Source organism: Argiope bruennichi, chromosome X1 (genome assembly GCF_947563725.1).
Source record: "Argiope bruennichi chromosome X1, qqArgBrue1.1, whole genome shotgun sequence".
Lineage (NCBI taxonomy): Eukaryota > Metazoa > Arthropoda > Arachnida > Araneae > Araneidae > Argiope > Argiope bruennichi.
The window spans coordinates 40445181-40733538 of NC_079162.1; the positions used below are offsets into that span (position 1 = coordinate 40445181).

General features: G+C 28.5%; 2 protein-coding genes across 2 annotated transcripts; both read right to left on the reverse strand.

The window, feature by feature from the left end:
* Positions 1 to 41640: 41640 nt before the first annotated feature.
* LOC129959196 (E3 ubiquitin-protein ligase TRAIP-like) lies at positions 41641 to 42483 on the reverse strand. Its single transcript, XM_056072018.1, has one exon. It carries the CDS (start codon positions 42481 to 42483, stop codon positions 41641 to 41643), a length of 843 nt encoding a protein of 280 aa, XP_055927993.1.
* Positions 42484 to 205088: 162605 nt separating this feature from the next.
* Positions 205089 to 205733, reverse strand: LOC129959197 (homeobox protein HMX3-like). Its single transcript, XM_056072019.1, has one exon. The coding sequence runs from the start codon at positions 205731 to 205733 to the stop codon at positions 205152 to 205154; it is 582 nt and encodes a 193-aa protein (XP_055927994.1). The 3' UTR covers positions 205089 to 205151.
* Between the last annotated feature and the right edge of the window lie 82625 nt (positions 205734 to 288358).

The window sequence follows — 288358 nt, forward strand, 5'->3', positions numbered from 1 at the left end:
ACTTTTTTAAAATTAAAACAAAGTTCTTTCTTTTTTCAATTTCAAGCTCCTTTAAGATCTTAAATTTTTTTTTTTTTTTTAATGTCATTTGGAACCAAGCTTTTTTAATTTAAAATAAGTTTTTTTTTTCTTTCGACCTTTATTTTTTTTAAAATATTACGCTGAACTTTTTTAGGCAAGCTTTTAGTGGCAAGCTCACCTTTTTTTTTTTTTTTAGTGGCAAGCTTACGTTTTAATCTCAAGTTTGTTTTTAATTCTAGGAGTCTGCTTTTGTAATTTAAAACTTCCTTTTATTTTTAATTTCAAGAGCTTGTTTAAACAATTTTTTTTTTATTCTGCAAAGTTTTATACAATTCTGCTTCCAAAATTATACAGAAATACTCAATCCGCCAACACACAAAAGATATAAAAAGAATTAATGCGAGATATCAAATATACATTGGCGCAAAAATTACCGATTATAATTTTCAGAATTTTAAACATTTTAATTTGGGGTCACAGTCTATTTTAGAAATTATACAGATATATTAATAAAATTTCTATTGAGATACCAAAAATACAATAATACACAGAAAAAAAATTAAACATTTTATAATTGTCAAACAGATTTCTTCCTGTTTCAAATAATTTTAAAGATACTTTTTTAAATTTATAGTATATAGTTAATGATGAATATTCAAAATGCATCTATATATGAAGTGCGTTTAAACAAAAATAAAATATTTTATTATGAAGCCCAATTTTTAAAAAATTAAAGCAAAATTAATATTCATAGTGAAAATGTTTATTAATGGATTGAATGAGCCTTTACGAACTGATTAAATGGCTTACGTCTGAAATTAAAACCTACCATTTGCTTTATTAATGCTATTAAATCAGTTCGCAAAACTAAATGAGCAGCCATGAGATACATTTATTGAACACAAAATAATGCAATCTTACTAATGAGAATAGGCAATATTTATAACTATAGCACATTTACATTATGCATAATACAGATATAGGCTATAATCGTAAACATTGATTTCTTAGAAGTTAGATAATTTTCATATACAAGAAGGTGTTTTAAAAAAATGGAAGAATGTATAAGAATTCTATTTCCATAACATATATTAAATTACCCTTTTATTAATATGGTACTTATTGAAGGTTCAATGATAGAGACATCTTTTCAGTGGATTCCCTTTATGAACAGGTAAGGGAGGTAGCCGATCAAAATAAAGTTATTTTTAGTGTTTTATTCTGTAAACAGAAATTACTATTTTAAAATTCAACGAAATTATACATTATATTTTGAAACAATCATTCTTATCTTATATTTGGAGAGATTTTAATAGCTGCAAAATAAATTTTGTAAAGATATACAGAATAAAATCTCTAAATTCTATTTAGAGATACTTTACGAAAATTTCATTTATTAGTATCAATGATATTTTTTCCTGTGAAAACAAAAATTAAAATTGTAATATTGCATTGACACGATTATAAAAGGATAGATATGCCAATTCGAATATTGTGTGCAACCTTTTCTAGGAAAAAATTTTGGAATTAATTTTGTTACAAATACCGCTAATTTAATTTTGACTTAAAATATTGATTAATGAAGATTCCGTTCTTCTAGTAGCAATTATATTTATAAATGTGTAAAACAACTAAGGCTCTATTAATTTTTATCTTTACCTTAATGTATACAACGATAAAATATATCGCTAAATATCACAAAATAATTATTCCTTCTGTGCAAATATCAGTTCCTTTTTAAATGTTCTATACATTAATTGCAAGTATCAGATTCAACAAAGCAAATCTTAGTACAAAAAGTAATTTCACCTCAAGTTTGATGTATTGAGTAAAATCGAAATTCTATCTTTAACCTGTTAACTGGGTATGACGAAATATTTCGTCATATACGAACTACTACTGCAATGGGTATGGTGATACTTTTAGTCATTCCCATTATAATTATGAAGAGAAAAATCCCCATTATGAAACGAATTGAACAAAAGTTGATTCCTCAGTTAAAAGGTAAACGTCATTAAATCATGGAAGGAATTTGTTTTCATTCAGTCGTCATTTTCAAATTATCCAAAACGGCACCAAGGTTTAGAAAAAAAATTATACATTTAAACAAGAGTACATTTTATTGAAGGTAAATTGTATTTACGTTCAATAAAATGTATCTTTAAAAAAAATGATTCTGACTTAGCATAAATGAATTATTCCGAAATAGAAAGAAGAATGCATAGCTATTTGAAGATTTTATTATTCCATGACTAATAAAAGTATCTTTGCAAATATTCAAAACTACAGGAATGTTTTAAAAGTATTGTGATAAACCAAAATTCGGACCTACAAAATTCAAAATTATATCGATATTTTGATGAAATGGAACCACTAGTCTTTCTTCCTATGGGGCTACTGGTGGCAAAGAACTTAACCAAAAAGATTTCAGAATTAGGAACTCGCCGAAAATTAAAAATCAACGTAATACAATTCAGCCTTGACAGCAAAATTTTAAATTTTTTAGGGGAAAAAAAACTATCCAAAATTCAAAGTTAGAAGTTATTTCTCTACCAATATTAAAATCCTGACAAAAAAAAAAAAAAAAAAAAAAAAAAAAAAACCTTTTATGAATGAGTTAAAAACAGTAACATTAGCAGAAGATATGTTTTGATAAAACCGCTGTTACGAAATTAATTCTACTTTTCAAAAATCTTTAAATAGGTATTACGGAAATGTCTTATTTTATATTTGCAATGTAATAAATTTTTTTATATACTTAAATTATTGTTTATATTTAAGTTACGTGATAATAAAACTGAAATTTTTTAAGCATCTACATAATGCACATCGAATGTTTCCATGAAATCAAGAAAGAAAGCAAAATAAATTAGTATTGTAATAATGCTGACAAATTAGGCGTTTATATTAACGCATATGGTCGGTCTGAATATGAAGCACCCTATCGGTAATCGAGAGCTCTCTGGGCTATAATTAGCAAGAAGAATCGAGGTATTTAGTTAATTAATCGAAGGAATTTGAAACATGTTTTGTCCCATACCATACTTACACTAAATTAAAAGATGCTTTGCGCATTTACTTGATTCCATTATAAGTTAGTATTCTTTTCTTAAAACTAATATCTCCTTCAGTTTTAATTTAAATTTGGAATTTTCAACAGGAGTTTTTTTAAGTTTCCGGGTCGGATTGTACAACCGAATTTTCCAAAGGAAACTAGTTTCTCAGTAAAGTAATATTCTCTCGTACTTTATGGGATTTCTCTGGAAAAAATATTGCATTATTTTAAAAGGTTAATGAATATTGTTATGCCAGCAGCAATTCACTGCTTTTAAATTTTGACCTTAAGACGCATTTGAAACTATAAGATCTTCCAGATTTCTTATCGAAGCATAAACAGTACTCTTTTTCTTAAGAATAATTTACCTTAAAAGGGCACGTTCCTTTCTTAATATATTTTTATTTTGAACATTATTAAAAATGGGATAATACTGTAACTTAACATTTATATAAAATTTGAGAAGAAAACTAATTTTAAGCCTCTTTAAAATTTTAGTTTTAAAGAGGTTAGCCTTATTTTTGTTATAATAATATTTTTATTAATATTATTTATATTTCTGCTTTAAATTTTATTTCCAGGTTTCAAAAATATATTAAATAAAGTTGTGCATGGACTTGGAGACATTTAAGAATGAATTTAATAGAAATTTTTAATATCTTTATATACAATTAAACAATAAGATTTGGAAATATACATCAGTTTTTCTTGTCTAGAAAATAAATTCTTAAGCGATCGAATGTTTATTTCAAGATAACGTACAATGTTATCGCAAGATAATGTACAAACAAGCAAGATAATGTACAATGTTATCGCAAACAGTAAGATAAACATATATGAAGAGTCGGAAAACCTATTTTAAAGAAAAATGTTTTAAAATCATGAAATTAAACATTAACCTATAACGAAAAAAAATTTAAAACTGTCATTTGCGAATACATTTCGCTTTCAGCATCGTTAATTAAAATTTAAACTTCTGTAATATAAAAGGTACGTGTGTGAAAATGAGTTGAGAGGGAAAGATCAAGTCAAAATAAAAATCGTTATTTTGCTCAATTGTTTTGTTTTAGGCACGTGTGCCCTTAAACATAGGCTCAAGGTTACATTTACGATAACAAAAAGCGGGAGACAGTTTTAGAATTCTTGGAAGTGAAATATATCATTATGCAATAAAAAGATCACTCATTTCAAGGAATTTATGTGGATTTAAAATCGAACATTTTACATTATTTCTTAGAAGAGGAACAAGTTATGGTAACCAATATTTTATATGAGTTAGATATTTCTTAATTTCAGACTTAAAAGATTAGAGACGTTTTCACTTATCCCTGGGGAACACAAAATTTTATAAAAACACGTTAAATGCATTTTTGCATAAAATTTTCGGTTCCTTCAATTGCTATCTTATTTCACCCTAGATAATTATCGCAAATCTGAATTTCCATGTTGTTATTAAATATAAACTTTTTGCGCAACATTCCGGCCTAATTAAAGATAATCTCGTTCAATTTAATTTATGGAAAATTTTTCAAGAGAGGAAAATAGAATGAAAAACCCCACTAAATCGCATTCATGACACTTATTCCCAATTAAATTTCAGCAACGAGCTAGAATTTGCATTCATTCACGTAATCAAGTTTCCCAGATTGATTACTATTCTAAACAGAATATTTACAAAGTTAAATTCATCTGCTTATTCACTACTACTGGTTCGACTCTCAGCTTTTAATAATTTCCGTGACAGGCCACAGGAATTTCTAGAACAATGGACTCGAGTCCTGGTGGAGCCTATTGCCAAGATACTTGTATTTTCTGAAATCAATGATTTTGTTGCCAAAATCACCAATTTCGCCTCAAATGATCGCCAAATTTGCCGCCAATGCCGGAAATCATTGATTCGACATCCTTACAGGATCCATTTTATTTATGTATGATTTGTAATACCATCTTGCTTACCAGGAGACTACTGCACTAAGAAGCAATATTACAAATTCTAAATGTAAAAACAGAAAACTATTTTTGAGCTCAAGATTGCTTATTTTGTAATGCAATTGACAACAAATGGGGTAATAGTACAAATGTGTAATAGTAAACATTACCTCAATAAAAGCAACGTTATTATGCAATTGTTATTAATATATAAAATTTATAATCATCGATTCAATATGTAGAAAAATTACAAAAGGCCGATTTTTCTTGAATTCATCGTTTCTATCAAAAGAATAGGGACTATAATTAGACTATCATAAATCCAAGGTGTTGGACAAAATGGCATACGTAAAAAAAAAAAATTCAAACCGAAATATAATTCAAAACATAATTTGAAAACAATACCTAAAAAGTAAAGCAAGATTGAATATTCGATATTGGAGTTGTTGGAGCAAGCAACTTTATTCACATTCGAAGAATAATCTGAAATTCTTCAAACTTTGTATAAAATTTTGCGAAACTGACTATCAAGATCATCCAACCAAAAGTAAATTTTTTATTGGTCGATGTTTAAACATTTCGAAGCCTCTCTTCACACCGTTTGTGCTAGAAACATGGGAAAAACCTGAAAATTGTCACACACAGTAGGGATAGACAAGAAATAAATCTTTCCTTTGTGAAGTTCTAGGTTTTTATTTATTATGAATTGTAATATCAAATCCTACCACCAAATTTAGCTACTTGGAAAAATATCACTGAACGTTTTATTTCATCATTAATGTCAATTGAAATATCAAAACATGCAAGTTAAATGATGAGATATGAAAAGGCATCTTCTGCTTTTCCCCTTTTGGCCTGCTATGCATGTATATGACATGGATTTAAAAGAATTCAAAATTCTTTGATTTTACTGATTTTCTACGGAAAATAAGTGGCATATAATTATCGCAGTGTCTCAAAAAATATATTTTCTATAAAAGTTCTCAAGTTCTTGAATGTCAGTATGATTTTATATATCAATACTAGGCGTTACTGATCATTTATCAAATTAAAAACTACATTTATCTATAACACAAAATACTGGTTACTTTTACAGTTAGACAAACTTATTCTCTACAGCGTTGTTGCACAAAGATCAATATTTGATTATTTATTCCATTATTGACCATACATTTTTAAAATCAATATTACAACCTGTTACATTCTGTAAGGAATTTATTGGTCTGCAGATTGAGGTAGGCAGCATTTAGCCCTAGATTCAAATCAAACTACAAAGAAAGGTAAAAATTTTAATCTCTTTATATGCATTTACAATGCATGATGTTTCAAAGGATTTTTGAAAACGGATTTCGTAAAAGTTCTTTTTCTTAAAAAAATGAAAATGGCTTCCTCTGTATTGGAAATGTGAAAATAGGAAAGTCAAATATGAATTTCATTTTGTACAAATTCCTTTATGAAGTAGATGTTTGGCGAATAAAAGCAGAATTTTCTATTTCAGAGCTTCAATATTCAGATTTATACAAAATTTCATTTTCATTTACAAAACTTTTAAATAATTTAATGTTTAAGAAAACATGTAGCCTTGTGTAAAAAAGCAAAAAATTCTCAGGACTGCTTCATATTTCTCTATCAGCCATGTGAGTCACTGGGCAAAATTTAATTTCCATTAGTACATATTTTCCTTGCAAGTTAACATGAATGAAACTCAAGAAAAAAATTCTTTCTGAAAAACTGCAGCTTTCTTCATTCATTAGCCCAATTTATTGAAACTTTAAAATTAATGTGAAGAATAACGGGTAGTAAGGAGCAAAACTTTTCAATTTGGGAAAAAAAAGGAATATTATTTAACCACTAAAGCAAGCAGTATATATGAACTACAGTCATAACCAGAATATTTCTTTCAGCTCTGATTCAAAACAATCTTTCAGAAGTCTGAAATATTATTAGAACGGAGACGCCAAATTATTTTTGAAATCAAATTTCAATAAATTTGTTGGAAATCCCAAAACCTTATGAGTCCAAACTTTATCGCTTGCTGATTACGATTCTGAAATTGTTTCTGGCATTTGGCAGTTATGTCAATCCTTATTTTCACCTCTCACTTTTGTCGTTAAAACTGCAATTTAGTAAAAAACATTTCTGTTTGCAGATACATTCTTGAAACATAAAAAGCTGAACTTCATGAAATCATGAACTGTTCCAAACATAAATGTCTTAAGAAAAATAAGTATGATCAGCTGAATAATAAAACGAATAAATTTATGCAAAAATTGATTGAGATATTAAAAATATTATAGAATTATTATATAAAATAAAACTAATTGATCTCAAGAAGGTTATTTGATTTTGAAAACGCTGAAATACGCAGAAATATGTCATGCTTGAATTTGAATTTGCTAACACTTTTTATATGCAAAAACATCAGGGACATTTAAGTTTACAGCAACATTCAGCGTTTCGAGACAATTAATTGAAGTTTTGACAGAACCGTAAGGTATTATTCTAGATGTCTTAAATTTAGTTTACAATACGTCAAGGGCCTTCATAATTTCATAAAGGACACATGCATACCCACGAAATTCAATTTATCTTGGGAACAACAACAATTGCTGTTCAACTGATGTGCATCCATCTTAGATTTAAATTGGATTCAATAAGGCGTGTATTAAGTTTGTATCGCACAAGGGCCAATTTCGTCCTTGCTGAGGGAATGAATTGTATTGGTTTCAATAATTAAAATTATTTATAACTAATTATTAAATGTAAAACATCCGATTTAGAAGTGCAAATTAACTTTAAATGAAGTATACATCTTCAGATAAGATCTTGTGTCGAAAAATTTAGCGATCTCCAATTAGTAGGGTAATATAAAGTTTCCAAATATACAAGAAATAAAAGGCGCACAATTCTTGAAGGTGAATTGTATGCAAGTACTTATAAGCAAATGTCTAGTACTTTTTCTGAATATAATAAAAATAATGTTGGCCCTCCGTTCTATTTAATTTCGGCACAATGTATAGTCATTAAAGAGTAATTGTCGATTTAACGCTCGTAAAAGTACCAAAGGCCAAATGTATTTTGAATTTACGATCGAAACTTAGGAAAAAAGGCATTTCTGAATCACAGGCTCTCTAGAACCTATTTTATATCGGAAATATGCTATTCAATAATCAAATCAGCACAGTCAGCACCTTTATTAATCGACAATACAATGCCGACATCAATTCAATCAACTGCGTATAAATACATGTTTAACTCATTCACTGCCGCATAAGTGGAATTTGATGGCGTTTCCATATTTGCTTTCCGCGGAATGAGTGCACAGTTTTGCAAGGAAATAAGCTAATAAAAGGGCCACAAAATAATGATAAAAATCTGTACGGATTTCTCTGAAGTAGCAGACACCTTACAGCGTTTGTAATGGTATTGTCTCTTCAATTTTTCTGAAAGATTACTATAAATCTGTTTCACTGTAATGCTGAGATGAAATTTGTTAAGTGATAATCACTGCAAACTCAAAACAAAGTTAAAATCTAAAGAAAGCAGGAAAATTATCTAACCCACAATTTTCGATAAGTTGGGCTAGCCCTATTAAAATAGAAATTTCTTTATTATCGAATTTATTTTGACAGCTATGTTCATGTGTATGTGGGGGAGGGGAATCAGCAGAATTAACTGCTGTATATTTTATGAAAGCTTTTATAGCGCCACTCATTTTCTATCTATGGATTTCATTTATGTGATGTTTCGTAAAATTTACATAGCAAAATAAGATTGAGCGCCAACTTCAAGAACACTATATTCTGCGACATCACCCATATTTCATTAAACTTTGCCTTTCAAATTGAAGGAAAAAACTCACAATTTTGTTCAATGAACAAGTTTAAAATTAATCTTTTTGTCAAATATAAGTTTTAAATTTTTATTCCCCTAATTGCGCAAGTAATCTCGTTCATACCAGAACACCAGAAGGGAATTGAATAAAAGCAATTCTATGGCACGAATGTTGGCTACAGAGTTCGAACTCTAGTCAGGTTAAACCGTGATTGAAATCTGCACAGTTTGATTCATTGTTTATGCTTAAAATGAATTCGAAACGGAATGCTTTGGGAATAATTATAATGAAGATTTGCAGTTTCTTTGAAACATATAGTGTGTCTTCTTAACCATGTGCTAAATTATTTTTAAGTGACATTTTTTGAATTACAATTTTATTATTATTACAATTTTTATGCTTTTATATATTTATAAAAAATTTAAAAAATAAATTTGAGAATTTTAATGTTTCACTCACAGAAACGTTTGTTTCCGATATCGTATTTATTCGAAACCTTTTCCCAAATTGATGTTTTTAGAAAAGCAGTTGATGTGGAATACTAAGCCCTGCCTTAAAATCGGGTTTATTTTTGAATAAGGAATGTAATAGACCTTTCAAATGATGTACATGCAGCATAGATTAGTAATCATAACACGGAAAGCATTAGAGGATTAAAATTTTAATGCATAATTTCTTTCAACAGGCAACCGAATTTATCCACTTCATTTAAAATAATATAATTCTCAAACCATAAATGTTCATATTTTGGTTACAAATTAAAATCAAGTAAATTTTTTAAATTTAAACTTGGAGGATGGATGCACGTTTTATAAAGCAGTCTGAAGACTCTGGCAGTGAATGAGTTAAAAATGCTTTCAAATTCTGATCTTAAACTGTAGTTCAGCGTCTTCTTTTAAACTCTACACTTAAGCTCATTCCATCTTTGTGAAATACCGAATTTTCACCCTTCCGTTCCGATAAGCCGTGTTGCAGGAATATAAGTCCTTGCTTGGCCAATGTTACACGATCGGTGCATTCCTTTACGAAGAATGTCGCACCGATTGAATCCCTCCAACGAAACGAGAAGAACGGCGGAGTGACACAGGCAGGATCGTGACATTGATTAGAGGGAGAATTTCTTTATGCTTACTCATGTGCAGAAAGATAACTTGCATTAAAATATTCACATCTGCATTATACAATTTTAAATGAGATTCCATTAAAAATGCATGAACATCCAGTTAAAAATGCGAAACTCTTTGCATTCCGATGGCCACTTGATGATACGACTATTTCTACAACAGTAAAAATAATTTTTAAAAAATTTATATTTTTAGATTCCCGTGAAATGCGACTGATTTATATTCACTTTTTTTATTGTAATGTATATGTATAGCTAGACTTTTAAAAGCGGGACTCCCTAAAAAGTTTTTTTTTTTTTTTTCGCATGCAATCTATTTTAACATTTATTCCAACTATACGCACTGCCTGTATTATATGTGTCTATATATCTTGCTTATTTCAATGCCCTTTTTGTATTTATTTTGTATTAGTTGCTTATTACTGTATTGACTCCGAATTTAGAACTAGACAATGATGCATGTTTTTCTAAGTGGTGATTGAAGATTGCACCATCTTTCTGCTCCTGAAAAAAGTTCTCCCGAGTTAATTTCAGCCTTTATTATAAAGGAAAATTGTAGTCCGATTCTTATTGATGCGATGATTGATTAGCCTTTTTTACGAACCACTCGTTTATTTAAATCATAAACCCGTTTTTTGCATTAGTTTCTTTAACAAAGAATTAACTTACATTTTTAGTCATTCTTACTTGTATTACCGAAGTTGTTTCAGCATAATTTATCGTTTTTTGTACCAGGACTAATGCAACAGTCATATCAGTAAGTCATTTACTTCTATCTCTTGACGTAGCTCATCGGAGATTTTTATCGCTCTATAGAATTTTATTCCGCTGATTCATTGGACAATGACATTTCAAACTACTAGATGTATTTATGCTGAATTAAAAAACCATGGAGGATCAGAAACGAGATTTGTAAACAGACATTACTTCCCCCTGATTTCTCTAATTACCTAAAGATATACGGAATAAAAATTTAATTACTTCCTTCGTGACGGATGTTAAGGCGAGCACTATGGCATCCGACTTCACAGCAAATAAATGCATTTTAAATGTATTTTTGTTAGTGCGGCTAATTCGGCAACCCGTCCTGCTTTGGAGCTCTCTCTTGACATTAAATCAATGATAAAGTTTGCTAAAATATAGCGGGAATTCTTTAAAGATATACAAGTTGTATAAAATATTTAAGATATAATAAAGTTTATAAAATGGAAGATATATTAGTTTTATACTTTGCCATAAAAAATTTAGTTAAATAAAAAAATTTTCAGCTGAAATCAGGTATGACATGAAAAAGCCAAAATATAAGTCAAAAATTTCAAAGAGATCGATTTTGGTACTTTTCGATATAAAATAAGAAATTTAATGAGTCCCGTCTACTTGTAACATATTTTAAAATAATAATAATTTAATTTTTAAAGAACGTTAGTCTTTTTAGCAATCAACTGCTTTATCCGCCGTAATTAATCCTATTTAAATTTCAATAATTTGGCTTTGGATAATTGATAGCCTAATTGGCTAACCGATAGCTAAATTCTGGTCAATTAACTATGCTTACAAATATAACAAACACTGGCTTGGTATAATAAAAGTTAATTATTTTTAACATTAAAAGACGATTACAAGAAAAAAAAAATAAAGTGTCATGTTAAATTTGATCTTCCAGCCATTTCATTTCGATATAATACATCGCTCCTTTCATTTAACTCCCCTTCTACACTATTACCTCATTAAGAAAGATGGATAAAGGCACCAGGCCCACATGCATAGCAAATCATGCATATAAAAAGAGTTTCGAATTCACAATTTTTTCAATCCTGCCATGCAAGTAATCATTTTTATGTTCAAAATTTGGCAATGCCTAATGTGCTCTAATTTCGAAATTTGCTCTCAACATTCATATGTGATATGCATATCACTTATGAATGTTGAGAGCAAAAATTTATATTTAATAATGCTTATCTTTTTTTTGAAATTCAATGAAGAAATTAATAAGGATAAAGTTTTTCAGTTCCCTCATTTAATTCATTTTTCACGCCACCATAAATATAGAAGATCCTCAAAGTAACTCGAATCGCTGAAGCAAATTCTAAAATGCATGAATCTTCTCACTTTTAGAAGAAATTATTTGGAATTTTCCTGAATAAATAAAAATAGTGAACAATTTATATTCATTGAAGAATCCCTGCATTTATTATTAAAATAGTCTATTCGCGCTTCCATCATTTAATTTGACATAAAATGATATAAAGAATAAAGTTTATTTATTTTATACTTTAATATTCTATTTCCTCTTAATAATTCAATATATATTATCTAATTTTTATGAATTACGTTAGATAAATTCAGGAAAAAGTTTATGAAGCCAGAAAAAAGAAGCTTTTTCTTGGTCTAAAAAGCCTACAACTTGAAAGTTCAAGAACAAAAATGTTATTAAAAGTCTTGGGTATTCATCCACACAATTTCTTACTAAACAACTTTAGGATATATAGACACCCTATGTTTATAAAAGAAAAACAAATATAATTTAATTGGATCATTTGAATTTTTTTTAAAAATCGCAGATTATCGAAGAATTAACGAAACTTTAACTATTTGCTGAGAAATGAAATGTTTATAGCTCAAATTTTATTTTTGAAAAAAATTAAAAAATATCACATTCGTAATATTTAGAAGTTCCAGATGAAGTACAACGGCTTTGAATTTCAAATTTTTGACGGAACGGATATATAAAGGTATTTATAAAGGTCCACGAATTGCCCCGATATTCAATCAAATTTTATTACTATTATTTTTATATATTAACAAATAATTCATATTTAAATAGATTAACTATAATTAATTTCAGAAAAATGCTAATGACTTTTTCAACTTCTATCATACCTAGTTCATTATCATCTTATAAATGAATGAAAATGAATCGGAAAGAAATTATTAAAAATATCAAAATATGTTTTATATTTATTTTAAGAACAAACTAGTGCCTGGTCTTTTCCTATATCTACTTTGAATTTTGTTTAATACTCTTTTATCTAGGCTCTTAATTTGAACCCGGAATTAGTGTTTGGAAAATGTGACGTTATTTTAGCGTTATTATATTGTCTTCTATTTAAATCTTATTTTCGGCAGTTTTATACTATTTTTGAAACCGCATATTTATTAATCGTCATTTTTAAAATTCCTTGCACTGGAAGCGTGCAAATAGCTGAAATGGTTTCCAGAATTAAATGGCGCGAACAACGGAATTAGCTTTTTCATCTAAATGTTATGCAATCTATAAATCATCTTAGAAACTAGATTATTAATTTACGAGTTCTTTCACATTAAAATTGAATTAAACTTCAAAATCTTATTAGCTTTGCCTTTAATATCATTTCTTATTATGTGAGAACTTCTCAAAATTATTCAACTTAATATTATGCTGAATATCGAAAACGTATACATTAAATGAAAACTCGGTTAAGAACAAATTTCCTTTTGATGAAGATTAAGCACATTTATGCTATTTAGATGTCTATTGTTGACGTAACAAAGAAAATTCGAAAATTTTGCATTAAATACTAGACGATTAAAGCACCGAGAAATATTCTAAGAACTAATAAAGAATTTAAAATTCTAATAGATTTGGGTTGGTGGTAGCATATGAAGTACTTAATTTTACTTAATGAGAAAATTTACATAGCGCGTGACGCTCCCACAGTGGCCATAGGAAAGCAAAGGGCATAAAAATTGCATCATAATATACACTCAAAGAAACAATTCAAAATACTCACTTTACGTCATAAACGGCATTTCATAGTTCGGAGCATTTGCACATTATAAGTACTTACCTTTAAGTCCTAAAATTTTTTTACAAAAAATGTGAATTAAAAAATTTCGCAACACCTTTAAAAGTCCTACCAAACAAACATTAAAATTAAACTACGTTTCACAGCAAAAATGCCGTTATGATATTATTTACATTCAAACTCATTCTCTAAATTTACTGAGAATTATTTACTAAAAGAATACGTTTGTAATTTCTTTTATTTTAAAAGATTTTTGTAAAATAATGTAGCTTTAACCAATTGGGTTTGTTACAATAGACATTGATTAGGAATTGAGGTAAACTGACAGCGTAATCTCTCCAATTTACTCTTGGATTTGCTTACTTTATTTGATAATCCAATTAATTTAAATTTGTCACTTTAAAACATATCAGGAATCTTTTTCAGTGAAATGTCATACATGAATCTCGTGAAAATAAATATTAAATCAACTTTTGGAAAGACTTATTAAAAATTAACTTGTCTGCCAGTCTACTATTAATAAAATGTGTGTATGTATTGGCGTTTTACAGACCAGGCTTTTTGATCCAAGACTCCAAATTTAACTCGTATATATAACTCAAAGGGTAAAAATGTATTTCGACACTATTTTTTTAAACTTAATTAAAAATTAGGCTGTATTTCAGTTGTAACTTTCAAAAATATTGTTACACAAAACTGCCACTGTTTCGAGATTCTCAAAATTGTCTTTAATGATGCCAATTTAATAAGGCGAAAAAAATTTCTAATTATGCTAATTTTTAAAAATCTTTTGTCTGATTTCAAACACCAGATTATATTATCACCTTCAAATTCAAATAGATTTCATCGAATATTTAATCGCTTGATTTTCTTCCATTCTCGAAAGCTGAAGAAAGATTCACTTTCATACCTGTGTAGTTTTTAAGACGGAACAAAAAGTGAAATTACATTGCTGCAGTATTTAGAAGATAGTGGAACCCACTCTAATATTTTTTTATTTATTATGCATTCCAAGATGTTAATTAACCGTTAATTATGTTCCGCTTTGGAATCCTAAGTTTGATGCTCTTTCAATAATTTAGTATTCACACGCGATACATGCAGCTTTGGGCCTTATGGCCCTAAATTGCTCACGGACTGGAATCAAACAAAATTGATTTTTAAAAAAATCCATTGCCTCTCGATTATTACATACCTGAAATAAGATTATAATGATCAAAGACAGGAAACACATTCGCACTCTTCAGAGCAATAATTACTTTCATTGTCTCAACTTGATCACCTGCTCCCGATCAGCTTCTGTGAGTATTTTTAAAATAACAGATGATCAAAATTTTCTGTGTGTAATTTTTATTTCGGAGAAACTACAACCGATTCGTCAAAGCAGTTCGATTTTGTTGAATCTCCCTATATCTATATTCAACAAATATTTATATTCCAAATACCTATATCCGGAAAAATTCCTTTCCAGTAAGAGCATTCTGTCTGTTTGAACTCGAAAAATAAATGGATGAAACTTTATATGGGGCGCCAACACTTTATTGGTATATTTTTAACAAATTTTCGACAAAGTAAGACTTGGGGATGTCTTTCAGTTCGTATTTACGCTGATACTGTAACTAAGAAACGCAATGAACCAAGTGAATGGAATTTGGTAATAGTTTTATCAGAAATATAGAATTTTGTACCCAGTTTCTCAAAATGGCAGCCTATCCCCGAGAATTTGAATGCTTACTTTAAAAAGGAATGACCTAGATAATCTGAATTTAGTACATGGCAATATCACCAAAATTGTGAATTGTGCCAAATTTAGGACAATAATCGACCTCAAGGAATGCATCTAAAATGCATAATCTGTTTTTATTACATAACAAAAAATTCCAATAAATTTCATTACACGCTAAAGTTTGAAAAACGATTAAAGTGCATGGATTTTGCATCTATATCATACAGATTATGATGAGAGCCAAAAAGGCGATCTGGTTTAGTCAATTTCGTCCCATTTTAAAACAGCACTATAGTTTTGAGAAGGCAATAGTAATTTTGAACCACCGTCGAATAACGAAGACGATAACTGTGCCGACTCCCCTTCTCTAAACTTCTGCAGCATGGTCCCTACGGTTTTAAATAGCACTAAACCCCTCACATGGTTTTTCAAAGGAATCGGGTCTCGAAACAGCAACTTTTCGATTCTGAAACTGAGACATTACTACAAAATCACGTCGGCTCTGCGAACAGACATTGCTATGTTCTCGAAAAATACATGAAAAGGTTGAAGCGAGTACACTCCTTAGTTGAGATATCGGTTCTTAATTGTCGAATTATTAAATAAGAAAATTAATGAAATAGTAAGAATGCACTTCACGCTAGTAAATCAATTTAAAATTAAGCATAATACACAAATGAGACAAACTTAAATTCCCAGAAGAATTTAACCATAATGAGGCCTCTATAAAAAACGACACTCAACATTCTTTCCGAATTTCACCCTCCTATATAATAAATTAATACTGCACCTAGACTATTGCAATTTTAGCAGATGCAGACACTTGATGAATTCTTGCATCACATAAATTTCTGAAACAAGGTCCACACTTCACTCCGGACAATAAAGGATTACAGCGCAAAGGTCTTAGTTGAACTACTTGAAGTAACTGCATTTAAAAAATTGGACATTGAATTGTATGCTTCCAATCCTTCACAGAGCAATTTAGAATTAAACATTTTTATAGATAAACAAAGCTAGAATATCACTTACATTGACGAATCGATAAAAAGATGGAGCGATGATGGGCGAGTGAAAAATGCCAGTTTGAAAAACTTCATGCCTGAAAAAGTGAATTTCATGAGTGAAAATGAAAATGCATTTAATTCCAGATAAGCATTTTAAAATATGGATTCAAATAAGATAAAAGAATAAGTAATAGAAGTTTAATAATAAGTAAGTTTAGTATGGAGTAAGCAAGTTTAATATGGATTGATAGATGAAAAATGGATAATGTATGAAGTTTGGACGGTCACGAATTATTCGCATGCATCAATCCTACCCAATATAAATCCCTTGTGTCAAAAATTCGTTTTTTTTTTTTTATTATTATTATTGTCTTAGAAGATATAGTTTGGGTTGCCATTTTTATTACTCATGGATGATGGATTAAAATAATTGAAAATATATTGAAACATAAGTTGAGTTGAAACACTGTTGAAACAAATTTCTTAAGTATCTTTTATTTTAGACTTTCATATTTGCAAAGTAATTACGCTTAAAAAACTACGTAAAGGATCTCAAACCAATTAATCAAAATAATTGATTAAAAATTTACTATAAAAATTGCTCAATAATTTATTAACGACCAAGTTTAAAAAATTTATTGCAATTATAAAAAATTCCACACCGCATAACACCAAAAGGGGAAATTTAACTTTCAACAACAAATTTAATATGCACCAGATCTAATACACATTAGAAATTTGTTGGAATCCAACTTGAATTTACGTCTCCTCTCTAGTTATGAAGATGTCTTCAATATAATTAACAAAACCTCCTTTCATTACGGACGTCGACCACTTCCAAAATCGATTTTGTCACCCATTAAACTCATATTTTACTACTAATGAATACTATTTACTCTGACGAAGGCTCATTACAGATAAACTTTTACTCACTTTTTCTGTATAAATTCGGTAGAAGGTAATCATGACGGTAGGTTAATAAAATACTCTGATGTAATTCTGAAATATAAAAAGAAATTTTAAAAATTGCTAAAAAAAAAACGATTAAGTGCCAAAGATGATCTAAAATGAAGTATTTAGCCTTGCAACGAAAAATAAAATACAGAAGTGTATAAAACTGTTGCATTGATTAGTATGTAGTAGGGTTTGACGGTTTTTCAAATAAGAATTTTAAAAACCGGTTTTCCGGAACGCTTGGATATTCTACAAAAAAGAATTTTATTGGTTGGGACCGATTCGTCTAGCAGAGGAAGGCTTAGGGCGACGAGATGCCAATTTATTAACAAGTGATGGTATATTTGAATTTCTGTTAAATGAATTAAAAAATTTAAACACTGAAATAAGTTTGAAATTATTATATGCTTTAGAAGAAAGAATTCAAGAAAGAAGACAAGTAGAATTAGCAACTCTTTCTGTAGTTGCAAAATCCACAAGGCCTTTCTAGTTCTGCGAAGAAATCTAGTGTATTTTCTTTAGTTTCAAAACCCGAAATTATTAAGTTATCTGGAAAGATATTTTCTAGAATATTTCCAAATTCTTACGTGGAAACCGATTCTGATGAAGAGTAAACCAAAGAAACTACTAATCAGTAACGCTTTTTTTTTTTTTTTTTTAAGTCGTAGAAAAATCAATTCATAATTTTCTTGAAAATCCTGAGCAAAACTTGCAAATCCAAAGACACTGAAAGCTGAATTTTCATTATTTGAGGTAACGAATAAAAGAACAAGAAAAAAAAAAAAAATTAGATTTGTATTTGATGCCATGAATACAATAAAATCAAGCTTAGTAGCTAGTGAACGAGTATTTTTTTTTTTTATTTCAGGCAATATTGTGTCCAAAATAAGAACAAGACTTTGGCACCGTTCAGTGAATATTATTATGTTTTTTTTTTTAATCCTATTTTCTTAGAAGAAATTAAAATAGTGAAGATAATATAAATATTATTTGGAATTTTTGTTTCAGTTTTCGTTCTTTTGTGTAATATGTATATGTAATTCTTAAACCGGTTTTTTGGAAATATTGAATTCGAAAACCGGTTTTTCAAAAAGTCGGTTTCTGAATAAACCTTAGTATGCAGCAAAATATTCCAAGCTATTTTCGTACGTTAAGTCAAAAAAGTTAAACGAAACTGATTTTCGTTATTATTCTTCCCAAATTCAAACTAGCCTGCAATAGCAATATAGCAGATGAGCTCTACAATTATCTCCTAATCATTTGAAATCACAAATGAAGAGAAAATAAATACAATATAAAAGGTCATGAATACAGCAACTAATTCTAAAATTAGGACGCCACACTTAAAGTCCATTATTATTATCTTAGAAGTGAAGTTATCTGACAGCATGAAATATTGTTTTAAAATTTTATTAAGTTTCAGATTTAATTATGTATTAAACAAGTTTAAGAGAAATGACAACCAATAAGAATATTTGGGAGGGGGTAGGAGAAAGACTAAATTTTAAATCAGATTTGTAATGCTTAAAACTTTAAAAAGAAAATTTATTAATAAAATTCAGGCTCGAATATTTTACTTACAATTTTTACTATAACTTAATGTATGCATTAATTAATTTGAGAATTTAAAAAAACAAATGCAAGATCTAGAATTATTTTGAGTTTGTATTTCTGTCGAATTGCACTTTCAGATGGAAAAATATACATAACAGCAATTTTATTGATTTAATTTAATGAGATGACTATTTAAAACAAGCAATCTGATAGGGAAAGTTTGAATTGGAAAGCTATAGATGTTGAAAGGCCTATATTATGAGCCAACGTTCATTACGATAGCTTTAGGTAATTCACCTATTTCCTCAATCTCCCAAAATTTTCTTAAGTTTGAATTTAATTCTTCTGTCCCACATATTAAACCGCAATAGTTCGAATTTAATTTAACTGAACTCGAAACTCTACCTCCTACAATATACCCAAATACAGAGTCCTGTAACGTCAAATTCTCATTTTTAACATTTATTTCATAAAAGTATTCAGCGCCAATTAAAATATCAATTTTGCCAGGAATATTAAAATTAGGATCCGCAATGTAAATTGATTCTGGAATATATACACGCATATCTATCATCTTATTCGGTATTAAATCCGTTATTTTTGATACCACTAACATCGAAATATTTCTTTCGAAACTAATTTTTATTAGCCACAGTTGCTGTAACTCTGCCTGACTCGTGAGGCAGCACTGTGAGCCTTTATCCAAAAGGCACATTACTTCCTGCCATTGCGAATATCTATCTTTTATTAAACATCTGATTTACGATTAGATTTGTTGCAACGAAAGACGGACTCCACTCACTGGGAGTAACCGAACCTTGATCCGAATTTTTCCCCTCCGATTGCGAATTATTTACGACTTGAGCGGTTTTTACATTCGAAGACGAAACATTTTTTACTTCTTTTGAAAAGTGTATTAATTTATCGTGAGCCTTGCCACATAAACAATTTCTATACGAACACTTTTTAACGCTGCAATTAGGCGATAAACATTTGAAGCAGACGTTTTTATTTTTCACTACCTCTACGCGTTCAAGAACCGAAAGTCTCTTAAATTGAGGACAAGCATACAAAGGACGATTCTCGCTCTTTAGACATAAATCGCAATTTTTATTTTTCATCTGATTGAAAAATACTTTTGATGCTAGTTTAAATTTATTACTATAATTTTGTCCTCTTCTCATCTCATTAATGGTTTTGCCTTTGGAAGCAAAATACAGATCACATTTTCCTAACTCGAGAGGTGTAAACCACTTTTGGTTTTGTCTAATATTGATATTAGTTGCCGTTTCTTTGCCCAGCGTTTGAAATAAGTTATCCGAAACCAATTGTTTTAGGGTCTCGAAATCTGTTGCCCCTCTTAATTTTCAATGGTATTCAAATCTCGTCATTAAGTGTGACGCGAATTGCACACGACTTTCGCTATCTCTAGAAGCATTTCTAAAATTTTCTAAAACCGCTTGCTCTGTTGGTTCGAATTCTCTTAATACAATTGATTTAACTTCATCATAATCAGTTAAGTCTTTCTCGGCAATATAAGTCGGGATATTAGAAGCTCTTTCCCCTAACAAATTTAATAAAATCCGTTTTAAACTTCTCAGATTTCAGTACTAAATGCTCTCTCTAACGCGGTAAAAAAGAAACCCCAGTCCTCTGTGGTTTCTACACGGTTACATATATACGGTTTTAATACACATTATTCTCACAGACTTTAATAAGCTATCCAGTGACTCTTTTGGTTCGGTTTTAACCTCTTGATTAACGGAAGTCAGTACTATTTTCATTAGCCCTCAATTGCAATATTTTAGTTCTCTAATCTGAGACGCTCTAGTTCTATTTCACTATCCTGATCAGATTTTTGGTTTCTCTTCCCTATTACTCGATCCACAGCATCTTTAACAACTTCGCTGTCATTTTTGAACACGTCACTTTCCCTCAAATGCTTTACTTCTCTTTTTCATGCCTTCCACTACAACAAAATCCATCTCCTCGGCAATGAGTTTTAATTAATCTTTTTTTAATCTTGCTAAACCAGCCATTTTAAATATACAATTCAAAATAATTCAAAAGAACAATGTTATCACAATTTTATTCTAAACTCATTAAAACAAAATTAACTTCATCTCGGGGAAATTAGTTAATAACTCGAAGGATAATAGTGCCCCTATCTCCTTGCTGGAACTGCTGTCACACGAGACCAGTTATCCACAACCGAGTTCTCAATCTTGGTATTTTCGCACCAAGTTCGTCACCATCAACGATATCACCACAAATCAATTACACACATTTCAATTAATGAATCACTATTCAATAGATGCATAGCCGTCTCCGGCGAAATGGACCACGTTTTGGCCCATGATAGCTCATTCTTTATAAAATTCAATCACATAAATTGAACACAAACTTAAGGCACACACACTAAAGGGTTATCAGTTGGTCAATCATTTATCTTCATCAATTTAGGTTCATCAGAATTTAAATAGCGATCTCCCCGAGTTCGAAAAACACATTTATGAAATAATTTGTGTAATAGTTCGAAAATACAACTGAAAAATACCTTGTTTGAGGTATATTAGGTAAAATCTGATCTAGTATTTATACCAAATTTATGGATTTCAATAAAATTTTGAAGGAAATTCTATCCGAGGAAATATGTTCTTCTGAGTTCAGATGAATACGATAACCAGAAAAAGCAAAAAACCAAATAGATAAAATTTGGTACTCAATTTTGGAGTTTTAAATGTAGATTTGTAATGAACAAATACATCAACGGGACTGGTTCAAAACATGCGTTTTCATGCAAGCACGATTCTCGCAATTACTCGATAACGCAACGATCTAGATGAAGGAAATTTTTTATGCGATTTTATTATTAAAATTGTAGTTCTATGACAAATTTTAGTTTTAATCAATGAACAAAGAAAAAAATAATCAAAACGCATTAATTTTTCTTCCCTATAATGCGAGGTACAAAACATTCACGTGTGAAACTCTGAAAATAAAAATTTGAGCATCCGTGACGTTCATAGCCTAATTCAAGGCTATTAATTTTTATGCTAGCGGAAGAGGGACACGTCTTTTATTAGAGAACGTGAGAGAAAGTTTCGGGGAAACCCTCCTCGCTGGTTAACAGATAATCCTCCTCATTCAAAAATAGAAGAAAGTAACAACTTGCCGAAATATCAGAAACTCGAGGTACATTTGCACGTAGCTTTCGTTTATTTTTAGAATTTCGTTTGTACTTAGCTTGCAGACTGTATGACAAAGCAACTCTCAGATTGACAGAAAAAATCTGAAACGTGGGAAATTTGTTTGCTACTTAGCAGCGTCTGATTATAGCATACCATATATTTTCTCATAGAATTAAAACAGCTTTTGATTTTTATTGGTTAATTCCCATGCAACCAATGTTTAAAGAATTCGCAAAATATAGCTGAAATAATTCATTCATTCATCAATATAGAGAGCCAGCTCTATCATCTGATTGTAGAGCATTAATTGGCCCTCTAAGATGAGAACACTAATAAAAAGGTCAGATAGTAATATTATAAACAATAAAATATATGAAATAAATCATGAATAGTGAATTTTGAAAAGCTTAAAATGTAACCGAGTAGGACGAATTTTAAAATATAAAGAAATATAATATGCACAATAATTATAATACAGTATATAAAATATCACTCAAACGCTGCAATATATAATAAATTTTAACAGTATGAAAGCGAAAAAAAAAAAAAAATTGAAATCCGAAATTATTATTTTTCCTTAATCCATATATTATAAAAATCATTTAAAAAGTTATGAAAAAAGAATTTGCTCTCATGATTTCATCAGCCAATAAAAGCAAAAAATATTTTCAAAATCTTCTAATCAACACATCCACAGGATGTTTATGAATTTTGTTAGGAACAACGTGTAGAAAATTTGCAGATGTTCGCAATATATTCCAGCTGCTCCTCAGGAATAATTATTTGAGCAACCCAAATGGATGGAGTTTACTCGCAACAGATTTTTCTCATATTTGAAAGTAGCAACTGAGGTCCGATTTATATGCCAAGAAATGTTATTTTATGACATCAACACATCAAGCAAATGCAGCGAAACGTATCAGGAAAGACTAAACAATCGAAACCATACGACAAAGTATTATTCTAAATAAATGTACAATAAAAGATTAAAATTAGCGATTCTTAAATATTTTAAGAATAAAGAAATTATAAAAGGAACTTTCCTCTCTTCGAAAAGCATTTATTGAATCAAGTTTCATTAAGAATCTAGATTTAATTAAAATTTCTTGCCTGAAAATGAAATAAAATTCATTTGTCTTTTGGAGCAGGCATTTAATAAAATCTTAATCTCATTCAGTTAATAAGTACAGCAATCATTCCAAGTATAATTAAAATCATGACCTAAAATTCTTTAAAGGGCAATTTTGAAAAATAAAGTAATATTCACTATTAACTAATAAGTAAAAAACGGACAATTTTATTTAAATCAAGGATAATAAAAAAACTGTATAGTTACAAGCAAAATAAAGTTAGACTTTTATTCTTTTTAATTTAGTTAGTAAAGTCATTCATAATAAATTTAAACTTAACATTAATATATTAATGATTACTTGTTTATTTCAGTAAGCTGTTATCAACAGGATTTAACTTAAAGAGCGATGCCGGATTACTCTCTACCTGCATTCCTTAAATGTGCCCTTAAAAAATGATGGAATATTTGGATGTCTTTCCAACTAAAATGAAATTTTAATCTATAATTTTTCCATATATATTCATTTGAAATTTGCATTCAGAAAAAGCAAGCGAAATGTCCAATTAAAAAAGTCACCCGCCTGATTTATTTCAGAAAGTACTTGTATGCCAGACAATTATGAGAATGTTCTAAAGTATCCAAATATCATTTCTAAAAGATTACTTATACCTCGAATACAATGTTCGTGTCCGTATTTCATTACCGATTGTTTGAAAATTTAACACTTTTAGACATTAGCCTCAAATTTCACTTATATTAACCTTTTGTGTGTAAGGAAAACAAGAGCTATTTTGGAATGGGCCTTTTATTTTTTGAGTATCGGTCAGATGGCGAGAAGGGCAATTGAAGCTAGCACCTTCATCTCCGAAATTCTCACTATAGCCAAAAGGAGAAAATGGCCTCGATTAACGTATTCGATTTATTGTGCATCCAATTGAACAAATTAAAAGCGAAATATACTTATGTCTTACACACAATTCATAAGGAGACTCCAAATAAACATAAATTACTTAAGGTTGTAATTTTTAGTAATGCATCCAAGAAAATAAAACGTTATCCCTTAGATATTCTCGATATGCACCTAAAAATGAGCAAAACAGAAGAAAAACGATATTGTAATATGCTATGTCTATAACAAATAATGTTACTGTCAGTTATCAGTACAGACAGATATGCTCATTTTTCTTTTAACTGAGCATATCATATGAGATATTTTAAAATACATTAATTCAATTTTTCAATCGATTTGGTCACTTAGCTGTATGCCAATAATATACAATGCAGCTTGTATTAAATAAGTGTGAACAATTCACTTCTCAGATTAATTAATCTTTTCTAAACAAACTGAACGATTAGAAAAACAAATTGATTTTAAAATAAGTTTGAAAACTAGTATCTAGAACAGCCAATTTATTGAAATTCCCAATAAGCTCTCAGTTATTTTTTTTTCGACATTTATTTTTATTTTTTATTTCCAACCACAAAATCGGAATGTACACTTAAATTACTAAGCAAACTTAAATTACCTTATCTTTTACAAGAACTGCAACTTAAATATCAAAAATTCTGTAATGAATCTACAGTTCTGCATGAATCTTATTTAGTGTGAAGGTTAAATGGATTAATTCATGATAGTTTAAATTCCTCCCCTGCTACGAAAACATTAAAATTGTTCCCTTCCTTCAGTAAGATAATCGTTTTTTGACCTTGCATTGAATTTATATAGAATATAACCTAAGACCAGGAATTTATTTCGTACCATTCATTTTCTTACTACTATCATACGGGAAAGAAATGATTTGATGCATATATTTTGAAAATAAGAAATGTTAAAATGCAATTTCCTCTTCATTAATGAAATTGACAGCATCGTCAGTTAATGAAATGAACTTTGAGAACCTAACAACTTTAAAAATAAAAATTCGTTTAACTTCGAAATTAACATTTCTATGTTTCTTTAAACTGCTGATATGTTTACTAATCCATCACATTGAACATTTTTTTCAGTCAAATAATGTGCATAAAACCTTAACAACCAACAAGAGTCTATTCTAATAGTAATTTCTAAACGGTTAGAGAGATACATATAATTCCGTTTGGAAAAAAGCAATAGAAGACAAAGAATTATATTTTAAGTTGAGTCAATAAATGCATTATTGTAGAAAAGTATGAAATATAATTTTTTATATAGTCAACTGGTTTTGTGTCGATAATATTTAATGAAATTATCGTAACACTGACGTTTTACTCAGAAAAGAAAACAAACTACTTCTCAATGACTAAATTGAGTTTTTAAAGCTTTGTATTTCATTCAGAATGCTGTGTAGAACAATAACCGTCTTTTGATTATTCGATCTTATTCATTACACCCTTGAAATAGACTAAATTCGTCTGATATAGTGATATATCTGTTATTAAATATACCAAATATGAATAAGGCCAAAGGATTTGATAAAAATGTTTGTTTTTAACGGTGACCAAAAAGTGTCAAGAAAAAAATTCGCCAAATTATAAAAATATACTCAAGTGCATAAAGTATATATATACATTTATATACAAAAACTAAAAATGTACTAATTACATGCTATACAGTTTGACGATTAAAATCGCCAAAAAATTTTTCTTGACCCTTCTTGGTCGCTGTTACAACCAGCTAGTACCAAATTTAACTTTCGCATTTTTTTCAGCGATACATTGACTCAAACAGCATAAAATATAATTCTTTATACATCATAACATTTTATACATTTGACATTCTCGGATGTAACCAAATTTTGTCAAGTACAAGTTAGAACACAAATAGAACATACTTACAATCATTAAAAAATGGATTATAATTGATTTCCTTTGCATTCAAAATATTCAAATATAATTAAAACAAAAAATTTGACTTGGACATTTTTTTATTAGATTAAAATTTTTCAAGTCAAATTGATTGATTTATTTCAACTCGTATTTAAATTAGAATACTTAATAGTTTAAGTATCGCTACTTTTTATGATTACTTGTTGAGTACTAATAAACACGTTACATCAAACAACTTTTGTTGAAAGGCATCTCAAAAATTATAAATTATGACATCACAATGAATTAATTTTTTACAAGATTGACATCGATTAGACTAGATGAAAAAATACCTTTTGGCCATATGTTTACTATAAAATTATCTTTAAATTTACACATTTAAGAATCAAGAACTAACCACAAAGTGAAACTTTTGATATATTCTTTAAAAAACATCAAACAATCCTTACAAATAAATAGTTACATAGCGAAAAATCGAATTTCTCATAACACATCCGTGCAGTTTAAAAATATTGATCCTAATATACAAAAAATTTAAAATTGGACCTTAATTGCACAATCACTCGAAATAAAAAAAAAAGAACATTAAATTTGCTGATAATTATGCGTAAGTAATGAAAAAAAATCAAATTCCAAAATAATTAAATTCCAAAAACAGTCATTTATTGATAAAATAGTGTAAACAATTATATTTAATCAGTATTTTATATTTAATTTGTGTCATAACATTTTAATTAAAGAATGCCAAATTGCCGTTAATTGCCAAATAATATCTTAATTACATTCATTAGTCAAAATTTGGACAGTTTTCAAAGCAATTTGGCAGAGAATGGCAAAAAAATGTGCCGTGTTCTTCAATTTTACCTTAAATTTTGTTGATGTATTTTAATGATTTGTAATTTTAAAAAAGCGCAAACTGAGTTACTTTAAGTTACAATGTTGAAGAATTTTTCAGCTAATCCGCGGTTCGTAATTTTTATTAAAATGAAATACAATGAAGCATAATTAATACGTTTTTCGTCATCATAACCCTAGTACATTTGTAACCATTGTAATAAAGTACTTCATTTATACGATGCAGTGAACTCAAAAAATCAATTATATGTCGTTTTTGACGTGTAACTTAAATCGTTTTAACAATTCTGTTGAAGAAAATTGGAATTACCAAAAGTAGAGATCACATTCGTGCTGTTCATACTGATATCACCTACCACTTGGGAAAATTGTTCATTTATATAAACGATGAAGAACCAGAAGTAGTAATTTATCTTCCTTTAAAAACGCAATTACCCTATTTAAGAAGTAGTGAACTTATTTTGTTTGTCAATGTGTTAGTGATAAAACATTCAATAAACTTGTATCGATTCATAACTAAAGGGAATCGGCACATTGGATGACGAATTAAGATTTTTTTAAATACCTACACGTACATACACAAAACATTAAATAAGAAATGCATCATTAGTACTCAATGTGTGCAATAAAATCATGATTTCTCTTAAATTTTGTTAAAAATATTCTATTTTAAAATTTAAATAGTATGTTACTACATAGTATAAAAATATTCTTTAAAACTTTGAATATTTTTTTAATATTAATTTAAATTAGAAGCCTTCAATTCTATTAATCAAATTCGCCAAAAATTGTTAAATTTCGATTAATATATCATTATTCATCGTTTTAGTCCTTTGAAAGACGTATAATCGAAGTTTTACTGTATGTAAAGATAAAATTTTAATGTCATCTAGTGAATAATTATACCCTTAAAAATTGTTCCATTGAAAAAATTGTTTATCTAAAAATTACTTATTAATAAATACATCAAATTTCATTTTGCGTTTCATATTTAAAACATAAAATTAGTTAATAAATAGTTAAATTTAAAACATAAGGTCTACTACTACAAATATTACAGAACCTGAACAAAAAGAATATTGCCCAAAATATGAACTTACCTTTGCAAATAACAGAAGCTGATGTATGCAGCGGCTTTTGACAGTTTTGGAGAAATTTTCTGTACATCTTTTCAATGTTTAATAACGCCAGTTCATGACTCGTTGTTAGGAATCATATTTGAATAAATTTATAACTCATAATTTCTTTATTCTTTTCCCCCTTAAATCAATTGGAAGATCAATCAACTTGAAAAATGCAGAATAACGAATCCAAATTTCACGTGCAAAATAGCAAAAAATGCAACTTCGAATACAAAGAAATTTGACATTGTAATAAACAAGCGAATTAAACATCTGCCTGTGCATTCCGTTTCTCTGACGAAATCCAAATGAAAAAACAACGCAAGGACATTTGGAAAAGTGAATGCGCGAGCATAAATGATGTCAAATTACTCATTAACATAATATTTTCAAAAAAAAAATGATCAAATAGTTGTACAGAATGGTAAAACATAGTAGCTTACAATCCAAACAGATGCGAATGATATTTACAAGGAATAACTTATAATTACTTTCATTTCTGTTTATTCATTTATCCTATTTGGTTATTAATCAAGTGAATGGATATCATCTTTTTTGCATATCGAAAAGACATCAATTCAGAAACACAGCTTTTGAAAGCATCTTTGTGATAATTTTATTTTGAATTAAATGAAAAGAATAACATTTAAAGAGAAACTTTTATTACGATCTCAACATTTAAAACTTACGTATTTAATGAAATACAATCAAATTTAATCTTTTCACAATTTCAGATTCTTAATTCTGATCAAACTTTTATGACAGGAAAAAAAAAATAAGGATATAATAAAAAAATATGGAGCTTTTGCCTTTCAACGACGTTCTAGAATTCATTTAGCATTAATTTTCAACATTTCATTTTAAATTCTGAGAGCTTGTTATTTTTTCTCGTTTATTAACAATTCTTAATCACTGCCACAATTTATTAAGATTTACATGTGAATCAAGTAAGTATCAAAGTGAAAATACAAGTGAAGTATCAAAAATATATTCGTATATAATTTGATATATAAGCATCAAAATTATATTACAAAATTATGAAATATTATCAATAAATATAACTACAAAAAATGTTGGAAAAATATTTAAACCCGGATTAAATACTTAGATTTTTGGAGGAGGTAGTCAGTTATTTTATTCAAATAGCAGATCGAAAATCTTATTTAATTAATATCTTGTGTTAAAGCCATATGGGAATTACATGAGAAGGATAATTTTGAACCGAGTTCAGTTCACAAGGATGACATATTGGAAGGGTCCCAATACGTAAATTTCCAAAACGTAACAGTTTTGGAAAAGGTAGAGAATTGTTGATGCTTGAAACTTTGTATAAAATCAAGTATGTTTATGTATAAACTAATTTAAAATAACTAAAACAGATGAAGACAAAATATGACATCTTTGTTTTAAAAAACACTTAATACTGCTAGGATACTGAGAATGCAATACTTTGGAATACATTGCAGACTGGAAATTTGGATTTTCGGGTCCTGTTAATATGGCTTACTTGTCAACTAAGTTCGGCTCGAATTTTTATTTGTCTTTTCAAAAAGTTTTTACGTTATCGTGTTCACATACATATAATCAGACATAATGCCAAAAATGTGTATTCCGAACTCTGGGATGTCAGAATCAAGGAGATTCACCAAACGCATGATTTCGAATTTTTTGACGATTATAATTCTTTCCCTTTACACTCTATGTGGGCCGCGGTGGCCTGGTTATAAGGTCTCGGCTTCAGACCCGGAAGATTTCAGGTTTGAGGCCAGATTCGACCGAAAAAGAAGCGAATCCACCGTAAGCGAATCTGGCGCACGATAAATTCGTTGGGGTCAAGTGTTCTCCCACTGGTGTAGTGCGGAAATTTGAAGAGGGGGTGGGGGGTATCAGCTCGTCATCTGACGGCGATTCAAAATTACGAGATACGTCCCAAAATAGCCCTAGTGTTCCTTTAGAATGGAATGTTAATGTAACTAAACTTGACGTACTTGACGTACTTGAACGAAAGAAAGGAATATCTTGGATGAATGAAATTGTATCTATGATCTTGTTACTAAAATTATCCTTCTATTTCAAATTTTGATTGCAATGGTTAGGACAAAAGATATTTAAAATGCACACTCTTTTTCTTCATTGTAATATGAAGTCCAAAATGCTCATGTATAGGAAAATGAAAATAAAAATTGGAGCATTCATGGCGTTCAACAATTGTTAAGTGGGGAACCTTCTTTATTTTCTTATATACGTAGTATAAAAAAACATACGAACTCGAGACTTTGACGAATCCTCACGTTTTAGAACTCCCTGAGTTTTAAAAACAAATTTTTGGAAAATGTCCGTCTGTCTTGACAAAGAAAACTCAAAAACGCTTTGAGCTAGAAGGTTGAAATTTCATATATGGTCTTTACACCTAATTTGTAGATTTCTATCAAATTTCGAGAAAAATCTGTTCAGAGGATGTCTGTCCGTCCGAATATAAGTAAACACGATAATTACGAAATACAGAGAGATAGGCAAATAAAATTCGGCACACAGATTTAAAATCTATCGAATAGACAAAAGTCAAAGTTTGAGGCAAAACCAACAACTGGTTGACCGTTTGTCTACCTGTATTTTCAGAAACATGTAAACGCGATAGTTAAAAGACGCAATGACTTAAATATATCAAATTAGTTATGGGATTTTGTGATAACAAGTGCAGTTTTGTGTCAATCTTTGTTTCAATCGATTGAGAAAAAAATGTCTAAAGCACAAATTTGGTTTTTGGATTACTGTTAACCGAACTATTAACTATATGCCAATGTTTAATCGTCAAAAAACTCGCCAAGGATCACACAATAGATTCAGTAAAAATGCTGAATTCACGCCAAAAGTTAATATTTCTTAACTATTGTACGCCATTGTTATGCAAGGTGTTCTCTGACATGACAAGTTTATTAGAGAGTATGCGAGAAAGTTTTGAGGAGACCATTCCCCCTAGTAACACGATTACTATCGAAAAGTTCATTCTGTTAGTTTCTTTCTCATGCTTGAACTCATCTCTATGTAATGACATACTAAGCTGCTCGTTTTATTTGAATTTTTTAGTGTTTTTCAGTTTAACAATTTTACTTTATTTTTCGATGAATATGTTTGCATTAGCGCTTTCCTATTTGAGACAGGAGTCATTGGAAACATTTGGATTTCAGTGATTTGATGAAAATCTCAGTTTCGAGTTTAAAAATTAGAATCCACTAAAGAGAGCTACAGTTTAAATTGGAAAAACAGACGTTAAGTTCTTCGGGCCAAATATCCTTACATTTGTTTACGGAAGTTTGGAGAGAGACATGCTGATCATTGTTTAAAATCGCGAGGTCTTTTCCTAAATTAGCAGTCATTTCCCTTTAATAATAAACGCTAATATAATTAAAATGAAAACTTTAATCATCTTCGTTTGCATACAATTTTTTTTTTTTTAATCTTTCTCGTATACGGAGTATAGAAGAAATATTGTAATAGTCAAAAATTCGATCCAGATTTTGACAAATCCCCATGCTTCAGACCTGATTTCAAAAAACATATGTTTGGCATTCTGTCTATTTGTGAACACGATACTTCAAAATGCTTTGTTCTAGATGGATATAATTTGGTATACAGACTTACGGTATAATTTGTAAATTTCTTTCAAATTTTGAATAAAATTCGTTCAAAGAAAGTCTATCTGTCTGTTTCGCTATTTGAGTACAAGTGAAACGAGCAACTATAAAACATAAAGAGCGGGGGTAAATTTAGTATGCAGGTCTCGTATCTAAAAGATAGATGCTTATCGAATTTTGATCCGAATATGTCAAAGGCTATCTGTCTGTCTATAATTTTGCATGCGTGATAACGCAATAACTCTTAAATGAAATGACTTAATGATATTCAGCCCTACTGGCCCACACATTGCTGCTGCTGTTAATTTGCAAAAAAAAAAAAAAAAAAAAAAAAAGTGTTTATATAATAATATCGTAATGATTTTCGAAGCCAAAAATTTAAAGTGTATGAAAATTGAGAAATTTAATTTAATGTTTTTAATTTGACTTCTTCGAATACTTTAAAATTAATTAGATCAATAATTGAAATATATTATCTCATTTTCTAGACATAATGATAAAAAAATAGCCTATTATTAGGTTTATTATGGTTAATTCAAATACAAAACAAAAAAAATTAAGTATAAAAAAAATCTTATTGCATTTTCAGAATGTTTCATTAACTGTATCGCCGCCTATCATGAATAAATAATTCTTTTCAAAAAATCCTCAATTGCGGCGGACGATGAATTGCTAAAGGCTGAAATTCTGTAAAGTCAAACAAATACATAAAACTTTGAGAAATTGCTGTCATTACTATATTCCGATGTAGGAAAGCATGTTGAATGTTATGGTACTTTATTATTTTTATAAAAATGCCTAGTAAAATTTAAATGCGCTTAAAAACATTGAATAATTTGTATCCAGAAAGAAAAAAAAAATTACATTTTGCATAGTATTTTTTTTTTAAAGAAATATAGTTTTTTTTTTTTTTTTTGTAATGAATGGTGAAGAAACATTATACATAACGTGCGGATTAAATAGGGTTGAAAAAAGTGAAAAATAATTTTTAGAAAGCTACATTTTAAAAGATTAATTTTTTCATAATTCAGAATTTAAAAATAATCTTATTTGCTTTAATTTCATTAGAGAATTGAGTTACATTTAAATTCATAAAAGAATTAATTAAAATTTTAAATGATTTAATTTAAAGCATTTTAATTGCTCAGTAAAAATTAATTGATAAGAAATAATAAACTATTTATAAATCCTAATTATTATTAAAAGAAATAGAGACACAAAGACTGAAAGTATGCAAAATCATTTATACCATTTTAAAACGTTGTTGAATGACTAGTGTAAAACCAAAAAAAAAAATGTTTTTAAATGTATATTTTCAGAGTAAAAAGTGTATTTTAGAGACTCCAAATTTCCAAAACCATCGGATTTTAATAACCTTGACCCGATTTTGAGAATAATATCTTTAAACTAGCTGTTAAAAAAATCTTTGTTTGAAAATGATTACCTCGTTATTAGATTAATAGTATTGGTAAACAATTTTAGAAATTGTAGAAATTTTTTTAAAAAATGCTTTCCTTTTAAAGGAGACCACTCAAAGTTTTTATTAAGAGATTTAATTAAATAAATTATGAAAAATATCATCAATATTAATAGTTTTATAAAAAGAAAAAGTAGAGGCCACAAGGTCCATGGCCAACCAAAATTGATTACCTTTACTTTTTCTAGATAGCAGTGTCCACTATTACTAATTTCATATTGAGAATATATTAATGAATTTTTAGGCGAATTTACCCCCTCCCCTCCCTATCTATTTTCAAAGCACAATTCTCAGTAAAAATTATACAGAAAATTTAATATTTGGCTCAGTAATTATGTTTTAGGTGTACAGTTTTTAAACCGATACGAAATTGTCTCATTTTAAATTATTACAATATAAATTTTTCTTTCGTTATGAAATATTTTTAAAACATTTTTATTGGCTATAAGTTTAGAATGTAACATTTCAAAGCATTCGCACAAAATAATTTCCAAATATCTTATGTATCTAACTTTGCATACAACAATTACAATGCTATTGGTTTGTTTTCAATCTCTCAAAATTCCCATTAATTAATATGCAAAATCCTAATGTTATTTTTCCCCTTGCGGTGTTGTGTAAAAGAAATTTCATTTTTCCCCCTTCGTTTTAGGTTTATTCTGAATTTCTTTATGAACAATATGAAGTTTTATAAATAATTCATAAGCTTGAAAATTCACATTTCTGTTGAAACTTATAAACGAAACCAAAAATGATAGAACGCGTAAATTGTATTACAACAGCAGCGCCTTTGCTCATGTTACTGACCTGAGGTGATTTCAGATTTTCAACCGATGTTCTCTGGGGGATTCCGAGTTTCTTGACAGTATTGATATGCAGTTTCGTCAACTAAATTATGTCGGAACTCAAAGGAAATTTGAAAGAAGTAAGAGATAGGAATTTATAGCAACAATGGCTGTTATCCTAGATGTAAAGAACAAGACATTTCATCGAGAAACACAAGAGCGCGCACAAAAACAAATTGGACTTTCCGTCAGTTAGTTCAAAAGGATTGGAATCGGGAGAAAACGTTCAGCCGACCAGATAAAACATTTGCCAGTAAAAAATAAATAAATAAAATAAAATAAAAATAAATAACAAGATATTTTGGGCTTTTTGTTATGATTACCATTAGGAATGTTTTAACTTATTTTGTGTTTAAGAGATAAAAAAAAATTAAGAAAACCTCTTAATTTTTCTCACTTTTTTCCTCTTGATTTTTTTATTAATCATTTATTGACACTGACTAAATCGAATATTTGAGAGACAGGGATAGTTTAATTGATACTCTCTTTATGTAAAATACTTTAAATTAAATTATTAACTGATTTATTATTTTTGTTTGAATAGCTTTGACTTTTTCGTAGTCTCCATAGGAGCAACAAATGTACACAATATTAACGTATTTAACTCATCGGATTAATTATAGTTTTTTTGATACTATTGAAGAACCAAATCTGGGAATTACTTACATTATTTAATTTATATAGTCAATTCGGATAATTTTATATGCTATCCGAATAATATGACCATCTTATAGCTTCAGCTGGATTTTTGTACCTTAATGAATAAAATAAACCAAAGATAGTTTCATTTTTACGAATACAGCTATAACGCCATCTTATAGCTTCAGCTGGATTTTTGTACCTTAATGAATAAGATAAACCAAACATAGTTTCATTTTTACGAATACAGCTATAACGCTATAAAATTATATGTTTGAATCAAGAAAAAAATATAATAAAAACAAGACAGTTTTTTTTTTTTAAATTATATAGTAGATCCATTGGGACCTCAAATGGATTACCTTTTTAAAGGGTAAAATAAAAGAAGATTTTTATAAATTACAATCTTTAAAACTTTTTATGACTTTGATGAACAGTATTTTGAAATTATCCATTTATTTTAAATATGAAATTATTAATGTTATTATATATAATTACAATATTCATATTAGCAAAATAATGTATTAATTCTACTTTTAATTTTTTTAATTCCAAAAAATATATGGTTTTGATAGACACAAACACCACATTTAGCTATGCCCTACACGATGCCATTTGTTAAAATTTTACAATAGACATTTAATTAAATATATAACAATGATAATTTGAATAAAAATAATGAATGTATTTTGGTTTTGCTAATTAATATTTTATATTTAATGGAATTTTATGATTTTATATGTGTTTCTCATATCAAAATTTTCATTGAAAAAATAAAATACAATTTCAATAAAAATAACGTGTTGACAATGCAATCTGGAATATATAAGACTGACTGGTTGCAACTCTTTTTCCGCAATTTGTCTTCCTTTATTTTCAGAAATTTCGAATCATTTTTTTTAAAAATCTTTAGTTTAAATTGATTGAGAGTCAGAAAACATTACTAAATTAAAAATATTTTAAAGAAAATGAGTTTATTGCAAAAAGAATAAATAAATATTTTTAATGTGAACATTATAATTTTTCCCGTTAAATTCCGAAATTTTAATAATCGAAGTATTTTTTCTTTACCACATTGCCAACCATAATATTAATGATATGAAAACAAAATTATTGATATATACGCGATGCCAGCATTTAGATTTTCTGTTATGCAATAAAAAAAAAGTATTTACATTCGGATGAATTTCTGTGCATCACCCAAGATGTTTTTAAAAATCCATGAAGAAAAATTTATTATTGGCAATTTATTTAAAATATCCCTTTTATTTTAAAAGAAGCTTGAAAATAAGCCATAAATCTGTTTTTAAAAAAATTAGACAATCATTCAGAGCAACGGAATTCTCATGCTAACTAGGCACAGAAAATTTAATTATCCGAATATCAAATCGAATCAATCATGGAAAAATAGTAATTATGGTGTTTATATCTATTTAACGATATCACAAATGAAATTTGTTGGGAGCATTGAATATCTGCAGAAATTTGTTTTTTAAAAAAACAAATTGATATTTTTCTGCGGAGACTTCAGTGCGAAAGAAATATTGTTTTCGTACTATGAGACAAACCGCGCAATTGCTTCCAGCGATGGTCATTATCTTGCTATAGGACCGGGAGAGTTCGGACTTGACTCTGTGAAACGGGAAACTCTTTGCGCGTGATCAATAGGTTCTGCCACCCGCCACAACTATTTGTGGGAATTCTGTTCCAGGAGTTTGCATCAATGTGTAAGGGACTTTCTCTATGCATGATTAAATTCTTGTCTGAGAGCTTCCATTGGACAGATCGTATCGATTGTTACTTTCTATCGTGTTCCAAGACCTGTAATCGAAATATCCCCAGTAAGACTGTATCAAGGATTTGAAACAACCTCCAGTTTGAAAAGTATTGATCACTGACTATTGGTATTAGTGACTTTTTGATATCGATTACGTAATAATAGTTCGCAAAATATTCGTGATACCTAACCACAACTAGGTGTCAAACGTAAGTTAACGATTGAAATTTATGACCAATATTCATGAATGAAATTGCAAGAAAAACAGATCAGAGGTAACACTATACTAAAAAATATAATGTTGCATGCTTTCCAATAAATCGAAAAGTAAATAAATTAGTCCAATTAATTCATGAAGACTCCTCTTATATTATTTTCTTGTATGTGCCTTAAAAGTTTAGCACTGGAAATTTCAAAAGTAATCTGTCATCATATGTGTGTTCCACTTGCATTAATATCTGTGGTATCTTGATAGAATTAATGTATTAATATTTAATTATTTACATTTATATTTTGATATCTTTATAGAACCTCTATCCTTTTCTTCACTAAAATAACCAAATTACAATTTGCTACCAAACATTTAATCATAATTACATTAAATGTTATCATATTTTGTATTATGTGATACCAAATAGCTTTGGATATCGTATTCTTTTTGACCAAAAAGATTAAAAAGAATACACCAACAAAATATTTATCAAAAAAATTTTATGAAGAAAATTAATTAAGAAAGAAAAGTAGTTAGAGTGGAGGGCCCTGTTATCTGTTGCAAAGGGGCTCTAAATCTTCGGCTATGGCACTGATGTAAATCTTATATCAGCAATAAAAACTAATTGCATAGACAATAAAATTATTTGTATAGACAATATATATACTGTAACCACACAATAGAAATTTTTCAGTAAAGCTAAACTCAAATCTTTCAAAACAAATGCATTATATAAAGCACTTCTATATCAAATATGCCAATGAAAAAAGAATTACATCTATATGTTAAAAATACTGATTTTGAAAAATTTGATAGATAGAAGTATACTTAATAACAAAGTATGCAAGAAAAAAAATATGTATATGTGAACACAATGATAATATCTAAAAAAATATAGGAAATATTATAATTACAGAGGCAGCTGATAATCACAAAATAACATTTGCTTTCTATTAATTTATTAAAATGAATACAATACAATTTTTTGAAATATTTAACTTTAAAAGAAAATGAATGGGAAAAAAAATACTGATTATATGAGGAAAAATATGGGAAGAAACTCTTCTAACAAAATATTTATCAACATTACAAAAATACATTTACAAATAAGTAAGATAGAAATATAACTTTTCTTACAACAAAGAAATATTTTGTATATATTCAGTTTCCTAAAAAAAATTTTCATATCATTTAAAGAAAAATACATGCAACGAATTGCTAGCAACAGTTTTTTTCATCTGTTGATGTAATTTTTGGTAACACATAGAAACAGTATCCACATTTCCAAGCACATCTTTTTAAGATTAAAAAAAAAAAAAAACTATTCAGATTAAAATAATATTAAAAATTAATAAATGAACATGACCTTAAAAGCAAATATATGCAAGTCAAAAAATTCTTAAATCCTATCATTTAAAGAAAAATACACTCAATAAATTGCTACTTTGATAGCAACAGTTTTTTCAGCTGTTGAGGTCATTTTAGATAAATGCATAGAAACAGTATCTACATTTCAGAAGACAAAATAAAAAGCGCTGAATTGAAAAGTAGGAAAATTACATCACTAAATATATTTGAAATATTTCTTTCTTTTTTTCCACTGCTCACATTTGCTACAGGATTTTACAAATGATCATTTCACTTTATAAATTATCTATGCACACATCAAAATTTGCAAAGATATACATAAAATGATAAGTGTTTAATTCACTATCTAAATTAATTCTGGTTAATTAAAATCCATCTTTAAAATTTAATATAATAAACATCAATTCATATCACATAAATTTATAATTGGTTAAATAACCATACTTTTTAATAAAAAGGATTAAAATATGTATCATGGTTTAATATGCAATAACTGATTTTAATTTATTGGTCACAATATTCATCCACTTCTATATTATTTTACCCAGTAATTTTTTTAAGGCAAATAAATTTATTTTTTACAACATCTTTTTTTATCAATAATAATAATAAAGCATTTCATATTTTACAATGTCAATATAATGAAAACTAATTTCAAAAGGAAACAAACTCTAATTACCTTCTAAAAATAATGACATTTTCATTTCATCTTAAATATCATTTGAAATATTCACATATAAACAGAATAATACAAAAAAGTTTTCACGGAATGAAACAATGATATTTTTTTTTTACAAATTTTTTTCCAGAATTTATGATATTCCAAATCTTTATGAAGTAAATGAAAAAATAAGCATTCATGTATATGAAATAAAAATTCCCACTTCAAATTGCTCACATATATCAGTTTAAGTCTTTAAAGAAAGAATAAAACCAAAGTTTTAATTTTTGCAAGCATCACTTGAAATATTCAATTAATACTACTACTACTACTAATAATAATAATACCTAGAATATCATTTTACAGAATTTCAATTACAGGTTTACACTTAAACAGCTCTGATTATAGTTCCCTTTCTCTATTTATTGCATAGCATTTAGAAACATGACAAATTAATTGAACAAATAAGATTACATATATATATATACAATTGCATAAACATTAAACACGTACAGAACAGCTATTCTGGTAGCAATAGTTTTTTCATCTGTTGCAACCATTTTTAGTGTACACATATGAAAAATATCAACATTTCAAAGATAAAAATATTTTAAAATACTGAATTATATATATATTCACCAAAATTTTTTAAATATTTCATTCCTTTATCCATGGTTCAGTTCAATTATAGCATCTTCAGAATGATCATTTCACTATTATGTAGTTATTAAAATATTAAAACATATCAAAATTTACAAAGGTGTACATAAAAAGACAAAACTGAATAAAATGCTTAATCTTCTTTCATAATCAATTCTGATTAATGAGTACAAAATAAACTTTATCTTAAAAGAGAAAAAAATGAATATAGCAAATACTGGATCATATTGTTCCAGTTTTTAATTTGTTAATCGAAAAAAGGAAAAACATCATTCATCAAATCATTCATCATCTTAAAATATTCTTCCACTTTTATAATACTATAGTCTGCAGTTTCTCTGGAATATGTATTTATTAACTTTTTACAAAAGCTTTTTTTTTATCAACAATAATAAGTAGGGCAAGCAACAATATAAAACATTTCATATTTTACAAAAAGTGAATATAATGAAAACTCATTCCAAAACAAAGCAAACTCTAATTTCCTCTAAGTCATGAATTTTATATTTCATTATAAGTTCTAAAATCTCATTTGAAATTTTGGCATAAAATCACAATAGTCTGAAAAACTTTATTTCTTAATTTCAGATTTTAAGATGTTCCTAGTTTATATGAAATGAGTGAAAAAAAAATAAGCATATTCACATTTACCAAAAAGAAGAAAACAAATTTATTACAATAAGTCGTACTTGAGATGGTTCTCATATGTCAGCTTAAGTCTTAAGATTATGAATAAAACAAAGAATTTTAATTTTCTCAAAATTCTCTTAAAATATTCATATAATATTTAAAAAAAAAGAAGAAAAAAAAAAAAAAAAGAATATCATTTTACAACTTTTCAATATACAGGTTCATAAGGATATTGTAAATAAATAAAACCAAATTTTCAAGATGTGAAACAATGCCTTTTTTTAGTTTAGTTTTTAGAACAGTTCAAGTCTTACTTACATGAAGATACGAACAAACCCAAATTTATACATATATAAATTACTAATTATTTGCAAACATGAAAAATCAAAAACTTACGATTAAAATTCACATTTAAATTTGTTCAGAAACGCCAAGTTCTATTAATCTTATAAAATACAAGTTATTTGAAATATTCATATATAATCAGAAGAAAATTGAAATAATTTTATTCGTAAAAATTCCACAAAATAATAATTCTTTTGACAGGAATCAAGTTCACTAACTGACTGATTAAAATTTCCTACAATTATTTGGGTAGAAATATTATCAAATATAAAAATTATTAATTTTTAAGTTAAAAGTATTAATTTCATACATTTTTTAAAGATCCAGACATAACTGATAGAGAATTACTCGTTACATTCAGCTATAGCAGGAGTTATAAAAAAATTTCCATTCTTTAACCCATTTTTAATAGAAAAATATTTTGTAGCCTTATTTACACTAGTAAAATTTATAATGCTCCAATCCACATTATATGCAAGAGAAAATATTAATGAAGCTTTTTAAATAATATTTAAACTTCAGAATCATTACAAAAAAATTTGAAAGCATATTGTTTAGAGAAAAAATATATAAATGCTACTTCCAGCAAGTTTAATTATATGTTTTCAACTATTTGGTAAATTATTCTTGAAGAATCTATAGAAATGTGCATTTCTCAATTGATAACTTAAAAAAATTTATAAAATACCAATTTAAAATTAAGTTATATATAATGTTTGTATGCTTATTCTTCATACTCTTCTAATTTTTTTTTAACATATCCACATTAGAACCATTTTTCATTTTTTTAAAAATAAAGTAAAAATATTTTAAAGGAATGCAAATAAAGATTTAAAAAGTATTAAAATAAATTATTAAATTTGCACTCTCATAAAAGATACATGACTTTGAAGCTTTGTTTTAAATCTTCAAAAAATTATTTACCATACAAATTCTTTAAAAACAAGTATATAATTTACCTCTAATTACCTTTATACATTTTACAGTACCTCTGCTGAACATCAGCATGTGATGACCATCCTTCTATCAAATAAAATTATTGCATAAAACATTATAATATATTAACATTATAATGTCTTCTAAAATTACATAGTTTTCTTTCTGAATGGTATTTATGCTATTTTCCTCATCTCACTGTCCACAACAATATGTCTAGCAACAAAAGTAATTCTAGCATTAAAAGCATCCATGCTGTGGATTTCTGTCTTTTGAATTTTCTTTTTTCCTGGCAATCAGGAAAATAAGGAAATACTTTTGTAACATTCAGTCTCTTATTTCCTGGAATGTTAGTAAGCTTGTGAAATCTGGTGCATTTTTTAAAATGGTAATCAGGGGTAGGAGGAGAACGTGATAGAGCTTTTAACGTAATACAGCTGACATATCTTGTAAATGTGCTTTCTGTTCCATCAAAGTAGAATTCACTCGATTCATTTCTGCACAATATAAAGCAATTTCGGTTAATTTCTCCTCTACACTAGTCGGACGTTCATTTATCTCTCTCAAAATTCTCTTTATCTCATCAGCATTTGATAAAATCATTTTCTTAATATTATTGATATATTCCAGCGTAAACTCTACACCATTATTATTTTGCGATAACTTTTCATATTCAGCTTTAATACGGCCTAGCTTTTCATTTTCCCTTTTTATAGTAAGAATCTCTTCACTAAATCCCTCCTTGTTTTCCTGCAATTTTTTGTTTTCTTCTTGAAGATGGGCACAAACTGTCTGAAGATTCTCGATATCCTCGCAATTTTGTCTTCGATTATCCAATAATATCTTTATTTTCCTTTCACAATCTTCTTTACAAGAAAGAGCAAAACGATTTAAATCTCTTAAGCTTGCCATGTCTTTCTGAGAATCTTCTAAGTCCTTATTTAATTGAGTCAAAGACCTCTTTAATAAATCATTAGATGCCTGGAGTTCCTGTATTTTCTTATTCTTGTCATATATTTCGAAGTACCTTTCATGGAGTTGTTTTTTTAATTCCTCTTCTACGTTATTATCATCCCAGTTAAAGAAAAGTGTGATGAGACTTCGTTTATCAACTTTTCTCCTGCATTCTGGGCAAGATCCGTTTACGCCGCATTGTTCAAGCCAATTACTTATACAACTGAAATGGAAAATGTGCCCACACAGGGTGGTAACCATAGCAATTTCGGGTTGAAATGGTTCATGGCAGATGGAACAATTAGAGTTCATATTTTAAAATTTAATAGAAAACCTTTACAGTAAGGAGGAATTTACAATATGGCAGCTGTTTAGTAACTTCAGGAAGCAAAATAAATATACAACATTTACTGTCCGTCACCTTTCAAATTTAAACTATGGCAATTGATCAGCTGTTTCCCGAAGTAAAAGCAAAAGCATATCACAAATAAAGGCAGCTTTTTATTCCAAAATCGTGTTAGAATTTTCAAATTCAGCCAAACTGGAGACTCGTTAACCGGAGGACGTTTGAACCCTCCACTAGAAGTTCAAAGGTGGGAAGCAGCACTGGAGGACAGGTTTCATTCCGGTAGTGATGGAAATGGGGGAATCGATGTATGGTTGCTTACGGAAAAGCTTTTTTCGCCAAAAGGTGAAAATTTATTTACACGCCAAGAATGAAGCGCATCTTTGGAATGCATGGGGTGGACTGTGGACGACTGTCGGTTGGACGTATGATGAAGGCAGACATTATTTATGCACGATCTTTCTTAATAAAAAAATAATACCGCGTTATAATATATTTATTTTTGCTCATAATTACGTTTTATGAATCTAATTTTAGACTAGAAATGAATGTTGACTGTGGCTGGGAACGTGGGAAAGCGGAATTTTCTACATGCGCTTTCTATTTATAATTAATTAAATGGCAAGAAACTAATATGTTAACTCAGAATTAAATTCTATCTTCTATTGGTTTCTTAAATGAAATTTAAAGTTTTCACAAAATAATGGAATGAACTTACAACTTTCATTTAAATTCTTAATGGAAGCTAAAAATGATGCTTTATTCAGAATACAAATTCGATGTAGTTTTAATTTTATTTCTTGCAATTTGGCTGTATTGATTGGAAAGTATTTAAATTTTTTTATACTATTAATTTTAATGCTCGTATTTTGTTTAATGTACAAAGTTAAATGTTTTTAAAAAATTAGCTAAAATTTTTTTTTAAATGATGCTTTTTAAAAATTAATATATTTTTTACCTAATTAAGTAATAAATTAGTGTTATAGAAAATTTAAACCATTTTTTATAACTGCAGACATGTTTTGATTTTGTTATTTGCTAGTATTTGTAATAAAGCATTTATATTTTGTGGTCTAAAAATTGCAATAATAAAAATCTCTTTCTTGCAGTTTTGTCCATTCTTTTTTTTTTTTTTTAATGTTGATAATGTGCATGATAAACTCTTTAAAATTTGTTTTCAAATTGAATATTTCATACTTGTAAAAATATGCATTGTAAAGATATATATATGAATTCTTTTCACTATATATATAATTTTAGCTAAGTTTTTGATAAAATATGGCTTATTCTCTGTTAAGAAAGTATGATAACCAAAAATCCTCAAAGGAATCATCAAAATATTCAATATTTTCTATTTAATAAAAACTAATTTTTGTTTTGTTAAAAAAAGATTTATATTGAATTAAAAATTATATGCATAAGCTGATTAATATTGCATGATTTTAGAAAGTACTTTTTCAATACATATATTTCTTATTCTAATTTATTAATTTTTTTTCATAAATGCTTAATACATTTATTTATGCATACAGCAATTTAATTCTTTTAATGTTAAAAATCAGAATTTTGATTGAAAGTAGCCAAACTAAATCTGGAAAGGTAATAGAATCAATTATTTCTAATTATACAGTTGGTGTAATAGTATTTTAAAAGAAAAATTGTACTAAAAATTCTAATATCTTGGATAAATCTGTTCAAAATGTTGAATTTTTTACTTTTATAATAATGCACATAGGTTAAAACTTTTAGAGAAAATTTGGAATGTAATTTTTAATTTCAAAAAATAAAAATATTTTTTTATTTTAATATAATAATATTAGTTTATTCTAAATTAGTCAATAGAATTTTCAATTAAATTGTAAAATATCATATTCAACACTTACATTTTCTCAAGAAATTTTTCTTTTTCTTAGTTTTTTGAAGCTTAATTTCATCTCATTTTGATTTTCAATAATAATTCATGAAATAAAAGTGATTTGCTTCACAAGCATTCATTATTGTAATATACTAATGTATATTAGTTAACCAAACTAGTAACAAAATAAGAAACATTTAATCCACCTTAAAAAATGCTATACTAATATTGTTTTAACTGATTCAAATGAGTGGATAAATACCGAGTGATGAATATTTCTGAGATATTATGTAAAAAAAAAAAAAAATTATAAAGGATGATGCAAATCCTTAAAACTTATATAGTTTATATACCTACTTTATCTTTTAAAATTAAGGTTTTGACTAAATTATTAAAAAAAAAACAATTTCCATGAGGATATAGAAAAAAAAATGTTGTAGAAAAATGGGAAAATAATTTTTATTGTTTTAAAGTAATGATAATTACAATGGAATAATGAATTTTAACTCTGTTTATGTTAAATTGAAAAAAATTATTTACAATTTAGAATCAATACTAAAAATAATCATAATCTCTGAATCAAATTATCTACAAATTCATTTGTTCAATAGGAATTTAATAACTTGGTGAATATGACTTTAGTCACTTGGGGACTTTAAAACAACTTCCATTATCCCCATTACAAAAACGTGAAGAAAGGCTAATTTCCAAAAATAATTTAGTATGGATTCAATTCACCTTCAGTAAAAATTTTAAACCTAATGACACAAGTAGGTTAAAACTGTCTGAGTGGTTTAATTTACATATATCAATTGGGTTAATAAAAGAAAATAGATGGCAATCAACTGAAGACAGATTTTATTCATTACAGAAAAAAGGATGGACAGAGAATGAAAAATATCGGAAGGATCACAAAATATGTTCTGATCATTGTTTTGATGAAGGAGTTTGTATGAAACCATTATTTTAAAAATCAAAGTAGTTTTGTACATTTTAAATGCAACTGAAAAAACTTCCTGGGTCCATATGAAAGAGCAGTTGAACTTGGATATGTATCATATAATTGGGAATTTCTAAAGAGATATAGAGAACTTGACAGAAAAAAAATAATAAACTTAATGAACAAAGAGAAAGCACAGTCATTTACAAGTGGAATATATGATATAATATATTCCACAAGATATTGTATCAAAGCTGATAATCTATGCAACTCCTCTCAAAATTCAAATTCTACCTCTAAAACACGATTCTTATTAATGCTTAAACCACAGCCTGAAAATTGGAAGGAAAAAAACTGTAAACAGTATCTTTCACTTTTGTTTCCAATATCATTTTAAGTAAAATAATAATAATAATAATTCTTTTTTATTTAGTTAAAATTACTTTTTAAAAAATCGTCTACCTCATTATTGTTCATTGTAACTAAAAAGAATTTAAATCAAGTATGTAAAATGTATGATGTGTTACTTTTTTTATTAACTTACTTATTACTTATTTATTATTTATCCCTTTCTCTCTTTTATCTTTATACTTTTTCTGTCTCTTTATAACATTAGTATATAAGATCATACAGTTTTTTTTTATATGAATACAAATAATTAAAAAATAAATATCCATTCTGGATATTTATTCTTAAAATTAGATACCTGAATGCCATCACTAATCAACTCACACTTCAATTCCTTTACAGCATTTTTTTAAAAGAAAATTTTACTTTTGAAGAAAAATAATTCTTTTTCGAATAAAAGAAGCCTTTGTTAATGCTTCAGAAGAAAATTTCATAATTTCCAAATGTATTTTTTGAAGTTTTAAATATTAAATCTGAATGATAAAATGGTATTTTAACAAAATTTCGAATATGGCTATGTTAATTTACCTAAGCATTTTTATTAAACAAATAAAATATCTTGAAGGGTATGAGAAATTGCGTTGTGTCAAGATGTCATTAGGAATTGTTATCCTCGTTTGTAGATTTTTCAGCTACTACTGCAAACATATATTCCATTTTTTTCAAAGATTATTGTTATCAAATAATATTATTGCTGTCATACTTTTTTTTATTTTTTTGTAATTACTATATTGCATACAAACAAACGAGTAATGTTGAGTGACAGAAAAAACAAGTTTAAATTATTGACAAAAGAATAAATTCATCTTTCACTTGAGTACTTAAATTTTGATAGAGTATTGGGAATGAAATGAATTGTATTACAATAATAAAATTTTTTTTAGAAATACATTCTAAAATATTTTTTTAGTTTATTAATATTAAAAAGACAGTTCTATCATAATGAAATTGATATCAATAAAAGTATTTTGATATTAAGTTTGGAAAATGGTGTTAGTATAATTTTTGTGCAATAATATATTTTGGGAATTATAAGAGGAAAACATCAACATTTTGTTTAGTTAAAATTATAACTGGAAATTTTGATGCATTGCATCAAAGCACACGCTTCCAACCTTTAAAGCATGTTTGATAAATTTTCAGTTTCTGGAGACGGCAGTCTGTCTTATAGCTCATGTTAAAGTATAGATAAATATATGAACAACTATATATTTCTTCAGAAAGACTGAAATTACAATTGCATATCTGTATGTTAACCTAATGTTATTCTTTGATTTGATATCCACTGGAATGCAGCATCTTGTAAAATTTTTATTCATCTACTATTCTATTTAAAAGTGAAGGTTTTTTTTTTATCAAATAATTTTTATAAACATTATTTTGATATTTTCCTCTTTCTTCTTTAGCATTTTAATCATCAAAATAAAATTGCTTAAATGTAGTTTCTCAAAGAAAGCGTATTTGCAGAGAAGTATTTCTTAGATAGGGCAGTAACCGATGCTTTTATGAGCATAAAGAAAGAAAAATAGATACGTATGACAGTTCTGTAATTGATTCCTCCGCTTCCATCTACTTGGCTATCTCTGCTGCTCTTGAAAAGCTACCCCAATTTGCCTACGGCAACAAAACCACCGGGTGGTCGTAAGCAGATGCGCTATTAACTAGAATCATATGTGCTGAAGTTGTAGGATTAACGGAATTTAATTACCTTTTAGAGAAATCTTGGTAAATAGTTAGAAAAGCTGTAGGGAATGCATATTTCTCATTCTTATAATGAGAGTGATTGATGGATAATGATTCTTTTTTATGGGATAATCAACATTTTTTCCATGCGAAACTTGATAATTACACTAACCCATGCCTGGAGATGGGAAAATTTAGTGAACTCATGATCTAATTTCCTTCAAATAAATGCCTTCATTTTATAAAGGCAAATGAATAAATTTTTATAGAATTAAAAAAAAGACAAATTAAGGAATAATTAAACAGACAGTTATTTGTTTACACAAATGATATAACAAAGTATTTGACATTCGCATTGGTCTGTGAATATCCATTTTGAACGGATGTTTTTTAAGTAAAGTTGATTAAACTGAATCTATTTTTCCCTTGTAGCATATAAATATTACAAATACTTGATAAAGAATATTGGAATTATTATTACGATTTATTTCTTATTTAATACTTTTTTATCGATGTATTTTAGTCAGTTTTTGAGTTGCATTTTAATATAGTTAATGCTTTGATAGCAAGAATGGACAAAACCATTTTTTATACAACCATGTCGAATGAGTTTTATTTCAATATATAGTACACATATATATAGAAAGAGAGTGAGATTTATTAAAATTATAGATGTAAATTTTGATAAATTGCCTAATAGTACACATTTTTAACCTCTAAATCACGTTTGCTAAATGTTAAGCTTTGGGGCACCAGTCTGTCTTGTAACTCATGTTAACGTATAGATAAACACATTAATAATTATATTATTCTTCAGTAAGACTGAAATTACAAACGGGTATTAGCATCTCACTCTAACGCTATTCTTTTGATTTAATATTCATTAAAAAGGACCGAGAAGAGCTATTTGGAATGCAGCATTAGTGATGAAGATTTTTAACCAAAAAGTTTTAATATCATGAGTTTTATATTTTCCCCTTTTTTTGTTTGGTATTATATTCATCAAAGAAAGAAATCGCTTAAAAGTAACTTCTCAAATAAAAGCAGCTGTTTGCAAAAATAAATTCAAGTTTAAATATCAATTTTTATTTATTCTTTTATTTTTTTATATTGTGCTCAATTTTTCATTCGGTTGATATGTCTAATTTTTCTGAAAAGGATGTTATTTACAAAAATTTTAATATGATTAAATTTATAGACTGGATGTTGTCTCTGAATTTGGTTAGGAGAACATTTATAATGCAAAAACATATTCGAGATTTCTGAAGGACCGAAAGTTGGTTCGTAATTTGAATAGTAGATGTTCACTAAGAAAGGTTTTTAAAATTGTAAATAGGTTTTTTCTTTAAAAATTTATTGACATTTTAACCCGTCGTCTCAAAACTTCGGAGCGTATTGTTGCATAGAAGCCATTCTTACGCCATTTTAAAATTCAAAATATTAATTATTCGGTGATATCAATTTTATTTCTGTGCAATTTCTTTTCATATTTTAATTAAATATTTGAAAATATTTTAAAGAATATTTTATAATAATACTGTCTAGTACCTTCGTTACAGGGTCGGTCTTAGAAGACGCGAGGTCCAATCTGAAACTATTTTCTATAATACTTATTTCTAGACAATTTTTACCAGTTATATAAAATGACTTTTGTAAAAAAACACTTTTTAAAAGATATTCTAATTAGTGAATTAAAAGTAGATTTTTAAACATTTTTAAATCATTGTTACTATCCCCCTTTGGCAATTAGCTGGTTTGCCAGAATTAACATTTGCTTTTCAAAGAAATATTTTATGTAACTTGCTCTCTTAATAGATTCTCAAGCAAAATGTTTTTAAGCTTCAAATTTTTATAAATGTATTACCGATACTATTATAGAAGCCTTACCTTATTCTGTTCGTTCTTCGATGCATTTTCCTCTAATTCCTCTAATTCTTCCTCTAATTCCTATTCCTCTAATTTTCTATCAGCTCCCGTAAAATGTGAACTTGAAATTGAAGCCTGAATTGATAAAACTTCAATAAATACATTTTTTAAAAACCAAACACATCTTTAAAAATATATATATGAGTTCAGAATTGATATCTAATTTGTATTACAGAATATTTTAATAATTTATGAATTATATAAAAACATTATTCAATAATATTTCCTTTGGCCTCATCATAAAATTTTATTTTCAATTTTGCTTTCTAAAGGATTTAAATGACGTAATATTTTATTCTATTTCAATTAAAAAAGTACCTCAGTAAACGATTATGAAGTCTAAGTTTTATACGGTTTTTCAGGCCTAGGAATCCTACTCAGTAAAATAATCTTGACCATATAACGTTTCCATCGTTTGCGGCCAAATCTGAACGAGTTATAAAGCCTTGAATATCCTTATTTTAGGACAATCAAACATGCAATTATTTTAGGTCGATCAATCTTGCGGAAACTCAGGGCACTGACTGGATATCTTCGAGATGGTCAATGGAGTTTTGCGTTTTTATAACAGTGACATTCAAATTGTCATAACTCACTCAGTTTTGGTCACAAAAGGGCGAACTTTTTTTTATTTAATACAACAATATATATGCAGAAAAATTATTAAAAGCATGCCTCATATTTAAGCCAACATGGGTAAATAAGCCGAACCATCATATCTTGGTCATATCAGTGGGGAAAGGCCAAGATGAGGTATTAGGAGCAACAATGTTTCAGTTTCTCTTCAGTAATAAAATACAATGTTGTAAAATAAACTTAAAAACTTTAGAAAAATAAATATATGGCAAAAAATTTGGCATCATTAAAAAGATAATGTTTTGAATTTTTAGATGCTATACAAATTGTTTTTGTGCTATAGTATTTTCAAAAATTATTGCAAAAACGCCAAAATTCCACAAATTTTAATTAACTGAAAATTCAAAAAAATCACACGAAATTTCAAATTTCCGCACTGCAAATATGTGCAAAATTTGGTTATTATAGATCAAACGATTTGCCCTGTACTATACCAATACAAACACACATAAATTTATCTTTATAATTGGTGTAGATTATATGCATTATGTAATTTAAAAATAAATTGTTTTTTTTCCTCATATTCAGTACCGGATGGCACCACTCATGTGAAATTAAAAATTAAGTAAATTGGCAAGTTAATTTCTAACAAAATTATGTATAGTCATAGAGAATACAAACGTGATGTGCAATTTTGAAACTGTCACCTGAGAGAGTGAAGAAAAATTCCATTACAAAACTTCATCTTTACAAACATGAAATGCATTATCTATGCTAATAATAAAGATAAACGTTTGTGTCTTCGTACGTATGTGAATATTTGCGTAAGACAATAAAAGTAACACATTTTTGATGTCTGGAAATTTCGCGGTATCATGGATATATAGCTAAATAATTTATTTGGAATTAAATATAATCAACACTTTTGTCTAACCACCTGGTCACCAGGAGCGATCTCTACTAATAATAAAGATGAATATGTGTTTGTGCGTCTATATATCTGGGTATTGACGCTCTATTAATCAAATCGTAAGACCTATAGATACCAAACTTAGTACGCAACTATGTTGGACGGATAAAATGTGCACTTCGGAGCAATGTTTTAAAAATTTCATTTAGAATTTTAATTAATTAAAAATTAAGCAAATTCTTGATATTTTTGTCCCTGGATAACTTTCGCAAATATTACAGTATAGATGTTATTTTTATATATTCAGAATTTTTTTTTTCAATGATTGTAATTTTTTGCAATATAAATATTTTTTTCATATTTAATCAATTTTTAAAAAAATATTTTAAGCACACTTTCCAGCAAAAATCTTAAGAATTCTGAGCAAATATTTAACGTATCAAGACTAATAATACAAAAGCATAAGAATTCTAGAAGAACAGCAAAGTTATTAAATTTGCAAAAAAAATGTTCAGTTTTCGTTTTACAGTGCGAATTATTATGCTGTCCTTTACAAAAATTATTACTGGCAAAGCTGATTTCAGGAAAGTAAGCAATATAATTATCTAATTCTGCAAAAATAAATAAATAACTAAATAAATAAATAAAAAAAATAAAAATATATATATGAAAAATTTACATTTAAAATATTTTTAATATGAGGAAAATGCCAATTTTTGTTTTGCTCTAGATTAGAAATTAGATTGTATTGTTAAAAGACTAAAAATATCAAAGTGCATCCATGATGGTTAATGGCGTTCACAGAAAATAAGGGAAATGCATAATAAAATGAACAGAATCATAGAAGTCTTCTAATATAATATTTATTATAGACTATCTATCAAAATTTGAAGCTTATAAATAATTTGCTAAAGAAGCTATTAAGACCCAGTTACGTAAAGTATTTAATTGAAAATTTTAGCAGATATAAACTTTGGCTAGTCAGTTGGTTGGTGACTAGTATTAAATAAAATGTTGCTATAGATATAACTCAGCAATAGAATGGAAATCACAAATGGAAATTAACGCTAAATAGAAAATGATTAAAACATGTTTTTCACACTAATAAATAAGCCAAACATACTCGTAAATTTACATATACTTTCATACATATGCTTTAATTTTTAATTCATTAATGCACATAAGCTAGCCAACAAATGAACAAAAATTTGTATACTATCTGTAATAAGTAAATATGTCACTATACTATTTATTTCAGTGACTTAACAAAGATTTATGAAAATTCTTTATTCTTTCTATTTCTTTAAAAAGAAAATTGAAATGCAAGAACATTGTCAGAAATAAATAATTTTTAGGACTTACATAAAAAATAATTGAAAATTCATAGATCATTACTGTCGTTTATTATTAGGGAGCAATTTTTCTTGCTTTTATTTCCTTTTGAGAACTTTTTATATAAATCCGAAATCCGGCTGATTTCAGATCCAATCGATATAATTGTCCAACAATTTAAGCGTTCTTGCTGAATTAATGATAGTAAATATGTTTTATAATTAATGATTTAATGCTAGTAATTAATTTCAAGTCGGAAAACTTCCTTTCTACAAATACTACAGAAACTGAAATTGTCAAGAGAATCCTTTGATGAATATATAAATTTGAAATGCGTCTTATCTGTTATCACAAGCAAGAAATTCAAAATTTTCATGTTTTTTTTAATTTATTATTATTTTTTTTAAATTTTATTTCCAAGGGCATTCTTCAATTTCCTAACAAAGCATCCAACCATCATATTTTCCTTCAAAAAAGAAATCGGAATGGGATTTTTTTTCCCTTCTGCAAATTATTTCACGAAAAAAACTATATTATTGCAAATGTTCCCATTAATGACATATGGATAAATACGTCTTGTTAAAATGGTGATTAATAAAGAAAAATGTTGATAGAGTATCCATATCTACCATAATTGAAAAAAAAATTATTTTTTTGTGAGATTTAAGCTTGCAAAAGTTAAAATAAAACTCTTAAAAATAACCCTTCAGGATTGCAAGAGAATTCGAATTAAGAACAAATAACTTGTTTTTGAATAATTCAATGCAAAATAATAATTTCATATATTCACATTTCCTCGTTAAAAACTTTTATTTAAAAACTCCTTTATTCAAATTTTATAGAAAACACCACTTGTATAATGAACCAGAATCCAATGCATAAAACGCTGATTATTTTTTAAAAAAGAAATGCTTTGAATTTTTTTTTTTTCTGCTTATGAAAAGTTTCGCCAAAGATCCATTTAGAAAAGCAAATAGTATGTTAAGTGGACAAGAAGTTAATAACTTCCGTTGCTGATTGAAAAGTTTTAACTTTTCGAATTCTTCTAAATTATAAATTCAAAAAAAAAAAAAAAAGAAACAATGATAGACAAAAAACTGGTAATAAAGATGGAAAAAAAAAAAAAAAAAAGCCGATACAAAATTATTAGCAACGTTGAAAACGGCTTTGAGCTTTTTTTTTTTTTTTTCAACAATAAAATAAATATTGTTGCAAAATACGCTTGAAATATTTCAAAAAACTTTATTAAATATTGTAAAAAAAAATTGTATGATAAAAATTTTTTGTATTGTTAATAGGATATATATATATTTTAATTTTATAATGCTATAAAAACTATTTTTCTATTTTAAACTTTTAAAAAGTTATCCGGAATAAAGACCAATATTTCGCTTAATTTTTAATTAATTAAAATTTTTTAAAAATCGCTCTGAAAAGCACATTTCTACTTATCAAACTAAATATTTGCCAATTTTAATTGATACATGTCAAAAAGGCTGGTTTGTAAAGTCAGTACATGCACAAACAGACAGAAGCTTTTTCCTTATGATTAAGTATCAAAATTTAGTTAAAATACCGATACATTTTCTCACTAAACATTCTTGCCAGCAGGCTTATATGTTTTAGCAAAGACTAATCACTCACTCCCTAGCCACTTTTTTCAATGAGCTAAGAATGATTTATTGGACATTTGACTCGTACGGAAATATCCGGTCCTAATACCCTTCTCGTGTCCCTTTTTTTTCCCTACTAAAGCTACAAAGTAGCTATAAATTTTATGTTACGAACATACCCTTCGTAAAGAGACTACTAGAATTCTTTTATGTTTGTTAAGGTCCATGGCAAGGCGGAAGAAAAATTAACCCTGTATGCAGGAAATATGAAAGAGACCTTATGAATGTCGCCCAATTGGAAGCAATCGACTAAAGACCGATCCTGCTTAATTCTTGGTCTTATACTCAAGAATGTGTTTGAAATTGTCGATATTAAACACCATTTTTATTTACTTTATTGCAGTTGTAATTAAGGGAAAAGAATAATATAAAGATAGATTAAAATGAAACCTAAAATATTATTATACTACGATATTTCAATTTAAAGGTTCGAATCACCTTAATATTTATTTTTGTATAATTTCTGTGATAAATTTGAAAAGAGAATATAAGTAGTCTATAGAAAATATAAGAATATTTTTGATCTGCAGTCAAAGACATTTTTTTTTCCTTAATCTGTTTTCTCCTAACAGATAAGTGGTCAAGATCAATTACATGATGTCATTGATACCGGATAAGATTAATGGATTAACCATTGGAAGGAGTAATAGGATTTAATTGAACAAAATTCAAACACAATGCCTGAAAATTTGCCATTGTAGGATATCCCCTTTCCGAAAACTAAGAGAACTGCTCCTCTTCGGGCTCCTTCATGGTTTTTTTCTATCATTTTTCCTGATAGGTTTGCCAGTATCCCTCTATTGATAACGTTTGAAATAGTCATAACAGTAGTTTTTTATGCAAATTGAATTGAATTTTTTATTCCTTAAGATTTGTAATTTGATTGGAAGAATTTACTTGATAAAATCATCTATCATAAATCCCATTATGGGTTTGAAGGGGTTTATACATTCCAGCTTATTTTCATCAATAATCTACGAGCAAGTTCATTGCATTTTTAGAGAATAAATGTAGATTATTTAAAGAATAGTAGTTGATTAGAAATGATATGTAGAAATTTATAGAACAATTAAAGGTCCATGCTACGCATTCAACATTAATATAACAATATAGGTGCATATCCGGCAGCTGAACATAAATGCTAAATAGAGAATCAGTCAATAAATATTTATTTTGGATTTTAAGAGGTGTCGAGGCATAACTAAGCAAGTATTCCATGTATGACATGGCTAGAGCCGAAGAAGAAACATGAGCTCTAATGTTAGCTAACTATTTAATATATAAACACCGCGTTCTCCAATGATATACACTGTTTTGCTTCACATTGAAAACACATTTACATTATAAGGATGATTATTGTTAGAAGTATACTTTGGAAGCGAAATCGAAATAATTAGGGATGTACCAGCTGCTTTCGGTGACCAGCTGGTCTGTCCATCATACATTTAGCATTACTTTAATACGTCAATTAATTATAAAGTATTTGCAATAAATTTAATTTTTGTTAAATTAATGCATGAATTGCAAGAAAAGAGCAAGTTATATATAGTTGTAAATTATTATAAGAAATACTGTTTTTTAGCTTTTTATGAGAATCACTGTTTAAGCAAACTATAATATATAAATAATTATCACAACCTTCGAAAAGAATTATCTTGTAGTTGATGGAAGACTTATTCAATGATTGAGCTAAGAAGGGAATATATTAAAACTAATAGAAAGTTAATTCTTAAAATTGCTTTTTATTAAATGCTAAAAAACAGCCATAAAAAACTGGTCAAATAAAAACAATCAACTGTATTTTATTAGCAAAAAAAAAAAAAAAAGATGATGCTCCAGTTATACCTAATTTTTAATTTTATGTTAACCTAAAGTAAATGAAATAAAATAAATAATAGAAATGAAAATAATAAAGTAGATTTGAATCTTCATCCAAAACATTATAGGAAGACAAGATTGTAGATTATAATTTTTAGTTTTATATTATATTAGTATTTTTCAAAATACTTTTAAACATATTTTAACATAGGAAGCCAAGATTGTAGATTTTAATTGTTTAGTTTTATATTATCTTTAAAAAATTAAAATGACAATAATATGCACATAAAATTGTATTTAATATCACTGCAATGTGCTCATATAAAAGTATAGTTTACTAAACCAATGAAAGATATTTTTGAAAAATATGTTTAAAAGTATTTTGAAAAATATGTTTAAAAGTATTTTGAAAAATACTAAGATCAAAGAAGAAAAATGCTGAATGAAATTTAAAAAAAAAAAAAAAAAAAGATAAAGATAACTGAAAAACTAATTTTTTAAAATTTAAAATGTCTTTGCGTAGTGATAAATTTCGAAGTTATTAAAGAAAATGCTGGAATTTTGTTAATTTTTTATTAAAATTTTAATTTAATTTTTGAAACAAATAGCTAACTGCCAACCAAATTTGGAAGCTCTAAGTCCAACAATCTGCCTCGGAAGACGCAATTTATTGATAGCTTGCCAGCCTATAAATTTTATTATATAAAAAGTATGAATAATTTTATCTCATATTTTTTAACAAAGAAAAATCGTTCAGCTTTGATTGAACAATGAAAATGATTTGTCTTTCATTTACGATATTGCTGAAAATCAAAATTTAAAATTTTGTTAAAATAAAGAAAGAATATCATAAGATTTTATAACTAAAAAGATATATGTATAAATATACTTTTATTTTAAAGATGAATTAAAATCTTTTTTTAATTTGGAAACATTTTCGGAAGTTATTGCACAAAATATCGAAATTTTTCGCTGTTTTTAAATAATAAAAATTAAAAAAATTGCTCTACCAAACATTACACTTTAACATCCTCCAAAACATATTTATTCTTCTCTGCAGACACACAACACACGCATGTTCTCTTTTATTAGAAAAAAATTTGTATATAGTAAAAAAGTTATATATATATTATATGGAGAGTCCTTGCAGCCAAATGTTATTGCGAATCGCAATAACATACAAACATTTATTTATTCAAATTTTGTATGAAAATATTTCTATTATTTTTGACTGTTGGAGATGTTTTCTTTGAAATGAAAAATAATTATACAAAAATAAAATAAATAAATACATTTGTATTTTTAATAAGTTATTTAATAAATAATAATTTTTAACGAATGACTTAAAAAATTCTTAATAAATAAATACATTTTAATAATAATAAAAAAATTATTTACATCAAATTCAATTTAAAATAAAAATTTATCAGATGAATTTCTGAAAGAGTGTAAAAGAAATGAATAAAGTTCTAGAAAGAGTAAAAGAAACGAAACAGTTTGGAGATTCAAAGTTTTGGCGGAATAAAATAAAAAACAAAATCGCGTAATAGGAAATGAAAAAGATTGGCATAATTCGCCACAAATATGCTTATTTGCCAAATCTTATAAACCCTATAGCTAATCCTGGAATTGGGATAGTTCTTGTTAGCGCCTATAGATGGCTGAAGACGGCGCCGTCTATAGGCACTAATTGGAACCTAGCTTGATCCTCCAATACGTCCTCTGGTTAACGCTACACGCCCAAGCTACCACAAGAACAAACGTTTACCTTACGACGAGAGTAATAGACGCGAAATGATAATAAACTTTGAGCACCGTTTGGGTTCAAGGCTACATAATAATAATAATTAAAAAGAGGTGGGCAAACCAAACACACTATAATCTCCCGTACTGTCTTTTGAAAAATTAAAACTAACTTTTAGATTATTTTTTATCAAAACTTTTTATATTATTATTATCAGGCAACGTTTTCAACAAAAAATATTCATAATACCATTAATTAGTTAATATCCTCTGCATTCAAATCTGATCCATATTAGTGCTCAGTTTGATAAATTTGAAATTTCAAGTAAAATTTGCTAGAATATATAGATTAAAAATATTGAGAGTATTATGTATTTAGAAAAAACTATTTTTAGAACTAATTCTTAATTTTATTTATAATGTTTAAAATATTCATCAACCCTGAAAAAACAAGGTTGTGGTTATTTCAATCATATTATTAATTAAAAATTATTAATTAGTATTAAATATAAAATTTAATAATTGTAATTAATACTTAATTTACTCTTTTAAGTAACGTGTGATGGAAATAATTTATCTACTTCAACTCACTTTTTAATTTTGATTTTTTTTCAAAACTATTTATTTAATATTTTATTGAAATAAAGCATTTTCCGAAAAGTTGAATTTAAAAAAAAATTCATTTCTTTAAAATGTTCGCTTTAGTTCCATATTCTGTCAATAGATGGCGCTTGCAGATTGAACAGAATCTATGCCTTTAGAATGTCAAGTCACAGGCAAATAGAAATGATCTTTATGGGTTAGTGCTTTGTCAAATGCGAATATTGCAAAACCATTAAGCGGAGCGGTGACTTCACACTTTCCCGTGCTAACTCCACTTTCAGCGATATGCGATTCAATGATATGATAATTCCAAGAATAACCGGTCCCTTCATTTTTCAACCCATTCACAGATTTCTGCTTTTCTCTTAATGATTTCAGTTAAGGGGATGGGGCATTCACTGAGGACACAAGAATCTTTTGTGTTTCTGTCGTTTCCTCCTTCCCCCGGGAGGGTCGGGGATCAGCCGAGACTCCATCTTTTCTTTCAGAGATGTCGGCTGAGGCCGCGTAATGTCAATACGGGAAGTTGTTCCTGCGCGGTTTTAGGTTGAAGGAAATCCAGGACTCTATTCATTCCTTTTCCACTTACAACATATTTGAATATTGGAGACTTTAAGACTTTTACAATAATATCGTACATAAAAGAGAAATAGACTGATTCTTTCGATGTCTTTTTGGTACATTCACCTAAGACAGCGATTCTCAACCTGTGGGGCGCACCCCCTTGGGTGGCGCGAGCACACTAGAGGGGGGGGGAGAGAATATCCAAAATAAAATATTATTTAAAAAAATTGATTAACTGATTGAAAAGAAAGCACACATACACATAGAAAGCAAAATACATTTTGACATATTTAATAACTTATTAAAGTAAAACAATTTAGTAAATCAGAACTTACTTAATTAAAACATACTAAATTAAAAACAAATTTAATATTTATTAATGATTTCCTTGGGCCTGTCTTGCAGAGCAAAGTATTTCGAAGGAAGGCTTAATATTAGAAATAGACACTCTCAGTTCTGTTTATATATTTAGCCGAGATCTATATTTTGTCTTCAAAGAAACTACAGCAGAAAATCCAGTTTCACAAAGGTGATGAAAATGGTAATAGAATGCGAAATACCCTTGTGTTTAGTGCAGAAATATCATCCTCTACTCCTGTCCAAAATTCAAATAGTGATTTATTACTAAATTGCATTTTAGTTCCGCCACTTGTTGTGAAGTCTATGAATTTTTCTTCCTCATCAATTGAGAGTCTTTCGGGAGTTTTATGAAATGGACATCCCTTAACCCACTCGTAACTTTCTATCAGTTTGTCGTCAGCAAGAAAATACTTTTTAAAATTCTTTGTCAGCATCGCTAAATGATTTTCAATCATTCACATTTGCAAACATTGTTAGTTTTTTTTTTTTTCCTTTAAATTTCTGCTCCACAGTTCCAATTTTCTACAAAAAGCATTAACTTTATCACTCGTATCCATCATATATGTATTTACTCCTTGGAGTTCAAGATTCAAGTTATTTAATTTCTCGAATATGTCGACCAAATAGCTCAATTTCATCACAAATAAACCATTGCGAAAATTATCGGCCTCCAGTCTGTTGTCTTCTTCTAGAAAAATGTTGATTTCTTCTCTTAAATCATAAACACGTTGTAAAAATTTCCCACATGATAACCATCTTGCCTCGCTATAAAATAATAACGCTGAATGTACTGACCCCATGTCTTTAAAAAGTGCGGAAAAGATTCTCGATTTCAGTGGTCTCATTTTTATATAATTTTCTACGGTTACAACCGTAGTTAACACAATATTCAGACCAGGACTCATTTCTTTCGAATTCAAAGCTTCTCTGTGGATCATGCAATTTGTCCAGACGCACAGAGGCGATTTTTGTTTTACAAGTGCTTGTATAGCTTGGAATCTTCCGGACATTGAAAGAGCACCATCGGTACATATTCCGACGCAGTTTTTCCATTCTATGTTTGCCTCGTTCATGAAATCATTTAAAATAACAAATAATGCAAGCGCTGTTGTTTTGAGTTGCAGAAATGTAGTTTTGTTTACTATTGGTTTGCAGAAATTATTTATTATCATTATTCAAATCATTATTTAAATTATATTTAAATAATTATTTAAATCATTATTTTACTATTGGTTTGCAGAAATCTAGTTCTACTACTGACATATTATCACAAAATCTAACATAGGCAATTAAATCAGCCTCTTTATTACTATCTAATGCTTCATCAAGCTGTATTGAAAACAATTTGTCACGCAACTTCGAGAAAAGCTGACACTGTACATCCTCAGCTAGATTACCAATTCGACGAGCAACCGTATCATTTGAAAGAGGTATGGGCTGCAATTGCTTTGAAAAATGATCTTCAAACATAATTTCTACAATCTCAATTGCTGCTAGCAAAATAAGCTCTTCACCAATGGTGTGAGGTTTTTTTACATCTGGCTATTTTATATGAAACTTTATAAGATGCAATTAAAGCTTTTTTATTCACAGACAAAGTTTCTTTAAAAAAGGATTTTTGCTTTTTATATGATTTTAATTTTAATTCGAAGAATTCTCTGGGTTTGTTGACGTACTTACTATGAAGCGTTACCAAATGTCGTTTAAGTTTATTAGGTTTCATGCTGTCTGCGGCCAACAATTTTGAGCAAATGATACACAGGGCCTTTCTTCTTCATTTACTTCAGTACTGGTATATCCAAAATTTAAGTATTAAGTGTACTTGTTGATGCTTGATTGTCGTCTAATGTTCGCTTACTTCCGCTTAAAAATTTATCCATGAGTCTGCATAAATCTGCTGCCGTGAATATTTAATATTATGAATTGCAAATCACATGAAAACATATATAACATACACATTCACTATAGATTCGATAGCGATAGAAGGATCGACTCGAATGAGACTGGCTGGAATTGAAACTTGCGTTATCGAACATTTTCTTTATTCATATGAGAAAATATTTGCACTGCGCATGCTCGAGGCGGCGTCGGACGTGTGGATTCCTTACACAAACATTACTTATTTTTTTTTCTCTTTTGTTTAGTCATGCTTCTGTTTTATTTCTTTTATTATTTATTATTCGAAAAAAAAAATGTATTCCCAGTTTCTAAATTTAGCTCACCCCGTCTAAGTTAACTTTCATTAACGAATTTTTCTACTTTCATATTCTTTTAACGTTATTCCCCCTGTTTGGCTTTCATTTCAAATATAATATTTAAATTTTCCCCACTTTTATTCGTTTCATCTGTTAACCACCCGCATGGCAAAATGCAAATGTGGTTTCTGCCAACGTTGGCTCACTTTTACTCTTGTTTCGGCAGTTAGTTAAAAATAATTTAAAAACAGAATACAAAATACTCAATATACTTTATTGTTGTATACATTTTATTGTAAGCGGGTGTGGGGGGCGCGATGAAAATTGTGATTGAAAACTGGGCCGCGAATACTGAAAGGTTGAGAAACGCTGACCTAAGAATGATCGATCGTGTATTAATGTTTAAGCATTATGAATAAAATATTTTTATTTTTTTTATTTTTCAATACATTTTTTAGTATTTCAAGGAAAATTATCAATACTGAGGAAACTTGAGATTCATTTTACTCGAATTTGTAGTTAAAGTTTTTGATAATTCTATATCATTTTTGCTGTTTTTAATAAAGATGCATTGTCTAGTGTTTATCATGAGGTTTCATGGTACATTAACCAGAGAATCATCAATTCTATATTAATAAAATAAAAATAAAATTTCTTTTTATAAATTGATTATTTTCTATGTATTATACAACAAAGAGTATATTGTATATACGTAGTATATAGAGTATATACTACGTATATACAATATATTCTTTTTTGTTAAATATATTTTGAAAATAAGTTAAAAAAATGTTATCGTGTAAATATTTCTCATATAAAATACATAATTTTATGGGTGTGATTTCATAGATCTTTGTAAAAGAAACCATTCATTTCTTCTATAGAATTAGAAAGAATCATTAGATAAATGGATTATTCTAAGCATAATTAATTTTATATTCCTTTTATAGACTTGTTTATATTCTTAAAAAGTATTTTGAAAAAATATAATTTTTTTATCTAAAATATTTGTTTTAAATCTAATTTTTAAGGATGGATAGCGCAATATATTTATGTATTGCTCTGAAATGCGATTCTTTTAAAATTGAATTTCTCTATTTCCTACATGGTTTAACATTTGCTACATTGTTTACTACATTGTGTTGCAAAGGTATTGCTTGTAGTTTCAAAAAGCAGAAAATCTGTGTGGGAATTGGTAATCATAGTTCAGTTTTTCAGTTGTTTCATAAAACATTGCTTAAACTAACGTAAAAAAAACAAATGTTTATATTTTTTGCTTTGATAAGATCCTAGTTGTTACAAATTAAATGTGACCGATCCTTTGAATTTTTTTTAAATGTTTAAAATCATGAAAACATTTTTATTATATTGAATTGTAAAACTATTTCTCGAAATTAGAGAGAAAGATTTAATTCTTGAAACAAACAAACAAACAAAAATATGTATATATTTTTATACTTTGTATTTGGGGTGAATTATTTCTTGTTCTGCTATTAAAATATTTGTATCTGTTTTTGTTTTGTGTGTGTGTGTGAGAGAGAGAGAGCGAGCATTTTTAAGAATAAGTAGAACTTACTTGATTTCATAGTATCGGAAAAAATAGTAAAATAGTATTGTTAGAATATTTCATAAACATTAATGAATAAAAATCTTAATTATTTACTCTACATTTTTATTAATTTTTATTATACCACATTTCTTCATAGTATTCACTAAAATCTTGCGAATACTATGTTGGCTTCTCGCAACCTCCAGAATAATACGATTTTTATTGTATTAAAATTTTTGTCATTAATAATCTTATTCTACTACACTATTCTGTAAGTTTACCGCAGAAGGACGTAGGGTTTGAACTTTTTTCACCATTTTCTATGGTTAAATTTACTGCTGCATTGTCATTAAAGGAAGGGATATATTTTTTTGTGTTCATAAAAATAAAGAAAAGACTCATTTGATTTTACAATAAAACAATAAACAAATAAGAATTTTATACAATGTATAACTGCATTAAAATTCAAGGTATAACAAATGGTATTTTACAATAAGCGACAAATGTAATAATATTATTTATATCACTACTTTGAACGAAGTTTCCAAGCAAATAAAAAATCCGTAGTCTCCATCCAAATGTCATTTAGACACATTTTTTTTAACAATGTTTTATTAACTTTCTTTTTTGCATAAAATCTGTAGTCTCCAGCGATCATGCATTTTAGCTTTATTTTTTTACATTAAGTCAGCTAAATTATATTTTAAATTTAAATGTCTAATAATCGAAATCAAGATTAGTGAATCAAATATAATCGCTGGCGGTATTAAAAAGAGATTCTTGAAAAATTATCAATTAAATATTTAGTGTTAAAATTATTAATTAAATATTTAAATTTTATTATAGTGAACAATAAAATAAAATTATTGTGAATACAATTTTTTTTTTAAATTTAAAACTAAAGCTTTTAAAGATGTAAGAAGCCGAAAACAAGATAAAACTACAAATATCAAATAGAGTGGTGTAGGAAAAACATATTCAAGTCTCCACATGTATATGCTTAATTAAATGAAAGATATTGATCCTCTTTTTCAAATAGAGTTTTTTCCCAGAAGTCGAGTCATAAAAGGTGGTAAAAGGCCAAGTAAACTCAGGAAGAGGGCGAATGAAGGACGGACCTCCCAAGCACAAAACATCTGCTGATTTTCCGTAAACCTTTTACCCACGCGCCGATTTTAATCAGTAGAAATTTGGAACGTTGCGTTGTTTCATATTTAAAACACTTCGAAAAACAGACGGAAAAACATGTGGATGAAATTTCATTTGAAATATTTTTTTTTCCCTAATGCTTTCAAATTTTAAATCTCAATTCTTAGAGAAAAATTGGCATGTTTTAAAGAAAATTTGTATAAAAATTTTTTTTTCTATGTCATTTAAAAAGGCATCAATTCTCCAAAAATAAAATTAATTTAATTTAAAAATTAATTTCAGTTTTTCTCCCAAACAATCTGATGTGTAAACAATAATTTAGTGCGGAAATGTTTGTACACATAAGAAAACTAAGAATTACACACACAAACATGCGTGAACAAAGAAAAGAGTTATCATATTTAAATTAGTATTTTTGATTCAGATTATAATATAATATATGTAAAGTATTAAATATATATATATATATATATATATATATATATATATATATGTATGTAACATTATTTGTTGTGAAGCAGGATGCAGTTTGAAGACATAGATGAAGCATTTTACATTTTTTAATTCTTTTTAATATCCATCGGGAAAGCATAATTATTTACAAGCAGATACGCGGACAAGACGTCCGCCACAGCGCAGTAAAGCCGGAGTGGGGAAAAAGGGCCAAATAAATTATCCCTCGCCTTATATAACCTTAGATTTTGATAGGGAAAATATTTCTTCACAGTGCTAATATATTAATAAGATTCAGATAGGGATTTCTGACGCATGTCAATCACATGTAAGGGAAACACAGGGATCTTTTAAGAAAGAATGTGCTTACTGGACATTTTTACCCCTTCACACCGAGCGTGTGAAAGTATCTGCGTTTAGCTGACTAAGCAATTTTATAAAGCTTCTCTTGAATTAATTAAGTAGAGAAAGTGGAATTGTATCACGAAATAAGAGAATATTTTAGAATGAAGTTACTATCTGCTAACTTAAGATAAAATCTTGGAAATTAATTAAATTGAAATTATAGTTTTAAAATATCATTACATATATATATATATATATATATATATATATATATATATATATATATATTACAGTGAAAACCCGAAATCAGTCAAAACGCGAATTAACTAGGGAAAACACGTTTTAACTGACAGCGCTAGTGAAAACCCGAATTTACTAGGGAATGGGGAAAGTGCGTTCAGATGACTGTTGCTGGGGGTGAGAGTGAAATATTACACAATTTTTATATTTATAACTTTGTTTTCATGTGTATAATATTTGTGGTCCAAGTTCCACTTGCAGAGAGCAGAACAGGCACAATTGTTTTTTCAGTCCAAAGAAACATTTATTAGCCATTTTTATTTTGCTGTCAGTTTCTGCTCTAAGTTTATTATTGTCATTAATCATTGTACTAAGGTATGTGAGATGATCACCTTTTTCGAAGGTGTGATCGTTAATGCACAGAGGAACACTGTGATTTATAGTTGAAGGGGGGAATCCCATAATTTTGGTTTTATTTTCGTTGATGGTAAGGCCCATATTTGTGGCAGAAGTTAGAAATAATTTATGTCAGTATTAAATTAGACTTCTGGTTATGGCCTATCATTTCTGTCTCAATTTTTTTAAAAATATATTTTATATTTTGAAGTTAAGCAATTATGTTTTCAGTGTTTTTTTTTTTTTTTTTGTAATTTTAGTTATCATTCCATGTATATTTAATTTTCAATGTATTCTGCTTAACTGTTATAACAAAGCACTTTTCAAGTGGCTGGGATATTTTCCTTAATGTGGATGGTTAGGATGTTCCCAATTTGTTAACCTTCGTATTGCCAAACTTGATTACTACTAATCGCCACATGGCTCTATGGTAAACCCTGCATTATGTGGTATGTACTGTAACATGTGGAAGGAAACAAATCATTTCATTCTTAAGCACTGTCTCAGTTTTGTGTACTTTTACAGTTTTTCATTTCTTTTCCTCCTCCCTCTTCCTTTTTTTAAAAACTTATTCTCTGACTAAAAAATATTTGGATCTTGGACACTCTATCGGCTGCGTCTCATGCTGCCATCTATTGAACAAGTTAAAAACAAAAGCATGGTTTGTTTAAATACGACTTTCAATAAACATAAAATTCCTTAAATATCTGAAAAAGGAATCTACAGAACTGTGACTTGAGGAAGAGATATAATTGCAGCTTCTTTGTATTAGATTAATTAGAGTCAAATTTACAATTTCCCTCTAAAAATACTATTATAAATTGATCACAAGTTTTTAACTTACATTATTGTGTTTCCTTAGCTAATATTTTTGGACTGAAACGATACAATAGCTTCGTTCTTTGCTACCTCTCTTTCTATTTTGTTTTTCTTCATTGAAAAATCTTGTCGCCATTGCAGGTTATTCAGCCGAGATAAGTGTTTCACTCGTTCCAGTTTTGTTCCAGGCCGAAAAGGAATTGTTTTTATAGTTTCAAAGTATTCTTAAACGTAGGAAAAAAAAAAAGTTACTGCATTTTTAAATTTGTATATTGTAAAAAGCTAAACATCAACTTTTATTGTAATTTTGTTTTGAGTTGTTGAAAGAGGTACATTTAAATTTATACAAGCTTTACTTGGACATTGAATATATGTAGGAGATAGATTTATAGATTCATAAAGATTAAAATGATAACACTATCGATAAGCATGCATAATAATCAAAACTCTCGCTAAATCCCATACCCACTCATGTTCGATTTACTATTAATGCCCCGCACAAATTTTAGATACCACAATTTTCTTTTAAACTGTAAAAATCGATAACCAAGCCTATTATATTACGTCATATTTCTTACAAATTGCATTATATTTCTTACCAAATTTCATCATATTTCTTACAAGTTAAAATTTCATTCTACTTCTTACAAATAATTTTCTGTGGAATTACTAGTAAAAAGCCGTACCACAACCAGAAACAATATTGATATTTAGGAACGGGAGACATGAAATATTAGGACAAAGTCACACTATTGTCATTTTAGAATCGATTAATTGCTAGTCTCTTGGTATATATATATATATATATATATATATGCACGCGCGCGCGTGTTTGTACGCGTATACGTATATACGATATTTTAAAATCTTAATTAAATCGTAATTAATTTCATAACTTTTATTTTATTTAGTTCATATAAACATCATTTTAAAATGTTATCTTATTTCGTGATCCAATTCCCACTTTTTTTAAAATCATTTTTAACAAGTGCTCAAGAAAACTGATGACTTAAGCATTTTCTCACGCTCTGAGCGAATGGATAAGAATTCCTAATGCTTACAACTTTCTTTTAAAGATATCCACGATTCCCTTCCCTAATTCTACACTTTCCCTATTAAAATCTCACAGTAAAATCTCTGAAGGGAAACAATTTCTTACACTTTACTCCTGTATCGAGATGTGACGTCTGATTTATTTTCGTCTCTTTCCTACACAAATTATGACTCCCATGGTGAAATAAATCGAAGTTAAAATTTCAAATTTCTTCTTTTCGGTCATGCATCTATATAAAAAAATCATAAGCGGGTGATTTTCAAAAACAATTGTGAATACACAGGGAAATATGAATAAATAACGACCATAATTTTGGGCATAGTAATAAAAAAAAAATGCAATGAATGACAATATTAAAGGAAATGAAAATCTTACCAATATATTATTTTTCGATTTAACTAACATTTATATTGAAGCATTTGTCTCAATGCTGGATCAGTTTCAAAAGCCCGATCTTATAGAATACTGTTGTCCCCTTCCGAGGTCGCCGTCAGAATCAAACTTTCCATGGCGCCAAACAGAGGAAAATCTGAAGATCTATGTCCGGGCTGTATTGCGAGTGTTCCAAAACAACCCATCCAATTGCTTGTAATCTCCCCCTCCCGTAAAAAAATAAAGACACCGCTATTCAGAGAGTTAATAATTCTTTTCTATTTCAACAGAAAAATAGTTAAGTTTTTGAAAATAAAGTTATGTAGGTACATTATAGATCATTATGTTATTTTAAAAGAAATAATATACCTGATGATATTGAATTCATTTAATTTGGTTTACCACAATAATTGTTTTTTATTAATTATTTATATGATGAACTTCAAAAAATTTTGCTTCCTAACTCCAAACTGACTTTCATCTCGCACTATTTTTTCATTAGGAAATAAGTTATTCCCATTTGTAGGAATATTCAAAATTTTCAAAAAAATATTTCGCTGCTATTTTTCTAACAAAATGATAATTTTTAGCTTGCACCAATTTCAAATCCGTAAATAAATATGATTATTTTACAAATGGAAATTTTTTTTCCAAATTCCTTTCCTTATATGCAGATGGAGCTTCGGAGTTTTAAACCAGTTTCTCTTTCCAAGCGCAGATTATCTTTGTATATTTTCAGATCTACAATATATTCTAATTCTTACACAAACATAGATATTTTCTTTTATCAAAATATAACATCAACCGGCTACTCCGACCCGCCCGAAGGCACACGGAAAAACCTGAATGACCAGACCGCCGCGACAACAACACTGGTGGAAACTAGGATTGAGTCCTAAGGGCCATTACCGGCCAAGGTATAACCCTTCCCATAAGAAGCACGTCCCGTCATTGATAGGAGGTAGCTGATCTTCTCTATTTCTGTATCCACCAAGGTGGCGAGAACCAACTACCATACAGGAAGCTTCTGTGGCGCCCCCCGGTTGGGTATCAAAATATAAAAGATATTTCTCATATGAGTGAACTCTGAGCATTTTTTAAAAAACTTTTTCGTGCATGAAATATTGAAAGAGAAAGTAAACCAGTCGTCAAAACATTTTATCTAGAGATTTTGAGGAATCTTCAGGCTTTAAACTTCTCTGAGTTCTTATAAAAGCCTTTTTGGAATTCGACTGCTCAGAAACGAAAAGACAAAAATGATGAAACGTCGACATAGATCGTTTGATGGAACGACGAAATTCAATTTGTGTATGTATCCGAAAAATTGCATATTGCCAACCTTTGGGACAGAATCCATCAATAGAAAGTCTGTATGTTTGCCTGTCCATGTGCATGTGAATACAATAACTCAAAATTACAACAAACTAGATGGGTGAAATTTGGCATATGGTTTCCCTCTAATGCCGGATATATATATGTTTAAATTTTTGGGCCAATTCCATCATTGGGTTGATTGTCTGTTGGCAAGTCTATTCATGTGAATGTGAACGTGATGGCTCAAAACGCTGCATGCTACATGCATGAACTTTAGTATGTAATCTGTACACAAAAATTGTAAATCAATGCCGAATTGCGTACCAAAAAGTGTAATAGGAAAAGGTACTACTGCAAAATGAATACTCACTTCTGCTCACAATATGACGAATTTAAACATAAAATACTCACTTTGTGAAGGTATGCATGAAAGTCGAGGGCAGTACACTATCGCTCTTTCAGAAAAGAAAAATTAGAATTTTATTTGTTCTTATGAATTGAGCTTTTACTTTTTACATTGAGTACTTTTTTTTTTTTAGTTTGCTAATTTTATTTTACAGGCCAGCGGAAAGCTAATTTTTACAATGTTTTAGTTTAGTTTAATTACATTAATGTCGCGTTTTCAAGCAACGCTACATTCGGATGGATTTTGCAATTTTAACCTGCTGTTGGATGACGAGAATAGTTCCTGGATTGGCATCTCCTTTTCAAAATTTTGCGGTATACAAGTCGGAGGACATTTGGTTCTGAAGGATTTGACAAACCCTTCAGAGCTCGTATCAGCTCATACGATGATTCTTTGTTGTAATTAAATTTTAAGCCTTGACCATCCAGTTCCAAGTCCGAGACCTTACTACTACGCCATCAGGCTTCCCATGCTTTCACTGGAGATTTTGACGCAAAAACAGAAAAGTATTTTCCTCTCTTTTTTTTTTCAGGTAATTGGTAAATAAGGTCTGTCTTTAATTACTTGTGGAGATACCCAATTACTTGTGGAGATACCAGTCTTGTTTTCTCGTATCAGCATTTAAGCTACACACACCAAGGATACTATGATTAAATATTACAGGTGAGTAGAGCGATCTGCCAAGTGATTAGAGTGGGAAAGAATAGCATAAAGGAGTGAGTAAAGAAATAAGAGCAATAAAGTTATACTTCATCCAAAAAGAAAGTTTTTCGTGCTTTTGAAAAGTGATAATTCTCTGTGAAACATGTGCGTTTCTTTTTTCTCTGATTTTGTATAAACCCGAAATTCTTTTTATGAGTTAATTACAAACATTTTGCAAAGAAATAATGGCTGCACGTTTAAATAATACGACGAAATATGCTATTTAAATTTTTTTTCAATTTGAACTTTTTATTTTTATTTTTTGAAAGTTATGTTCAAAACCGCTAAAAAAAAAAAAAAAAAAAAAAAAAAATCCATGAATATTTTGGATAGGCTGCGAAGAAATTCGTTTCCTTTTTTTATTTAGTTATATTAAATTCTAAATTTAAAGCTACACTAGCGCTGCATTTGGATGTATCTCGTGATTTTTAATCGCGGTGGCCAGATCTATGCGGGCACCGTCCTTTCCGAATACACATAGTTCCTCATAGACAGGATACTACTCCGTAAAGGGTCCCATCACATGTAAGCGAATAATTGAGGAGATTACGTTTTGAATCAAACGATTCCTCGAAATCGTATAGAAAAATTGCATCAAATCCCATTTCCTTTTATTCTTTCATGAATTTTGTTTCAAGTATTAATTTTTACCCCTCAGGACACTCCTACACTCCCAATAGAGCAAGCAAAAAGTTTTTAAAAGTATTTATTTGCATGCTAAGCCCTCCCACAGGGGTCATATAGAGTACGAGGATGAGAAGTTGGTGGTATATTGCCGGCATTGTAGCTTGTTAACGGCCTCATCTCTGTGATGAGATGTACCTCCTAGGGAAGACTCCATCTGTCAAATGCTTATAATGGTGTCCATTTTACATGATTCTTAGAACACGTGTCTTCAGTACACAATCATTCATATTCATTAAAGTACAAAAAGGCAGGGAGGGGACATTCCTCATGCTTTGCAAGGTCAGCCATTTAATATAAAGTGTTTTCGAAATCGAAATTTGATTTAAAAATGTTACTAATTTAGTACTCGGACGGTTTAATCACTTTTGAACTTCGCACAATTTTATAAGTCTTAAGCAACAGTACCCGTCTTACAGTAATGCTTCTTCAAAATATTTATTAGCTTGGCATAATGATCTATTGTTTAGTATTGTATTTACAATTTTTACATACTTTAAGTCTATTTGTTTCATGTTTGTAAAGAAGAAATTTTTTAATTTTCACCACCTTCCTTAGGTATTAAAATTTTAAAATGTTGTACATTTTTGTGTTCTCGACGACTGCACACGATTTTAACATTTTCAAATCTTAGTTATCAGCTGATCGATTCATTTAATTAAATTTTGATTCTATATGAGGGACGCCGTTTGATAATTGAATTTAAGAAAAAGTACAGATTTCTAGATTCCATTATCTTTATAATTATGAATTATAAATTGGAGTGTAAAAAATAGACAATAATTAAAATAAGAAAAACTTTAATTTAGTGCAGCAATAAAAGTGTGTTTTTAGAAATTGTTTCCATTAAATTTATTCTGTTATCCACTTAAACCTGAAATGCATGTAATGGCTTTGCAAATGAATAGATTCTTGCTTCAGTACACTTAAGGTATCCGAACACGTTAAAAAGGCCAATTTTCGCTAAAAAGGGCATTTTTTTTAAAAAAAATTCTTTTATTGGATAGACCAGTCTTTGAGCTATCCAAAACAAGTTTACTTTTATCTCTACGTTAATTAGAAGTCAAGATATTAATATTTTCGTAATGATCGGTAAACCGGAAGTGGTCATTTAAATAACCGGAAACACATATTTTAAGGGCCGAAAACATGTTAAAAATTTGTATAAACACAGATGTAGTTTTAAATGCGGAACATTTTTTGTACAGAAAAACACAAAATGCCAATGAGAGTTCCAACAGTGTTTTGTAGAAATTTGTACCTAAAGATGTCTTTGTTGAGCTCCGAACCCTCAGATTAGGAGCATTTATGTCTGTAATAAATTTTAACGAAGTTTTTATAGGATTACTAAATATCCTTAAGGTTATTACAGTGTATTCTAGTGCAATTGCTGTTAGAGCATTTGCTGAACTCGACAAAGGCAGAATAAATGAATCTAAGTGGCATTCACTGCCAAATGTAAAAATTGCCATAAAAAAATGATAAAAAAAGAAAAATTATTAAAAACTGAAGAGGAAGAAGGTATAACTTATAAATGTGATGAATTTAAAGTATGTGCCCACATAATTTATTATTAAAACACGTTACTGTATTCTTTAAATGCATTTTTCTTAAGACTGGTATTTACTTATTTTTTGCTCACTTCAAATCAAATAACTCAAAATATAACTAACATATTACTATGAAGTTTGGCGGGCGTTGTCTTTTATACTATTTTCTAGGGAATGAACTAAAAGAATTTGGATTGAGTGAATATTTTTTTTAATTTACAGCCTATTTTTTGAATAATAAAGTCATAAATTTACTAAAAATTTCATGACAAATCTTCGACTGGTTCTAAAATTTTTATTTATTATTATAACCATACGCTTGTAGTTCTTTCCCTAGAGAAAACTATTTAGTTTATTTTGGTATAAGTTTTGTTCGGATGAGAGTAATAGTTTTGGCTTAAAAAATTTGAAGTTTTTAAAGAATTTGCTTAAATTTATGCTATTAAGTACCAATTTTCAAAAATTATCAATGTTTATTTCAAATATTGACATTCTATTGCTAATCTTTAATAGTCTTAAACCCCAAAAATATGGTTAAAGTATGTCTACACCACTTTTTCTAAAAAAGTTCTTCGAACGTGTTCGGATACCTAATTACAAGACATCTTAACAAATGTACAATTTAATTCATTTCGAATGCTATATTGACGGTGAATGGCGAGTTACTAACGTGTTTTTGACATATGTAACTCTTCTACATTTACAAGAACTATGAAAAGATCGGCTGCATGCTGTGGACGTAGGGAAATATCTGAAAATGAAATTGATTTAACACGTCATATTTTAGTATGAATCATTCTTCACCTTCTATTAAAAATTAACTCCAAAACAAAATATCCACAAGATTGTTATTCACAAATAAAGTAAGAACTGCAAGCATTAAAGGCTGAATGAATTCCAGATAATTACCGAATGGTATGTGAATATAAGAAGCATAACAAAGGAGGATATATTTGTCCTCTCTAAATTCAAAATCGATAATTACAAATTTACTGTCACTGGTGTAAAGCTCTTTTTATGGCAGTAAAACTTTTATTAGCTTAAGAAAAATTCTTCATTTATTTTAAATAACTGAAATATACTATATTGAAAATGAATTTCCAATTATTAATGTTTTTCGTAGAAATGGATGTAATTAACCAATAAATTTAATAAAAGGAGTTTTAAAACACACTTTTATTAGTATTAAACAGCTGAGTTATTATTTACTGCTTTCTAATTTTGAAATCAATTTTCTTCCTCAAACTATCAACTAAGTGGTGCTAATGATATAGAATCAAAAATTAGTCTATTTATCACCTAATATTTAAGTTCTGAAGCAGGGTCGCGTTGGCTTGGTGGTAAAGTCTCGGAATCGGAGGGCTTCAGGTGCGAACCCCATTACATCGAATAACCGTCGTTACACGGCGTCTGGTGGGTCTGGTGCATATTAAATCCGTCGGGGCCGAATACTCTCCCGCTGGTGTGATGTGGAAGTTTGGAGAGGGGTGCCAGCTCAGGTGTCTTCCTCGTCATCTGATCGCTGTTCAAAATTACGTAGTCAGTCCCAAAATAGCTCTAGTGTTGCTTTGAAACGAGAAGTTAATATATAAACAAACTAAACTAAAGTTCTGAAGTTATTAAAATATTGTATCATCATTGAGAACACTCAGATATGTATAACTTCGAAACTCTTAACACATCAGAAAAGGAGTAGACAATTTTATTGAACACTCCCATTTGCCAATATTAAACAAGACAATTAAATAGAAATATTTTATGAAAACATTTATCTATCGCTGCATATACCTGGAATATCACTTCAGAAGATTTAAAAATGAAATTACTCTGAACAATAACGTTAGTATTAAGAAGTTGAAACTGAAAGTTAATTTTAATATAGACTTTCTATTCTCGTATAAATAATTCTTTAAACTCCTCAAATTAAAAATAAAATTTAAAAAAAAACCCAGTTTTTTTTTAAAAAAATTTCACACCTTTTTCTAGCTTTTATTTAAAAATTTTACACAAAAGTCCAGAAGATCGGCTACTTATAAATAAAATTAGAAAGAATTTTCAAGAGTGGTTTTAAAAAATGCTTCAAAATCAGACTACTGGAATTAAATAAATGCAATTTTTGTAATTACAGATTCATTTTGGTAAAAATATTTCTTTACATTCTAGCTGATTTAAAAAAAAAATAAATTAGAATAGCTTATTGAAGTTTTAAATTTAAATATCTAACGTGTTCTATATTTAACCAGTTCATAAATATATTTAACATATTTTTAAATCGTAGAATTATTTCTAAAACAAATTCGATTTGTGGTTTCTATAATTGAAAATAAATTCGTCTATTTGGCACACTGGCATACATTATCTGCATTTTGAAGGGGGGGGGGAATTATTTTGACAGTGTATAAGCATTTTTTCAATGTGAATAAATATCACTGTGAGTAAATCATTCAAACCGAATATGTAATGAATCCTTTGAGAAAACATCAATCGATCTTCTAAAGCTTACATGATTGGCAGACTAACATTTTTTTTTCTTTTGTTGCCCTACACATTTTAAAGGAGTTTTAAAGTATGTCTTCTTATAGGAAATTGTAATAACTTTGAAGATGCTTTATGCGAAGAAAAAAAGAAAAAAATGAAAAAAAAAAAAAAAAAAAAAAAAACGAAAGAGCTTTGATCTCGTTGCTGGTTGTCAGAGTTCGTCAAAAATATAAAACGAAACTTCATTTTATTTGGAGAATTCATTAAGAATAAAATTAATCAAATGAATCGAGTATTAAAAATGTGCTTTGTGTCCCATTACAGGAAAGTGAATCAAAGGGCGCCAGTCCACTACAAAATCCACTATTTGGCATACATTATCTGCATCTTGGAAAAAAAATGATTTTGACAATAAATAAGCGTTTCTTCAATGTGAGTATATATCACTGCGAGTAAATCATTAAAACCGTATTGTGAAATGAATCCTTTCAGACAACATGAGTCGATATTCTAGGGTTTACATGACTGACAACTAACATTTTTTTCTTTCTTCACATTAAACATTTTAAAGGAGTTTTTAAAGTATGTGTGCTTATCCGAAATTGTAATACCTTTGAAGATGCTTTATGCGAAGGAAAAAAAAAGGGAAAGAGCCTTGATCTCGTTGCTGGTTGTCAGAGTTCGTCAAAAATATAAAACGAAACTTCATTTTATTTGGAGAATTCATTAAGATTAAAATTAATCAAATTAACCGAGGATTAAAAATGTGCTTTGTGTTCCATCACAGGAAAATGAATCAAAGGGTGCCAGAAGAAGAAGGGGGTGGAAGGGAAGGAGGGAGAAAAACCTAAATGTATTACGTGGAATATACTTGCTTAAAAAATTAAAAAATATTCCTTGTCTATGGTTAAGTCCATCTTAATTGAATTACGCAAATTTCATTAACAATTATGAGAAATGTTACGCCTTTTCTAAAAGCTTTCCAGCCGTAAGCCTTAATTTAGCTTAAATTCCTGCAACGTGTTTAATCGTATTATTATTGCATTTCTGTGTTGACTGAAGATATTTGATTAATTATTCCGTGCAGTCCTAATTGCAACACTCTTTGGGTATGTTAGCAGAAAGTTTGTTTCTACGTTTTCTTATAGCTTTTACTTTTAATTATGAGAAAGTGTTTCAGGGATACGAAGTAACAACAAAAAGGAAGGCTTTTAAAGAGTGACCTTTTCTGAAGGTAAGAAGTTTTTAGAAAGTAAATTAACTTTTGGGAAACTTAAGTAATTGTCTCCTCGGGAAAAAATCTATACTAAAATGAGGTATTAATGAGTTGATTGGATAAATTCATATCAATTTTTTTTTCTTTTATAAAAGACTAAAGAAGCTGCGAAGTCTGAATTTTGTGAACGCACAGATCAGCAGTTGAATCAGTACTCATTATAAAATGACTGGGTTACATTGATTACTGTCTTAATCTGTGTTTTATTTTGTATGCTAGGGCGTCATCAATATATTTAGAATTCATTGCACAGTGAAAAATTTTTAGTGATTTTTGCCTTTAGCTCATGGGTTTTGTCAATGGAAATTTTGGTATGTTCTGGTGTTTTTCATTAATTGAACCGAGTCTCTAGTTAAATGTTTGATTCGAGAACAGAAACGTGTTACTTCAGATGAAATATAGAATTGTGATTACTGCCTTATTCTTTGGTTTAGGAAGCTACTCATTTTCAACCAAAATTTCGATATTACATTAATCTTTCTTTTATAAAGAATTTTGGAAATTATCATCAAAAGTATCATTATTTACTGCTTTAACCTTTGGTTTATAGATCGTTTTAAACATTGTCAAAGGGATTTTTTATATTTTCTTTTACTTGTCTTTAATAGCGTGATACTCTTCCAAAGTGATAGATTTTATTTGAAAACCATTAATTCACTAATTCCAATCAAAGTTTTTTAAAGCAGAAAAAAAAAAAAAACACCCTAATTTAATTCAGAGGACTATGTAACAAGAATTTATGTAATTTTGCCTTTTTCTATAAAAATAATATTGCCTACAAAATATTAATTACTTAGGAAAACAGCTTTGACTAATGATACTGCAAATATAAAATTTAGGAAATTAATAAAACTTTCATTAATGAATGTCTTGTCTTTTTTGGATCAGTTCTCTGGCAATATCAGAAAAAGGAAACAACTTGGATTTGTACGTTAAGTGAATGAATATGTACAAACTACAAAATAAGAGAATTCATTATGGATTGATATTAAATGACATTCGTTCAATTCTTCAAACGTAGCATTTATAATGCGCTAAATTGCATCATTGAAAATCTATAATTTTTTGTTCATATCGTTATATAATATAGTATTCGTTTTCTTTATTTATTTTTTGATCATCAAGGAGATGAATCCTTGAATCTAAATGCTAGACGAATTTTTTAGTGTTGAAAATGATGAAGTTTAGTTTAGTTTAGTTTAGTTATATTAAGATCACGTTTAAAAGTAACACCAGGACTATTTTGGGACGGACCTCGTAATTTTGAACCGCGATCAGATGACGAGGAAGACACCTGAGCTGGTACCCCCTCTCCAAACTTCCACACCACACCAGCGAGAGGACTGGAGATGATGAAAGTATGGGAAATGGAGTACCGTATCGAGGATTATAATTATCATCGGGTCGTTACAAAGTAATATGCAGTTCGGTTCTTCATTTCGATTAAATAGTAATAATTCTCATGTCTCCAATGACAAATAGCTTTCTGAGACAAATTTCAGAATTATTAAACTTTATACTTCATTACTGTGACGGCAGCAGTAAGCTGGAGGTAAGGTCTCAGTTTTGGAGGCTGAAGATCACAGGTTTGAAACTCTGTTCCATTGAACAAATGCAGCTGCGTGATATGGAAATTTAGAGAGGGGGCGCCACATGAGGCTTCGACATCTGAGTAAGATTTAAAAATACGAAGTCCGTCCTAAAATTGTCCTAGTATTGCAAGAAAGCACGATTGCAATAAAACTAAACTCGATGTTTTCAACTTAGTAAAAATTCTACATCTCTCAAAATCTAGATTTTTAAAAAAATTTCCTCGTTTACGAAGTATACAAAGTAATTTAATCGTCAAAAATTCAAACTCAAGATTTTGATGAATTTCCACATTTCAGACCTTCATGAATATGAAAAATGCTTTTTTGAAATCATACATGCGTGTTTGTGAATAATATAATTCGAAAACGCTTTCGACAAGACGGATGAAAATTTGTATAGGGTCTTTACTACAAATTTTCTGATATCTATTAAATTTTGAACCGAATTCATTTGGAGGAAATCTGCCTAAAAAACAAAGAGAGATTAGTGACTAAAATTTAATATGCAGATCTAAAATTTAAAATATAGATAGGGATCATATTTGGAACCAGATCCATCCAGAGATTGACCATCTATCTATCTGTGCTTTCGTAAGCATGTAAAAAGGATAATTCAAAAACGTAATGACTTAAATATTTGAAATTTGTATTTGATTTTGTGCATACAATTGTATTTCTGTATTCAATTTTGGGTTCAATCAATCTGTTTACAGGTGTCTAAAACCCACATTCAGTCTTCTGTTACTTGTGACGCTTCCCAGCGATTAATCGCCAAAAATAAATTGCAAATGATCTCAGTCTAATAGGCTCTTTCGTAACTATTGTTCGCGAATGATATATATTTAATAATACACAAGAACGTTTATTAGAGAGTTTGCGAGACACTTTAAGGGAGACCACACCCGTTGATTAAGCATATTTATGTTCGAAATACAATTTTGTTTAAACTTTTTGATATGAATAAGGAATTTTGCTGTAAAATATACATTTTAGTTAATTTATCATTGTACGACGATCATGAAAATTATCGTCGAATTTAATTCGAAATTTCGTCGAAAATTATTCGAAATTATTATCGAAAATTATAAAAAATCATTATTTATGAGCTTCTTTTAATTAATATTTAAAAAAAAATAAAGAAAATTCACGTGTTTATAAGTAAAATTTGTTATTCATTTTTATCATTTTGGAATTCGTAAGTATTGGAACAACAAAAACAACAACAACAACAACAAAAAAAACACCTCTTCTGTTACTTGGAAGAAAATATTTTGTGGAAAATCTCTGGGAATTACTTCTTTTATTGATATCATTTATTAAAAAAATACCTTTCTATTCCGCAGAAAACCTAAAAGGAAACATAACGGCACTGCAGATTTGTTTAATAAACAGAATTTAAAATAGCCCAAGCATGGAAAAACGAGAGATAAATAAGATTTCTTTTACTTTATTCGTATTGGAAAAAAGTCTCTTTAACTTGAAAATTGTTTTGAGGTTCCCAATTTCTTAAAAATCGATTTAAAACTTGAATGTTTGCTTGGATTGGTCGGTAGAGAATTAAATTCATTTCCGCTGCGTTCCATTTGTGCCATTAAAGAATTATTAATATTTTATGAAAAAATTAGCTTTCTGGGTCTTTTAAAAAACGTTTAAAACAATTTGTGATTTTGCGACAAGTTCCGGGATTTTTAAATTCCTTGTGGAAATAGATTTTCACATTTTAATTAAAAATGAAACTGCAGATAGGAGAAAGAATTTGTACATGATAATATTTTATATAAAATAATTTTTTATTTAAAAATAATACATATTTTTGAAATGCTTTACTCAAAGGTGAGTTGAAATATTGCCGAGAACTAATATCAAATAAGCTTAACATTTGCTATAAATATTTTTTTAAATTATTTCAAATTTTGGTCACAATTACTGAAGAAAGATTTTAATGCATTATTTATAATAATTAATTAGATAATTGTATTTTCATTAGTAAAAATATGAAGAAAATTTCATCCCAAAATATGTTAGGCGTAGAAGCTACTATATTAAATAACATTTTGCATTTAAATATGCGCCATTATGATAACTCAACTAAACGCGCATCAGAAAATTAAAATTTTCATATCGAAAAATGTACGCAAAAAAAAAGAATACAATTAAAATAGAAAAATTGTGACATTTATCTTGAATAGTTGTTTTCCAAAATTTTTCTCAAAACTAGATTTTATAAAATTAGAAATGGTATTAATTTCTCTTTTATATAAATTCTAATGTTTAATAAGCAATTATAACTTATCTGATATGCAAGATGTGTAGCACTTTTAAGTGCTTTTGTAAATTACTTCAGAACTTATTGAGTTAATAATTATTTGATATAATAATTTTATGTTTGCGAATTTTTCGTGCGACACTTAGATTCGGACATATGAAGCTTTTGAAAGCACAATGTAAATTTGCCCTGAAATTTTAATGCTGCATGAAATAAAAAATAGTTTGTCTTTAATTTTTTAAAACAAAATTTTGAGGCCCTTATTATATAACATCTCAAAAGAAATTTCTTTCAACAACAATCTAACAGAAATGGATAATGAGGATGAGGAAAATTAAAACCGTCGAAAGCAATATTTACGCCTGCTGTTTTACAGATTTATTACTTTTATGATTACTATTTTCCAAAAACTTCATTTCAGCAAACATTGATTTTTAAATGTGGTGATAAATTTCTTACATTAACCTTACTACTGGAGAAATACTTCTTTATTGAAAGTTAGGATATTAGGCTTCAGATCAAACAGTGACATGAGAAATGTCTGTTAAAGGCGGCATATGAATGGTTGTAACCTCACCACTGGAGAGACACTCTTGTATAGAGAGTCAAAATATTCAATTTTAGAGCTTCAGATCAATTAGCTACAGAAAAAATGTCTGTTATATACTATAAGCGATCTATGAATGTTTGTAATCTCACTCAAATACTTTGGCTAATACTGTTGTCCTTTTTGACATTCATACGTGATTTAGAAGAGTTGACTTTTCTATTTTTTACCAAAAATTTACATCTACTTATCTAATTATGCAATGCCCATGTAATTTATCTTTAACTTATCTAACTACATAATGTGGTTTGTATGACGTGTGTGCATGTAATATTTGAAATTTGCCTTATGCCGCAATGGTCTTATGGCAAAGCCTCGGCGTGAATTTCAAAATATCCGATATGCAAGATTAAATTCTATCGAAGATTTGTTGTGTACGTGATTGCTGGTGTATAATAAATCTGCCATGAAGGCCGGGATGTCTTCATGGTGGTGTAGAAATCGGGAATGTGAGATGTCTGCTCAGATGTTGCTCTCGGCATCTGATCATGACCCGAATTATGAGATTTGTTTTAAAATAACCTTATATAGTTTCGAAGCGAGGCACATAAATTAATTCAAATTTGTTAGAACTAGAAATTCAGAATCGTGGCCAGATGGTGCTGGAAAACAAATGATCAAACAGCATGCTTTTCTCAATTTCTAAGTTGCAACATTTTTTTAATTTATTGAAAACCTTTTGGGAGAAGTAATTATCTTGAGCTTTAGACTGCTCTCATATTTTATTTGATAGAAAGAATTCAAATTTAGTTTTCGCATTATTTAACCTTACATCACAAAAAAGACAATCGATAGTTAAAACAACATTTCAAATGGATATTATTTTTTGAATTAGCTGCTATTGATTGAATCGTAATATTTTCTTTGGCTGAATCTAATTTTTTTTCTTTCGAAAGAAGAGAAGAGACTTAGAATTGCTTGAAATGAAGAGAAGGAATGCCATTCAGAGTTTATTGTATAACATTTTTATGTAAATATCGTTTGGCCCCGACGGATTTAACGTGCCCCAGATCCATTTACTCGACAGTTCTTTGATGGAATCGGCCCTCGAATCTTAAACCCTCCGTTCCAAGCCGAAACCTTACCATCAGACCACCGCGGCCCCTATTTGCTTTAGGAACCGAGATCTGAGATTCTTCTAGAGAATTCCATGTGACGTCACACTTTGTTGGAAAACCTACATAAACTAGAGAGAATGAAGCGATTCAATCAATTTTCTGTTTTGTGCATTGATCGGATAGTGAGCTCTCGAGTTCTTTAACACTGAACACTACTATTGATTTACTGTTTAGCGATTTGCTATATGCTTGTGCTGTTAGTGCTGGCAAGTGCCATTCTTTGTGTACATCTTGGCTATGTTTTGTTACCTGTGGAATGTTCGTGGAATAAAGTGTCGTTTTCCGTTATATAGAGCGTGAGATTTCTCACACCATTCATCTACTGATGAACGTTGAAAGAAATACATGCTGTTTGATAATGGCATAAATATCTTTCAATATTAACGGCTTAGTCATTATTATTATACTATTAAATAACGGCTTTCAAGGAATATTAACGGGTTGGATATTTATGCTGTTATTTCCGTAACAGTATAAATATCTAATTCATTTCTTTTCAGCTCAATTTCCTTTTTTGAAGATTAAAATAAAAGGGCATTTGGGGACAAAACATAATTATAAGTAATTTTCAAATAACGAAGTTGCACAATTCCTGTTGTCATATGTTTCTTATTACCCTAAAATGCATTAATCATAGGCAAAATTTTTATCCATAGGAGAAAATGTATATAATAAAAAGATAACTCAAGAAAATTTCTCAGAAAATTTCTATTCTTTTGATTATATCCATTGCTAATTTAGAAAGGAACACATTTTTCCGAGTAAGCTTTTCATTTCATTAATAGTCAAGTTTTAACGATTTTCTATGCTCTTACTTTAACTTTTCATATGCTAAAATAAAATATAATAAAATGGCTATATTATGAATGGAAATTAATCATGTAAAAGTACTAGAATAAAAATAAATAATGGGTATAAGTGAAATTATAAAGAAGAATATAAGCACCGAAATATGATGAAATGCCTTTATTGCCCTATTGGATAATATTTGTAATTTAATATGTTTTTCTATTAAGTGTAGATGATTAATTTCAGATTTTCTAAGAGACAGAAAGAGTTATATCGAATGCATTAGAAATGATCATTCATTCAGATTGAAAAAGAATCCTTTGAAATATTATGCCTTAAATATTACACATAAATTGTTTTCAGCAAGATATTCATTATTCATTCATATTAGTGTACTATAAAATAGAATTTAAAAAAAAAATCAAAATTATAGATATTAAAACCATAGCTTAAAAACTCGAGATGCTAAAAAGAATACTATAAAAATATTAAGATACAATGATTATAATAAGAAAGGAAATTACCAAGTATTCTTAAAAGTTAAAAATATATTAACAATGCCATTAAAATTCCTATTTATTTAGAGTATAGCTCTTAGTGACTAAGGCTTTTACGACTGAGCCTTGGCCTCCATATTTTTAATAGTATAAAATATTTTACTTTATTTGCTTGTGAATGAAAGGGTATTTATTCTAACAAATCTTTTTATTATTATCATTTTTTTTCTCTTTCACGACACAGGAATTATAGTGTTCTTTTTCAGAAATAAAAAGAAATTTGTAACTTTGCGCTTCATTTAATTTTCTATTATTTCTCATATCTGGCTTGAAGAATTCAACTTTGTCCCAAAATAAGCTTTGGAACAATCAATTAAAGTAAAAACCTTCGCTGTTAGCTTCTCATCGATCGACTCAATATAAAGCTTTAAATTTCGGTTACAATTTCGTATTAAACATTAAAAGCAACGGCTACCAGCGGATGTTACAGAATTCCGTGCATGAAGTGTCTTCAGAAGCACCTCAATAACAGAATAGAGAAGTTTAATTTTTAAGCTATAGGAAATAATAAATTCATTTGGTTGAATTGAAAGAACGATCATAACTCTTAAGAAAAAATTCAAACTTTTTTGGCTGATGATTACTATCAAATTAGCAAGTGTGGGGAGAAATAAAGTACGGGATTGCTCAATGAAGAATGATCATGGTTTTTAAAGGTGATTTTAAAAAATCAAGGAAAATTAAATTACTATTATACATGTTAAAGGATAACTGAATTATTAATACCATTTATTTCATGGTTATGATGTGTTTACTGTGGTCTTGGCAGCCTTCCAAGTATGAGTTGTTTCACTTTCACCTACGTCAGTGATGAATGTGACATGTCATAAATACATTGATTTTTTTTTGCGTTAAAAAATCATCAGCTGAAGCCTTTGTGAGGCTACATGATGCTTATGGGGAGTCTATCTATCCCATAGCACAGCTAGAAGATGCTTTAAAGATTTGATTCGATTGACAATCGATTTCAAAGAAAGTGGAACTGGTACTCCAGTGACTGCTCTAATACAAGTAAACATCAACATAGTTGCTGTGTTAACGAGAGAAGATTATCGACTCAAATTAAGAGATCAATCAGAAAGACTGAATATGCCATTGGGTGTCACTCATATACTGTTCAGAAAAACTGCATATGGCACATGTTTGTGTGTGTGGGGGGGGAGGGGGTTCCGAGATTGCTTATCATTATCTTTCAAAAATCAGCATCACTTGTGTTTTCCATCCTTCTTATAGCTCTGATTTAACTCTGTGCAATTTAAAAAAAAAAAAAAAAACTTTTCAAGAATTTGAGATAACACCTCTGAAGTAAATATTTTCCATCATCAGTTGGAGTGGTAAAAGTCGCAGAGAGAATTTTGAAGAGCCTATCAAAAACGAGCTTCTAACACTTGCTCGATGGGGAAAAGATAGGATAAATGCATGACATCATGGGGAATATTTTGAGAATGAGCATTGGAATTAAGAGGATAAGTACTGGAAATTATTTTTTGTTATAGTCATTCTTTATTGAACAGGTTACGTATTTAAAAGAAGTTAATTACTCGTACCTTACAATTTAAAGACAGATTTCAATTTTTTTATTAAAAACATTTGGGGTTATTTACGCATGAAGCACATTGTAACTATCTAAGACCTAAACAGTGAAAAATTTGGAAATTTTTTTAAAAATACTCCATATCGGAGCGGTTGGATCGAATCTGTCTTTTTTTGAACGGGAAATTCTAAAACATTTATCTAATGCAATTCTTGGCTTTTTCCTCAAGCTGTTAGTAACAGAATCGTATATAAAAGCTTGTTACGAATACAGGACAGTTTTTCGAAGAATTTTTCTAAAATTTTTTTCATAAATTCCAAAACAGATTCAATTTTGAGATCGGCACGAATAACTTTAATCTTGTTGTAACAGTGAGCATTCATGCTTTGATCCGTTGTTTGTTTAGAAAAACTGGAAATTTCTTAATATTATCTGCTAAAGTGAAACCCCAGATTTAAGAATCATGCATCATGACCGGTCTTATGACAGATATATAAAGCAGAAACTAGAGTAAAGATTAAAAAACAAAGCATTAATAATTCGTTCTTTTATTTTAGTTTAAAGCCCATGTTGGTTTTTCAGATATTGGACTATCCGACCTCTTTTCTAAAATGGCTAACTTATTTGATAGAATAATAATAATAATACTGTTCCTGTACTCAACTCTCTTTAAAATGAAAAATTTGCACTAAACAAATTATTTCATGGATTCACAAACAGAACTGTGGCCAAAAGATTTCCTTGAGTCTATTGATTCCAATTTTATTGTTATTAAAAAATATATAATTTACTTTTTAATTAGGGGTAGTGGTTTTGATTTTTATCTATTTGCTTTCAAATTAGCCAACACAGCAGATTGTAAAGGAGGCCCACAATGTTATATGAATCACTATACTTTTAACTGCGTTTCTATTATAAAATCTCTTTCAACGAGACTTTAAGGTTGTCAACAGAAACGTATGGTTCAAAATTTTAGTTAACAATAAAATTAGGTTTGTGAGACTGAAAGAAATTTTTATGATTTGATAGCATCTGTAATGATTTTCCTGATTAAAAGATCCTTTTTGAATAGTTCTTTGACAGTTTTGGGCAGTTTAACACTTTTTTTTTACTTTGAAATTTTAAATGTTACATATTGAATATCCTATTATTTTGAAAATGTGTTTTATATCTTAAGGTTTTCTTCTTAAAAAAGATATTTTGTACATTCGTATTTTGATTGCAAACGTTTCAAAAATTGATAATTTATTTTCATGTATTGTGTGTTGTTGGTCAAGTAATAAAGTTTCAGTAGTAATACCGCAGGTTCTAGTTTCGAAACTATGTTCTCACAAAACTCCTTGTCTATATGGGCCTGGTACACATTAACAGGATGACGAAAGTCAAATGCACTTCGGTTCATGTGGTGCTGAGTTTAGAATGGGAAATTCTACTTCAGAAAAGAAAACTTTCTTGTCATCCGACCAAAGTTACGAGGACAATTCAAAGATAGTCCTAGCGTTGCTTCACAACGAGAAGTTAATACTAGTGAGCTTAACTAAATCATTTTTTTTATAATGTTACTTTTTTGCTTGTTGTAGAACACAGCACTGATGCAATGTTTGTAATTATATTTAGGAAATGAAACTTTTACTGTAACATTTAATGTTACATCCCATTAGCTTCCCTTTCTGGGTAGGCTGCGTCTCCATACACAAATAATAAACACTTTTCTTATTTTATAATCCGAGATGGATATAAGCGTTTAACAGGCTTGTAAAACACCATGAATATAAAACAAAATTATTATTTCTCAACAGGAACATCATCATAAATATAACTTATTAGACCGGAAATTCAGTTCAAATTTATCAAGTATCAATCTATCAACTTTCCATGTAAATTGAATACATTTTAACTTTTACTCTGCAATTTTAATTTCAAAAAATATGAGATGTTTGACTTTATTCATACCATCTCCATATTTCCCCGAAGAACGGTGAATCATTTTTCCATAATTACATTAACCACACATTTCATTTCAACTCCTTAAATCTTGAAGTTTTCTTTTGTCATATTAAGCAAATTGGAAGACTCCCAAGCCCTTTTAACTCAACAATCTTTTGATTATCCTTCTCAAAGAATTTGGCTCCGCATGAAATTCGACACTAATCCTTGCTGGAGCAGCGGAATTCTGGTTGCTGCTGTTTTTTAATTAATGAATGATTCCGCATTTCATCAGTAAAATGCAAATCCTGATGTTTCTCTGATTATTTGTTCTTATTCCCGGCGCACTTTAATATCATGAACGCCCGCTATATCTATATGAAGGGAAAAGATAAGCCTATTCGTCGTTCTTGGACGTACGTCATAAAAACGGTTAATGGGCCTAGCCAGCTAAGTATTTGTTGATGAAATGGGACGGGAATCACGTTGGCGACATGAATTAATAAAATACCTAGCCGTAGTTATATCAAACAAATGATTAATACCGACTTCATCAATTATTCTCAAAGTTGAAACGAAAGCGAGTCGCGCAAATGATTACCATGTTTCCCGCTCTGTAGTTATTAACATTTAATAGATGTCGGTCCATTATTGTTGTTTTTGCCCGCTTCGCTCTGCCAAGAAATGATTAGGAGATTACAGCGACAGCGCGCGCCTGCCGGTTTCATTTCCCTGGTCTACTCTTTCTCTCTCTTCCGACGTTGAAAACAAAAGCTTCTTCTAATACTTCTATCATTGTTGCATTCCTCATAATTATCCGCTCTTCTTCTGAGGAATCTCATTTATTTTATTTATCCTATAGAAGCTCTAAGATTTCTGTCTGGGGGATACTGATTAAAGAGGAAGGCGGGTTTCCACAAAAGAGAGCGTCAGTTGAAAATTAAAGCAAACGTCAACAAGGAATGCACAATCGATCAGAGCATTTACTCGCGGCTCAACTTGAGTAGAGAATTTTCTTTCGTCCTCCATTAGCGATTCCCTGCTTGCTTCGAAGAGCAGAAAAAAAGAGATTACACATTCTGCTCTCCAACATAAAAGTTGCCAGGCGGATTTCGAGGAAAGGGAGCAAAAAATGATTTAAGTGGGCAAAAAAATTAATATTTAAGATGAGTTTCATTTACGGATTAATGAATAGTTTTTTACTTTTAATTTTCGCATTAGTTCGTGGAAAACCGACCGGTTTCTAAGGTGTTAATAAATGAAAACCAGACATTAATTAAAGTGAATTTGTTTATAAAAGTATCGATATTAAAATAAATATTTTGAAACCTTTTCAGATCTTCAGCTTTTTCGATTCAAAAGATTCTTTACTAGAGAGAAATTTGATTAAAAATATCTATTTCCAGAAAAATTTAAGCTTAGAAAATATCTCCATATTTTAAGATAAGAAAATCATTTTTAACAATAAAAATTAGATCGAAAAAATGAGAATTAATTCTAAACGAAATTAAAGAATAGCAACAAATTTCATTTATTCATTGATAATTAGTATTAAATCCTAAACTGTGCAGTGATACATATTTCAATAAGTAACATTTTTGGCTTTTTTTTATAATTTATTTTGAAAAATGTAATAATTGATTAAAACATTTTTACTAGACATTAAAAAAAGACTTTTTATCAGTAAATTTTGTTTAAAACTAAATGTTTGGATTAATTTATTTTAATTAAAAATGTTTAAAATCAAATCTTTTAGTTATTTTCCCTAACATTCGTATATAAAGGATTCACACAAATCTTAATGAAAAAAAAACATCATATAATGTAGATTTAATCATAAACCTTAATTTGGTTTCAAAGCCCAAAGCAAAATATTCACCATCAGATTATTAACTAGATTATGACTAGATTAAATTTCTCAAAAATTAAATTTTAGGCTTATACTTTAATACATGAATGGCGCTAACGTAATTTGCAAAAGTTTAAAGCTCTAAATGATTGCATTTTTTTCACATAATATAAATATTTCATGAAATTTTTGCATCTTTATTTAGTTCATTGGATATAATACTTCCATAAGAAACTACTCTAAAATAACATTATGAGATACGGATGTTTTTGCAGAGCAATATAGAAAATTGCATATGTGTCGTTTTTCCCAAAATTAATTAATGAGTTCTGTAACAAACTTCAGAGGATTCGATCTTAGACCCGAATTTATACGCACTTAAATGCACATTTTGACTGGGAGTCCGAAATCCAAAAAATGATAATTTGTTTCTGATTGTATAATTTGGGATATGCCATTCATCAACATATTAAATTTAATTTACATTTTTGCGGTGCTGTGAAATGGAAAATTCGGAAAGTATGTTCCTGGTCATTTTATTCTAACGATCTTATCATAATTCATTCCAATTACGAAGGTCGTCCTTTAATAGCAGACGTGCAATTTCAAAATGAGGCGATAATCCATCCAATCTATTGATCGATAACAGTAATACATTTGTGACACAATTCAAACGATTCATTTTTTAATTATTTCGATGCATTTTCACCAGTTTCGAAAACGCTAATCGTTTCGGAGCAGTTGATTAATATTAAAAGAGTTGATTAATTTTATGCTATCTTTTCAATTGTTTTGGAGAATGCGATGTCTGAATGATGTAACAAAATCCACTACAATGAACATGTGAATAAAAGTTTCTTTGATAATTTGATAATATTTAATAATGTAGCTTGGTTTTTGCCACTTCCCTTGTATTTTTTACGCCATGGTGGTCAAGTTTCGATATAGAATCACAATTTCAAGATCCGATTTTTCCAATCCTATTTACCTGCGAACCAGATGAAAATTTATTGCAAATGACAAATATTCTTGTATTTTTATAGTTTAAAAGTTTTACAAATAGGGTGATTCATTTTATGCCATCTTTTCAATTGTTTTGGAGAATGCGATGTCTGAATGATGTAACAAAATCCACTACAATGAACATGTGAATAAAAGTTTCTTTGATAATTTGATAATATTTAATAATGTAGCTTGGTTTTTGCCACTTCCCTTGTATTTTTTACGCCATGGTGGTCAAGTTTCGATATAGAATCACAATTTCAAGATCCGATTTTTCCAATCCTATTTACCTGCGAACCAGATGAAAATTTATTGCAAATGACAAATATTCTTGTATTTTTATAGTTTAAAAGTTTTACAAATAGGGTGATTCATTTTATGCCATCTTTTCAATTGTTTTGGAGAATGCGATGTCTGAATGATGTAACAAAATCCACTACAATGAACATGTGAATAAAAGTTTCTTTGATAATTTGATAATATTTAATAATGTAGCTTGGTTTTTGCCACTTCCCTTGTATTTTTTACGCCATGGTGGTCAAGTTTCGATATAGAATCACAATTTCAAGATCCGATTTTTCCAATCCTATTTACCTGCGAACCAGATGAAAATTTATTGCAAATGACAAATATTCTTGTATTTTTATAGTTTAAAAGTTTTACAAATAGGGTGATTCATTTTATGCCATCTTTTCAATTGTTTTGGAGAATGCGATGTCTGAATGATGTAACAAAATCCACTACAATGAACATGTGAATAAAAGTTTCTTTGATAATTTGATAATATTTAATAATGTAGCTTGGTTTTTGCCACTTCCCTTGTATTTTTTACGCCATGGTGGTCAAGTTTCGATATAGAATCACAATTTCAAGATCCGATTTTTCCAATCCTATTTACCTGCGAACCAGATGAAAATTTATTGCAAATGACAAATATTCTTGTATTTTTATAGTTTAAAAGTTTTACAAATAGGGTGATTCATTTTATGCCATCTTTTCAATTGTTTTGAGAATGCGATGTCTCAATGATATAACAAAATCTGTTACAATTAACATAACATAACGCCATCCTGTGCCCCCGGTGACTATAACACTAAGTTATCTAACCAGTTGGATGAGCACAAGATGGAAGGAAAAAAAAAGAAAGAAAGAAAGAAAGAAATTGTTGGTAGAAAGAAAGAGACGACAGACCATCCAGGGTTCTCCAGAGAGAATCCCAACGGTGTCAAATCCTACACGACTGTATTTAATTTTTTGTGACGTAATAACCGAATAGAGGGGACAAGGATACTTAAACAAATGGTCACTATAGGTTCAACTTACAGGGAAACGAGATTACTAACTGAAAAAATTGATAAATTACATTGAGAACATCTGTATGATATGTATAGGCATATAAATAATCACTGAAAAGTCAGAAATCTGTAAAGTCCTTCTGAGTCCTGTGGTTTTGATTTCCTTCGTCAGAACTGCACTTTTGAGGGACTTTTGAAGTTATAATTTCGGCTGATTTTGATAAGTGGCATTTTGGTCTCTGCTATTGTGTAGTCTTGAATGTTACAATTAACAAAGGAACAACATTTTCTTTGATAATTTAATAATATTTAATAATGTAGCTCGGTTTTTGTCCCTTTCCTTGTATTTTTTTGCAATGGTGGTGAAGTTCCAACATAAAATCACAATTTCAAGACCCGATTTTTCCAATACTTTTTACGGGCGAATCAGACGCAAATTGATAGCAAATGCCAAATATTCTCATATTTCTGTAGTGTTGCTTTAAAACGAGATGTTAATATAACTAAACTAAACTCGCATTTCTTAAGTTTTAAAGTTTTACAAATAGAGCGATTAATGTTATGCTATCTTTTCAATTGTTTTCGAGAATTCGATGTCTTAACGATGCAACAAAATCTGCTACAATTAACATGCGGACAAAATTTTCTTTGATAATATTTAATAACGTATTTCGGTTTTTGCCCCTTCCCTTGTATTTTTTATGCAGTGATGGTCTGGTTCCAATTCAAAATCGCAAGTTCGAGACCTGATATTTCCCATCTTTTTAGCATACAAACCAGATGTAAAGTGATCGTGAAGGCCAAATATTCTCCTGTTTCTAAAGTATAAGTTTTGCAAATAGGGCGGAGGATCATGTCCTCGTCATCTGAAAACATTTTTAAAAACTAATTTTGAATTTAAATTCTGATTAATAATTAATTGTAATTCAATAATTAAAACTTCCTTTACAGACTGTTTACTTAACTGTTACTAATTTACAAACTGTTTACTTAACTATTACTAATTTACAAACTGTTTACTTAACTGTTACTAATTTACAAACTGTTTACTTAACTGTTACTAATTTACAAAGTGTTTACTTAACTGTTACTAATTTACAAAGTGTTTACTTAACTATTACTAATTTACAAACTGTTTACTTAACTGTTACTAATTTACAAACTGTTTACTTAACTGTTCAATAAAGACAAAGCTAGAAGTGATGCAAATGTGAATTGTCGTTTAGTATGAGGTTAATATGCATAACAGTTTTGAATGATTTTGTTACAAAGGAGAAACAATCAGATATTTTATTTTTAAAATGTTTCAATTATATATATTTTTTTTATTTGAGGTTTTACATTTTGAATGGGAAGTCTGCATATTTCACATAGTATTTATAATTTTTTTATATTATGAATTTTATCACTTACCGTCACAATTCTGTCGATGAAAAGTGAGATTGTCTCTTCATAAACTGACTCTAAATGTGGAAACTGATTTCACAAGTAAGTTCCTTAATTTCATATTTTTATTTTTTTAAATTTTAATGTGGTGATTATCATATATTATCAAACCGAGTTTACAGTTTTCTAGATTTTTTTATATATTTTATCATGGATTAATTTTATTGAAAGGCTTTGACCTGAGACTACGGGAAATATAACATAAAAGCAACAATTGAACCGAGAGTTAATTAGAAACTTAATATAATTAATCAGTGTATAATGATCCTATTACAAAGATGAGATTCTACATCATTTGCAGTCTGAAAGAAATTAGAATAAAAGAAGTCTCGATCAGATGTCGTCATCTTATCGTGGTTCGAAATTACGAGGTACATTTCGAATTAGGCGTAGTGTTGATTCTAAAGGTTTTATTTTCTGGTAATCTAATGGTATTTTTGTTAATATACTGAAAGTCGAAAGTAGAAAAAAAAATCAATTTGTCAATATAATTTCTTTTTATATTGAGGAATAATTCCGAACAAAATAAATACAAAAATGGAATCAAACTACTATTAACTAATGAGGAAATTTTTATCAAAAGAATATGATTAGATATGAATCTTTTGGGAATTACTTGTATGTCGTTTGAACCCTCAGTTTGAAACAAGGGTATAAAAGACGAAAATCATAAAATGGCATGTGTTTGAAATTACTGATTGATAAGCGCTGAGATAAATCCCGACTTAAAATTCCACAAAAAATTGGACTTTTCTTTCTTTCTTTTTTCTTTTTAAATTCGTAAGTTTTCTAATGATAGGAATAAATATATAATAAATAACGGGTTATATACTGAAAAAAGTATAACAAATCTGAATAATAATAGTAATTAATAAATAGTCACTGACTATATTCTGAAAAAAAAAAGACAGATAAAGAATATGAAAGAAATGTTCATATTTCACTTACTGGAAAAATTTCAAGATTTTTCTTCTTACTTGAATGATACTCAAATTGAGTGAACTGGTAATTTTGAATGGAACATTTCTTCATAATAAATTAAAATTTTACGAGCTTGAATTACGGATCATATGCTATAATGAACGAAATTTCCTAATTTTTTCTCTTAATTCTGAAATGAGCTCCTTGGAATTTGGAATGCATTTCTTTATAGAATTATATTGTTAATCAAATGAAAGAACTATGGTTCAATATGAAAAAGAGGTTTTTATTCATTGTCATTGAATTCTATGACATAAATTATGTTTTATAAATGCTGAGAATTTCTTGTCTCCGATTCCGAAGTTATAACATTTCCTTGGAATTTTCAATTCTTATAATTTATATAATACTGAATAAAAATAAATTATTGTATAAAAAGCAAATCATCTTAACAATGATCAAGTTTTATGATCTTTTATATATATATGCATCATAAATGAAAATGATGCATTTTTTTGTTATTTCTAGTTTTAACATTACAGCATTTTATTGAGGTCGGATAACGATTTCGACCACGGAATGCGATGTTCAGAGAAAAATTGTTTCATCTCAAAAAGTGTTCATAAAATTATCATTACAATTATTTTAACGTTTTTCTAGTTGATTTATGTATGCAGCAATTTTATCAACAACTTTCTATTACGATATTTTTTATATAATTTACTTATATATGCAATTCGAGCTAGTGCATTAGTGGTACTGAATTATCTACAGCATGTCAATTGAATTTTTTTTTCTTGCGTGACATTTCATCATAATATATTTCACGTGAATGATATACAACAAGCTTTTTTTCAGAAGGAGAAGCAAAAGACTGCATGTTTTGTTTTGTTGGAAAAATTGTTATCTTGGGAAATTTACCAGTCCTTGTTAAAATGATGGCAAAAAAAAAAAAAAGTTTTGTACATTAATTTCTACCACGACAAATCAAATGACAGTTTTCTAGTTGTAATTTCAATACATCACTGAAATGTCGGTACACTTAACGTCAGCAGATAAGTTGGGACAAGTGAATAATCGGTTAAGATTATTTCAAAGATCATAGCAGTAAGGTCTAAGTCCTGTATAATGTATTAACAAAAATCTATCCTAATTTTATTTAGTACCTTTTAATAATAAAAACAAACTATTTAAATTTATATGTATTACAATGCGCACATCAATTAAACCGAACTAATTTCGCTTTATATCTGTTGTTCATGCTATGAGAAAAGTTAAAAAAAAAAAAAAAAAAATGCGCGCATAGCGTAAGATAATGTGGACTTAAATGCCACATGGCACGCTGTTGGCCATGAGAATTGAGTTGTCACTCTAATTGATCTCATTTATGTAAAACATATTTTACGAGATGGATAGTTAGGATTTTTTAGAATATCCATGGTTTTAAAGAGATTTGAAATCTTCAAAATATTGCTTGACAATTTTTTTAATTATAGCTTTTAATAAGCATATTAAAATTTATTTTGTTAAGGCCAGAAGCGAACTTAGGGGATACAGGTCCTAACTGGAAAATTTTTTTGATCAAAGATTTTAGGAATCTAATGAATTAAATTTTTAAAAAATGAATTAAAATTATTAGATATTTAATTCATTAAAAATATAATGAATTAAAAATTTAATTCATTAAAAATATAATGAATTAAAAATTTAATGAATTTCTTCCGATTAGAACCAAAAAATTGACATACACATAGATCTACTATTTTGGTACAATTTGATGAAGTATCCAATTTCCTCTACGTAACTAATGGCGTTTTCGAGTTGTAATGTTCACCTTTCCGCAAATAGACCAGCAAGTTGTCAATTCTTTGAATTTGCTACAAATCTACGGTTCTGGTAACAAAACCATAAGCGTAGTTTCATCTGTCTATCTCGTCTCGTTGTTGATTTATCATGTTCGTACGCACATGGAAGAACAGACAAAGAAGTTTTCCGTTAAGAGATTTCATCCAAAATTTCTTTGCAAAATCCTCCCCTAAAAAAAGAAATTTACAGTTTTGGTGTTTTGACCACATATCAAAGTTCATTTGTACAACCTGTTGTGTCTTGTGCACAGGTTAATATAATTAAAAAAAATGTTTTTTTAAATTTTATTTAGACCTAAAGTGTTAAGATTCATTATGATATTAAGATCGAATATTTTGATAATTACTATGCTTTGATAACGCACAAGTCTTATGAGAGAAAATAACAGTTATCATAATAATAATAAATGTAATTCATTTAAACCTAAATTTTGAACCATCTGCTAATGGTGCTCCTGATATGTTGCCTACCTCTCCCTTATATTTATGACACTGAAGTAGAGAGTAATTAGCATTTTGGTGTAGGGGCCCAGTTGGAGGAGATAGTTCAATCTGTCGAAGTTCGATACTGGCTGTGATATTAATAAGAATATCGTTATATAGTTTTTTCCATTCTTGTGTAACGAATAAAATGTTATATTATTCTTTATAAAATAAATTCTTTTATAATTGTTAGAGAAAAAGAATAAGTGCCCGTTTTTGAGCAGCATTTATAAGGTGCGTACAGAAAAATATATTCATCATCCGATGAAATTTAAGTATTTGTTAAAAAATTGGATAAACTTGGAATTTTAATTATAAAATTGTGTCTGTTTTTCGGCGAAAAATAGTTTAAAAATGATTACCATGCTTAAGTAACAAATCATTTGAATGAAAATCCGCAAAGAATGATCAAAACTTCGACCATTTAATCTTGTAAACGGAAAATCTTCTAAATTAAAAAAAAAAAAAAATGAAAACATCTTGTTACCCCCTCCCCCAACATTCATAAAATACTTCATTATTGATTTGCCGTTTATAATTGTTTACGTAGTTGCTGAATAATTTTCGCTATTTATTGGAATGATATATTTATTTATAGTTTTGCATATCGAAAACTGAATTTTAATTAATTGAAACTAAAATTCTGTTATTTAAAGTGTTCTTAATAATAAAATTACTTTATGTGATTGACAAGAAACATATCGATCATTGTTACCAATTGGCGATTTTATGCAATAATTTCGTTTCAAAGTAAACTTTCTAAAAAAATTTACCTCATTTTATAAATAAAATCAAATGAAAGAAAATTTTCAAATCTTTTCTAAGTATATTCAATTATAAATAAACTACTTTAAATTTTACAAGCGAGAAAAAGCGTTATTTTTCTGAAGAATTATGAAGTGGCATATTTTCATTATTTCTCAAAAATAATGCATTTTTAAATTCTAATATTTCGCTAAAAAGTGCATTTCTTTTTCTCCGAAGTCTTGAAATTTCTTTCCAGAGCTCTCTTTGAGTTTAATCTAACATCCGATAGATGGCAGTGGTGAACTTTCGATCTGATGGTTTATACTTTCGACAGATTATTTGTTTGAAAGTTGTTAAAATTAAAAAAAAAAAAAAATGTTAAATGTTTCATTTTGAATAATTTAAAACTGATTGATATTTTATTACTTTTCAGCGCCTAATGAAATGCTGAAAAATGAACAAAAATTGCTTTAAAGGAAGAAAAATTACATTTGTTAATTTATTTTGAGCTATTTATAATTTTTTTTCGTTAATAAACATTTGCAAAATTTTATTTAAAAATATTTGGAAATAGAAAAGAATTAGTTTTTCCGTTATTTTAGATTTTTGTGTCCCATCAGTTTTAAATTGATGTAAAAATAACCATTTTAAACAAAGGAAACGTCGAAATGCTTTCTAGAAAACCAATTTCATTTCAATGATTCAATTATTCTTTCCATCATTTCCAACCCTCTCCATTCCGAGAAAAATTCCTTTTTAAGAACATAGTTTTCTAGAAATCGCATGGTTTTGGAACAGGTTGAAAAATACTTCTAAATTCTAACAGATTTTAACGAAAATTGTCATATATTAAATCAAACGAGAAAGTGCAGACAAAAAATAAATCTGAATATACACTACTAAAAAGGTTAAAGAATCACGGACATTTTGTAGAAATGCATGTTCCAGTCTTCTTTTTTGAAAAAATTAGAATGGCCATTTTTTTTTTAATCCAGTCTTCAAACCTACAAAACTAGAAAATTTGCCTTACAAAATTATTCTTTTAGTTTAATACACAAAACGCTCTATCAAGCATTTGTAAAGATTTCATAAGTATCAATATTTGGTAGCATAAATACAAAAATGGTGTATGTTTCTTTTTCGGAATTTCACAATATATCACTAGGGCTTGTTGTATCCCCGAAGGGCTAAAATAGCCGAACTACATAGCTCCGATATAGATCTCCAAAGATCAGTTTTCCCTCAGATCATCTCTGGAACATAGTTAATTGAAAGAGTAGTTTCCCCGGAACTTTCTCGCATGTTCTCTAACATAAATTTCATCCCCCCCCTCCCCAGTGTATAAAAATGTGGACTTCCGGCAATTCCATGAAAATATAACTTTTTATTTCCAGATTCCTACATGTGAAAATTATGTGTTTTGTAATATATATTAAAGAAAATCGGTATTTGTGTATTAATTGCATGGCACTAGCAAACAGTAGCAACGAAATATTGAATTTGGCACACATTTAGCGTTTTTACTGAATCTGATATTTTTGGGGGATTAATCTGTAGTATGTGGCTACAAGTACAAGAAAATCGAATATGTATTTTGGACGCTTTTTTTTTCTCAAGCAGATTGAAACCAAACTCGACACAGAGATACAATTCTGATCGACAGAGATTACAATTCTGATCGACAGAGATTACAATTCTGATCGACAGAGATTACAATTCTGATCGACAGAGATTACAATTCTGATCGACAGAGATTACAATTCTGATCGACAGAGATTACAATTCTGATCGACAGAGATTACAATTCTGATCGACAGAGATTACAATTCTGATCGACAGAGATTACAATTCTGATCGACAGAGATTACAATTCTGATCGACAGAGATTACAATTCTGATCGACAGAGATTACAATTCTGATCGACAGAGATTACAATTCTGATCGACAGAGATTACAATTCTGATCGACAGAGATTACAATTCTGATCGACAGAGATTACAATTCTGATCGACAGAGATTACAATTCTGATCGACAGAGTTTGTACTAAAACTCTTTTATTTCAAGCATTGCATTTTTAAGTTATAGCGTTTACATGTCTGTAAAAGTATAGACCCTCAGTAAGATTTGTTTTAAAATTCCGTAAACATATACACTTTAGATGCTAAAACTGAGGAATCAAATTCAATATCTCTAAATGGTTACGTTTTTGAAATAACGCGTTAACATAGATGTAAAATTAAACTGACGGTCAGCTCCTAGAAAGGTTTGGTTTTAAATTCGGTACTAACCTACTTTTGGTTTCTAAACCTATGCATCAAATTTTATCTATTTAAATCTTTGCTTTTTGTAAATCTCATCCTCACTTATAGTCAGACAACCGAACAGACAGATTACCTCTAATTGGAAAGGAATGTATCGCTGATGACTCCAGTATCTAATAAAACCAAAACGTTTAAGAATTTCATCACTAAGCTTTCTACCCATAACTTGCCATTTCGGATGGCATGTATTCGTGCCTAAACCGTTAATTCACCATCCTGATTTTCGATTTTTTTTTCAAAACAAGGAAAAAAGGATCTCTGATATTACTTTCACTGAATATGAAGATACAATACTAAGTTTGCTTAGATTAATATCTTGAATCGTTTGATTACTCCACTTTATGCTAATCCAATTGCGATGTTCATTCTCCGTTCCCTATGACGTGTGACGTTTAAACGAGCGTAAACATGTCTATGTACATTAACCGTTCTAATAAAGACAATTTCGTGTAGTTTCTTTTGATACATCTCCTATATGTTTGGGAATAGCTCAGTTATCTTTACAGATAAATGTGATTTCTTGATATATTTCGAAAGGCTATTTTGAAGAGAAAATGATTGTCGACTCCTGTTTTTGCAAATGGACATCTGTAGTAGAACGATTTAAAAGTCGCAAAATTTCTTTTTAAGTCATCGGTTGAGCCTGGGATCATTAATAGATTAAAATGATTTTATTTACTGTAATAATTAACAATAATATACTATATTTATACATTTGTTAACTACTATAGGATTTTATTCAATCTTTGATTATAATTAGCGTATTAAAATACTCATCACATTTTTTTGCTCCTAAAAATGGATTTGCATCAATCTATTGCATATTAGAAGCAATGATACATCTTTGTCACATCGATTTTTTCCTGTATATGTCTAAAAATAATGATAATTAATAGGCGAGATAGTTTTAAAAGATTTTTATCAATAATGTTTGTATTCCAAATAAAAATTTTAAAAAGCGAAATAATAAGTTTTTAATTTAATCAAAATTTGTTATTTTTAATGATATTTAAAAAAATAAAGAGTAAGTTTTTTAGAAATAAAATAGAAATGAAAATTTAACTCCCTTTTTAAACTCAGTATAAGACATAATAGAATTATTTTAGAACTCATATTATCTTTCTGTCATTATAATTCGCTAAGACACAATTCACTAAAACTTGTTGAATGTTTTTAATCCTCTTTTTAAGTCTCTGCTTTTTTTAGACGAATAAAAAAAACAACACAAAGTAAATTATTTCAAATTTATTTTCATTGTAAGCATAATGATTTTCGAAATTGAAATTGAACGCCGTTCTGTCTGGTTCGTTGATTATTGTTGGTATTGGCAACCTTAAGAAAATATCTGAAATATGAATTGATGTTTCGGCGCCTCTCATCTGAGTCTCCAGAAATGAGCCTCACGTAGGAGTCATATTCTTTTTACCGAAGTAAGAAAAAAAATTTCCACTATCATTCTTGGAAATGATTTTCCCAACATGTTTTCCGCTCTTCTTTTTCGAACTTTACAAGAGCAGAGTCAACATCTGCGATTGTAGGCATTAGGTCAGAAAATATAAAAATCTCTTTAGGTGTATCGCCACCACTGAAATGATTGAATTTTGTGGAATCAGATGACGAATCTTTAGTCTTAAATTCACTCTAACTTGTTGAACTTGCGTCTGTTGAATAGTTCTCTATTTTTTATTGGTTTGTTTAAGAGGCTGTTCAAGATAATCCAAGAACTCTCTGCTTTAATATTTGTTGAAGTGTTTTTAAGTCTCTGCTTCTTTTTTTCCAAGTTTTTTTCTAATATTTTGCTTTATATACTTCTTTCAACCTTTATTTTTCTGAAATTTTATGCTAAATACTCGATTTTCCCTTTCTCCCTTTTCTTTCTATTTGGAGTCAAAATTTGTGGGAAAGGTTCCCAATTCAAGTGTGATGTTAAATATAGTTGTTGAAGCTATGTTTTGGAAAAAGGAAGTGCCACAGAAAAGTATTTGGAAAAGGGACCAAACAGTGTATTGGTGAGAATGTCAATTTGTTATTAGGGCAAGTTCTCACTTTTGAAAGTGTGCTAGTAATATTTCTGCTCGTGAAAATTTCAAATTTAAAAAAACAAATAGCTGCTTTTAAATTGTATTTATCCGTAGCTCTTCTAATCGATAATCCATTCTCAACTACATCCGAAATTTCAGAATTAATAATGCTCACATTTATGGAGGCCTTGTCAATCTTCTTAAAATTATTTATCACCATTCTATCTTATAAAAAGAAAACTGTTGTCAATTTCCAAACTCTTTGGATTTACCAATAAAATCTTTTATTTTTATTTTGTAAGGAATCAGAAAAATATCAGTTTATTGAAATTAGTCAGAAACCAGCAGGTTAAATTTTCAATCTGCCACTTTATGTTACAATTTATGTGCTATTGATCGAAGAGAATTTATCTAGAAAGGCCTTCTTAATTTTGAAAAAAATGTCTGTATTTTGCTTGGGTTTAAAGTGAAATGGAGAATCATTTGTAATATTTAAGTTTTGTGGTTGATGGTGTTCTGTATTAATCCACAATAAATCAAAGCAGACGGTTGCGATGTTGATGTGTATGAAATATTATAAATGAATATGGTGATCAAAAATGCTTTGTGTTCATATGCAATAAGTGGGGACGGGAAAAAACGTGATGGCGATCGCTACACAAATTCAGCAATAGAAACTCAAACATGAACTTACTGATATTAAATTTAAAAAAAAATAGTGAATCGGGTGAATTTAAAAAAATTAAGTAGCAATATAATTCTGATCAGCCAATGAGAAGTTTACATAAAAATAATATATTTGCAATTTGTACATAATAGTTAGGAAAAGCTTACATAGATGTAAAATGCACATAAACTAAATTAACGAATATAAATGAAATATATACAAGGCAGTTAAATTCAGAGAATGAAAATGCCAAATTACGTGTTAATGGATTTTTTGAAAAATACTTGATATATTTTCTTCAGAGCGCACCTTTATATTGTCACATCTTAATAATCTTATTTCCCATCTTAAATGCTTTACCTTTCTTTTTTTAAGTTATTTGTTCATACTTTAATTCTAGCGTACAAGGAACTTTATTTTTACGAATGAGATTGAAATAAATTGGAAATGCATGTTGCGAGACTACGCAACAAAAATCTTTCAAATCTCATGAAATTTGTTTACCAATATACATATTTCTCTATTTACTGATTTCGATTAAATACAGTCAAACCGAGTAGATGATAAAGGTTTTTCAACTAGAAAAGATTGATCCCGTTTATTTCTTTGTTGTGCTATTTGGTTATTTTTAGGACATTAAAAATAGCCTTTTTCGGCAATATTTATTCATAAATTCAAATATTTCTAGATGAATTACAACATCTTAAAGAATTTATTTGTTTTAATATAACTAAGTAAAATGAGTTCATGCTTTTTTGGATTATCATTTTTTTTATGTATTTAGTTCTATTTCACCCTAAGAAAACGTGCATAAAAACTATTTGCTCATTCTGAGCGCGTTTTTTTTATAAAGCATTAGCAGAATTGTTATTTCCCTAGAGATTACATATTTATTATGTAATATATCTCATTGGGAATCACTCTGTTTAAGAGATGACTCCATTTTCGGGTAATTTTCCCTCGTGTGAACTGAACATATTCTAAATTAGACTGTTATCTGATCAAACAACTAAATTGCAGACTCATCAGGATAAGTGATCATTAATTGCAGAAAATGTACACACTGCAAAAAAATAAGAATTTTTTTAAAAAAATTATGATGCGTGGAATGAGTTCTCTCTGTCAGGTGTTAAAAAAAACAACAGTTGATCATGATAGGTAATACGAGAACAGTAAAAGTATAAACCAAGAGTGAAAAAACAAAACAAAAAACCCTGTTGATTCTTTTGAACTCGTAATTCGAATTCTTCGCAAAAATGAAAAGGAAATGAATTGCAACCATCAAAATATCGATAAAAAATGTTATTCGTGTGTGAACACAATAACTCAAGCGCAACTAAGTAGAAGGATGAAAATCATCCTGAGGATTGTACCATCAAAATTATCGCTTTATATGTACACTGGTGTACAAAACTTAAGCAAAAATGTAAATTTTAAGCAGGTAGCCATGAAATTGCAAAAAAGGGGTATTGCGATCAGTACAATGAACATGCAATTCAATAGAAAGGTGATGCGTATGCAAATGTTAGGAATAAAACATCATGGGCAACGTGAGTGTACGTAAAACGCATACAGTCGGCGCGCGCGGCTCATGACTACAAGGAAAGGAAGAAGGGAGGCGCAATTAAAGACATTCGCTGCAATTGCAAGCGATTTCTTTCGTAGAATAGGGTTAGAAGTAATCACCTGGACGATTTCACATGTGGAAGAATGATCGGAAAGCTTGAGAAGGGCCACAGTTTGACCAATGTAGCTGAAGAGTTCGGAATCAACAAGTGTCTTTTCACACGTTTGGAAAGCGTTCCAAACCATAGGTATAGTTGTTAGAAAGATTGGTAGTAGCTACCCTAGGAAAACAGCTGCAGTGGATGATCGATATATCGTCCTGCAGGCGAAAAAAGCCCGATACCAGTCAGCAAGCACCACTACTCAGCAACTTTATATAGCGACAGGACGACAAATGTCGTAGTTTACTGTGACCAGACGTTTCCACAAAGGTGGCCTATTCGCCCACCTTCCTGAACGCTGCCATCCCTTTGAAAGTTGGCCATCAGTGGCACCCTCTAGAGTGGTGTAAGGAGCACAAAAAGTGGACATCTCATCAATGGAGTTGTCCTCTTTAACGAATGAGTCGTTTCCGTGCCACAAGTGATTCTCAACGCAGTTGATTTAGAGAGATCGGGACACGATTTCATACCAGTAACATCACGGAAAAAGGCCGCTACGGTGGTCCTGGAATTGTCGTCGGAGATGCATTATGCTGAACGGGCGGCAGAGCTCCACGGAGGTGATCCTTTCCCATGTGCGTTTGTTCCGAGGTGCTATTGGGGCAGACTTCGCTTTTATGGATGACAATGTACGGCTACAACTGACTGCTGATGTTCAGCTGCTACTGAAAAGTGAAAATATCCGTCGAAGGGATTGGATAGCATTCTCTCCTGATTTAAATTCCATAGAACATGGGGCCGCGGTGGCCTGGAGGTAAGGTCTTGGCTTCGGAACCGGAGGGTTTCAGGTTCGTGTCCCGATTACACAGAAGAACCGTCGTGTAAGGGGGTCTGTTGCACGTTAAATTCGTCATCACCAAACGCCCTCCCGCTTGTGTGGCGTGATGTGGAGAGAGGGGTGGCAGCTCAGGTGTCGTCCTCGTCATTTGACCGAGGTTCAAAATTACGAAGTCCGTCCCAAAATAGCCCTAGTGTTGCTTTAAACAGGACGTTAATATAACTAAACTAAACCCATAGAACATGTGTGGGATGCTTTGGGGAGATGCCTTGCGGCACGATTACATCCTCCAGGGAACACCCAACAACTGAAACAGATGCTAATTGAGGAATGGGAACTCTTACATCAAGAACTGTTAGACAATATGGTGCTGAGTATGGAGAGATGGTGCGAAGCAACCATTGCAGTAAGGGGAGGGCATATACCATACTAAGGAACATCTGCTTGTTGTTCTTCCTCTTGAACAGATAATCATGTATAGCGATACTATGAGTTCAATAAAGTCTTTTTTTTATTCCATACTATATGCAATGTATTCTTTTTGCGCAACTATTCTTTCGTCATAGTTTTACACAATGCTGTCTCTCATTTCTGAATTTCATGTCTCTCAGATGATTTCTCGCGGAGTTATAGGAAAGAAAGCAACTGTTGCTTAAGTTTTGCACACCAGAATAATTTTGGACGAAGTCCATCATTTGAAATTCTTTGTTTGTCCTTCCATCCGTACTCACGTATATAAATTCAAATATACTATACTCTAGATAGAAGAAATTTAGTATTTGGTTTTATCATCAGAATCGTAGACGTGTATCGAATTCTGGATCAAATCCATCAATAAGTTGACTATCTATCGGTTTGTTTGTTTGAATGCGTGTGAACGCAATGATTCTAATATGCAACTAAAGCCATAACAAATTTTGATAAGGTCTCGTTACTGAAATTGATGATTTGAATCAAATTTTGGAGTCATTTGGTCAAAAATTGATCTATGAAATGCATACCTCTTTTCTACTAGGCATAAAACGTATTCTATTTTGTAAGTATATGAAAAGGTAGGAGGAAAAATACTCCAACTTCTATCTGCAGATATGCCTATAGGACAATTTTATAAAAAATAATCAATGTTTTCAAAGTTACAGTTTATGGGATAATGAATTTTAAATTAACAAAGAACAGAATTTCCATTTAAAACTTGATCTTAAAATATTTGTAAATAAAATCGCATTAAAACATATTTTTTAACAAAATGAGTAGATAAGCCTTTTCTGAATAATTTTTTTTCCCAAAATGACATTATCTTCAGATTTATGTCTCTTTATGATATTCCATCATCTTAATTTTTAAGAGTCGGTATAAAATTTATAAAATGTATTATTGACATGCACTAAAATAGGTATGGGCATCGGTTTCAGACTTCGGCCTTTTTTAGCTTGTTAAAAATAAATCTAAGTTTAGAAAAAGACACAATTTTAATTAGAATGTATTTGTTTAAAATGCATATTTAGTCACAATAGAAAAAGTCAAGCGGAAAAAAATTAATAAAAATCATAACTTATGAAACATTAAAATAATTTGCAAATTACAATTTTTTTAATTAAAGAAATGTATTTATATAAAAAGAGTAAATTAAAATTCTATATAATTATATTCCAATGCGTAAGCATTTAACATTTTTTAACTTTATGGCCTTAATTTGATACTTATTATAAAATTCAATAGAATCTCTTAAAAATGAAAGCACATTTCAATCAGAAGAAAATCAACACACATTTTTAAGACGTATATGATTCCCCTTTTTGGTATATTATTTTAGGAATGATTCTTATTGCAATGGTTCTCATATATATGTAAAGCATTCTTTGAAGTAACAAGAGTGGAGCATTAAATAAAATATATATTATTCAAGATTTAACGAAATACTTCACCTTTTTTTTTTTTTTTTTTCGTTTTCAACTTTTTACATTTTTACCTGCTACCCAGATTTCTTTTCAAAGCCATGACAAGCACAGTACAGAAAATCGAATAAAAAGGCAAATAGCAGGAAAAGGAGACCGTGAGAAAGCAGCTTGAACTTATATAGTTTCAGAAAGAAATTTCAGAAAAATGCATTTCCATTCTGTAGAAAAATAACAACACTCGTGATTTATAAGACTGAATTCGATTGATTAGGAAATTATTTTTTCGACGCAGATTAATTAGAAATCATTACATAATGCTCTCGCGCATGCACGCATACCCACTCACACCCTATCATAAATAGACGGATTCTTTTATTTATAATTTTTCGAATCTTTCCCGAAAAGTTGTACAAATTTCTCTTGAACTTCGAGCATGTAAAGAATATACTTGAACTCACATTTTACAGAGAAGATTCGGTCACGAGGGCATTTATAGGACAGAGTAGTAAATGGTGAAAAAATATTATTTGAGCAAAGAAAATTGATAGCAGTTTGCAACTTACATCGATGGTTTGTTTGCTGTATCTGATATTGACATGCGTTTTCGAAAGGAAAAAAAATAATTTGTACGATAAGATAGTGTTTTTCCCTAAAGATAAAAAATCTTAACTTTTCCTTGGTTTATAACATGTAAAGTTTTCAATCAAACAATAAGAAACATGCAGAATGTGTGACAATCAAGTTTTAAAGAATTATATTATAATTGAAAGTAAATACTTGATATATTTAAAGAAATATAAGCATTTGTAGTTAAATAATTTTAAACTGCGCATGTACGAATCATAGTATATGTATATATATCTTAAAATCTCGAATCCGTATATATAGGGCAATTTATATAAAATTTCCAGTTGAATTCTGTTAAGATTTCAGAAAGATGTTAGCATTGCAGCAACCTGAAATGCAGTTGCTGTCCAAGAGAACTAAATTGTTAAGGTTTTTATCGGAACTGATTTTCTTTAAATTTATAAGCATGATTGAGTAGTTCAATTACATTCTCGTGCATAGTTAAAATATCTTAGCCTTCAAAGAAATTCAAGAGTTTTTACATATTAAAAGAAAAGGCAATTTTACAATTTTAAATCCACCACTTAATTTCTTATGTGGAAATTTGAAGAGGTAGCCGAATCATGTGTCGTCCTCGCCTTCTGCTCATAATTCAGAATTATGGGACTAATAAAGAAAACCCTCGTGTAGCCTTAAAAATGACACTAATCTAGCTAAATTCAAATTGCTAACTTTTCAACAAATTCATTATTGTGTAACTGTAACAAAAAATATATAATGTGTAATAAATTTTATTAAATTTTGTAAGTTGAAGAGTTTTACTATTAAACTGGAATTTTGTCCAGAGAAGAGAAAAAAAATTATGTGTGCATATACTCTGAAATTAAATTATTGTTACGGATTTCACCGGGTTCGCTTGTAGTGGGTTTATGGTGTGAAAACACAATCAGCAGGCCGCAGTAGAAGACAGTAGCTCACAAGTAGTGATCGACCACAGCACACGAAGCTGCCAGACAGAATCCAGCAGGAGAGGGGATCCACGGAGCATCGCTCTACGGTCTCTCCAAATGGCTGAAGTTCTCACTGTCTCCACGCTTTAGCTGTATCCAACTGCCTACTCATTACTAAACTACTGGCTACTCCACACATGACACGACGCTGCTTCCACAGTAAACAGGAATCGGCACAGAGCTCATCTCAGCAATAGCTTGGGCTCCACACAACGCTGGCACTCCACCGTTGCTTCGCTATCCTCTCGAAGACTCGATACTTGACTACGACTCCAACTACGACTACTCCCAGCTTGAGACTGCCGTCCTTTTATAATTCCAGGGAGGCGGACCGAGAATCTTCTAGGCCAATCAGGCGTATCTTGGTTCAAAATGGACGGATTATTAAAATTCTCGTAGGATTATCTATTTTGACGCCAAATTCGTCGCCAAATGGTCGCCTAGTTTGTCACCAAGCACTGGGATCACTGTCTCGGTACCCGAGCAGCGTCCGATACAGATGATTGTAAATCAGTCTTTCTGGTGATAGAACTAACCTTGCTGGGAAGCAACTTTACAGGCTTGTAACCTTATACATGGAAAGAAGAAAATACATTAATAAATTGTTTTAGAAGTCACTCTAATAAAAAATCTAAATTGTTTAAAATGTTAAATGCATGTTATTTTAATTAAGTTTATTTCTAATTAAAGTCTTCACTGTATATTTTAGCATATGAAACGTAGTAAAGTTATAATTCGCAAGCCACGTATAATTAAACATAAACCTGTGAAAATATTTATAATTTTAGTAAGTTCTTAAAATAGCTAACAAAATAAAAGATAATAAAATATATAGATAATTGAATTACTAAAATATTGAAAATTTTTCATTAGTCATATTTTGCTTAGATTTTGAATCAAATTGAGCAATATAGTTCATCATTATTTTAATAAATCATTAAGTAATGTATGGATATTGCACATTTAAAATTGTAATATTTTCTTCATGTTATAGATATTTTGCCAATGTGTGGTACTAAATTACACCATATTTTTATTAATATTCAACTATTATTGTTATTTATTAATGTTTATTACTTCAACTTTTATTTCAAAATCTTCGTTTCTAAAAATAAATGGAATAGATTCCATTCATTATTTCATTTTTAGTGCACTTTTATAAACATTCTGAACAATTTTCTGGTTTAGTAATGAAATATCAATATTTGTTATACTTCTCTGTAAGTTGTGGATACCTGGTGTCAGAGTTTAAAACTTTGAAGTGATAACTTGAGAGATTGATTATCTTTAGATATTACATGGGTCGCTATCTACCATTCACATGAATCAAAATCTGTCACTCTAGTTGAAGTCAAAATTTGGCGTAAGAGGGTCGGGTCGGATCGGATCGGGTTTCATCCTTATCATCTAACTATGACTCAGAATAACGAGGAATATCTCAGAATAGCCTTTGTGTTATTTAAAAACGTCACACTAACCTTAGAAAGGAAATCAACCTGTAAGTTTTATAACAAACAATTTTATTGTTTCAGGACGAAATGGTCTTGCCGCTGTTTAAATATACCCATACCTTAAAAATGAGCCCTGAATGAATAGAAACTATGCAAAATATAAATACTAGATTTCTGAAAAGAAAATGCACATTTCTGGTATTTGATATGGTTCTTTTTGCTGCAAGTGAGTCACTGTTGGAAATGGATTTTAAGATGGGGCACAAAATAGAACTCCCTGAGGAAAAAGTAAGCAGTGTTTCATTTCTACAGTTCAGTTGCATCTTCATATATAGAATTCTACCATTTAACATTCGCGAATGTGAAGATATCTATCCCTCAATAGCTGTTACATGTGTTGCAAATACCCATCGCATTCTTTAAAAGACGCCTTAATGTCAGATATCATGTCACGTTACACGTCTACTATTGGCTAGAGGGTTCGAAAGAACAAGTAACATTACCAGGCAACATTTGAAATGAACGTTTGTGAGAACTCCGTCTCAACCAAAACTGTCAAAAGGGAATGTCAGAATGGCAGTTCGTAAATTGTTGGTGATCCGTCAAATTATTGTCGAGCGAAATTAGTTACTAGGAAAAGTAGTGGGATGAAATCCCCTTGACTGATGAGTCAATGTTCATCTTAATTCAGATCACTTTGCTAGGGTATGTTTGAGCAACGACCAGAGAGGCATTTGCCTTTGAATGCCTCTGGTCAACTGTGAAACATTGAAAGGACTCCGTAATGAGTACAAACACAATACAAAAATCATTCGAAGATTACATTTCTTCTTTAATTAAGATTTTTAACATTGTTAATACTTAATCGAACTGACAATTCTTCTATTACCTGGTGCTATTGTTTAGATAAATAATGAATGTTCTGTTAAGTTCCAGATTTTTTAATTAATTGCATTTGGAAATCTGCTTTATTTCTAGAGCAAAGTTCGAACATTTGAGAATAAGAACTTCGACAACTCACTGCAAATCGACTCCGTAAGACACGATACCTAGGTTTGATATTTGCCCCATAATATTCTGCATGATAAAACGAAAAAAAAACTTCTCTATCAAAGCAGTCTGGGTTGTCTTGACTATCCTTCTTATACAGATTTTTTTCTCTGGCAAACAACTCCTTTAAGACAACAACGCTCTTACCTAAGCTGCTATACGTGCTCAAACATAGTTCAGCAAACATATTAATGAAATAGGATATGTTTTCTGGCCCTTTTAATCTCTGACCCAAAGTTTCTGAAAATGTGTAGGGATATTTGTGTCCAAACAGTGAGTTCCAATTCCGCCTCTCTCTTTCAGGATTAGAAGCTGTATTGCATAAATGAACCGCTTCATATTCATTTAAATGTAGTGTTTGACCAATATGGAACAATTCTAAGGTGCATACAATGCGTGTTTAATTCAAAAGGGGGTCAAACAACCAATGAATAGATATTTTCTCTTATTTCACAAACATCTTTTATTTCGTACCACGTTTCAGGCGGGACGAATGTATAAAATCCTTATGAATTTAATATACTAAATACAAACATTGTTACAGAAAATTTTATTTTAGTCCTATTTCGGAGGCTGGTGATTGTTGTCAACAGCCAATAATCTATTGGACAGAATATTATTATCCTTTTAACGAAATATTTTGGGGAGCGACTTATCAATTCCTCTCAAATGGGAATATAATGTCAGTAGGGATAAAACTGATTTCTAAACTATTGGCAAATGTAATATCTCAGACTATCAACATTTATCGGTATTAAATGGCTTTTTGTAAATATTTTTACTCTAAAACCGTCGATTGAGATGCCTATTAATAAAAAAAATATTTTTACAGGTTAATCTTTGGTATGATAATATTTAACCGGCATAATTTTTTTTAACTCAATTTTATGTCAATTGGCATGTCTCATGTCTGCAAATATGGAATATTATGATAATTTTTCATTCTTTTCTTTGTAGTCTAGTGTTTCGAACTTTCCTGTTCATTTATAATCTGTGTGGAAATGCACTTAATTAACATTTTCATAACATAATTAGTTAATTTAATGAAATTTTAATTCCATACAAGTGGCAGCACCTAGTATTGAATTAAAAAATGTTTTTCGAGATTTCATAATATTTATAATAATTAAATAAAATGTTAAAAAAAATTTAAATATAATGTACTTTTTATTAAATGAATTAAAATATGTTTTTAAAAGATATTCTTGTTAAATATATGTTGAAAATTTTATTGTAGAAAATGTATTTTCTTATTGATAAAATCAATATCTGTGAAAAATGTTTCAAAAATTAAGGAAGTAGACGAAAACATTTTATACTGCCGTATTGAAAAATACATTAAAAATAAGTTAATGATTAGTTTATTGTTAAAGCATAAAATGTGTATGTTTGACTGTCACAATAAATGAAAACGAGCTTTAAGTAAGGAACATTTAGGTTAATTTCATTTGATGAGCACACATATATGTGGATTTCAAAATTCAATATTTAGGCTTTTTTTTTGTCATATTCAAATATTTTTTGAATTAAAATCGTAAAAAAGTAACGTTTGATTAACAGAGTATTTTGCAAAAACTCTGAAAATTCACTAAAATACTTCCACCTACTTATAGAAACTAATTTTTAATTACATAAACTAAATATTCGAAAATAAATCTGATGTGGGTTTTTTTTCCCTGACGAAAGGAATATCATTCATTTCAATGCATTTTAATTTTAAAGAGCGCAAAATGATATTAAGATTTCCCATAAGTTCATATAATCACTGATTAAATCTCTTTTTAAAATTCCGAAGGTAAAAGTTCTGGTTAATATTAGAGGACTCGTGACTCGGAGATCAAATTAAAATACTGGCAATGGGATTGGAAGTTCTCTTGGTCAAAATACTATTTTAGCCAAAGATCGAGGTCTAAAGATCCTCTTTCTGGTGTGGTGCAGAAATTTGAAAAAAATATTCCGGTAACTAAAGTGTCAAGTTTGCCTATGCACTGATATCACGATTCTATCCTCAAATAACTCGTGTTGTTTCAACATGTGACGTTATTTTTTAAATTCTAACCGAATTCATCTATTAATCTAAAAAATTGTACGGTTCAAAATATTAACTAAAGAGATTAATGGCTTATCCTCGTTAGTTTATATTCTAAAATATAAGTGATTTGCCAACGAGAAAGGCCTAATGTTCCGAAATACACCAAAAGGTACTTGCTATATTTTTATTAGTCAACAATTTCTATATTTAATACCATGTTTTAAGAATTCATCTTCATTGGATCTAAGGAATGTATTTTATTTTTCATTTTAGCAATAGTCCGTGTCAAAAATTTAAGAACAATATTAATATTAAAATAAAACTTTAAATATTTTCTTTAATTCAGTGAATATAAGATTGTAATGTTAATACCGTATTACACATTAATATTTCTTAAACTTAATTCCCAACTGTTTCAAGAATAGAGGGAAATTAATGAGTCAAGTGTATAAATGTAAACATTATTTTATGCATATTAATAAAACAGCTCGTGCAGTTACATACACATGCGATATCTAAGCATTTAAGAAGAATTTGGCTATTAATTTAATATTTGTTCACAATGACTTGGCCTGAAAAATTTACATACGAGAAAGTATTAAAAAATCCGGCATATGAGAACAAAATTAAAAATATTTCTGAAATTAATTTCGTTTCCCTCAAAAAAGATTCAAGGATGGATTATGTAAAATATTAACTAATGATGAAGAATTTAAGCGAACATTTTGATTAGGAAGGTCTCGAGTTACTAATTTTTGTGACAACCTGCCTCAGAAAATTAGCGTTCGTCGGGAATTATTATTTATCTCGAGTCAAAAATACAGTTGAAGGACAAATATAAAAAAATATAGTATTTCAGAATTGGATTACATAAGATTGTAAAATGGCTCGACAATCGAGCTTAAAATACCTGTCGAAGTTCAATCACAGTAAGCTAAACAATACAAACCATTTTGGAATAGGAGGCTAAATGTCATATTCAGCGTTTTTTTTATAAATGTAAAATGTTGATTACTCTAATAAACATACTTGTGCATTATTAACAATACGCCATTAGCAAACAATGTATTGAAATAATCTATTAATCCTTTAAAAGGCCATTTTTTTCTAGTCATGTTATATTGAAATATTTTTAGAATTGAGATTAGCTTAAGAAAAGATTCATTTAGCTTATTAGATAAATTTAATTTAATTAATTTGGTTAATAATTTAGTAACAAGTCAAGACGCACCATTTTGTGAGACAAGGAACTGAAACATCTAAGTTTCTATCATATTGAAAAATTTGTCTTACTCTAGTCTACATAACTTCATAAAAATATTCTTGAATTTGATAGGAAGTATACATCCCATGGCCCAGAAAGTGCGGTTTTTGGTGATATTTTTTTTGTCGATCAATCGCTGCGCTGCAGTATATACAAAGTCGCTAAAAATCGAATGGTTATTTTGGACTTCTTTCTTCCGTCTGATTAAAATAAAGATTTGACACAACTTAATTTTAGTTACAAAATCAAAAATAAAATTGCATTTATTTAAGTCATTACTCTTTTAAGTTTTCAGGTTTACGTGTTTGTGGAAGTACAAACCGACAGACGGTCGATGACTTAAAGGATTTGGTTTCAAATTTGAAACATATCTGCATTTTAGATATTAAAAATCTGTGCACCAAATTTTACTTACCTAGCTCCCTCCGTTTTGTAGTATCGTGTTCTTTTGCATTCGAACAACTGGAGAGACAGACTTCCTCTGAAGGGATTTCGTTTAAAATTTGACAAAAATCTACAGCTGCTGAATAAAAATTATATACGAAATTTCATCCGCCATCAAATGTGTCATTAGATTTTACTGTGTAGCTTTCTTAAAGACATGTGAATAATATTTGCTTAAGGGAATTATCTTCATATTATAGTATATTTCGGAAAATCTATAAATTATGATTTTTATTTTTAAAAAATTTTATCATTATAAGTTATCAACTAATTTTCAAAGATTCTAGAAATAATATAAAAAAGCTTAGAAAAAAATTTTCTAGTTAAAAGGAAAATTTCTACTTTGGGAAGCATTTCTAAATAAATGCTACACAAGAAATGCACACGCTGTGCAGAAATTAAATTATTATATTCTAAATTAAGAAAATAAGAGCTTATAAATTTTATGATATACTAAATAAAAGGAAAAGAATTTATTTCGTCTTTTAAACTTTAAGTACATTTTTTCTAAACAAGAAATAAAATAAAAGATCTGTAAATAAAATAATCTTTACACAAAAACCATTTAAGATTAATGAATCATAAAATTGTGTTTTAATTGAAATGAATGACTTGTAATCTAAAATTAAAAGAGAACTTGAAGACTTTTGTAAAAGATATGTAAATTATTCTTAGCCGAATACACAATAGCTTATTACTTTGTAATAAATAAAATACAAAGAAACAATTCTTAAATCTATTTCCATATGACAATTTATTTGTTAAATCTGGAAAAACTAGAGAGATGCAATTCAAATGTAATATTTATTCAAGATACTATAAATAATCATATGAAAAACAAAATTTTCAGAGTTTTAAACAAAGAAATGCAATTATGGTTGAAAATGTTTAAGGAAAAAAAGCCTTTAAAGATAGAGTGAAAACATATTGATTAAAAAAATTTACAAAACATTGCTATAAAAAGAGAAGCAGATTGATTTCTTTCAAATTAAATATTAAGAATTACCAATTAATATGATCCTTTAAGAGAAATAATTTATATTAATTAACCAAAAAATCTCAATTAAAAAGCAGTCATGAGTGTTAAAAATAAAGATAATCGATGTTTCATGTGGTTTCATTTTATCATTCGTTTTATCCAATAATTAGAAAAGTTGAAATATAAAGAATATGAAAATAAAGTAAATTTCAAAGGAATTGAATTTCCGGCTTTTTAAAAAACATTCCAAATATATATATACACAAAAATATATCAATCAATATCAATGAATATGAAAATTCAATTTGTCCTGTGAGATTAACTGAAAATAAATTAGAAAAATATACCAACTTGTTATATATGAATGAGGATGAAAAAAAAATTCATGATTGCGGGATTGAAAATCTGTCTCAATTATTAAGAATTCAAATAGTTGATAAGCAAATATTTTTATGGCATAAACACTTTTTTTATTCTGAAGAAAAAAAATTAAAGAAACGTGAAGAAAATTATAAAAATCATGATGCCGTAAAAATTGAAATTCCTCCCAACATTGAACTGATTATAATCATTCCACGAGAATGCTGTTTGCTTTTATACAGATTTTGAAAGTTTATTGAAAAAATATATTTATCAAAATGAAAATGCTTCACTTTATGTGATGAAATAGTAAAAACATGTTGAAAGTAATGTTATTTTTATATTAAATATTTTAATGGATACTGTAAAGAACCAACTTATTCCAAAGACTCTGATGCAATTAAAAATTTATAACTATGTCGAAGGAGGAAGTAAATGAAGGTTAAAATTTCATTTTTGAAAGAGAAAAAATGTATGTATAAAGATACTCAATCCATGATAGATTTAGATAAAAAATCATTACGAGCCAACAAATATTTGCCATGTAAGTGAAAATGAAATTTAAAAGGTGATATCATTAATCATTGTTATTTAATTGGAGACTCTAAAAAACCAGATCCTAATAAATGCAATTAGAATTATAAACGTTAAAATTCTATTTAGTTTATTTATAGAATTTATTTATTTATAAAAAAAAAGCACTTGCTTTGATGAGTTTAAAATTGACGTCATTCCTCATACGATATATGTAATGACATTTTAAAGTCTAACTTAACTTAATTTTCTAAGTTTTTCTATTAATGTAGTCCATATTAACTTCATTCTAAAATGTTCTCTTATTTCTTGATCCAATTTCTTTTTTTTAAATTAATTCTGCACGTGCTCTATAAAACTGCTGGTCTCAGCATTTTCCCAAACTCTTAGTGAAAGGATAAAAATTCGTAATGCTTACAACATTCTTTTAAAGATACCTAAAATTTCCTTGCCTGAATTGACACGTATCAAAGAAATCCCTAGCAAAATCTCATAGCAAAATCCTTGAAGGGAAAAATTTTGGTTTCTTCTACTCTTGTGTCGTGATGCAGATTGACATATATCTTACCGCTTTTAAACTGTATAAATTATGCTTCCGTAATGAAATATCTAATATATATAATATGTATTTGGTAAAAAAAATTGGGAATTGTTTTAAATTGGGATTTTTTTTATTTGTTTAAATTTGTCTTGTGTGTTGACATTTCACCAAAAATTTTAAATAAATCTGTGTATAAAGAAATTGCAAAATATTTTTCAAAAGATAAATCATAACTCATCACAAACAAAGGTATTTCTCTTTATGATTATATAGATTCTGAAGAAAAGTATAATGAAATAAAATTACCAAATAAAATATTTATTTACATTATTAATTATAGTTTTTGGTTGAAAAAAATGCGATATAACAGCTGAAGATTATCAACATGGTTACAATTCATGAAAATCTTTTAATATTAAAACTTTAATAAAATATTCAAAATTGTATGTTAAAACATTTGTTTAATAATAAAATATTATCTGGTATTTTTGAAAATTCTCTCGGAATTATTTTTGAGATATTGATATGAAAACATATAAATTACATCCTTCTTGGAATTATACCATTCTAGAATTTCCTTGAAATGTCATATCAAAAATAGCCAGAATTCATGCAGTCTGTTATCTAAGTCTACTGAATATCTATTATTTTTTACATGAAATGTCATATCAAAAATATAAGATGTTCAATCGTTAAATAATTATGAAATTATTTTAATTTTGAAAAGGGAATAAGAAACAGCATTTCTCAATGTTATAATACATGTATGTCAAATAATATATATTCAGGAAATTGTGATCAGCATGAAGATGAATCGAAAGAGATCAAAGGATTTCATTAAGAAAACAGTTGATCATTCAGAAATCGAGTTTTATATTAAAAAGGGATTAAAAACATCCAAAAGAACTGCACGATTATCATTCCTATTTACCTTTAACACAGAAATGAAAACACTCAATAGATAGAAACAAGATAAATTATTGAAAACATTAAGCGATAAACATAATTGACCTATTCATTAAAAACAATGAATATTAAAATTCAAAAAAGCTGACGGGTTGAAAAATGTATTTATTTAAATACTGAAAAGAGAATGAAAAAAAGGCGATTTTTAAATAGTCATGAATTCGGAAAGATAATAGAAAATGTAAGATAATGAACTGATAGGTAATTATGTTGTAATTTTGATCAACATGTTAAGAAGAATATTAAAACAAATTTTTAAAAATAGAGCTATTTTTTATGAACATTTAATAGTTTTTCACAAAATTAAAACAACAATAAAAGCTGTAAATAAACAAAACCTTAATAAACCTATTTATATTAAAACGAGCATTTTAGATTTACCAAAAAAAAAATGTTTGATTTTATTGTAAGGTGATAAAATCAAAATATGAAGATAGAGCTATGTTAATATATCTGGATGCGATTATACTCAAACGATTCATGCGGACCTACGATCCTGATTATAAAATCATATGCCGGATTCCATATTTCTAAGTCTTTGGGTATTTAAGATATTGTTTAAATAGAATTAAATGGGCAAACAGGCTTCTCGCCGAAGCATTTTGCATAAAATTTAATAACTTTTTTTGTATAGACCTTAAACCAAATTTCTTATACCTCTTCCTATTTTCGAGTTACTTTTTTCTCTAAGGGATAGAATTCCAAAAATATTTTTTTGAACTCAAAGCTGAGATTGATCAAATTTCGAGGGTGAATTTTTCGATGATCGCTATAAATTTCTTTGAGCATAATTTGTATTCGAGAAAACAAAAAGTTGTAACAAATGCAGAGTATGCTGCGGATCTGTAAGCATATTCGAAATTTGCCACTGATGCAACATTTCTGTAATTTTCAAGCTATTAACTTGCTTTCAAACGTTGAAATACAAATACCGAGGGTTTTCGATAAAAAGGCTCAACAAAATTAGAGGTTTATTTTTCGAAGTAATAAAACTAAGTTTGATATGAAAACGGTGTGAGAAAATATTCTTTCTGCCTTTGATTGGCAGCCTAATCTTCACCACATTTGAGAGCGAAGGAAGATGGACAAAAATGAGATTGGTTTCTTTTATCACTGCTAGTGCTTTCCGACCATTTTAATTATTTCAGTATTAATATTAGGATCGAAAATTATAAAAGGATAAGGGGGAAAGTTTTGAAGTTTGAAAATAAATTAAGTTCTCAATGGAGCCTATTTTATTCAAAAATCAAATGCAAGTTATCAACAAATTGAACAACAAACTTTTCAGACAATACAGAATTTTTCAGCGAGTACGCATTAATAATAATAAATCGAAACGTTATTTTCTTGAATTGATTATCCAGTCAAATATTACTAATGGTAAATTACTCATTTTTAGTATTTTCGGTATTTTTTAAGGGATTTTGAAACTGTCTCTTGTGAAGAGAAAAAAAATTGTTGTATCTTTTAATTTTCTGAAAAGTTTAGTTGCTTTTATTTTAATCTTCGCTTATGCTTGATTGGAATTTCATGGATAAACAGAAAACCAATATTGTCGATTGGAATTTTTTTGAAAATAAAATTCTCAGATATGCAAGTAACATGTTTAAATTTTTACTTTTATTACTAATTTTTAAATTTTTGAAAAATAACTTAATGTATATCAATAAATAACTTTGAAACATAGAATTTCAAAAGGTCAAAAGCTACCATATATATTTTTAATCATAGACGTGAAAAAATATTAGATAACTAAAAAAATCAAATTTTTAGTAGCGTGATAAGAATTTTTTACGTAGCATATGGAAAATTTAATGACAAATATTATAGTACTACGTTCAAACAGTTCAAATGCTTCTTAAATGTTTTCCAAATGTAAAAGAAATTAGCCATTTTCCGTAAAACGAACTAAGAGTAGACTAGGTGGAGCTGCTTTCTTTCATCCAATTTAAATACGCATGGCTGATAAATATAAGCGTTCAAAATTCTCATGAGGGTTCAAATTGTGGCTGATCGATCACTATAAATCGATGACTTTTAGGTTCACTTTGGTGTCAAACTATCTGTAAAAACATCACATTCCGGTACTTCCCCAATTAGATTATGCTTCAGATTTCTGCCCTACCCCATTTGTTCCCAAATGATTTTTTTACTCGGATGTATAACATGTTTAAAAGACAACCCTTCAGAAGTTCAGCTACAAAAGATATGAGGAGTGCGGCAAAAGTAAGCTTGAAATCCTCATTTATATCTTTGTATGAGTGATTGCAAAAACACTCAGTTGTACAGGTTTATTACTTCGAAGGAATTGCCAAACAGACATATTCTCTATCCTTTCATTCTTCCTGAAATAAGTTCAAGATCTTCTTGAATGTATTTTTATTTCTTCATATGTTCAATGGAGAAAATGTTTAATGATCTTTCTCTCTACTGATTAACCTCTCAGCATGCTGCGCTTTGTATTAATACATTTAGTGTAATATAATCTTCAGATTACGAACAGATTAAAATTCAACGTATCTTTTTAATTGTAGACTTTTTGGCGCAGTAATAGGAAAAAAGTTTTCTTTCCATTTCTTGCCAGTGGAAACTGAGGTCTATAGTTATCTGTGATCACTTATTGAATTGCCTAGTTTCGTTTTTGCTTTAAAAAATATGGGTGCAAACTGCTGATTATATGACAAATTATATTAATTGCATTTTATTTACAGGAGTATGAGACAATGTAAAAAACTGGAGTTTTAACTATCAAACAAAATTTCGATGAATTTTTATATGATCGTGATCTACATTAAGAACTGCTGCTCAAGAACTGAAAACTTTACTTCTGGAATATAAAAAAAAAACTCAAAACACACTTTAATTCAATTATTAGGACATTAAAAGTAGTAATTTATTTTAATTTCAGTCTACTGTTTAGTTTTTAATTTATATTTTATTGGTATAAATATTACGTATTTTTCATTCATAAGTCATTTTTTCACAAATTCACTACCAGGTTGCGCTAATAGAATGGAATTAAGATTTAACTAAAATAACTTGATTAATTGCTACTTAAGTTCTGAAAATATTGAAATATGTCATTGTCATCGAGAAAATATCAATACAGAGTTTAATAGCTCTACCACATGAGGGAGAAAAAACGATTTCGAAATTTGATCTTTATAAACACGAAACAAATCAATTAAAAAGTGTACGAAAATAATTTTTGACCTGAAATGCTTACTCCTTAATGATAAGTCTAGTTCATGGGATTTATTCATTTTTATTTAACACGTTTGTTAACATAATTCACGTCTATGATTCACGCCTTTTATCTTATTAGATAACCCTTCTCTTCTATCTTTTAACTATAGTAGAGAAGGGGGAAATCTAATTAGATAGCTGGTGTGAATCACGAGTGTGAGTCAAATGGCGTAAATTATATTATGCCTCTGATGAACAGGATAAAAATTCAGGAGTGTTTGCTCTTCTACTTTCACATATTGTTTCATATCAAAGAACGTTATTGATTTAGCTTTCTCATTTATTGAAGAGAATAGAGATTTTAGAATAATTTCACTTTCCAAAGATTGATTTAGACCCAAATCTAACTCAAATCCTCAATTTTAGTATATATGAAATGTTATTCATCTAATTCTTTTCCTTTTTGAATTATCATAATTTCATGCACACACATAGACAGAAAATCTACATTTCAACAGATTTGACCTAAAATTTGATACATATCTACAATTTCGATATTAATAGTATATTTCAAATTTATCCACCTACTCCATCCCATTTTTGAATTACCGTATTCACATAAACATAGATGGACAGATAGACATAATTCCAAAAGTCTGTTTCGTTCTCTTTTTCTCAAGCAACAAAAAGCGAACGCACTTTTGGGTTTGAATTGTCAACCTTTTCTCGATAAAACTAATTCGCGGTTTCTATTTGTTTTTATTAGAAACAGATAACTGTTCTGGTTTTAATGAATAAACTGCCAACAGAAAAAAGCGTTCGATCTGAATTGTTAACCACTTTCCTCTAAGGCCAGTCGGTGGCATGAGTCAAGCAGAGCCGAGAGTGGGTCTGAGGGTGACGAATCCCAGCAAAGAAAGAAAGGAGCTTACATGTTATTTATTTTTCTCCTCGTAACAGAGGCCTCTACGAAATCGATCTATAAAAGACTAAAAGAGGCAAAATAATCGGCCAGCGGCATGTCTTAAGCCCTGCTGTGGTGACTGCACCCTGGGATTTAATCGCAATAATGCACTTTTAATGATTAAGACTTAAGTTACCTCTCTTGATCCGTTCCGTTGGGAAAAGACTCAGATAACGAGAAAAGGGAATCCTGTACTTCATCTTCCTGGGTCAAATAATCGATTCTGCCAACCCCGAGCAATTTTGCGGGTAATCGTGGGTAAATCCCTCGCATGGAAATTTGAATGAAGTGTCAATTCTCTCCGGTACGAGTTTTTATCGAAGCAATAGGAAATGCTCTTATCTGCGGCTTTTCCGTCAAAAGTTGGAAAACTTACATTCAATGTTGCCAAGTCTTGCTGCGAGCTCTTATTCGGATGTGACAGAGCTTTTGTGAAAGGATTGGGTTGGGTGCGCTTTTGAAATTGGGGAGATGGGAGGGTTCAAATGGAAACCACTTTTATAATGTGTTTCTTCTGTTAGGTCTTCTGCAGCTACTTGGGGTTTGGGGAAAGAGCAATGTTGTTTGCTAATACGGGTATGTTTGCATTAAATATTTTCTTTACAAAATATTGAAAGTATGTTCTTCAGGAAGGTGGAGGGGGGGGGCATATTTCTACAAAATCGATGACTTGAAATACAGATTTCTGCCCTTGCTGCTAAATTCCTGTTCGAAGCCATTATTTTAACGATTAACTTATTTTTATTTTTAAGAATAAGCATAGAAAATTCCTCTTGGAGTGGTTTAATAACTATTATTTAAGCCAATGAGAGTAGTCTCCTGAATATTTTCTCGCATATACTCAATATATTAAACCTCAGAGAATGCCTTGCAAAGAATTGACGTACAATCGTTACGAAATATTTATTTTCCGGAATTTAACATTTTTATTGAATCTATCGTGTCATCCTTGTCGAGTTATTTGGCCATTAATTCCTGGGATGCGGTTAATAGCATCCAAAAGTAGTATTTTTGTTTTAGATAGCTCTTATTACTTACGATTTTCCCAACAAATTGTGACAAAAAATCGACACTATACTGCACTTGTATTCACTCAATCACATACCAAATTTAATATATTCAGATCATTGTGTCTTTAAGTTATAGCGTTTACATATTTCTAAAAGTACAGACAAACAGACGGTCAATCCTCTGTTAGACTTGACTTAAAATTTGATAAGTGTCTAGCTTATAGATGCTAATTCTGTGCATCAAATTTTATCTATATATCTCTCTTCGTTTTGCAGTTATCATGTTAAATTATATTCGAACAGTCGGACAGACAACTTCCTTTGAGCGAAATTTACTCAAAATTTGACAAATCTATAAATTTGGTATAAAAACCGTATACCAAATTTCATTCGTCAAGCTCAAAACGTTTTTGAGTTCTTTTCACAGATAGACAAACATAGGGACGGACATTTTCCAAAAACGTGTTTTTCGAACTCGGGTAGGTATAAAACGTGGAGATTGATCAAAATCTCGAGTCAGAATTTTTTGACGATGACTATACTTTTCCTATACTACATATACGAGAAAATAAAAGAGCACATGGTTTTCGAAGAATTGAAACATGGGAAATTTTGTTAGAGGTAGATTTGTTGATTAATTGAGAGAAACAACACATTTTAAACTCGCTGTATCAATGCTGTTATGATATTCCACAGATACCTAAGTTAAAATCGGTGGACATTTTTCATGTTCTTCATTTTCTCCTTCATTGTCAGTTGTTTGGATAGCTTAGCATGAAGCAGCTTGAACCAGATAGACGACTGCAAATATTTATTTACAGATTCGCATGACAGTAGACAGCAAGATCAAGGGTACAGTGTATATACGTCAAAAGTTTTCAACCAATTAGATTAGGAAATCTCTCTCACCATTGAAGATAACCGATTGCAACGGCAAATCGAACTTTTGACTTGAGTTCAATCATACCTTGAAAATAGAACACTGTAGAACTTTAAAACACCCCAGTTCTTTTGATATTTCAATCTTCATTCCTTTTATCTTATATTTAGTAAAAGAGGTAATATTATGTATTGAAAAAGGCGAAAAAATGTAATATTCGATTTCGATTTTTTAATATTTAAATAATTGAACTTCAAATTTTAAGGTTTTGAAGTATACAAACTATAAACGAAGTTGCACCGAGGTCATTCAATGGGTCCATTTTAGTTCTCTTCTTAGAATAAAACGTGAAATCGCATTCTTTTGCTATTCGTTATTTTCTTTCTGAATTTGAAGGATCAATTTTCGATCGCCTTGTTTATTTATTTATTAGGCATGTTCGTTTCAACTTTTTAATACTTAATTTTCTTGTTTCAAAATTTTCTCTCCAAAATGCAGTAGCATAATTTTTCACACGAAAAGAGAATGCGAATCAAAAATTTTTAACACATTCTATAAAATAAAAACTTGATTTTTATATAAGCTTACTTTCAAGTTTAGGGAAATTTCTTGGAAAAAGGTTCATTGACTGAAATATTAGTGCTCACGTTTAGTGAGCAATTTCTTTTATTCGATTGAAAAAACTGTTGATGGTTGTTAAAAACAATCAGTAACTTTTGGATTTTCTTATATACTTACTTTCACAATTTATGCTTTACTTTGTCATGTGATGCAAATCGAATGTGCAATTTTGGACCTCGTTCTTTTGATTAATTGGATCCAAAATTTGGTCCAAATCTATTATTTTACTATTTTGATAACAAGGTCGCATACTAAATTTTATTTGCCAAGCTTGCTGCGTTTTTGAGATAACGTGTTCACATTGCAACAATAGATAAATAACCACGACATCTACCCTTTGACAGATTTGGTCCATATTTTGAAATCTATCTTTAACATTGGTGAAAAGTTGAAAAGTTCACATAGTGATGTTACATCCTGTCGTCTTTTGCAGCATTAAGTTATCTCTTTCCCATGCAAACGAATAGATAGACTGACGGATTTGTATCCGCCATATTTATAACTTTTATGGTAAAATAATATGCCGAATGTCGAATATATGATACTGCGCTTTTGAACTACTCTATTTATTGTACATGGACGAAAAGGTAGACATGCCTTTCTTTGATAGGTTTCGTCCAAAATATATGCATCAACAAATCTGGCGCAAAGAGGGCATGCTATTTAAATCTGTTTAGTTCGATGCATTTTTAGTTGTCAGAGAAAAAGGTATGGTTCCAAAAACGATTCTCTTGGATTCGGAAACTTTCGTAACACAGAAATTTATCAGAATCTTGAAGTTAAATTTTTAAATAATTGCAATCATGTTATTCTTCGTGTATGTGAAAGTAAAAATGTCAAATAAACGCAAAAACATGGTCTTCCCCAACCCTAAGACTGGCGTTTGTTTGCTGTCCTTGTTAACCAAAAATCATAATGGGCGCAATGATACACAACAGAATACAGCATAGCATAACTCCAAACACTTAATTGTTTATAGAAAAATTCTAGGTTGAAAATGAAAAGAAGACGGATGCGTTGCCTGTGCCATAGTTGAAACGATAATTTATGGATTTTCAAAATATGCTCTGATAAAATTATTTATTTTCTTGAAAGTAGATTTATCTAAATATGAAGGAACAGTTGAGTAATAACTTAAATAATATGTGGAAGTCTCTATAATTTTGTATTTATTTTATAAAACTTGTTTTCAAAAAAATATTTACTTCCTGCTGTTTAAATGATTTGAAAGGTATAATATTTCTAATTGAAGGCTTTTCTTTTATTTATTGCTTCAGCTTTTGATTCATGAAATGCTTTTCAATCTCTATGCCTTTTCAGTTTGAAATGTCAATTCGGTTAATCTGCGATAATGCTGACATCAGGACGAGACGAAATATCAATTAGGTCATCAAAAATGAAGGAAGAAATAAATTTCTTAAATTTCCTAGCAAATGTTAACGATAGTAATCGAAAATAAATTTCCGTTGTGGTTGATGTCATGTTTGTATAAATACAATCTGTATAAATACTTTTGTGAATAGCATCAATTTATTTTTTAAACATTGGAGTAAATTTATGCATATGTTATGCAAAGAAAATACATCGTGACATAGATATAAACAATATGAATTTTTGGTATCCATTGCATGACAAAAGGACGTGATGGTAAAACACAGTGCAAAACGAAGTGCAGATATAGAAATACGTACATATAACATACGTAGCTACATTTGTCCGTGACTGTGACGTCACATAAATTAACTTCCTTGATGTAAAAAGTTTGAATATAAAAGTTCGTAGCTTTTGAAATTGACCTTTTTGACAGATTCCTATAGGAAGACTACCTATTGCAATGGTTCTCATAACAAGACTTCGGGAAAATTTCTTCAATTCTTCACCGATCATGTTCCCTAGAACCCAAAACCACCCATCCTTCGTTTTAAAGTTTATATATATAATAATAATAATAATATATATATTACGTTATATAATTGCATATTCTATAATATGAGTGTTATCTTGTGAACAAGATACCTAGATTTTTTTTGTTTGGATTTTGTCTTGCTTGGAATAGGTTGTTAGAAATATAAAAATATCGGACGAGTTCGTAAATGGCCCATCTAAATCAAAGGGAATGGAAATGATGGGAGGGTGCTGAAATTTTCATTTCATTATACGTTTCTTATTATTGAAGATAGAAAAATAAATCCAGTTAGTCAAATTAGCGCCTCATTAAGAAGAACTATTTTTGTATTTAAAGTTTTTTGATAACTGCAATATTTTAGAAGGTAGGGGCTTGAAAGGGATTTTCACGCCGTAATTGTAACTATTTCTAATATCAACAATTTATGTTACCGGATAGTAACTCAGATGTAAAGGAATCTACTTTTGCCCTCCCGCTCGTAGAGAGGAATTTTTTAAAATTTAATTGGAGGTTTATATTGACTTATTTTTTCCTATTTCACAACCTCAGTGGAGTCAGTTCGTGCTATGTAATGTTCATATGACAAATGCAATTTTGCATATCATCTAATATGCAACTGAATGAAAGTGCACATGCATTTGTCACATTACAGCTTACGCTGTTTATGAGGCTGTGTTTATACTGCTTGCATTTTTCGGGAGGGAAAAATTTTTCAAATAGTAAAAACTTCGTAATTGTTTGACTTTCATAAAGCAGAAGCGAAAGATGACCGTCGAATAGATATGTTTTTAAAATTTTTACAAGGTTCTGAAATTGTAAAAGCAGGAACTTTCAGATTTTGACAGGAAAATTCGTCTGTATTGGTTTACTAGATCAAGATTTTTCAACACACTGGTGGACATATTTACTAACATATTAAAAATTCAAAAGGAATATGAAAAATAATTTAAATAAAGCCAATTAAATAGGCTATAATTTCAAGATTCTAAATAAATTTGAGATTGGATTTTGCTCAATAATGTTAACAAATACGAATGTTTTTATTGTTAATGAAAATAATATAAAATAAAATGTCAGAGTAAAAACAGCAAATCAGTTATAATATAAGAATATAAAACAAAAAATAAACATTTTTAAATATCAAAAGAATTATTCTTAACATTATGATAGGCTGTTATGAGTTGCTCCAAGAATTCGAAATTAAAATTTGTGTAATCTTTTATGTTTATCATGAGAGCATTAAATGATTCGGTTGCTATAATACTCCATAGATAAGTATAATTAACAAAGGGGAAAAATAATTTTTAGCTTAAATAAAAATTAATTAAACTTTTAAAATGTTTAATTAAAATTCATCGTAATTATTTACGTTAATATAGTGCAAGAATGCCAAATTTGGAGTATCTAAACATTTTTTAACGCACGAGACAGAAATAATTTTTATAAAAAAAATACGTAGGAAAACTTTTTGTGGTTTATTTATTTTTAAAGCAAATTAACTTTTTAAGAAATACAATTTAAAGGATATAAAATTGATATCAAAATATATCTAATTGTGGAAACTTGTTTCCCAAACTAGATATTTAATTTTTTCAAAGTATAAAAATTTTAAAGTTAAATAGTTTTTTTATTCTAAATTCACATTATAACACATATTCTGTATTCTTTTTTTTTTTTTTTTCCTTTCAATCCTCACATATGACACAAAACCACTTAGCCTTAGTTTTTATTCTATTTGAACCAACCTTTGCTGTCTTTAATGTTTTTTTTTATTTCTTATTTTATTTTTATTTTTTCTTTGATTCAATTATAGAGGATAGTTGAAATTTATAACTTCTTCTTGGGCTATTCCTAAAATTTTCAAATAATATTCCCACTGATTTAAATAGACAATTATTTGTGGTCCAGTTGGAGTTGGAACTTAGATCAACAATAACAAAAATCACATAATCATATGTTTAAACTATTATTGTAGTTAATAAGTATTAGTGTAGTTAATAAGTATTAGTGTAATTAATAAGTATTAGTGTAATTAATAAGTATTAGTGTAATTATTTTAATAAGCTAAAGCCAAACACATTTTAACTCCGAGAATTCTTTAATCGGTGAAATATAGAAAGCACAATGTTAGTAAAAATGTAAATTCTTGCTCACTAACTGCAACCACGCTGCATTTTATCTAAAAAAAAAAAAAAAAAAAAAAAAAAAAAAAACGATTCAATATTTACATTGTTGGAACATAGTTTTCCTATTTTATGGCCCAAATATTTAATAAAATTGCAGTTGAAGCACTAGGCTGATCTAGGTGACATTCACATTCGATAACTCTCACCTGCGTTTCTTAAGATAAAATGGCAATTACTCATATTATTGAATTCAAAATATTAATTATTAAACTGCTCCAAATGAATTGTGTATAAGGCAAAAAATATAAGTGATGCATTTATGAATCGTTGCGTAATATTAGTTACTTAAAAATTGTAATGTATTTCGTAAGGGAATATGATTAAAACTTATTTTTAGTGTGAGACATATAAAATAGATATAAAATGTTAATAGTCGTAAAAGTGATTAGTATCTGTTTGCAAATAAGATATTAAATAATTTTTTCAGAAAAAAATTATTAATGAAAATTATAAATCAAGTTAAAATGCATTTAGTCATAAAACAAAAAAGCTTTAATTTATAAAAAATAAAATTAATAATGAACATTAAATACTTATAAATATCTCAATAGTGCATATGATGTAGAAATTCGCATAAGCGTAAAATGACTGTATCGATACCTTCCAAACCGTTGCCAAGGTATCAATACATTGGCAAGATTCGAGAATTTCAGTGTATCTTATTAATCCTAAAATGGAAACTGGACCACATAATCCTATATTATTATGAAAACTTAAGAAATATAGGAAAATAATTTGAAAAATAAAAATATGTTTGTAAAATACTTTCCTACTTTAAGCAATAAATAAATTATTTAATTAATAAATAAAATTATTCAAACTTAGTTTTGAAAAGTCATATAGGTAAATTGTACGAATTTGCACCATTACACACTGTAGGTTTTAGTATTTTCAGATTTCAGAGATAGCTAAAGAGTGAGTATCAAACTTCCTCCGCTTAAAATTCATATCATAAAAATTTTCTGGATAATGATTATAAGAATTATAATGCAAATTTCTAATGTAATAATGTTACAAGATGACTTCCCTCGGAAAGCTAAGAATAGTACAATATTGTTTCAATCGTAAAATAAAGTTAAGAAATAACTTTATATTTCATCATTTAGTTATGATATTGCTTTGATATCGAACAGAGAAATAATATCAATTAGTTCATTAGCTGTCCGATTAATTAACTTTGTTAATTTATTTTAGACAGATATTTCGTAAAAGGGATTAGAACATTTAATGTATCTAGTATTTGCTTTTATAAGATATTTTATTTTTAGAATTTTAACTTAAATAACTCATTTTTTAGAATCATCGATTACACATGACTTCAATAAAAGAAAAACAAAATTCTGTATTCTTTTGTTGCCTATACAATCTATTATGAAAAAAAAAGCAGGAAAATTTTCAAAAAATTAGAACTCTTTATAAAAAAGCAGAAATTCTATATCCAAGGAAATGAAAAATTTAAAGAAAATAAATTAAAGAATGAAGCAGCTAATCAATGGTAGAGTATATTTTTCTTTCTTCTCCTCAAAAGCCAGAAGTCTGCAGTGATTCTAAAAGTAATTTTCAAGCAAAATTTTCTATAAATTAATTTCTTAAAAACTAGAAATAGATAACAATGGATACATTAAATTTTCCGATTCTTTCTATTCGCATTAACGAGTTATAACCATTTTAAACTGGGCACTTGATTTATTAGCGCCTTTCATTTCGATTACATGAGGATTATTTACGAGGAAATAAAAATCGTAACAAAATCAAGCATGTGATTTCCCCCCCCCCTTCATAATGCTTTTATTTTTGCTTTGTGTGTTATATTTTTTTCGAGACAAAAAATAAAAACAGAATATTATTCGTCACAAATACCTATTATTTAGAACGAATTATTTAATAATTTTACAATGAAGCTTATTCTGAATCGCAAGTTGATTATTATTTAAAATCGAGGGAATAATAAGTGACAGAAAAAATTTCTCACACATGCAAGTTAATGGCTTTTAAGAAAAATCAAAGGATGCAACAATATATCTTAATATATACATATTACGCTGCAGGAGGAAATTTTATCAATGAACAATTCAAAAGGACGTTTAAATGCAAATTTTAAAAAATCGAATAAGTATTATCTGCAATGATTTACGAATAAGCATTATACGCAATGCTTTACGAATAAGTATTATAAGCTACGATAAAGTACCGACAAGAATAGCCCCTTTAAATTAAAGCATAATTACTTATTTGCAAATGAAAATAAATAAATGCCGCTCTAAAGAACAATGATTATTATGCAAGCTAAGTAGATTATGCAATTTGCAGGGTCAGTGAAATGTTTTTATCCTGAATTGCTAAAGAGCAAATAATTCATTTGTAATACATTTTAATTCAGGAAAGAAACTCTATCTAATATGAAAATATATTGACAATGGAAAATTACCATTTGTTTTACTAATTTAGCATTGAAAGATTTAGAGGTGAAAAAAAAAAAATCTTAATCAATACTGGAGGGGGAGAAAGAAAAATCCTCGGTTTTTCATTCGGAGTTTAGCCAGTGCTTTTAAATTTCAATGAAACTGATTCGTGAAAATTCCATTAACAAGAAGAGGGGTGTATGCTCGGGAATTCGATTAACAGGGTCGATTTTGGCGAAAAGCTCGGATGCCAATAAATAAAGCGTTCATAAAAGGCAGGGGTATTAAACGAGCCTTTTCCCGGAGTCGTTGTAATTTTATTTGGGCTGAGCTCTAAATGTGTTGGGCCAGAGAGCGTAATTACTAGCGCCATTAGCCGGGAGCGTAGCTACTCTGTCTTAAAGGTGAGCTCTAAAAGAGACGAGTGGACGAGGTCGTCCTCTTGGGGACGAAGAACGGGATCTTAGGCAACCAATAAATCGGGCTGGCAACAAAGGGCTGAGCCACTTAATAAAACAAGGCCCGGCGAAAATGGCTCGGGCGGGAGCCTCGTTAGAAGCTCCACAAATTGATAATAATGACGACACGAAAGCATCTTGCTCGAGTTGTTGTAGAAGCTACTGATTTATGAGTGTCGGAGGAGCCGGAGGTATTGATTTGCGGCTATCTCGTTACGATGCGCCTCCTACTCGCCTTTCATCTAGCCCCCCTCTTTGAAAACGGAGCCTAATTAACTGAAACCGAGAGCTCGACCTTTTACGTCGGAAGGGTTAAAGTACTGGAGATTACCAACTTGTCGATAGAGCAGTGGAAATGCATGTACATGGCAAAGAGCTCGCCGTATTAAAAGCTGCCTCTGATAGGATTGGACTGCGTATCGCAAGAGGCTCTCTTTCGTTTAGTATGGTGATCACGAGCTAATTGGCTTTGTTGACACCATAATGCGCCAGACTCGCTCTTCCCACCAACACAGAGTGTGCGATTAAAAAGATTTGCCCCCTTTTCACTTGCAAAGATTATTATTCGCAAAAACAGAGGACGCGGTTTTTTTTTCCTCCCGGTTATTACCATTCTTCTTTTACTTTTACTTTTTTTTTTCACTTCTTTCTGCTGTGCTCTCCTTCCTTTGGCTGCTCCGGGGAACATCTTTTAATAAACTGATTTTCATTCGTGGAGAAATGTCTCGGAAAAGTAGTAGACAGATTTCAAAGAAGGAGGTGAAATAATAAGGAAAAACGCAAGGAAAAGGCATATTTTCCCTTCTTTCCAACCGCCAACTTACACGAGAAAATGATAAAAGCTTTTACGAAAAATGCAGCGTTCGTTTTCCAAAAACAAACCATTCGGTGTCTGTTATTAAGAAAGAACCATGGTGGAAATGGTTTCTGGATTATCAATCCACATCGTTGCCCATTTTCCGGAGACATGGGGGGGGGGGGGGAAGGACTCTGAAATCACATATTTATCGCTTCGCCGTTTCTTAGTGACGGCATTTTCACTCTTTCTTTAATGAAGCTAAGTTTCTTTTTATTACAAGAAAATTTAAAATTCCATCATTGAAAAATAGCCGTTTTTATCTTGCATTTTATTAAAAGAGGCTTAATGAAGCAATGAAACATATTTTCTGGAAAATTTGAAGGCTTTTGTCTCAAGATTTAATGTTAAGGCAGAAAATAACTTTTTAAATGCGTTAACTGATGGAAAATTTAAATCGGAAAAACTATCAGTTTATAATCTTCGGTTCTTGCAATATTACCATTTAAAAATAAAGCTAACATAAATAAATTATATCTATGACTAAAAGAAGTAATCCACAAGAATAATTTCTCTTAAATGAGAAACTGTTTTATAATTATCAGCAAATGCATTTTGAAAATAAGAAGAATACTTTTTATGCTTTTCAAGATAAATGAAAAATAAATAAAAGTAAAAATCTTGTTCGTGATACATATTTATATTTACTTCTAAATACTTTAAAATGTTTTGCTAAAGATGAGCTTAAAAGAGAAAATGAATTAAGATTTTTAGAATCGTGAATAAAAAAAGTTAGAGCACATCAAAACTTCCGATGAATTTTTGAAAATCGCGCAAACACTTCAGATCAGTTTTCTTTCTTTCTTTTTTGAATGAGTACGTGAAAATAACTTCACAAAAATGAAACAAATTTTAAGAGCGCTTTTTTAAAAAATGTGAAATCTTATTCAGAAACATTTATTAAAGTTAAAAATAAAGAATTATATTTCGTTCGAGATTAAAAAGATAGATTATTTTATTCCCCAGTTACTGCAAAGACATCGGAAAGTAAACAGAAAAATGAAAATTTCCAATCTCAAGTTGGCGTATAGCATTTTTAATGAAAAAATTAAGGAAAAAAATTGTTGTGGGAATAAGGTTTGTTTATAGAAATATATATATTTTAAAAAACACGTTTCAAACAACACTTTTCTATTTCTGGAAATAATTAGAACTTATTTTCGTTAAAATTTGTGTTCTTCCTTTCGCTTTATTTAATGAAAATATGCAATGAAAAGAAATTGGCAGATTTTTTTTGTTTGGAAAAATATATATAAACAGTTTTACTTTCAAATACAATAAAAAAAATATTGCTTTCAAATTAAGCGCAGTAAATCCATTAAACTATTATAATATTTTCCGCTTTATAAAAATTACATTTTTAAAGCTTAAATGATTACCTAAATTTCTTATTTAAGAAGAACGCTTTTACAGAACCATATATTGGTATATGAAAATAATCGATTTAATTTTTAGTGCTGTGAATTTTATAAAATGGGGTTTTTCTCTAAAGATATTCTTGTTTCCTTCATTATATTCTCTTAAAAAATTATTTGTTCCAAACATTGATTATATAGTTTTCAACATAAAAAGTAATTCTCAAAATTAATAAATGTTTATGAATTGGAAAGTCGGGAAAACTAATTAAATTTTTTTATAATCCTTCCTTTCGTTGTTTTTAAATACAATAAAACCAATTTAGTTTATATGGCAAGATTTTTATCCAAGTTAGGAAATAATTCTGAAGGTAAAAACCTCCTTATTATTTAAATAATAAGTTATGAAATTTTATAAGCAAACAGTTATAAATGGTTAGTTTTTATTTAAATAAAAATATTTTTTCAATATTATGCAATTTTTTTAAATGATGCTCAAAAATGCTTTTAGGAGGAATTATATATTAATTAAACCTTTTAATAATTGCTTTTAGACAAAATTTGCTCGTAGCTTTGATTTTGTTAAGTAAGGAGAATTACGTTTTTAAGAAATTAAATGAGATATTCAGATATGAAAATAACAATCCAAAAAATACAATAAATAATCGAAAATGTGCTGTTTTGTATTTATCAACATTCACGATCACGGGTACAAGTCAAATATTGTGTACTCATTTAAATTCTGAAATTCATAGCGCATTTTGCAACAAAAAAAATTAATGATAAATTAAAAAAAAATAAGATAAAGATAAAATAAGATGTTACCACACAACATAAAATAATGCAGTATTCGATATTAGATGACAGGGGCATTTATGTGTCACTTAACTGTACAGTCACATGAATTAATTGGTAGTAGTATCATCTTTATTGAAATTTATGACATGCAAAGACGTCCTCTAATTTTGAATATGTGTATTGACTAAATACTGGGCTGTTAGCATTGCTTTTATTATATAATAAAAAGATATTGATGAAATCTATCAGTATCTGTTGCTTGTATTTACTAATATTTGTTGCCTCTTTCCTTCTTTCCATAATTAAGAAAAAAAAAAAAGCCATTAACTAAGCAACTATTTTTTTTTTGAAATCGGATACTTTAAAAAATTTGTCTATAAACATTTTTATTGTTAAAAAGGCACTGAAGTGCTTAGTTTGCTTAGTTTTTTTATCTTTGCACGCAGAAAAAGTTTGAAAATCAAAATTACCCCCCCCCCCCCAAATATATATATATATAACGCATTTAAAAGACGCATTCAGTTAACTATTCAGAAAATAACTTCCAAAATGCTTCAGAATGTATTTCGCAATGATAAAAATAGATTTGAAATTTGCTTGCTCTTTTTATAATAGCAGATTTTAAACCATTGTATTGAATTGCTCTTTAAATATTGAAACTTATTCTTTGTTATTACTTATTGTAGCATATCTTAGTCTGGGTTTTACTTCTTTAAACTATAAACGAACAAACGAACCAATTGCATAGCCCAACTAAAAGATTTCAAAATTTAAATCGTTTCAAATTTTTCTGTAGTTGATTTTCACATGAATATATATATATATATATATATATATATATATATATATATATATATATATATATATATATATATATATAATATATATATTACTGCTTGTATCAAACATATACCATTTTTTATTCTGCAAGTTAAGTTTTGATGTATTTTGATTATCAAATATATAAAAAAATACATAAGGACATATTTCCATTTTGGCTTTTTCCTATCATCCTGTTTCCACAAAGATTAATTAATTCATTCCAAACACGAAAAGATGCCAAATACTCCAAATCCCTCGCTCGATTTGTCCTATCTGATCTATTGATTCCTTCCCGATGAAGATAGTATCCATGGATCTGCTTGACGACAGGACATGGATGAATGTAATGCATTCTTCCCTGTTCCCAATCGCCGATTTTAATCACTAATTATGAAAATCGAGGTTCGGCCAAGCAGCTTTCGCAATAACTTGCCCATTTCACGCAGTACGATCAATGAAATCATCGGACCTCCAAACGACGCTGACCTGACTTAGCCGCCGAATCTCCTCTTTTCGGAGGATTAATTTCTGTCGGCCCATTTAGATGCTTTTGTTGCATCGCCCTCCGAGTTCCAACAGCTCGTTGACTGAAGTTTATTCAACTCATCAGATGTCTCTTCGTATAAGCCTCTTTGCCAATGGATCCCCTGCTTGTTAAGTCATTCATGGAAATTGTTCACTGACAACGTTGCGGGACAACTCTGACAGCACACGCTATATGAGAAAACAAATTCATTGGCTGAGGCAATCTCCATATAAAGATCGGTTAATCTATTCATTTGAACAACGAATGTCTCCTGCCAAATACTAAAGGGAGGTTACAATAATGGGTTAGGTTATACCGGCCAATAATAAACCGTCGCTTCAGTCAAGTTTGAACGTGAGGGATTAGTTTGACTCTAATAAGGATTACTCTAGTCACCTTGCTTCATGCCCTGTCGATTGGGATCGTTTAATCCCTCGCGTTCGCGGAATTGTATGGGCTTGCTCTTGGTAAATAAAAAGCAGCAAATAATGAAGAATATTTATGGATCATGTTGACATAGAAAAGAAGGGATGACATTCTAAATATTATTTAAACAATTTATTAAGATGAAAATTGTGAAATATCTTGAAGGAAACGTATGATTGTTTGAGAATTAAATTATGTGTCAGTTTTTAATGAATAAAAATCGGTAAACAATGAAGGAAACTTATGAATTATGTTTGATTTTAATTAAGAGTTGAAATGGTAAAAGAGTTTCTTTAGATTGTTTAAGCAATTTTTGAAACATTAAAAGTTTGAAACGTTTTTCGCTCTGAAGATTAAACCACGTTAGAGAGTATCTTAATTTGAGCCTCAATTTGAATGAGTTTCATTTTTTTTTTAGTTTTTAGTTACAATGTCTATTATTTAGCAAAACAATAAAAATATTTCTTTCTTTGGAGTTACATTTGAAATTATTGACCAAGATTGCACGAAGTTACTCGGTATACATAGAAAGTAATTCTAAAAAGGAAATAAATTGTAAGAGAAAAACGTGTACAGCGTATAATTCTTATAAATTTCTCGTTCTCATTAAACATAAATAAAATATTAATTTTATTGTTGAACAATATCAATATATTAAAAATAATTTGCATAAATATATGCTTTATCCCTAGATTTACTAATTATTTAACTTTCTAGTTAGTTTCTACAGTTTATTTTATTTTATTTTTATTATTTCATCAGGGCTTTTATGTTATTTCGATACATATAAAAAACATAAATATATTTAATTATGTCTAAATGACTTATAAATTTTTAAGAAATTGTTGTTTTGACTTCATGACAGATTAAAACAAAAAACAAAACAAAAAAAAAACTTTTCAACTTGGTGCACTAGTTGTAGGTGAAATTGCCATAAAGATAGTATGGAATAAAATAAAGGGTAATCGTTTGAAACATAAAAGGGCAAAAGAAGAAATTAATTGTGTTTTTAGAAAATCTCAGAAACCTCCTCATTTTGATATAAGACTAAGACCATAGTCGTCAAACTTTACATTGCAAAATTTCATCGCAACAGAAAGATTAAAGTCAAATATCATAAAATTACTGATGTATTATTATTTTTTTTCTCTTCGCTATACTTCTTTATAAAGGACGAAGACATTTCAATTGCATGCTTGCTTGCATTGCGCACAACTCTCAGTAAACTGAAATAGGAAACTACAAATGGAAACTTCAATCAATTTTACAACTTAATAACTTTTGAAAGAATTAAGCAAGTGTATTGATGTAGGACATATTTTTAAACTAGCATGTGCTGCATTGCAGCCCTGCTTTCGAAAAAATAAAAAGTAAAATGTTTTGAAGTCACATGCTTATTATTGTGCTAAAAAGACTTTAAAAAAAAATATGTAGATGTTGATATTAAAACAAAGCGTAAAAGTATGAGGTGCTAATAAAAGCACTCTAAGTAATTTGGAATTTTAATCAAATTTTCATTAATGAATGCCGTAGAATTTTCTTTTTCCTGATACATATTGTGGTTTAATCACTACTTCATGCTTTTATGATTTTATTTCAATCTTCAAAGCGTCATAAAAATATTTTCTATTTTTTTTTTGTCACGCAATTAAATGTTTAAAAAAATTTTTTATTCTCATAATTTTCTATCATTTAATATGATATGTATTATGTGATTTTGAAATAAATTTCTTTTCAAATTTTCTATCAGATGATGCTTTTTACACAAAATTAAAATTTAATAAAAACTAAGCGAATGATTGGTGACTGAACTTTAAAAATAGTAAAATATGGTTTTATCATCTGTAACAAAGAACTACACAAAATTTCAATACATTAAAACTTTAGTACATTATAAATGAATGGAAAGTCGATTACAAACATAAAACAAGTAGAGTTAAATAAGTACGAAAAGGAATAAAATTTGATTGTTTACATTGTGAGATACAAAGACTTTCTCGAAATCTTGCTCAAATCATTTTCGAGTGTGTATTTTTATTTTTGTTACATATTAAGAAAATAAAAGTGTGAATATTCAGAAAAAGTTAAGGATGTACGTTTGATTTCAGGAAACCATTACCTGCTTTAACTATTTATGGAAAGAAGAATTCTTCAATAAAAAAAAAAGAAAGAAAAGAAAAGAAAAGAAGAGTAATTTTAGTAACTATACATTTCAAAGCCTTTAATTTGTGATATATTTTTATTACTATAAGATTTAAACGAAGAAGCAATATTTTTCTTATTACAATGCATTACAATTCTAATTGCTATTGTATTTTATTGTATATTTTTAACTTGTTCTACTTCGAAAGTCTCTATATCTCTTTCTGTTAATATAGTTTTTTTCTTGTATGTACAAATATAGAATAGGAATGTATCGATCTCCTCTTCAATTTTATAAATGATCTTATAAGGGTTTCTCTTTTTTTTAACATTTTAATAATATTTTTTCTAAAAGATTGACAATAATATTTTGTTGAAAGTATTTTTTCACTTGCAAATTAGAATTAAAAAAACTGTCGAGCTTTTTTCCCTCTCTATTTTATTCATATTTCCCCTTAAATTTTATATTATTATTTTATCATGCTTATTTATTAGCATTAATATTTTCAACAATATTATTTAAAGATATAAGTCTATAAAAAATACGATGAGTAATCGCAAGATAGCTTCATAGAGAAATGAGATTAATCTCAGAGAACATTCATAGATGGCGAGTTGAATTTTTTTAAAAATCATAGATAGAATTTTTCTTGATATAGGCATCAACCCGTCAGAAATGTAATATGCTCTTCTAAAGCCAGCCAGCATTTTTTTTATGTGTGAAAGAAAAAAACATGTTTACAGTATCAATAATTTATTTTGCTATTATTTTTCATACACGAAAAGATGATAAAAGAACCTATAACTGGTTGTTGAGATCTATTTTTATAACGAGGAGCTAATTATGCACTATGCCTTTAATATATTAAAAAAAATCTTTAATCCAAGTAAGACTCTTTAGGCCTTGCAGTCACTTAGTGTTAGCATTAAATATTATTTAAGCTATGTGACTACTTTCGGGATGCAGTTATTTGAAAAATTTCCGAAAATAGCTATATTTTTGAATATTGAAAAGACTGAAATCTATGAAACCAAAATATACCATTTAAATGGAAATTTTTCAAAAAATTGGTAAAAAGGGCCTTTTTTTTGGATAAAAAGAGATATAAATAAAAAATCTTTTAATTTAGAGGTTTGTCAAACAATTTGCATAAAGTTTTGAAGATAGCTTAAGAAATAAATTTTTTAGTTCAGGAACTAGGCCATAAACTGTATTTCTATCAATTCTTTAAATATTGGGATTCGGCTGAAAAGTAACACGGAATTTTCAAATTTGTTCACATTGTAAATCACTAAAACAACTGTAAAATATTTCGAAATGAATAGATTACTTATTCTCTAATACGTGAACTGTAGAACATATTGAGAAATTATTATACCAAATTCGAACAAAAATACGCATTAGAATTTAGTTTATGAGGTTTTTTAAGAAACAGCATCTAAACATGTAAAATAGCATTAAAACGTATGTAAATGGAAATATAAAAATCAGTGTAACTTTCCAAAAAAAAAAAAATAGAATAAAAACAAAATTCTAACTATTTTATAAAGAAACCTGATCATACATCAAGAATATTAAATAAAAAAATTCATATTTTAGTAAAAAATCGGCTTTTCAGCGTAGTTAAAAAATAATAGCTCAAAGAAATCATATAAATCCCACGCTTTTGGCATTTTTGTTTTTTTTGAGATCTAGGTTATCCTAAAAAAATAGTTCATTCATTTGAATGTATTTATAAATAGGATTATGTCATACATAATGCGTCAACTTACGTCAACATAATGCGTCAAATTCAGTACATAGATTATTTAACTGATTATGAAATTATTTAAAATTGATTTTAAAAGCGAAATAAATAATGATTATACAACTTTATATCATTGCTTAATATTGGATTCAACTGCAAAATTTTGTTAAATTGAACATGATGCTTTGTTATATTCAGTTGTAGTATATATTTTTTCTGAATGATTAAATATAATAAGAAGGGAATTACTTAGTAATAAAAAAATAAGAAAATTCCATTAATAAAAAATCAGGTTCACCAATAAAAAAATAAAAAAACCTTTACCAATCAGGCAGCATGCACATATTACTTCCATTTGTATTAAAATATCGACTTGAATATGCTTTTTTTTTTTAGTTTATGCGTTTAAATAGGCAAAAAAATATCTTCAGTTCTTCAGACTAATTTACCAGTTCATTTTCAGAAATACGTAAAATGGAGTTTTTTTGTTTTTTTTTAAAGAAAAAAGGGCAAATAGAGAGAAAAAATATCCCAATTAAAAATCTAAACCTTACTCTTCATTCAATTTAAATCCCCAGTCTTTCAAACAGAAGCAAAATAATGGTCTTCAATGGGATAATTATTGTCTAATCAAGGCTAGCGATAACGCTAGAGATCTAAGATAATCGTGATGGCAACGATGAAAGCAGATCCAAAAAATCACCGAAAAAGAAGAATCATGTCATTAAAAAATATCCCTCTCGCAACAGGAAGCTCCGTTGCCATGGCAACTGCCCATAAGAAGTTGATCGCTATCATTAGTGACGGCCGATCGCTTAGGCCAATCGTTCATTAATAAATGAAGCTCAGGTTGGAAATATCATCTTTGCTAATGAATGTCCTCTTCTATTAATGAGCAACTGACACCGCGGCGCTGCAATGCAGTACTGAAACCGGCTGCTGGACATCCGCTTTTGCAGTCAGCTGTTATCATAGAATGGATGATTCTCGGGATTTATTCTTGGACAATACAATTGATATCAAAAATTTGAAATATGCACCTGAGTTGGGATTTTTAAAAAAATTTCAAGCGCTTAGTGACAAACAGAGAATTAAAAATCGCGTGGAAATTTTTTTAATAGCTATATATATATTTTCATTTTTTAAATATTTATATGATTTGTCTAGAAGAAACCATTTTTTTTAATTATGAATTTTTTTGCATTAAAAATAGTTTTGGTTCAAAATAACTTGATTTTTTTTTTTTTTTTTTTGCTCATGTTGATTTCCTTTTGGTATTAGATATGACAGTGATGCATATTTGCATTATTAACGTTTTTTTCTTTCTAAAATAAATTCTTAATAAATTCAAACATGGGTTAATCCATATTCATGTGAAGCATTCCAAGTGACTTACACTAATTTAATTTTGATATACATTACACTTTTTGTTGGACGCAAAAGAGTTCAGTATCGCTGCACAAGCTATGACAACGTGCAGCTTGATGTTAGATAATGATTGTCATATAACTATGAAGTCAAATGAATTTAATTTTTTAATTTATAACATAATTTACTTCGAATAGAAATTATATTAAATTATATTTGATATGAAGGGAATAATTTTTTTCAATAATGAGTTTTAAACACAACAATTACATTTTTTCTTAATTAATTTTTTCAACTAAAAATACGGATTAAAAGTTATCATTAATTTAATTTTTTCCTTTTTCTTCCATTAATTTTTATAAATTGATCCAACTGAAGTTGAAAAAGAAAAATCGTACGGAAGAGATCTAAAATATCGAAATGAAGAAAGCATCCGTTGTGAGAGAAAGGTCCAAAGCGAAATAAAATTAAAGTGAAATCGTGAAAAATTAAATGTTTGCAAAACATAATAAAATTTAATGTTTGAGGAAGGAAGATGGGACGTGACGGTATGATAGTATTTGCATGTATTAGGATTATATCGAGATAAGAAAATGTGAAATTGGAATTTTCTTACTGAAAAAGAGTATGCAATTCTGAAGAAAGATATAAAATAATGCTAATGCACGTGATACAGAAATCGTTCTTATTACTTAATTTTGAATGGCAACAGTCAAATGTAAACAAACACCGTTTGAATGACTGTTCCAATGATAGTTTATTACTGAATTTAGTTCAACGCATCTCTTAGTTGATTAATGGTATCGCAAAATATTATTAGAAATGCTCGGAAGAGAGCTCGTCGTAGCCTCCATTTATTCAGAAAAAAAAGTTAGAAAAGAAATCAAAATGATAGAAATAGATATCGAGTAATAGTTAATCAAGTATGAAAATAGATTTAAAACATCAATTGCTACGTGACTCATCTGTGGTTCACATTTGCTATGTAATTGTATCAAATCACCTATCTAAATAGATGATCCTTTCTTTTAGTTAAGAGATAGCAAAGAAAGAGTGTCATTTAATTAGATATAATCAGACGTGAATCGTGGCAGGAAATGTGTAAATCGCCGACGCATAGGTAATCACTATGACTGGCAATGGAAATTGATGTTTAATCTTCCAAAACTATTATTTCTAAAAATGATTTCGCGTTATCTGAAAACTCAAAAAATTACCTTTTTGATGATATCATTTTCATTTCCGTTCATTTCTGTATTTGGATTTTTAAGAATATTTTAGTTTTAATTTGATGCACAATCTGTAACAATGCTTTTAATGTTAAGATAAAATTCAAACTCGTACATCAAAACATTCAAACACGCGCTTTTGCCAGCGTTAAAATTAATATAAAAAATGTATGTTTTTAATTTGTTCGTGCAATAATTTGTAGTAGACTTAATCAATTACAATTAAATTCATGTTGTTCAGTCATATAAAAACAAGGTGAGATTTTTTAAAAAATGCATTTCATATTAATACTTTAAGAGCCTAAAAAAGTCAATAAACATGTCGAACAAGCTGGTCACCAAAAGCGACTAGTATTTATAGTATCTTATTTTTTTTAAGCAGTATTTAGATGAAGGTTTCCTTTTCAGTTTCACTTTTAAGCACAAGATGAGGAATCTTAAATTTTTTCGATTAGCAAAGCTATTTAACCACAAAAAAAATATTTCTTGACTTCAAGTCCTAATAAAATACATCTTTAAAGCATTAATAGGCAATAAATATAGAAATTCGGTAAAATACGTTTGTTTCAAAAATTAAAATTAAAGGAATCAAATTCTTATTATGTTGTGAATGCTGTAGAATGTGATACACTAACAATTTCATCACTCCAAATTAAATACGGTTTATTGCGATACATAATACTCGCTTTCGAGACGCATATTTTAAGAAAATAGGGTGAAAGAGGGATTGAAATATTATTTGGTAATTTTATTTCAATTAGGCTTTTCTCTGTCAACATCCGAACTCTGTTAGCAGCGTGTTTCTCTGTACAAATAGCTGAAATAGCCTTGAAATTTACAAATGTAAAAACAATTTGAGTGGCATTAAAATAAAAAGGTGATATCTCAAAACATCATGAGTCAAAGCTCATGCTTTTCTTATTCAAAGTGGGATCTTCGGTTTGCGTACTTGATTATAAAATAATTAAATACTAATTTCACATATAGATATGGATATTATTTTTGCTCTCTAGCCTTCTGGCTGGATTATCAGTTACCATTAATATATATGCCTAGTAAATTGGCAATCAAAGAATGTTCCATTTAAAAGATTAATTTATTCAAAAATCAATAATCTCTTAACTCCAAATTTCATACGGTTTGAATAAGAAAATCCACTTTGAATAAGAAAAGCATGAGCTTTGACTCCTGGTGTTTTGAGATATCACCTTTTTATTTTAATGCCTCTCAAATTGTTTTTATATTTGTAAATTTCAAGGCTAGTTCAGCTATTTGTACAGAGAAACACGCTGCTAACAGAGTTCAGATGTTGACAGAGAAAAGCATAATTGAAATTGGCAATCAAAGAATGTTCCATTTAGAAGATTTATTCAAAAATCAATAATCTCTTAACTATCATGCCCGTGTGTCATACATACATTGAATTATTAAATAATTACATTTTTAAATTACTAACTAAAACTAAGTCATTCATTGGCATTATAATTTTCTACATAAACATTTCGCGTATTCCATGAATTCAGTACGGTAACACCCACACTAAAGAGGCAGCGTTATTTAATTAGTAGGGAAAAAACATTTAAGTGATGGAAGTATAAAAGTAAAGTTAAAAATGAATATACTTTAGTTACTTTATAGAATTTGGCTTTTATTTAGTTGCGTCCTCATTTAATCGCTTGAGGATATTTGCTAAGCACTTAAATTCTCAGTATTTTTTTCGATTCTATTATAAGGTTACAATCATGCGTTTGCTTTTGGACGGTAACATAAAAGAAACTGCTGATTAACCGTGTTCTAAATATTCTCAAGCGCATTATTTTATGCATCAAATTTAGTTATTGAAACTGTTTGCGTATAAAGTATACGCTTAAAACTACATAAATTTATTATTTAAAGGAAATTCATTTTTGATAATGAAGTATTATTAAATAACAAAAAGGATTTTTTATGCAAATAGACAAAATTATTGTACTGTGTTTAAAGCATATAATTATATAGAAGTATAATAAATTATATATTAATATAATATAAATTATATAAAAGTTGGAAAATGTGGTAAAAAATTTAAAAACTCACAATTTATTTTATATTTTAATTTATAAAAATATTTTGAAATTTTATGACATTTCGATTATAATTTATTATACTCTTAACATGTTATTTGGTTGAATTATTTTCTAATATGAGAAATATCATGGAGAATGTTGGGGCGATTTCAAAACATTTACTGAGTAGTCCATTTTGACCTTAAAAGAATGCAGAACATTGTATAGAAATCTAAATTTTTTTTTAAACGTATCAGTAAAATCTAATTTTTTTAACGTAAATTATGTATCAGAATTGAAAATAGAACTAATAATTAGCACAATAAAAAAATAAATAATAATAACGTTACTTTTCTATTTCACTTAATGCAGTACAAAAAATTTTTCTTAAAAAAATCACTAAAATTTCCATAATTTCAAATTTGAAATAGAAAACGTTACTTATTAAAAATTTAAGTGTTACATCTTTTACTATTAGCAGTTTCAGCGTGCTAAGCTTTGGAAACAAAATTTTCGAAAAGTGATCGATAGAACGATTTCACTTCTCATTTTTTTTTAAATGTTTTAAAATGATGGCTGTTATCTACAAAAATAAAATACTTTTAGAACATACATGAAAATAGCTTTTCGATTTAATAGTTTGATGTCACATGGTAAATACTTTTTTCTTTAAAAACTTTATTCTTGATTTTCAGTTTGAAACGGGAAAAATCTACTTATTCCATAGGCAAAAGTCAAATTTTCTTCATCATTTGAGTGTCACAATCGTTTGAAACAATCGGATAGAAAAGAAAGAAAATTGGATAGACTAAAAATGAAAATAAATGTTCGAGATTTTGTGGGTGAATATATACAAACAATAAAAATTAAAATTTTCTAGATATTCCTTCGTCTAGATTTTTCTTATTACAAACGTTTTCTTTATAGATCAGATATTTTTCCAGCAAAATTTTCTTGAGAGAAGCATTACTTCAGTTTTTAAAAAAAGTTTTAATGGTATAATTTTTCATTCTGTGTATGCACAGGTTCAAATATTGTGCTATTAAAAAATCAGTATATCAGTATTCTCGAAGAAATAGTCTATCTAATCTCTAATCAACCAGTATATAGTTATATTGTTCAGCTCTGTTGTGCTGATCCCTACATAATGGCCAATTTTATTTGCAACGAGGGAAGATAAGATTTATTATGTTACTTGTGATCTCATAGAATTTTTTTCTTCTTCCAACTTGAAAAGGGGTAAGTACTTGCCTATTTCTCCCCTTATATATCCTCTTAAAAGTTTATTTTGAAATTTAATCCATCCGTAATCGATATAATAGATCCAGTCCCGCTTCCTCATTTTATTTCAGTATTTTGTCACCTTAGTGATGATATTTTATTCCATACTTCGAAGTGATTTATATTAGTTTATATTTTTTTTACTGTGTCCTGATCGTTCCATAAATATGTTTTACTTTTTTAGATACAGTTGCTATATGTGGCAATGTACATGATATAACTTATTTAAATCCTGCGCCCTAAGAAAAAAAAACACAAATTATAATACCGAAAATTTTAATTAAAAAAATTATTGAATGATATTATCATCCGATAGTTTATGTAGTTTCTCATGAAATAGAGGGAGAAAATTCAGATTTTTATTCTGTCCTATAAAATAAAGAGTGTTATGATTTCGCAGCTTTTTTTTTCACATAAAAATAATGTGAAAACAACATTTCATTGATGAAAAATATTATTAAAAAATCAGCTTAAACATGGCAATTGAAAGGAAAATTGTCCTTCAGTATTTTTTATACTTTTTAACTTTTGCACAATTTAATTCTATTTGCATTCAAATTATAACTTATTAAGATGTTAAAATGCATTTATCAGAATTATTTCCTGTTTCAGAAAGACAACGATAACAATAATTTCAAAGGGTAATGTTAAGCCTTTAAACCTTTCATTGAAAAGAAGCTGTTATTAAATTTGCAGAAAAAATATCGGTAAAAAATTTTACGCTATTCATCAGAAAAATAATTTTGTCTTGAAAATGTTGATAGTAATTCATTCAACCGGAAAGATTTAAGTTTTTGTTGCCCTATTCTCATATTTATATTTAATTAATATTTTTTATAGCTGATTATTACCTAAAGATAATAAAGTATGTATTTAAGTAATCATTTTTTCCCGTTTTATTAAATTGCAGTTTTTGAACTATGTCAAGTTTCGGTTAAAATAAAACTGCAAAGTTTCTTTCATTTCTTTTAAAAAGTAGAATTTGTTTTTAAATTAAAGTCAATTTCATTTGATATCTAGGAAGCAAAAACAAAAATGTTTTCTTTTGCTACTACAAAAATAAAATTACCTTTATAAAAAGGCACGAATACAATTTTTTCTTGGATCTTTTCGTATTCGCATTACTTAGTTTTAATAAAAGTTTTAGAGTATGTTCGATATTAGCAAAACTTCTTTTTTGAAATTGGAGTCTCAAAAAAATTCTACTGGTTGAAAAGACTTTTTGTGCTTTCTATTACGCAAACTTGTTTTCAATATTTTTTAGTGTTTTGAAGAAATATCTCTTTCACTTCAAAAAAAAGCATAACATATTAATACAAATAGAGAAAAATCAATCAGACGTTTAACTTAAGCATGATATTTCAGACGTAAAAAGATAACATATTATTTAATTTAAACCAGGTTGCTTTTTTTGTTGTGAGGGTAACTGAATATAAATCTGCTTTAAAATTTAATAAAGCTAAAAGGATTATATAAGCGTTTTAGGGATTAAAAGTTATAAATGAAAGGTTGTACTAAAAATGAAAAGATAAGATACCATAATGCTTTTATAATTATGAAAATATCTTCAATTTAAAAACTATGGCATTTTAATATACAATTACAACGTTTTCTTCCTCATCAATTCGAAGTCCCATTAATCTACGACGTCTTTCAATTTTGAAAAAAAAAAATACTGATTAAATGTAAAAAGAAAAAGTACAAAGAAATGTAAAAAGAAAAAAGTGAAAAGAAATGTAAAAAGAAAAAGTACAAAGAAATGTAAAAAGAAAAAAGTGAAAAGAAATGCAAAAAGAAAAAAGTGAAAAGAAATGTAAAAAGAAAAAGTACAAAGAAATGTAAAAAGAAAAAGTACAAAGAAATGTAAAAAGAAAAAGTAAAAAAAAATGTAAAAAGAAAAAGTACAAAAAAAAATGTAAAAAGAAATGTAAAAAGAAAAAAGTGAAAAGAAATGTAAAAAGAAAAAAGTGAAAAGAAATGTAAAAAGAAAAAGTATAAAGAAATGTAAAAAGAAAAAGTACAAAAAAAAAAATGTAAAAAGAAAAAGTACAAAAAAAATGTAAAAAGAAAAAGTACAAAAAAAATGTAAAAAGAAATGTAAAAAGAAAAAAGTGCAAAGAAATGTAAAAAGAAAAAAGTGCAAAGAAATGTAAAAAGAAAAAAGTACTGTAATCGTCAAAAAATTCAAACTAGAAATTTTGTCAAGATCATCAGATTTTAGACCTTTCTTAGACCAAAAAACATATATTCGGAACTATGTATGTCTGTGAACCTGATAAATCAAAAACGCTTTTAGCGTGACGGATGAAATTTGGTATGTCGCTTTTACAGATTTATATGTTTCTATCAAATTTTGAACGAAAGTCATCCGCAGGAAGTTTGTCTGTCTATCTGAGTGCAAGTGAACACGAATAACTACAAAGCATAAAAAAGCTAGATCGATGGTACACAATTTTAGCATCTAAAATGTAGATTCATATCAAATTTTGAACGCAATCTGTCAGTGGGCGATTCTGTTTGTTCTCATGCATGTAAGAGCCATAGCTAAAGAAAGGCGACGACTTGCATGAATATTTTTAGGTGATTTTATGAGTAAAATTATAGATTTGTGTTAAATTTTGGTTTTAATCGTCCGATAGAAAGCTTCCAATGTGAATATTCTGTTTTCTCCTCATTTAGTAAAGCACAAAACTCCCTTTCCATTGTGGAATTCTGAAAATAAAAATCTGATCATTTGCAGCGTTCACGCATTATTCAAGGCTCGAAATCCTTATGCGGGTCCAAGGGATAACATCTTTCTAGGGAGTATTCGAGAAAGGGAGGGGGAACCACTTCCGCTGGCTGTTGAGATAATTTTTATAAATTATCTTGTACAGTCCAAAATCAGAGTTCGGCTAAATCACATTTTTTTTTTTTTTTTTTTTTTTTTTTTACCTCGTGTAATGTAATTTAGTGTTTAATTTCTTCGTTTGCGACTATGCTATTGTTACATAAATTACAACGACATTACTGAAATATGATTTCTACCAATTTTGCTTAATCGATTTTCACTCTAAATAAGAAAAAAAAAAAAACACTTGTTTTTATCAATGGGTTTGTTTTGCTCTTTATCTTCCGCTGTGTTAGTCAAACTGTCTTATGAGTTTCATTTGCCTTTATGAAGGAAAAACATTTGTTTCTTCAGCTTGAAAAATATTGGTACATGTTGTTATTAATAATCATTTTAATATTATTTTCCCGTTAAATTGATTTAAATTTTCGAATTCGAAATCTGCTAGATCAGGTAATAATTCCGCAGCACAGAAATATTATCTCCCTTATTCCATACAATTTCTAAAAAATTGTCGACTGATTTAACTGAATTTTATTTTGCTATTTTAGTGTTGAATATTCCAAGCAATTAGGTTATTTGCAAAAGCATTTAGAGTTATTCTAAAGCATTGCTTCTAAATATAGATTTAAAATAAGTTAAGTTATATTTATATCCCATTTCGAAACAAGATTTGAACTATTTTGGGACAGTTTTCGTAATTTTGAAACTTGGTAAAATGACGACATATGACTCTGTTAATTAAATTAAAAATCTCTGTTATTAAGAGGAGAGAAGAAAAATTTTAAGAAATCCCGCTAAATATTCTTCTGAAGTTGAATAATTTCTTAGCTGTTAAAGGAATTTAGCTTATTTTTCTCTTTGTTATATTTATTTACAGTTTAACTAACATTTTTGCCTCTCAAATTCAGAGAAAAAACATAGTTTTAAGTGTACATTTAACATTAAATTCACAAATAACAAATAATATTTAGAAAAAAGTTAATAAATTTAGATCTAAAATTAGTATATGAAAAACCAAAAATGCTAGAAGTGTAGCAATTTTAAATGGCTACTGAACAGAACATCATTTTGAATAATTTATTTATTGTCCATAAGAAAATTCTTTAAAAGTGCCTGCAACCACTCATCAAGAATATTTAATTATTAACATATTAAATAAGATAAGGTTTTCACAAATTAAAAACACACACAAATATTTTGGATATTAATTGATTATTATATTCTTATCCAAAAGAAAAAATAATAAATTTAAATTTAAACTGTGTGTCTTAAGAAGAAGAATAATAAGAAGGAAAAAGATATACTACATTTATATCCAGAATTTGAGCAAACTTTTAAACCTATCGTTCTCCGAAATTATTTACTTATTGTTCCGTCTAACTTTCTCTTCATCTCACACACACAACTTATCAGGAGGCCTCTTGTCTATTGTTTGCGTATGTTTATTTAATAGTTTATACATTAAATAAATAACTGAGTCACATATTCAGGAAAATCGCGATGATATAATCTGTAATCATTTACTTATTATTCCTTTTCACGAGGAAATGCTTTCCTAGAGTCCGGAATTTTCTGTCTGTTGGCCACTTACATTTATGTAATCACTTACACATTAAAAAAAAAACACATGCTTCACAAATTCAGGTAAATGGCGATTGTTTTAAGCATTAATTTAACGTTAAATTCTTATCCAAATAAAAACAACAAAAACAACACATTTCAATTTAAAATCTGTGTGAGAAAAATAAAAATTATTTCTAGAAAAAGAGTAACTTTTTGAATCAAACGTAATCCGAAATCATTTACTTATTGTTTCCCTTCTGAAAAAAAAAAGTGCTTTTTAAGCGTCTGGTACCTCCTGCTTATTTTTCACGTGGATTTACTTAATTATTTACACATTAACTAAAATAATTGCGTCGCAAATATTTAATTAGAAGCTTAAATGAGCCCCCCTGGGGAGCGTGGAAAAGTACTCTGCCATCCCTCCCAATTAGGAAAACATTAAAATCTCCAGGCCTAATAACACCCCCCTTGTATCGAACGATAGTAAAAGGGTGTGGAGCTGCTCTACTCGAGTAGAAGAGCTGAAAGCTTTGGGCGTTGTCCTTTCCTTCTTAACTGCAGGCAAGGACTCAAATTAATGCTTTCCTTGATAACGCTTGTTTCACGGGTAACCATTAAAGGTTAGTACCACTGCTAAACGTCCGATTACTGTAGCTTCACTGTCATTCGCCGATGAATTTACTAGGCCTTCAATTATTCAAATCTCGTGTAACGCCTAAAATAGTCGTGAATCTTTGATGAAGTCGTGAGTAGATGACGAAAGCTTCCTATTTAAGAGTCAATCGGTAACATAGAAGTCAAGGGCGAGCCGCTTTTTAGCTCAATTACGTTAATTTCGATGAGAACTTTTATCAACAGCTGGCACATAAATTCTCCCACCCTCGCCGACACTTAACTTCCTATATAATCAACTAATATGTCTAAAAACTAATCATTTCCAATGACTCTTTTCACTGTCGCTAATGGACCAGAAATGGTGATTGAAATTACTCGGAGAAAGTGGGAAGCAGAACATTCTTTGATGGGGCAAATCTTGTTAAAATCGAAATAATGTGCGCATTTTCATTTGAATGCTTTTCGATGGTTTTTGCTTTTCATTTATTACTTCACTTTTAATAAATGCTTGAATTTAATATCTTTAAATCTCGCGCACATTATTCTGATGATGTTACCGAAAAGTACGAAATTAAAAAAAAATGGTCTCGATGGAGTCACACATCAAGATAATTTTGTCAATCTAAACCTTTGATTTAATTAATGTCCTAATTAGATAGCAACTTTTGTTTGGACATCGTTAGTTATTTCAATCCATAAGAAAAACGGAAGGACATCTCAGCGTGCCTAAATGATTTTTGCCTTTTAAATAAATTATAGATTTAAATATAAAACATTCATTCGCCATGCCACAGTAGGCGAGCAATTCTACCCTGCTGAGTGGTAAAACACGGAATATGACATAAATCTTTACATTTGTCATATAATTGTGACGCTACATGACATATTTTAGTAATCTTTTTGTTCTAACTTTGGCTGACATCAGTTTAACAATCCAGTGTTCTGAGATAAATAATCAAGAGTCAAAATGCTAAATTACATTGACTAAATAACTGACTGTCCCACTTTGAAAATATTGCTTATTTTAAATTTTAATTATTATTTTTACTTCAATTTTAAATTATTGTTAATTTTAATATTTCTATTATCTAACTTTTTTATGACTTTTAAATACCATTTATTACTTAGATTAAATTGTCATAAATTAAATTAGTCAATATAAGCAAGCTATTATTCATGAGGTCCATCTTATAAGAAGCTAAAAGACGAAGCATAGCATGCATTTTTACGCTTGTCATATGACTGCGACGTCACATGAATTGATTCCATTAAAAAAATATGACTATTTAATCATTTTAAAAATCTAATGCCCCTGAAATCAAAAATGGAAATTCGAAATTATGAATTACAATGACTAAATAGCTGACTGTCCTGCTTTATAAAAGTTGTTTTTAAAGTATTATTTTAAATTATCCCTATTTAAATATTTTTAATTATTTTTATATGGCTTTTAAATTTAATTTATCACTTTGATTAAGTTATTCATAAAATTAAATTATTCAATTCAAGCAAAATATTATAAAAATTCTTTAAAAGCTGTAAAACGGCATTTTATAAAAATTTCTTGAGCTGTATAATTTCAATCTTAACAGAATACTAGCTTTATGGTGGCACCTATGCGACGTGTTCTGTGTAACGGGGTATTTTAAAGAAATTTTTTAATTATCTTGGACATTAATCATTTTAAATATAATTGATTTTTTTCAGTCTATATTTTAATTGCATTATTTAAAAGATGCTGTCATTTAATTTTTTAATTAATCCTTATTAAAACCAATTTTTTTCATTTTATAATAATTTTTATCTGGCATTAAACAGTGCTATTATTTAGACCAAAATAAATTGTTATTAATATCTAAATCAGAAAGCAGCCATCCCATTTAAATGCTAAGAAATGCGTTTAATTGGCTCGCTCTTTATTTATTATCGGATTACATTCTCTAGGTATAATTTAAGTCTTAGCGAAACTAATTTAAGATAGGATAATGCCCTTATTTAAGCAAAAGAAAACTTTATTTAGATCTAATTAAAAAGGTTGCGGCAAATAGAATGTTGCTGAAATTCTTTTAATTTAATTAATTAGCTTGCCTTTTGTGTACTGCATTATCTTCCTTTATAATCTTTTAGTATTATTATCCAAACATAAGAAATTTAAAAAAAAAAGGGCTTGTTCGTTTGAAAAGATTTTTGCTTCAAAAATCTAGCTTAAAATCCCTATTTCTTGCGAATTTTTCTTTTGAAATTAATAAATGAGTGTTAAAATTAAAGCTTTTCTAACGATAAAAGATATTTATTTGCTTTAAATCAAATTAACTAATTAAAAGTTATTAATATATTATTCGAAGGTTTTTAACTGATTTCTTACTAATATAATATTCAGTTGTTTTAATCTTATGTCTTTCATTATTTTTTTTCCTAAAATAACGTAGCATGCTTTCATTTATCCACGGAAACTAAAGGAAAATTTTTATACGATAATCTACGTAAATATTTGTGAATTTTAGTAACAAACTCTTTTCTTTAATTGTAACTGTTCTTATAAAGTATTGCATAAGCTCTTTTATGGCTATTTAAGAAGATTTTCTACAAAATTTCTTCACTTGCTTCAGGCATAGCCATTTAATTTATCAACTTTCTCTATCTAATTAGATGAAACCTTCCCTTTTTATCGGATTAGATTACCATTTTTGTCTTATATAATATTATCTGATTAGATAACATCTTTTGGAGGTCGTTGTCGTAATGATTCAACTGAGAGTTCTTAGAAAACTCGAAGTGTTAATAAATTTAAGTACTAGCCATTATGCTTATTATTATGAATTTACAACAATTTATTGGTCTCATGATATATTCAGGATTTAATATATTTTTTGGCATATGAAGAAATAAATTGTTCAAAACTTAAAAACCGTTGAATCTTTTCTATTGTTTTAAGCAAAAGAGTTTAAATTTAACTATTTTCCAAGTTAATAAAATAATTTTTATGCAATATTGAGAATATTGTTTAATATCGTATAATATTGCATAATAAATGTTTGTAATTAAGGAATGTGAAAAAAAGTAATTTAGTTCAAGCAAAAGAATTTTCAATCTTAACTATTTCAAAGAAATTTCTTCCCCAATTCATTGTAAAGCAGTTTAACTTTTCCTCGAATATGATCTCTAGTGTTCAGTTTTCAATTAAATTTAATATTTATAGAAAAATTTATGCCAGTTTTCCGTATGTATACAGATAAAAAATAAATATGCTCATTTTGCTCGAATAAAATTATTTTTGCTATCATCGGTTAGTTTATTTTCGCTCAGAAATAATAATAAAAAATAAAGTTTTAAAGTTCTGTAAAAAGTGAAATATCACTACAGATATATTGAAAAGACAAAGTTCAAATAAAAAGTAGCATAAATAACTAAGAAAAGTCTAAGAAAATTTGATATACAAACAATCACGGAAAAAAAACAACCCACAATGTGAAATCGCTTAATTAATTGATATACTTTAAAATTTTCTTAATCAACCATTATTATATCACGGCTAAAGCAATAAGAAAACAATTATTTTATGCTGTGTTTAATTACGTCAATTTATTTCTTTATAACAGATAATAACAAGCAGGTAGTGTTTTTTTTTTGCATTAACTTTTATAGTTAATAAAATCCTCCAGTTTTTAGGACATGCTGATTTTGATAACGTGATCTGATAAAAAGGTGTTATTTTTATTTATAGAAAAATAATAATTTTCATTTAGGTTATTTACATTAAAGAAATTAGACTATTTTCTACATTGAGGTTGTTGGAAATTCGACTTTTTGTAAAAATATATTTTTTTTTATTTTCTATTTTAAATTTTTGATGTCTTCTTCATATAAATGTTTAAATTCTGCTTCGAAGTTCATTCTTTGGGAAGTTACATGAATTTTTATATTTGCATGCTACACGTTTTAATGCTTTTTAGCCTTATAAAATACCGATTTCTGAAATTATAAACTTTGTTCTAATTTCTTTTATGAAAAGCCTCAAGTTAAAATCTATTAAATGATAATTCTTGCACAAATTTGGTATAATAATTTCTAATATTTTTGCAGTTCTTGAACTGGAGAAGAAGCAATATGTTTGTTTAGAAAGGCTCTGTAATCGTTTTAACCCGTCACCATGCCAAAATAATTGAACATTTCTTGTTATTTATCAGTTAAACTAAAATATTTAAAGAACGGTTAGAAATACAATTTTTTTTAGTTCAGAAAGTAAATAATAGGTTTTTAAGCTGACTGCAAGATTTTAAATAAATCATTCTATTACATATTTCTAATAGAATGATAATAGGTTTTTACTGTAATAGGTTTTTCTATTAGGTAATAGGTTCTACTGTATACCTCTTTTTAATCCCCATCCCTATTTTTTTAAACGTTAAAAAACACTTTTGACGTTTACCAAGTATATTTTGGTGCCTTTTTGCATAGATCCTTTTCAATACAGTGTATACGAAAATATAACTAATTTACAACATTTATCAAAAAATTCATCTCGAATGTAATCATGTACATTAAAAAACTGATTATATTGTCTCTAGATTATTCAAAAAATAAATTATCTGATGAAACATGCTATCCTCGAATAAATACACCAGGTACAACGCCATGAATCTCCCATTATTTTTTCATGATTTCACCGGGAGGGGTGGGAGATAGAAGATTATGGGTGAAGAGGCAGCAAATCTAGATCGGGGGGGGGGAGGGAGGATGTCCTTGGAATTTTCTAACTTGTACATTCTAATCAAACAACTGTAAAATATACACTAAACTTTTAAAACGGTACTTAAATAGTAACCGCATACCATTGGTACACATAGCTAAATTTTGGATTAAAAAAACCATAAATGTGTAATCTTTGGTCATTTTTTTGGCGGTTAATCACGCCCAAGTTATTAATACGTAAGTATTTCTAATCATTGTTGAAGCCTTGCGAGAAAATGCTTCGTATCAAAGAATGTCTCTGATGAACTTTCAAAGTGGGAATATTAATACTGATATTCATTAATCTGGATTGATAAATATTATTTTAATATTTTTATTATGGCTAGATGAAATGTTAAATACAGTTTTATATGAAGAAACAAGAAAGCGACTTTCATTGTTTTCAAGTACTGGCCAATACACCAGGAGGTGCTGATTTAACTTAGAGTTGAGAGGAAAAATGGAGATGTTTACATTTTTCTCAGCAATAAATAAACCCAAATTATCAGAATAATTTGGCGTTGTGACAATCACTGATAATTGTAAAATTGGCCTAACCATATTAATAATAAATATACATGTTTCAAATTAAAATATTACGATTCAAAATTAGAAATATAAACGAGGGTGTGGTTTCACTGAAACTTTCTTGATTTCTTTCTCGTAAATTCTCCCCCCCCCCTTTCTTTTCATAAAATTATAAAATGAGGTAAATGGGCAAGGCCGTGAATGAGGGAAAGCCATGAGAGCTTAGATTTTACTTTTAGAGTTCCGCACATGGGTGTTTTGTGTTTCGTAATATGGTAAATAATGTTGAATATGAATTTTGGTAACATTTTTTGTCAACCGATTTAATTCAAAATTTTGACACAGGAGTCAGTTTTTTTTTTTTTATTTTAGTAACAAAATCATATATCAAATCCCATTTAAGTCATTTGAGCTGCAATGTTAGTAACAAGATCATACACTCAATTTCATTAAGTCATTGCGTTTTTGGCTATCTTGTTTGCATATATGCGAAAATAGACTAGCAAACAACCAGTTCTTTAGTTTATTTAATTCAAAATTTGATGAGGATCTATATTTAGATGTCAGAGATTAGATCTATATTTAGATGTCAGATCTATATTTAGATGTTAGTAAACAAAATTCCATTCATCCAAACTGATGCGTTTTTGAGTTATCGCGGTTATGGGCAGATGAAGTACAAACTGGCAAAGGGTCAATCCATTGACGGATTTGGCTCAAATTTCATATAAGTCTACGCTTTCGATGCGTATATCACACATACGTATATGCGCCAAATTTTATCCACCTATCTTTTTACATTTTATTCAAAATTTGATAGAAATTTGCACATTTGGAGTAAACACATACCAAATTTCATCGGTCTAGCTCAAAACCTTTTTCACATTATCTTGTACATAAACAAATATAATTCTAAAAATGTGTTTTTTTTTTATCTGAGGGAGATTTGAAATGTAGAGATTTAACTAAATCTTGAGTTTTGGATGATTACACTATTTTTTGGATGATTACACTATTTTCTCTTTGTACACGAAAAATCAACAAGACGAAGTTTAAGGCGTTATAAAGAACTCAGTAACTGCATATAAGATTGAGGTCTAACAGGAAACAACGAAAATTCCTGTTACTCATGGCATATCAACCCACTATGGGATAAAAGCGTTCAAAAGTGATAGTCTCTGATTTCTGAAACGTACAGTAATTGCTTAGTAAATTCCGTGATTCTGATAAGTCTCCGGTTTCTGATCCGAATCCAGGTAGGAGATGTCGCGTGTGTTGGCTTGTTTGTCATTTAGTGTGTCGTTCCTATAATGAACTCCATTCTATGCAACGAGGTGTCCGTTTCTTGTATCGAATTACAGAATATTTTATATTTAAATTGGTAATTAAGTCAATGTAGAAATTAAGTTAAAAAGCAAAAATATCTTGGAGATGCTTAAAAATCTCAGGCGTCTTTTACGTTTTATAACAAAAAATGTCCGAAATTTGAAGCGTCTTTTAGTTGGGAGGTTAAAAAAATTTATGAATCAATGGTTTAAGAATTTCGTCTTCAGCAGCTATTTTTTTAACTCGGAATTTTTGGAACTATAGATTGCGACACTAATAGGGTTGTAGAAACATCCACACTGTTTTCTTTTCAGAACTAAAAGACTACCATCTTTATGAAGTAAAATGAATGTAAGAAAAAAAAAAAGACTACCACCTTTATGAAGTAAAATGAATGTAAGAAGAAAAAAAAAAGACTACCACCTTTATGAAGTAAAATGAATGTAAGAAGAAAAAAAAAAGACTACCACCTTTATGAAGTAAAATGTATGTAAGAAGAAAAAAAAAGACTACCACCTTTATGAAGTAAAATGTATGTAAGAATAAAAAAAAGACTACCACCTTTATGAAGTAAAATGTATGTAAGAAGAAAAAAAAAGACTACCACCTTTATGAAGTAAAATGAATGTTAAAAAAAACAATAAACGATAAATAAATAAAATGACATTTGCTGTGAGCAACCTGATATTTTAAGTTGGGGAAGTTTAAGACTACATAGTACTTTAAAGAAATTTAAAAAATTTCTTTTTGCATTTTTCGATTGCAGTTACGATTAGGGAGCTTAGTTAAAAATTTTAGATTTGACATCTAAATAGTTTTAAAGATATTTGCATTTTTCTGACTGTTATCAGTCTTAAAATTTGACAGTTGACGGGGAGTGGTTAATTTCGTTTTCGTTTTGAAGCATTTTCTCCATTATTAAAATTAATTAATTAATACTATTTTTTACTCAATCAATTCCTTAAAAGAAGCGGTTATTAACTTCAACTTTCAATGACTAATCTTTCCTGTTTATGTTCTTCGTAAATCTTTTCTGTTTATTTTATTAGGTTTTCTTATTATTACGTAACTAATATTCATGAAACTGTCTTTTTCAAGACTTATACTATTAAATTTTACCCAAAGCTTTTTTTTATCTAAAAACTTTCAAGTTACTTTTATTCATTTTTCTGTCGAAAAAATGCCACGGCCGAAACGTTCACAAATTGATAAAAAACACAGTATTTTGATGAGAGGGCATATTAGTGAAAATAATATGCCATTTCTGAAAATCACCTTTTTGAAGATACTTGTGTGAAACTTCAAACTACAAGTTTGATAAATATTGATGTTTTGAATAAAGCTGAAGATATCCCCGTAACATCAAATTATATCATTTTGGATGCTGAAAACCTGAGCAATTTGTTTACAGATTTGCTGAGCAGCTTTTGCTATAGTGCATCTTTAAAACTTTTGGCCAAAGGAATGGATTTGCATATAAATTGATTGTTGTGTACACTACCTGTGACCAAACAAAAAGTGTAACATCTTTCTCTAACACTTGGTTAATACCAAACTGTATTCAGTGACATGTGATCTCAGTAAACTTAAATTTTCGAATGCATCTTTTGATATTAACACGAGAATAGTGCAAGGAATAATACGTTTGGGACTTGGTAACTCAACATTAGAGAAATTTTGTATGCTTATGAATTTGAATATAACTTTACAAACATTAAATGCATTTTTCTCAAACTTATTTTTGTTGATGTAAATATTTTCTATTCCATAAAGCTATTTTTCTCTTCAAGATAGGCACTTGAAATTTTTTACAGAGGCGTTCATATATATGTACTATAAGAATTAGTATGGATGTAGGCCTGAGAGTTTTATTCATTTTTTAAAAGAATATCAAAGTTAATGTTTTTTAATTTATCGCATTTTTTTCGCAGTTAAGTTACAAAAAAATATATTAAAATTTAACAAATAGTCATATCATAAATTCTATATTAACTTTTATTTGTAATAATGTTAGAAGTATCAATTATTTGAAATAAATTAAAACATTTGGAATTAAGCATTTTATAAACTTTTAAAAAAATTCAAATTTTTCAATTTTTTTTTAAATTTTAAAATAATGTTGTTAGAAAAATTGATTTTTTTTATCAGAATCAATTTAATCTGCAAAAAAGTTATAAATAACTTTAAATATTACTGCACCCATATTTTTCTTTTTTTTAAATAAAAGGGTACTGTGTAGCCTTAACGTAAGAAAATGTATTAAGATAAGATAAGCTATAAAAGTGTGGATATAAGGATTCATTTTAGTACTTAGGAAGGTGAATATTGTAATCAATGTTTTCTTTAAGTTTCAAATGTTAAAAAAACAGCTGCGAGCATTATCTTTGCTTTAAAAAAATCATTACATTTGCTGAATTACCATTTAAAATTTTTATCATTGTTTGTTATTAATTAATGTCTATTGTGCATTTTCCAATTTTCGGCCCACTAGAAACTTTTTTATAATATAATAGAGATAAGAAAACTTTTAAAATAAGTCACAAAAGTTCAAATAATTTTAGTTCAAATGACTTTCAGGCATTTAATTTAAATAATTTTTTGTAATTAAATGTTGTGTATTGAATAATTAAAAGACAAAGAAAAGGCTATTTAATAGTTAATGCCAACAATACATGCCATCGAGAGTTATTTTTAAAGTTAGGATGTTGTAACATTTTTAGAGAAGATTGAATCTTTGCATTATTCAAATTGCATCTTTGCATAATCAATTGAATCGTTGCATAATCAATCCGTTTCTAATAATTTTCTTGTTACCGTAAATTAAAAACGGCTAAAAAGAATAAATAGTGTTTACTTCCTTTTTACTTGCAATGGAAATCAAAATTTATGATTAATTCTAATAAGTTCAAACAATCTTTGTAACTAAGTATTGTGGAATGTGTCATTGAAAAAGAAAGGAAATGCAATTAATCAGGTATAGGGGGAGAGGAAGTAAAGTATAGAAATAAATGACAAAAACGCAAGTGTAAAATTAAGGAAGGAATTAACTGTCGAAGAAAAAAAATTCGACGCTCAGCTCAAACCAAACAAAGATGACATCTCAAGGTTTGAAAGAAAAGGCGAAAAGCAATGAGCTCCTAAAATGCTGAATAGTCAGTGCTCTTTAATTGTTATGAGGTCTGGTAGAACAATGGGGATTCATTAAGCATTACCGTCTTTAATTACTAAACAATGCACGTATTTAATTAAATATAATTATTGAAACATTTCAGTTAATAAAAGAATCTTATAAATAATATTTCATTAAGAAAGATTATTTTAAATTTGCATTGAATTAAGCGAACGAATTAAAGATATTTTAAGCAGAATGTGCTTTTTGTCTTTTGCGGTGCAGTTGAAATTTCCATATTTGTACTTTTTTGCAATAAAACCTATGTTAAGTTTTAGCATGAAATAATAAATTGTGTGTTATTTATTTTGATGCTGTTCAATCAAAACATTTTCAGTCTTAAATTGCTTACATAATATCAATGAAGTTGGGTCAAAAGTTAAACCAATTCGAAATTTCTGAAATACTTTCCAATCATAATTTTGGAAAGTTTCATAAAAAGTTTTAAGTTAAGTAGCATTTAAAGTACAGTTTTTATGGTATACCGTTTTACATAAGGAGTTGATTTATATCTCAAACAAAAGTATAAATAGATCTTGTGGCGTTATGATAAATCTTGTTATGAGAACGCCATTCGTTCAATACCAGATTTTGCAATAGATCTACCGTCTGTGTGGCTCTGGTGCACGCTTACTCAATCTCGGATCAGATTTCAGTCTTATATGATCTTTTTTAATAATATATTATTTTTTTATCATTTTAAAAATATTAAATTATGAGCTGTGCTCTATGGTATAGCAGGGCTTCGGCCTCGGCTTCGGAACCGGTGGTGTTTATGTTCGAGACCCGATTCTACCGAATAACTGTTGTGTAAGCGGGTCTCATGTACGTTAAATCCGTCGTGGCCAAACGTTCTCCCGCTGGGATGAGGTGGAAGTTTGGAGAGAGGGAGACAGCTCAGGTGTCTTCCTCGTCATCTGACCGCAGTTCAAAATTATGAGGTCCGTCCCAAAATAGCCCTAGAGTTGATTTAAAACGGGACGTTAATATAACTAAACTAAACTCTATGGTATAGCTGCCATGTTAGTAAAGCCTTGGTTACTATTGTCGAGTTTCTCCAGGGTCTACACAATTTCTGTCAAGTATTTGCTGTGTTTATAAGTCTTGCGCATTTAAATCTGTCATAAGCAGTCAGACAGAATGTAAATGTTGTTGCGAGGAGGTCTGAAGATAGGATGCTTGTTCAGACATCGGCTTCTGCAATTAAGTGATGTTTAAAAGAAGGTAGCACGTCCTTAAATAACCTTAGTAGCGTTTCAGAAACAGGACGATAATCAAATTATTTACTCGATTACAACCAAAAGATTCATAATCCTTCTATAAGGTATTAACTTGTAACTTTTTACAATGCCTTTTTTTGTGTTTTTCTATCGCGCAGAAAATCTTTACCACAAAAACGCAAATCTTCAAATTGAAAACAGGGAGGGGGAGAAAAGCTTTATACTCCAAGAGTTATTTATGCAAGAATAATAACAATAAAAAAAAGGCTCTTTTCGTGGACTATTCAGCATTAGGATCTGCGTGACAGAGCTCAAGTTTGAACAGCTGTTTCTAATAATGATACCTAAAACTTTCCGTCGTTCCGTACTCTCTTCATTTTCTCCTATGAGGGTTTCGTTTGCGCATCGTTGCACCGTTAAAGGTTTTCTCAGCAGAATAAGGTGTAGACGATGTTGTTATTACCTGGGTACAAAAGCCGTTTGAAAGCGCCTTTTTTATGGGCTGATTGTTGCTGCTTTCAGCTTCATTTGTTTGTTGATTGATGGGAAGTGGGATGTGAAATAAACAACGCCGCTATCAATAAAATGCCGCCGCAACAGCAGTTGTTCGATTCTTCACAGAACTTAGAGAGAGCTAATGGAAAGTTGGGTTTCAGTAAAAGCGTTGTGCTAGAATAGTTAAGTGATTCAGGGAAGTTTCGGGAAGATATTTTTTAATGAAAAGTTCGTGGAACTTGCGTGCCATTTTATAATGTTGTTTTGCGAAATGTTTAATTATTCACAAAGTTAGAAAACTAATTTTATGAAATATTTTTAATGATATGCATTGTTTTGTTTTTTAATGAAGCGCCTGTTTATGCAAACAATAATTATATTCGGTTTATTCAAATGATAAACTATAAAAATTAATAATAATCTACTTTTATTATTTAACTTTTAAAGATTTTTATGCTTTCCTACTTTTTTCGGCACTTATATTTTGTAAAATTTTTTTTATCTTTTCTTCAGAAATTTACAGCATTTATTTGGTTTTTAAAAAAATAATTGAATTATATATTCAATACTTGGAATTTATGTCATGTTATTTAATGTACCGAAATATTTAAACATTTTATAACCGTCTCCATAGCAACCTAACAAGCAATGTTTAGTTTAGTTATATTAACGTCCGTAAAGTGACGAGGAAGACACCTGAGCTGGCACCCTCCTCAAGCAATGATCTGCTCTGAATTAAGAACTGAAGCAAGACAAAAAAATAAATAAAAAATAGTGGTAGTTAGTATATACTATTCCTTCAATGATGAGTAAAGAAATTAGTTAACATTTTAGTTATGAATTTATTGAACTTTTTAATTAGATGACACATCCTATCTCGGGCATTTATAGTTATTTTAATTCATATAATAATATAAGGACTTTTGAGATATAGATGCATGATTTTTGCATTTTAAATTACTTAATTTTACTTAAATTGCAGATTTAAAATTAAAAATTCAATAATTTGATGTACATGTCAAACACATCATTGTATGCGAATGGGTTAAAGCTTATTTCTTAAAGAACTTTGGACTTTAGTCTCTTTCTAATATCAAATAGAATGTTGTATTGCATATTTTGTTGTCAGTTCTATGCTTTATTTAAAGGATGATTGGATAAAATAGAAAAAGAAAACCACGGTTTTGACAGATTTAAAGCTTTTTTCGGTAAATTTAATATCAACAGTGAAACAGGAGGATTTAAAGACATCATTAAAGAGACAACATAAAACACATGTAAAATGAAGAAATGATACTTTCATTTTGATGACCACATAAAAACAGTGGACATGTCCATGTTATGAAACAAAATATGATGTGGAACAGAGGGACCTCGGGACTTATGGTTGAGCGATGCAGTATTTAGTATATCTATGTTTTTTCACTTTTGGCTCTTCTTTTCAACGTGCTTTCAGTTTCCTCGAAGTTTATATACACACTATTTGATTGCTCGAGTAGAAGAATTTGGAGTTTTACACGAGTTCTAAATCTTTAGTAACATCACTATATTGTGAAATATTTTTGGCAATATTCAAAATTGTTGCAAACACCAAAGAATATTGAATGTCATATCAGCAAATATATGAAATATCATAGAGGTATAGAAATTTTTAATAGTATTTTTGCACAAAAATATTAGTTTGAGCTTAAAATGAGTTTATTAAAGATTTTTATTTTTAAAAACCCACTAGATCAATTATTTTGCTAAGGAACTAAATTATGTATACTATTGTGTAATATTTTGTAGATAAAATTGTAAATTCTGCATTCAACATTGATCAATTAATATTTATTTGAAAAAAAATTAAATATGCTAATAGTTGTAAAATATTTAAAAAGCAAAAATTTTATATTATTTTTTTATTATGTATGGAATTCCCCCTGTACTTAATGCAATGTACTTAACTTAATAATAAAAAATACTGTCCTCAAAACATAATATTGCCTTAAGAATATTGTTAACTATACCAACAACTGCAACAAGTAGCTAAAAAAGATTGCCATTTGTTAAAATTATTTTGTTTCATTCCTTCTTTTACTGCTAATCTGTGGAATTGCTAATGGTATTGTATATCATTTCCTCTTTTATTGCTAATCTGTGGAATTATTAATGACATTGTAGATAATTTTACACTCCTGTGTTCTCATATCTCAACGCGTATATGAGTTAGATTTGAATAAGATAAATAAGATCTTTTGGATAAAGATTGAAAATAAAAATAATAATCCGATGTGCATTCGGAAAAGGTCGCATATCTAATTTTCTAAACATTTGAAAAAAAGAAGAAAGTTTTTTTCATTTCCTTCTTTAAACACCCTTTTTAAGAGGATAGCTAAGATTTCATCCAACCTGTTATCTAAAAATATGTGCTAAGGTATACAAAAGTTAAAATAAAACAATAAAGGCTGAGGTTTAATTGTTGTATTAATTGATGAGAATTCATTGCTGGATTAAAATTAATTGCTTCATTAATTTCATTTTAGGAAATTTAAAAAAAAGGAATACAGTCTTAAAAGGAAATCGTTATACTGAAATTAAACCAATTTTTCCATATGTGTAACTTAAAAAGAAAAATACTCTCACCCTAGGTGTATAATACAAATGGGTGTCAGTTTCTCTGAAAAAGCTTGCAATGATTTTTTTCATTCCATTGCATATTTCAAAGAGAATCTATGGTTCTCTGTTTCTATGTCTTTCCAGTACATCCGCTTGTACAGAAAAAGTTATTAAAGCTGAGAATTGGGCGAGAGGAGAAAAGAGAGAGAGAGAAAAAAAAAGAGAGATATTATATCTCTTGATTTATATCACATACGGTAATGACAAAAAGCTAATTCCCTGTCGGTATTCATACCAGTAAATAAATAAGAAAATTTCAAATTTCCTTTTTTTTAAAAAAAATAAATACTATTTCACGGCTATTTTTTTATTCGTTTTTGATAAATATGGAAGCCGATAACCATTTTGTTTCGATTTTATTTACTGAATATAAGAACATTTTTGTTTTATGTCTTCAGATTGTAAGTGATTTGAAGAAATGTGGGTGAATGAATTAATTTTTAAGCTAAAAATGAATCCACCATCATATTCATTGTTAAATTACTTAAGGCATAATTTTTTTTTTTTTTTTTTTTTTTTTTTACAAATATCAAAACTATTGTTGGAAAATAACATGATGCTGCACTTGTTGTTGAGAATTAAAAATGAATGATTAAAATGAATTGATGTAATAGAATTCAACCTCCTATTTATTCAGTCGTTTTTCATATATATGCCGAATGACGTTTGCATTATCATGTTTCAATTTTCTTTTTTTCTTTTGCACATTTTTAGAAATACTTACTTCTATCTAATCGGGCATAAATAAACAACTAATTTTTATAGATTCACTCTTTTCTTTCAGCCTATTCTACAATCTTTTTTCTGAATTTCCAATTATCTCATGGGAAGTCTTAGAAAAAAAGTTATGCTAAGCTAGGAATATCAAATTATATTTAATACTGCTTCTTTTTTTCCTTCCGCTGCAATTGAAATAAAAACTATTGATGTTTAACAATTAATATTTTGAAAAATTATGGAGTATACTGGCCCTTAGGGTTACATTTTGGATAAGCAAAAATTTTTCAAAAGAAAAAAAAAAAAAAAAAAAAGGATTCTCCTGGGGGAAAAAAACTCCTGGTTCAAAATGTCTGCCAGTTTTTTCGCCTTAAAAGCAATGAAACTTTCTGTTTTTTTTTATTGTAAGCTAATTGAAACTTTACGTATAATTTTTTTTTCATTTTCTTTTTCTGATTCTTGGTTACCTTTAAGGCTTTTCTATAATCCACAAATTAACATGGTAAGTCAAACCCTATAATACCGCACTCGTTATATTCTCCTTTTATAGATATTAATATTAGTATCTTCAATTAAACTCTTATCCTTAAACATTTTTAAATACATCAACCATAAAAAATACGCAATTGTCAAATCTACAGTAGCAGGCTTTTCTATAATCCACAAATTAATATGGTAAGTCAAACCTTATAATACCGCACTCGTTATATTCTCCTTTTGTAGATATTAATATTAATATCCTCAATTAAACTCTTATCCTTAAACATTTTTAAATACATCAACCATAAAAAATACGCAATTGTCAAATCTACAGTAGCAGGCTTTTCTATAATCCACAAATTAATATGGTAAGTCAAACCCTATAATACAGCACTCGTTATATTCTCCTTTTGTAGATATTAATATTAGTATCCTCAATTAAACTCTTATCCTTAAACATTTTTAAATACATCAACCATAAAAAATACGCAATTGTCAAATCTACAGTAGCAGGCTTTTCTATAATCCACAAATTAATATGGTAAGTCAAACCCTATAATACCGCACTCGTTATATTCTCCTTTTGTAGATATTAATATTAGTATCTTCAATTAAACTCTTATCCTTAAACATTTTTAAATACATCAACCATAAAAAATACGCAATTATCACATCTACAGTAGCTTTCGAGATTTTTAATTCAATTAATATTACTTTCTTTGAATAACTAAAAACTTGTAATCGTTCTTCTAATGGTATTGGTTGGATTCTTCCACACATATATTAGTTATTTTAAAAGTGTGCGATATGGACTAATTCAAATACAGTTATGAGAAGCGGCCTGATGTACCGGTTCTTGATTTCTCAGGCAATACATAATGCTAGTTAACTGACACATTCCCAATGACGGAATATACCTTTTTTTGGAGCGATTCTGAACAGCTACGTAATGGAAGTTATTTTGTGCAGATCACAGAAATTGTATTAATTTGGTCAGCTTGTCCTTCAGTGTACCCAGGCACTTCAGATGAAAGGGGTATTCCTTCTAGTGATCTTATATGCTTTTAACTTGTGACAACTTATGCATATTTTAGGAAGTGTTATTCGGTTTGAATGCTACAAGTTGATAAAGGCTGATCCTAACCTATTTAAGGTATATAACTAAAAGATAATTTCAAAAAATTCATCTGTCAGAAATAATTTCTTAATTACTTCTGGGTATAAAAGTGGAATAAAATATACATCATATGTTTAAGCTACATAATATAATGAAATATATTAATGAAACATATATATTAATCATTATATTGGGTGATATTGTACATATTTAAATGACTGAAAAAGGCTAGATTTTAAAAAAAAATGTTGAAAAATATTTATGAGCAAATATTTCGTAAAATATTTTTCTTTATTCAACTGATAATTGAGGGATTGTATAAAAAAATAACAGGTATTATTCATATCTAGACAATACAGTTGATTTCTTCAATACTGAATTCTTAATAGTTTTGTCCTCTTAACTAAGCAGGGCCGCGGTGTCCTGGTGATAAGGTCTCGGCTTCAAAACCGGATGGTTTCAGGTTTGAGACCCGATTCCACCGAGGAACCATTGTGTAAGCGAGTTTGGTGCGCGTTAAATCCATAGGGCTCAAACGTCCTCCCGTTGGTGTGGTGTGGAAGTTTGGAGAAGGGGATGCCATCTCAGGTGTCGTCCTTGACATCTGACCGGGGTTCAAAATTATGAGGTCCGTCCCAAAATAGACTTAATTTTCCTTTAAAACGGGACGTTAATATAACTAAATTAAACCTCTTAATTAAGCTCACTGGGAAGAAAGCAGGGAAGTTTGGAAGTTGCTTTTAGAGAATTCAGAAGATATTTTTGGATTAGAATGTATGTGGAATGCAGTAAAGGAACATTGTTCAGAAAAAAAACCAAAAAAAAAAAAAAAAAACAGTGACTTAAGGAAAAAAAAAAAAAAAAAAAAAAAACAATTTATCAAAACAAAACAAAAAATCAATTTATACGAATTTATTTAATCGCTATTTATAAGTTGTTGACAATTGTGAGTATTTTTCGAATTCCAAAACCACTTATATTTGTAAGTAAATATTGATTAAAATTACGATTGAATTATTTATTATACGATAACAATTGGATAGCATTTATATCAAAGACCATTCGCTTATCTCCTTCTAATATGCAGTTTCATCATTTCTTAGGCCATTCTTTCCCCCTTACTTTGCTACACATATCACACTCCTTTGAATAAGATAATAACCACCCGTCGATTTTAATAGAATGCATTCCAAATAATCAATTAACAAATACAAAAGGAAAAGGAAATTCCATTCCATTTCCAATCTGTTGAAGTATTCAGCTTAAAAACTGTCATTCCGTTTCTTTTCAAATCAACCACCGTTATAACAGACCATTAGAAATGATGATAAATATCTCTTCATAAAACATAATAATTTCTTTTTACTCTTTGCGCACGAAAGTAATTACTTCAAAGACCATTCCAGAAGAAATTCTGTCTGCGTTTGAGCCCATCCTAAATTAACTCCGAAACGCAAAGGGAGCCAGAGCGAACCCTCTAAAATCAGAAGTGATGCAATTATAATCCACAGACAAAAGCATTTCAGTTTGCAACCTGATGCGAGAAAACCGCACGGAGGAAGACTTATTCCAACCCCCGTCGATTCATTTGGAGTAAAAGCTGCGGAATATGAGAGCCGCCGTTTTAAATGTTTGACAAATGAGAGCGTTGTTTGACACGACAGTTAATAAACACCTCAGGTCAGCCGTTAAGTCTCTCCCCTCTCTGTCGAGTGAAAACCTCGTTAACCAGCCGCCCTCCCCTGGGCCCCATTCTCCCCCGCTTAGATCACTCAGGCAACGCGTCCACAGCAATTACTTGGCCGCGGGCTAGCTTAATTAAATATCAATTATTAAAGAGCGTTATTCTATTAACACATTAGGGCCTACTACTGATGAGGGCGGGGACGCGACAGTTGGTGAGCGTCTTTCCGATCGAAAAGGGGCGGCCCTGCCAGAACGTTTTCTCGAAACTGATCGCTGCTTTAATCGAAGAAGGTCCCAAAGGAGCTTGTGAAATGGTTTTGAAATTCATTTACTCGGCCATTGGAAAATTGGAAGGAAGGGGTGATTCGGGCATTGTTCTCTTAGATAAAAGTAGAGAAAGTTATTCCTAAGGCTTAGGTGGTAGGTTGATACGTGAATTATATTGGAGCGATATTTTATTTCTGGATGAACTGAAATTTCAGATAATTGGAAATATATTTAAAAGCTTAACCGATATTCTTGAGATAGAAAATATACGCCTGTTATGTATAAAATAATGCAGGAACCATTAAAATATTGAATGTCTTACAAAAATATCATAAATCATATAAAAATCCTGTGTCTTTTAAGAACATCAAAATCGCCTTTTAGGGCTTCTAAGGCAGTAAAAGCTTGGGGGGGGGGCTTTTTCTCTTCCTAATTTCCAAAATCATATGTTTTTAATTGACTATGATTTTGATCTCCGTACAAATGGTTTAAAGTATTGAACTTTGGAGAACAAAAGTAACAGAACATTTATTTTGGGTCACTTTCAAGAAAGTTGATTTTTGTGTTTCACCTATAAGAAACTCAAAATTTAAATTTAAAATTAGCTTTAAACAATATAATAGAAATGACAATATATTAGTATTATCTAAACATTATTTAATTACAAGATCGGCCATTCTTTCAAATTATAAAGCCACGTGTCTTTTTAGAATTATGAGACAACTCAAAACAAAACTTACAAAAAGTAATTAATTAGAAATGTTATTAGAATAAAATTATAAATTTTAAGCCTTTGATTTTATTTGAAAAATTTTGAGCACACGAATCTTTCAAATTAATTGAAAATATCAAAAATAAATTACTCTGAGAACATCAAGCACTGAGAGTTGCGGTACTCTTTGGCAGTTGTCTATTTATTCATCTGCCCTGATCAAAATCTAAACGCGCGTGCCAGCTCTCAGGTTATATGGAAAAGCGCCTTTCATATTATTTCTGGTGTTTTCAACTTCTTTTTTGAAATCTTGTCTCTAGAAATAATTCATATATTTATTTTATGAATTTTTAAAATTGATTAATTTTTTCAATAGAGTATAGGAAAGAAGGTATAAAATAGATTATGTTAAGAATTATGGTTTAAATAACAACAAAAATATTTTATTTTATAGTTTACCATGGCTTTAAATTTCTCTTGAATATTTAGTGCTAGCAGGTATTCAAAGTTTTTTTTTAAGGAAGTCTTAAAATTCGTTCTTGTAATACGTATAAAATTGGAAACAGAATGTAACGTTACAAGTTCAGGTGACATTGCTGTTCGAATAGTAGTAAATGCACTTTCTACTACAGATTTAAATTCTCAAAAGTCTTAGCCGAAACAAAACGATAAAAAAAATCTACAGTGAGATTTTAAAAGTCATTTACTCAAACTTGCAATATTGGAAAGAAGAGATGAGATTAGGAGGTGTATTTTGTATACTTACGGATAAGAATGTCTCTAATATAATGAAGACTTATATGACGACTATCTGTAAGGACATATAAATAAAATAATAAAAACTAAATAATATTCGCTGTTAAGTGTTATTAAAGACATTTATATTTACGAATAAAAATAGAATTTTTAACTGAATTATAAACATAATGAAATTAAAGTTTTTTTTTTTTTTTTTTTTTTTTTTTGAAAAATTCAGGTGAAAGCAATCGTTAGTTGTTAGTTTTTTAAGATATTTTACTATAAACCAAAGATTTAATTAATCTAATTTCCTTGGTTAAATTAATATTTTTCCATGAGTGAATTTACAATGCGCAAACAAGCAACTTTGATTATTCAAATTACAAGTAAGCTTTTATACAATTAAGAATGGTAACTCGTATGTTTTTCGCTAAAATTTAGATATAGCTATATAATTGTAACTATTGTAATTTTTAAATACATCTGGGAAAACTGAGTGAATTCTAATACTTGCCAGACTGGGACAGAAATTTGATATCTATTAAAGTTTGTTAGGTTATATTTTTCTTAGATATTCAGTCAAGAATTCAAAAAGGTTTTTTTTTCAGACATACGAAGATATAAAAGAACAATATTTATGAATGTCGCTGGACTGAATTTTTTGATAATCCTTTTATTGCACTTCTTTCTCTATACATAAATAATTTACAAATGTGTAACATATATATTAATATATTAGTAAAGTATGCAGTAATATATATATTCAAAAGATAATATAGAAAAAATAGAAAGTGAACGGTGAAAAATCATGCTTGAACAAAATTCTACCGAATTCAAATCTCTATTACAATGCTATTGATGAATGCTATATTTTCAAGCTTTATTACATCGTCAGTTTTCCTAAAGCAGATATCATTTTTTTTTTTTTTTACTTTGGTATTAGATGAAGCAAGCAGTAATTAATGTTATCTTTTAAATAACAACGACACAATTACTAAGCACTTTGTTTTAAAAAGTGTCGCCAGGAAAATTATTAGGATAAAAATACTCGCAATCTGCTACTCTAGACCATTTTTCCTTTCTAGTTTCACGCCATTTAAATTTAAATAAGACAGTGGTTTATTTATGATTTATCTAAAATTATCATTTAAGAGGTCATGGAAAAAGAAAAGGCATCAGTTTCATAATCATTAATTATCATCGACGAACGATTTAAAAACAATTGATTATACCTAATTAATTAGAATTATTTTTAATTAGAACATTCAGAATTTGAAAATTGGATAAAGTACTGACAGGTAATACATTAGAATTACAAACTGTGATACCCGCTGTATTTATTTTAAATAGTTACATTTCTTTTACTGACTTTCCTTTTTAAGATTTTGATCATATTGTATAATCCACTAAAAAGAAAAAGGAAAAAAAAAAAAAAAAAAAAAAAACAGTTGCATTTTGCATTTGTAGTTTGAGAGTGAGAATCTGTTTCTCGTCCATAAAATGCAAACTGAAAGCAAATTTCGTGAGACACCACAACAAAAGGGGACGAAATTACGATCAATAATGCTTAGTGTGCATGGCATGTGGGAAAGGGGAAGTCGACCCCCCCCCCTTCTCGCTTGCGCTACAAAGCTGACAGCTCACCTTTCGTCATTGGGAAAAATCACAAACTGACATTCTTCCAATCTTTTACTGTCTTTTTTTTTTAATTTTTAAAATTCATTATTATATTTTTTTACTTTTCTCGCAATCTAGACTATTTTTATTGGCTTCATTATTTAAAAAAAAAATCTTATTGCATTTATCGCCATTTGGAAGAAAAACTTTATGCTTATTGTTTATTATTTTCTTTTCTTTCTTTTCTTGTTTTCTAACAAAAAAAAAATATTTAGAAAAAGCAAGCTATTTTTCAAAGGGGAAAAAAAGTTTTCTTTTTTTGGGATTGGAGTGAGGGGTGAAAATGGCATTTCAAATAAAATATTTTTTGCATCGCAGCTTGTTCTCCATCGGAGAACCAATACTGAAAGAAGCAAAAATTCACCTGCGTAGGACGCTGTTTTCGAAATTTCATAATATTCGGATAGACTGTTTACTCTCTAACTGTAATTCTATACTCAAAATGTATGATGAATAAAAAAAAAAAAAAAAAAAAAACCTTTCATTTCATATTTACATTTCAATAGGACGCACTTTGTAATTTTATATTATGCTATCTTGTTATCAGGTAAGTGCTTACATAATAATAAAATGGATATTTGCTAGCTTTTATTTATTTATTTTTATCTTTTGAAAGGCATGTATTTTTTGAAAAATGTTCTGAATGCAATTTTACTTCTACCAGCTTTTTTTAACTCAATAAAATACATGCATATCAAGCTTTTCGTCCTCTTTGGGAACTTTCTCAATTTGTTTACAAAATAAGGTTTTTTTTTTTTTTTTTTTTTTTTTGTATATGTTTTTCCAACATTGCATGTTTGGCTGGGAATTGGAGTACTTTACGTAAGTGGTTTATTTGAATATCCTAATGAAATTTTGCTTGAAAAAACACAATTCAATCTCCAAAAGATTGGTAATATCATTTTTTAGATGATTATCCTTCTGTTATTTTGTCTAATTAGCAAGTTGTATCATTTTGGAACTAAAATGGTTCAATTTTCATATAGATTCTATGCATTTTTATTTTCTTTTAAATCCTATTCTTTAAGTATATATTAATTCAAGCATGCTACAAATTCACTAGAAAGCGAATCTTTTAAGAAATATATATCTTCGTTGAAATCCACTAATTAATTATCATAAATTAACATAAAAATGAGATTGCAATTTTTTTATAGTCAACTTTTAAATTATTTATCAATATTCGATTAGAACTTGACTGCAAATCTTTTAAGAAAATTATATTTTCGCTCAAATCTACTAATTTATTATCATAATTTGGCTCAAAAACGTGATTGCAATTTTTTTTTACATTATTTATTAGTATTTGATTAGAATTTGACTGCAATACGGTAAATTCCAACTGTCCCTTTCTTCGGCACATTGGATAGAAGGCGAAACAAACGTGGTGTACTTTCAAATATTTGACGAGCACAAAAGTTGTCAGAGAATCTTTTTAAAGGTTCCTTTTCCTATACTAAACTAAAGATATTACACAAACTCGTGTTCGAATAAAACGCGCTCAAAAACTGTCGTCCGTTTAGAGTTGTGACGGGTGCCTCCATGCGATTATGTTGACGGGGAAACCAAGTAGACAAGGCGTCTTCTGATCCTATCAGTCAGCAGACTGCGGATTAAGGACGGCAATCCTTTTATTTTACCATTTTCGGCACTTAAGCTGAATCATTTCAAGAGCACTAAAACGAAGGCTCTTGCTCGGCAAAAAGAAAGAAAACACTTTTTCTATTTCTGCCTTGATCGTTCTTGCTCGCAAAAATTTCTTTTTGACAGGCGCTCGGCAAATATTTATTTATTTACTTGCCCCTAGTGAACATTTATTTCGTTCAGAATATTTACTTCAGCTCCTGCGAAAAACTGAAAATACGTAAGTTGAATTGACGTAAATATCGCTTCGCGCGTGGAGGGGACGTGCACGCTACAGTTAGTTGCAGTGATGGATGTAGCGGCTTTGGTTAGCGAGTTTTTTGACTGACGTGTTACAGAACGCATGGAATCAGGACAAACCAGTGTTTTTGAAGAGTCATAATTATTAGATTCATGCTTTTCATATTTTGTTTTTAAAAGAAATCTATTCTTAAATCCCAAATAAAGGGAGCCATCTCACCCATTTTTAAATGATGGGTGCATTCAATGTAAGTTCAAGAAAGTTCCTTGGCTGACATGTTAAAAAAAATTATCTACATTATATCGGGATAAATCTGTTATTTTGAGAAGTTATTAATACATCATCATATTTCCGAGATTTTACTGAAATTTCTGTTGAAGTTCTCGAATGAAAGAATAGGCTTTACAGGAAATGATGAATGACGCGATTTTTGTTGTTGTTAAAGCATGGCTTATAGTAGTAAGAAATCAAGATAAATCTGTATTTCTAAGAAGTCATAATTTTAGGGCAGTTTTTTTAAGTAGCTCTCTAATTACAGTGGTTCTCATGATACAACATCCAGAAAGTTTTTGCATATCCAATCTTGTCCCCTAAAACCAATACCACCCTCGTTCAAATTATTTTATAAATGCCTTACGGTTAATGTGATTATTAGGTAATTGTTAATAATATCCAATTAATTAAAACATATATGTATATATTCGGGAACAAAACGATATTTAGAGTAATTTTGAATGGTTTGAATTGACATTATAGGGAGGATGAAAATCTTGCACGACTTCTTAGATGGGCCAATAAATATATGAAAATGGCAGAGGGTTGAAATTTTCATTTCTACCAACTATTAAGGTTAAAAAATATTATTTATATCAGGCGAATAATCATTTCATTTTAGTAAACAACTTTTGAAATAAAAGTTTTTTAACGACTGTGACCTTTTAAAAGTTAAGAGTCGATAATCTCATTTGTAGGTAAATCATCGCACTGTATGCAGAAGTGTTGATGTTCTTAGCTACTGTTGGGACATTGGCCTGGTGGCACTCATGGGACAGTGGCCTGGAGTGTGGGCTTCGAAAATGGAGAATTATGGGCTAGATACTTAATTCCATTCAGGACCTATCAGTATACTTGCACTTAACTTAGGGGGCAAAAAGGAATGTGCCTTGTTTATAATTTTTTTCTTTTAGGCTCCTGATATCTTTATTTTGTAGTATTTATTAGCAAAATGAGAAATAGAAGAAAAAAATGACCAGTATGTCCATAAATGATGGGTACACACAAAATTCGAAAGCAAATTATTGAAGAAGCTAAGAATAATCAAATGGAACGAATTCAAGACAAATTCCTGCTTTTGCGAATTCGTGATTCTTTAGCTCATGTTTCTTGGGAAATTATTCTGGTTTAGAAAAATTTCTTGTACTAAATTTCAAATGAAATAATAAAAAAATAATAATAACTAAACACAAAAGTTGCTATGCATTTTCATTCCGACAGTCTGGTTTTGCTAACTATATTCGAGAACTTTTTCTTCCTTGTCGAATCTCTCATCAAAAGTTTTTCATCAAATAGTTAATATCGATCTACATCAAAAATTAACACTGCTTTGCTTTCCCCCGTTGTAGCAATAAGGCAAAATTTATCAAAAGATTCCAATGAATTATGTTTCCACTTAATAATTTATCATTATTCTTTCGATTATTTCAATTTCATTTTTTAGTTTTCCATGTTCAAAATACACAAAATGAAAGAATTGTAATTGCCACACAAAAAAATCAAATTCAATATTTTGAAGAAACTCCACGTTTCAGCGACCCCCCCCCACCCAGAGTTTGAAAAATACATTTTTGGAGTTGTCTATTTAAAATGATATAAAAATTTTATTTCTTACATTTAATTGAGCATTGCTGAAATATCGTCAAATATCTTTTAAATCCTCTGTCTTGAAAATTAAACTAAATTTAATTTGCTTAGTTAAATTTAATAAAGGTTTTAAAAATACTTGTGAGTAAAGAAAAAAATGAATTCGTTCTTTATTTTTTAAATAACATTAAAATCAAAACAATTCACATTTGTTCAACAATTGACAAATCCAATAATCACAACAACAAATACAATTCACATTTGTTAGTAGATCCTTAAGGAAAAAGGAGCAATTAGTGGTAAAATTATTACATATATTTAAAATTTATTTCTGTTTGAATTGCATCATACTTCTAACGAAAATAATCAGAAAAAACAAAGGCTGTTTGATAAATTATTACATTATATGTACAAAGTAAGAAAAACTAAGCGTTATTAAACAATTACAGTGCCATTTTTTCTTTTTCTATTATATGAAGCATGTCTTTCGCAAATAATCTGTAACTGCTCTTGAAGAGGAGCGGAAAATTTTGAAAGAGAATACAAATAGAAGATAAATGTAAAAACTGATGCTTTAAAACAAAAGGAGAGCTCTAAAATAAAATTAAGCTTAATATTTATTTAAGTTCAAGCCTCAACATCTTCCTAATAAAAATGCAAACGCATGTATATAAAAAGCTATGGTTTTATGTGTTCTTTATAGACTAAAATTCTATTAAACCGATTTAGCCTCGGTTTTTTCAAAATAATTCGCATTCTTTTGAAAATATTTAAAGCTATTGAAAGCCTTGATCTGAGCGGTAGAAAGAAAGTTAAGAGCTTAAATAATGTAATATTAATACAGTAGTCACTCATCACTTTAATTGTGAACAAAGTCACACAAATAAAGATTAAAGGCATCATGAGCAAGAATATAAACAAAGATGTATAAGATTCTGGTAGAATACACAAAATTATTATTAAAAACCATTATTTGAGCTGGAGATTTTTTTTTTTTTTTTTTGCTTCCGGATTGATACATATAAAGCGACAATGTTCGTATGTATGCTCCTTATAGATTAAAATAAACTACTGGACCGATAACTGTACCATTATTTAAATGTACTTCTCACATCGAAAGTAATGAGGTAGGAAATACTTTCGGTCTAGTATAGAAGTACTGTGTATCCAGTATCATTACAATGAACTCAAAGTTTAATACAATTCTATTTTCAATTTATGTAATCCAAAAAACAAAAATAATAATTAATGAAGAAATTTCTCTAGATAAATATGCTGTCTTTTTTGCTCGTGTTTTTATAAAATATAGTGGATTTGGAATTTATAAAATCTGTCTGACAGAACATTGTAAATTTTAATTCAAATTAAAAAACAAATATTGTATAGGAGATTATAGTAAAAAAGAAAAAAGACAGAAATAATTTTTGATTATTATGTTTATATTCTTTTTTTTCTATGACATTCATTATTACTTACTAAGTAGTCTGCAAGTGACTTCTTATCCTTAGTTCATCACAAGCCTATAACTTTAACTAAACTACATACATATAAGAATGGAGTTAATATATGGTGACAGTGATTCTAATCGCTCTTGCTTAACATATCTAGCGAATTCTATAATCCAATGCTTCATGAAGAAAAAAAGAAAAGTGCTGCATGTTCTCTTGATTAAATCACTCCTAGTAGCTCCTGAGGAAAATGTGCGATTCGCCTCTAAAGTCTAGGGGTAAGTTGTCTTCCTGATGGACTTTCAAGGGAAAGTGACCAGATTTGTGTTTCGCTTGTAGCCTCCAGTTATACTGCAGTGGACATATTGTTGTAAAATAGTGCATGGGCACTAGGTTTTTGGAATACAGCTGGTAAAGAGCACTGTGGGTGAAGGCATAACATTTTCCTTGCGATTCCTTTCCCTCAGCGATTCCTAGACTCACCATTAACTTCTGTAGTTCAGAATTAATCCATGCTCACGTGATGTAAGTTAAAAGCGCCTCATTAATGTAATTTTACTTGAGCAATGTAATTGACATTAGAATGAAGCATAAGACAACAGACAGTTATACATGCAATTGCAAACACTATCATTTTTGTCATTCGATGTTGTATCGTCACATTAATTTATTTCAGTGCAGGCTTTGATTAGTATTCTTCAGGAAGGCAAAAAGTTATTAGAGAGGTAAGAAGAAATTATTTCTTCAAACATATAGCAAGAAATTACTGTGAAAAAATAGTGTCATTGTATAAACATTCAATAATTTATAAAGCATTACACATTTTTAGTATAGATTAGTCGGTGTTTGTGCCACTTCCAATAATTAACTTATTTAATATTCGAATTTAAATATTCGAAAATATTTTCATCAATGAATTTTGAAAGCCATGAGCAATCGAAAATTCCTTTAGAAAAATAATGTCTTATGTAGTTTTAAATATACTCTCATGGATATTTATTAATTTCTAATAATGCGAAGAACTACATCGAAAACATTTTGAATTTGTTTCCATCTTTAAGTCGCAATGAGCAAGCAGAACTTGGCTTTGAAAACAAACATTTTAATATAAAAGAAACAATCGGAAGTAAGATTATGTCCTCTATGACTAAAATTTATTTATATCCGAATTTCAACATCTTTATAATAAAAATAATCATAAAAGTGCCAGACAGGAGAAAAACTACAAGATAAATAAATTCTCCCTTTTTTCCTTTGTTTTCTTAAAATGCAACTGCGCGTTACTTCCCCTGCACCATTTCCCCCCTCCCTCTGCTATAGCCAGTACCATTTCGAACCCCCAGTCGTTTTTTCCCCAGATAGTGCTTTGAAGTGAGCTTTAGACTGTTTCAAACCGTGCTTCTGTTTCGAGACGCATTTCATTCCCGGATTCCCCTGTTTTCCCCCGTTTCCTTGTATGAAAACGCGAGCTAGGGAAGAAGAAAGGCTATTAGCTGAATCAAAGCCACAGTTTCGCTATTCCGGCAGTGCTCTTCCAGACGGGAGAGGGAGGGAAAAGGGAGAAATACATTTTCCTGCAACTCAAGAGATTGCCGACTGACCCTTTAAAAAAACCAAAGAGAGGAGAACAAAAATACAAATCTAAGGAGGAAAAGGGGAAAAAATGGCTGAAGAAACAAAATTGAAGTAAAAAAAGGAAAGAAAAAATAAAAGGAGGGGACGGAAATCCATCCGCCAGAAGGGAAAGTGACCGTCAGGTAGGTTCCCTGATCCTGACGAACAAAAGACAGGCCGCGTCCCCTAGGGTTACCTTGAAGCACTCTTTCCGAAATCAGATAACCGCCGGGAAGGCAAACTGAGTTTGTGCTTTTATGCGGAAATGAACTAGAGGGTTTCAACTGTGAGTCAGGATTGAATTGAGGTATCAGCATTCCGAAGGAATTACAACTTATCGGGGTCCTCGTCTGTTACTTTACATGTATCAGTGGTAAAATAACATTTTAAAGGGTTCGCAACAGGTTGTCTCGCCTTCTGCATATGAAGTAGAAACTCCCCAGTCTAGATATAAAAGTGGCTTTTTGGAGAATTTTTTGATGGAGTGTAGCTATTCTAATAGTAGTGATTTACGAAAAAACGGCATTTTAAGTCCAAATTTTTATTCAAATGTTTGAAAAGTTTAAGAACTTACAATCAAATGTAATAGTAGTTTAGTTATTTTATATATATAAAAAAAGTTTAGACAGCAATGAATTATTCTTGGACCAAAAATCAAAGCTTAAATATTCGATTTAAACTATACTTTAAGACTTTTCACCTTTTGGTGCAAAAATTCAGAATATACTCTTGAGATTTCCGGAAATTAAAAAAAAAACACCTATGCTTAAGTCTTTTAAAAGTTAAAAAAAAGAGAAAAAAAACAACTTTTATACAACTTTATTTTAAACTAGTATTATTTTTAATGTGTTATATGCAATAATTTATTTATATATTATCCAAGAAACTAGATAAATATTAAAGAAACTTTTAGGGATAAAAAAAATGCTTAATTCTCAAAAATACAGATTTTAAAATAAGAGGTTTTAATTTTATACTTCTGCAAAAACAACTCGAAAGCAGTTGAGTGTCTTTTTTTTTTTAACTGTCCTTGCGGTTAATCATTTGACATAAAATACAAAATATCTTCAAACAATAATTTCTACTAGCCGACAAACAGCAATACATATGGTAAATTGATTTTTTTTTAATTTATAAATCCACTCGTTTTTTTTAAATTTAAAATTAACTTATTTCTTTGCAAAATCATCTCAGACAATTAACACTTGTTTTCTAGTAAATTTGTAGGAGTTTTGTTGAAAAACAAAATGTTCTTCAAATTTGACAAGAAATACAAAATATTCTTTAACTACTTGCATTTTCAACTTAGTTAAAAAGCTTTTTAATTCCTTAAAAGATTTTTTTAATTCCTTGAATCTTCCCTATGTTTTAAAAAAGTTCTTTATTTTTTCGATTAAAAAAATGTAAACACAGTAAAATATCATGTAATTGTAAACAGTATTATGTAATCGTAATTTTAAAAATATCGTGTCATGTGTTTTCACAGCCGATCAAGTCTGATAAAAATTCCTGGCTTCTATTAGAATGCTTTACCACCTTAATCGTCTTCCTGTGCGTTTTACAGATATCGAATTATCGCTTCTCAAATATAAAATGAAATTAAATCATTCGAAGACGCTATAATTCGGTACAAAAATAACATATAATCTATAAAGTCTCAAGTATTCTTAGGGATGTTTAATTGAATCATTAAGACAGGACCTTTACTATAGGAAGGTGTCATCTAATTAGATAATAAAAAAAAAAGCAAAACAGTTGAAGTGGTTAAGGAATGTTTGTATGGATTTTTCTATTCAGAGATGTATGTGGACTGAGATCCTTACGGACGTGCGTTTTTTTCTTCTTTCCCAAACAGCGAACAGCAAGTGCGGGAAATGTGATAAATACTTTACATAAGGATTGATATATAAGGCGAGGAAACGAGGCGAAAGGGAAAAAGGGAACAAGATTTTAGTTATATTAATGCCCTTTTTTAAGCAACATGGCGGCTATTTTGAAATGAGCTTTTAATTTTGAGCCCTTATTTTGGTTCAGTAGCCATCCTCGGCTAAATTGCACCATATATATGGTTAGAGTCATGCTGAGGATGGCAACTGAATCAATACTCCCTCTTCAAATTTTGGTATCCCTTCATCATACGAACACGTCATATATGATGGGAATTATGTTCACATACGTAGCAGAATCGAATAATAGAATCGAATTTCGAACCTGTACAATCTGAAGTCGGAGGCGAGACCCAATCATTTGATCATCAAGATTGCTAATGAGCATTAAAGTTGGGTTAGTTGATTAGATAAGTATCTTTGATTGCCAAATTGAGATGCACTATCCGATGGCATCGATTAACTTTATCCCCCCCCCCTCCCCCCAATAAAGAGAAAGCTCCGATAGCCGAGATGATTGGATTCCAATAGTACCTTGAAAAAGTGATATCACTTGATATACGATGAGGTTTCTTATTTTCGCACAAATGGATTTAACTTAATTTCTGCCGTTCTTATAATACATTTAATAAATACAATCTCTTATCTCGTCCATTTATATTTCGCTTGTGTCATTACAAAGAACTAAAATTGTAGAAGTAACTGCATTCAAACAAAAAATCTCAAAAAATCGTCATTCAAAATCTAGTTTTATTTTCTAAAGTACACTAGACCCATCTCTGAAGATTACATTTCTTTCATTTTGTTTAAACCAGCTGATGTCTGACGTCATTTGGCGCTGATATTCATTAATTTATTCCCATCGCAAAGTGAAAGCGGGTATCTCTTTATAATGAGTTAAAAGCCTAACACATCATCGATCTAGTTCATATTGCCATTAAACGAAGAATTCTTTTTATAACAGTAGAATATATTCTTTTCTCATCTGTTGCTTTTTATTTTAGACAGAGAAATCAATAGAATTCATCTTGAGATAAGGCTGACCGACTTTGGCCATCGACACAGAAATTCAATCTTCTAATTCGGATTGTGTCTGAAAGCTTTGCACCATTATGTCAGAACGGATCAATCGTCTGGTAGAATCAGACTGAGAGAAATCCATTTACCTTCAGACTATAACATTTCATATTATCACGTGCAATCCGAGCTACTAAAATCTGGATTTAATGAGACCTTACTATTCCGTTATATAATGAACATTGCTATTAAATGCCTATGGGTATAATTATATGTAGTATAGAAAAAATAATTGTAGAATTTGAGAAATAATATTTACATATTTCTTATTTTTAATCCGAGCTTATTCCTTTTATTTCTAAGATACTAATTCATTTATTGCTAGGGAGAAGATCATGCATAATTATTCCACTTGTATTCCTATTATCTGAAGACAATGCATATTCTTGGATGAGATTGTGAGATTCATGAATTTTCATTGATGTTGCGCGTACATTGATTATACTTTTCTCTTTATCAGAAGAAAATGCATATTTCGGTTGTAGTTACGTTCAGCTTCAATCTGTTTGGCAAACTTTGTATGAGAAATTTGGCAATGACAATCACCAATAGGGATGACAAGCAATAAATGGTCATATTTCTCTGGGAAAATGGGTCTTTCGAATGGATCTCAACTATGAAGCAAGTTCGTGTGCATGCAACAAGTTTTCATTGTCCATAAAATAAAAGCATTTGACAAGACACTGATTCGAAAAAAGAGACAATAGTTACGCTATGCATTTCTAAAGTCAGAAAGAAAACATCAGACCCTCCAGTACAATATTGTTTAAAATATTAACAATGTTCACTTTTCCAGAACAAGCAACAATTATTGGATTTTGATCATCTTAGATTAGGAGGAGATTTGGACTATGCCACTAAATATGAACTTAGTTTGGAACCTAAGTCACGAACAGAAATTGAATACGTTTTTTAGATTCTCCAATCATGCTGACGTTTTGTCTTGACAACCAACTTTAGTAAGTACATTTACTTTATAAGATTAGTTTTAACAATATTATTTTTATTATCTGGTGGTTTTCTTCGATTCTTGCAGTTAGTGCTAGTATCTGGGAAATTCTTATTCTGCCAAATGTGTGGTAAATACATACAATATTTTCTAATAATATTCAAGCACATTCGGTTGATATAGAATCTAGTCTTAATGCAATTAAATAATTAAATAATTAAGGGCAGATTCCTGCAACCAGTACAATTATTTACATCATTGATTTCCAAACTATATCTACTTAGGCAATTATTTTGAACTGAATGCTGTGACGCAAATGGTCATATTTCGGCTTCGGGGCCGAAAAGTTCCATGTTTGAGACTTGATTCCTCCTAATTTCCGTAGTGCATGTTAAATCTGCCTTTGAGGGTCAAACTTTCTCTCTTTGGAGCGGTATGATAGTTCGGAGAGTTAGTTCAGAGGTGGACTTTGTCTTTTGAACCAGGTTCAAAATGCCAAGGTTCCTCACAAAACAGGCCTAATATTGACTCGATGCGAAACATAAATATTACTAAATAAAATAATTTAAGCTTGATTTTCTCCAGATGGTTACGAGTATCCTATGAATAATGCAGATAATAAGTATAACCATGAAGAATTATCCCCGTTCAGATTATGTACCTGGGGTTATCTGAAACCGAGTTGCCGCGATAAATAAAATAGTCTACGGAATATAACCCCCGTTATGAATCACATTATTAGCATTGCATAGCGAACTTCCATTCCAGAGCACTTGTCCCTCATACAAAAACATGACCACTCACCGGCAATGAGTTCAAAAAAATAACATCATAATTATTGTACCTATTACCGGTATACTAGGCCAGAATCATCTCATACGTATATCTAAGATTCCCCTAAGATGGGGTGAATCATAAATATAAGAAACTTTTATATATATATATATATAAAAAAAACGTTTTTATTATTGCGCTAAAAAGAAACTTTTTTGTCAAAATTCTGGAGATAATGGAGATAAAAAAAATTCGCAAAAGTGCAAAATACAGATTGAAACGATCTAAGTTAATGGTAAACTTTCCAGTGTTCAAATTGCAGGCATATTTATGGTGTATTTTAATTTTCATGTAATGAATGTTTTATCGTATTCATTGTGGTCTAATTTGCTTTTTCCATTGTTTTCTGTGTATCCCGCCTTTAAGATTTTTGTTTTCACTTCCAGAATTTTGATAATTTCCCTTTTGAATGATAATACTATCAAAAGAATTATTTATTTATTTTCATATTTATTATTTGTTATTATTAGTCTTTAACATACTCACCAAAGTTGGCGAAGATTTCCTTTTTCTAGAATCTTAACGGCACAAGCAGAAATTTTATTCTTGTAAAGTGCTCAAATCTTATCCGGAATTAAACAGAACTATATTATATGTAGCACTTCAGAAATATCACATGTACTGTCACAATGATTATTTTCTTCCCACACTGATGGCTTGAAATCTGACGATTGCGTAAATTCAGTTATTATTTTCTCAGATTTCATAATTACGGTGAAACTTTACCCTATCTACTCTGTCTATACATCTGAACTCAATAAAGTCTATTTAAGAATGTTAAAAGTTGCAACATTGAGGATTGAAAAGATTACATTGTATAAAAATTCTAGAATTAGTATTGACATATTAAAAAGTGCTAAATCTAATTATCCTAGGTTGATGATGAAATCTTTCGAATTCCATCAGACATTAAGAAATGCCAAAATCAAATTCCTGAAAATGTGTAAATTCCAGGAAATGAGAGGATATACAAGATCGCAAAAAAGTTCCAGTATTATTGAGAAAAATTTGTTTCTTGGCAGGCGGCATGCCGGTTGTTAGACGATTTCAAAATCGAATCCGGGACAGGTAGACTAACAACAAACAATACAAAATTAAGTTTTTGATGAAATTTTTCAAAAGCTTCTCTCGAGAAATGTCTCCATTGTTATCTTGACAAGACATAGAGTGGGATGTATGTTTTTAATACAATGTCGCATATTTTTTCCCAAGAGCCTGGGTGTTGTTTGAATGAAAAATGAGATTCTCAAAAACACATTTTATGAGAATCTCAAATTTTTTATATTAAAATGCACTTTGGGGTACAAATGATCGGTTTAAGCAATATTTTAGGGATAAATTCTCATATATATATATATTTTTCATTTTAAAAAAGTTATTTAATTAATTAAAATTTTTAATTTAAAAGTGCTGTTTTATCAAATTTTATGTTTAATTCGCAAAGAATGAACATTTGGTGCAGTATGGACAAGTTTGGCCCTTGTACAATAAATTTATTTGCATTGGAGTTGAATTTCCAGTTAATTTATTTGTATTGGAATTTAGTTCATCCAATACAAAAATATTAATCGGGAACTCGATGATCCCTGATGTTGCAATGTTGGACTCAAACCATCATATCAGATTCGAAAACTTTGAAAGGCTTTCATCCTTATTCTAAACTGTTTATATAAAATTTCATCTTAAAGAAAATCTATTTTATTAATATTCTTGATTTCTAAAAATTAATATTCTTATTCATTTCTAATATGCAAGGTATCCATTAAAATCCTTCTATCCCACATTAAGTAGAGAACGACGACAACTAGTGTAATAAACTTGGCGTCTAGATAGAGCAAAGTGACTAGGTTTATGAGGGATATAGCAGAGTGACTAGGTCAGTGATTCTCAACTTTTTTGTCGCGGCACACTTTTAACGATTTCAAAATTTGGCGGCACACAAAGAAAAAGATAAATTTAAAAGTTGTTTACTTACCTATAATACACTGTGTAAAATAATTTATGATAATAATTTTCAATGTAAAATAAAATAATATAATATGTAATACAAAAACAACAGCACGTTTATTAAGGGATTAATTACAATGTAATAATAAGAATACTTTTAATGAGAAATTTGAATTTGATGTGTTTTGATAACTTCATTTATATTTGGTCTTAAAAATGACAATGTTACTCTCATATCGTCTTTTACATTTAACAGTCTCAATCTTTTTTTTAGTTTTTATTTCGTGAATACTGAAAATCCGAATTCACACAAATAAGATGTAGAAAATTGTAATAATATTTTTAAGGTTTTTTTTTTTTTTTTTTTTTTTGCTATCATGGGATAATCGCATCTAATGTTAATCCAAAATAAATTCGTTGATTCTTCCGAATATTTTAAAATTAAATCTCGCTTATTAGGAAGCGAAATTAGTTCTTCCTCTTCATTCAATTCACATACAGAAGTATTCGTTATCACAAATGGATCACGAACCCAATCAATTTTTTTATATCTAAATTTGGGAAATAATGAATAATTTTCTCCTCTAATGTTGTCAAATGATCAATAACAATTTTATGAATAATTGTATTAAAATCTTCTGGGGCTGACTCCAACTTTTCCAAATTTAAACAAACTTTACTCATAATAAAAAAATGCATAATTTGGTCGACACACAAAAGTGCCGCGGCACAGTGGTTAGAATCACTGGACTAGGTATAGCAAAGTGACTAGGTTTATGAGTTATAGAGCAGAGTGACTAGGTATAGCAAAGTGACTAAGTTTATGAGTGATATAGCAAAGTGACTAAGTTTATGAGTGATACAGCAAAGTGACTAGGTTTATGAGTGATATAGCAATTCGACTAGGCGATATACTGTATGATTGGTTACAGCGCCATGGTGGCAAACAACGGAGTTAGTATTTCTATTTCGAAAACGGTGCAAGATAAGGGGTTTGTTTAGTTTAGTTATATTAACGTCCTGTTTGAAGCAACACTAGGGCTATTTTGGGACGAACCTCGTAATTTTGAACCGCGGTCAGATGACGAGGACGAACCTGAGCTGGCACCCCCTCTCCACACCACACCACACCACACCAGCGGGAGGCAAGATAAGGGGAGAAATACCTATTGCAAATAGTAGAAAGTCTTTCATTTGATACGAAAAGACACCTTGAGTGCAATAACGCCCAGAATAGAACTTGTAAAATGTACATTTGTTTGGTCGTGATTTCCAGTTATATGACGTAACAACTCGCGACAACCGAAGAAAAAGGTCATCTTTTGAACAATAAACATCGACCCGATCGTGAAGCTGACGGATACCATTTCGAAAATAACAATATTTGCTGATAATTAATTGTTCTGTTTTATCTCTAAAGTTTTTCTAGAGTAAGAGTGTTAGAAATATCGATTAAACAAATCCGTCATTTACGCATTTTGTTCTTAATATTACTGCGCTCAAGATGTCTTTTCGTACTACATTTAAAATGATAAGCCACTGACTTTTTCCCAGTATCTTGTACCGTTTTTCAGATATAAATGCTAATTCTGTTGTTTTCCGCTATATATGGGGCTATAATCTATCGCATTGAGTAGAGCATGGGTCATATTACTATTTCTAGACACCGAGTTTGTGGCAATATTTGTCGCCGTTTTCAAGTTAATATGAGATAAAAAGGATTTTAGTGGACATCGTGTTTATGTTTAATATTTTGCTAGTGTATTAAATATTTTAATTCACATTAGTAATATTTTTATTCCAAGAATAAATATTTTAATTAACTTTTTTAAATATAAATTTATAAGCATCGGAAAAAATAGTTAAACCTTCGGAGTTTGATAGAAATAATCTTAGTAAATTAGATTCATGATATATTTTAACTTTCAATGAATGTTCATGATTTTTTTTCTTATGGTATTAATATATGGTATAAATATCTAAACCTTAATTTCTTTACCATAAAGCTGAATTTTCGATTAAAAAAAAAGATTTTATACTTTCTGCTACACAAAAAATAAACTATTAAAAAAAGATATTTATTTTATTAATTCCTATTTTATAATCTTTAATTTATAATTCATATTTGCAATTATTATGGAATCTAAAAGTTAGTATACCTCGAACTTAATCTATATGGTGCTATTTCTGTGAAATCAGTGTTGTGTGCAATCATTATATTAATATACAAAAGTTGTAGTACAGAAAAAAATTATTTAAATATTGTATTGCCATCAGGATTATTATCTATACAAAATTTCAGAGTTTTAGTTCATCAGGAAGTGAGCAAAACAGTTGATTATAAAATCCCTTTTAAATAAACACGAAGCATGTCAAGCTAAGTAAAAGGTTTAAATAGCCCTATTTAAAATCTGACCAGCAATGATGTATGGTTTCTGAAAGTGCAAAAAAGTTCTTGCAAAATTTGCATTGCAAAGTTTAAATATTTAAATCGTAACCTGTAAGTGCAGAATCTTTAAGTGCCTGTAATCTATATAATCGTAATCGTAATCTATAAGTGTGTTTTCAGAAATGTTCCAATTTTGGGCTGTTATCTTCTGATAATGCCGATAAATGGAGTTCCGAACATCGCTAAGCATAACTGTTGTTATTATTTCTTAATGGTTGGTCTAAATGTGCCAATTTTTCATTAATTTGAGCTTTTAATTTTTAAAAAAACAGACCATGGTGGTCTCGTGACACAGACCCTTATATATGGCGATTTAACGGAAGATGTTGGTTTCAGATTAAAAATCTCAGCTTTAAAGTGGAGAGTTCCAGATTAAAAACCCGATTTCATTGAAGAACCTCCGTGAAAGCGGGAATGTCTGGCTCACACGGAGCCACATTAAATCTATAGGAGTCAATTATTTTCCTGTTAGTGTGGAGAAGAAATTGGATAAAACAGTAGGGGTTCAAATGTCCTTGTCATCTGACCGTGGTTCAAAATTATGAGTTTCGTTCCAACAAATCCTTCGTGTTACTTCGAAACGGATTGCGGATATATCACCACTAAATTAAAACCTTCAATTAAGATGCGCATGTATATTAGCTGCTAAAACTTTCGAGGGCTCGGTTGCCTGGTGATAAGGTCTCGGCTTCGGAACCGGAGGGTTTCAGGTTCGAGACCCGATTCCACTGAAGAACTCTCGTATAAGCGAATTTCGTGCACGTTAATTCTGTCGGGGCTTAAACGTCCGCTGGTGTGGTGTGGAAGTTTGGCGGGGATGTGCCAGCTCAGGTGCCGTCTTCGTCATCAGACCGTGGTTAAAAAATACGAGGTTCGTCCCAAAATAGCCATAGTGTTGCTTTAAAAAGACGTTAATGTAACTAAAGCTAAAACTTTTGAGGGTCAAAAGTTTTTCTGGTAGTATGGTGCTGAAATTTACAGAGGAGTGTGGCTGCGGGATGTTAATGTATTTAATCTAAACCGTTTAAAAATATTAAGTCATATATCTTCAATGCATATTTGTTATTATTTACATAATAATTATTTGTATGTATATGTTTGTGGAACACCCGCAATATAGTCACATCTTTATCTCAGAGTAGTTTCAAATTCTTTGCCTTTTTTACTATCTGAAAATGATCTAAATGATTTTTAAAATTAGTAGTTTTCTTCCTTCTTAAATAGTTATGTTTATTCAAAAATGTTGAAAATGGATGTCACACATTGCAGTTTTGAATAATATTGAACATAGCATTTGCTGTTGTTAAATTGCGATTTTAATTTATTGGATAATTCAAGTCTTTATTTCTCTTAAAATCGCATTCTAGTCAGTATTCGTAGAAATGGAGATTTGGGAATCCAATTTTCAGAGTAAATTACGCCATCTCTTCTCTAAGTGGCATTAATGTCAAAAGTACATTAAAAGATTTATTTTCATCTAGCATATAAAGCTATCAATAAATTGTAATTTTGACTAAAAGCCTTTGATATATGAGTTATTAATAATGTCCTAATGATTCTTTTCATAGATCTGAATTAAAATTATATTGCAACTAAATAAGGATAAGACTTAATTTCTACTACTGATTTGAACTGTTGATCATGTTGTATACTATCCGCCTTTGCCGATTAGACGGATCGCCGAGATTAAAGGGCACTAAAATTTTATATTAAATATTTTAAGTAAATTGGTATTAATGGCTTCTTCAGCAAAATATTTTTAAGTTTCAACTTTTAACAGTCACATAACTTATAATAACACCATCATATTAAACCAGGTTTGCCTTCAATAATACTCAATTATTGAATTATAATGCAGATATTTTAAGTCTCGGTAATCTTATTCTTCCAACTATTTTTTCTAGAAGATAACGTTTCACGTTGTTGTTTTTTAAGTTCATATAGGCGCGTGTTAAAAATTAAACTTTTCTAGGTTTAATTTGCATGGAGAATGAACTTCTTAACATTTTAATCTGAGCTTTTGTTTGCAAAATGGCAACACGTTGATAAAAGCTAATTTTTTTTTTCATGCAAGTATAACGTGCTAATATACCGGTTAAATTATTTTTATTTTGTGTGAAATATATTGTTGGGAATTATGCTTAAAATATTTTTAAAAATTGATTAAAGATTTAATTATAAATTATAGCGCCAAATAATGGATATCATTGAAAAGAATTTTTTTTTTAATTATGAGATGATGTAAAAATAATTTTTGTGGTGTAATATTTTTGGAAGTTAATCGCGAAAAAACTTCAAAATTTGTTCGATTTTCAAATAAAATTTCAAAAAATAATCTCTCCAACATGCACATTCCCACTTTCCAAAACATTTATGTGTCATTTGATAGCTCTAAATCAAATGGTCTAAACTGTTGAAGGCCAACACAGACACGCAAAAATAATAATAATAATAATCTTTTATCTTTATTATAGAGTAAAGATAATTGTTGGAGGTTTTGATATTTCAAATTCACTCTAAAAACATAATTTCCAGAAAAACTGTACCTAATCTAATCATATCAAATTTTTGAATTTTTCGTAGTCAGATGTGTCTCTAAATATTTCTTTTTCATTTATTATAAACTGTAGTAATCAATTCGTAGAAAAATATCTTAGTTCCCGTTTTTATTATATTTATTTTTTAACTGTCACAGTTATGTCTACGGAATTTGATTCAGAAGGCAGAATCGTTTTAGGAAACTTCATTATTTCACTTACATGCAGGGAGATGTAAGATTAACATGTTTGCCCAAAAAAGAAACTGAAAGTTAAGATAAATCAGTGGTGTTTCTAGCGTATCTTCCATTACTGAAATAGTCTTTGGAATCTCCGCTATAGATCTCGTAGCAAATTTTCTTCACTCTCTTCTATTATTCAAATCGTCGAATTTTCAATGTGAAATCTAAATATGGGAATAAAAGAAAATCAGTAGGGTTAAATCTGGAGAGTTAGGAGGATGTAGGGGACAGTCACTTGGATTGATCAAAGATTTACGGATACGGAAGGATAAATGGGCAAATGCATTGTCTTGTTGAAGACTCCCTTGTTTTGTCTCCTCAAAGCTTTGGCTTCATCCGTCGCACTGTTCCTTTTAAACGCCTCATAGCAAACTTTCAGTGTGTACTGTAAGTAAGTAAAACATACGTTGAATATTAGACCTGATTTAATGAATTCATGATTATTAAAAAAATGGCGATCAACATCATCTTCGCATTCAATCGTCTCCGACGTGTTTTTTGACATGCATTACTATATTTGGTTTCCGCCAAACTTTTTTGCTTGCCATCCGATCCGAAAACATTATGTTAGCTTTCATCAACAAAAATTACATTTTTCCAAAATTCTTTTGGCTGCTTTGCATACATTTTAGCATTAGCCTGCCTAGCTTATCGATGTGGTGTGCTGATGTAGGGCTTTCTTTCAGGTACTCTGTCATGATGCCTATGTTTTCTTAAAACATTTCTATCAGTTTCAGGATTTTACAGATTTTCCGAATTTACTTTTACATTGCAGGGTCAATTTTACTGCACTAGTTTTTGGATTTAAGTAAGTTGTTTCACATTCCACCTCTTTTCACACTTTTAAATGCCCTTGGACATCCTGATCTTTGCTTGTTTTTAACACTACTTGTTTTCTTGAACCTGTGAATAATGTTTAAAACAGTAAACTTACTAAATTTTAAGACATGCCTGAATAGTAAACTGATTTTCCATTTTTCCAATGACTTATTACAAGTTTTTGCACATCACTCTATATGTCTTAATTTCACACCATTTTTCTATAAATAATCTTACCTGTTGAAATTTTTATGTTTAAAATTATAGTCTAAAAAAAGTGGTAGTAAATTCAATTCTATTGATGTGCTATATATTTGTTGAATTTCTCATTTCAAAAGTATCCCAATACTTTTTTGACTCTTTTTGCCTTTGAATTATACTCGAAAAACTAAATCAAATTTTAATTCTAAAATAACAATAAAATTTTCCTTACAAACTGTACGCCAAATGCTAAAATATTTTTTGATTCATCTTGTTTTTATTTTATAAATAGTTTTATAAATAGCTATATAGTTATTCATGCCAAGTGTCCTAATACTTTTTGAGAGACTGTATTGTCAAAATTGAATTCAAAATTTTGACGAATCTTCGAGTTTCAGGCTACCCAGAATCCACAAAATACATTTTTGGAAAGACGTCTGTTTGTAAATAAAAAACGCTTTAAGCTAGACGGATGAAATTTAGGATATGGACTCAATACCAAATTTGTAGATTTATGTCAAATTTTGAACGAAAGCTATTCAGCGAAATCTGTCTAACCGGCTGTCCGAATACAAGTGAACAGGATAACTGCAAAGTGTAATGAGCTAGATAGATAAAACTTGGTATCTAAAATATAGATCTGCATCAAATGTTGAGCTATATCCAACAAGGGATTTACCATCTGTCGATCTGTACTTTCACATGCTCGTAAACGCAAAAACTCAAACGCAAATAAATAAAATTTGGTATGTGATTTTATAATTATAAATGTAGTCCTATGTCAAATTTTGATTTTGTTCAAAATATATACTCGGTATTCTTGTGTATTAACCACATACCAATGATTAATCACCAAAAAAAGGCCTGATATCGCATTTTAGATACCAGCCACAAATCTAAATTCCGCAAATATTATTCGCTACTACCATGCAATTAATTTATAGGTGCCGCTTTCCTTCACTATACCACGAAGTACACAACTCTTATGTGTGAAAATAAAAATCTGAGCACTCGTGGCATTCACGGCCTTCGCCAAGATCCACAGTTTTATATGGAAGGGAGGAGTATAATACCTTTAGTAGAAGGAACTACTCTTGTTGGCAATATTCCTATTGACTGAAAAGATTGCCGTTTCTGTTCTAGTATCTTATCCAAAACCCATATTTCATCGCCTATTACAAAAATGTATTTGATGCGTATACAAACGATCCATTATTTATTCTAACTAGCTACGATAAGATTTATTTATTTTTTGTTCAACAATCAAGAGAGGAGGTAAAAGGCCTGTCATTTCCGTGTCATTTAATGCAATTTCATCGCTTCAGCAAAATCATTTTTGTTGACACCAAATCTAACTTAATTGTATTGGCAATATAAGTGAAAGGAGTAACATTTTTTTCATTAGCTTTTCGGAAGAAAATTCAAAACTTCTAAACATAGTGGCTACATTGTTTCGTGAAACAACATTTTCAACAAATTTAACTTTTATTACTGAATTTTCGGTAATAATGATGCAACTTTTAGATTCCATTGCTTTGTATGACAAATCAACTGACAATTTCACTATTCCGCTTCTTCTTTCTAATTTTTAGCATTTACATTCAAACTGCATGAGTTAGTAGAATAGTGGATTAAAGCGAAACCTGAAAAATATAAATGTATGGAAGGAGTTTATGGGTTCTATCCTCTGGCTGTACTCATTAAAAGATTTTACACAATGCTTGTTGATAGATGTACATTTTAAAAGCAAATTATTTGCTGATGTCGGCTACTGCAAATAAGTAATAAAAAGAGATTACAGATGTTGGCTAAATTCCCCTAAAAGACTTACAATAAGGTAATCTACTCCCATATGATGCTCTCGAATCTCTAATCAATAACGATGCTACATTTCTTGCAACCGTGAGTCATGAATTCTGTGTCAAACCAAAAAGAATTAGAATCACCTCCGTAATTGGACATTCTGAATTTAATGAATAGAATCGTATCATTATTAAATTTTACTGTAATTATTTTTTCTGTAAAAACAAGAGCAACAAAAGACAGATTCTGAATTTTACTTTAAAAAGTTACTTCAATGAATATGCTAGATATTATTGAATATTTGTTTAAAATAATTCGGAAATTCGAAAGAAAGAAAGAAAATGATTATTCACTTCATTGTTGCACTTATCAAATTGATTAACGAGTACATATTCTCGTATCAATTAACCACTTAATTGATTTGCCCATTTGATACTTATTGATTTGCATCGAATTATCATATTATGAAATTTCTAAATTTAAGCTGTACAAAGACTTTATAATTCGATATAAAAAATCATTTTTATATCGAATTATAAAGTCAGAATTATAGAATGCAAAAGTATCATTATTATATATAATAACATTGCTCAAAGGTATCCAGGTATCCTTCAAAATATTACAATATTGATTTTATGGAATTTCAGCTAAATCGAAACATCACATTATTAAAACACAAAGCGTCATCTTATTACATAGTAATAAAAATGAAACGGTTCAGTGACTAAGCTGATTATTTCTAAATTCCTCTTCTACCATAAGATGTAAATCTTTTGACATAACTACATCATTTTATATATGAGAATTAAGTAATGCAAAGCTCTTTCCGTTTAATTAATGCGTCTTTAATTCAACTAATGAACCTATAATCGGCTCTATAAATTTTTAAATCCGATATATAATTTCGAATATAATTGTGATAGATAAATGAATATGTTACAAACTATATCGACCATATTTTAAGACAGTCACTTAATATGCTGATAAATTGTAATAAAGCGAGCGAGTTTAATCTTTTCCCAAAAGATTTCTTCACTATTTATCTAGTTAAACAAAAAATATATCATTAAGTATTTTTTTTTCTTTCTAATATACGAAGTATACAAAATGAAAGTATTGTAATTGTCAAAAAAATTCGAATTCGAACTTTTGACGAATCTTGATATTCGAAAAACATATTTTAGGAATTATGTCTGTCTATCTTTGAAAACGATAACTTAAAAACGATTTGAGCTAGATTGATGGAATTTAGTACATGGTTTTTACATTAAATTTGTAGATTTCTATTAAATCTTGAAGGAAATCTATACAAAAGTAGTTTGTATGGTTGTCTGTCAGAATATAAACTAACACAATAGCTACAAAACAAAGAGAGTTAGATGGGTAACATTTTGTAAATAGATTTAACATCTAAACAGCAGATAAATATTAAATTTGGAACTAAATCTGCCTAACATCTGTCGGTCTGTTCTTTCACAAGGCGATAACTTAAAAATGCAATAACTTGAATATATGAAATTTATGTGATTTAATTGTAGTTTTGGGTCAAATTTTGATTTTAATCGGTTGGAAAAAAAGTATTTATTAATTCAAAATACACATTCGATTTTCTGGATTTTTTTTCAAGACTTTCTTTTATTCACTTTTGTAACTATTGTTCGTCAATGGCATAAGATTAATAATACGGAAATACATTTATTACAGAATATGCGAGAAAGTTTCCGGGGAACCATTCCCTCTGTTTTTTTCTTAACTTTTCCAAGAATTTTTCGGACTCTGCTTTTACATTAACATTTGAATTCTTATTATTTTTCCTGTATGTTCTTTTTGCATATTTTATAATACATACTTTGCATTTAACAAATAGCATTCTGGTTTTTTTTCTTTCATATTCTTATATGTGCTTTGCAATCTTTTACTAACCAATAATTATCCTTATGTGCTATATATAATTTATGAAAGCTCCAATTCAATTTTTATCATTTATTTTTGATTTAAGAATTATTTTTCTTATGTTTTTTTTTTAAATGGGGAAGGTTTATCTTCCTCCACTGTTTACGAATCTGAGTGCACTGATCGGGGTCTTATTGCAAAAGAGCTAGATTTGACTATGCTGCCCCAAACAAATATTTGCACAAAAAAAAAAAATTCTTTTAGAATCCTGAAACGCTCATAATTTTTCAAAATGAGTGACTGCGAATGAAAATGTTTTTTGACTTCAGACAGTTGAAATTTAAAAACTCCTGGAAATATGAAGTAAACAACAAATGCAGAAGCAACAAATAATTCGCAAAGTAAAAAAAAAGAATCTTTTATTAATGATAGATAAAATGAAATTTTAATGAAAAAGATTACTTAAAAATGTCAATGAAATTTTTTCACTGATGATAATTAGTTTAGTCATTTTTGCAGAAATTTATAAAATCTTGTAGAATCTTCTTAATTCTCAAAATGTGGCATGATGAAGTTTTCTTCAATTTTACAAATATTATGTTTAAGTTGATTAAAAAATTGGAAATGCATTGTTTTAGTGTTCTTATTTCAGCAAAATTACGTTCATTTTTTTATCTGAAAGAAGTAGCATATTTATTTGCTTATATATGATTAAATTCTTAGTTTTCTAATTACACTCAGCTTCCATGGTAATCCAATTACTTTAGAAACATTATTCAATTTATTGTCTTGTAGTATATTCAATGTAATGACTTGCAATAGGTTATTATGTTTGTTTAAGCATCACGCTTATAATTATATTACTGAAATGAATTAGTAATTGGGTTGAGCCGATAATATTAAACTTATTATTGTACACTGCTTTTCTGAATTTGGTTTTGAGCATATAATCGAAGAGCAAGTGGCTTAGTGGAGGAGAGAGGGACTCGGAGGTGCTAATGCCCCTAATTCCATTCTTAGTGGGTACTATAGATTCAAAGTATTAATTGCTATAAGTCGCCTTCTGCTATCAAATATTTACAAGGGGATTAAAAAGTGTTTAGTCAGTATTTTCTTATGTTGTTCCACTGCTGATTATTGGGAAAAAATTATTTTACTTTCCAACCATTATTTGAATTCGCTACGCCACAAAGTGAAGATAATAATCCTCAACATAATGAACTACAAATGAAATGCATTTTGTCTTTTTGCTCGTTTAGGTTGATAGCAGATGATTTTTCAACATAAGTTATCAATGGTGACCAAGCTAATTATGATATTCTTTATTCCAAAATTTCCAAATAAGTGTATTTTCTTAATTGTTTGTAACTAATTTCTGCAATATAATTTTTTTGTTCCTGCATGCGGTCGTGGAAATTCTGTTCCTTCAAGGGGTCACGAAAAGATTTTGTGAAAGGAATAAGACAGGCATGTACGTGGTGTCTGATTGAATCTGATCCATTTCAAAAATTCCGTCAAATGTGTTACAAATGAGGCTCCAGAGGGAAAAGTATGTTTTCTTGTTTGTAACAAAATTGGGAAATTAGGAAGATAAATTCCAATGGGCTGATTGAGCAATATGGTTTTTGCTGGCAGCATTAGCGTAACAGAGGTAAGTGATCCCCGAGTGTTTGATGTTTTAAAGGTGAATAAGTGTGCTTGTTTTATCTTCCTAATTCCTTCAAACTCGAAACATTTGTTCCTATTTTGATCCCTCCATGACCACAAGAAAAAAAAATTGAAATCATTTTTTTTCTTTCAATATATAAAAGTGCAATGAGGAGGAAAATCATCAAGGCCAAATTTAACAATGTTGAAGTGCCAAATGTCTATTATTTAATAGTTTTGGCAATTTTGTATGAAGAGGGAGGATAGATCGTTTTACTAGGACAAATTTTTTTATGCTTTTGCCCTAAAATTCCATTGCTTAATAGTAACCAATAATACGTTCCTTAATTGTTTAATTTATAGACCGTTACTTAAAAATCAATGAAAGGTTTCTAACTGTTCGGAACGCTATTCCAAATAGGGGGACTTAGAAATATATTGAAATTTCGAAATTTCTAGTGCGATGTTTTTTACTAATATTCTTTAGATTAGAATATTTTTAAACAAAAATAGTCTTTCAAAATCTAAATATTAAAATTTTTAAATTTTCTAAATTTTTTGAATAATTTTTTACAATTATTATTAAATAATGCCCTGTTATTATTATTATTATATTCCTCTTTTTAAGGACAATTCAATTTTGCTACATTGATTATAACGGAGAAATGCTATGTATAATAATTTTGAGTATACCACTCGTTTGATAGTTTCCATTTCTCTTCTTGTTAAGACATCACACAAACACAAAAATATATGTGCAACAAAATTTGTAAACAAGAGGGAGAAAAAAAATCTCGTCTATTTGTTTACGCAAAATGGATGCAGTGTCAAACAAAACAGAAACCAAATTTCTTCAAATAATAAAGGGTGGAGTGGGGGGGGGGGGTGAAAACGGATCATTTTACGGAGAAATTTTTACGATGCTCTCGTCCCCAAAGCCCGTAGCTTAACATCGGAAATCTCCTCTCTGCCACGAGTTGAGTAAGCAGTAAGCCGTCGGTTTCATCAAAATCGAGACCCACGAAGCAAAATGTTCTGTCTCTTCCTTTCACTCCAGATCGAATAAAGGGCCATTTGGTGCTATTGACCGAATCTCCCTCCGAAATCATGTCGAACACAAAGGGAGGATGGGGGACGTAGCGTCCTCCGGGGTGAGGTGAAAAATGAGAGGGATAATGAAAGCAGGAAAAATCATCATCTCCTCCTCCTGAAAACCGCCCTGTCAAACATCTATTAGCGCTACATGTTCATTTCGATCTCGATCCCTACCTACTGAGGATCCTGTCCCGTGGGGGGCGGAGGTCTGTATTGTGGATGTACGGATCATTTGTCTCTGCACTCTATTCTACATCTGGGTAACTGAATAGTGCAGGCCTTCGGTAACTTTTGTTAGGAGCGCGTGGAACCAGTGAATGGATGGTACGTTGGGGATGCACAGACTCGAACGTTAAACACTATAAATTATTATACTAATGCTCCAGGAATGAATACGCGATGGCGCAAAATTAACTGATCAATTTGAAATGTTAATAGCTTTTAGATTTATCGATTAATTTGCGATTTTGAAGTAAAAACTTAGGGGTGGAAGAGTGGCATGTCCAGCTAAATCCATATAACGATATTTAATTTTGAAAAGTAAAAGAGCTGTAAATCATTATATTTCACCTACTAACAAAAAAATGCTGTAAAAAAAAAAAGAAGCGCCTTTTAAAATTATTATTAAAAAATAGCTCAGAACCTATTTAAAGAAAGAAATGCAAATGATAATAGACATGCAAAATTTTCCTAGTAAGGAATTTTAAAAAACTCAAACTCTTTTTATATAAAATTCAGTTAGTTCCAATAAATAAACTTGAAGATCAGCGAGTTTGTGTCTAATACGATAAGTAATTTTTAATTCTTCCAGAAAATAATATTTTGTGAGAATTTAAAAAAAATTATTTGTCGATTTATTTCATATTTCCTCTTTTAATTACGTTTTCTTCTTTGAATTGAGAATTTTTTATATTGTGAGATTTGAAGTGTGGAATTCTGTTTCAATGTATAATATATTGAAATGATATAAATGATTTTTGATATCTATCCCTAAAAAACTCAATTTATTTTGAATGCCATTGCTCGCTTTTTGTAACAGATTGCGAGAAGTAACTTTTCTTTTCAATGGAAAAAAAAAAACCCTTGCTCTAACCTAGAAGTTGAAGTTCCTAACAAGTAACCAAAGTAAAAATGTACATCGAATTATATATTACGTTCCACAGAAAATCCGCATTAATTTCTGCAAAATTCATAAATTTCTCGGAATATTAGAAACATGTTGATTGAACAACTTAGGGCTTAGTATTTTACTGGGAAAAAAATCCAAGTCTTGCTTTGAAATGAGCTTCACATATGTATAGCTTTATTAGTATTTTTTTATTAATAAACTTTTGAACTGATACTCTCATCAAACTTTTCTTACGTTTAAAAATTGCAATTCAGTTGGTTATTTTCGAATAATTACCATTGATTTGGAAAATAAAATATGGGGTGTTATGTTTTCTGTACAAAGTGCTCCCTCCCATTCTTACTTATCCGATTTGTAATTAAGTTAATTATGTACCACTTAAGAATAATTCTGGCATTGATTCGATATAAATTCAGGAATTTCTAATAAATTACTAGATTCGAATATATGTTGTATGAGGATTAATGTTATATTTTCTTCTTTGATTCTAACTGAAATCAATATAATTTAGTTAAATTCATCGGTATCAAAAATGCACTAATCATGTACATTTTTAATAATTGCATATTATATTTATATAAATGGAAATAAACATATTTTATATTGGATTTTGGTATACTAAAAAATTATTTGAATAATTGTATTTGCTAATTTGAAAGGGTGGATATTTTTATAATCATTATTATTTTAGGCCTTTTAGTTCGAATCATAGATTTGTATATTATATTTATGTTTAATGATTAGAAGATAATATTTTCCATTAGTAATTTATTTCTCTCGCATTGAAACATCATAAATCAAATATGGTGACATAATAATTTTCTATAATAATGCAAATATGACTATCAGGTCAAATTTTAATGTTGAAAATTAAAAATTTCGATGAAATATTGTGTGTAATATAGCCTCAGAAAGTAGTAATTTTGCACATTATAATAAATGACTGGCGTAACAGGGATACTGCAATTCATTTTACTTATTGTAATGTTGTATTGTATTTATTACGTACTTAATACATAAGAAAAATCCAAGTAACAAGCAAGTCGTACAGAATTGGGATAGATTATGCTGCTATGATCATATATATAATATTTATTGCTCTTATTTTTTAAAATTTTATTTAATTATTTATATGTTTGTATCTTATTTCAAAACGAATCATATAATCATTCGTATTTCTATCTTTAAATAATAAAAATTGTGTTATTGACAATTTTTAGATTGATTATTAGTCTACCAAATAAACTATTATCATATGTTTTTTTTAATAATTCAATATTAAATGGAAGTACTTCTATTTTTTAAAAATAAATGTGTATTATTGTCGTTGCTTGTAGGTTATTTTAATTCTAGAATAGTAATTCATAGTATGTTTTAGTTAATGACAGAACTTGAATTTTACTATTAATGTACTAAAAATATTTTTTTAAACTCAAAAAATATTTTGATTACTTATTAAAAAAAATCAGTAACCCATAAAATGTAGCAAACATGAAAATAAACTTATTTTATTTAGATGCACAAAACTGTACTTTGACCTCCTAAATGCATATTCAAAAAAAATTATAAAAAAATCCTGAGTAAATGTTTTGCATTTCCAATGTGCTCATTTCTTTTTCCTTCTACTCACATTTTATTTCTTCAGCATCGAAGAATTTTTTCTACTGCATTCTGCATTGTGTATGTATATTCCTGACGTGTGATTGTTTAATGGATGCATAGAAATAGTCTTATTGAGTTTACTCGAAAGATTTTCAATATCAAAGATTCACTTTATTAAATGCAGCAACATAGTTTAAAACTAAATTTAATATACATATGGAAGAAGGAATTAACATATAATTTTTTCCAATAAGAAATTAATACTGCATAAGACAACCGTGAGGTTTCATTATTGATCGATACAATACCTATTAAAAAATCCACGAAATTAGCAATTGATAAATTGATATGATTTTTGTAAAAACCATACGAAGCTCAGATACTTTTAGTAAATCACTGGTCACACCAAACGTAATACTTTGTTCAAAAGATGATTACTGCTTACATATATTTATTTTTACATTTTGTAAGCATTTCGACCTATGTATTATCTATCAATTTATTTGTGTATTATAAATATTCTTACTACAATACAAAATAGTTACAGAAAATATCATCGCTACTTAAACTCAATGCATATATTTGGCATGTTTAAAATAAATAAAAATTATTGAAATATGAAGATAAAAATATAGTTTAGAACCCAATTGATATAAATATTCGAGTTTATTTTAAACATGAGTAAGAATTGAATTAAATAATAACAGCATAAAAATATGAAAAAAACATGTATTAAGATTTTAAGAAATAAATAGTTTTTTTCAAGAATAATTTTTGCGATAACACGGGAAAAAATTTCCATTCATAAATTTTACTGATGACATAATACGATACAATTGATGTATAACAAAAATATTGCATTTCTCCTCGGAGGAAACAAGCAAAATGGGGATGATTTTTAAAATATTTTTAAAAAAAATGTTTTCATTTTGAGTAATTTTTGCAAATTAACTACTTTTCATAATTTGCACGAATTTTTAAAAAAATATTAAGAAAATAATCATAGCTACTGTTTAGAATTAAACCAGAACCTGTAATAAAAACTTCAAATAATTTTTTAAATATGTACACATTAACATACCAAAATAATGAAAAATAAAATATTTTCTTTTTAATAATTTGTTATATAACTTTACATTTTAATAAAAGAGAAAATATTTCGACAGTCAGTACTTAGCAAATGTAATATACAGGAAAACAAATTTCTATAATAATTTTAGACCAGTGAGAATTATCCTATAAAATTTTATGAGATTTTCAGTCATCAAAAAATTACAATTTTTTTTTTATAAAAATCTAAAATAAAGTACAATTAGAAAAGTATTTACTATATGGACTTAAGTTTAACGCCTATGCATGAGTTATTTCTTTGAGCTATAGTACGAAGTAGGAATCAATCAGAATGCAGTAAAATCTATGTTACTGATGAATATGATGCAGACAGAATTAGGGAAATACTACAGTGCAAGTAAAATTCTAACAAAAGCTGTAGAAAATTGTTCACCTTAGTATAAAACTAAACATTTTAATATTGTTATCAAGTATACCATATCAATTTTACTGTAAACAGTCAAGTTTTAGACTTATCATTCATAAATATATAAAGTAGGTGTATAATATCAGTATTCTTTCTGAAGTAGCTATAAAATACACATTGTTTCTACAGATTTTGCTAGAAAAAAATCTCACAACCTAGGATTCATATTCACAATACATCACATGCTATTTTTTTTTCAGAAGTTTGAAACACGCTTTTTCATTCCCTTAATTCATTGATAATTTTTTTTTGCAGTAAATTTATCCTTTTACAGGTCTTTTCAGATATTTACCAGTTTTTAAAATTTGAATACTCTAAATAAAATGGTAATTATTCATGCATTTTTTCATTCATCATTTAATTATTCATGCATTTTTTCATTCATCATTTAATTATTCATGCATCATTTAAGGTAATTATTCATGCATCATTTTCATATACAGTCCACAGTACTGATATCACCTTTCAGAAACCTTGCAAGAAATGATACTGTACCAGGAGGATTTATTCATTAACAAAGAAATCAGTATTATATTTTGCATTTAATTCTTTTATGTCATTTCCAGAAAGTACAGACTGTTCAGAATTTTTAGATTCTCGAATGCAAGATTACTCTTTCTGATTTCAATTTAACTGAAATGATTTTTTACTAAATAAATAAGTCATTTATCGCAAATATATTAAAATATATAGATGAAAAATCAAATATTCTAAATAATTGTCATCTTTGCTACGTAAGATTAATATTCTTAATCTCACACTACTATTTGATAGCAAATGAAGAAATATAAGTAATGATTATCTCCATTGTATAAGCTAAAAGAATTTTTAATCTCACAATTCTTAATGCTTAGATAACTATTAAGAATAAAAAAATTATTTAATCTAACTGCATTTGTTCTGAATCACATTTTCCTGAGTTACATCAAGTCATGATTTGATAGGATTGGGTAGTCTGAAAATAACATTTCAAAACTGTAACATATGACTGTAGTGTTAGGTATAAAAATTTCTACAAAGCATTTAACTTATAATGGGCATATAAATTTACTTTAAAAAGTTTTTTCTTCATATTTTTAAATATCTACATAAAGATTAATCAAAAAGGAATAATAAAATTTACTAATATAATTACATCTTGGGAATACGGATACATGGACTTACAATAATTCAATAATTAATATGCATTATTTTTTATTTATTAGTTATACTTTAAATACATTTTTTATTTGCATCTTACTCGGAATTTTTTTAAATTCATATCTAAGAATCGAAAATTTAAAACTAATGTTCTATGTTTTATATAATATAATGTTTTTATATTTAAATGTTTAGAATTAACGAATAAATGGCGTAAAAATGATTAACTTCTTTAAGCGTTGTGGAATTTCTAGGGAATATTTATAAATATATTTTCACTCAAAAAAATTAAAATTCAGCATTGATCCTACTCTAAGTCTACTTTGTGTGATAAAATGCATCATTCGTCTGTATAAGTTTATGCATTATTAACATTTAAATCGAACTTTAATAAATTTAACTTAACGAACTTTAATTTTAATAATTTATTTTCTAATCAATTAATGCATTTTCAGGCGAAAAAGTGCATGTTTTTATTAGATGTTGAACTATAAATTATTTTTAGTTTCGAAGAAGATAAAAATCTGCTTTGTTTGGAAAATAATTCATTGAAAAAAAATTAGGATGACATTTTTAAAAAAAAACTTAGTTTATTAGATTTATTTTTATAAGAAAGTGATTTACATGCGTGATTTTAATTTTTGTATAACCAATTGTTAATCCAATTATGCATTTTTCTTTTTAAAAAAAAGGATACACGCAGATTAAATTTAATATTTCGATTACTATTTCCTCTTTTACAGAAATACTTTTACAGATCATATTTAAAAAATATAACACTAATATTATACGATATTCAAGAGATGCTTGTAACGTAGAAATGTGTGCATAATATTGGACACAAAATTCAGAGCCTTTAAAATATTACACTTAAATCTAACGCATAATAGCCTACAACGAATGAATAAGGTAATTACTTTTCTTAGCGCTGTAGTTAATGGCTTATTAAATATCTTGTCCTTTTGAATATTACAAAGGGATAAAATCGGTAGAAATGCGAAGATTTAAGCAAACCGCTAGAGGAGTCACAAATTTAGAGTTAAATGTTAATCATTGGACTCTTCGCCTCATTTACAAATTGCATATTTAACTCAGAAATTATTTAAATTTTCATGGCCGGAATTTATCCTCGGCTCTTTCCTTAACTTTACATCTTAATTGTGAAGTCTTTAGAAACAGATGTATTTTAATGCACTGTGGACTGCACTTAGCTATTAGTTATGCATAACCATAATAATTTATATTTGACTTTTCTTCGGAAGCTTTCAGTTACTGTCATTTTTCTGTAAAATGAGTGGCATGGCTTACTTTTTAATGAATGATTTTTAGAAAATAGGAAGGGGATTCGCACCTAATAAATAAAATATGTTTAATAACCAGTATTTTCCATGCTTTTAAATTCAACTAACTCAAACGAAACTTTCTGATTACATTATAAGCTGGCAATTTTGCACAGTTAAAAAGAAAATCTACATTTTGCATTATAAATTTTAATATAATGAATAAATATTGCACCTAATTCCGACTAACACATAATTCAAAACGTTTAATAATGATGTAGACAATAAATAAGACAATGAGATGAACTATTTAGATACATAATAGCATCATTTTGAAGTATAGAGACATGTTTCAACTTACCATAACAGTTTTTATATAATCTTGATTATGAATCGAATGCCATGTACTCTACTACATAAAAACATAGAAATATTAAGACTCTACTGCAATCGATTCATTAATTAAAAGTAGTTCATTTTTGGCAGCAAAGAATTTCACAGGAGATATGTGCAATACTATGCATAATTTATACTGATATATGTATATATATATATATGTATGTATATTCCCTATAACACAAAGACATTCAAACCACTTCAACAGAAAACCAAAAACAGGTGAAAATAAGCAGTAAAGCATCCTTTTAAAATACGATGAGCGAGTATTATTTATTCTCCAGTAACACAGATTAAATCTTTGGTCCAAACCCATTTTCTCGTTTCGTGGTTGAAGACAATAAATATGCACAGATCCTTCAAAAAGTACATATTGTAAGGAATGGAATTGCTCATTCACGCTGCTACTCTACACTAACCGAATGATGACTCATGAACAACAGTAATTAAGATATTGTTCAAGGAAATACCAGCTCAGAAGCTTTGCATTTTTTTTTTCTCATAGTAACAACAGTAAGGAAGCACTACAGCATTCGGTAATTTTTTTTGTAATTATTATTTTCTTTCTGTTTCTTTGGCAAAGTTATCTTTTGACGGAAGATAACGAAGAGAAGGAGTAGTTCCGATGAAAAGTGTTGTCATCACACCAAACTGGAGAGAGGGGCCCGTCCCCCACTCTGGCTGTTGGCAAAGGAGGCGTGGTGATAGTATAGTGACGGATATGTCGCAACGCTGAGTGATGAGTTTTCGGTGGCCGTCACTGACGAGGAACCAGTGTCATGGTAAAGGATTGGAACCCTCACCATTCGCTGAGCGTGGGCCATGTTAGCAGCTTCCAGCTCAGCTGCTAGTTGCCGTTTCCACTTGTTACGTCGGTTTTGGAACCAGATTTTCACTTGTGTCTCAGTCAAGTGCAAGGAAGCGGCTAGGCCGGCCCGTTCCGAGCTGGATAGGTAACGTTTCATGTCGAAAGTGGACTCAAGCTGGAACACTTGGCTGCGAGTAAAGACTGTGCGCGTTTTTTTCTTCCGCCGGTTGTTCTTGCCTTTCTTGGCGTCGCTGTCGCCGCCAGAATTGCCGCCGCAGCTGGCCGTCCCTCCACCGGAGCCGTGCGCCGGAGGATTGTCGTCGGTGACTGCACTCGAAGAGAGCGGGCTCGATGCACGGCTGTCGCTGTTCAGGAAATCGTCAGCGGGCGGGGAGCTGCTCGCTGCCTGGCACATCCCTGCCACAAAAGAAAAAAAAAGGAAGAGTCAATCAAGCGGTTAACATTTTATTTATTTTCCTGATTTCAGTCATTATTTGGCATTGTCTTTAATGGAAATCAATTGTCTCTGAAATGATAAATAAATGATACACTATCGCAGATATTGATAGCTGATTTCGTTCTAGTCGACAGTAATGGGTAAAAAAATATATGTTAACTTATTCAAGAAATGAAGCATTATTTTCATACAATAAGTGGGAGGATGAAAATTTTCATTGTGCGCTCTATGAAGCATTACTAAAATGATGCGTGAAAGAATAGCATAAAATGGAATCGAATAGAAACTTCTCCATTAGGAAAAAGAAAAAACTGTCAAGATATTATTTGTTTTCTTGATTTCATGCATTGTGTGACTTTGCCTTTAATGGGAACCAATCCACTAAAAAGGAAAAAAAAATGAATTATCAGAGTTAAAATGTGGCAAGTATTGATGGTTTAACACATTATAATGCATATAAAAAGGGAGAGAAAATTAAACGTTCAGCTGTTTAAGACATTGCACATTATTTTCATTCAATAGGCAGCAGAATGAAAATTTTTAATCTATACGATGTGAAGCATTACTAAAATGTTGCATGAAAGAATGGCATAAAGTTCAATCTAATGGAAACTTCTCCACCAGAAAAGAAACAAAAAGAGAAAAAAAAAAAAAAAACTTGTTCTATATTTGATATCGACGTCTTCGACTGTAGAGGGGGGGGGACCGGCTAGAAACAATTTCAGTTATTCTAATCAATATTCTTGTTGTTTTTTTTTAAATTAATTTAGCTGGCATAAATGTAAGAGTTACAACGATTTTTTTAAAAGTCTGCTGTTAGAATAGTATTTTTGGTACGGAAACAATAGGTACATCTATGGGTAGGATTGATGATTTGAAATTCAGCGTAATAGAAAGAGATATTCTTTAGTCTTTAGTGAAAATCAGTATGTTAGGAAAAATAAAAATAAATGTTTATGGAAATATTAAACATTTAAAATAATTGACCCTGTATTTTGTTGCTATTTCCAAACAGATCACAACATTTTCGAAACAAATTGGAAAATACCTTTCTATGGAATTGCTAACACATTGAAATCATTGCATGAAGTTTTTTCCCCTTCGTACTGTTTCCAATAAATTTAAAAGTTTTCAAAATAAATTTATTTTCTTAATTATAGATACTAAATGTATAAGAATCGTTTAACATTCAACCTATAATAGAAACTAACTCCACTTGAAAAAAAAAGAGAAATAAACAATCGGGAAAATATCTATCAAATTTGATAATCGAACTCTAAGGCTCGAGGAATGCTTGAGGAAAAGAAAAAAATGTTTAGGTAAACTTTTACTATTTAAAGCAATTTTCAAAATATAGATGTCTTAAGTAAAATTATTACCCTGAAAAATGACATAATATGTACGGGAATTATGTCAAATGTATATAGTAAAGCAATCGAATAAATATTTGCTAATTTTGATAAGTTAAAAATGATTTCGAATAATCTGATCTTGAAATCATTCAGACCCAAAATCCGGTCTTCAACAATTTTTCTTTTTAATTCGGAAGATAGAAATGAAACAATTATAAGAAAAATAATTTACTATTTAATGAATATTTAAATATCAAATTATCTGAAAGCCATTTAAGAAAGCTGTGAAAAATTAGAATCAATTCTTTAATTCAAGACAGCAAGAGAATTTCTTCACCTTAAACTTTAAGATAACAAAAGGATATCATTATCTTTAACCTTACAGAGCTACACACAAGAAATACATTTATCATTAGGAATTCAATTATAATTTTGTCAAATTAATTCAAATTTTTTAATTATTGTGCAGTCTTTTAAGCTTAAAATATCAAAAGAACAGTATATTAAAGTATGAAATGGTAGGCATTTCATAGAATTATAAAATGAAAGCAGGCTACTTATGAAGAACAGAATGTTTTATTTATAATGATGCTTTCATATATTTCTCTTTGAAACAGAATAGAGTGGCGTATTGTTATCAAGGGTAATGATTGTAATACTGGAAAAAGGACCCAGTGGATACTGGAGCAATAATCTAAAACTGATAACAATAACTACCTCTAATTTGTCGTGTAAATAGAAAATAAAAGAAATTTAAAATTCTTAAAGCGCAACTGATCATTAATATTACAAACTTAATGATGGAGTAACATCCGACTTCGCCTTGTGGACTGATTTCACCTTCGATTTTGTTTTAATTCTGTTTAATTCTGTTCGATTCTGTAAACAATAACAGCAAACCATTGAAATCGAATACAATGTTCAGTCAAGAAAACTTTTCATGGTTCAAATCACTGAGCTTTACTTTTCTTTCTCTGAAGTGAAAAAAATTCAAATAATCAGATAATATTGTTAAATATTACATTCTTCGTTATATAAAATATTTATTGCTAGTCATTTTGTATGCTACATTAATCTTGCTAATAGAATGCTGCATTATGGGTTGAAATTTTTTCTTGCTGATTTTGACGTAGCTGTAATTCTGCTTGGTATAGTATATATGTCCAAGTACATGAATTAAAAACTCGTGATAAAGAAAAGTATAAGTTTCATATAAGTCGCCATCGGTTGGTTAAAGTGACCGTGGAGAACCTAAATATCGCATGAAGTTGATGTCTGATTAATCTCCAAAATATGAGGATACTTTACTTTCAAGGAGAATTTTCAGAAGAAACTAACGTACATTTGTGTTTCGCATGAAAGAGAACCTCTAAAAGTTTGCCCGACCACAGTGAGCGATTCATTGCTAAATCGTACCTTCATCTACCAGTTTTTGAATCCGTTTGCTTAGTATTTAAATTAAAAAGAAAAGTCTGTTTAAACGATTTTCACAAACGACTAAAAAGAAAATATTTAACTTTCAAAAGAATTATGAAAATATAAAGAAGAGATCTGATATGTTTTTAGCAATACGGCCTTGCATAATTTCAAAATTTAATGTAATATTATGCAGTTATTCATATTTGTATCACTATCATATTCGATTTTTTCAATTAATTTTGAACAGTTTATAGTTGGTTTTTAAAATTATTAATTCCCTGTAGTTTTTACTTGAAGAAAGAAAAAGAAATTTAAACTTGAAGCAAAGCTCAAATTTAAATTTTTAATTTAATTTTTTATTTCTTGCCTTACACTCATTTACACAGATTTATACAACTTTTATTGAAAAATATAAGAAAAATTGTGCAATGTGGATTTAAATATGAAGAATGCATTTTTTATATGCATATATTCAGAAAAATAGTCCAGATTTTTATTTTAATAGTTCTTTCGTATGAGGGCAATTTTGTATTTAAAAAAAAGCAGCTCTTGAAATGTTTCTAAACATTTCATATTATTCTGTTTAATATTCAAGGTCAACTATTTTATTTCATTAAAATAACATTATATACAAAGTAAATATACTTTTTTTGAAGTGTGTTTTTAAATTTCTATGTCTCATTGACAAAATTATATTTGATTCAGCGTGTTTTAAGTTCCTTTGATAATTTCCCCCAGGGCCAATTTGTGCATTAAATTATCGCATTTAATACCAATATCTGCATTTTGAAACTTATAATTTAAACTTAGGTAATTTGTTGGGGCTATAATTTAATGCAAGAATTTCGTGAAAATCATAAACTTCTGAAGTATGGATTCTTTAATTGAATAACGGCTAAAACATTCCCAAAATTGACATCTCATTATACAGGAGAGTGAAATAAACTGTCATAGGGTAAAATCGATAGATAATCTATAATCGTCTTACTAACAAAGCACTTACGTAAAAAAGAAGACTTTATGATAATTAAACAAAAAATATTTTTCAAAACTAGATGAATATTATAATAGAAGTACTTTTTTTCTCTGTTCCGTCATAAGAATCTAATCCAACTGCGAATTTTTGTTACTATATATGCAAAAGATATATCTTAAAAGTAAAGCAGTGATAATTGTTTCTCTTTTTTTTTATTAAGTTTCACACTTATACATAATTATATAATGCAATATATAATCTATGCAGACAATTATATCATTTATACTTAATTTAAAGCAATTATATCAATTATATTATTTATATATAATATAATGTAAACAATTATATCGATTATATTATTTGTATATAATATAATATATATATTGTATATATTATATTATTTGTATATACATAATACAATTATATCAATCATATATAGCATTAACAACTGCTTTTTCATTTAAAAGAATATTATTTGAGCTTCACGTAAATCCTTTTTACTCTTTTTATGGATAAACTTTTTAAATCTTTCCTGAATATTTTTCTTTTTTTTTTTATGTGAAATGCCTTTATGTTTCGATATATCTTTTATTCTAATACTTACGCCATTTGAGCTGCATTTTGTGTATTATGAATGCATTTCTTTGTAAAAAGCAGTCGACCTGTAACAAAATTTCTAGGAGCACGATCATTTTTTTTATTAAACTTGTAAGAAATATTATATTTGTCCTCAAATGACATAGAGTTTTATTAAAGTTTTAGAAAACATAATGAAAAATTGTCGGAGAAATATCCTTTTTTTCTTTTTCGCCTTCATTTACTTAGCGCAACACTTGGGAACGAAAATTTCAATCAATAGTAAAATATTTATCTAAATAATAACCGTCTTTAATAAATTGAATTATTTTCTTGACAGCTGAAAAAAACGTAAATATGCCATGGAATCTTCAAAATTTTTACTGCAATACATTTTCTCTAAGATCATTTTCCACCTTGTTTCATTTTATTTCCCCAAGCTCGTAGGGAAAATGGTAACAGAGATATGAATCAATACATAAAATGCAGAATAATGGAAGTTATGAACAATTCTTGGAAATAAAAATTGAACAAATTATTTAGAACAAATTATTTGCATGAAGGAACAGAATTGAGAATAACTGAAGTGATATTTGAGAAATAACTCTGAAATATATCGAAAATATATATTTGAAACTTTGTAAACAAAGTCTAAGAAGAATTTTTCGTTTCGTATTATGAAAAAAAAAATGAATTTCCATATAAAATAATGCTTCATCCTGCAGTAAAATACAACTTATGTGTGGAGCCCAAGCAATAAAACAAGCAGAAAAAAAAGATACATTTCTCAGAAATAGTTAAAAAAATTTAACACATTTTAATTTATTGAAAACCTTTTACTGAACACAAAAATTGAACACATTTTAATTTAAACACTTCAGTTGTACTTTACCCCGTTTTCTAAGAAAATATATAGAAATAAAAATCATAATTCTGAGAATGATTTTTAATGAGTTTTGAAAACAAGACACTGATAAGCCATTCAGAATAACATTTCTCGAAACAGCCATCGAGTTCAGTCATCAAGATATATATATTTCTGAAAAGGCTCTCTTCCTAGAAGTGAATTATGAAAAAAGGGCATTTATTTTTACTACAGCTCCTAAAAAGTTACTTTGTATAGATCTTGATAAAATTAATTTTAGAAATTAAATTTGGAGTTTCTCTTTGGAAAATTCTTCAAATTAATTTAATAAACACGGAAAAAGATTTTCTTTTCCATCAACCATGTCAGTACATAATTTAATTATTTTCAACTGATTCAAAGTAAACATAAGTACATGGATTTTTGCTTTTTAATTACTCGCATATTAACCAGATACTGATGAAAACTACACATTTTTATGCTAAAATTAAAATTCTCAGTTATTTTCTGTTGAACCAATAGCAATGTGATCACCTCTTCAAAAAGCAAACACTTTTCTCTAATCTAGTCTTGACATTCACAAGTGTGAAATGTCCTGTATTCTTTAGAAACTCCGCAGTTACGCAGCTGATAGTTTTAATCAGAATTTGGAGCAACTTCTACATTTGTAAAACCCCACGTAAAGCTTTCTGTTCCACGCTAATTAATTTATTCCTTCAATAATAGCTGTTTACTATTCTTTCAGACGAGGCTTTTTTTAAATTTTTTTTTGCTTTGTTAAGCTTTTAGACACAACAAAATATTTTAGGATGAAACTCATTTCGAGGTAAAAGAGAACAAAATACCCCCACCCCCTGCATTGATTGAAATTTCAGATATTATTATTACAATATAAAAAGCAGTTGTTGTGTCAAAAAGCACGAATTAGTATCACTTGCTTATCTCCCCTTATTTCTAATATTTTTTTATATATTTTTTCGACACTACGTATTTTCTACATGAGTTGTTAAAAATATTATATGAGCTATTTCGAATGTTTATTCTTTTACAAATAAATCGGTTTCTTTGAATGAAAAGAATCAGAGATTATTTAGAAGCATATAGTTGCCGAAATGTCTACTTTTCTAATTTATTTTTATTTTCTTTACTTATTTTGTGAAAATGTAACTATTAAGCATTATTTAAGAAAATGAAGATTTTAATTAAAAAAAATCGTTTAATTTAAAAGAAATAAAGTTTTTAGAATAAATTAATCATAACTTGCTTCAAACTTTACTGGATTATCCAAATTTTTGAATAACTATAAGCGCAAGTTATAATTTAAAGATTTTGATTAATAAAAGAAAATGTCACAATTCTTTTTATTTACAAAAGATCTTTAAGACTATATTAATTCATGGAGTATTTGTTTATTGATGTTTCAATGCGATGTTCCTTGAAGTTTTATATCCATGCTTCCTGAATCATGTGTAAACTATCAATTTTTCTTATCAGATACATTTTTGTATTTTAGTTATTCTTTTTATCCATCATATAAGTTTGTGAAAGTTAACCATGTTAAAATTCATATTTTCCTTTATTGACTTAACCATATTTTAAAAATGGCTTATAGGCTTTCCAGATATTTTAAAGATCACTTCTTACTATGTACACACAACACAACATTTCTAGCTAAAACTTATGAAAATACTGAATGTTGATATCATTTTATCTTGTAGTGTCACAATATACAAGGCGATTATAAAAAAAACTTGCCGATATACGACTTCTATTTACAACTCCCTATTGAGAATATTATTCGAGATATCGGAATAAAGTTTTGAATGCAGACTTTATGAGACAACCGTTCGATAATAATCTGAAAAACAATTGTGCAGCTCTCACAGTTACGGTTATAATGACAAGATATCGAAAATTTTAAATGCAAGACCTTCTTAATTGTGTGTGTGTGTCTTTTACCTGGAAAAACAGGGACGCTAGACATAGATGGGGGGCAGCAGCAAAAAAGGGGGGCAGAGAACAGTAGTCAAGACAATATTTTTATGCTTCGCGGTTTTTTTTATGTGTCTGCCTTCACACAAAGAAACTTTGCATACGCAGATGGTGCAAAGCATCATAGGAAGAAGAAAATTATATGCTAAATCACTCATTGAATGGTTGGTATTTTTCAAATCAGTCACAGTATGCGGATTTGATATGTGCACTTTAGATTTCAGATATTCTCACAACCAGAAATCCATTGGAGTGAGATAGTGACTTTGACGGGTGCGGGACACGAAACGTCTGGGAAAAATTCTGTATCTAAAGTGCTGCATATACAAATATTTGACAGTAGACATGTGTCCCACTACATATTACAATTGATGCTGCCCCACTACCTGTGGGGCAGCATTAATTTGCATCCACACTACGTCAGACAGAACATTTTACTGTTGTAAATTGAAAATGGTGTAGTTTTCAACATTGATTCACAAGGAGCACTCGTTGCGCATAAGTTTCATGACCTTGAGCCCTAATCTCTTCAAAAAAAAAAAAAAAATGTAAATGTCAAGGACAAAGATATTTACTATCCCTCATCACATAGTCACTTTTACTCTGTATAATTGAAGTATAAATCATGGGGATTTTAATTTGCCGCCCAATGCATGTAATGCTTGAAATTAACGTAATCATTCGATGAGAAATATGCCTCGATTGTCCATAGAATGCGCAAAGGTCAGTTTTTATCAAGGATAATAAAATAAGTATTATATTATTAATTCTTTACTATCGATTTTAAGCTTATAAAGCTAATAAAATGACAGAAATTTAAAATTGCGAAATTAGAAAATAAATAATATCGTATAAAATCACAAAAATTAAAATTAGAAAATAAAAATATAAGTTTTCAAAGATTAAAAAAGGCTAAAAGGTAAGCAAAATGAAAACTTTTTTTTTTAATTTGCTTTTAAGAAGTAGCACTGTAGTACCTCTGCTTTTTTATTTATTTATTTATTTTTTACTTGTACACATATAGAGAGGAGCAGTAAAAAGACAAAAATTACAATGGCAGTAAAAAGACAAAAATTACAATGGCAGTAAAAACACAGTTTATTCGTGGGAGTATGAAACAAAAATATTGGTTTCGTTATAATGATGAAGATGATAAAAATAATAGTTTTTGAAACATCAAAATGAAAAATATAAAGGATGCAATTTCTTATAGATCTAATATTTTTTTAAGTATATGCAGGGCCAAATTAATCCCTCTAGGAGTTCTTAGGCAACTTAATTCTCGACACTTCTCCTTTTCCACCTCCAACTTCCAAAACTAGATTTTTTTAAAGTAAATTTTAATCTCTGTATAAGCAATTTTAGAAACCAAATTTTACAAATTGAAATAACAAAATATTTAATTTAGGGTCACTCTCAAGATAGTTGGTTTCAGTAAGTCGTCAAAAAAAAAAATTCAGAATTAAGATTTAAAAGTAATTTTTAAAAATCGTAGGAAAAAACAACAAAACTTTTTTTAGCGTAACCCAAGCACTAATTAATAATCGATTGAGTATTTTTTTCAATTGTAGAATCACACATCCTTTTAGAATAATAAAACAGAACTTGCAAAAGATAATTAATTAGACATACTATTAGAATAATGCTACAAAATATAAACGGCGTTTGATTTTATTTGAACAAGTTTGAGTGCATGACGCTTGAATATTGAATAGAAATGCGAAATAAAATCTCTCTAAAAATATTATTAAAATTTTGAGGATTTTGGGACCCTTTGAAATCTGCCTGCTTCCCTTATCTATTTATTCGATTCTGAGAAGAGAGACTATTAGTAAAACAAATTTTTTTAGTCGTGTTTTTGTACACGAGTTTAGTGTTGTACTCGATGAACTAGTATATTTTTAAGCTAACGTATAAATAAATAACTATAAAATGGTAATAAATTAATAATTACTACAGCATTAAATTCTTTTAATTAATACAGCAATAAATTTAATTAATACAGATAATAAATTTTAATTAATACAGCATTAAAAAAAGATATAATTCATTGCTTAAATTTTTCTGATGATTGAAAGAAATTCAACCACGTATATAAAAAAATAAGTTGGATAAAATAACAACTTCTATTTGACTCAGAATTTTTTTAATGTGTATGATTAAGAAGAGACTGTTAAATTAGTGGTTTTATTAATTGCAACAAATCAATCAAATTATCTTAATAATAATAATTTTTAAATATAAAAATTTATTGAAGTTTACCATTTATTATTGAGCCAAGAATTCACTATCAGAATTGATTCTATAAGAGAGTAAAACAATTTTCCAGTTCTGATCAGGATATCCCCGAGTTAAATAGATTTTCAAGGGGAAAAAAAATTGTAAAAAGAAACCGCATGCAGTCTACTGTACGCGGATCAGAAGAAATATTTTAAAAATTTATTGAACGCATAGACCATGTGGAAGAAGTAAATCTTGTTTCCTATCTCCCGGGGATTGCGTTAACTTAACTCACAGCCATTTTCTGATCAAATCATTTCGTCCATTTCAAGGGGTTTTCTTCACCAACTCATTTTATGGTAGTGCTATTCCCAGTCTAAATCAAACTTAGGGCTACTTCTGAATTTTTTCCAAGGTCTATTACATCCAGTGCTTTTAAGTTTTTGAGGAGTTTCCCATGGTAACAGCACTTCAAAAACAAATCGATTTCCTGGTCGCTGTGGTAATTCATTTTGACTTCTTCGGGTTTGAACTGCTTGTCTCTTTCGGAAAGAGAAATGGGTTTCGCGATTTTTTTATTTGTCAATTTTGGGGAGTGAAATCAAACCTGCGGTGCCGAAGTAAATAGGGTAGGGCCAACTCAATTTTATATTCCGAACAGCATGCTCCAGAAGATAATCTGGCTTCTGAGACGTCGGGATTTCATCTTACAAAGCCCTGATCCTCTTTGTTATAAACGGAGAACTCTGTTAGTGTTGGAAGATAGGAAGTGAGCATCTATAAGGCCAGTTTGACTCTAAGATTATTTAGAGATTTTTACTGTTTTTTGAGTGCTTTTTCTCCCTGCTGGTTTTTATAGGTTGGATTTAATCTTGAGAGAATATATTTCCTTTCAAAAGCTGAAACTAGTTTCGTGATATTACTTCAAAAGTTTAAAATTCAAGTCATGTGGAAGGAAAACTTCTTCTTAAATTTATATTTAAAAAAATCATCGAAAGTTTTGATCTGAAACAACTGTTCGATATTTTATAATAACTTACAATATTATACAACATTGCGAATACTGTATGATACCATATAATATTGTACAATATTACGAATACTGTATGATACCTTATAAAATTGCACAATATTACGAATACTGTATGATACCTTACAATATTGTACAATATTGCGAATATTGTATGATACTTTACAATATTGCGAATACTGTATGATACAATATTGTGCAATATTGCGAATATTGTATGATACAATATTGTACAATTTTGCGAATACTGTATGATACATTACAATATTATTCAATACATTTGGACGACTAGAGTTGTAATAATAGCAATTAGCATTCAAATTCTGCTCAATTAAATTAACTTCATAGTTTAAAATTTTATTGAAATATTATATCACCTTTAGATGGTTATATATGATAATACTAGATATAATCATCATTGCTCAGAATTAAAATACATTCATGTAAAATGTTTTTAAAGTAGAAATTACTTTAATACAAAATTTTGTAATATACAAAACCCTTTTGAAAACATATCTTTGGGAATAAAGGACAAATTAAAAAAATATATTGAGAGAGTAGTTTGAAGTCTTATTGCCGAACGAAGGAGTACCAATTTTTTTTTATTTCAAAGTAATATGAGTTAAATTTTTTAAAGAATTAACAGAAATTGGAATGAAAATTACACAAGATAAAATTTGTATAGTTGAAAAATTAAAATTTTTAATTTTAAAATGTTGTACTTTTTTTTTTTTGAATAATTTGCTTCGAAGTGTCTGCGGGAAAAAGACAAAATATTAGTTGATTTCTCATAGCCTTAAGCCATCAAACTGTTGTCAAACATCTGTTTCATTTGCTCAGAACAGCTTTACTTTTCCTGCCTCCGTTTGAACGATAGACTTATTTCTGCTATTAGGCATTGTTAAATCGCTATTTTTAAATAAATGAAAAATTGGTGAAAGGATATGTATTAAAATAAAACAGAAGTTAAACAAAATAGTGATGGAGTAGTTCAATGTTAACATTAATTTTAATGCGTTTTATATTTGAAATTAATAACAAGTGAAAGAAGTATTGTGCAGAAATGAAACTGTTATCACCGAAATGGTAAAACTTTGAATTTTAAAATGGTTTAAAATATTTCTTCTGAAATAGTTTCTCTTGAAGTTATTGGGGAAAAAGATGAGATTTTAGTTAATTTCTAATTAATTGAATATTTAATTAATTTGTGAACTTTGAAAAGTTAATACATTCTTTATGTTCTCTTAAATAATAAGTGTGCAAAATTTGGTTGAATTTGATATTAGTTATGTTTTTTAGGAATAGAACAAACATATCTACATATTTACAAATGCACAGCCACAATAACTTTTAATTGTACTAGATTCATATTTTTTTTAGATTAAAATATATGTAATTTTGTAAATGCATGGGATAGAAATATGTAGGCTTTTTTTTTTTTTTTTTTTTTTTTAGAAATGTATTTTAAAATTGATTTATTTCTCAGAATCTTTTCTCATCCACGGCTTCGCTGAAGGAAAAATAAATTTAAGATTTTTGTAGGCTGAACTGTTACATTACAAAAACGACTTAGAATCCAGTACAATGAAGTAATAAGCCGCAATTCCATATCCAAGAGGCTAGCCAAAGAACATAATATAATTTTTCTCTATGAACGCCATGTTTTACTATAATTTAAAAAAATAAATGATTTTCAAATTAAATTTTTAAAATTAAAATTTCTAAAATCAGAAAGAAAAAGTTCAATATATAAAGTTTTCTAATTACTTTTTACAATTATTTTTTACCACATGTATTTCCGGAATAGTATAACAGTTATAAAATTTTGTATGAACTTCATGAACACTTTCTATGCATTTCAAAATAGATTTAATCATTATACATGTAATATGTCATAAAAGAAAATATTTTTGCCTTATAGATGAGTTTTAGTAATTGTATGGCGGACATTGTAAAACTTTAACTGCGAGATTACATGTGTAAAAATTTTAATGGAACAATTATGCAAAATAAATCTAAAATGGTAGCAGGTTTATTTTACAGTTAAATAAATTATTATTTTAACTTCAATTTAACAATCTTTGATGTTTTTATTAGAAATCTTTAAAGCACCTTTTAAGTTTACAATTATTTGTAAGTCTTCAAAAATTGTAATTGCTTCTCTTAAATATATACCTCCTTTCAAAATCATAAGTGGTTTTAATTTCTGCAATTGTCTCTAGCAACTGATGTTTCTTTTTTTAAATCGCGAATCCTATTTTATCATAGGTTACCATCTCCATGAAAGGAAAACTACAATAGAAATATGAACAATTATTAAAAATTCAGTTTTATAAAAAAAGTTTTATAATTAATTCTCGCCGGCTTAAACCTTTCAGAAAATTAGAATCATTTATTTAAATGCAGTCATAATCGTATTTGAGGATTCATTTTAACTCTACGAAAATGTAAAATGAGAGTCCTTTAAGTGGAAACTGTTTTCCTTTTTCCACCACCGCCAATCAAATTGTGCGCGAAAAAGAGCAATGAAAATGCGATTTGAACCCAACACCTGATATGTATCGAAAATGCGGAAGATACCGCCCATTTTTGAATTAAAAAAAAAAGAGGCGAAACCGAAATAACATATTTAGAGTGGGAGGGTGAGAGAGAGAGAGAAAGAGTTTCGAAACTTTTCTATTCTGAACTTTTCTTTCCCTTTACTTAAACAGCAGAGTTGAAAGACCCATTAGCATAAGCCACTTAATGTTCTGTAAAATCACCTCGGATTTCTGCATTTTTATAGTTTTTTGGATGCTGCCAACAAGCTAAATAAATCTCCCTTTCTTGTACCAAACGATAACGAATTTATACCCACTATAGGCGAGATTTCTGCGTAGTGCTTTTTTTCCCTTTAGTTCCATATTTTCTTGTTAATACCCCTCTCCCACCCCCTCCATTCCCCACGAGACTTGTTCGAAACAAAAGTAATTTAAAGCTTATAGGTTCGATAATCCAGCCTCCCTTCGACTTAATGGTTTTTGAAAGAGATTTGCAGAAGACCACGAAAAATGTCGCGGATTAACGGCGAGTGAAACAAGATTATAGGAATAATACGCTTGATTTCCACCAACATTATCATATCTGTAATCTTTTAATGCGATCACGCCTTGCTTTTCATGGGGAAAAGAAGAAATGTGACTGAGGTAAACGATGAAGTAAAATAATCCTAGTGATGACATCGATTGGGAAATCACTTCTCGGGGAAAATGCACTTTGCAGCTAAAGTTTCAGGAGGGAAAAAAAAATTGGTGGATAACCCGGTCTTATTCGCTAAAGCATTCTCCTTCAGCGCCGCAAATCTTTTTAAACTTAGATTTCTGTGGCTTTATGCTAAATATGAAAGGAGATGAAAGATTTATCATGATTTTTTAAAATTTTTTTTAAAGAAGTGGCTTAAGTTTGGACGGTAAGACAGCATACAGAATTGCATTTTCATTTTCATAATCTACATTTCGTCTTGTTTGGAAATAATCTTAATGGTGACATCGATTGGCAAATCAATTTTGAGAGAAAATCACTTTTGCTGCTAAAGTCTCGGCTTGGTCAGAAGGTGAATAATTCTGTTTCATTTGCTAAATTGTTAACTTTCAACTTGACAAATATGTTTAAATTAATATTCCTTTAGATTGATATAAATGGGTAGAAATAAAAATAAAACGACCATTTTTATTATTATGTAAATTTTAAAAGGTTTTATAGGTTTGGATTGCGTAATCACATAGTGGATTAAAATTTTTTTTGTAATAAGCTACATTTTATCTTTTGGAGGGGGAATATCTCGTAATATCGCAGATTTATGAATAACTATTTAGTGAAAGATTTTTTGTAACAACTTCTCTCATGTCAGCCGGTTTTTTCTATATAAATATTCTGCATATCGATGATATATCAGATTTCGTTTCTATAAGATTAATAAAATAAGTTATGGTATAGTGCAACCTATAAAGGATGATTCCTCAACGTTTCTTTACTTTTGAAAACGAAATGAAACCTCGGTTTGATCATGGCTTTAAGTTGCATGTAAATTTTTGCTTATCGCTCAAGAACACCTTAGATTTGTTTTTATTATTATTTTACTATTGTATTTGTCTCAAAAAAGTTTTCTACAGAACAGTTTCCAATCTATATGCTATGTGTCACTTGGTAAAGGATTATTTCATGAAAATACCGTAGATAAAAGTAGAATAACAATATTGCATGCTGTGTTAATATTACATAAAGAAAAGAAAAACAAATATCACTATCATCGAATATGGACCTTTTCAGTATATCACCATAAATCGAGTTTCAACAAGAAAATTTATGCAGCTACAGAGGATCATGTACAGCATTATACAATACCATAAAAGGCACCCTTATTGTGCTCTAGCTTATAGACAGGCTCCAAATATAACTCGGGCAAGTATGGCCAAAAATGGACTGCCATTAGTCTGTTCTATGCAGAAAAAGACATCACTATTAGATTTCAGTACGAAAATGTCCACCTCTTCCAGGATGTAAATCTTCAAGAATTGAGCATCCCCAAATCCTCTCTTCTTTCCTAAAGCCATCAAACCTCTAAGTCTGCTAGCCATAAACTTGCGTGTATATACTGCAGAATTCTCTGCCATGAGTTTATGAGTGTAAAAATGAGCCAATAATGCTGACCATTCTCAAATAAACCTTTTTTTTTTTGAAATAGGAGTGCTTTATGTCAGCTTCTTAAATCTTTTCAATTCGCGACTCTTAAATCCAAAATATTTTTCGCGATTCCATTTCTGGCTAAAAAATATTTTTGCGATCTCAAGAATACATTTACAAGGAAACAAGACACGTAAGTAAAGTATTGTTGAAATAATAAAATAAAAATAGTTTAATACGGAAAACTGATAAATTTTTATAGAGAATTTTTGTATATATGGTTACTATGGCTTAGGTTTTGGATAAAAGAATCATGTTGTCAAAGTTATTATGTCCCTATTTAAAATTGGAAGCCACAATTCGAAAATCCTATTTTATATGCCAAATAAACTAACAAACTATTTTGAAAGCACGAATATAAAAGCTGGATAATGATATTTGTATGAATTTCTAGAATTCCTGGCATGCCTTTTTATAGCTATTTCCTTCTCATTCAATCCATATATGTATATATTATTCAAAAACATTTGGTAATTTTTTAAGTGCAGAGAAAAAAATATATGTAATAACAGCTAAGTGCAGTACATAGTATGTTTTTTTTTTCCTTCAAAATGTGCATGTATTCTTAACTACTGGATATTTTGCATATGTAAGATTTGATGACCAAATTTGTAATGTGTTTTAAAACATAAAAAACAAAAACAAAAACAAAAAATCCAGAAAGACTTTTCTAATCCAATCTGTTACTTAAAGAATGAATTATTCTAGACGCAGGAATGTGAAGAAATGTTGCATCTTAAGAATTGATTAACTATTAAGGCATAACTTCTTTCATAATGAATTTCAACCTAAGTGGAATAAGGTCGCATAGATACATTTTATCGTTATAAATTTTACTTTAACTTTCTACACCAACTCTTGTGATCAAAACTAGACAAGAAAATAATCTGAAACATTTTATTTAATATGCTAAGTAATTATTTTTAATTATATTTCTTTATTTTTTAACAGTTAATTTTTTTTATTTGATTTCTAAATTTTATGTTCCGAAAAATGTTTTTGTTTTGTTTTTTTCGCCTGAAAAAACATTACAATTGGAGTACTTTAAAAAAACTTTGTACCAAAGACTCATATCTTTTAGGAATTTATTCATATTTTCGAAAGGGTGGTTAGTTATTTAGTTTAAACTTAAAAATAAAATATTATGAAAGCAAATACGCTGTGTTTCATTGATTCATAACCTTTTCTGCTCCATGTTGCTCTAAAGATGTTTTTTAACTCTGAAGAGTTTTAATAAGTTTTTTTTTTTTTTTTTTTTTTTTTTTTTACTAAAGAGTGACCAACTTTTTCTTTAAAATTCTCTTATTCATTCATGTATTACTATAACATTTTTTTTGATGAAATATAAAATATATTTATTGTACCTACCTGTATTATATTTTTTTTAATTATTGGATCTCCATTGTGTCTTACAAAGAATTTTTTTAAGTTTTATGAGGGACAATATATATATATATATATAAAGTGTCAATTTGTCCCGATTTCACAGTATGTTGGTCACCCTATAAAATTAATTTCAAGACGACACAAATAAGGACTCATAAATTTTCAAATAAATTTTTATTGATCACAAAATGTACATGTTTCTTTTACAATGTCTATAATTATGATTTTTTCACTGCATGTTGTGGTAATTGAATAGGGTGACCAGAAAAATGTTATGAAATATATATTTTGTCCCCCGTTTCAAAAAAATTACGTAATAACATTTTATTCTTTTCTCTTTCATCGAATTTTTGAAAAAAGAATAATAACTTAAACATTAAAAAATATTCTAATTCGAACAAGAAATAAAACACAGCTTGAATTGGTCGGGTATAAATTGTGTTTAAATATTTATATTTCCTACCTTTTGGCAGGCAATTCATCCGCCGATCAATGATCATTCTTTAAAAAAAATTTATTTTAATTAAAATTATAAACAAACATAAATAACAAAAAGTTTAAAAAAAATATAACAAAAGTATTCATATCAACATACAATTTGTACTAGATTATTGATATTATATTTGAATCTAAATAAATATTACCTTTTATTAAATTAATTATTTATAGATTATTAGTCTTATAAAAATTGACTTGAAGGCTCTATTATTAATAAAATGTATTGTGAAATGAAAAAAAAAATGTTTGATAGATGAATTTATTGAAAAAAAAATCCTAAACTTTTACAAGATGCGTTTCAGTTTTTTTTTTATTTTAATAATATATAAAAAATTTATAATAAATAATTTTAATATGATTTTCTACATTGCTATTTAAAAATTTGTTCTAGTTTATTTAATTTATTAAAAGGAAATAGGGCATTTTCGCAACCCTACACTGTAAAGTAACATCTGTTTACACACTACCATGTGGATTTCTTTTTTTCAGCCTATTTTCATTATTTAATATTTCATTAATGAAATTATTTATTTACCACATTTTTTGACTTAAAAAAATATTTCTAGAAATGTTAATTAATCAATTAAGGTTTTAATTAACTCATTTAATTAAAAATAATGTAATAATTAAATTTTTAATTAAATTTTTAATTAAATTTTAAAATTCTTTCTCTCTTTTTTCCCTAACTGATTTAGATATATTAACCTAATTCTTGCTTTTAAGAAATGCGCAATGTAAGATTAAAATATTGAAAAATAAGGTGACTGAAGGATTTTGAAAACTACTCAGCCCTTAATGAAATTATGTTTTCTATAAGAATATTTTTTAGTATTAACTAATAATCATGTTTCAAATTACAATTACAATAATTCGCATTTTGTAACTGCCTAGTAATTTAAATGTATAATAAATAAACTGAACCAATATTTAAACTGTATTCTAAATGCACCGAAATAATATTATGAAACTCTTTTATAAGTTCAAATTATTTAAAATTTGCTTTAGATAGGCATTTGTATAAGTATAAGGAATGTTTAAGTTTTAATTTTTCTTATTTTTTTCAAAAAACTCATTTTTAAATAAAATATCAACTTTATGATGTTAGAAACTATTTATAGGCAATTTAATTAAATTATATTTAGCAATAATTTTCAGTGTAAGACAGCTAATTTTTATGAATGACTTTAGGGTCCAATTGTCAAATGTATATATATTTATATATTACATTTTTCATTATATCTCATTGCTTACTGTTGCTAAAAGACTATTTAATACACAACTTACTAAATCATAAAAAAAGATAAATAAAACAAAATTAATTTAATGAAATTTAAAACGAAAAACAACACATCAGAATCATTCCAATTTACTAATTAAGCATTTTATGCCTTTTCTATTTTACACCATGCAAAAGTAAAACAAGACAAACACATCTGGTCACCCTATTTTACATAATTTTATCACAAAATAAGATTTAAGCATTCCACACTTACCTTAACACTCGCCTTTTTAGAATTTAAAATACTTATCTGCAAGATAATACAGAGCTTCCCACGACGCATTACTTCTTTCTAGAAGAAAGATGTTAGCATTTAAAATATTCAAATGTCCGAATTCTCTTACCTGAATTGGTAGTTATCGACCCATGCAGGTCATGCGATGGCATATTGAAATCTTAGAGCAGAAAGAGGGAAAAGAAAGAAGGAATAGGGGAAAAAACACGAAAAAGCTTCCAGAGTATTGCATCTGGATCAATTTGAGAGTTGGGTTTTTAGGGATTTACTTGGATTCTTTATTTACGAGTTAGGGGTGAAACCTAACTGTAATCATCAAATAGACCGCAAGTGGTTACTTCAAACCCGAAACAAAGAGATTCAGTAAATAAAAGATGCACATCGAGAATTCCGCGTAGGTGTGCATTAGAGAACGAGGGAGAAAGTTTTATCTACAAATGCAAGTTTTCTTTTTCAGTGTTTTTCTTTAATTTTTCGATCGAAATTATCAATTTTTTTTTCGGATTTGTTCTTGCTTTTAGTTGTTGTTTAAAACTGGAGAAATTATTTTGGAAAAGAAAGGCGAATTTGATCCGATAGACAAATTAAAATTGGATGTTTGATGCAATAAAAAGACTTAAGCCTTGTTGCTGTAGAAAATTTTAATTTGAAACTTGACTTTTTTTCGTTTGTTATTTATTCTTCAGTTTTCATAATATTTTTTTTTTCATAAAATATGCATTCAGTGAGATATAAATTTATTTCTTATCAAAAGTCATTTTTAAAAGACGATTTATAAAGGAAGATGGTGAAAATTTTGCAAAAATCATCCGTTGTAAAAATGTTGTTATAAGTAAATTGCCATTTTCATTTACTTGTACTTATTTTAACTTGGATTTCTTTTTGAAGTTTTCCTTCAGTTTGTTGAAAATATATTTAAATGGTAAAAATTGAATAAAAACCTTTTAATGATTGAAAACGGAAGAGGAAAAGCAACGAAAAAACATTTTTTCCCCAAATAAAAATACGCTTTGGGAATTAGAAATAACAGCAAGTTTATAGATTTTTTTAAATCTGCAGATGGTATTAAAATACAACGACAGAATAAAATTATTACAAGGGCCATTAATAATACTAACAAGAAATAACATATAAACGATCATTTACCTATAGTTCTTTATTTTAAAAATTTTAAATTTCATTGAATTCGTTTGAATTATTATTTTTCCCATTTATCATCCAAAAAATAAAATATCAAAAGATTAAAGCAATAAAAAATTTTATCGATAAATTTGAAAGTATGACTGAAACTTTCTTTTATATTAGTTTCAAGATTATTGTGGCCATACTAAGTACCTGGGCTTCTCTAAAAAAAATTGGTATTCATTTGAAAAGGCTTTAAGTAATATATATAATATATATATGTATATATATATATATAACATTTATGTTCATAATTCGCTATTAAATGTTAATAATATTTTGAATTTTATTATAATATCATATTTCATTTCTAAGCAAGCAATGAGTGTCTGGCTTTTCCTCAAAAATCTGGATAATCATTTAAAATTTCCCGTAAGAAAAAGACCTTAATAAATTTTATTTTTAAGTTCAAAATTCCTCGTATTAAATGTCTGGAATTAGGTGACTTACATTATTCCATACATTGTCTATATGTTTTTTTATTAAGTCTAGCAGATGTCTACCTTTCCAAAACTAGAAGGAAAAAAGCATATTTCCTCGAAATGTCTTAAAATTCAGAAGTTTCATTAAAAAAAAAACTTGTATACAAAGAAAAAGAACATAATTTCATACTTTTGAGATACTTTATTCTACACTAGAAATAATAATAATGCTCATATTTCCAAATCATATTTAAATAATTCTGAGCATTTTTCGAAGCGTTTAACATTCCACCAAAAATCGTTAAATATTCTTCATTTACAAAATATTTATAAAAAATTTAATGATTTGTGGATTTTTTTTTGATTTTATTAACGCAAAGTATATAATTAAAAGATACTATAATTTATAGGGTGGTACAAAAATTGAGGTATCAGACTAGAATCAGAAAAATAGAAATATTTGCTTGCAAAAAACTTCGTTAAAATTTTATTTTAATGTTGTTTTAAATGTTTAATGTAGCATAAAAGAAATAAAAATAAATAAATGACCATTCATTTACTTATCTTAACTTTGTGTGTTACATTTTACGTGTTGCATTACATATTTAATTATAAACGTTCCAAAATAGCTATAAAAGCGGATTAATTGATTGATTTAATTTAATTAACTCGAGACTTTGCAGTTACCTGACAGTCATGCTACTCGCTGTTTATTTTAAATTTTGAAATTTAGTCTTTAATATATTTCACAATTCATAGTTCCAAATATTACTGAATCTAAAATTCAATATTTCACAAACCAATTAATAGGTGACGGCACATTTATTAAATCATTTTATAAGTTAAATTTATACATTAACTGATAATTCAGAGTTACAAAATTAAAATATTTTATTGTCATCTGGGTTACAAATTGTAAAAAAAAAAAAATCAGAACTCTTAACACATTTTAAATTGAGTGAAAAATAGGTTATAAAACTTCATTCTTGAAAGCATGAAACACGCAAATTTAAGTGAAGACGCTTAAAAACAAGATAAGCGGAAGATGAATTCAAGAAATGTGATTTCGTTTGCATATGTTCTCCTGCTACCAGCTTTCCAATTTTTGGCAAAAAGTTGTTCGTAATTGTTACTTTTGAAACTAACCGAAAGCGAATATTAAGAATTCTTTTCAAATCTTACAGAGGACCCATTTTTCCACATAAATGTAGAAACTTAATCCAAACATGGGTAACCATTTCATATCAGAAATTTTTAGTTTCCCAGACTGAAACCAGTTTCTTGAAACTAACTTTCCACACTGAAAATGGCACGCAGCATTATTTTACAAATAGTCATCAACATGAATCGAAGTTTTATAACTCAAAGGAATAAATACAAATGCATATAGGAAATAATCTTAAGTATCAGCTACATTCAAATTATCCAAGCATTTGTGACGTTCTAGTTGTTCTGAATTTTAATTTGTTCTTGAAGGAATTCTGTTTCACTAATTGTATTCACAGATGCAGCTTAACATGAAATATCGTAAAGAAATCTATCGAGATGAGTAGAGATAAGAAATTTCGTCAGCTCAATCAGAATTCCTTCAAGATCGTAATTAATATACTAATTAACTTGAGTTTTAATTGTTTATTTCATATCCCTTCAATACCCCTTATTCCTTTTTTGAAACACTTGTATGATTAAAAGCTTGTAAATTTTCGTGAAAACATTTGTTTCACATACTGGTGCCTTCATCTGACTGCAATATTAGTTGATGCGACCGCGAGTTTGATTTCATGATTATTAACTTAAACATGCTAGCCGTTTTTCAATCTGAATGATAAATCTTTTTTTTTTTTTTTTTTTTTTTTTGCCTTTGCATTTTTATCTTTACAATATGAAATTTCATTAAAGCGCATCGTGTCTTTTAAAAGTATAAATTTAAAAAAAATCATAATTTTAAAAAGTGGCATTAATACTTAATTTTATAAAAATGAGAAAATCTTGGATTTAACTAATATTTGTACAATTCAGTTTAAATGGAATGCTTTTTGAAAAATTGATTTTCACTTAAATTAATATTCACATTTCATGTAACAATGCAGTTTCAGAAAAATTGAAACAATTAAATTGGAATTTTAAAAAATAATAAATATTTAAAAAAAAAACATGACGGCATTCATCAAAGTAGTATACTTTTCTTTTTATGACCTTTTACATAAAAAAAGCATATACATTTTCTTTTTTTCCCTGTGTATTATTCAATCTGATGAAAATAACTATGAATAAATTTTAATAATTAATTATGTATCATAGTTTAATTTTTTCAGCAAAGTATCAGTAAAAACATCTCATGAAATTTCATTTATGAAAATAAAAAGCATTTTTAGCTAGCATAAACATCTGATCAAATTTCATTTATAAATAAAAAATTAGTTTTAGCTTCGGGAGAAAAAGTTTCTTGAGGAAAAAAAATCACAGTAATTAAAATAGAAAAATAAATTCTTTACAATTCAATATAATTATAAGTAATCCAAATTTTTTAACACGTACAGAAAAAAAAAAATATCCTCAAACATTTCTTTAAAGCTCTAGAGTGTTATTATATAATTTTTATATAATTTAAAAGTATTTTATAAACTTTTTCTCCTAGCTTCAATATACTATTACAGGTTTTCTTTGAAATTATCTTATTTTAATACATAAGTTTTTACCTTCATATTGTTTTGGATTTTTATTGCATTTAATATCGACAGCAAGCATTTGGTGTCTCAAATTTAAATAAATATGTAATGGAGAGCATAAATAAACCGTGACATTTTTTATTGTCTTCATTTGTTCGAATGTTTAAACGTCATTTTCTTTTTCTAGAAAATATATCTTAAACTGCCGTTAAAAGTCACCTGAAAAGTACCAACTTGAATAATATTGTATTGTCATAATAATAATAAAACACAATCAGTTTTTTTGCCTCTGAAGTTTATATTTTAAGATCTATTTATATTCTAAAAGGCTATGAAAAAAAAATTTCCAGTTCTTTTCTTAGTTTACAATAAAAATTGAAGATTTGGATAATTTTCTTTTAATAAAAGGAGTTCACTAAATTAATTTATTTTTCTCTTTGAAAAGAAAGATTATTTTTGAAATTGTTATTTAAATTATTCTAGAAATTTAGAAATTGTATAATAAATGTTTATAGTTATTCCTTCTGGAAAATAAGACAAAATGGAAGAACATTTAACCTCTATTTAACAATAGCTACAAAATACAGTGATTATATGTTTATTATTTTTAATCAGTATAATTCTTTGCTGCCGTATAAGTTGCACTAAATTTTGATACTTTTTTAATTAGCAAAAAGGAAAAAAAAAATCTGAGATCTTGCATGATTTTGTTTCTAAAATTTACATTTATTTAGTAATTTACCATTGCATATTATCCAGTAGATTCATAATTGAATCTATTTATAATGATGTGTTACGCTTCAAATGCCTCCAAAAAATATATTTTTTCAATCCATTTAGCAGCTACCAGAAAAAAAAAGCGTTGATGACAAAACAACTACATAATTAGCAACTTACATTTAGACGCTAGATGACATGCGCAGTTACGTTTGTCGTTTGAATGCAACGCTATGAGAATTTATTCAATAACACTAAAATTAAATTGCTTTAATAATCTTTATGAATATAATCTTTGTGATATACCGTAAATTATTTGGGCTGGTTTATTAAATACACTTTTTCAATTATTTTCATATTTACGAATTTCCTCTTCGGCATATTGATTAGCAATATTTTATAGGAATGTTTTAGATTTATTAATATAAATTATTACAATTTGAAATATCAATGATCTTGCCCCCAAAATACCTTTAGAACCATAAATAAAAGAAATATTATGGATACATCGAAGATTATTAAATGAAATCGGTATTTAGTGTCGGAGACATAAATGGGAACGAACTGTATTTATAAACCCCAGAATATAAGTGAGGGAAAATGAAAGTTACCGGACTGGGAAATACTTTTGAGATCGAAATCAAATGCCGAATTGCCCAACAGCGAAGAACACTCTGACAGAGGAGCTTAGACTTTTATCATACAGAACGGAAAGCTATTAGACGGAAATTGAATGGGAAAAAGAAACAGGTAATAAAAAAGTCATAAAACTCAACTTGGAGAACGACATCTTCAAAATTCAATGAAAGAGTTTCATTTCTGAACGTTGAAAATTCTTTCATTCTGATTAAGCTATCTTTTGACTCATCTTCTTAAACTGTGATTGAAGTCGATTGAATGAAAGACTGTTTGAAAATATGAAAACTCTTTTCGGGAACAGCCAATTTTCATCCAAAGAATCTTTCTTCAAGATTATTTTTATTCGATGAAGCCGATTCTTCCCAGAATAATATTGTCTGTCAATAGGTATTTTAAGCTCTTTTATAAACCGGAAATTTAAGATTTTTCATTCGATACTTTCAATGGTAGTACTTGAAGAAAGTTCTAATAAGTGAAACTTTTCATTTTAAATATGAATGGAGCGATGGGGTAATAATTGAACTTTGAGAATATTTATTGGCTCCAGTTCGATTTTAAAATTGATTCAAGTCAATGGAAAGGGCCTCATTTTAGAAGTTTGGGTTGCATGCTGTCATCTCGTGCTTAAAGATGTGTCTCAAATTTTCAGCTGAGTTGCACTACAAGGTAAATTTTATTCATACTCTTAAACCGGATATCTGAAAATAATATATATATTTTGTTTGCCCCATTTTAAAATAGTTTAATTAGTTTATCCTTTAGATTGCGACTGGAAGACTGCGTCTCAGATATCCTTTTAAGACGGTAATTTTGATGAAACAACTGTCAAGTGCTTATCTGTTTTTTAATAATTAATCCGGTTTTAATAATAATTCTACACTATTCTACAAAAAAAAAAAAATCTTTGTTGTGAAGTTAACATATCGACCCATTCAGAGAATTGTCTATCACGATTTCGAATACCATTTTGACTTTTTATATATATATAAAATCATAATATGACTGCATTGCTCTTACATGAATACATTCCTACAGGGCGATTTTTAATGTGATGTTAGAAAGTAATTCTAACAATCAGTAATTATATTAATTTAGAGAACATGCTTAAATTTTCTGCCAGGATAAGCAATTGCAAAATTTTTGCATTGCACATTTACAACTGTACAATTTGCAAGTGATTGCAAATTGTATAGTTGCAGATGTGCAATGCTCATCGCTAATTGGTGGTATCATTTCTGTTATTTTGTTTTAATGCTTCAGCAATGATTTTAAGACACCGTAACATTTATTTTAACAAATGACTCAACTTGATGCTATTTGTAAGAGAAGCATTGTGAATTCAGCGGAATGCCGAGTTGAAGTTACACTGATCTTTTGAAACTGTACACTCACTCATAAGTCATCACTTCTGGAATCTGTGTGATATATAAAATATTATATTTTATTAATCTACATTATGAAGTTACTGTAACACACGTTGCTGTCTCGAAAGATCCTACAAGGTTTCTGAAAAACATAATGTGATAAGGCAAATAATTTTTCAGATATTATTTTGTATCTGCTGATTTTTTTTGTACACACTGTTTTTTAATGTAATAAAAAGTAGGAAATCATTTTATATCGAAAACCAATCAATTGTGTAAAGGAATCAAGATACAATAAATTCACTAAATACACAATCAAACGAAAAAAATTCTAATTTACCAATTAAAATACATTATAAATGAGATTTAAGTTCTAATTAACTTAGAGCATATCTATTAAAAGAGTTCGCATTTAAGTTTTTGTTCTTGAATAGATTTGACAAAAAAAAAATTAATTGAAGTATGAAATTAAGAATATTTTAAGAACACAAGAGTTAAGATATTTATTTTTTGAATAAGAATATTATTAATTTAAATTATAATATTACAACATTTTAGTAAAATTTTCGATATATAGATTATGTACGAATCAAAATATTTATTCTTAGAAATCAAGAATATAAAATGAAAGGCAATTTTCTTCAAAATGAAATTTTATATAATATTTTAAAACATAAAGTTCAAGAAAGCCATTTAATTTGGTATGGTGGATTTGGCATGTTGTTGCAACTTCAAGCTATCTGAGACCTAGCTCGCTAAAGGAAAACTACATCATCTTTTATGATCATTATTTTATGAATCTATTAAAGATTATAGAATAATATATATTTTAAAAACGTTTTATTAGTATATAAACGTTACAAAATTTATTAGTATATAAACGTATACAAAAATAAAAAATAAATCTTTTATCAAAAATCTGGAGTCAAATCAAAAATCGCAAAACAGTTAGGAGCGGAAATAGAAGAAAGATATAAGCTCTCAAAGAATTTCATGACAAACAAACAAAAATTCTAGCATTCATTACATGAAAATCTGCATTCATTGTAAATGCGATTGCAATTTCTATTCACTTAGAACATTTCTATCTGCAGCCAGTGCTTTTGGGATTTTTGTTTTGAATTCCTTTTTCTAAAATAGCTATATTTCCTCTTTAATCCATTTATAAAAGCATTTTCTAAGAAATTTTTTTTACATTTATTATTTTAACAGATAAGAATTATTGTTGCTTAAAAGGTAATTAATTTTCATGTAAAGATTTAATGAAAGCTGACATATTTCTTTAGTTAATTTTTAAGAAAAATAACAATTACTACACTTGAGATGGTGCACAAATTCGAAGCTAATTAAAATTAAATAATTTAATAATGACGATTGCGAATGAAGAAAATTTATATCGCATTATTTATTGACCGAAAACCATTAAATACTCTTGGTTCATACTCCATAAATTTTAAAAAAACGCATAATACCTAAGTGTGTTCTGCATTAACATTAGAAAAAATTAAATGGTAAGATAAAATCAAAATGCTAAATTCTTCGAATTCAGAAATCATATGAAATAAGTATTTATAGGTTTTCCTTGAATTTTTGGCAATTATAAATAATTTGGTCAGAAAATGTCTCTATGATTTCTTAAAATTTTCCAAGAAATACTCTTTCCCAGAATTCATAAAATTCTGCTGAATTGCAATCATTCTTTTGGGATTTCGAAAGTGGATTTCGAATACTATCAAAATGAAATAATTGTGCTATTTGAAATAATAATTGAAAATCTATTTGAAATAAGTCCATATATATTCTCGTTTCTCAGAAATGAAATAGAAATTCGAATCTGAGCCATATAATAATCTATTAATGGAAACTTCAAATATTGAAAATAAATATGGCTATCTTATTACATTAAAGGAATTAATTAATTGAAATTGAGAAATGTTTGCATGAATCCTCACTGTTTTTCAGAAGTAAAATAAAAATGTACATTATAGTAATTTATTGATAAATAGTAAATGTAAGACAGTTAGTATTATGAGCATTTTAAGTCATTAAAGACATTAATAAATTACAAAAATAGCATTTCTGTGAATTTGTGCTCTGCAAAAAAGAAAAAGGCTTATCTAATTATCCATCGTGGTTGAAACTTATGTGTATTGCAGATGTATACGGTATTTCAGGTAACCAAAGATTTAAAAAAAAATCACTACTTGAAACATTCAATTTGTGATTTCTCACATTACTGGAGAATATATCCACAGCTAAAGTCTTTCTACTGGAGTATTACGTAAGTTTGAAGAGAGTTCCCTCTTGTGTGTCGTCCTTGTCGTCTGACTGCAGTTCAAATTACTAAGTCCTTTCCAAAATAGTTCTTGCATTGCTTTAAAACTGGAAGTTAATATAACTAAGCTAAATTAAATTCCAAAACTAAAAAACTTTAAATTATGTCTTAATAATTCTGAAGTTTTGTTATTTTCCGTCTCTTCACATTCTTCTAAACCCAGAAAAGCGGGGGGGGGGGGGTAAAGAATTACTCATATTAGAACATTTGAAAAAACACAAGCGAAAGATTATTTTCTTCCATATTATTAAATTTATATACTTCTTGGTTATATATTAGAATATATATATAAAAGCGACTTTCTTCAGGTACGATTTACCAGATTTTGAATAATCTGCTTTATTTATGTAATTTCTTCAATTAAGTAAATATTCATCTATGTGTTTCTTCTCTTTCTATAACGAATAATTGGAAATTATAGTGACAAGAAGCCGAAATTTCATCTGGAAATAGCGCTTGGAAAAAATTATTTTGCCTTTTTCACAGTGTGTTTTCTTATATACTAATTAAAGCTTAAAATAATCAATTTGAGATGGGAATAGAAATACTGGATACGAAAAGGAAGAAGTTGCTAGCGAGCATTAAATATTCTTTGGATTTTAATAAATTTATAACGTTTATGAAATATAAAGTTTATTTATTCTAATAGCAAACATTACATAAATATTCAATTATTTGTTAAATGACAATGATAAAAGGTTGTCCATTAAAAATTTAATGAGTTAATTTCTAAAATTGATGTAAATTCATTAAAAGGCGCTACTACGTGGAATTTATAATCACTTTTAACCCCTTAACTCTTTTGCTTTTATTATAATTTAATTAAATAACATCATCCATTTCTGGAATATCCTGCTCTTCTGATTCAATTATGAATGCATAAAATGCTTGTAGTACTTGTAGATTATATATAATTTTGAATTGAATTATAGAGCTTAGGAATGATTTAATTACAGATTATTAGCTTGAAAAGCGATAATTCAATACTCATATGACACACGGGAACAGTGGTTAAGAGGTTAATGAACTCAAAGCGATGGAAAATGTTTACAAGTCTTTTCACTGTGCATTAGCTTAAGTGGTTGCACCCTAGAGTACGTGACTGAAAACTGATAAATAATGCCCTCTATCTGCTTGAAATTTTCTATAAAAGTAAACTTAAGAAATATTTCGCAGTCTTTGGATTAAATCGGAGTAAAAGTAAAGTAAAGGGTAATAATTTGAGACTACCTCAAATTATTGCCCTTATCATTTCATCTAAGGCTCTGATTAAAATGTTCATCTCTAGTGTTCTAAAGTGAACTTGTAAAACTGGACCTTCCAAAAGAAACAGTAAAATTCTACTTAGTATGTACATAATCTTGGTATGTAATAATGTAGGTCAATATAATAATATGTAGATCAATGAAAATATTTTAATTCTGTAACATTCCTGTATCAAAAGCAGTTTTCTAATATTTATCCTTTTGGATTGGTATTTAATATTATCAGTGCTTAGAGACAAAAATATTTTATACTCTATTACAATCAATAAAAATGCTAATAATTCCATTTTTGATACTTATTTGTAGGTTCAGTTTTTAGAGTTTCTTGTGTAAGGGTATAACCGTTGATGGAGTATGAGAATTCATTAACTTTTTTTTCTTTTATGTACTTAAAGTAATTTTGTTGATCCATTGTTTTCAAAACAATAAATATTTGATTATATGTTTGATCCTGAAAGACTTTTTTCTTTAAATGAGGAATTACATGTTTCTTTGTTTCACAATTACCAAGGACATTTATCATTTTTACTCAAACTTGACAGATTTATTCCACTACAGAAAATTATAACATCTTGCCAATGAAAGGGGGAAAAAAAGAGCTCATAATTTTTATATACAGGGTGTTCATTAATTATTGTCGGGGTTTCCGTACCTCATAACTTTCGAATAAAAAATATTACGCAAAAACCGATTACGTATTCGTAAATTACAACTCAAAGAATTTTATTAATGATATTAAAGTGTAAAGCAAATGCGCTAAGATCGCATTGTTGCCAAGTAAAATTCTTTGAGTTGTAATTTACGAATACATAATCGCCTTCAGCTGAATGCCTACAAAGTGCAAACTGTGCAAGCTTTACACTTTAATATCATTAATAAAATTCTTTGAGTTGTAATTTACGAATACGTAATCGGTTTTTGCGTAATATTTTTTATTCGAAAGTTATGAGGTAAGGAAACCCCGACAATAATTAATGAACACCCTGTATTGTAAAACTTTATTATAATTGCACATGGGCGAATGCAATTGCAACAGTAATTAAAAATGACGTGAATACAAACGTAATACAGACGTAATTATACTTTCTCTGTGTGCACTTCTTATACAAGAAAATAAGTATGAGGGCAAGAAACGGAAGCGTGTATGTTTGTTATCGAACAGCAGATTAACCAAGAATCGAATGAATGATCATCCTTATCTCTTATACAAATACGATGATGGCTCCATGAAGCGATCTTTGAGAACATGCAACTCAATGTGTTATCTAACCAAAGATCACAATTATGTGCTGACTAGTTAGAGAAATTTATCAGAGAAGCGATAATATCCTTCCAGCTTCAAACAGTTTTTAGATTTTCTGCCAAAAATATCAAGTTAGTTTTAAACGCCGTTTAAGCCGAGCTACCGAGGTAAGAAGATTAACGGTAATTAGAAGATCTTATACTGCCCATGCTAAAATGATCTGTTTTGAAAGGAGTTAGATCGAACTGGAGTAGGTCAGCATATATTGGACATTTTTTCTGACGCTTACTATTGCTTTAAGTTTCAGTTTCCATATAATTTTAAATTTCAGTCCGAAGTCATTTTGGATAATAACTTTATAAATTATTTATGAGTAGTCTCAACTGACAAGTTAAACCGTAACATTTTGCAAGCAAGCACTTGTTTGATACAAAGGGTTTTCAACCCACGCCCATTACAAAAGCATGCATTAAATACTACATCACAAGAGAGGGACACATATGCAGAACATTGCATATGTCAGTGTCCCTACGTACGAGAAACCACCTAAATGAGTTAGTCTTTAAGAATTTGGACGTATACAACTGATATATACAAAACAGTTAACTGTTCGCGTTCCTTAATAATGCAAAACAGCGCGTTAAATACATTGTTAGAAAGGTAAACTTCTCTGCTGTGCGCCGAAGCCCAACCATGAAGCCGCTTTTCTTTTTATCTCCTCCCTTCACGCTGCAGTTGTAACTGAATTGTATAGTATTTTGTGTGACGTCTCCGTTTCCCCCGCAAAAAAAGAAAAAAAAAAAGCACTCCCAGTGATGCCTCTGTCAAAGAGCTACCTTACAAACGGACTTCAGGTTGCCGCAGGGGGAAAACCTCCTTTGTCCATCACAGCCTCCTTTTCCCCAACCCTCAAAGTCCTCCTGTCAGGGAAAGGGAAGCAAGTGGGCGTGTTCAAGAGATCACGCCCCACCCTTCTTTTCGAGACGAATCCACTCTTCACCGCGAGACCGCGACCAGGGAAATAACATTACTTCACTCCGACGGTGCTCTCCTAATGAATGAAGTTATGTTCATGTGCCTTTAATCTTGAAGAAGGAAGAAAAATGCGCGCATTTGGGAATCGGATCCTACATCGAATTGTGGCCTCACTTCCCTTCCCTCAAAGGTGTCAAGGGAATGACCTCTTTTATCTGATAATTGGAGACTGTCTTTCGGATATTTACCTTTGTCATTTCATCCGTTCCGGGCTATTTTCACTTATTGATTGAATTTGGGAAGTTATGAACTAATTGAGATGATTAAGTGCGCTCCGGTATTTTAAATGTGGCGCGCTATTTAGTTGCCAATTAATGAGGGAAATTTAAAGAATTATAGATTTAAAGATTTGTATGATTGGTTGGTTATTTTTAAAAATTATTTGAAAGTTGTTTTAGATCTTAAAGAATTACAGCTTTAAAGATTTGTATGATTGGTTGGTTATTTTTAAAAATTATTAACCAGTTGTTTTAGATCTTTTATTTTTTAGTAAAAAAATAAATATTGGAGATGAAAAACATTTATATAATTTATTTTAGATATCTTCGCTCTTTCGTCCACATCGAGCTATTTCCAATTATTGACTGAATGTGAGAAGTCATTATCTAATTGAAACGTTTTGGCTCATTCCGGGAACCCAAACGCGGTTTCATTGAAAATAAATTGAAAATAAATAGATTTTTATGATTCGATAAGTTTACAAATTATTTGGCAGAAGATTTTAGATCTTTTCTGACTTTTTTTTTCTATAAAAATGAATTTTGATGATGAAAAACATTTTCATAATTTAAAATAAATTATAAAAATGTTTTTCATCATCAAAATTCATAAATATCTTCGCTCTTTCATGCACGTCCAATTATTGACTGGATTTGAAAAGTCATTGAGAAATTTAGGCTCATTCCAGGAACGAAGCGTGGCGCGCTGGTATTTTGCTTATTTGAGGAATTTATTAGCGGAGTATTTATTACAGGAGTACAATTTTTACAGGAGTACAATACAATATGTTTGCTGTTTATTTGGAAAATTCTCTTAATGATGTTTTTTTTAAACTTTTCATGTAGAAAATTATGTTATTGGAATTGGAACTACTCAAGTGCTGAATAATGATAGTTGAAAAATGATAGTGAATGAATGATGGTTATTGAAATAACAAAATGATTTTATATAAAAGTTTATTTTTGGCTCCACTTTGATTAGAAAAATTGAGATAATTTTGGAAAATATTCTTGTACATAAAGATAATTATTATATTATTTTCGGAATCTTTTATCGTGTTTATTGAACAATGGATTTAAAATATATTTTCGCTTTTGTTTGCAATTCGAAAGAGGTACGGGATTTATTTCAAGGTATCAGAGAATGGCTTCACTTATTTGATCATTGGAGTTGATATTTCGAAAACTTTTTTTTTTGAGAATTTAGAATTTATTTGAAAGCATCAGAGAAGGATTTCATTTTTTTTTTTTTTTTTTTTTTTTTTTTGATAATTGAAATCAATTTTTTGAAAACTTTTTCTTCGTGAGTTTATCCTTTTCGGGTTATCTTCTCTAATTTATTGAAATGGATAAGTTATTAGCTGATTAAGAAGATAAAGCTTGTTGATAGATTCTAAACGTGAAGGCATAAGCTAATAATTCAAAAATATTATATAAGATATGAACACTGATGTTTTCCCTCTCCAATATTTTTAGAAAATTCTCTTTTATTTTTATAACCCAGATTTTTTTTAAAATTATTTTCTCTTGTAATTCTTATGTTGCAAAATTCATCAGAGAATTTGTGGTATATTTTGTGAAAAGGCGAATTTAGTTTTTTGATTAGTCTAAATAATACGCATTGGCAAGGCATTTAATTAAGGACTGTTATGTACAGATTTGAACAGATATTATTTCCTTTCAAATACTTTTAGCAATTTTATACCAGGCATTTCGAGGCTAATAGTTCACCGCCCCCCCCCCATGTCGTTAATTCTTTTCATTGAATTTTAGATGTTTTAAAAACTTTTATTAAGTTAAATCTTTTATTTGACGGAATCAACTAAAATACAAAGTTAAAAGGATTCTATCTATGTTTGAAATATCTTTTAATATTAGAAATATCTATAACCCATAAGAAATAATTCTTGCAGCATTTTCGAAATTATATTTGAGATATTTTAATCTAGATTTAGATATGCTCTTTCTGTGGATAACAGTATTTAAATATTTAGAAATGCTTCCAAGAGTATGAATTTTGCATTCATTTCATTTTAAGGTTTTCCTTTATATTTTAATATTAAAACGTAACATAATTTTGAATATTAAATTATCAGAAAAGAATAATAGTAATACAATTGCATATTTCTGTTAATAATTTTTACTTAAATACGCTTAATGGATTTACTAGTTCAATGAATAATGCAATTTTCGATATTGATATATATTAGCGAAAAAACAAATACATGAAACAATTCACCTAATGCAAATACATAAAACATATTTTGCTATATTATTTGACCCAATTAATAACTATTCTACTCAATAAAAACTGGTTTAGGTAACGAAAAGATAAAATTTTGTTTATCTTAAACTTAATAAAAACATATATCACAAAAATGTATGATAATGACTCTCAAGAATTTAAATAATTTGTTTCCCTTCTGTTTAGCTCACTCACATTTAAGTTTTTTTTTCAAGAAATTTATAAATAAAGACGAGTTTCAGAAATATAATCACTGAAATTTTTAAGTAATCACTTTTTCTAGTATCATTAATTCTACTAAATTCCACAAATTTAAGTAATGCTGTCAATGTTCTAGTCAAGCAGAATTAATGATGATCAATGATCTTGTCACGGGATTAAATCACGATAAATTTATATTTATTTAAGATAGTAAAAAAACTAGAGAAAAATATAGTCTAATTTTACTAAAACAACTAAATATTACTTATTAAAATTAAAGAACAACTGAAACTGAAAACATTTTCAGAGCATCAATACCGCATTGATTATTTATTAAACAAAAAAGGTGATATAACAATAAAATTTATTAGCATTTGACTGAAAGCGGCAACATTTGATTTTGCTATAAATGATGATGGTAAAAAATTTACTGGTTTCGTCGGGAGCCTAATCACTATTATTTATTGTGGTTACTCTGAAAATGTTTAATCGTAATTATAAGAGAGAGAATCGTATATCTGTAAAAAAAAGAATGTTCGTTGTTAAGGTTTTTTATTCGTGTCGTTTCCAAATTCGACCGTTTCGATTGCGCATCGAATGCAATGCAGCGGCATTTTAAAAAAAGTTTCAAAATCAAGAGGCAGAAATTATTGAATGACAAAATATAGAAACGTTTCCTTCAAAAAAAAAAAAAAAAAAAAATGCCCGAATCGTCTTAAAATATTTCACGGAATCTGAGAGACTGAAGCTTTCAACTTGTTATAATCTCCCACACCTAGTGAGAAGTTCTCTGTTGTCGGATTTGTATATTATGTATTCATACAAATATTGAAAATACATGTGTTATAAAAATGCAAATGGAATTATAAAAATCGAATAATAAATTACAAAAAATCACTACAGATACATTGATTTATCACGCACAAAAGAACCATAATATATATGTTTTGATTTCTACTTCCTCATCAACATCTAAAAACGAACCGTATGAATTTTTTAAAATATTTTTTTTAATAAATAGGATTGGTTTAGCAATTGAAAATATATTTAATAATTGTCCAAATTTGCTTTCTAAAAGAAATCGCTGAAGCAATTCATATTGCTTTAAGGCAACATTTTACTTCTCTTTATAACTAAAATTTTTGGGTATGAAAATTTATTTAAAGCGTGTAAAATGATATTAGTTAAATTATTACTGAAATTTCACTCTTTAAAAATTAACTATAATGCGACGTTTACTTTTTACAACTCATTACATCAGAATGTTCATGTCTAAAACATTTTAAAAATCGGTTTTTAGAAATAAACTAAGATGTTATATTAGCAGTATATCAAATCATTTCAGCAGGATTCCAGGAAATAAAATAATTCAAGACTTCTTTGTGCAATTGCTTGATAGGTCGGTACTACGCAAAAAAATGTACTCGGAAACGCTTATTTGATGGTTCAAAAGTAGGAATAGATATTATTACGAAGTTACGAGAATAGGAGTAATAGTTAACGATCAGATGTAACGAATAACAATATATAAAAGAAAACGAACAAACAAATCTTTGTTAAAAAAAATGTTTAACAGTTTTGCTTTTTTTTTTCTTGGTGAAAAAAAAAAGTTCTCTTTAAAGAGAAACTTGAATCTCGTTTTATTTTTCATAAACTATACCTCTTAAAGTCTTTATATTCAGTACAAGAGAAAAAGAAACTTAAAAAATTCAAACAGGATTTAATACAAGTGCAACATTTTTTTTTTATCTGTCTCCAACATTATTTTTATATTTTACATCTAAAATCTTTCTCTCAGTGAGTTTCAAATTACGCGATTTGTTCTAAATAGAAATAACCGAAAGATAGGGCTGGTGAATAAATTTTTTCTGTTATTTATATTTCTCTGAATAGTAGAGAAAAACAGTAAAATCTAAAAGTAACTGCAGGTTGAATAGAGAAAGATTTCAGACGATAAGTTGAAACGTTATTTATTTTTAACAAGCGGTTCGTTTTAGTGATAAAAAAAACAGCCGGAACGGTTATTCCCGAAAATTACACTGACTTAAAAATGCCATAAATATTTGTGTCAATTTGCACTAATAAAGTAATTTACAATTTATTCAAAATGAATTATAGATTTTTATAAATATTTCTCTTCTCTGTTTAGACAAGGAAGACATAATTTTTAATGGCGTTGACACATCAGTGTTCCAATGCCATATTCAATGAAATGACATATAAAATGATTTATTCATGGAATTCTTCAGAAGTGTGAAAAGAAAAATTATTAATTAATGTAGTGAAAAAGGAAGTAATTTATGGTATGAATCGAATCTGGCAATTCAAGATATGGAAGTAGCTGCATTTAAATACATTTTTGATAATTTATAAAGATGACACAAAGCCTAATTAATGAATTTTAATGGGCTAGTCGTTATAAAATAACTTATAAACTGATTTATTGTCATCGAGAATATAAATTTTTAAGCAATCATTTATCAGCTTAGTCGCAAAATAATTTTGGTAATAAAACAAGAAATGGTGCTTCATCGAAGAATGCTAATTAAATGAAGTCATGATTGGACCAATAAAAACTTGAATATTAGCTAAGCAGGATAATTCTTTAGCTTTTATCTATTCTCGATAATTTATATATTCTAAATGATGATGAAACTGAAATTTCAACACAGATTATATAAAGAAATAAAGCGCTGGGAAAGAAACTGGATTTTTTAAACGGAAAATGTAAAAGAAATAAAAAATTCAAATAAAAAAAAGAAGAAAAAAGAAATTGACTTTCAATGAATCTTCTTTCAATAAAATGCTTTTAACATTTTAGTGAGTAAAGTTTCACTGCAAGAAATACCATTGAAATTTGACTATATGTTCCCCTCATTTACATTTTTAATTTTTTTTTCTCTTTCTTTTCTTTTTATAATAAAAGAAGAACATACAAGTGAGCTATGCAGGGTTTTCCAAATAAATTTGAAACGCGTTTTAATTACTTACCCACTGGAGGTAAGTTGGCACGATCAAATGCTAAAGCATTCAAAAGGAGGAAACAAATTAATTTATGTTATTGAAATCGCTTTGCTATTAATTAACAATAATTACACTTTTTAAATTTTTATACATTCCCTCTAAACAAAATCCGTGAATAAGAAAATTTTTGCTCTTCTCACAACTAGATCTTTATTAAAAATTGCATATCTGTACTTTTAAATGTGAATTTATTTTAAAAATTCGAAAAATATGACTCATACCACTTTCTCTTACCATTTAAAATAGTAAAAAGAAGGTCAATTTATAGTTAATAATGGCATTCTTTAGATCAGTTACGGTGCAATTTAAAATCTGTTGAGCTTATTTTTCAGCTGCAAGACTGCCTTTATGAATTACTGAACCAAGGAATTTTTCATTTGAAATGTCGCATCACACTCTACCATTAGAAGCCAACATGGACTGTGACATTTTGAAGAGAATTTTTTAAATCCACACTAAATTGTGAACTGTGTTCTTTTAAGCCAATTCTAATAAGGATGTTTACATACTAGTGAGTACAGTTATTAATAAAAGATCTATTGAAATTAAATTAAATTTATTTGTATATGTTATTAATTAAAGTATAAATTTAAATTAGACTTATTATAATAGTTTGAACAACAAATGATCCAACTTTAGCAGAAAACCTTAAAAAAAGTTTACAGTCTTAGACAAAGTTTGAAAACCAGTAAATATCCACAAAACCTAATTAAATTATACCTAATTTAGCTCTTATATGCAACAAGATTAAATTACCAAAGAGAACATACAGCAAAAAAAAAAAAAAAAAATATTATTATTTCAGTCAACGAAATAATTTTATTACCTTTGAGGAAGAAATATGGCAAGATGTAGAATCGATTTGAAATTTGAATCGTTGCCAGTCATTTTATGTTATCATGAGAGCATAATTTACAACATTATAGAATTTGTAATTTAAAAATATTCTATATTACAAAATTTAGAAAATTTGCAAATGTTTTGTGAGTCTATACCGAATTAACAAGACTTTTTTTTTTTTAAATTTTATATCACCAGTTCCTGATATTCATATTTTCAAATACATGGTTCCAGTAATTTTCAATTAAATATAACTCAATCAATTTCAGATATACAGGTATGCAGTTTTTTACAGTGATATAAAAGAATGTCTGAATGAGTTTTTTGCAATGATGTATAATGATGCGGGGATAATGAATTTTTTTAATTGACAATTTTGTCTAAGGGGATTGTATAAATTTTAAAAGAATAGCTTTTGAAAATTCACTTTAAAGCTATTTCTTTATAATAATCCAAGTTCTTCACTTATTTTAAACAGATTTGCAATTTATTGTACCTTCTTATCTTCAGTAGATAAAAAGTTAAAGCCCCTTTCTAGCTTTATAGAACACCATGTATGCGCAAGTTATAATAAGCGCTTACACAAACATTATATTACGATTTTATGCAATTAATAAAATAAGTTTATTGATGCATGATCATAAAAATATTCTAGTTATATTAAAAATATTAATTCATCATGTTGCATTACAGGTAACATTTTTTTAATAATGCGGTTTTTATTTACTCCAAACAATTTCTTTCGAAAGAAATATAAATTTGTTTTTCCCTGTTCATTCTGTAAAAAACAGAATATTAATAAATAAATCAGATTTCCTGTTCTAGAATGTCTTTAGTTTAGTTCAGTTATATTAACGGCTCGTTTTAAAGCAACACTAGGGCTATTTTAGGAACTGACCTCGTAATTTTGAATAGTAGTCAGATAACGAGGACGACACCTGAAATGTCTAGTTTTTGGAATAACAATTACGTTTTACGGTTTTAAAGAAACGTAACAGAGGTAGATAATTAGATCCAACTTTTGTCATTTTTTGTAGCTTATGGCAATGAATATGAGCATTTGAGTACAACAAACTATAATAATGAAATATTCTGACTAGCAAACGCTTTAATACATAAGTATTAATAATGGATTATCTTAATAAGTACATTTTAAAATTTAATACAATCTTTAATGAATGTATTTAATGTATTTATCTTTCTTTAACAACTTGATTTTCAGTTTCCGAAAGTTAAATTATTTCCACCAGGAAAATAAAGTAATTCCTCACGATGTATAAATCTATACCTCACCGTCCATTAAGTGAAAATAGAGCAGAAAATATAAATTAGATTTTCTGAACCGTATTACTTTTCGGACTGAATAGTAACATTTTATATCCTTAAACCACGTGTTTTCAATCGTTTTCTCTTTAGTTATTAAATCATACGCACGAGATTTAACATTTTCACATTAAATCCGAACTCGAACGAAAAAGCGCGTTTAAATACTTCGGGAAATAAATCTCTTGCGTCGAATACTTAAGGAAAAAAAAGCACTTAACAGATCAGAAATAAAATAATGTCTGATAACAGCCAGAGTTCTGAATTTTAATCTATTTTAATTGCATACTTGTCTAAACTTTTCTCTTATCTGCTGTAAAAGAATTAGAATATTTAAAACTTCTGCAAATGTCTTTCAGTTCCACTTGGAAGAAATAAAACTTCCTATTTCAATTGTATTTCATAGTTCTTAGCATCCAATTTTTATACTCTTTAACTGCAGTTAAGGAATTTCAAAAATGATGGCTCCTAGAATTAATATCTGAAATAAAGTACATTATTTTTATGTCGATAATTGAACTTAAAATGATAGCGAAATTGAAGTATTGCACTGAAAAAGATCGTCGATTTGATTTATAACAAGAATAAAATTATTCATCGTAAATTAAACCCAACCCGACTCAGAATCAATATGCTGGAATTGGAAGCAATTATTCGCCGATTTTCTTTTTCAGAGTAACGTGAGTAGTAGTAATGCGTGGCAATTCATTTAAAAAGATAATAGCTTTTACGCTTGTATATTTATATTGCGAATAAATCGACCTGTGTAATTTTTTTTCTCTTTTCGAAAGGAGAGTTAGGTTTCATTATAGTATGAAAAATTAACCTTATTAGGTCATTTAACACATGCCAAATGTGGTGCGTTAATTTAATCTGGGTATCCTTTGCGTATATTGCAGGACGGGAAAAAAGCGATGTCGTAAAAGAACACATGATAACATGCACTTTGGTATCATGCTTAGCTAGTTTTGTTATTTAAAAGTGATAGAATCACTTAAAAAGATAATAGCTTTAATATTTATATATTAGAAACAAGGAATGTGGCAAATAACCACAAGAAATTACCCCCGCCCTGCATTAGTTTTAGAGGTTATCTGAAAGATCTAATTCCCAAGAAATTAAAACGGGCACTGCGGCAAATGCATATTACGCATATGCTCCCTATTACGGCACGCCTCGAGCGTTCACCTCTCACACAAAGGTGCGACTCTTTATCGGAGTGGAAGTAAATCTTACACCATAGAGTATCAACCTGGGAAGCGAGAACCAACCACCATCCCGGAAGGTACTCATTTTTATATCTAAGGTGGAACGGTTGTAGCAAATAAATTGGATGGATGGGTCCATCCAAGCGAATGCCTTTCGTTTTCTAGAATCGCTAGCTCTTTATCTAGTTCAGAGAAAAACAGAGATGAACTTTTTAAAAGATAGAGGTTTACTGTAAAATTAAGATTATTCCCATGTGGACAATATTTTTCCTTGAATATCTCAGAGAGCATGTTTTTTGGAGTAGCTGCTATATTTTATAAAATGTTGCTTGCAATAAATGTATAAAATCAGAACTAAAACGGATTATGGATAATTTCATTTGAATTTCTGTACATATACTGGAGCCAGTTTTCCCGAGAAAATTTTGATTTCAAATTATTTTTTTTTTCACGAGAAAATAAAATTTCTTGACTAGGTTAAGATAAAATCAAGCTACTTGTAAATCCAAAACAGAAGAGAGTAGTAGGTTCAGTTCTACTAAAAATGCAAGAGAAAATCTTACAAGGTTAGCAATTATCAAGCCACTTTAATGAGTTTGTTTTATTGAACTAGCTTGACCCATCAATGCAATAATGAACTTGTTAAAGGATGCAGTCTTTATCATTTTAAATATAGAGCAATTCTGAACTAAATCCGAAACGTTTTGGACATAATGGAGTTACGTCATGCAATACAACGATCATAAATAAGACTTAATTCCTTAGAAATCCCTAATTCCTTAGTTAAGTGTAAGACATAGAATAGCAGCCAGAATCGGATCAATAGAAACAGAAAAGCCTTATATTCAAATATTTACATGATAATATTGTTAACCACAGAGATAAGTCTGTTTCTGAGACCATTAGACCTGTATGCTCAATCATAACAACCACGATTAAAATAATTCACAAAACACTTAATTATCCATTTACGTGATGGATAATTGAATAACTGAAATAATTATCAAATAACATTAAATATACGAATCTTAAATTGCTATTTAATTATTGCGTAGTTGTTAATATTTAATGATTTTCAAATTTTAAATTAAATTATTTTTTTTATTAGTTTTTTTTTTCATAAATAATATATCAGAGTTTTAATTATATTGATTTAATGACTCATTATTACCTCTTAACGCAAGCGCTCAGATAAAAAAAAAATCGAAATTTTATTAATTTATGTCATGAAGTAATAGAAAAAATATCCCTAAGCGCTATTTTAAACCAAAAATTATTATCTAACATTTTTGAAGCAATAATAATAATAATAAAAAAAATTCTTTCAATATATTACTTAGGGAAAAAAGTAAAGTAAAATTTTATAATACTTTGAGATTATTTTAAAACATCTTTATATCAGTTTAAATATATCATGTTTTAGTAGTCGAAAGAAAAACATAGATAAATTCAGAATTATAGGAAAAAATGGTTTTAATTTTCTGTTTCAAACATAAAAATAATAAGATTAAGTCTCTGAAAGTATTTTTATTATATTTCTTAGAAGTCTAATATTTCAAAAAGACAGATGATAACGTAAAAAGCAAAGCAAAAAAGACTCATTTCCTTAAAAACGTCTTTCAATTTTTAATACTGAATCATTTTTTTAAACGGTCCTATATTTTATTTTTAAATTGCAATAAAAAGTTTTCGTTTCATAAAATATCCAATATAAAACCTATCGTGATCAAAATTGAAAGAAATGAAATAGAAAATTTCTTTTACAAATTTTAACGGTTAAATTAATGAAATAAAAACATTATAATGATTACATGCTCATTTCCAAATATCGTGAAGTATATTAAAATGTAATATATTTTGACGATATTCTTGAATAACAAAATGCTTCCCTCTTCTGCCTATAAAAGCAGTTTCCCGGATTTGAAGGGCCTAGAGATGGTATGAAGTTGATTTATAAGGTTTTCACTTTACCTTTCTGGATGCTTTTAGAAAGGAAAGGAAAATGACATTTCAGAAACTGCATATCATGAAAAAAGACTTTAAAAAGGATCTGAAAGCTCTTAAATCGATAAGTTTGATGCATTCTCAAACATAAAAGCTTTTCTATTTGCTTACTTTTGTATTTATGCCCTGCATAAAAATATATTTGTAAACAGTTTCGCATACGAAAACAGGAAAGATCATGATCTTTTCATCCGACTTACAGTTTGTTCGTGTTCCCCATAGTTCTGAGAGTAAATTGTTAAAATTTCAATCCAATCTCATATTCTCATATTTCCGTAAGTGTAAAGCGATAAATAAATCGGGGAGGGGGATTTAATACCTATTCAAATTGTATAACATATCGTAAATATACTTTCATTTCTAATTTTAATCATTTTTCCCGAATGTATTATAAATTGAATATTTTCTATTTTCTGAATGATAAAAGTAGAAGCAAGTAGTACATTGCAGCCTAGAATAGGATGGGAACATGTCTGCTTGATGAGAATGTGCCAACCCCCCCCCCTTTTTCATTACATTTTTATTACTCTATTGGAAATAGTGAGAAACACTTGGTTGACAGGGAAATGGAACAATTTCTTGAAGTCTACTAGTTAGTGTTGTGGTTATAAACTGCTACATCTTACTTTTGATCAGAAAAAGAAAGTGCACGTTTCGACACATTCTCCTCACACCCGCACATTCACTCTCATCCTTTTTAATTTCACCTCATTTCACAGAATGGAATTTAATCCACCTGGAGTGCGAGGATGAGAAGTCGATGAAAAAATAAGAGAGTAAAAACAAACAAATTTCTAACGGCGACAAATTAAGTAGACAATTTATAATTTAACTCGAAGTTATTTTAATGTAGAAAAGTTAGGTTCACAGACAGTGAATGCATTCATGATGACACTGTGAGGGCAACGCAGCTTCTTTCAATGTTAAGCAATAAAACGAATATTGATTTTAAGAGCTCTTATACCAATAGAAAAACTAATGTAAGCCTGACATTTTGTGGAAACGGTAATTTAAGAAGTGAGACGATAAGAATTCTATAAATGTGATGTATCAAAAGATAAAACCTAATGGTACGAATTAAAGACATTCGTATTAAACAAGTTATCTGTATTTATATAACATTTCGATTCTCATTTTATTTCAAAAAATCTTTTTTTGTTGTAAAAGAATCAGAATTCTTCATAAATTATTTATGACGCATAACTAGCACTCTAAGATTCATAATTACCTACTTCATTTTAGTTTGCTATATATATTACTACAAAGTTCAGATAAATATCTCTCATTAATAAGTTGTCGGCATTTTCTCTCTATTACGGATGAATATCATATTTAAGAACACTCAAACATTTTTTTATTGAAAAATAAATGTATCATATATGAAAACTTATTTATAATTTATTTCTGTTCCATTATCTTTTCTCCTTTCTTTTTACAAATAAAAAAAAATTAAAAACATTTTTTTTTCAATAAAAAATTTTCTTTCCTTGCTTAATTAAAGCTTCTTTTTAAGAATGCTGAAGATTTTATTTTTATAACACTTATTTTAAAAAAAAATCTTGACAAAATGAGAAATATTCTTCTCTCGCTTTAAAGCAATAAATTTTTCGAAATTTTAAATAAGTTTCTCCATTAAACCACTTATCAAATAATTATGTGTTGTACGATTCATTCTTACGAGATACACTTCAAATACGCAGTGCCATTATAGTTCTGAAATCCATTCGTGCCTCTTGTAGTAAAAAAAAGTGCCTGCCATCATAACACAGCATATAAAATAAAGTTTATTAGCATGGAAAGTTACATTTGTCATGCAACTGTGAAATGATTTTATGAAATATTATATTGCTGCAGGGAAAAATCAACGATGTAAATATGATTCATATAACAACAGAAAATATTTTGTACAGATAGCAACAATAATTTAAAAAAAATGTTTTGCAAAAGGATTGAATGATTAAAGAACGAAATGAATCGAAAAGCAGATCCATCTGTCTGAGATTTTGTCAATAGATTCATCATCATGTTCGTAATGTCAACTCCTGCCTAATTTTATGTTGTATTTCCCTATGCAGTGACAGTATTTATTTTCATCTGACTACAAGATGAGCTAAGAGTTTCAAAATATATTAAACATAAACTGACTTATTCATCATGTACGCAGCTCGAAATTCGATCATGAGGAAGCATATACAGAAGAACAAGAAACGTATCAAAATTTTCCATGGATTAACTTCCTAAATAAGATATTTGATTAACTCTTTTCTCTGATGAATAATAAAATGAAGTTATTGATAATCTTCCTTATTTTTCGACCCAGATGATGATCACATTTTAAGCAACTGAATAAATATTCATTTTAATATTTCTTAGATAATGTTAAATCCATTTTAATAACTGGAGATTGAATTTTGTGGTTATTTAATGTTAAAGAAAATCAACGAAAGATAATATCCTGAACCTTTTCATTGGCGCTTGATGTTGTTTTATAGTCTGCGCAAACTTTACCACTCCCCAATCATGAAAAATGGGCATCTTTCTGCAAATATTCAAGATAACTCTCAGGATATTGCTTCTAAGATATTGCTATAAATATCCAACAATACAAATTTATTTATTTAGATTTCTAAAACGGTTTCAATTACAACAAACATTGTTCAACAAAAGAGAGATAAATTTATTTGAGTGGCGGTTTCAGAACTTTCTTTACGTAACTTATATGTGGGTTATGAACAGATTATGCTAGTGAGTTAGAAAGAGCAGTATAATTTAGTTTTAAAAAAACCTGCGACATTCCTTTTATATAAATTTAACTCAGATTTTATAACCTTTTTAGACACTATTAAGTTTTTGTTATCCTCCTAACACATGAAATATTGATTCAGTATGAGAAAGTTTTACTGCCACTTTCCCTTCACTTTAAGCAAAAAATTAAAGTGGGAAGAAAAAGGAAATGTTAATTTAAACTGAAGTGAAAAGTAAAGGTTAATAAAGAATACTTTAATTGTTATAAATTTTTAATTGAACTGTTTCATCATCTGCACAAATGCTTTAATTCGCAGGGTCTTAAAATGTGGTAATTTAAATTCTAATAAAGGATTCTTCTAATTGTTTCTAGATTTGTAAGCAAAAGGTAAGGATAACGAATATTGCTTTAAAATATTTTATTAAAGTTTCTAAGAAAATATATAAATTGAACTGCTTTTGATATAATATTAATGAATTTTATTTATTTATTTCCCACATTTTAAGCCGCAGAAAAAAATGTTCCCGTGGTACGTGGGTCTTTAGATTTTTCTATCCAAAAACAGTTAATAAGTAATATATATATATATATAATATATATATATATAATCTTAAAATACCCTACTTTAATTCATATGGTAAAAGTATAAAAAATTTAGCGACAAGTAAATTTGTATCTTCAACACACTAAACATTTCATTCTGATACGAATTAATGTTTCTAGATTGTAAAATTAAACAATTCCTGAAATTTGCCAGGCCCAACAAAAATACATAATTTAAATGGTTTCTTTAAATATTATCTAATACATAAGCATACAAGAACTTGTTAAAAAAATGTCTTATTCAAAATAATGATTTTAATTAATTTAGTTAATTTTTTATTTTGAGTTTAATAAATATGCAGAAAAACTGTTTGTTTTATTATTAACCATCTAAGAGTTCTCGCTTAACAGAGTTAAAATTTGTCATTCGAACTTTAATACGATTCCATCCATCATTTTCAAAGTCAGTTCATGTTCAAATATAAGGAACCAATAATATTTTGAAATATATAATCATTACTATTCCAGTAGCTTTACATCAATATCTCTGATGTATCAGCAGCATTCTTCAGTTGTATCGTTATTTTTGTCGCAGTGGTATCAAGAAATGATCTTAAATCAGAACAAAGAACTCTTTTCTCAAAAGTTTTTACTCAAATTTCAGTACTTATTTGCAGAGAGAAATATTTCTATTGTGAAATTCTAAGAAGAAAAAGAGGGAGTCTTGCAGAAATCCTGAAAGAGACTCCATGAAGAAAGAAAGACTTTAAGACTGATATCATGAATATAGCTAAAAAGGAAAGAAAAAAAAAACCCTCTTTTTCTCGGCTTATAATAATATTAGAATTTTCATAATGAATTTTTGACCGTGTTTTGATTATAATCATTTTGGTTGAGCCATCTTTGACTTCTATGATTGTGGATAAAAAATTTAGATACCTTTTCATTTAAATCTCTTTCGAGGAATCAAAATATTCCTAATAATTATAGGCCATTGTAGTGGACGAATTGGCAAGTTTACAAAAAGTCATATCACTGTTTCACCGACCCGCTCGAAGGCACACGGATAAAGACAACTAAACGACCGGACCGCCACAACAGAAACATTGGCGGGAACTGTGGTTGAGTCCTAAGGGCCATCACCGGCCACAGTACAACTCTTCCCGAAGGAAGTACGTCCCGTCATCGATGGGAGGAGCCAGATCCTCCACCTTTTTGTGTACCCTCCAGGGTGGCGAGATCCAACCACCATACAGGAAGCATCTCACCCTCATTTCAAGGTGCCCGCCGGGGATATGCCAGTTTGCAATAAAAATATTTTGATAAGTATGAAGCAATAATTTGAAAAACAGGACCAAAATATTTTCTTATGAATTTTAGAAACCTTAAATGCTGATAAAATTAATAAAGGTAAAAAATGTTATATTATTACTGATAAATGAGAAATAACAGTCAAAGTGTACACCATCTAGGTTTCATCTTATATCTTCAAACGAGCAATTCTTATATATATCAATTTATTCATTCCGTGCATATCGAAAACGACTCAAAGATTTGGATTAAATATTATATTTAGATAAGGTTTTGTTTTTTTTAAGTTTATCTGTATAGGTGCCTTTCCTGGAAAATAAAATAATTTTTTGTATAACTACTATTAAAGTCTTTTTCTATTTCCTCTAATGCTGACAATGTCATGCAGCGCCATCTCAGACCGGATTTCACAATGGCAAAACTGAGTGTAAGTTCAAGAATATTAGTAATGATAGATAGACTGTAAAATGAATGCTGTAATATAGCATATTGTTTCGAATAACATGCTAAACTAAATGCATTCAGGATTTTTTTTTTTATTTTAATGACCAGTTCCTACGTGGGTAAGATTGAAAAATATTCGTATGCAATCAGTACATGATTCGTATCTAAATATTTTCTCATAAAAAACACGATTTTACCAAAGAAAAATAAATAAATAAAAATTAAATTAAATTAAAATAAAAAAAATAAAACAGAAATCATCTTTTAAAAATATCACCATTAATGGTAATGAAATTTACAATTTCCTTTTTTCCAAATAATATTCTTCTAGTATCCCCGACTTCATCAGTAATTTGTAATCTGTCAATTTATATACAAATCTACATTTAAGGTTTGTAGGTGTGCAGATAGCTAGAAGTAAAACATTCGGGTTCATCATCATTAAGACAACAAAAGACAGATTCAACATACATTTGGGCTTGGTTCTCGGTGCTAATTTTAGTAACAACCAACCCGACATACAGAAAAAAAGGAAAAAAAAAAATGTTGAATGCGAAGTACCGTCAAGATGATTATGTGTAGTTTATATTGATCTCATTGGACCTCTTCCTTAATTCAACGGAACTATTTATTGTCTAATTTACATCAACTGATCTACAAAGTAGATGGAAAGAGATTCTTTTGGATAAAAATTTCAGCTTATATTGCAGTAAGAGTGAAATAAGCTCACTGTTAGCCATGGGCGCTGAATTTTTTGAAGGAGAGAGGGTATTCTTAAAGCATAATATGGAAAGGGATGCAAAATGAAGGATGCACATGTGTATGGGTCGTAACGGATATGGTTTTGCCAGAGATAATGTTTTAAATTAATAAAATTCTGCTAACTTTTAACTTCTGTATTATGCTTTTATAATGAAAAATGCATCTTATACCTGCAAAATTTTGCGATTTCAAAACCAGCATTTAACCTATATTTGATGATAAGTCAACCATCTAACTCTCCGACCCGCCCGAAGGCACACGGATTTAAACCATAAAACTGAATGACCGGACCGCCGCAACAGCAACATTGGCGGGAACTGTGGTTGAGTCCTAAGGGCCATCACCGGCCAAGGTACAACCCTCCCCGAAGGAAGTACGTCCAGTCATCTATGGGAGGAGCCAGATCCCCCACCTATTAGTGTACCCTCCAGGGTGGCGAGATCCAACCACCATGCCGGAAGCATCTCATCCTCATTTCGAGGTGCCCCCCCGGGGGGATATATTTGATGATAAAGGTACTTTAAGCTGATTTAATTATATTTCATTAAAATCGAAAGAATTTCATTATTTATGAAAAAAATCTTTTTATAACATTTTTTAATAAAAGGCTTTGGATATGACTATTGAATAAATAATTATTATTTCATTATAGTTATTTGATGAATATTTATAAAAGCAGTTTAATACATACACAAATGATTATTTAAATTTCAAAAAGACTTTATTTTAATTACAAAATATTTTATTTAATGGATATGAAAATTATATAAATTATGATATATTAAAAATATTTATGCACATAAAATAAAATTTACATACTAAAGTATTATGTTTCATGAAAGTAAAAAGAAAAATAAGAAAATATGATTTTTAATATTAAATATCCGAACTGGTGTTGGCATTAATTTAATGCCAGTTTAGTGAAGAATGCTTTTACTTGTGATTTGCTGTTTAAATATTCGAGAAGTTTTTAGAATAATTTAATTTGTTAAAAAGAAAGGAGTTTCTTAACCTTGAGGCTCCTTGTACACACCGAGTGAAATATTTAATAAGCCCATATATCGAACAATATCCCAAATCAATGACAGTTCATGTTCACGAGAGCACGTGATTATATACGCCTAATTAAATAATCATTAATTCAATACTAAAATATTTAAAATCGATTTATACATTTGAGTAAAGAATACATCAAGAATAGATTTTTTTTTTTTTTTCTGTGCTGAAATTCTGTATTTAAAATGTAAATTTCTTAATTCCCTGAGACGCATAGATACGCGTGTAACATCATTGATCGACGATTTCGGCTCGTATCTATCTATGAAGAGGCAACTTAAATTCTCATTGACTTTTTTTTATTTTTAATTACAACCAGTCACCCCATTACCATATACCTAAGCTGTATAAACAGGGTTTATTTGACTGACTGTTATGCTCATTAACTATACAACTTTTGCATAAGGAAAACAACGGCCATCAAAGGTTCAAAGAAACTTCAAACTGCTGATAAAATGCTAGAAATCTTTTCCATAATTTTTTTTTAACATTTTAAAATTTTCTGAGTATTGTAATATTGTTAAAATTAAATTCTCATCTACTAGAGGCTCATTTTTTTTTAATTAGATGTATAAAGTATGCTCCTTTGGATGCATATCTAATATTGTTTGAAAAAAATGGTAAACAGAGCATGAAAATGGAAAAATTTATTTATTCCAGTAATGTCAGCAAAATTGTATTTTGGAAAAGTAGAGAAACATGTTTAATACCACACTTGCAAACTTTAAAATGTTTTTTCTGAACTTAGCGATTTTGATTGTTAAATGTTGTTTATATTGGAATCTGCTTATAAATATTCAGAAGCATATGATGAGATAAAATAAACACAAATAATAGAAAATCAAAGGTCCGATCGATAATGAAAACGGCTCTCTTGAAAACGGCTCTTCCAACTGTTTGATGTCAGTTATAGAGAAAACTCAGACAGTTCCTTCTACAAGGTCCCGTGCATTTAATAATGTACAACCTATTAATTGAACAATGTAACCATTAAAAGCAATTTTGTACTTTAAAGAGCAGTTGGAAGATTAACTTGAAAAATCAGATAATGCTTAAAAAATGCATGGCCTCGTACAGGGTAGCGAAAGATAAAGTCTGAAGTAAAAAAGGCATTAAATGTTGCCGCGCCCACTGCACAATGGGAAGCGAACCCCTCCTCGCGATCCCTAGGGCCGGTTCTCCCAATCCCCTAAGCACATTCAATCCATTTCGAGTTTATTGGATGTGAGGTTGAGGATGAAAGTTTAAAATGCTCCCAAATTTTAAACTTCATCTACCATTTTTTTATCAGGTAAAACTAAATTAAAGGTGCTTTCGGGTAAAACTCTCGGTCATATAGAAACACCTTTTTTTTTTTTTTTTTTTTTCGCGTGAATGTATAACGGTGTAGAAAGAAATGGAGAGGTATTTTCGGTTTAAAATGTTATTAATTTTTTCTACTTATGTTTTGTTTTGTTTCACAACAGCAACGAGAACAACTTGGGTAATATAGTATGGGTATGCCCTCTATTGTCTAAGAACCCAAATCATGATTTATTAGAAATCTGGAAACAATTATTCAATAATTCTTATGAATGAGCGCGTAGATACTTTTATAATACGCGGAAAGTATTTATAATTATCTAATTAGATATATCGAAAATTTGCTGAAGGGAGATATCAAATAAGCATAAATTTCATTATGATAAGTTTCGGTACTATACCTATGCCCTTTTTCATTTACAATTCAGTTGAACCCTGTTATTCAGTCTGAAAACCAACAAACATCTTTCGAATACGCCATGGATATTTTTTTAAAATTTTATTTACTTTTTACAGATATGACAGAAAACGTGCAAACTTTAAGACGAATCTACTTATGAGTTTTGAGATTTTTTTTTTTTTTTGAATTAAGTGAACTTATGAATAAACAAAATCAATGGTTCAGAGTGTTGTTGGTTGAGCCACAGACGAGCCCAAGAGAAGCTACTCCAAACAATCTGTAAGAAACATTGATCAATGGCATTTATTATGAAATATTTTACACTAGTCCACTGAGCAAAAATCTCCCTTTGTTATGATGCGGATGCTGACTCGGGTGTCGTCCTTGTCATCTGACCAAATTGCGATGCCTGTCCTAAATTAGCCCTAATGTTACCTTGAGATGGGATGCCGATATAGCTAAAACTAAACTAAACTGGGGAAAAGTACACCTGGCCACTCTAATTTCCCCAAATTTTAATCGCAAAATAAGAATAAGAAAGTAGAAATTAACAGATGGATAAAAAGCAATAATTACCTCATATTTTGTAAATAATTTTCACCATCTGGTGCTGATTGTTTTAAAGAAAATCATAATCTTTTACTTACATGTTAAACGCAAAATTGCCTTAAGATTTTTTTAAAAATTTTTTTAATAAAAGTAAAGATATTTTTTGATTAAAAAAAATGTCCTTAGTGAACTTTTTGATGTGAGGTTGAAAATGATATTTGAAAATTTTCCCTTATTTTAAATTTTATAAGCCATTTTTTATGAGGTATATGAAATTAAAGGTGCCTTAGGGTTAAACTTCTTGCATTTCAGAACTTCTAGTATTTTTTTCAATAAATTTTCATCATTATTTTGCATGAAACATCCTTTTTTTTTCGAACATTCCATGAAAACTTGTTATTTAATAACACATTCATATTCCAAAAAAAAAAAAAAAATATTACTTATATGTGAACTGCAAAATAACTCGGCGAAAAATTATTAGTTTATATTAACTGATAAAAAAACATTATTCCTGCTGAAATTTTGAAGTATTATAATAAGCTATCGGAATAATCACAATACAATATTTAGAAATTTCATCTTTTCTTCATCTTGTTGTTTCACAACACACGTTTCATAATGCCAAAAAATGAATGCCTTTTTGCTTCTTATAACTGAATTCCAAATATAATTTTCTTTTCATTTATTTCAAGTATGAAAGTTTCATTTGGGCTTAAGAAATTGATATTAAAATTAGGCTATTTCTGTAAACATAGCATAAATAGTTTATGACACCGTTTCTTGTTTGTAATAAAGAAAATAGCTTGCAAGAAATAAATTGTAAACCCTTTATAAATGTTTATGACGAAGTTTGAAATTTTAGCAGAATGAAAAGTGAAATATTTCATATATCATTTTTCCCGCATAGAATATAAATTAAATTCCAAATCCAATAGGTGAATTGATAAAGTCATTTTGTATGCATTTGGAATATATTAAAGTATTCTTTCTTAAAACCAACATATTAATAAACATTTACCCCATATTTCACATGTGAACTTATTATAAGATGATGTTGTGCCCAAACAAGCTGATGACAAATTATAAACAACTGATAAATTTTATATTTCGAAAATTGAAAACTCTCATTTCATTGATGAACTATCTCCCTTCTGAAATGATAGCGATTCAAAATATAGAACAAATACTTCAAAGAACAGCAAATGTGGATTTTTCAATCTAAATATATTCTTAAATGCGTTGAATTTTAAGAAATTGAAATATACCTACTGTGCACCTATTTATAAAGCACAGATATAACAGTAGAAGGATTGATCTTTATCATTCAACAGCAAAATATAAATTAGAAAATAAGAATTATTATTAGCAACATTATGGTTAAAAAAATGATTGGAACATCAAAGAATAGGAGGCAAAATCCATATTTGCCTTCCTTTGAAATATTTGCTACCATACACTTATCATTCGATTAATATTGTTACGTGTTTTGGTTATTTTCAGAAAAAGAAAACGAAATATTCTTAGAAAATAAATAATAGTTGAAAAGTCTATTGAAAACAACGGATTGGATAAAACGATTTTTGTTCTTTTTGAAAAACAATTAAATTTGACAACTGTACTTTTTTTATACAACTCTGCTAAATTTGGTTAGAAATCGTCAAGGACATTCTAAGTTACTCTCATATAGTTTTATAGGACGTTAAGTAAAGAAATAAAATAATATTAAACAAAAGTTCTTGAAAAAAATAACCTTCATTCGCTTCTAGACTATGTAACTTTTTTTTCTATGCGCTATTTGCTAATGAATATTAAAAAGCTAGAAATCGATAAAGAGCTTATAATGTCTAAGTCTTTACTGTAAATTTTAGCCGATATTCAATAAACTTATGTCTGAAATAATTTAATGAATAAAAGTGGTTTCTTATAGTCCTTCAAAGGCGAAAAAATGCCTTTTGAAAGACTATAAGATTAAAAATTCAGTAATTATAGAAATATACAAACGCTAGAAGAGTTTAAAAAAAACAACAGAACAATATAAATTAGTAAAGAATGATTTAAAAATATGTAAAAAAAGATGAAATAACAATAATAAATTTTTTAAAACTTATTATGAAATGTATGAAAGAACGGTGAGCAAAAATCTTAGTAGAAAATGGTTTTAGTTTAAAAAATAATTTATTGAAATTACATCAACTATCACGGTTAAAACGTAATATTTTGAAAGTTTCGGCATTTTTTAAAAATTTAAAACAGTTTAAAATATAATTATTCAACAAGATACTTTAGTTCGTAAAAAGAACTTCTTTCAAAAACGCAAGCCTATGACTGATGGAATGACCATCGTTTAAATCGCAATTCTTGCTCTCAGATTCATTTTTTGAGAATTAGTGGCGCAAAAGTAATGTTATGGGCGAACTTCGCCATTAAGATTAAGAAATTCACTCTCCATATCAGTTTGGTTTGGATGTGAGTGGAAGTGGAAAAGTCTGAAATGATTTTTTAACTGAAATAACTATGAATAGAATATAGAAAGAAAAAATGTTAAAAATTAATATGGAAAACTGTTAAACCAAAAATATTATTGTAATAATATATGGATGCTGAAAAATGCGACAACAAATAAGAAGCACACTGAAATGATATTGATAGAAGACAATGAAAATAATAACAATATTTAAAATATTGAGTAGCTGCATAAGGTTGGAAACTCTTACGCGATTAGAAAACAAATTTAATTTTTAACAAAATAAAAAACAGATTTTTTGCATATTATTAAGTATAATGAGTTTCTCCTTTTCAATTAGTAAATCAGGAATCCTACTAGAAAGGATTTTTGAAGGCAATTCTTTCTTCTTTTCCTTTTAGTTTCTTTTTGCCTGATAATTATTTGAAAGGAATGAAGGTTAAACTGCAGAGTGTGAAATCTGATCTGTATGGCTAAAGAACCGTAACCACAAAGAACCAGAAGCCAGAAAAAGAGAACTTAGGTTTACTTATCCTTCTCAAATTAGGTAAGTAATAACTTAAGATCTTACTTTATTTGTTTTATTAGAGCTCTTTATTAGGTGATTGATTCTGTTAAATATTGAAGCATAGGTTCAAAAAATGTTTAGAATTGCTCTAACTATTCAACATATTCAAATTGACTGCTTTTATTCAGACTGTGAGAAACATTTAACTATCTCTGGTTAGAATAATTGACAGTAAGCAAAAGTTGAAAAGTAATCGAGTAATCACATTGGAATATAGAGACTAATTTTAACTGGGTAGACGTGGGACAGTTTCCATTGTCTTCCATAGTTAGATAATCCCTATTAAATGAAATTTGAACGAAATAATATAACTAATTCTACTTGGTTAGACAGAAACCAGATGGAATTTGATAATTATTTTCAGATGAAGAGGCATTCAAAATGAAATATGCCATTTTTATATAACACATTTTTAAATTCCTTTTATCAATCTGATAAAAATTTTTGAAAATGCATGTGACAGAATAGCTTGCTTGAATATGGTAAGAATATAATTACTAAAAAAAAGCGAGAACTAGAAGAGAATCAACGAACTCTTCCACCATATTGATTATTTTAACTAGAAAATCAGTACCACGACGAATAATGTAGTGATTTCATAATAATACGAGTTAATCGGATTGTATTCCGTGTTCAGTTTTTAAGTATTTGCAAAAGAGAAAATTTTACTGGAAAAAAAATGTAAAATAACAAATTTTACTGATTGTATTTTTATTTCTTTTTTTTCCCACCTGTGTTGGAAAATGAAAGATTGAAAAGAAAATTTTGATAACAATGTTTATACCTAACAGTGATAGCGAATTTAGTTGTAAATAAAAAGAAAAAACATAAAAGAAATAAAAACATTTTATTTCAAATATTAATATTTTTTATATTAAACAAGTGTATAATATAATATATTCTAATATAATATGCAGTAATATTTTATTTCAAATATTACTGTATATTATACAATATTCCTTATCAAATTTTGTATAATATACACTAAATTCCAGAAAATATCCAATATTTGAAAGTCTTAATTCTTTTAAATGGAAATACTTAAGGTTATTATTTTTGTTTAAGAAAATACTGAAGTACTCTGTTAATAATTTAAGAAAATGTCGTGTTCCGGTAACAGGTGAAGAAAGTATATTAATCTCCAGTTTTGAAACGCGAGGGCCATTTTAAAACCATGCAGTTATTTAAATTTTCTTTGATAAATTCAGCTATATTTATTGAAATGTCATATATTCAAAACTATTAGTTTTATAAAAAGAAAAACTGTAAATAGAAAATTAAAAGAAAAACATTTGCCAATAGATTTTATTAAAAACTTAATTTTTATTGATATCTTTACTTATAACTAGCATCTAAACATGACCCTTTCTAGTAATATTTCTTATCAATCGACTGAAGTGATATTTTATTGAAACCAATCAGAAAATCGAGAGAAAAAAAAAGTATTGAAAACAGACAACGACAAAAAAAAAAAAAAAGTATATTATATTGCATCTTATGTTTAGAACTTGGCTATCAACTTGTTCACCTAGAATATTGATTGTGTTTAATTTCCATTAAATATTTTATGCATATTTTTGGTGTTCGTGATTCACTAAAAAAGTGTTTCCGGTTACTTCTTTATTTTTACTGTCCCCTTGATAAATCGCAAAAAAAGCACAAAAGCAAATCGTTGCCAACTAGTTGATTCGCAACTGGATGTTGGCAATCTTGGCATAATCTGAAAATCACCAAACTCGGAAAGGCAACCATGTTGGCGAAATCTTTGCATCTTATGTATAAAGGAGCTTGGTGATTTTTTCCCATTATTTTTGATTTCTTGGCGCAATCTGAATATCACCATGTAAACCCGGAGGCGTAAAAATAAATAAGTATTGTATTTTCAAGTATCAAATTGTGATAAACATTGCAGGTGTGTTATTTTAATACTCTTGCACTGGTTTTATTTCTTGTATAAATGAAGCTTCCTGTAGCAGATAAGTCCCATAACATAAAAGTGCCATTAAAAATGCAGTTTCTGAATATTTTAATTACAAGGCGCTGTAATTTCACTTTTTATTCCTCATATAGACTGCGCAGATAATAAACAGAATCTTTCTTTAGCTTTCAACAATCGAACAAAATCACGTTATTAAATATCTGATGAGACATTGAAAATGGTTTCACAGTAACAATGACATATGCTTTTAAAATTTATACAAAAAAAATCTCATTTTTAATTTGTCAAAATTTACACGACCAGTAAATTGCTACCATGAAAAAGTAATTTTTTTTTAAATACTTAGACAATTTAAAAATCCATTTTGTGTAATAATGTTTTCTTAAGTTATGAAAAGACGCAAAATCTTAGTTAATTTTTGATTAATTTCAGTTTTGATCAGAATTTTTAAAAATCGTACGAGGAGTCCATTTTCACCCACCAAACCCTATTTCTATGAAATTTGATAGCTTTAAATCAAACAGTCTGGCCTGTAGCGTACCAACACACATATTCTCCTTTATTATTAGTATAGATTAACATTTGACTATGCTATTTTAAGGTAATTTATAAAAAAATTAATTTTTTCAGGATAAAGAGAAAATTTTATAGAGATTAGTTGCGAAAAAATAAAAAAAAAGCTTTTAAATTTAATTCTTATTGATAACTTTGTGAAATATTTTTGCCAAAATTGATACCTATGCCTGTGAAATGTAAATTATAATATCTATCTATATATGAATGTAATATCTATATATAAATGTAATAATCTCTATATAAATGTATCTATCTCTATATAAATGTATCTATCTATATATAAATGTAAATTATAATATCTATATCTATCTGAGAAATAAATTATAATATCTATAAGCATTTGAATGGCAATCGAATTTTATATCGGCGAATCAAAAAGTATCTTATGTAGAGAAAATTAGAGACAAAGAAGGCGTTTACTGATGATTTCATTATAAGCTTCGTTTTTATTGGCATCTATTCTTAAGAATAATCACTTAAGCATAGGATTGACTAACCCATTAGAAAAGGCAATCAACAAAATAGCCGATCTTTTTCTTGTTCAACCCTGCCCTCCAAACACTAAATTACTTAAGCTCTAGTCTCTTCAAACCACCCCTCTCTAGGGATTGATTTTCAATGCGTGGTCCGTTTTTCTTTCTCATTTAACACTAGAAGACAAAGAAATGTATCAAAGAGCTGAATGAAAAGCTTCTAATTGAAGGAGTTTTATATAACAAAGTACTTTTACTCTGTTCTGTAGCTTAATTATTCGCTTTGTAGTTGAATTTTTCTGAAAATCCCTTATTCTTTCTATAAGAAATGTACGTTAGATGATGCATGGAAAAGCATTATAGACTTTACTCACACTCTTTATTACAATTTTTTTTAAAGTTTCAACACAATTATAACACTTTAAGCCTTGATATTCAATCAATAGTTTCTTCATTTCTCACATGTATTCCCACATAATGAAGCCTCATTGTAGTAGCGTGGCAGAATTTTCGTTATTAGACTGGAAAGTCTTTGGCTCAAGACCAGATTTTAATACTTTTTTAAAAAAGGCGGCTTGGGAGTGTGAATGTGAAATCCGTTCTTTAAAACATCCAGGATCAGCATCCAATTTCAATCCTCCAAAAAGTCTACTTTGAAATCCATCGTACGAAGCTTTCTTCCTTTTTTATGTGGAAGTTTGGAGACAGAGCACTAACTGAGGTGTCTTCCTCGTCATTTGACCATGGTTCAAAACCTTCAGGTCCTTTCCAACATAACCTCGAATAGCTTGAATAAAGAGACGATATTCCAATCAAACTAAACAAACTCAGTGGATAAAATATTTTCTTAAACCGGTCACTCATTTCAACACATACACCCATTTGAAACTCTATGATGTGATTAGAAAAGGCTCGGCATACGCGAATCAAGTGAAGTTATTTTTTATTGCAGGAGAGTGGAAATCGGAAAGAAAAATCACTTATATTTTTAAATTAGTAGAAAGTTGTCAATGAAATGCGCAGTCGCAGCTGATTCATACCATTATCAGGATAATGCATCACTTATCACTTCGAATGACGAGAAAATGCCAAACTCGCTACTCAACAATTATGCGAAGGGTTATTTTGAATCCATGGCGATATTTTTCTAAAAAAGAGGTATGGATAAAAATAATCGAAAATTAGATTTTTTTCAATGTAGAAAATATAAAATGTGTTTAGGAAGAATATGTAGTCCTTATATTTATTTTGATAAACAGTTATTGCATATTTTAATAGAAAATTTACTTCCTAAAACTGAGTTTTTAAAAATTAGTTAATTGTTAGTTCTTACAGACAAAAGCTATTTTTGACTTAAAACGATTTTTTCATCTACTGAGAATTTATCCAAGGAAAAGGTTTTCCTCCCATTTCTCAGTAATAAAAATTGTATAAATACTAATGCAAGATTTTATACGTTGTACCTAATTTTTAAACAGCAAGTGTTTTTCATTTAGCTATCGCTTTACGGAGCAAAAACTCAGAAATTCACTTCGGAAACACAGACATAGAAATAAGAGAAAATATGAGAACTCCATATGGTTTTCATTGTTCTTATTGTATGAAAATATCAGAACATATTTTGAGTTTCTATCCAGCTACTGAAAAATTAAACAAGAACATTCAATAGAATTTGAAACTTCAAAATTTTCACAGAATTTGAATTTATTCTGGAAATCTAAAGATTCTCCCTAAAACTCTTTTGATAGGATATTTTGTATCTATTCACAATGTTAAAAATAAAATTACGCATGTATCTATAAATAATTAAAAATACATTTAATAACGGGGATATATTTTCAATATACTCCCTATATTGAAAACAATTTTTAGTTGAACAAATAAAGAAGCCAAAGAAATCCAACCAAAACATATTCCTGCCTTTTATTGACACAAAAAGAAGAAACTCTAATATTTCAATCTAGTTTCTATCTGAAAATAATAAGACCTTTTGAAAATGGGATTTTCTTCCAAGAAAACGCTAATAAAAAAACTTAAGAGACAGATATAAATATTGCCGAATACTCAAATGTGAAACAAAAAATCAAAATAAATGAAACGAAATTAAAAAAAAAAAAAAAAAAAAAAAAAAAACTCTTTGCGAAGGATAATAACTCGCCAAATCTGATCCACCTACTCTCGAGAATTTACATAGAAAAGGCGTTACATAGATTTACACAGATTTCTTAATTTTAAACTATGGTCAGATGATAGGAACAAAATCTGAGTCAGCAAGCCGCATACATAGCTTCCACTCAGGATTGTTACCTTTGACTCTCAACATTAAATTTAATAAATAGACACAAATACACTATGGATCATTAAAGGTATTTGAACTTTGAACCCTCCGATTCTGACACCTTCACTACCAAAACACCGCTGGCCCTAGAATATGAGATGGCGAAATTAGAACTCTTAATGTTTTTTCATCTGGACCTTTACAAATCCCCAGTGAGCTTTTTGTATTGATAAAAAGATTAAAAAATACAAAAGAAGTCATAACCCTTGGCAGTCGAAAGTCTTCTCTCAGCCACCATTCAAGACGGTGCATCATTTTCACATTTTATTTATTTACTCTTTTAATTTGAATTGTTAAAAATGCCTATAGAATATTAAAATGACGTAGATTCATTTTTCAGGTAAACTCAACTTATAGCAGTTGCATGTATTTATTTTTCGGTGTAATAAACAGGCCCATGTATTAAGTGAATAATTATGCATCGAATTTTCTTTCCGACTACAAAGGTTTAATTTTTGCAAAAATACAATTAAACTTAAAATTTATTGCTACAATTATCCGCATAGAGAAATATTATCAGTATTAAAAAAAGATGCGAAGAAAAATACAAGACTCAAAAACGAATTTTACTGAACGAACCAACATCCACATGATACCTAAAGACAAAACTATATGCAATCAGTTTCCCATCTGAATGAAACCTTCCCAATGCAGCATTTGTATGGAAGAATGCGGTGTGTTAAAGACTCAATAAACGCAATCTTCTAAAAGAAGTATTCCCTAGAGATGCTTCTGAAGAATAGGAAACGGCTTTATCCTTACCACCTCCCATCTCCTTTGACAAGCATCAATAAACAGGATAGACGTTGTCTTCATGCGGAATGGGCTGTTCGTAGACTGCTGAGCCTGCCTTAATAATTCACTCAAAATGATCGTAGATGTTTTCATCAATTGTGCCTCGCTCCGCTATCTGCCCGATTGTCGGCATCACTCACAGTTTCGGAAAAAGAAATTTATTTCTCGTCTTCGGTAGCTTCTCGGATGGTCTACTTATTCCTATTAAAAGGGCTTGACTGATTAAACAAATTTCATTTCATCAAAGAAAGTCAATGTGGCGTCTCACTCTAATAATGGGAAATCACTTAACAATTTTAAAGTAATGTTGAAGATTTAGGAATGTAAAATAGGCGTTACAGTTTGCATTCTAATTTTATTTTTTTGCCATTTTTAAGCTTATTTGTCGATGTAAAACAAATATTAGCTTTTAACACGCTGGTGTTTCGTTCCACATTGCTACTTTAAAAATTCACTCAAAATAATCGTAGATATTTTCATCAATTGCTTCTCGTTTCGTTATTTGCTCGTTTATAGGCATCGCTGTTTCGGAAAAAGAAACTTTGTCCCTCTTCTTCAGTAGTATCTCGGACAGTTTATTTATTTCTATAAAAAGGATTTGAATGATTAATTGAGTTCCATATCATCAAAGGAAATTACTGCGATTTCTCATTTTAATAATGGGGAATTACTGAATAACTTTAAAGTAATGTCGAAGATTTAGGATTGTGAGTAGACTTTACAGTATGTATTCTAATTTTTTTTTTTTTTTTTTTTTTTTTGCCATTTTTAAGCTTATTTGTCGATGTAAAACAAATATTAGCTTTTAATACGCTGGTGTTTCGTTCCACATTGCTACTTTAAAAATTCACTCAAAATAATCGTAGATATTTTCATCGATTGCTTCTCGTTTCGTTATTTGCTCGTTTATAGGCATCGCTGTTTCAGAAAAAGAAACTTTGTCCCTCTTCTTCAGTAGTATCTCGGATAGGTTATTTATTTCTATAAAAAGGATTTGAATGATTAATTGAGTTCCATATCATCAAAGGAAATGACTGCGATTTCTCATTTTAATAATGGGGAATTACTGAATAATTTTAAAGTAATGTCGAAGATTTAGGATTGTGAGTAGACTTTACAGTATGTATTCTAATTTTATTTTTTTACCATTATAAGCTTATTTGTTGTTTCCAAGCAAGTATTATTTTTAATAAGTTTGTTTGTTTCATTTCATTCTTAGAAAATTAGTTTAACAGCTCTTCGTCCGTCTATAATATATGCCTAATTTCTTTTTAAAAAAAATTTGGTTCTATTTCATACATTCAATTTGGTTCATTCTACAACATAGAATTGCTTCTCACGGCAATCCGCGAAACCCAAAAGTTCATTAATAATTTTTGATATTTTTCAGATAGGTTCTTTGCTCCAAAGCAACGGAGAAGAGATAAAGTGAATACAGCATAATTTAAACAAATTTCAACCCTTTAACATAGGAATTTATCGCCTTTACATGTATTAATACCAAAAAGGAATACTTGATGTATCAATAAAAAAAAAGAATATAAGTGTTTGCTATAGCATTTTTTTTTTAAGTTTTAAATTCTTATGAAATGTAAGTAACTATTACACAATTTGCTTTACAGTCTGCTAATTTCCTATTTTCATGAATGAAGCAACAGAAAATTTATTAGCAGTTCACAGTCTGATGTATAGGGATTTCACAATGTTTAAGTCTCTTCTTATCATTTTTCTGGAAACTTCCAAAATATTACATTATTTTTCATTAGCTATTTTCTATCACTAATGAAAAAAATTATAGAGAAAATTAAAAAAAAAATCGTTATATAATAATATTATTTGCTTTTTTTCCCGATGAGACCTAAAGTTTTGTAATACGTGATTTTTGCATTACGATTAGAAATTCAGTGGTAAAAAGATAGACTCTACTACATGAATAAAAACACATACTATTTTCTTCCATCTGAGATAAAATGAGTTATGCCTACCAAAACCATTGGAAATGAAACATTTCAAGAAAAACATGGAAATGCTGAAGTAATATTGCCTGATTTTCTTTTTGACGAAGGAATCATTTTTCTGCCGTACATTAGATGTAAGAAGTTTTTAATCACAAGATCTTATGAAACTATTTTTTTTGTCAATTCTTATTTTCCCCTTTTTAAAAATATTGATTAAAAAGGGTATAAAATTTTTTTCAGTTGTAATTAGTTCCTCATTTTAATTTTATAACTTTGTTGTTGTGCGTAAAGTATGTAAAATTAAAAAAAAAATTAAAACTTAAAAATTAACTTTATTAGTTCAATGAATACTTAAAATAAAGTGTATGGCAAAAATAACAGACGCTGTATTGTGCGACATATTTCTTAAGTAAAATATGACGCAATCAAAATAAAAATCTTAAATATATATATATATATATATATATATATATATATATATATATATATATATATATATATATATATATATATATATATATATATATTAAAGTGAGAGTGTTTTGCGTCTCCAATCTCATGACCATTATATTTCACTTATTTTACCTTAAACTTAAAAATATTTCTCAGAAATTAAAATGTTTTTATAAATTTAATAAAAAAGCTTTTAAAGATATTCAAAAATAAAAAGACTGTAACTGATTTAGAAATTCTTTAACGGAAAAAAACCCTTTTATTTCAGTTTCTTTTATTCCGAAAACAAAATTTATTCTACAAAAAAAAAGCAGAAAAATGAAGAAGTATATGTTAAAATTAAACTGTATCATGTCTTCAGTTCAAAGATTTAGAAATTCCAATAATTTAAAGACCGCTTTAAAGAATTTTTTTTTACCAAAAAAAAGGGAAATATTTCAAAAGAAAATTCCAATGGATTAACTTGTTTTTCCCCCAGAATTGAATGAATTTTAATTAATGTAAGAAAGTTTTAAAAGTTTGGATATTAAGTAACGTAAAAAATAATTTTGAGTTAAATACTTAACTTATTACTTACTTATTCATTTTGAAAATAAAATGGCCAAATAATAAAGAATCATTTTTAAAGTACTGATATTTTTATAATTGAATAAAGAAATGACTAATTAGAAATCGCAATTAAGATACTGATAAATAGATCACTTAAAAGAATCAAAGAATCACTTTTGAACGCTTTGGAGTGATTTATAGTACTTAACAGTGATTTATCTTTTGAGCTTTACAAACAGCTAAATATGATTTGTTTCTTCGAAAATATAAGTTTTTCTGTTTTGCTAGGTTTAAATCTGTTAGAATTTTTTTTTTAATTGTTCCCTTTTTTTTTTTTTTTTTTTTTTTTTAATTTTTGTTTGAGAAAATACAAGCAGTTATTGATGCTAAAACTTTTAAATATCTTTCCTTAATTTGAAATTTTTTTTATAGTTTTAAACATGAGCTCGCTAAAACTTATTTTCTATTCCCGAGAAGTATTTTTATGCTTATATTCATAAAATAAATAAAAGAAACAGAATTCCATTGCTTTCTTTAAGAAAATTTCAATGTATATTTATGAAATTGCATATAATTTTATTTTCAAATGAATTTATAAGTTTTTAGTTTCATCTATTTATATAAAATACTGATGATGTACAAAAATTATTTCTTGGATAAATATTTGTATGGCAATTACAACTGGCAGAATGGATATTTCCTCGATATTTTGTGTTTGAAGTAAAGTGAGCACCTTTATCATCGTTTGAAAGTTTTCTACTTTTTAAAAAAAATTAGTAGTATTCTTTAATGATTTTTAAGGTAATTTATTGAAAAAAAGAAATTTAAAAAATATTTATTCATTTATAATCGTTTCTGCCCGTATATTTGAAATCAATCTTCAATATTATGTATATTTGATTCAGGAAATCTAACTGGTCCTCATAACACGACTTCGGAAAAATTTCTGCAATTATGATTTTTAGAGCTCCAAACTAATCCTAATTTTGAAAAAAAGTATGTATTATGTTTGCGCATGTTATCTTGCGAGCATGATTACTAGTGATTTTGACTGGATTTTAAAAGACGAGAGATATGTTGAAGGAGAGGTGAAAGTCTCGAACGAATTCATTGGTGAGTCAACCGGCTCAAAAGGAGAGAAGATGACAGTGGTTAGAAATTTTTATTTCCCTGTAACTCCTTAACTTTTGAAGATAGAAAGATTATTCAAATTAGGGGAATAAATTGCTTCGTCATTATAAATAATTTTTGTATTAAAGTTGTTTTTTCTTTAATACCTGCCTCCCCTAAGAATCTAAGAGTCATTAAATCTTCTTAAAACAATTAAATCATATAATAGTGTCCGTAGAACTATTTCACAAATTCTTTCTGGCTAAAGATAACCTCAAAATTTCTATTACATTTAATTATTCTCACCAAACATCTGCGTCTAGACAATATTTCTTTTCTTTGTAAAATGTAGCATAAGAAAATGTATGTTACTGTACTTCACAAACCGTCAAAATACAATCCTTAATTTAAATAAAATTATTCCAAAAAAAAGTTCCTTTAAAGCACAATTTTAACAGTGTAATTTATCTTCTAATTATTTAGTTCCATTTTCCAATTTATTAATATTTCTATTATTATTTAATTTTATTTTTTTATTAAATATAAATTTGTTTTATTTCAATTATTTCTCATATCATTTTTTTATTATAAATGCTTTAAAATCTTGAAATACTTTTATCAAATACAATCCAGATGGCGCCATGCGTAGAAGACCAAAATTTGATTAAATTAATCGTTAACTGACAATTAATCTCAAAGTAATACAGCGGTGTACCATCAGTGATAATACGCAAATATATAAAATTTCAAAACTCTAGCACGTCAGAAAATAAACGAGAAATCAATTACAAGATTCTGTCTTTACTTACACGGACTTAAGTTAAATAAAAATATTAGCTTGTGTGGGCAAATTAAAGGCCACACTATCCTTCGTCGCTTTATTTAACGATTATGTTTTATCAGAAGACAATAGATGAAATAATATTTAAGTTCCAGTTTTCAATTTATCATTTAAATTCACAGTTAAGTGTAATATGAGACAAAAAGGAAACTTATTATTTGGTTGTGTGAGCAACTTTTCCTGAACAGCTTAAGCGGCTTAATCACTGCGGAATCGGCAACTTTTAGAAAAATATAATTTGCGCAGTAACTGAATATTCTTAAACTTTCCATTTATTTGTTACATAATAATCTTCGAGCAATAACTTACTATTTGTTCTCCCCTTTAAAAATTCAGCTTAATACGCAATTCAATTTTAAGATGCACTAGTATCTGACTTTCGGATAATTCTTCCAAAATATTATTTGATGGAATTTTGTTTCATTAGATGGAACAATTTTTCTAGTTCCTGAATATCATTGAGCTTTTCTCTTGCTCCTTTATTAACAAAATTAACCGCGTTTATTTAAGCTTAAATTGTTGTCCTCAGTTGTTGTTGCTTTTAGCATTTAAATGTGTTTTGCTCAATTTGAGATTTCTTGTTTGTTTTTAACTATTATAAACCGTATTACTTCAAAGTTATAATTTCGATTTATTAAAATAGTTTATTAAATTTTAATAAATTATTTATTTATTAAAATTTATTTATTTATTTATTAAAATTTATTTATTTATTTATTTTAAATTTATTTATTTATTATTTAAATTTTCTTTTTGCATTTTCATAAAGTGAGTTGAAAGATATTGATTATTTTCATAGTTCTATAAATATTTTCTGATGAAATATTAATAAATAAATATTAGAATTTCCCACAATTTTCAAGAAATTTTTATAAAGTGATTGAGCATGCATCATTTTTGACTTTTGCGATTAATTGTGTTTTCTAGAAAAAAGGATAAACTACCTTTAGAGATCGCAAAATGTAGAATTTTTATACCTTGTGACTAAAATAAATTTGGAAGTATTTTTAATTTTAAAAAACAAAACAAAGCATATTGTTTTTTATTAATATTTTTGTAACATTTAAGAGACAGTATATCAAAAAAGGAATTAAAAAAGCCTTAACTATGTTTTAAAAACTGTCTACAATTGTTTATATACTTGTCATACAGGTAACACATGTTGTTCGATATTGTGCAATATTATATTGTATTGCACAATATTGTTCAATATTATATTGTATTGCACAATATTGTTCAATATTTTACGGTATTGCACAATATTGTTCAATGTTTTACTTTATTGCACAATATTGTTCAATATTTTATAATATTGTTCGATATTATGAGGCATAGAATTATAATTGCATGATGCCATACAATATTTATATGTTACTTGAGCATGCTTTTATATGCAATGAATCAGCCACTACAAGCTTCTATATTTACAAAGAATCATGTTTATAATAAAACACAAGTATCCAAGTTGCAACACACCCACAATCTACTTTTATTCCTTTGTAAGATCTTCTTGCGGGTGGGTCGATTTTCACTCAATAGCTAACCACACCCCATTCTTATTACCAGTTATTGCTTTCAGCTAGTTTGAATACAGTAAGTTGTCCGAATTATTGCCAAACAGACAAAAGACAAAAGTTAAGTTGTAAAAACAAAAACAAACAAACAAAAATGCCATCGCAATTGACATTTTGGATATCATAATTTATTTTTTAGTATCATTTTGTTCAGTGCTCAGTTCAACTGTAATTGACGTGGGTTATTTTTTTTGTATGTTTGTTTGTTTGTTTTACCACTCTGTGCAGTGGCACTTTATATCATATTAATGATTAGCATTTGTTTTCATTTTAAATTAGGAATTTCTTAATTGGTTATTTGAAAGCTCTATTATTTATTACTTTGTGAATAGCATACCAGTTCATATTACCTTATGAAATAGAAAAGTGATTGATGTTTAGAATGTGTAACATTAAAATCTCAAAATGTCCTTTTAAAACGCTGGTTTTGGAAAAGAATCAAGAAAAGGTTTTCTTACTTTTCCATTCAAGTGGCGTCTGTTATCTTTTCAACCACCTATGGAGTAATTTATTTTTGTCTTGCCTTATTAGCAATAAATCTAATCCTCACACGTGCAGCATTAAAAAAGAAAGGAAGATTTATTCCCAACACAATAATTTAAAAAGAGATAGATTGGCATAAATAGAGGAAGTGGGAAATTAGATCTTATTGTCTTATAAGCATTTGTTCTAGCATATAGTACGTAGAGGAAAAATATATCTATTGATACAATATCGTCATAAGAAAGATTTCAAAAAATCATATGTTTAATTGCATTTTACAAAAAATTAAATAATCATTGGTATAAAGAATAATGCTTTACAAATTCGTTAATAAAATGTGTAATAGTAAAATGTTATTGTACAATTATGTTTTGTGTGACATAATTGCATACTCTATTCTATAGACATGAGATACAGTCCAGTCTCGGTTTAATAAAATTTCATCGTTTCTCTTAAAGGTCTCGCGATGAGGAAAATACAATAAATAAAAATCTGAAAATTAATTTATAAAATCGAGAGTTTTTTTTAATTGACGCTATTTAAATAATAAATTTTAAATTCTTCTGAAATAAAAAAAATAAATAGTGAAACTGAAAACAAGATCTGATCGTTTTTTTAAAATTTATATCATAAAAACCATCACTTAATACTTTCATTCTGTCATGTGATATTTTAAGAGCAGACGATTGGATAAATAATTGCAAGAAAATAAATTCTAGGTTATAAAAAGTTCATTGATTCCAAAAAAAAAAAAAATTAAATATCGCATTAATAAAGTATTTGGTAATTGTTTAATCAAAGTTATATATAATTTGCCTTTTTTAAATTATAAATTTAATAACGATACAAAATTTAATAAAATAAGATTTATTTTATTATTTTCATTGGTAGCGTAATAGAAAAAGTTAATACACTTTTCTGAAATCTTTTTTTAAAAAGAATCATGGCAATATTATAAAAATGTCTTGTATTTAATGCTAACAGAATGCTTTTCAATTATTTTTTATAAATATTTGCGCTATCTTTTATTCACATTTATCTTAGAAAATAAAGTATCACGTTAAATTTTATTTAAATATTTACAAAAAGTATTTGCAAAAAAAAAAAAAAAAAAAAAATCTTCCTTTAAAAAAAAAAAAAAAAAGAGACAAGATATATATTTATGATTAACTTTTTTTTTTTCAATTTAAAGGTTTATTCTCCGAAATATTAAAAAATAACATTTCAATTTTTCATTCATTTTATACAAAGCCCTGAAATATAATTCGATTACTTTATAAAAAATAAATTATAGAACACGATAAAGTTCGGATAGAAAAGCTCAATTCTTTGCCTCAATAAACAAAATCAAATGGAATTATTATTTCCGATGAAAAGAAGTTTCCTTCAAAAAGTTGCGCTGGATCCTTTTTTGCATTACTTCAAAGAATCGATTCCTGCTAATCGAAATCTTCATCAGAGAGAGCAACGATATCTTTTCCGTTCGAATGTGATTAGCGCTTTGATTATTCATAGAAGACGGAAGGGAGGTGGACCTAATGAATATTTGAGACGACTTTTAGACGCTTCATTAAGAACAAGGCAAGCAGCTTATGATTTCGGGAGGAATTAAGGGATATTAAATAGAGGAAAAACTGATTTGATATGAATTTTTTAGCAGTTGAAGCATTTGTTTTAAATAATTTTTAGGTTCTTACTTTTACGATAATTTATGATCGCAGGAACCAAAATATTCATTCAGAACTAGTTTATTTCGAATGTTTACCATTACTCGCCAGTGAAGAAGGACTACTGAATGTTAAGCACGCTTTATTAAGGACAAGACGAGCAACTTTCGAATTCGAGAGAAATTAAGGCATATTAAATAGAGGGAAAACTGATTAGTTATGAATTTTTTAGCAGTTAAATCATTCGTTTTAAATAATTTTTAGATTCTTACTTTTCGATAATTTATGATCACAGGAACCAAAATATTCATTCAGATCTAGTTTATTTTGAATATTTACCATTAGACACATTTTATTAAGAACAAGGCGAGTAACTTATTACGTTTAAATAATTACACCTTACGTTTTAAATAATTTTTAGACTTACTTCTACTATAATTTATGATCGCATGAGCCAAAATATTCATTCAGATATAATTTATTCCCAATTTCCCGTCAGTGGAGTGGTACCTAATGAATGTTTGACACATTTTATTAACCAATTCATTTAAAATAATGAACTTTTGATTTAGAAAGGAATTAAATGATTATTAATAGAGAAAAATATTTATTAGGAATATTTTAAAAGCTAAGAACATACCCATTTGAAACATTTTTTTTTCAGGTTTTTACTCTTACAATAATTTATGATCGTCATGGCTAAAATATTCATTCAGGTCTAGCTTGTTTCGAATGTTTGCCCTTATCAATCAATTAAATGGACTTAATGGATAGTTGAAACGTTTTATTCATAAGGATAACATATAAAATTGAGAGGACAACGCAATATTGAATAGAATAAAACTTTATTAGTTATGAATTCTTTAATAACTGAAGCCTTCATTTTAAATATTTCTTATAACTTTATTTTTACAATAATTCCTAATCGTCATGACTCGTTTATGTTTAATTTGTTATTCATGGAGCAAGCTTCTTAAAATTAGAATTTGTATAACTTTTCAGTCATTTAGACTAACAATGTACTCAATAAAAATCTGCCATTTCTTTCTTCCTGCAAAATATGTAATTAAGATGTCAAAACCTATCTTTCTATTTATTTTCCCCCAAGAATAGTTTCTCTGGTATATATGTCGATTAATTGAAAAAGCCGTCATTTTGCAATAAGCCATATTCCAACTTCCCAGGTGCATTGCAAAATTCCGGCGCTATTTGCAATAAGCCAGACTTTTCAATTTCTCTATGACAGACGGCATAAGTAATTTCTAAAATTAGCGTTGAAGTGTTTTATTCAAAAGGATAACATATAAAATTGAGAGGACAACGAAATATTGAATAGAATAAAACTTTATTAGTTATGAATTCTTTAATAACTGAAGCCTTCATTTTAAATATTTCTTATAACTTTATTTTTACAATAATTCCTAATCGACGTGACTCGTTTATGTTTAATTTGTTATTCATGGAGCAAGCTTCTTAAAATTAGAATTTGTATAACTTTTCAGTCATTTAGACTAACAATGTACTCAATAAAAATCTGCCATTTCTTTCTTCCTGCAAAATATGTAATTAAGATGTCAAAACCTATCTTTCTATTTATTTTCCCCCAAGAATAGTTTCTCTGGTATATATGTCGATTAATTGAAAAAGCCGTCATTTTGCAATAAGCCATATTCCAACTTCCCAGGTGCATTGCAAAATTCCGGCGCTATTTGCAATAAGCCAGATTTTTCAATTTCTCTATGACAGACGGCATAAGTAATTTCTAAAATTATTCGCTAAAACAAAATAATTGCGAAGTTAGGGATTCCTCTGATTTCTTTGGTCTAATTGTAATCTAGCAGACTATAATATTTTCCTTGATCAAAGAAGGTGTTCGTTTTATGGTGGGACTCTAGTATCTGTGTGCAAAGTAGATTTATATACTATAATTGGAAATTCTTTGCTGTGTCTTAATATAGTTGAGAACTCATATCCGGCTTTGGCAGCATACGCACGTGTTTGGTTTACTTACAAAACTGTCTGAAAGACATTCTGATTTTGCAAGGTTTTTGATGAGATATGACTGCCTTTTTCTTTTATCTGTTTGAAAAATATAGTACTTTTATAAGATTCTTAATGAAATTGCATTGCTTAGGCAAGTAGCACTTATTTAAAAGAGATGTTTTAAAAGATAGTCTCATATGAAGAGCAATTTCATCAAAATTGAATTGTCGGCGGTCCAATAGAAGAAATCTCTTGTACCATTTTTTAAAAATCTTAAGTATGTAAGACTTAACGCTATAATTTCGGTCGTATTACTGGCTTAAATATGGGTGAGATTGTTTTTAAAAATTTCATTACAAATTTATGGATACGAAAGCATAAAAAATAATAACATCATTAAGGAACTCGAAAACGAGCAACATTATCAGGATACTTTATGGCTAAAAGAGTCTTTTTCGTGCATTGTCTAGTGGCATACTGTGAGTCGAAACTCTTTACATGAAACAGTTTACACCTTGACAGCAGACAAAAGTATTTATTGTCACAAAAAGTTTTACCCTAACAGAAATACACTATCTATTTGAATAAAAGAAAATTCATTCTTAGTGTATTATCACATTTTTATTGATTTTTTGCCTTAAAGATGACTTCACTTTAAAATTTATAAACTAACAAAGAAAGCTATCACCTTATAACTAGTAGCGATTATTTATTTAGATTTTGAGTATAGTTTTCAATAATTAGACATTTTACATAATTTACTTTTGAAACATAACATAAAAGAGTACTTGTTTCTTAAAATTTAATTATATTGTTTATATCAAGACAGAATTCCACGATAGAATGAAAGATAATTGTTTCAAATTCCAACTCCAAGAGATTCTGAAGAATAGATGAGATTATATCAACATGGATTTTGCTTACAAGTGAATTCTATTTGGTAAAAGTTAAAGGCAATCTTTTATAACCACGAGGTTGATTGGAATTACCAGAGAAATTGCCGGCTTTCATTTTAAATCAGTAAAATGCATGCAGAAGCAAAAAAAAAAAAAAAAATCTAACGCAACGCAATCTTACATCATTTTAAAATATTTATCTTTTGCAAGAGCTTTATTTAAATACAAATATTTAAAAAGTGTAGAAACACCGGAGCATTACAATCTCTTAGTAGCACCCCAAAAGAGCTAAAAAGATAAAAATGAAAACAATAATAGGTTCTTGAATTGTCGCTTTTTATCGAGGTTTGAAAACAAAAGGCAGATAGCTACATAATAAAGGTAATAAAATGGCAAACAATTATATAAAAGACTGAATAAACAAATCTGAATAGAGTGTTTACGCATGTGCTTATGTATAAAATTTTGAAACTATTAAGTTCTGCGATCTTCATAACGTTTGAGAAATTTATCTAAATTGAATAAATAAATAAAACTATATCTTGAGGCTTCGGATTTTTCTCACCGCTTTGCAGAGTTTGAAATATTAAGTTAATGAAAAATCTGAATAAATAGATGAGGACGTAACATCCATTCGTAGTTTTGCTTTCTTCACGAAGCGAATATTTCCCCCCGTTTTACTTTATTGGGTACAAAAGAAATCTTCTAAATTCGAAAGGCTCGTTAATTTAAAATTCTTTAGCGTTAGAATTGAAAAGTTGCACGCTCAAATGCAATCACTTAATTCATTCAAATTTTAAAGCATGCCGTTCCCTTGGGTAATAAGAGACATTTAACGAACCACTGCTGAACAATAAAATTCCGTAAAATATGAATATTTCCAACTCGGAGTTTAAAAAATGGAGACTGTTTTTAAATACAGCACACTTAATTCCTCCAGCTTTAAATTCTATAATTAATTCTTGATCAATAAAGCGTTCTACGCTCTGAATTAAGCTTGCCAATCTGAAGCTCTGGAAGAGGGGGGAAGAGGAAGTAGGGGAAAGATTGACTGGGGATTGCGATTGGTCGAAATGAGGAAACGGGGAACAATGTAATCCGTAAGGAAATGGATGCAATTTCTTTGGATTAAAAAGAAAGTAGGAATAAATTAGTGGTCTGGAGGTGGAATTTGACGGTTCGGAAATCTAGAATTTCCGATGATGAAGTTTCTGAGTTTATAATTGGGTTTTTCGGATTCATTATAAAACAATGTAGTCGCGACATCGGACAAAAAGTAATGAAACGTGATTGGGTTTGTTGCGGAAAGAATTTTTTTCTACATCTTAAAGAAGATTCCATATATAGTTTGTTAATTTTTCAAGTAAATGAAAGTTTCAAGAAAAAGTTTTAAGAATTAAAAAAAAAAAAGGATGTTATTTTGTAATTTTAGGTTTTTAATTTTTTTTTTTTTTTTTTTTACTCACAGATTAATTAAAAAAATATATATGATTGCGATTTCATTTCTGTTGGAAAAATATGCTCGACTCCAAAGTTGGAAATTGAATAAAAATTTGAAGTATTATTCAATGATATGAAAAACGAAATTTATCTAAAAAATAATTATTTACCAAATTTTAAAGTTAAGAAAAATTATTAAGCTAACCTAACTATTTTTGTTTAGTAATGCTAAAAGATGGGTCTACGAGATAAACTATAAATGATAGATGCATCTTAATCTATGAATAGATCTATCTTAGATCTTAATATAGATGTAAACTATAGATCTTAGATATGGATCTGTGAGAGTTTTCGCAATACATTTGAGGTCACAATTCATATGTAACTAAATAAATTAGTAAATTTTAAGGTTTAGATGATTTACTAAACTATTTGCTCTAATAAATTTGAAAGAAGATGAATACCTATGAGAAATTTCTAGACTCGACCATTTAACAAGTAGCATTGTAGTATCATTTATATTTTAGTTTGAAATGATAGCTCATTCGTGGTACCACTCCTTTAAAATCTTTGTTTATATTTAGCAGTAAAAAAAGGATTAATAATGTTGTTTAAAGGATTAATAATGTTTAAAGGATAATGTTTTAACAAGTTGAATCGTTCTTTCCGTTTTTATTTCACATCGCATTTTTGTGTACATTATCAGATTTATCACCATTATTCCTCCATGTCTATAGTTCAGAATGTTTTTTTTAACTCCACATTCATAAAAATTTTAAATAGATCTTTGCAGTATGGCGTAACATTATTTGAAATTCGCATTGCATATTTGTCAAAAAAAATTTGTTAATGAATAAACAGAGTAAAAAAGCAGTTTTGGAAAATCTCATCATAATTTCACGGTAACATACAAGTTTCTTATTTTATTACACATTACAAAACCTTGAAGCTTCATCTCAAAGTCATTACCTTTTATAAATAAAGGCTTTACAGAACACTGCAGAATCTCTCATGCAATGCAAATTTCGAAGCCCCTCCCCTCTTTTTCCAAACTTCCACAATAGAATATCTGGTATAGGTTTCAATTAAAACACTGTATAAGCATTTTTTTTTTTAATATTACATATTATAACAAGTTGAAAAATCAAAATATTTAAAAGCGGGCGACCTTCAAGAGAGTTGGTTTCAGTACCAAGCGAATAAAAAAAAATAATATATTTAAAAGTAATTTTTAACAAAATAGTTTTAAAAAAATCTGTTGAACTTTTTTTTAGTCTTCTGGATATTCAAATTCAAAATTTGTCAAGATTAAAGACTTGTGAAATTAATTTGCAAAAAAGATTCTAAAACCCTTTTTTTTTTAAAAGGAAAATAATAAGATTTTAATTTGAATATTTTCAAAAATATAACATCTGTAAAATATATGAAAGCACAAAATTAAAAAACCCTGAAAATACCGGGGGGGGGAATCTCGACGTTTCTGGGTCCTCCAAAGTTGCAAGGTCAAGAATGCTGTTCCATTTTTAAAATGCTGAGAGTATCATTAAACATAACTCAATGAAGAAAACCTTCTCGAATTATTTAAATGTGCCTGTTGCAAACAGATTATTATTATTATTATTATTTATTTATTTTTTTTTTTTGCTTAAAAAAATCATTTGATCAAAGAATTTGATTCAAGAATAGATTTTAAAGATATTAAATTGAATATTTCAGCGAAGTGTTTATATCAGAAACATTGCTATTTTTAAGAAGGAATAAAAAGAAATGTGATTAAGTCTATCAGTTTTTCATTTAACAATCCATCAATTCATGCTGTTGTCAGTTACATATATAGTTTTCAATTATGCTGTTAACAAGTGAAATTTTAATATCAAAAACAGATACTCAGTAGAATATAATCTCACCTCGAAAAGAATGATTTTTTTTTCGGAGCATATAAATGATATTTAAAGTAATGGTTGGATCCAAATATTTTCTCAGAAAAAGATATTAATAATTTAGAAAGCAATATAATTTGTTGACGTGCAAAATGAGACATCTTTGCGTTCCTCTTTTATAATTAATGACACCTCAAAGCTATAAATAACCGCCTCTTTTAATGTTATTGTAAGTTCATCTACTGATCTAGGAGATAAAAATCCATTAAATCAAACATCATCTACCCGAAATACAGAATTTTACTACAGAGAATATAATTAATTGTACTTCAAACTAAAATTCTGTTTGAATATTACAATTTATTCGCGATTATTTGAACGAATATTGTGAAATATTAAGTAACTGTGTCTGACTTCCTTAAATTTATAAATATAGAATATTTTATTCGAAATATATTTCTACGTAGTATCGAAAGAGGTCCATGAAATTCGACACAGACCACTTAGTTTTCCTTAATTTAGACTTATTCATCAAATGATAATACTAGTTAGATAATTAATGTCATTTTCACTTTTGGCAGATTAAGGCTTTTAGGTATTAATGGAATAAACACTTTGTCTTAGAAAACGTTACAGTTTGAATATGACTCAATAAAATTATAATCTTTTTACGATTTAAGATTAACTGTATTTAATATATTATGTAGTTGTGAAATTATGATATTTATAGTGGCGTAATAATTTTGACGCAGCTTAGATTAAGTAAGCAATTCATATGAATAAGAGGCGCAAGTCAATTATTCACAATTTTATAGATAAAATAAAGTTGCAAAAAGTCATTACATAAGCATTCTCTTTATATGTTTATTATTGTAACATTAATTACACTGTTTGAAAAGGTTCCTATAATAACGGAAATGAAATGCATTCAGAATATTTATCTAAGAAAACAATAGCATTTAACGTTACCATTATTATGAAACAGGAAATACCCAGTCCAAAAAAGAGCATCGAATTAAAATATTTCACTTGTAAGCAATATAAATTAGAAAAATGGCGTACTAGAAAAACTTACAATGACAAGAAATTAATACAGTTTCTAATTTTATTACTTAGTTAATTAATGGTTTTAACTAGTTGATTTAAGGAATTAATTTCGTTATTTAATCAATAATTTTAAAGAGATTAATTTTTCATAAATTGAATGAAAAATATTTAAAAAGTGGTAACAATGAGGAAAAAAAATACGCAGAAAATCAATAGAAATATCTGTAAATTTATTGCGTTTTTCACAAAGACTTGTTATTAGAACTTTATTGTCAGGCAGAAAAAGATATACGCTCAAAAATATATCGCGAATTACTGATAATTTGTAACGATTATCATTACTTGAAATATTAAACTCTCGATTTTGCCGTTTTTATTGTATATCTCTGTGAGAAGGGAAAAATTAATTTTTAAAAAAATAATGTGTAATTTTAAGCCTAATTATATTTCAATTTTTAAATCATGTAAAATTTTCCGAACAGAAATACTTTAGCAACTATTTTTCAATTTAATATTAAAATTAAAATTCTCATAAAAAAGCATTTTTCATTTTTCGGTTATACATTCAAAAAAAAAAAAAAAAAACTTTAAAGCGTTGTAAATAGAGAAAAAAGCAGTGAGTAAGTTATTTGCTGCTTTATAATGACATACCAGCACTCTGTTTGATAGTAGTTATAATGTTATGCTTGATGCTCTGATCCTTTATTAAAAAAATAGTTCTATTTTCGAAATATGAGACTATATTTTTTAAAGTAAATTAATTGCTTCCCAATTTCTGTCTAAAGAGCTCCAATTTTTAAAGAAACTGCTTAACAAAACCATCCATCTTACGCAACAAGATTAACAAGATTGTGAGCGAGTAATTTTAATGAATTACCTAATATTTATTACAAAATAATTGTAAAACAATCTAATAATGAAACATCATAGATGAGATATGCATCATTATTGATTGAAAAAATTTCAAAGTAAAATTTCTATAAATCCGAAAAAATTAAAAATACGTTATGTGTCGATATTAGTGTGCATTGAGAACACTATTTTTCATATAGCATATTAAAAGTCTTTTATTTAAAAACAAATCAATAACATTCGTACAGTTTTCATATAAAAGTTTTGTAAATAAGAAATTAATTAACCTTAATTTAATCTAAAGCCGTAATCTGAAATAGATTTAGTAAAATACCATTAAAAAATCTAGACTATTTAAAATGAATATTTCGATTTAAATTTGTTGGTATGGTGTGGAAGTTTCGAGAGTGGGTTTCAGTTTCAGGAATCATAGCCATTATCTGATCAAAGTTCAGAATAACGAAATGTGATACTCAATAATTCTCTTGTAACAAATGGAATGTTAATCAACGGATCAGATCCAAACATCTTTTTTTTTTCTGTTGAACAACATTGCATTATCATATCAAAAATTCAAAATTCAAAAATAAAATCCATCTTTATTTTTATTTCAATCCGAAAAATAGTATTATATATCTGAAAGGGAGTTAATTGCGCATAGACAAACCCCCTTTCTCTCAGAACATTGGAGAAGAAGAAATTTCAAGGCTAATAATACCTGAGAGAAGTAAGGCAAAACCTTTCTATAAATTAGTCATAGTTAACAATGTTTAATTCAAATTACGGTACCCAAATAACTATTTGCTTTAATGCATTAGCTGCCATTTCAGTTTTACAGCAATTTATTGTACTTCCTATTACATTAATACTTAATCAATATATTAAATTACCATCTGTGTTTAAAAAATAAATTAAACAACCTATATTCTCATAGCAAGAAGTTGCAAAAATAATTTATTACAGATTTATAGCTTTATTGTTTTTCTTTGCCATCGAGATACACTTCTGTGACATCCAAATCCATTATCTTAGATAATTGGCTACTTAGCTTCCCTATTCCGTCCATTCTTGTATTTCGATCTCGCTAATTTCCCGGGAAAGGTTTACTTTAGCTTCTTATTTCTTTCTGCTCTCTTTACTTATTTCACAAACAGTTTCTTAATATTCGATGAGATAATTGTTATAATGTATCAGAAATGATGATGTCAGATAAGCGGAATTTATATTAAAAAGAACTTTGGCGGCAAGAGGAAAATTATCTTTTCTTCATCTGATAACGCGGAATTTTTCATTGTATGAACGGTGTTTTGTTTTTTTTTTTTTTTTTTTTTTGAACGCTCACAATTTCGAAAGGGCAAAATGTTATTTTTATTCTACTTTCGTTTCGTCTTTGGTTCGAAATATATCTAAGCAACGTAACATTCATTAAAACAAAGTATTAAAATAAGTGTTAAGTTATTGTAAAAGGGTAGTAGTAAGCTTTTTAAAGATGCAACGGAAACGATATTATTTTAGGTATCAGTGGTAACCATTTTATTTTACAATCAGATCTTCATACAAATGTGTTAAATAACCGATGAAATAAATGTTCCTGTGCATCGAAGGACGAAAATAATTAAGTATGAAATTTGCATTATATGTTTATGATTTTAAATTAATATCAGTAACTAACTCCAAAAAAATATTATTTAGAAATGTTTATTAAAAGAATAGTAAATTAATTTACATAATTATTTTCTATTCAATATAGCCTTGATAGGGAAACAGAAAAAATTTAATAAAAAATTCATTAAAGGAACAAATAGAGTAGTCTGTCTTAAAGGGGTTATCTTATTTGGAACATTTAAACACTTTTTTTCTTGGGGATATGGAAAAACAATTTTGATTTAAAAAGCTATAAAATGTGTTGTGGTTTATTTATCTTCAAAATAATGTAATTAACTTTTTACGATGTAGACTTTAAATTAGTCAAAAATTAGCGAATTAAAATTGCGTCATCGATACCAGTTAAAAAAAAAACTAGCTTCACAAATTAGATTACCAATTTTTTTAAAAGCTGAATTAAAAATGAAAATAATTTTTGATTCTAAAATTCACAATAGTACTCAAAATTTGAGCCCAAGTATAACATTTTATGCATTTCCCAAGTATAACATTATCCACGTTTTCCCTTCCTTTTATTATCGTGCGAAATCAGCGGGCCTTAATTTTTTTTTCTTTTTGAACCAAAATTTAATATCCGTAATATTCCTAATCCCACCCTTCTTTTTCAACTTTCCCTTGGTTTAAAGGCAATAATATTTTATGTAATGCATTGTTTGATTGCTCTTCAAGATTTCAAATCTACAAGCAATTCTATGTCCCACAGCGAAATCTATAGAATCCCAATAGTTAACAAAGTGCTTTTCCCTGCAGTTTATAATAGGCTTTCCACAAAATTCTCTTTTCTGAGTATTAATCACAAAATAAGGACCTAAAGTCAGATCTTGGTTTCTTTTTTTTAAAAATTGATAAAGTAGTGAACTTCATCTTTACATAAGAAGTGCTTCGTAAGCCTTTTTCTAATATAGTTTCTAAAAGATAATCGTTCCCCTAGATTGGACCAATTCTATTCATTTGATCCGATCTAAGCTACTTTTATTATTATATGCACAGCAAAAGTCATTTAGCTTTATCTTTAATTAAAATTATTTTAGTAAATTGTAGGCAATCATGTTTCCTTTTTTAATTCATAAAAATATATTGTACATAAATGATATCAGGACTTGCGAAATTGTTTTTAAATTATCTATTACAAAATTATTTAGCTGATAACGATTGTTTTATTTATTATAAAAATGATTGCACAAACCACATTTACATCGTTACAACATAAATTGTAAACTTTGCGGCTCAAATATTTAATAAATTGAGGTTATGATAAAGTTCCATTATAGGCGACGGTCCAAATAAAATAACCTTCTTCTGTAATATTGTTTTTTTTAACAAGTTTGCAATGGCTTTGATTTTATAAAAAAATATGTTCACCAAAATTGTCAGTTTCTGATACAATTATAACACGATTTGTGTTAATCTTACGTTCGGAAATGATTTTGCTTGCGTCAATACCATTTTTTGTTTGTTTTCAATACATTTTGCATAAATTCATAAATGATAAATAAAATGATATAATTACTGTCTTTTGAACTTAAAAAAAACGAAAGTTTTAATGTGAAAAATTTTAATTACATAATTATTTTTTTAATTAATTAATTTTTTTCACTAAGGTTATTTTTTGTAATATCTGTTACTCTCATTTGTATGTAGAGATTCATGTAATTTTTGTTGAAAAATAAATAATCTGCAATGTAGAGTTAATATTTCATATAGAATTTGAAAAAATGGTTTAAAAAATGAGAAAGAAAAAAGAAAATTAAACAAACAAAAAATATCTTCCAGAATGAAATTAACCTTGGAAAAATTCAACTACTGAGAATTAAGAAAATATCAAATTTAACACAAAGAGCCTTATTGGAAAAGCGAAAAAAGAAGCAAAGAGAAGGTAGACGATATTAGCTACATAATTACATTTTAAAGCAAATGCGAGACATTTTTGGGATAGACTTCCCCCCCCCTGCAAATTATACCTATCATTTCTAATTATAAATGAATGCATGTTCTTACAGTGACTGTATTAGTCTAGTATTTAGTGCATGTATTTTTTATAAGTAATATGCTAAGAAATAATATCTACTGGCAAAAGTCTTACAAAAATCACTTGAAAAATAAATGCAGATTTAAAAAAAGTACTTCTAATGATGGATAAAATGAAGTATATCTATTTCAATTGGGTCTTGGCAATTTACATACGGCAATTCTTATACTTTGAATTCACTTTTTACTGAAAGAGGATGGGAAGATTTAAAAAGAAATAAATGAATGAATACTGAATAAAACTCTTTGCCATTTTGAGTACAAATAATTATAAAAGAGAGCCAAAAAGATAAAGAGAGTAAAAAAAAAAACTTTGACATGAAATTTATAAAAAAAATAGGGCAGAAAGTATTGATATCAATTGTATAACAAGTTTTCTTGTGCTAAAATAATCGAATGTAAGTCAATGAAAAAAAAGTAATCTTAATCATAATTAAAAATAATATCCATTATGACAAGATTTATTGCATTTAACTACTTTGGTATATATGTACTTTTTTTCATCGCTTTGAATTTCATCTACGAACAAAATATCTTATTTGTTAAAAAAAAAAAAAAAGTCTTTTTTTTAATGCTAGATAGACAAACATTTCGGCAATAATAGTCATAACAATTTCAATAACTTACGGCTGCGTTTTAAATTCAAAAAACTTCATATTCACTTTAACACGAATTTGCCATTTTCAAATTTATAATAGAACATTGAATTGCTTACTATAAAAACTTTCAAGTTTTCGAAAAGGGTAAAAATATTTTTCACCCTGCTTAAAGCACGTAATATTCAACTTTTAACGTACATAATTTCAAATATATTTATTACTTCATTTATATGAAATAACCATTCGCATCTTCTCAACGTAACATGACTTTGCATATTGTGACATATCGTAACATGTAACATGACTTTGCATATTGACCTTTATAGCATGACCAGTTAGATTAGAAACATAATAAAACACTAAATTGCATATTGTAAATAATTTCAAGTTTTCAAAATGGGTTAAAATCTTCCCGTCATGCATAAAAAAGGCAAGAAAATTGTCGAATAATTTTTAACCCATATAATTTTGAAAGAGTAAAGAAGTTTATCTATTTCCAGAAATCCTTATTTTAACCTTAAAGTCTGTAAGGCATATTTCCTAATCATTTTTTGGATTATTATTTAAGTAAATTGAAACCTTCAATAAATAATTACACTTTTAAATATATTATGAGGAATTATATGTTTCGACGTAGATTCAAAAATTTCCCCACATATATAAACCTTGTATAAAATTTATCAACATACAAATTCTGAATCCACTTAACTCCGTAAATAATACAATTAATGCACAATTTATTTTAACCTGTCATAACTTCTCAACAACATAAGGTAATTTACTCCATATCTTCTTTATAATTAAC

What these genes read in the sequence shown, in the direction of transcription:
- LOC129959196 (XM_056072018.1), bottom strand. Translation starts at nt 42,483, where the DNA reads ATGAACTCTAATTGTTCCATCTGCCATGAACCATTTCAACCCGAAATT.
- LOC129959197 (XM_056072019.1), bottom strand. Translation starts at nt 205,733, where the DNA reads ATGTGCCAGGCAGCGAGCAGCTCCCCGCCCGCTGACGATTTCCTGAAC.